Source organism: Pagrus pagrus (genome assembly GCF_965226575.1).
Source record: "Pagrus pagrus genome assembly, chromosome: 16".
NCBI classification, from domain to species: Eukaryota; Metazoa; Chordata; class Actinopteri; order Spariformes; family Sparidae; genus Pagrus; species Pagrus pagrus.
The window spans coordinates 4,120,891-4,333,466 of record NC_140200.1 but is presented as its reverse complement, the minus strand read 5'-3'; the positions used below and the strand labels follow the sequence as shown (position 1 = coordinate 4,333,466).

Genomic DNA, 212,576 nt, shown 5'->3' with positions numbered 1-212,576 from the left:
GCCCCTCTTTCATTGGCCTGTCTCCACTTTCCCTCTCAGCTATCGCCGTCTGGTGGGATCTGCGCACAAAGAGCGCGCAGCCAATCACAGCCACCCTCTGATAAATCTCGGCCAATGCCCGCCGCTCTCTTATTTACATAGAGACGAGGCGAGCCAATCCGGAGTCAGCACAGGAGAGGATTTTGACCCCTCTACCCAATGGCTGTGGGAGGTATAGAGTTTTGGGGAGTGCATATAATCAACATATTATCGAAGGTGCTTAGATATTGATCCTGTATTTCGAGGTAGTTCAAATTCGCCTCTCTTGGACCTTCGGGTTTGACCTTAATTTTTTTCCCAGCCTGGTGGAGAATAAATCACGCGTAAAATGCCGAAGAGAAAGGTGAGTGTCGTTTTGTGCCATCAGGCTCACTTCACTGTAGTTTTTCTGCTCTTGCATTTGAGGAAAATAGCGGTGCGCGATTTCTGTCGAGGCAGGTGAGGTGATGCCAAAGTTTGGGGAAGCGTCTTTCCGTCCGCAGTCTCTCAGGTGTATTTTAACGCGTCCTCGCCTGTATGCGAGACGTTCCTTCAGTACTGTTTTTTCATTTTTACACCATACATGTGCCTGTGTTCATCTCAATGGCCGTTCTTGTGGTCGTTTTATATGCCACTTCCCTCTCCACTGTGCGCACTGGTGAATGTCAGACGGACCCGCCGGATGGATGGATGCGTAAATCCCGTAGGAGATGTGCGCGATGATAATTTCTTCGGGGCGCTTTTTTTTCCGCGCATGTATGAGACTTATTGATTCCTGATTAATGTTGCGATCTTAACCGTGAAAAAAAAAAAAAAAAAATCACCACCACCACCACCTTGTGTCAGTTCGGTCCTCCAGTGGTGATGAACAGACGCCAAGCCGATTGAACGAACCCCACATCCAGATGGGAGAGAAAAGGAATAAAGAAAGAGGGGATCAGAGACAATCACCGCTGTGTTAAAAGAGGCCGTGACACTATCTAAACAGCGGTGCACGACGAGCTCCAGCGCATTGTATCAGCGCATACATGGAAATGGGGCTTTTCTACCATCCAAAAAACTGCCATTGTCTGCGCAGATTCGCCTTTGAGGACAGAGAATGGGGAGGCCTCTAGGGGCGGAGGTCGCCCACATGCAAATGATGCGAATGCCAACCTGCAGGCTAAACCAACATTTTCTTTTTTCTTTTTTTCTTTTTTTTTTTTTTTGCATGGTGGGGGCGGACTCTCCTGTGCACCGTCCTCACCTACCTGCAGCCCCGATGTGTTCATGATATGAGCTGATAAATGCAGGCTGACAGCCCCTCTCGGTGCGTTACAGCCGGTGTGTAAATGAATCCTAAATGAATTGTTTATATTCCATTATTCTGTGGGGAGCTCTCACTTATTGGCATGTAAACAAGATGCCTCCATTAAAAAATGTTGAACCACCAGGGAGATGATGTGGAATTGAAATAGGTGGTCTAATTAGGCAATTACGCAGCTTCAAGCAGGAAGAAAAAAAGACTTAGATTAAAAAATTTGGATTTGATTATGCGAAATATTACAGCCATCCATTGTTTTAAAATGATTTTAAGCATTTATATTTAAATCCAGAAAACTCACTTTAAATCTGAGAACGGATTTTATGAACTTATTTTCACCATCAACCATCAAAAATCCAAAATAATGTTTTGTAAAATTAAATAACTATCATAAAAGAAAGAAGAAAACCAGCGAATATTCATCAAACAGAAGCGGAACCAGTGAATTTTCAGCATTTTTATCAATGAAGGGACTTAAACGATCATAAAAATAGTTACATATTAATTTTCTATTAATAATTGAACCACTGACTCATCATTTTAGCTCTAGTTACACATTTATTACGCTTTTATTAGTAAGTGGGACTTTCCTCTGTAGAAAAGGAGCCTCCTACACGTGGTGAACTCAGGTTGGGGGGCAGAGGGGGAGCTGGCCCACCCTGGTGCCCCATGTTCGGAAAAAAACGGCACCAAAGTGCCCTGCTGGATGCCCCAATGGCAGATAAAACATGATGAAGAGCCTCTCGGATGCCCTTCCATTGGACAAAACGTGGCCTTAAGTTTCACTATAAATGTATCACAACTTTCAGCGCGCTGGTGTCCCATCACATACAGCTGGCGCCAACTCTGCCAACTTTTTTTAATGTCAATTTCTAACCTTCTGACCTTTTTTCCAAAGCTATACTGCTTAATTATTTGCACTATTTGCCTCTATTACTCCCCGTATTGCTCCACAGAGAGGACAATTGTTCTTTTTTTAAAAAGGTCCATTTATTAGTCATTTTACAACACCAGAAATTGAGTTTAAGTCTCTTTATGCTACGTACAAAAAATAACTGATTTTAAATATAGAAAACTATTTTACATAGTGGCGTCAGGACGGATGAAGGAGTCTAACAGCCCGAGGAAAACAAGCTGCTCCGTAGTCTGATAGGAGCGACTCTGATGATGGACAATCAAAACAGCCAGAAATCTAAATTCTGTTAATGTCTGAACTTAAAATGGGTCACGTCTTTGAGTGTGTGTTCTGCACTTGAACACTTGTTTACAGTCTCTTCACTCCTTGTTGCATTTCCTACAGTCTCCAGAGGGTCCCGAGGGCAAGGAGGCCTCCAAAGTCACAAAACAAGAGGTAAATGTTTCGACTGTGTTCGTGTGCTGTGTGCAGGCGTGTGTTTGCGTGCTGTGATTTTTTTTTTTGTACTGAGAGATTGTGTGTGTGTGTGTGTGTGTGTGTGTGTGTGTGTGTGTGTGTCTGTGTGTCTGTGAGTGAGAATAGACACATGACAGGTTAATGAGTAGGGGCACTTGTAGCAGTCACCAAGCAGATCAGGTCAAGATCAGCCCACAAAGGTACAACTGATATCTGTCTGCCTCTCTCTCTCTCTCTGTCACCGCCTCTCTCTCTCTCTCTCTCTCTCTCATTGATCATCCCTTGCTCCGGTAGCCCACCAGAAGGTCGGAGAGACTGTCAGCGGTGAGTTTCGTTCTCCCCTCCCTGTCTTCACCTCTGTCACTGTCCTCTTCTTCCTCTCCCTGCCGTCCCGCCTCAGTCTCGTGGGGATAGTAAAGTGTCGTATTACCAAGGCTCAGAGTTAAAAGTTTATGGATTTGATCAAGACGACATCAAACGCCGTAAACTTGCTCTCTGAGGGTCCGAGTCCGACTTGGTATGCATGTCTTTTTCTCTGTTGTCTTTGTCCTTCGATGGTCTGGTCTGTTGCAACACCTCGTTGATGTGCAGGGCTGCATGATTAAAATGTATTTAATATTCCAACAAACAGGTGGAATAAATTAAATCAGGAACAGTAAAGCAATTAATTTGATTTCCTAGATATTCAATAAACCAAAACTTTTCATGGAAAATGGCCAAATTGTTCCACAAATCCCAGTAATCTAATAGATCATGATATTATCCAGCACATACATCATTAGGTTGTCTTTTTTTTTTACGAGTTCATGCAGCTCTGCCACACAGGCCCTGTGATTTTATCTGTCGTACTTTGCATGTTGGACCCACTTATACTGGGTCTTTGCATGTGTTCGTACATTTGCATGTGCACTGTATGAGAATAGCTTGACATTTTCGGAAATATCCTTATTCTCTTACTTCCTGAAACGTAGATGAGAAGATCGATACCACTCTTATGTCTGTACGCTAGCCATGACGCTAGCAGCTAATTAGTCCAAGTCCAAGCTCCAAATGAAGAGTGCAAGGCTTTGAAGCCAATTTGACGCAGTGGCCAAACTGTGTAACTACAACGTCACGTGATGCACGCTGGACCAGAAACACTTTTTCCCGTAAGCTTACATTTGGGAGGAACGGTTGTAAAACTATATATAAAAAAACTAATTTCTGAGCATCACAATGACTCGTTTCACTATCAGAATTTGATCAATTTGGTCTCGTACCACTTGGAAAATGTGGAAGACCCCATTAATGACTAAATTATTTTATCCTCATTCAAGTTAGCAAAGAGCTAAACTTGAAGTTGGTGCACACGCTGTGTCCAGCTCTCATTATACATCCATGGGAGGGTCCAAGAATTAGTTACGTAGGCGTGGGGAAAAAACAAATTCTCTCTTGAACGATTATGTCTTGATGCAGAAAAGTCAGTAATCGGAAATTTAAAACCCGATCCTCGACATAATGGTTGTCTGAAACCTCTGAAATCTAAGCTAACTGTCCGTTAGCTGTGACTGCGGTAAGAAGAAGAAAGAGAAAAAGAATATTTCCCAAAATGTTAAACTACTGAGACACTTTAAATTGAAAGCACTTAGCATTTCTTTTAGCATCACTCTGGTTTAATATCACCTTATCTTTGTGGTTCCTTCATTCCTTTAGCGGTTAACCTTAATAAGACTTTTTTCTTGCAGTAAACCAACACTGCTTGGACTGCATGACCGTAAAGAAGTCATTTTATTAAGTCGAAAAATGTCTCGGTAATTCTTGCATGTCATTTTAAACGATACGCCAAAGTACCTTCAGTGCAACAACAATTTATGTCTTTCATCTATCTTCTTGTGTGCAGTGTCACTGATTACCAAAGCATAGCAGAGATATTCTGAGAAGGAATCACATGATTTAAGTTTGTCACGGCGGCGGTTAGGGTTAGCTCGTGGCTTTAGGGTTTGTGTAGTCCACGCCGAGCAGCCTGGAAAAAAGCTCTGCAGCGAACTTGATTGCACCGAGTGGCCAGAATTCAACTCCCATCTGATATAGCCATTGTACGGTGGTCTGAGGTCAGTCCGCTCTGAGAAGAGGCAGATATTTAAAACTACTTAGCACAGGATCAGATTGCTTAGGAAATACAGTACAAGTACTTGGTTATTAATAATATTTACAGTGGAAGCCAGTACAGACTATTCCAGGCCTCCACGTGTCCTGTGTGAGTCCTAGTGAAGCGCTTGTGGCTAAAAAAAAATATTTTAAACAGTTCGGAGATGGCTCTGTCATGTAGAGATGAGGGGGGAACTAAAAATTAATTATTATTCCTCCCGAAAAAAAAACTATGCACTGTGTGGTCGGTCAGTCCTAACTGATTTCTGCATAATTTCCAGAAGCCTGCTCCTCCCAGGGCTGAGGTCAAGCCCAAGAAGGCCATCGTCAAGGTAAAGTAGAAACACACACACACAAACACACACAACTACACCTACAATAACTTATTTATATCCCCATGATATGTCTCAGGCTCTCGGTTGCCCCTGACTACGAGTTCATGCGCACGGACAAGGCCGCTGGATGTGGAAAACACAGCAACCCATGAAAACACACCTCACAGCTACAGCTGCAGCGTCCAAAAACATACATATTAGTGTTTATTTAAGATGCAAGGTGTCGGTTAAGTTGTTTGCAACAAAAAGATTCTCTAGTTTAAACTCTATTGTTATTACTTTGGGGAACTGATGATGATGTGCAGCATTTTTAACATTTTTATCCTCCCATTCTTTAATGAGAGGCATATGGTGAACATTATTATTTTGCAGAAGGGAACAGAGGAAGGAAAAATGCATCCTTGTGAGAATATTAAAGGTGCAATATGTAAAAAAATTGGCCAGCTGTTGTAGTCATACTCAACACAAATATGTGTCAGCATATCACCAGAGCCACCGCTAACTGCTGCTAACTGTAGCTAGTTAGCTTGGTTAGCTGTGCATCTATTGGTCCGGGACCTCAGAGCAATAGCGGAGTGTTGGTGTTTACAATGTAAGCACAGGAGCTTTGGACCGGGACGGGCCAGGGCTATCTGGTTAGCATGCTAACTTCAGAAGATATCTCTGCAACACAGTACATACAGCAGACATCATAATATTATAATTTTAGCTAATTTTTCGGATGCTTTCGGCTGAAATTCGTACACAATGCACCTTTAAATTAAACCTGGTTCACCTGATACACTCTCTCTCTATGTTCTTGTCATTTCTTCCACGCAGAAGGTGGCAGACGATAAGGGGCTGAAGGCGAAGAAGGGCGGCCCCAAGGGGAAGAAGGATGACGGCCCCGCCCAGAACGGAGAGACCAAGACCAATGAGGTATGACGAGGGAAAATTGAAAAAAACATGTTGATGCACATTGAGCCAGAGACGGACAAGAAAATAACCATCTTCATTCCCTTGTTATGTCAATCTGTGTATAAACATACAACACCCATATTCCTCCATAATCGCACTGCTTGCTATAACAAATACACACATCTTTCCCTCACAACAATGCATGCTGACACACACACACACACACACACACACACACAGATCTACGTGTCTCGTCCGTCTGTCAGTGTGTCCTCCATCAGAAACACGGCTCCCTCCTTGATGTCAGTGAGAGGGCAGAGTGAGACAGTCAGAGTTAAGGGTATGCTCCAGTGTTTCTAATCGAGTGCGTGTGTTGTGGCCGCTAACTCATTGCTTTTACAGAAATTGCATGTTGATTGAGTTAACATTTACCCAGAGTGCTTTGGTGTGCTGTGGCGTGTTTTTGAGAGAGAGAGAGAGAGCGAGCGACAGCGACGAAAGAGAAGAAATGAGGATGTCTGGCGTTTTGGTTTTTTTTGACGCGGTGTGCAGTGAAGTGGGCCAAGGACAACTTTTTTACACATCAGCAGGAGGGTTCGCTGCTCACACAGCTGTGATGTGAAATGTGATTGGCTCAATGTGTTCTGACAGCCGGCTCCACCAGTGGTCAGGGCCCGGGAAAATAGACAGGAGACGTTTGCGCCGGTGCGATCACGCCATCCGGATTAGAGCGTTGAGCTTGTTGAGGAGTTGTGAGTTTAAGTGAGCATCTTTTCTGAGCTTATTTTCATGATTAATCGATTAGTTGATTAATTGATTCGTCTGTAAAATGTCAAAAAACCCAAATCCTCTTCATTTATCATATTAGATTTCAAAGAAAGAAGCAAATTATTACATTTAAGAAGCCGCATTCAGCAAAAGTTTCACAATTTTGCTTGAAAAACTACAGAAATGATTAATCGCTTATTAGAAATACTTAAATTAAGTATTAAGATTCATTATCTTTCCATCGACTAATCCTGCAGCTCTAGTATTAAATCTGGGCCATGGAGGTACAAAAATCTGTATTTTAAGTTCTGTTAAATAAGCAAATAATGTGAATGCTTAAACTTTAGGCAGATTAACAGTCACTGGTAATCACTTGAGCTCGCAGCTTGAAGCTGTGCCAATCTTGAAATTGTGGTGAGTGGTCACATTTTAGCTCTCGAAACTCATTACCGCCCGCCTCACCCTGGCTTCGTACGCAGATTTCAAAGAAAAAAAATACCAAAATCATAAAACCATATTTTCTCACCCTGGTGCAATCCCCCAGACAGTGTTGGTTTTATTTGCTGAGATTTGAAGAAATCCATTTCTGACATTCCACTACAATGGAGGTGAATGACATTTAGTTTGTTCTGCTCACAGCATTAAAAAAAAGAAAAAGAAGAACGACATTTGAAAAACTCAATAGTTGCCTGTCTTCAGAAAACACAGTACCAGAAAAGAGTTATTACTGGAAATACTTCACACCAGAGAAACAAATTGACACGTTTTCTTGCTTTTCTGAGTTAGAAATCCTTAAAAAAACTCCATTAAAATATTGTATTGTAACTGTAAATATGTTTGTTGAAAGGAAATAGATTAAAGTGTTGGGAAATGTATTTCGTTAGATGAAAAGGTCGATACTACTCTCATTGAGCTAGCACCGGGAGGGGCCTGGTGCTAGCTTCATCCCGAGCGTGCAGACATGAGAGTGGTATCAATCTGCTCATCTAACTCTTGGCAAGAAATCGAAATCAGAAAATGTGGCACGTTCATCCAGCTCGTCTGTAATCTTTCACCTGGACGAGGCCGATTTCGTTACCTACAGAATGAATTATGTGTTGACCTTTGACCACCTGCTGCGTGATTGATCAGCATCACCTGTATCCTCGTGTAACTCTTCCCCCTCTCCCCGTCCCTGCAGGTAACTGAAGCGGCGGAGGAGGCGACCGAGGAGAAGGCGTAAAGACCGGGGCGCGTCCACCGACTCGTCCCCCTCTGACTCCATGGCAGCAAAGCATCTTTTTTTACTGACGATTTTTGTACCATGCTGAATTTTTTTTAGACTTGTGATAGTAGAGACGGACAACCAGCAGCCCCCGATACGTTCACAATCCTTACAGCTCCTCTACCTGCAGTATGTTTTTGCTTCGATTCTCCTCCCTCCTCCATTCGGTGTCACCGCACGCCTCTCGGAAAAAAAAAAACGCAGCGAGAAGACAGAATGAAGTGTTTTTATCAGACGGCTGCAGATGTTCTTCATCTCGCCTGAAGGGGGCCGTAAACACGACTGTTATGATCTCTGAAAACCAGCTCTGCCTGTATTTGTAGTCTTCTACATATACGACGATCATTATTATTATTATTGGCACTCTTGACTACTTTCCCCCCTGACGGTTACGGTGAGGATTTGAGGATGTGTAACAGCAGTTTGGATGCTATGAGATTACAAGAAGTTTTATAGTCGCCATGGAGAACATCTGCAGCGTTTTTAAAAAAATAAATAAAAAAGACATTAGTTTTTAGAGTCACTACTACTGTGTTTCACATAGCTCCTTTTGTAAATGTGTGTGCTGGAGCGAATGTGTTTGTGGGTCTCTGTGTTTGACTTAGTTCACTTTGTCCCCCCTGCCCCCACCCCATCCTTTATTTTTTTATTTTAATTTTTTTTTTTTTCCCACCCTCTGAACGCCTTGTCCTGCAGCAGAGTGACATAGCAATAATGAGTGGTGCTTCTGTTTCTAGATGGCTCTATTGGCTTTGGGCTCTCTGGCCTTCTTTGAGTTTCATCCTGTTGGGAGAATATTTTGAAATAAAAGAAAAAGTAGATGTCACACACGGGAGTTTGTCTGTTTATTTTTCCTGTCTCTTCTCTTATTGGTGTATAAAATAACTATAAAATAATTATGTATACCATTCATTGTGTCTGTATTTTCTCTAGTTTGACAGCTGTGTCATCCTTTGTTAGAGAAGACATACTGTAATTGTATGCCTGCTTTTTTGTATAGGTTGGAAAACTCAGGTAATCTGTGCAAAGCTCAATGAGACACGTGTCTGCATGTGTCCTGCTCTTTATGTGTTCGAGAGCTCCTGTTCATGTTTAGAGTTACTTTTTAAACCAACACAAAGCCAGCACTGTGCTTTGTGTGTGTGTGTGTGTGTGTGTGTGTGTGTGTGTGTGTGTGTGAGGTCGCCAGTGGCACGTGGCTGTGTTAAATACAACTGCTGTGTCAGGAAGTGAAAGGTCAGCATTTGCCAGAGTGGTGGGAACCATGAACCCGTACGGTCTCTTCATTGAGGGACGAGCCGTCATTCACACTCGTGGACCAATGATGTGGAGTTCACCCAGGTTTTAGGCACGTGAAGGTGTCGAGTAATGATGTTTGAATACCGCAGATACTGGAGAAGGTTGATCAATAAAAGTGTTAGCAGGAGCCGACGTGGTCAACAAGATGATGCCTCTTCACAGAAAGTACAAGCAGGAAACATGTGGACAGTGGAGATAAAATAAACGGAAATCTTTTTGTTTTTCTGTTAAGATTCTACCTTTTAACCTTGAGGGGACTAAACATTTTCCCTTTGGAGGGCCAGAACTGAAACTTAACCCATAAGACCCATTTAAGGACATTTAAATAAGGACATCTAAAGATTTTAGGACATTTAAAGTGTTTGTTACAAGCGTGTCACCATGGGTCCCTATGGGTTAATGTTAGGCCACAGACCAACAGCAAATAAATTCATAATAGTATATAAAATATTCAATGTTACTGCATTGTATTTTTAAAATGCAAAATAGTTTATGATCCCAGGTTCCCTCAATTGACTGAATTCCTCCGAAAAGTGTCTCTGCCTGCCCAAAAAATTATAAATGATTGATAATTAGGGAATTAACCTTTTATATCATTACGTTTTTGTGAGAAACATCTGTCGGGCCACATCTAACCTTATGGTGTGCCAACTTTAGCCTGCGGGCCTCACTTTGGGCAGCCCTGTTTTAACCCATACACCAAACCACTTGATCCAGACTAAATCTGCACAGGTACAACATAGAAAGTATGATATGATAATAAAAAGTCTTTGTGCAAACATGCAGACCTCAGGAGCACAAGCTAAGACTTAAGCTGCAACAGGTGCATTAAAGGGGCTCCATGTAGCAATTTACATGTATGAATCACTTTTTTATTGGCTGTGTGTGAGCGGATTGTAACATGACGTGAAAAATGACACCGTCCTCCGCTAACAGAGAGCATCAGTTGATAAAAAACCGGCTTCTGGCACAACACAGAATTTCCCCTTTAAAAAAGCAGCTTCCTGGATTTATGCACTGATCTCATTAGTCCAGTACAATAAGACATATGGCTGTAATGTCAGGAAGCGATTTAGCAAAGGGTGTGGATTAATGTGGTTGTCTACTTGGCTTCAAATTCATAATAATATTAGAAAATACGATTGCTGTAGCAGCTATAAAACCTTTGTATTCATCATTTACCGGTCACCAGTGGACTTTTTGTTTCATCACTAATAATCAATAAACTTCTATTTATGTTGTAGAAAATTAAAAGTGTAACTGATCAATCATTCCTCATCATAACCTTTGACTCCTCTGTGGCCCTGTGCACAAAAAGTGCTACAGAGTGAGGTTGCCTCCTTGTGGTCATGTCAGCCAGCACAATAACAACAAATACACTCGAGGGGGTCAGGATGAAAAGTAAACGTAGACGTGACCAACGAGGCCTAAAGATTCAGACATGGCTTTGTTCCATACCACCCACCGTGTTGTTCGTCATAACGCCATTCATTAATGTTTCTTACACACTGCGGGATGGTAGTGTAGTCGTTAAAGAAACCATTGTTAATGTGTTGCTTAATTTGCTATGCAGGGGTTGAACTTTCTCTCTGAATTCGAGTATGCAAAAAAAATAATAATCACCAATCAAGCACCCTCTTATAATCAAAAGGTTCTGGATTTGATTACGATTTTAATGAAGGTGCTTGTAAGTCAACTGTATTGTGATTACCTCCCATTCAAATTCATGGGAATTAGTGCAAAAAAAGAAACAGCCAGACGTGACAGAAGCAACATTCAACACAGCTGAGCTCACTATATCACTGGATACGTACATACGTGGATGCAGAAAGTACAGAATATTTCCTCGTGAGAGTACGGAGCAAGCTTAACAATCTCCCAGAGCACTTCGGGTCGGTGTTGAAACCACTGGTTGCTTTCTCTGTATTATTCCTCCCCGTCTGGTATAATGTCAGTTTAGTTTGTGGATGATATTGTCAACATCAATCCTGATGTGCTAAGCAAAGCGTACAACCACAAAGATTGTGTTCACATGCAGTGATGGAACAGGATTTGGAGGATAAAATGTGTGTGTTCCCTCTACAAAACAAATACCAGCTCAGGCCTGATGTGTATATAATGATGTATATGTTGCATTTTACTTTGTCGGTGGCGGGTAAAGATACATGTGTGGATGCAGAATACGCCAGTGCCTTTCTTGTGGAGTAGAGAAAAAAGCAGAGCGCCTGTGACACCAAAAGCAAAATAAACAAATCGTCGTTGGTGGAGCCTGTGGATGCCCACATTCCCTGTATAACTCCTGCTCGTCTGGTGATGTCTGCTTTTATTTTTATTGTTTCTTTGTGTGTGTGTCCTTGTGGTTGACATATTACAACACAATAACGCGTATAACTGCGTATATACATCGATGATTCACACCTTGTTGCCTCTTACAAATAAACAGCATTATATTATTCTATCCAAGCGAGCAGAAGCTGCAAGTTTGTGTCCATTGATGTCTCAAGTGCAGGTAAACACGTGATGTGTTGTATGAAAAACTACAATAAAGCAGTATTAAAAGCCAAGAAGTACTTTTCAGTTTCATCAGGGGAAAAAAAAATTGCCAACATTTTCAATAAATAACAGAGGATGAGAATTTGTGAGTCATCTGCTCAAGTTTTCATATCATTGTCATCGTCCAAAACCACAAACTCGTCTGTTCCCTCAAGTCTCTGCCAGGAATTTAAGTGAGACATGTGCTATATAAATATGAGCGTGCTTTCTAAACCAGTGTCTATAATTTTTGAAACAACGCTTCAGGATAAAAACATTTTTTTTGCTACAATACACATTACATACAATGATGATTAAAAAAAAAAAAAAAGAGGAACAGCTTCTTATTTCCACTTCATGAACACCTGTGCAGTGTTTAGGCCGGGAAGAAATAATAAGAGAGGAAAATGTGTGGAAAAACAATTCAAGTTGTGTATTATTTGTGGTTTTTGAAATGCATTTTTGTTTTCCTCTCGGGGTGTTTAAATTATTTCTGTAAATATCGTTTGTTAGGTTGTGTGTTCACCGGCCTCACTTAGTGGGTGGTTTGTTGTTGCAACGAATGAAGCGTTCTCAAGTCATTTTCAACCGCTTGCAGAGAGACTGAGGTGCACATTAATAATTATTATAAGCTTATTAATTGCACGTGCTTTTGTTAATGTCTCCCCTTTGAATAAAAGAAAGGGGGAACAGTTCATGTGGTCAGGAACAGACCGGGAGTTTGATCCGTGTGGGCTGTAAACACATGTATTAAATAAAGACGTAAAATACATTTAACAGCAGCATTATTTTATCTAATTGGAGATCACACCATGGTGCTTCCTTTTCCCACAACTTTCTAGTGAACCACAGTGGAAGTGTGCTGCCACATATTTCCCTGATAACCTTCCTTCGTGATCTCTCTCTATCGTGCATAAAATGTCTCTTAGCCATTAAATTCCTGTAACTCACGAGGGTTTCATTCATTAAGCTGCATTCCCCCCTTTTTTTTCCTTTTTCCAACCCTTCCCCCATTTTACTGCCCTGGCAGTATTTGGAAGAGAAATGGACGACTTCCCCACCAAACGGCTCCCAGAGAGAGAGAGACAGAGTGGGTGTGTGTGTGTGTGTGTGTGTAGAAGCCAGACATCTTGTTACACAATAACGACATAGCAATAACACAACGGGAACACACACACACGAGAGAGAAATTGAACGCTAGCTAGCTAAATTCAACAACACACACAAAAAAAAACAACGAGCTGAGACGGTTAGCTCGACCGTTAATCCTCCTCAAACACACACACGGGAAGCCATGTTTCTACATCCGCAGCTAACAAAGTACACACATTTAACGGGAATTTACGTTGCAGCGATCCGCGACAAACACTTTTAAGCGACTAGCATGTGAGCCTGTAATTATTCAAACGTGATAAATGTCGTTTATCTGCGAAGTAACAGCCTTTCTGCAGCAGTGTGTCCTCTCCTATAGCAGGCTGCCATTTCTACCTCCCCTCTACAGACGCGTGCGTGAAACACACCGCCTGTATTCTTCCGCACAGGAGGCTTGCGCTTTTTTTTTTTTTTTTTTTTCGTTTTGAGGGGGAGGGGGATTGAGACAAACGCGCCTCCACCGACGACCAACCGCCTCTAAAAAAATCACCCCGACGGCTGCCCGACCCGGCGACATGTTTACGGTTGGATCTTTGCGGGAGGACGACGGTGTTTCGAGGGGGAGGTGAAACGCTGCACGCGCGCACTAGTTCCCCCCACACACACACCCCCCCCCTCCTCGCTTGTGGCGGAGGGATACTCGACTGCAGCCGGGACTTCGTGCGAGCGGAGCTGAATGGAGGCAGCCTCTTCCTGGTGGATAAACAGTGACAGCTACAGGGCAGCCACCTAGACCCACCACACAGGCTCTGGCGCTGCCCTGGCAAACAACACCAAAATGGCTTCAGACAGTACACACATCGCGCAGTTGACTTCTGGTGAGTAGAGGAGATCGGCAAAATGTGTCATGGTTGTTGTAATACCCCCTCAGTTTCCTCGGTGCCCTCTTCTAACGCAGCTCCCGTCCTCTTCTCTCTCTCTCCCCTCCAACCATACCAGAACTGTACTTCCTAATAGCCCGATTTCTAGAAGCTGGACCGTGTCAGAAAGCAGCCGAGGTTGGTGTTTATGCATTTTAGGATAATTTATAACATGTCCGAAATTGTCACGGGGTGTAATTTTGTATTTTTTATCCTATTTTCAGACCCTGATAAGGGAGGTGGAGGAGAAGGAGGTAAGCAGTCAGCAGTACGAGAGAGATGCTTCTCTCCGCACTGTACTTTGTGTTGTTGCTTTCACTCTGATTTATCATTTACTGTTTTAAAACATCACCCGATGCGTTTCTGAACCGGATGATCACAGTCGACACTATTTTTCCCATCTTAGCTGCTGCCCAGAAGGCTGGACTGGACAGGGCTGGAGCACCCCGGGACGTACGAAAATTTGGTAAGGGAGCCCTATAACTGAGGAAAAAGTTTTTAGAGAGCAAAATAAAAATTGAATTTCCCGCAATTTTTAAATCAGGTGGCAAAGAAAAAACTGCAAAGGACTTCGCAGGGCGAGCTGGCGTGCGAGTCGGGGCCGTTCGGGGGCACCGAGGGGTCGGCTCCCGGCGTCCTGTGCACCGTGGTGCGCGAGTTTGGTGCCATGCATGTGCTAAAGGTTTTTAATAGTTGTTGGGAAGAAAATGTGTGTGAAATGTTGATACGTCATGAGTGTTGTGGTGTAGGAGCGCCAGGATCCGGAGGAGGGACTCCCTGCGCCACAAGCCAGAGAGAGAGAGAGAGAGAGAGAGAGAGATGGAGGCGCTCTTGTCCTGCAAGAACCATAATATGTGTGCACGGGGTTGAAAACACACACAGGGGGGGCAAGAGTTAGAAAACAGGATTTTTTTTTTGGTTGGTGGAGAATATAAACAGTATGTTCAGTAAAGCTGGGAGTTAGAGCTTCCCATCTGAAGGGGGACTGTTGTGGAGTGCTTCTTCTGGGTTTTTTAAGGGGGTGGGTGGGGAAGAGAGAGCATTGTGGTGCAAGCTTTCGGATGGAGGAAGAAGCAGATGAGGTTATGTGAAGATGCGAGGTAACGTTTCGGGCTGATATCTGATAATCGCGTTATTAATTGACGTGCTAATTGTCATGTAAACAAACAAGCGGGGCTTTGCTTTTTTTTTTGCGTTTTTACGCATGGAGGCGTGGAGAGAATTAATCATCGCGGGGCATATTTATTATCTTTTTTTTTTTTTTTAAAAGTGTGCATCCACACTTTGATTTCTGCTGTTTTATACGGTTAATTTATGATATTAAAAATAATGACCTGTGGCCATGTTTTATGAGCTACGTTTTCGCTGGATTTTCCCCTCACTCTCTCGTGCGCACAGACGAGACGCGTGGAGATCCAAACACGAGATCGCATGAAGCGTAGATCCACCAGGATTGTAAATCTTTTACGTTTAAGACATTATTGACAGTTTCTTTCTTCCTGCCTGTGTGTGTGTGGGTTTTTTTTTTTTCGCTCGCTCTCTCTTCCTGCTTGGCTCATTCGGCTCTCCGTCCCTCCTCCTCCTCTTCGTCCTCCTCCTCCTCCCCATTCCCAGCCTTGCCTCCTGTCTATTGTGCATAATTTTCCTCGATTGAAAAAAAAAAATAAAAAAAGATCTTGCAGAGGTTTTTTTTTTTTTTTAATTATTATTAAAGCGAATGGAGAAAAAAAAAGAAAAGAGGGTGTTTAGAGACCTTGCTCGGAAGTGTTTTCTGGGCAGGTTGGTGTCTGCGGCTGGTACAGAAAAAGGGGGTTGGGCAACAGTGAGGAATCAACACAGACTTCAATGATACTGCAATAATTAAGGATATTAATTGTGGTTAATTAATTAAGGCGGATTAATTAGATGTATAATTATTGTAATTTTGCATATATAATTGACCAGAAACACAATATACATAAGAGCATGGACCTATTTTTGTATGGAAATAGCAGCATATTTCCATTTTTTACCATATTTACACCATTTTCACTATTTTTGATTTTTGCTTTAAATGATTTAAAACGTGTCTGATTTCAATTATAATAACATATTAAAGAGAATAACGTCCCGAATAAGTGATTTTTATTGATTTTTGAGCAGAAATAGGTGATAATCGAAAGGAGGTGTGTGTAGGGCCATGTGCTCTCTGCTGGTGCTGTTGTGACTGAGAGATGAGCAAGAAGTAAAATGGAGCAAATTGTTGAGAGATGTCGCTCAGTTGATGTGTGTGTGTGTGTGTGTGTGTGTGTGTGTGTGTGTGTGTGTTCATCGTGGCTTTGTGTGTACCTGAGAGGGGATTGTGCCCTGATATGTGCTTAGAAACACTGATCACGTCCCCCGAACCAGCAAGGATGTGAAAGCAATTAAGGGGTCATTAATTGTGTGTGTGTGTGTGTGTGTGTGTGTGTGTGTGTGTGGGTTGATGGAGAGAGAGTCTGTGTGTGTGTGTGTGTGTGTGTGTGTGTGTGAGTGCATTAATTGTTTAATTTCAGGCTTATTTGACCCCGTTCAGATATTTAAATCAGATGTGACTGAAACAAAACTGATTACCGCATGTCTGATTTAAATTAATATATTTAGAATAATCCTGAAATAAACACAGTGCTGCTGCTGCTGCACGCTGCATGTTTATGTGTCCCGTCCAGTGGTTTCAAGCAGGCAGGCAGGCAGGCATGTGGTTGTGTGTGTGTGGTTGTGTTTCTTCAGTGGTATAGGCCAGTGCAGGAGGAGTGTCCCCCATGTGTCGGTGGAGTCAGAGACGCACACACACTGTGTTTACAAGAGTGTGGCTTTCATTCTGCTTCATGCTGCATGTTGCGTGCCACACCCCCCTTCTCTGCTTTCACTTTACTGCACGTGAACTGAATCCATGTCCATTTAGAAGACAGACGTTTAACTGTAATTCAGCGTTTATTTAGGTGTTGTATTTATTTTATACTTGTGTCATTTTGTGATGTAAATATTGAGTAATTAATTATTTTGTCAGAGTGCTTTAAATGACGACTTACTGCAGTTTGAGAATGAATGTCATTCAGTCATCTTTACATTTAATATTTTTTCCTTGTTGGTCCTACTCAGTTGTCTTCTCGGACCCCTTACAGGGTTGTTATTGATAAGGCTGCATGCACGGTATGGTCGAAAAGTGATATTGCGATTATTTTGACAGATATTGTTATTGCGATATAATTCATGATTATGATGGATGGTTAAATTTTACACCACAGTTGTCATTGTTATTCAGAAACTAGTAAAATCATGATGATGTGGCATTTCTCCCGGTCTCTGCCAAAGGAGAACAAGCTTTGTAGCCCAGAGCGTTTCATTAAAACACTGTTTTGTGACACATAGAAGCTTTATAAAATAATTTCAGTTCCTTCGATTTGGATAATTGTTCTTACTCATATTGCGATTTTGGTTATTGTGTGATCAGTTGTGCAGCCCTAGTTATTGATAGAATTTTTCAAAGGGCTCCTTTCCATTTTCAAAATGGAAATATTCTGCAAACCAGCAGGTGTTTGAAGTAGTGACCTTGTTTTTTTGCTTCTGCTGAATTCTGCAGAAAATAATTTTATTTCAGAGTTTGTTACTTAATGGGCTCAATCCAGAGAGCAATCCTTTGTGTCTGCAGGCAACAATCACTTTGTAAATACTTAATTATTCCCCTTTTTAATAGAAGAGGACTGTGAGTGATTGTTTTTTATATTACTAGACAGTTTTTGTTGTAATTATGTTTTTCTTTTACTTGCCACCATTATCGGCGTCACTGCAGGCTGAGTTGGGCTGCAACTAATGATAATGTTGTTTTATCTGTTGATTACTTTCTGGATTTATTGATTCGTTGTTTATTTGTAAAAAAAGATAAGTGAAAAAGATGCCTCCTAAAGCTTAAGATGATGTCCTCAAATGTCTTCTTTCTGTCTACAGCCGAAAGATATTCAGTTTAATGTCAGAGAGGAGTATAGAAAGCAGAAAATGCTGTGCCAGCGTGAGCTTGATGTCTTGACGTGTCAACATTTGGCCACAAAGGCGCTTGAACACATTTTTTTTAAGCTGCTAACCTCTGGCTGGTGTTTTGTCAATTTCCCTGTCTGACTACAAGCGGAGCTAAGAATGTGTGTGTGTGTGTCTGCAGGTGAAACTGTACCGACATGTCAGTGCAGACCACCTGTTGCAGGTCTGCTCCAGAGTTTGTCCGCTGCTGGAGAGGGAGGTCCCCGCCAGCGTGCCTGGACTCACGAGCCTGCTGGGGGCCGGCAGGCAGAATCTCCTCCGCACCACAAAGAGTGAGTGGATACATAGTGCATGATGTAGCACATGAGCTACTTCAGTGTACACATATGCTAACACACCCACTCAGAGACCACTGTGTTACATCTCTCTGCATGTGTGTGCAGGCTCACGTAAATACATCTTTTCGTGAGCTTATGCAAATATAAATGCATGCATACAGAACAGCGTGGCGAGTCTTGATACAAACTGTATAATGTGAGTCTTTATGCAGATCTGTTGTGTTTATTTTACTCCAGGTTGCAAGCATGTTGTGTGGAAGGGCTCAGCGCTGGCTGCGCTGCACTGTGGGCGACCACCGGAGCCGCCTATTATCTACGGCAGCCCGCCTAATATCGGTAAAGAAATATGCACAACAGAAAAATAACATTCAACTGTTCCTCTTTGTTTGTGCCTTTGATATTCAACGTATGAGTCAGATGCTACATATTACACTGTATCTCTGTCTGCCAAGGTCCTCAGTGCCAGTAGCATCTGACAGCAGTGTTATTATTGATTTCCTTCAGTATCACAGTCTATTTTATGCACAGTGGATGAACACACTTGCGGCCCATTTACATGTTCTTTAAAGGCCCTTTTGTTAAATCAGTGTGTTTCCCTTGATTTGCTGCTGATCTACTTTATTCTTTTCTTCGCCGTCCAGTCGAGACGAGCTTCGGGCGCCGGCTGAATGGCTCGTACCGTCTCCGGCAGCTGGTGCCCACGGCCGTGTACCAGCACATGAAGATGCACAAGAGGATCCTGGGACACCTGTCGTCCGTGTACTGCGTTACCTTCGACAGGACGGGACGACGCATCTTCACGGTGCGTGTGTTGACCTCAGCTGTGTGTTTAAGGAGTCCTTTCAAAGTGATTAAGTGACATTATTGTGCGCTCGTGTTTTCTCTGTATCTGTTTAGTGTCACCGCTGTGTGTGTACGTGTTTGATTGTTACAAGCCGTCGTACCACGATGACCCGGCGTCTCTATTCCCTGTTGTAACAGTTCTGGTAGGAGGTAATTACTGTTTACCTAGCTGTGGTGGGGCGTCTTTATTGAATGACTCACAGCTATAGCCCGGATTCATCCTGCAGGGAAGCAAATTATATCATATTTTCAAGACAGGAAAACAAACTATTCTCAATGAGCAAGTCGACCTTTGCCCTCTGAACGCCCCCCTGTGCTGTTTTAGTTTCCCTTTGTGACACGGTTTGGTCGGAGATGCAGCTCGGGTGAAGAGTTAAATATTGAGCGAACAAAGAGATAATGTTGATTTAATGTTGTCGTCCTTCTGTTTGGATCCTCGAGTCAAACACTGCCTGCTGCTATACACCATTTTCAGCTTTCACTTCTTAAATCTCTAAAAATGGCTGGCTGCTGAGAGGGAGGGAGGGAGGTAGGGAGGGAGAGAGGGAGGGGGGGATAGATTGACTCTCTGTCTCTCTTTGCCTGTTATCTCTCTCTTTCCACCGTTCTTACACTCCCTGCTCTCTCTCTCTCTCTCTCTCTCTTTCTTTTTCTCTCCCCCGACCGTCTCTCATCCTGCGCTGCCCCTCCTCTGTTCCCTTTCTCCCTCCCTCCCTCCCTCCCTTCCTCTCGCCTCTCCTCTCTTCTTGCTATTTCTCATCATAACTGGAGAAAATGTTTCCTCTGAGGCGCTGGCTAAGTGCCAGAATTAAAATTCGTTCTTGGTCTCCCTCACTACCCTTTTTTCTCTGCGCTCGTTTTCTCTCCGCCTCTCTTGCTGTCTCCTTTCATCACAAGATCATTTTTATTTATATATTTTTCTTATTTTTGGAGCTCTCCGGTCTTTTTTTTTTTTTTTTTTTTTTGCTGCAGTGGAAGGCAGATTGATTGATTAATCATTGACTGTTTCATCTGGTGCAAACATTCACAGTGATCATCCGTGATCAATGAGCGAGGGCATGTTTATTTGGTTGAACAATTGATTGGCAAACGGCCACATTGATTTGTGTAATTTAGCTTTGGTAATGGCTGCAAGTTCATTATCATAGCTGCTGGGAAAGACGGATGAGACACGCCAGTACGCATTGTTTGTTGCCTGTGACGGCAGCTAACGTAACTTCACATCGGAAGCGACAAGGAAAGTTTGTGTCGAGCCTCTGGCTTTTACAAACCCTGCACCGCTCAGGCTCGTCTCTAAATGGTGCATGGAAAATAAAGTCAAACACTTACCGGTTCAGGATTCTGAAATGTAAGGATTTGCTGTTTTTCTTTGTTATGATGATATTAAATAAGGAATCTTTCGGTTTTGGATTGTCAGTTGGACAAAAGACGCTATTTGAAGACGTCACTTTGGGCTCCAGAAAAATTGTGATGAGCTTTTATCACAACTTTTTGACATTTTAAAGGATAAACAATCGTTTTCGTCAGTTTTTTTGTCCATTTTAATGCAGTAACAGTTTGTCCTTGAGCTGTTTTTTCTATCTAAATCAAGGGATGCTTGCTGTTTTGATCAGTCTACACGGAATAACAGCTCCAGTCAGATTCAGTTCCACTGGTGATGGAGCGAGTGATTATGATTTATTCAAAGGAGGGGGTTGGTGTTTTCATCTCACATTTCCTCTCAAATCTATGCTGATGCCGATAACGCGGCCCGTCTCGTCAGATACGTTGGGGATATAAAAAGGCTGAGTGATCTGAAGCTAACTAACTAACTGGAATCTAATCTGCTGTTTGATCGACAAACTTGATAATCAGGTGTGAAAACTGGTGGATTTTGTTAAATGCACTTACATTTCTAACATCACATTCCCATTTCCTGATGCGGCTCTGCGCTCACTTCTACCTGCTCTGTTAGTCCCTTCTTTATCACGCAGGCAGTTTGTATTTTAAAAAAAAATGAAGATATGAGATTGTGTCACACTGTGCTTGACAGCGGTTACCTGTTGGTTTTAAAAATTATTTTCAGATCGTAATCAAGGCGCAGATGGGTCTGGCACCATGTTGAATCACAAAAACCTTTAACGCCTTACAAGCTGGATCACAGCCAGAAATTCTTACTCGAGTCCCTGAAGGCTGTTTCCACGTCTTGATTAAAGGTCTTGATTGAACAGACTAAAGACTGTGTAGGAAGCTGCCTGCAGGCTCCCAAACTTCTTATAGACTCGGCTTTATGGATTATGTAACATTATGACCTTTTTATCGTAACTAAATTTAATACTACTTATAATATATTACTTTAATATAAGAGGGCCTCCTCCCTAAAATTGCCTTTTTGCGAGAAAAACCCACAACAGCTTTTATCAAAAGAAGACATGTGACGTCTTATTCAATCCTCAGCCGGTTCACAGTAGTGTTTCTCTACAGTTTTGAGCTCCCTCTTCTCCTTTGGTGTAGTTGTACTTGAGGCGAAGCGAGGAGTCCTCACAGCGCAGGCCGGTCTATCTCACAGTGGTGTGAAGAATCTCAGCTCTGAACTGTCTGGGAAGTGAGCGAGTGTGTCCTGTTGCTTGTGGTTAAACGACATGCTGAGTGATATTCAATATGCCCGCCTGCACATTGTAACCCCGTCACTGTGAAGCTCTCACTCAATGTAATAGTTTACATTAACAATCAGCTTAGTACACTCATATACTGTAGTAAAGCCAATAGAAGGCATTAAAAGATTAAAAATAGTCACCACTTAGTATGCTTATTGTTTCTGTATTTGCGAAGTTATTTGAATTTAATTTAATTTTCTACCACTGACAGCCGAGTTGCTTAAACTAACTTAAAGTTTGGCTCCTTGCATATACAGCATATGACTGATTAATTAATTGATTTCCTTTATTTTTGTGACAGTCACACAAAGAGCCCAACCCTCAGTCGAGTGCAGCTGTCAAACATTTCAATTCGCTGCACAATTACAAGTTGCCTTCTCTCCCAAACTCGGCAAAACAAAAATCTGCTACAACAAAGCTTCCCCCTCCTGAAGCACAACTTCACTTTTTCATAATCATCCAGCCAGAAGAAATCAGCATAAGTGAAGGATATTTTAGTAAAAAGTACACTCCTTATGTCCTCGCATAATCAAACACTTACTCATATATACTGACACCACAGTGACAATCAGCCTGTCAGTTCTTTTTCTAATTTTGTCCATAATTTGTATTCAGATAGTCTAAAATAATTTAAAGGATTTTTCATGACAGCTGCAGAGCTCACGTGTTGCCTTGGCTGGTAATAAGTATGTGCGTGTAAATGCACTGAAAGCGCTTGTGCAGACGACAGTCTGGTGCCTTGAAATGTTCATTGTCACTTTTGGACACGCTGCAGATTAGTCACCTCTATTTTCTGAATCTGAAGAACTTCATCCTCCTTCTGTTTGTCCTCCTAGTTTACCAATCTGCTGACTGTCTAAGGCTGCAGTCGGCCCAGATATATTTTAAAATCGTTTTTGAACTTGACATGTTTAATTTGTCTTTCTTGAAGTGTGCCTTAGAGGCAGACATATATAAAAATACTTCACTCACCCCGTATTGGCTGTGCCGTCTTTCGTTTCCAGGGCTCAGACGACTGCCTCGTTAAGATCTGGGGAACAGATGACGGACGGCTACTGGCGACTCTGCGCGGCCATGCCGCCGAGATCTCGGACATGGCGGTCAGCTACGAGAACACCATGATCGCCGCCGGCTCCTGTGACAAGACTATCAGAGTGTGGTGCTTACAGACCTGCGCCCCTTTGGCCGTCCTGGAGGGACACGCAGCCTCCATCACCTCGCTGCAGGTAGGCGGGTGCTCAGGGTGTGTGGCTTCACATGCATGTTTGTCTGCGTGTGTTTGGTTTGCACAAAAAGAGGAATGGAAAGCCAATACAATATTTATAACAACACTTTTCACCAGTCTGTCTGTCTGTAGAGTGTCTGTAACTTTATATTTTAGAAACATTATCCACACTAGACAGTTAAGACACTAAATATGATGCGTGTAATTACATTCTTTTTATAATGTAAAAGCCACTAAAACAATAATTAGCTCATGACAAACTGTTGTACAATCCACTGTGGGTGTACATGTTAAGAAGATGAGGTCAACAAGACGCCTCTGACATGACCGGCTGGTATCCAGCATCCAGTAAATCGCCAGTATTGGTTCCATGAGAAGACTCATTTTAATCAGAAATGTATTATTTATGTTATTCTGCGTTTTTTCTTATTATCCCAATGAAAATCCATTTTCCCCTCTCCTGTCTGTGGCATTCAGCCTTAAGCTGTTTGTTGCTGCTGAAAATGTGAATCTCAAAAGGTGATTTCCTGAAACAGCTGGGCACTGCAGTGTTTAGTAAACATCACCATAACAAGAGTGAATAGTGCACTTTGCTGGTGGAAAACAGACTACAGTGCCCGAGTTCATTGTGATAAAGGAAGAGGGCTAATTCAGGGGTTTTGAATAGTTTTAGGGGCAACACAGGAATCATATGTACACAGGTGCAGCTTCTCAGTGGGATCAGGACATGTTTGTTTTTGATCTTCTCATGGGATTTATAGACAGTAAGAGGAATACACAACATCGCCAGCCATATCCTGTAAACGCTTGATCGTACACAGCGTTTGTTTTGTTTGCATATTTATCTGTGCATCTCTGTATTTGAGGTTTTTTGCATCCTCTCACCTCTTCCTTCATTGTTACGGATGCTTTTGAAGCTCATGTGGGTTAATTTTCCTTTCTTTTCTTACTGGAGTGTTCGCAAAACATATTCTTATCGCCCAGTATAACTCTGCTGTAACCTCTAATTGGTTGTGTTTGCAGTTTTCTCCTCTCTGTTGCGGCTCCAAGCGCTACCTGTCCTCCACCGGAGCTGACGGCACCATCTGCTTCTGGCAGTGGGATGCACGCACGCTCAAGTTCGGGTGAGAAACACAAGACGCAGCACACACTGTACACGCAGTCTCACCTGCACAAGTGCTGGTCACACCTTTTACATCTACATGCTGTTCTTCTTTGTGCAAACGTGTTTTGTTTTCATAGTTGTTTTTGTTTGTTACATGGTGAACATAATAGTTTACTTATTATGCTGTATGTTATCTTGATGTCTTTGCCTTATGCAGAACATTGTTGTAGACTACTGATCTTAACTACGCACAGATTTGGGATGACGTGTCACTTTTTTTGTGTTTCTTCATAAATGTCACTTTCTGTGTGTGTCTGTGTCCAGTCAGAGGCCCAGTAAGTTCACGGAGCGTTCCAGACCTGGCGTCCAGATGATCTGCTCCTCCTTCAGCGCAGGTGAGGCGCCGCTCGCTTTTGATTTTTTACGCATGCTTCCTCACCGCCGGAGGGGAAACGGCAGCAGAGCTGAAAAAATGTGCTCATTTAGCCCAGATTAAGTGAAGAGCTTCGCACAGCAGACAACCGCACTCGAGTGGGCCACTGATTTTCAGTAAATGTGGAATAAGTGTGCTTCACAGTTATTGAGAGCATATTTCTAATTTGAGATGCCGTTGACCTTAAACATATGATAAACAACTGTAAAGTTTCTATTGCACAAAGTTTGCACCCACAATCAAAGGACAATTGTTTGTTCGTTTTAAAGTGTATTGTTTCCATTATTCATGTAAAAAATGAGTGCTGGAATGTATGAATTTAGTTACTCAGACGCTTTTATGTGTATGTGTGTGTGTGTGTGTGTGTGTGTGTGTGTGTGTCCAGGTGGTATGTTCCTGGCAACAGGAAGCACGGATCACATCATCCGGGTGTATTACTTCGGGTCAGGCCAACCAGAGAAGATCTCCGAACTCGAGTCCCATACGGTGAGTCACTAAAGTGCTTTATCACAAAAACTGTGCTGTAACTGTGAAAAACTACATTTTTGTATCTGCATCATTCAGCAGGTTGTTTCTGAAATTCATCAAATATCGAGCACGAGGGTTCACTCACCTTGGAAACAGTAGTTTGACCCCCCCAAAAAAACCCTTAACTCAATGTCCACTTACGTGCTTTAGTTTCCCAATGCTACCAAAGCTCCAACTGTATCTCATGGACTTCCCCAGCAGCTAACGTCTGCTCAGCTGTCCTGGAGATGTCGTAGTCTTGAAAATATGGGTCATCATTCTCCTTGGCAACTAAGCAAAGCTCTGTAAAAGTTTATTTTTGTCGTTATTTGCAACGCTAGCGGAGAAAATGTTTGTTACTCGTGGCATTGTTTTGATTTTTCTCCTGTGTTTTTCTCACCTAGGACAAAGTTGACAGCATCCAATTTTCACATTGCAGTGACAGGTAGGGTTGCACAGTCGGTGTGTGTGCGTGTGTGTGTGTGTGTGTGTTTGTCGAGCTACAAAATAGCTGTAGTTAATTTTTGTGTGTGCACCGCCGTTTGTTTTTATGGAACCTCAGGGTGTTGTAATGTGTCTTGATGATGTCAGCAGAAACACTTACTTTACTTGCTATTTGATACATGCTCTGAAACACATCCTCACACAAACACACATACACACACACACACACACACACACACACACACACACACACACACACACACACACACACAGGCATACACTTGCACACATCATGCACTCTCCTGGTGTTAAATTGTGTGTGCCTATGTGGAGTTTGCAGAAAAACAAGCTCAGCTGTAATTCCCCTGGGTTGCAGTGATCTCAGCAGTGAGGGAGGTAGACTGTCTATGCAAAAAGAAAGGGGTGGAGGAGATGGAGATGGAGAAGGAGACGGGTGGGAGGGTTCATATAATTAGTGTATCCTGATGTTTGAAGATGAAAGCATTCATTGTACTGCAGAAAGCTGAAACAGAACCGAGTGTTATATTTACAGTTTACCTATGCATTAATTTGCGCTCACAAATTGGCGTGTGTGTGTTTGTTTTTTTGTGTTGTAGGTTCGTAAGCGGCAGCAGAGATGGTACAGCGCGAATCTGGCAGCTGCAGCCTCAGGGCTGGAGGAGCATTCTGCTGGACATGCAGACCAAATTACCCGGGTATGTGTGTGCACGGCTGTCAAAAGTCTGGCGCGCTGCTGCGCTCAGAGCTCAGAGCCGTGGGAAGGGATGATCCTGCGGGTTATAATGTCACTCTAAATTTTACAAAAATCAATCTTCTTGCGTGCAAAAGTGCCAGACCTGTAGTGTGCGAAGATTCACACTTGAAAACAATGCACTGTTTTGAAATTTTTATTAGAAAGAGCTAAAACGAGACTTTCTGCCCTTTGTGCCAGCAGCAAAATGCTTCTCTCACAATAATTTAGACCTGCATTTATCTGTTTTTTCGAGTATGGTGACCTACTGCATAATCTACAGCACATAGATAATTAAGTTAGAGACAGAAAAAAAACATCTTCCCACCTGTGGCATGAAGCGTGACACGGTGATTGATTACCCGACTGCTCCCAGACAGAATATAGATTTACTGCAGCCATCACAGACAGTGAATGAATGAAGAGGACACTGACAGGCTATTTAAGTGTCTATTGCCTGAGTGAACAAAACAAACATGAGAATAAATACAGATTTTTATTATTTTAAAGAATGAAAACCAACAACAATACAACTAAACTGATACATACTGTATGTATTACCATAGGGTTATCTCCAAGACAGTTATCTCCAACAACAATTTATCCAATTAGCTGATAAACTACCTGAGGATGTGGATGAATTTGTTGACGTCTCACTTGAAGTCTCATCCTCCGTGGAGGGCTCAACCTCTTCTTCTTCTCGCCTGCAGCCGTGCTAACGTTAGCCGTGGCTGCTGCAGGGGTCCCGGCTTTCCCGACTGCTTTAAGCTCTCCATTGTCCTGACTCAATGTGACTTGAACAAGCTGCAGGGTAGACACCGTCTTGCTCTCTCACTTCTATACTAAGTTACTCTCTCACCTAGATGTGCTCTCAGGAACTGAACTTTGGCACCAGTTGATTTAGCCTGAGTTGGTACTCCTCAAAAGAAGTTCAGTACCCATGTCTTTTACCTCGTGATCTTGTCCTGAAACAAAGTACAAACAGCGTCAGGAAATTGCACAAGAAGGTGTTGAAATGTTTTGGAAGTGCTGGTTTTCACAGTTTACACATGTAAACATTAACAGCAGATGTTGTGAATAATTACCCTAAAGTGTAAATAGATAAGGTCGAGCTGTCAGACTGGCTAGCTCCTCATTAATTGTGTATAAAGGCACAGAGGATAACAGATTAAATTCATTAGCAGGACAAGCCAGACGATGAATTGTTCACATCTTTGATCAATAACCCAGAAAAGAGGATGCATTCATTTTTTATGACATTTGAAATGTTTCACAAGATGTCTTTTTATTTTCCCTTTGATGTCATTTGTGCCTATTAACTGATCTTTACTGGTACACGCTTGACGTCAATGTTTCAACATCTTTGCCATCAGAAAGTACAACCCGCCACCGCTGGAGGACAAGGTGACCAAGCTGAAGGTTACCATGGTAGCATGGGACCGCCACGACGGCACGGTGATCACAGCGGCCAACAATCTCACGCTGAAGGTGTGGAACTCGACGACTGGCAACCTCGTCCACGTCCTCATGGTATGTAGCGACAAAACACTGAGGATTTTTTTCTGTCATTTTTAATTTCTTGGGGTGCCGTAATCTGACCGCTGATGTTGTTTAACATCAGGGTCATGAGGACGAGGTGTTCGTCCTGGAGCCACACCCCTTCGATCCAAGAATCCTTTTCTCAGCGGGTCATGACGGGAATTGCATCGTGTGGGACCTGGCCAGGGGAGTGAAGATCCGCTCGTATTTCAACATGGTGAGACTGCTGACCACCCTGCGCCTCTCTCTTTCTCCTGTCCCTTCGTCTCATTACCTCTCACCCGCCATGTTCTCTTTGGCTGTGTTCACACTGAAGCTGAAAGTGACCAGATCCAGATATTTGTCCCCGTCACACAGATGTCATGTTTTCACGCACAGTGAATCAGCAAAAAAGATACAGACTAGTTTTGTTATTTATTTTCTTCCTCCTTTATTCTTTGCTTCTTTCCCACCACACACATGCTTTCTCCTTTCTTTTCTTGGTGTCACTCTTTGGCTCACATTCTTTCCCTCTCAGCCGTCACTGTTCTTCCCCTCTGATCACTTTCACTTTCTCTCTTTGCTGTTCTCACCTCCCCCATGCTTGAATTTTTCCTCTTGTCATTAAAGGCACCACGGCACCACGGTGTGTGGCCGTGGGCACGAGTCAAGGGTAGAGTGAAATCATGACACCACGCTGAAGTGCATATGCCACTGTACATATTCACCTGGTGTGTTAATCATTGTTGCCACTGGTTTTATTTCCTGCGTGTGTCTCTATGGTAACCAAGGACGGCATTAATCACAGTGTCAAAACAAGTGAGTCACTCAGCAGGCCAAAATCTCTGTGTTGATCATAGACTGTGAATAATGTTCAACAACCATAGATTGTATGAAAAAAGTGGACATGATGTCGACCATCGGTTTGATGACTGCTGCTCTGAGGTCTTGAGTTTGGTACTTTGGCCGTCGCCATCTTGTTTTTTGGAGCCTGAGGTGACTATTTGGACGAGGGGGTGGAGCTATTATTGTCTGCTTTACTAAAAATGAAACCATAATGTACAAAATGAACATCCTTTTGTATTGAAGAAGACTCGAAACCAACTCATGTGGAAACAGTTTACTGAGGTTATAAATAGAGCGAGAAGTGGGTTCAGTTTTTTGCATAGACTTCCATACATCAGCCTTCTTTTTGAAACCATGCGAGTCGTTTCCTTCTGGACATTAGAAAGAATGCACTTCTGCATTGGCTTCACTTCTCAGACCCAGTGACTTTGTTTGCACAGTCTATATTAACAACATGTGATGGTGAAATGGCCCAAATTTCAGTTTGAAACTTTTACTCATCACCTTTGCTAATTGTGGACACACTGGCACAAGTGACAGTTACAGGCTAATGGTACGTTTTAAAAATATAGTGTTCAAAAAGCACAAGTATAAATTATTCATAAGGAACTGATTCATTCATGTCAGGTACACAGATAAGTATCTAAAGGTTGCCAGTGTTAGTACAGCACTCTCTCCACAGGAGAGGAAATGAACCTCTGACTAGGCTGTCTTCAAAACTCATTGAATATACTGTGTGTCATGTTACACTAAGACTGTAGCAGAAGCAGAATTCATTTAACTTTTAATTTACAAAAAGAAAGAAAATGTTTTAACTCTTTTGGACGCTACATAGCCTCGATTTAATGGGAGCAAGCCAGTGCAAGCAGAGGTGCACTGTTGCTTTTATATTATTACATTATTAACATCATATATCCCAAAACACCATTTTGCAATAAGGCAAGGTTGGTTTAACTAAACATGCTCTGCTCATTCTTACTTTGCCAGATCCACTGCAAACAGTTTCATCAGTGCTGTTGCTCCTGTAGCTCTTATGTGTGTGTTTGCAAGTAAGGGAGGTTCTTTAAAAATCCTGTAAGTGTGATAGAGGATGTGGTGCTGTACCATTTCTGTACCTGGATATTTGCTCGGTCTATTAATAACACTATTTAACTACTTCTAGAGTTGCCTGTTCCTGCAGCTCGCTAAAAAAACACACGCAGTTGAAGATGAATGGGAGTTTTTTATTGCATCAGGTTAATCTGCGTTGGGTTGTTTGCCATGTTTTACTGAATAAGGGACACAGAGAGAGGCACAAACTCTGAACAATGAGAGAATGGAGTTATTGTGAGAGTGAAGGAATACCCACAGAATAAAATAAAGGCAACAGTGGGCTGACTGCCAGAACAGTTAAGGTTTTCTGTTGATAAAGATTTAGTCTCTTCAGCTGGCGTTGTGTTTTATCACTGCTCTTATCTTCTGTTTGTTTCTCTGTTGCTGCTGGAAAATGGGAAGTACAGTGTTACAGTCATTTTTTATTCATGTAAAATCTGTAACTATTAATATTAACCACCAGATATAAATGGTAAATTTGTGGTTATTACACTTTAGTTCATAGTACTTTCACTGTCAACAAACAGTTCTTTGTAAACTATTTATTAAACAATTGTTAAATCTTTATTAATCATTACTTTTCAAGTGACTTAAGGAAAACTGCATCTGATACTGTGTGCTAGATATTTCCAGTTGACTGTGACGATGCCAAACAGTTGCTACCGTTGCTCAGAATTCCCCCTGGTAGTGTAATATTATGATTTACAGTGTGCACCTATCTCCCCACCCCCTCCCCTCTCTGTATGTGTGGATAGATTGAGGGCCAAGGGCACGGAGCATTGTTTGACTGCAAATGTAGTCCAGATGGGCAGCACTTTGCCGCCACCGACTCCCATGGACACCTGCTCATCTTTGGCTTCGGCTCCAGCAGCAAGTATGACAAGGTAAAAGCAACAGGCCTCCCTCTGCCTGACACTTAGCAGCTCCTCCTGAAGTTATCAGTAATAAAAAACGCCAGTGTAATTTCCCCACATCTGATCATTCTTCTACAACCTCATTGAAAACATACGGAAGTATTAGCTTTATGCACGTGAGTTAATGTAGCTCATTACTTTTCCAGATAGCGGACCAGATGTTCTTCCACACTGACTACCGGCCACTGATCCGGGATGCCAACAATTACGTGCTGGACGAGCAGACTCAGCAGGCGCCGCACCTCATGCCCCCACCCTTCCTGGTGGATGTGGACGGGAACCCTCACCCCCCTAGATACCAGCGGCTGGTGCCTGGCAGGGAGGGCTGCAGGGATGAGCAGCTGATCCCGCAGATGGGGGTCACCTCCTCAGGTACAGAGGCTAAAAGCCGACCCTCAGTTGAATCTGTTCTCTTCGTGATATGAAGGCATGAACTCAGTTGTAACTCTGCTCCGCTCATGTTTGCTTGTACGCTTCAGATCAGGTCTTTACCTGCAGGCGAGGCTGTCTGAACTCATCTAGCAGCTGATCAAAGACACTTTAGTCGAGCCGATCATACAGCTCTCGTAGCCTGACAAGCTATCCGTCCTCAAATGTGCCTAATTAGAGGCTTTTACCGCAACTACACCAGCATTGGCAATTAAACCTAGAATTAATAAGGTTGTTTAAAATCTTGGCAGGGATACAAACAGTAACAATTGAAATGCATTAGTGGTACACAGTGGAGATAGGTGAAGGAGGCAAGGTGGGAAAGAAGCATGCTCGTGAGATGATGTGACTCTACATGCTCCACGACAGAGAAATAGAAGTGAATGCAACAGAGCAACATGGGCATCCAGTTATTATAAAACAGTAGTGGTAAAACTGTAATTTCTGTTGGATTTAAGTTAACGCTCTCTCTCCTGCTCTTACCCAATTCCTGTCTCATCAGGCCTTAACCAAGTGGTGAGCGAGCAGGCGGTGGACGGTTCCAGTCCTCTGGATACTATGATTCAGAGGCTGCAGCAGGAACAGGACCAAAGACTTGGTACCAACGACACCAGGGCCAGCAGAGGTAAGACCGCCTTACAGCAGGAAGGCCGTACTATGGTAGTGTGGGCAGCCGTTCAGTGTGTTCGCTTTAGTTTTCAACTGCGGTGGAGTAGTGAGGACATCACTCTGGGAAAGTGAAATGAAGTGAAAATACTGAATCTTTCTAAAGGTTGTGGCATTTGTACGTTGCAGACTTATTTTAATCGAGATATGATGCATTTCTATGATACACTGTGTGGAAAATACAGCACAGATGCAATGATATTTCATATTTAGTTGTTATTTTTCAAAGGGAAACAGCACCATGCATTATTTCCAGTTTTACAAAACAAGCATTTTGAGCAGCGTAGTGAGATTCACACAGGAAACCTTGAAAGTACATCAGTGTATCATCATATCTCCCTTTCGCTCTTCTGATCCATTAAGTGATGAAAACATTCAGCAGATCTAAATCACGCAGGTGCTCCATACTAACACGTTAACGCACACTATGATACGTAATTGCCCGCATGCAGCTGGCTTTATCTAACAGCAGCAGTGTCTTTATTGCGTGCTTTGTAAACTCTATTTTACAAATGAAATATCATTAACTAACTCAGTAACTGGCATCCCTGTTTGTTCAAATCATCTCCTTTTCTTTAGTCTCTAAATGCAATTCAATTAGGGCTTTATTGGAGTTGAAAAAATGTGTTTACAGTAACTTTAACTTAAAATGAAAAAGAAATTGTAGACAAATAAAAAATTACAAATAAGGGAGAACAAGACAAGACCGAGACTTTTTTTAATGAATGCAAATTATTTTAAATGAATGGAAATTGCTCTTTGTATCCACTACTCTTCACTTTCAGTGCTGAAACAGTGACTTAATAAACTGATTAGTCAATCAACACAGGAATAATCAGCAACTATTTTGTTATACGATTTATGGTTCAAGCTTCTTTCGGTCGGACAAAATGAGCAACTTGAAGACGTCAGTCAGTTTAGGATGATAATCAATAAACATAAGCTGCTGTCTTTTCACATTATTTTAACAACAAAGACTATTTCACTAAATTTAGAGAAACATGGTGGCATTTGCGAACACTTTTAAGGTACACGGAAGTGTTCGTATATGTCCACAGATTCTTACAGAAGTACAGACACAAAAAAGGCTCTGAAATGTGACCAAGGTATAAAAGAAGGACATTTCTGTGCAAAGTTCACTGAACCTCACATCATATTTACAGAATTCTTAGACTATTTAACGTAAAGGAAGAATCAGTAGGATTTTTCTGTGCTGTTCAAAAACGCACCAGAAACATAGTTGATTGTTGAGTCTCACTCCCGGGATGTCAGCTGACATTTTGCTTTTGGTCAAGCGTCCCGAGCACAGCAAAAAATGAGAAAATAAGAAAAACCAGACAGAGGGTGTCTGCAGATACGAGACACTAACAGGCGTTTTGTCCCCATTCGTATCCCCTCCTCTGTATCTTTCAGTCTTGTGACATTGTTTCGTCTCGCTACGTCCGGCGTGCGTGATGTGCACTGATAGTTTGAAATCAGTCTTGTGATGTTGGGAAGGTGGCGTGCAATGATACATTAAAACTAAAGGAACGAGTTGTTGAAGCGTGTAATATGTGCTATATTAAAAAGTTTTGCTGTCCAGCTTGCTTTATCAAATATATTAACCTGCTTCACCCAAAACACGTTCACTTAAAATGCTGTTGATCACTTATTTCTCTCTCTTCGACATCTCTTCCCCTCAGGATCGGTCGGTTCGCCCACAGAGGTCCACTCTCCACCCAACGTGGGTCTGCGTCGCAGCGGGCAGATCGAGGGCGTCCGGCAGATGCACAGCAACGCCCCGCGCAGCCAGATGGCCACAGAGGGAGACCTGGTGGCCTGGAGCCGCAGGGTGCTGGTCCCGGAGCTGGAGGACGCCTCCGTCAGGTAACACACACATACTGTACACACGTCACAGAGAGGAGCCTGCGTTCTGAGGTGATGCTATTAATGCATGTCATGACTCTGTGTGTGTGTGTTTGTTTTGTAGGAGACAGGTGAACTGGCGAGAGGCTAAAGGGGAGGAGGAGATCAATATTTATCAGTCAGAAAGGAGGAGACGCACCATCCACTCGCTCCCCAAGGAGAGCAGGGTAAGTGAATTAACACACACACACACACACACACACACACACACACTATTATATACAAACATTATTGTTCGACAGGAATATAATTATTTTTCTCCCATAACCCACTTATTCATGAGAGAGATTTCCTGTTCCTTGTTGAACTATACTTCCGTATCCGTACGCATCATACTATCATCTGACTTTGTTGTCCCACATCCTCTCCTCCACTGCAGGTCCATCTGACGTCAGAGTGCGTAGTCGACGAGGCAAGGAGGAGCCAGGGTAACCACGGCTATCAGACTCGTGCTGCCATGGAGGAGACGAGCCGCCAGAGTGCCGAGGCCGGCGATGACGACGAAAGCGCCTCAGAGGTGGACTGCATTGTTTTGCTATGTGGTTAACACTTCTTGAAACTCGAAAAACACACACTTTGGCTTCAAACATTTGTCTTTGTTGTAGTCTTTTTTGTTTTTAAGATGTCCTGAAGTTGTTTTCAGCACATCTTTGGAGTTGATTTTACTTCTGCTGATTTCACCTCTTCAGACATTGCTAGCATGTTAACCGTTTGCCGCCCATTGTTTTGCGTCTGGACTTTACAGAGCATCGAACAATTATTTACTTCTAGTACTGAGAAATATAAGATGAATATAATAGATGTAATGATATATTAGACTCCTCTTTAAACTAGACTTTTCTCTTTTTCGTGTTATTTCTCCAAAGTAATCTGAAAAGTGTTACATTTCCCGACCTTCATAGCTATTAAGCAGCCCAACAGTGAAATAGATCTTTAAAAACTCGGCGTCCACTTTTATTACAAGTCGAGTCTAACAATGGGAATATTTTGTTTCTGGAGCATTGAACGGTTAAAGAGGGTGTAGCTCTACAGCAAAAATAATCTGAAAAACTGACCTGCTCAGCTCCCACATGCAGTCCATTTCTAAAGCCGTTCCTTTCCACTGATTCTGTGTGCTAACATGAAATAATGTGTGCTACCAGGGAGAGGTGGAGGTACGGCAAATCAACGGCCATTCCTCAGAGGAGGAGAAGGAGGAGGAGGGAAAGGAGCCGTGGCCGGACGACCACAGTAGTTCAAGGTAAGATACATACGGCATATCACACACATTTATCATATCCACTATCTCATATGGATACACGCACGTTCTGTATGCAAATCAGAAACGTAGATGCATCTGCGCATTTAATCTTCTGTCTCCGCAGCGACTACTCCAGCGATTATTCCGACTGGACAGCAGATGCGGGGATCAACCTTGAACCGCCCAAGAAAAGTGTGAAAGTAAAAAAGAAAAGCAGAGGCTCTGAGGAGGACGAGGAGAAGAAGAGGGACGGGAAGAAGGAAAGAAAGAAAGAGAAAGCCGACAAAGACGGCGCGTTACCAAAGAAGAAGCAGCCAAAGGAGAAGAGGAAGGTTTGTCATTAGTAACTTTCTTTCACTGTAATTCAGAGTTATTACTTTTACTCAGCCATTTGCACAAATGAGTGTATTTTTGAGACATTTGATTTAGAAAAATTAGACAAATGACAGTTTTTGATATGAAGTATGTATACATTAGATGAGAATTAATAGTAAACATAAGAACGGTGTATAAGTATGACATGTTTTACTTTGTCGTGTGTCCTTTAGAGGACAGAGCTGCAGGAGCAAGGGCTGACTCTGGAGGAGTGGCTTCCCTCCGCCTGGATCACAGACACGGTCCCCCGCAGATGTCCTTACATACCCCAGATGGGAGACGAGGTACACGCCGCCTGTTTCTGTTACAGTGTCCTCACCACATGTGCCCCACATGTCTCCTCAGTCCAAAACACTGGCTCATGTTTTACATAGCAACAAGACTAAAACTCTGCACTAAATTTAGCCGCCCCTTGAGGCTGTGATGCCCATTACACACAAGAAAATAAGGGGCACACTGACTGATTGCAATCCCTAAAAGCAGCTGCAAAAGTATGTTGCAACAAGTTTTAGAGTTACAACACAGAAATATATACAAGATACAGTTCTTTGGTGTATTTGATTTGATGTTTGTGTGTGTGTGTGTGTGTGTGTGTGTGTGTGTGTGTGTGTGTGTGTGTGTGTGCAGGTATACTACTTCAGACAGGGCCATGAAGCCTATGTGGAGATGGCCAAACAAAAAAAGATTTACAGCATCAATCCTAAGAAGCAGCCCTGGCACAAGATGGAGCTCCGGGTAAGAAACAGAGTGACAAAGACGGATCGAAGACTCACTGAACAGAGACCCCGTGTACCTCCAGATTTATAATGTCTCTTTATTTGTGTACACAACCACCGAGGAGAAGTCCCTTATAAAAATCACAGCAGATCCATGAAAATAAATCAATAAATACAGACCTCATATAGAGGGAATACATTTGTACTGTAAAGTCATCACAATATCATAAAAGTAAAAGTTACAGATTAAATTAAAGACTCTAAACCTCTCTGATAGACGTGAACATCAGTTTCTAGATCCTGTTGATCCTTCAAATGGTGGATAGTAACTAAGTACATTTACTCAACTGCTTTACATGGGTAGTTTTGAGGTACTTTACTCGAGTATTTCCATTTTCTGCTACTATATATTTCTACATTTCAGAGGCAAACATTGTACTTTTTACTCCACTGCATTTATTTGACAACTTCAGTTACTAGTTACTTTTCCAATTTTGTTTAATTAATGAAAATATAATCAACAAAAATATGATGTAATATAATAGATTAAGATCAAACTTTATCGATCTGTGGGGGGAGTTTCCAAGCTAGCCAGAATATAAGCACCTTTACCAGCGTCAACATTAAAGTGATGAACACATTAATGCATCAATAATTATGATACAATAATAATACACGTTTTATTGTGGATTACAAATACTTGTAACTTTTGGTACTTTAAGTATTGTTTGATGCATATACCTGTGTACTTTGGACACTGTGGTGTTACCACTTTAATTTAAGTTGAAGAGCCTCAGTGCTTCTTCCATTTCTGCTGATTTGGGATCTTCACTGCCTTTTTAGCTGTCTCTTACTTTCTTTTAAGGATGCTGAGTTTCCACAGTAATGGCTAAAAAGACAAAAAAAGAATAGATAGCAATTCCTAGGAACCTGAATAATTTCAAGCCACAATGATGCAATCATTCCCCGTTGCACACAACACAGTATTTCTTCTGTATCGCAGACGCTTGTCTGGTTTCACTTTCATGTTCACTTGTTCACTTGAGTCCCCTTTCCTTCCTAATAACCTAAAAGAAAACTGTCTGCAGAAGAAAGTCCCGTCCCCGTACATGAAACTGTCTCTAAGAGTGGAAAACAGACTTTTACCACTTAAAAGTAACAGCTTATGGGACTGTATTCTTGTGTATTTTTCATTTCTTCTCTATGTGTGGAGGCAGAAAATAGCAATTTCTGTGCAGACAGCAGTCCGTAATGCATTGCAGGCACAGTGTTCATCTTTCTGAATGTATTGCCTGCAACGTGTGAAGCGCAGCGTTTTCTTCTATTCCTTCTTTTTTTGGTCATTTGAACAAACAGGCCTAGCAACACTGAAGCATCACTTTTCTCAGCATGAAAAACTTACTGTGGCATCGCTGGCACTCTCTCAGCCTACAAAATAAACAACGCTGAGGAGGATACACTGTTTATCGATAGAAAATGAAAAGCTGTGCATTGATCAAAGGGGCTCCAGGGTATGTGGATGATGTTCCCTGAGAAGAAATTATTAATTTCAATCATTCGTGTTGTTCAGGAGCAGGAATTGATGAAGATCGTTGGCATCAAGTACGAGGTCGGCCTGCCCACACTGTGCTGTCTGAAGCTTTCCTTTCTGGACCCTGACACCGGAAAACTGACCGGCGGATCCTTCTCTATGAAGTAAGCACCTCAGTGTGACACATCCTGTTCTTAAGAGCGCTGTCCATTTTTCACCTTTTTCTTCCAACAATATGCAGAAACTCAGTGCTCACAGAGTGTGAAGCCGTTCTCCTCAGTAATCCGTGTGCCTCCCTCCTCTGCTGAGTTTAAATATAACATTCCTTTCCCTAAATGAATTCTCATCTTGACACAAGACAAGACAGTACTCATAAAACATTAAATCCAGTTGACTGATGATACAAAAAGTAAGGACTGTTATGGGAACGGCAAAGTGCTTCTCCGAATTCTCTGTGTTTGATCTATTTTGCACTTTGAATGTGGTTGTTTTATTAACTCCTTTCGCTTTGTTATAGTCTGTGACTTGCATGTACGTGTTTGTCTCGTCGCAGGTACCACGACATGCCTGATGTCATCGACTTCCTGGTGCTGCGGCAGCAGTTTGACAATGCCAGAAAGAGACAGTGGGCGATAGGTCAGCCGGTTTTGACTTTGTGTTCTCTTTGTAGTGCAGAATACCAAATATGTCTTTCCTTTTCATTATCAATTAATCTGGTAATATTTCCACTAATAATCTATTCATTGTTCAGCCCAAGGTGACATTTCAGTCAACTATTTATGTCACGTACATTTTCTGTCTCATTTTATGAAGGCAACTGTTGCTTTCTTGGAAAGATCTAACTGTGATATGTGTGTGTGCAGGTGACAGGTTTCGGTCAGTGATTGACGACGCCTGGTGGTTTGGGACCATTGAGAGCCAGGAGCCCTACCAGTCTCAGTACCCCGACAGTCTGTTTCAGTGCTACAATGTCTGGTATGATCACAGCTTGGATTTTACTCTGTTTTAAGGCCGCACGGATCGATCAAAGCACTACACACCCTCATTCCCACATGATACATCTGTTGTATTATTAGGGAGACATTCTTTGCATCGAACCAAGAGTTCCTGATTCCTCCATGACTGGCATCAACAAATTACAAACTGCATAGGTTCAGATCAAGACAGAAATGAAAACAGACATAGGAAGCCTCTCTGAAGTAGAGACATATTGTTTATTTGCAGATTCCAAAACTGTAAATGTCACGATGAATACCAGAAAGTTTTCTCAAGTCACTCAACCAGATTCCAGCATGACATGATCCTTACAGTGTAATACACTATATATGGCGCCACCTCAACAAACAGACACAGGGAAGTTACAGAGGGAGAAGGTTCAAGGTAATCTTTATTGTCCGCCAGTGGCAATTTGTTGCACAGCGAGCAGTAACACAATCATCACACTAATCAACAAAGAAACAGTTTACATGAGAAAAACTAGGAATTACATGTTATTCATCATCCCAGTGGCAGCAGGGACTAAAATCTCTTAGTGAGAAAATCGCACCTCAACTCTGAGAAATTTAACTTTGAAATCATAGATTGTTTGAGCGTTGGCTCCCACAAACCCTCTGACTGGGTTCCCACTACTCCCACTACGTCTCCTGTATAGTTGGTCTCTTTGTATCTTGTGAGTGTGTGAGTCCTGGGACTAAATGAGTTTGACATCCGACTCCCCCACGCTGAAAGAATAAGAAATTAAGCCCATTTCATTAAAATGGTTTACATGTACCAGGGATTTGTCTGCAGACAAATAGCTCCTCGTGATTATGCCGCTGACACGTCCTCTCACAACACTCATTAACTGCACAAACACCTCATGGTTTGAATCACTCAAGAAACTTGATGAAACGTTCCTGGATGACAGTTTGAATTAGATATTTACAACGATGCCGACTGACGCCGCCCTTTGTTTTGCTATTGAAGGACTCTGACACTCCAATTTGAATCATTAATAAGCATATTGTCTGTTTGAGTTAGTTTTTCGTGTCAGCACCGAGCGCTCATGGTCACTTTATTTTGAAAAAACCTTGTGAGAGAATGGTATCCACTTTAGGTTGTGGGTGTTTGCAGTTGTGAAAGGTGTGATGATTCACGTCAACACTGTTTTCTCATCCAGCTGGGACAATGGAGACACGGAGAAGATGAGTCCTTGGGATATGGAGCCTATCCCCGATGATGGTAAGGTCACTACAGTACACCCACACTACAGCGCACACACATTTAAACTCCCTGTCTTTACAAATCCAAACATATGTTCTTGTACAATTTCTCCCTGTGCAGCCACGTTCCCGGAGGAGTTGGGCATGAGCGTCCCGCTGGTAGAAGCAGAACAGAAGGAGCTGCTGTACGTCCCACTGGAAGGCGAATGGGGCTGCCGCACACGCGCAGAAGAGTGCGACCGCATCATCAAAGCCATCGACCAGCTCTGCACACTCGGTATGACATCATCAAGCCACTGTGAAATAAACAATCCACTCATGTCGTGCAAGCAGGGATGTGTTGTCAACCACGAGGGCTCGTTTCTCGTAAAGCGGCACGACTCTCGACACAACATGAGTCACGGCTCTGAGCTCATCAGCATGAGTCCTGCCGAGCCACAGATCACACGCTAAAAGAAATTAGCTGCGAACACATTGAGCCGCATATTGAGGTGCTTGCTTGAATTCCCGTTAAGTGATGTAATGGCATATTAGGTGCAGGCTTTGTGCTGCTGCAATCCTCTCAGTGGAAAGCTGATCCGAGGGCTCCCTCTACTGACAGTGTGAGGATCAGACACAGACAAACACACTTTAATCCTTCTAGATCTCTCCCTGTTACTCCTACGCTTCACGCTGCAGCTGGCTTACAGGACAGGATTTGTATTAACTCTTGCAGGTGTTTCTAAATTTAGGTGAGAATATTCAGAGTAAGTAGGACGATCTTTAGGAAAGGGGAAAGATAATACTCAACATATGCAGGATGTTTTATTTTGAAGGAGACACATATATAGAAAAGATATCCACGTTTTCCTGTTACAGTGGATTTGTTTCTCGTAATAATCTCTTCTTCCTGTGTGTTTGTCATTCCTCATCTCCCCACCCTTAGATGTCGCGGCGCCATTTTCCTTTCCGGTGGACCTACAAGCCTACCCCACGTACTGCACAGTAGTGGCCTACGTCACCGACCTCAGCACCATACGCCAAAGGCTGGTGAACCGCTTCTACAGGTACCTGTCATCAGGTTGTGCTCGAGTAAAAAGAGGTGGCAGAAGAAACAGACTTGTGTATGTGTGAGAGAGAATTAGATACACATCGATCACATTTGTATTTTCCTTTTCAGACGACTGTCCTCTCTGATGTGGGAGGTTCGTTATATCGAACACAACACCCAAACATTCAACGAGCCCGGATCGTTCATTGTCACTACGGCCAAGTTCGTCTCTGACCTCATTCTGCAATTCGTTAAGTGAGTATGTTGTCATTAAATCAAGAGCCTGTAGAGGAAAAGCAACTGCTCAGAGGCTGTAAACGAAATGTTGATAAACTAAACTTAATAAAACTCAGCGTTTCCTTTTTCAATCATTCCACAACATCTGCACTGTCAGACATAAAACAACTTCTGCTCTCTCCTTCTGTTGTCTTCTTCAGGGACCAAAGTCTGACGGACATCATGCCTCTCTACAGGACTATGAAGAAGGCCACCTTCTCTGACTCTGAAGATGAGGTGCGTTCACACAGCTGCGTGTTCACACCTTAAAATTGTCACGAACATTTTTGCCAAGATATTATTCATGTAATATTTTTTTTCTTCTCAATTCCGAAACTTTGTAAATCATGGCGCCAAAAGCCGACATTATAAGAAGTCGTTTCTATTTTAAAATGCTCATGTTATTAAAGGGAAACTTTTTACAATGTGGGAAGTATATGCAAATAAACAATGGTTAACTTCCTCTCCATTTTGCCGCTGCTGGATGATATGAAACTCGGGTTGTTTACAGATTATACTTCTGCATTTTAGTATACCCGAGGCAAGGAAGTTGAATCAGAACAGAAGGCCCTCTCTCTCAGATCAAGACAGGGGCGGCTCAGAAACTGAGATTCATTTGTAAAACGAGGCAGTGCTGATCAAATATGAAACCAGATTCTGTCACTACATATATTTTAGTGTACTGTTTTTTTTGTAACAGAAAGTTTGTCACCCCACAATCATAGCTTGAAACTGGATGAGCCAAAACCTAGTCTGACTAACTCTCAGTACGTCACCCACCAGCAAAAGCGTTCAGACTATGTTCATGCGCGGCTCAGTCCATTCTAGTTTTTGTAGGTTTGCCTACCTTTTGAGCAAAAAGGAAATACCACAGCCAGTTTTCTCTGTTTTGTCTGATCGTGTTGCACCTTGATTCAATAAGTATTTGCGTATGTGCCTTTTTCTACTGCATTGGCAGCCCGGTTTCATAAAATAAAAATCAACCATCTACCAGTGAAATGCTTCAAGTTACACCTGAAAGGCAGCAGGGAGTTGAAATATTTAAAAATATTCGATTGCAGAGCAGACTGTAGATACAAAATATGTTACCTTTATTTAATTTCCCGTTTCCTATCTATTTAGGATGATGATGAGGAGGAGGAGGACGAAGATACTAACACTCCTGGAACGTCCACACGAAACTTTAAAAAGGTAAAATATCTAACAGCAACACAGTTTTCCCCAAACATGCTGCTGTCCAGGAGAGAGTGTCTTACTTTTGTCAACTTATATTTTTTTGTAGGGTCGTCAGCCCATGCGGCGCCAACTGCGAACTCGTCCCCCTTCGTACGACCCTCAGGCGTGGAGGGTACGCTGCAAGGAGCTGCTGGATCTCATCTTTCAGTGTGAAGACTCAGAGCCCTTCAGAGAACCTGTGGACCTGCAGGAATACCCGGTACCTTTCTTTATTATCCAGTATTGTGTGCGTCTGAACTCTACCTTCCTCAGAAATATTAGGCTCGAATTAATTAGCATTTTCAGTTACCGTTTTTTGGTCCTGGAATTTTACTATGCAGTTCAATCTGAGGCACAAGTGGCTACGATTCAGTTACACAAAGAGTGGTGTTTTGAAGCGAAGGTATTCTTCAGGCCTCTTCATTCAGCATCTGTAATGAAGACCAAAGCTAATGGAAAAGTTGTGAGGGAGAAACAATGTGAAGTCTCACGGTTTCAATGGGCTACGACTCTCTTTGTTAACTGGAATTCTTTTGCTTCTGTGGCTTCAGTTTTTTTTTCCTCCAGTCCATTCAAAGTAAAACCCCCCGAATTCTCCAGATCTCTAACGTCTTTACCCTCTCTTCCTCTCCTCTGCTACTTATTGTGTTCTCATCTTTTGAAATGTGTAATTGAAATGTGCCAACTTCCCCTCCGCCTCTCCCAGGACTACCTGCAAATAGTCGAGTCGCCAATGGACTTTGGCACCGTTCGCAGCACGCTAACAGAAGGAAAGTACCAGTCGCCCATTGAGCTCTGTAAAGACGTCCGGCTCATTTTCAGCAACTCCAAAGCTTACACTCCCAGTAAAAAGTCTCGGGTGAGGCACGAACACACACACACACACACACACACACACGCTTTTACTTCTATATTTGTGAGGACCTTAAAACCAGGGTTCATTAAGCTTAATATACATCGTAGCGCTCTCATATTGTAATGCTTTGATGTCTAGTTACATTTTTTGTCTGACAGTTGAATCAGTGCGTCGTCCTGTCTTGTGTCTCCAGATCTACAGCATGAGTCTGAGGCTCTCTGCACTCTTCGAGGAGCATGTCAGCTCCATCCTGGGCGACTACAAGGCCATCCACGGCTTGACTGACAGACTGACCAGACAGGGCACTGACAGACAAACACGACACACTACGGACAGACAGACACGGCACGCCATGAAGAGGAGGCGGAGGAGGAGCGAATCTCCAACCAGCAGCACCGCATCCAGGTAGGAAAAAAAAGGACATTTCATTTCTGGTTTTTGGTGCCTCTCACTGTGCATTAGGTGTGATTTTCTTTTGTCTTCTCTCCTCCCGTGCTGCCTCTAGCCCAGAGAGGAAGAGACGTGTATCATCAAGGGTGACCGGGAAAAGAGAGCCATCACCACCAGCTCCTTCGCGACCCTCCTCTCAGAGACAGAGCGCTCCCCCCAAACAGCCGCCTCAGCTGGTGAACGGGAAGGCAGACACGGCAGCTGCAGGGCGCACACGAAGTGGGGCACGCCATTCTACGCACACTCAACCCTCCTCTTCTTCCTCACATAACACCACAAGCAACACACAGAGCACAGCAGGTGAGATATAAATTCATATTTAGAGTAATTATAAAGTAGCAGCTGGTTAGCTTTGTCACCTCGCAATCTCACAGTGACAACAAGACTGCAGGAAGTTACTGCGCCCACCCAGGAAATAGTCAGATGCATAGTCATGTCAGGTTTCACAGGTTTTGTTAATTTAGACAGAGCCATGCTAGCTGTTTCCAGTCTTAATGCTAAGCTAACTAGCTGCTTACTAGCTGCTAAAGTTCATCATCAAGAAATGACCACATCTAACATGTTTTATTGACTTCCTTTTGTTCACGTTTCCTTTCTACAGAGTCTACTCGCTCACTGAGGGCTCACAACTCTGTGTCAGCTTCAGCGCCACCAGCTCCTGAAAAGGTGACACCCTCTCCAGCCACGGAAAGCAGCGGTGGAGGAAGCACCCGGAGGAAACTCAGGACTCCTGTTCGACACACACCTGGTAAGAGATACTGTCACCAAGAAGTGAGGCTTAGGTTTATGATTTAAGTAAAAAAAATACACATTTAAAGTCACCTGCCTGCTACTGATACATATTTTCTTCTTGTGACTCAATGTCCGCCCCTCTCAGGCTCTCCCGCCAGCCCTTCATCTCCAAGCACAGTCCACCTGAATGGCCACGGTAGTCATGTGACCCTCGGCGTGGGGAGGAGGGGACGGAAATCCAGGGTGGATGCGCCAGTGAGTCCTCCAGAAGCCACGACTCCAGGGAGCCCTTCCAGACCCCGGGGCCGCCCTCCCGGCAAGAAGAGAGGCAGGAAGAGCAAGCAGGAGCTGGAGGAGATGAAAAGGAGCGGCAACCGCAGGAGCTCCACTCCCGACGACGACCTCGACCAATCCACGGGGGATGAAGGCGGGACGTCATCCGCACAGGAAACATCCGTGTTGTCGGACTCTGGCGCTGCGTCGACGCCCAGACGGCGCGGCCGGCCCCGGGCGGTAAAAACTGATGAAGACGCTCCTCGTGCTGAGTCACCTGAGCCACCTGAGCCCTCGCCACTGAGGAGGAGCAGCAGGAGAGCCAACGAGGAGGTGACGCCTCCGCCTCAAGCTCAAGCTCCTCAGCGATCCAGTCGGAGGGAGTCTCCGAAGGAGGAGGGAGAGGACGGGGAAGGAGGGTCGATGCGCACACGCAACCAGGGGCGACGGTCCGCCTGGTACATGGAGGAGGACTCTGAGGAGGAGCAGAGGCAGCTGCTGTTCGAGGACTCATCAATCACCTTCGGCACCTCCTCAAAGGGACGCGTCCGCAAGCTGACAGAAAAGGCCAAAGCCAATCTGATAGGCTGGTAACAGAGACAACAGAGCAGACACACAGGATGTGAGGAGGAGGCTGGCTCCTCTGACAGAAAAGAAACCTGGAGGAGGTTTCTGAGCTCATGTGATGGAGGAGCAGGGGGGAACTTGTGCTTGGTGTTGTATGCATTTGGTGTGCGCGTATGTGTGTGTGCGTCCGGCGAGCCGCTAGTCCAGCTGCTGCTATATAAAGCTGCAGCCGTGGGGGAGACACAACAGCGCAGTTATCTGTCCACTCCTCCTCCTTCTCGGCCAAGCGAGCACATCGTTATGCCGGCTGATGGCTTTCTGATGAAGCATGTTCATTTGTTCCTCCGACGTTATTGGTCCATGTTGGATCCCACAGGAGCTCACAGACTCCTACGCTGGTGGTCTCGTGACTCCTCCTGTCCAGTGAACCACTCTTCACCTCCGTCTGACCTTAAACACTGTTGGTGTCAGACTGGGCAAAACAGTTTTAGTACTTGAACAAACCCCGAGGAGAGCTGGATGTATCTTATCTCACTCTTGCTATTTTTGAGGACCTTTTCAAGAGTCTCTGCTGGGTCGGTCAAAGACGCCCACTGAGCTGAAAATTGTTAGGTCCGTGACGGATTACAGACCGCTGGCCTGACAAGGTCCTTCGCCCCCCTCTTCTTCATTGCCCCCGCTCTTTTTTTATACAAACCCCCTCTCTGCTTTTTCTAAGATTTGTACGTGATGATCGGCTCTCTGTTTTCCGAAGTCTTACACATTGGCTGACCTGAGCGTGTCCGTCTGCGCTAAAATACCAAATGGTGTACCTTTGTTGGTACTGTAGATCTGTAGGTTTTGTTTACTGTGTGTGGGTGTGTGTGGGTGTTTTTTTTTTTTGTTTTTTTTTTTGCATGTTAATTAGAAAGAAAAAGCATCTCTTTCCTTTTTCTAGACGCTGTTTTTACTGTGAGGAGGACAAAAAGGATGCATGGGTGAAAGGGGTTTCATTTACATGTCTAGATAGATCATGTTTCAACACGTCCTCAACATTAGCAATACCTTGTGCCTTTATGTCTTTGGTGTGTGGGTGTGTGCGCGCATGTGTGCGTATAAGTGTGCTTGGCCTCTGCCCTGCAAAGTTCACGTGCCTGTATGTGTACGGACTTAAGTTGTGACGATTGCGAGTGTGTGCAAGTGAAGGAGCGTGTGTTTTTACAACACAGTCGAGTGTGTCATTCACTTTCAGCGTACAAACAGTGGCATACAGTTTGATCGTTGTGAAACCTCTCAAAGAAATGTATTTATAGGCGTTGAAAAAAGACTTTACTGTTGTTGTAAAACCATTATTCATGTCAATATATTATCCTATAACCAACCTATTGTCAGTTTATACCTAAGGTACAGCCAGGGGAGCTCTGGGTGACTAGCTTTGAGATGCACTTACCACAGACCGGTTATCAATGCAGTCGTAGGGCGTTAACCCTTTGTATTTTAAAAATTGTTAACATATAAAAAACTTTTTAAATGTTGATATGTTTCTATGGTGACCACACACACGCACACATGCACACACAATTCTGTCTCGCGCATTCTGGTGCTGGCCCGGAGCGAACGGGATCGAGCCAGATCAAACTGGATCGGACTGAGAGAGAGACAAGTCTTATATTCATCTTTCTGATTGTGTGCCTTTGCTACTCTGGCATATTGAATCCTCGGTTTTCTGCTTTTTGGGGCCTTTCTTTTAGTGTGTTTTTTTTTTTTTTTTTTGGACTTCCTGCTTGTCGTTTTGGTTCAGAGAACTGGACAAGGATTTGGACTGGACCTGACAGGCTCGGACGGACGGCTCGTGAAAGAGAGAAAAGTCGGGACTGGAGACAAAACATATTATGTCACTATCTGTCTGTACACACAACTACTGGAGCAAGTTTTACAGCGATGAAGGCTTCCACTTTAGTCATGTTTTCTGTTTTCACCCCCAGCACAAAGCAACTGGATGCCAAAATCAGCCACTTGTGTCATCGGTGTAACTGGGGAGAACTGGACAGTAGCATCTATATGCACCTGATTCATTTCATAGATCTTTCTGTCACATATTCCTGAACATATATCTCATCTGTTTTATCGTCATTTTGTTGTTCTGTTATGGATTTGTCAATGCCAAATTCTGTCTTTGGGCACTGAAGTTTTTAGACCATGGCTTTTTGAATGTGTTTTACTTTACTGTCTCCACAGTGAGTGATGTTGAGCTCACTTACACATAACGTGTCAGTTGTTTTCCTGTCTTGTGTCTCGGCCATACAGGACGATATTTTCGATGGCTAGATCTGTGCAGTTAGAGTGGGGATACAATTAACAACTTCTGTTTTTTTTCTTCTTATATTTACTCCACAAAAGATGTGTTTATATTGTGTATATGAAGAGTTTTATTCCAGATTGAGACAGCCTGAAACACTGACACCTTCCTCCACAGATGACTGTTGGCATGAAAATAACTATTACTGTTTTCTATTAAAGATAGGAAGCCAATGATCTTTGGCCGCAGAAATATGCATTTTGTGTGCAAAGAAACTCTTCATAGGCACATACAGGTTTTGGATTTTTTTTTTCCTATCTCGATCACAAATAATCATATTTACTTATGCACAGATTATCATGAGTGAGGAAGCAAAATTTTTAGAGCCAGGGTTCTCGAAAACGTAAGGTATACACATTATGTTTACATGAGACGACCAAGACGGACATTACTCGAGAAGCCCAAGATGTTTGCCGGACATTGGTGTGGGTGTATCTAGAGCTGCAACCATGAGGCGATAAATTGATTAGTGGATTGAAAGAAAATGAATCACAGACTATTTCTATGCTTTTCGTTTTCATTCATGAAAGTAAATGACGGCAACAGCGGTGGACCAGATTAAAGCAACACCGGAAAATGAAAGTCCAGTCATTATGTTCTCACCTCATGCCGATGGAAAGTGAAACTGGCTGAAGTTTCGTAGGCCACAAAACATTTCCGGAGCGTTACAGCAAAGACAGTGTTGCAGCGTTCTCCTGAACAACTGATGTAGATGGAGACATGCTGCAAAACGTAACCCCGTAAATTGGTCCGGCTTAATCCAAGTCTCCGAACACCCTAGGATCCTAAAATTGATTTGAAAAGACGTTATTTACACCCTTGACGCTCGGTCAAGCTTGTGCACCCACTTCAGGCTTTAAGCTTAGTAGCTAAAGTGAATCTTTGGCTTAAAAAAGGTTCAAAATAACATAATCTCATATCAATTTGGGTTCTCAGGGCTTCCACTGATTTGGATCATGCCAGATATTCAAGATTCAAGAAACGTTACTGTCTATAACATAGTGACAGAAAATTACCTTCAGTTAGGGTCAACATGAACAAACATTCACACCCATGAGACCCTCATAAAATCACAGTTGTACGCTTCAGACGGTCAGGAGAACGCTGCAACACTGTTTTGCTGCGAAGCTCCAGAAATGTTTTGTGGACTTCAAAACTTAATCCGACTTTCCTTTGGTATTGGGGGTGAGGAGATGATGACAGAATTTTTCATTTTTGGGTGAAGTTAGCCTTTAATCGATACTGAAAATAATCATTAGATGCAGCTGTAGATGTATCCATTTTGAATCTGGATGACCCTGTCAACAGCAGCCATTATATCCCCATTAAGAGGGGAACGGGTCGATTTCCCATTGAAACGCAGTTAAAGTTGGAACGCAGCCGTCACATTGAAGTAAACATCGACCGTGTTGGTTGTGCTGTTGCCCCTTCTTCACCAGATCACCCACCCTGCCTGTATCTCTCAAAAATGTCAAAGTAAAAGAGCTGATTCAGCACTGCTGGTCCGGTTACCTTAACCTTCTTAGTAATAATAATAATAAAAAAACTTGTAATCATTTCAGAGGGGCCTTAAAAGCAAGTCACTGATTTATACGTAAGAATTGGTTTTATTCATTCATATCAGCCATGGACCTCATTCGGTTTTCGGATACATTTGTATTAAAAAATTCTGAATTTCTCGACCCAGCAGCTCAGATCGGCCCTCTTACTTTACCCCCGCTGCATTTTGGAGCTCATGTACACATACATTTACCACGGGCCTGCGCTGAAGTGTGGCAGAGTTTTGCTGTTCGTGGCCCCTGAGCGGGCACATCATCACAGTGTTTGGTCAGGGGGTTAAAGGTCACTGTGTGTGGGTGTGTGTATGTGTGAGTGTGAGTGAAGTGGCTGCATGTGAGCCACCAGGATGCATTTTTGGGATGTTTTTAATTTTTAAGGGGGGCGTGGGACGGTAAAGAACGGGAAGGGATAGGGGGGAAAGAGGGTCTTGTCTCACACGAACCGATTGAAGAGGATGTCTTTGTTAGTTTGGATACTTTTTATATATAAAGGAATTAATGCAAAAAAGAAGCATAAGGCTAGAATGTATGTGTAGGGGAGTACTGCTGTCCTGTTAGTTCATACCAATATTTTAAGTAAATAAACAGTTGTGTTTCCATATCCACTCTTCCTCGCTGTTGTTTATTGTGTCATGAAAGAAATTATCCGTCTCTTGTTGTTTTTTTAAACCTAAAGTCTTATTATTTGTGACATGAAGGAGAAACACTACAGCTGAAAACACCTTTTTTTATGGACTGGTCATTTTTGAGATTTCAGGTTATTTTGCTTCCATTACATGTCAAATTAAAGCATATTTATTTGGGCTTATTTGCATCTCTACACTTGCAAAAATTGTCCTGACATTAGAAATGAACTGGTGAAGTTTCAAAGTGATATCTAATAGTTAAACCTTTTACCTGATTACACCATTTCCCCTAAAAAAGTGTGTGGGAGTTTACAATACATATGTTTAAAGGCAGTTTTCTCCACCTCAGTCGCACTTTCATACATCAAACTTTCAACTTTAACTCCTTTTTATATTTTTTAGAGGGGTTTTGCTCCTGATTTACAGTATATACAACTTTATTCCCAAAAAGCAATGGCAAAAATCTATTTCTAATGGCTGTTGACGGTAACTCCCAATTAAGGGAGTGATAAAAAGAGATGTCCAAAAAATTCCTGTCCCTCTAAAATATGTTCTGGAAGTTTATGCAAATTAGTTCAATTTAAATTGGATTGTTTCTTCGTATACACAGTTATTATAACACAACCTAACAATAATGCCCTTCATGTCGTGTTTAACAACTCTTCCACCCAGCGTTGGGACAGCGTAACTGCCTATAACAGCCCTTGTTCCGGCCCGGGGCGCACAAGGCTCGGCTCTTCCTGACGTGGCGAGCCGCTAAAGGCCCGCCGGCCCCACCGTGGGCTCCGGTGATTGGGCAGATTACCTGTTTGGAACAAACATGTAAATACGCAGGTGGCGGTGGTGGCATGTGTGAGTGTTTGGTTTATGTAAATAAACCAGAAGTGAAACCGTGTGTGCTGCACTGCTCTGGTTTCAGGGCGCACAGCAGGACGCGCTCATGTTTCACAGATAGTTGGAGGAAAGACTTTGGATTTAACACGAGGTGAGTCACAATTAATAACAATAATTTGACAAATACGTCGTTTCACTTGCGTTTCCTCTTAAGTTTATGTAGCGCCGTATGTTGGAGCATATTCGGCCTACTTCCTTCAAGATGCAGTTAAACCATATGCGTGCCAGTAAATCAACACCGTCCAGCGGGGACAGTCTCAGCAGAACAGGCTGTGTAACTTTAAAGCTCACTTTCTTTCACAGACATGGCTGACACATCGACCTTCGACTGAGTTAAAACTTTTTGGGTGTTACACCTGCTGCATCCACCTGACGCGTGTTTCCGTCCCCGGGCGACGGCTGCGCAGTCATGCCTCAGCTGTCAGCGGCCGCGGTGCTGCAGCTGGTGCTGCTGCTGTCCGCCGTGCCCGCGCAGTACTTAATCTGCCGCTGGAGCGGCACCACGGCGGCGCAGCGCTTCCACGCCACCACACGGTAGGTCGGATGGATCCGCGCGTAATGTGCGCCAATGCAGCGTGTATGGACTTTATCAAAGCCATGCATATCCATCGTAAATATTAGAGTGAAACTATGCACATCTAAAGGATGTATCTCCTGTTTTTGTCTATAACTGATAACCACTGGGTTTCAGTTTGCTTAAAATTTGGAAAGACTGGAGAACATACTTCGATGCCACTGGTTGGATGGACTGGGCCAGCCAGCAGATGTCCAATGTCCAGTGAGTAATGTTTGTAATTAGAAAATGTCTGTGATTGACTGAGATACTATATATTCACTTTTCATGGTCCTCTCCCATCCTATCTGGCACTTCTTTCAATCACCTGTACGTCCAAACTGACTGTATTTTTGCTTTCCACAGGTCTTTTCTTGGTTTGGAGCAAGATGACGATATGCAACAGTCGCTTGCATTAGAGTCCATGCTTCATGACAACGACCAGGGATTCTTTGGAGGTTTGTCAGTGTTTTCAGAATGACAGAAATTAATTTTGCATTTTAGATTTTTCTGTATTTCAACTTTGTGCCCCAATATCTCTCATTACTCTCTTTCTATTATTTTTGTTTTGAGTAGGGATGCACGATGAATATAAATGATCTGAATTGAACCGAGCTGCAGAGAACATCAAGTCTCTACCACAGTGGACTTCACATATTATTCCTACTCTTATCATGATGGCCCACTGGCAGATGCAGACAGAAAATGCTTTTCAAAGTGTACACATTCACCGGACAAAATAAGAAACAGTTTGTGACGTGTTCATCCATAAAGCATCAATGTATCAGCCTGTCATATCAGCAGAATTGTTCACTTTGGGCCAAATTTGATATTTCATTTTAGAGCCTTTATCGGCCGATACTGATGACGTGACAATATTATTGTGCACCCCTAGTTTTAATACTTTTTGTCCTTGTCACATGTCTGAACTGCAGCCCCACTGCAAGTACTAAATCCTGTGTTAATCACATGGATTGTGGCCAAATACCACTAATTATATTTCCCTTTTTTAGGTGCTTACTTTAACAAATACTCTGAATTGTATTTGCACTCTAGGCGGTGTGCGTGCGTGTCAGCAGTAGAAAATGCTCAGCAGAAGGCATCTGAAGTTTATTAATGTATTTTGCTTTTTTCCCAGTAATTTCTTGCTGTTAATTCACAATAAAAGGCAATTAACATGTTTGGTCTAAACCGAACATTGAAGCCGATGCAGTGACACTCTTGCCGTTTTCCTGTCTTCAGTTTGTACTGTTGCTTAGAACAAACCCCTAAAGGAAGCAAGCAAATATAGGTCTATATGTCTAATCTTAATGCAGCACACAGGATTTTCTCGTTTTTCCCCCTCCCTGCAGCCTCAAAGACGCCACGCAGCCCTCGTCCTCCGTTTGTGTTTCTGCGGGTGGGAGAGGTGGTGCTGGAGAGGAACGGCAACTTGGTTGGGGTGGTGGTGAGCTGGGACCCTGAGTTGCGAGCCCCCAAGGAGTGGGTCGACAGAGTGTATGCCGGCAACGAGGTGAGCAGCCACGACTCTACACAACAAAAATCCTCCCCCGTTCATTCACTCAAAGACATACTTATTTAAGTAAGTGTTGGAAAGTTAAAAGCCACTTCAGTGATTTCTGACACTGTGTGTATGTGCATGCAGGGCATCACATCAGAGAACACGCCTCATTATAAAGTGCTGTTCAGCGGGCCTGGACCCTCCTCTATGTTAGTCGGATATTTACCTCAGACACGACTGGAGCGCATCACCGGGATGAGGGTATGTACTGACAATCGCGGCACATAATCACACACATTTGAATCAATACGTCTTAGACTCACTGTTGGATGTTTCTAGCCGGACATTCCCACCTTGGAGAATTACTTCACACATTTTAACGGGGAGCGCTTCGTCATGCAGCCCTGGCTCAGAGAGCTGTTCCCCGAGGACGACCCTGAGGACGTCTGACTGCTCGGCTGCGACGTGTTATATCGACCTGCTGGCTTTAAAAACAAAAGATTTGAGCAGATCAAAGGATAATCTTCAAATCCCTCCTTGCTGGAACTTGATGCGAGGGTGTCTTCCAAGAGTTACAGCTTACAGTTGAACAACTTTTATTTCATTGCGATGTTAAAAAATAAACAGTATTTTTAATTTGATGAACCAGAAAAATACAGATTAAAAAAACATTTGATTTTGCTGCAATGACATTTGCTGCGGTTAAGTTAAATGATAGCAATAAATGCTTGAAATGACAAAGTGTTTTTTTTTCTTAATCTATGTTGTTATTTTTCCATGTATGTAGTTTTTGTGTCGGCTGAGGTAGAAAAAACCTTGAAAAACTGCACTTTAATTCAGCCAAGAAATAAAACACTTTAAAAATGTGACAATCCGCTCCTTCATGAGTCAGTTCAAATGTCTTCAGAGTTTTTTCCTGCTTTTGTCTCTGAGGCTGAAGGACACAGATACCCGTGAGGAGGCAGTGATCGTGGGTATGCGGGGCAGGTATGGAAGGTGTGCGGCGCCCTGACCTCCGCCTCCGTCCTCGTCGTCCTCGTTCCTCCACTCCTTCGTCTCCTCCTCTCTGACCAGTAGTGGGGGTCCCAGCGTTTGCCCAAGAAGCTGACTGACTTCAGATGCCTTCTGCTGAGCATTTTCTACCGCTGACACGCACGCACGCCGCCTAGAGTGCAAACAAACACACACTAGTTACGATATCCGCATTCGTCATCATTAAGGACGTCTGTTTGCATTACAGCGCTGTGTGATGTGTGTGTTTTTCACACCTCAGTCTACTCAGGCACTCAGCACTGTGGTAAAACTGTGGCATCCCCACACAAACACTCTTGTCCAGCTTCTCCAGCAGGACACGACATACTTGCTCCATCTTCTCAAAATCTGAGAACGTGACCACAACCTGTGGAGGAATGGTGTTTCACCAGCATATTAAACTCAGTACACAGGCATGCTGTCGGGTCGGTTTAATCATGGAGCATTTGAGTCATTAGAGTTTGTAACAATACTCCACCTCTGCGTCCATGCGATACTGGTCTGCCTCTCGGAGGAGAAACTTCCTCACCGAGGCGTCTTTGTCACTGATGCCATGCTGTCTGAGCAGAATGAATGAAAGAGAAAATATGACATTCCCAGCAATCACCTCAAGCACCCTGAAATGTAAATCAATATATTTGTATTTCACACAAAATAAGCAGTGAGCGTACATAGAAAAAATGTACACTTATCTTCCTTCCACAATTGGTTTATTGATTACCACGATTACTCCGGTACGTGTGCAATCCTACTATTGGTAAAAAAATTACAGGCAGTGGCACTTTTGAGTTATATGACATAAGTGTTTCTATTTAATGCTACTTTCTACTTACATTCCACATTATGGAGGGAAATCTTGTACTTTCTTACTCCACTGTGTTAAAGCTACCCATTAAAATGCTTTTACCTTAATGCATCAGTAACTATCCATTTAACACTCTGCTGACAACTGAATACTTTTAAATTTGATAATGCAAGTATGTTTTGCTGCTGATACAGGGTGCCTGCAGGTATCAGACACCTAATTTTAATGCTTTCAAAGATGCTTTTATGCTATTTTTTAACCAAATTCAAGCCTTTGGGGAAACCATCTCTTTCATATTCAAGCTTTGCAGGTAAGTATAAAGTAGTACATACATGGTATAAACACTGGGTCACATGACATGGAAGCTACTGAAAAGAAATGCTGAATTTTCATTATAAATATTCGTATCAAATAGAAGAAGCAGTTAAATTGAATAAAAACAGGTGTGTCTTATTTGTCCCATTTAGTAATACAATTCGGCATTGGTTCGGAGTCGCTGGGTCACACGAAGCTATTGAAAAAAGGTGAGGTTCTGGGAGGCAGCTAACCGTCCTCCTGCTGCCAACACCGGGTGAAACTGAGGAAGAGACGTCTCGGTTTCCACCTCTGACTACTACACTGGCCTACTGCTTTTTAATGGATACGACTTTGTTTAATGTTACTACAACTTACACAACTTGACAGCAGCCTTTTTGCTTTTTACTTGTCAGTCTGTTGATAGCTCCGTACTTTACTGCCTCAGTGAACGTCCACATCTTCTGCTAACGTCTACAAACGTAACGGCATAACCGTTAAGTTAGCTAACTAGCTAGCTTAAAGTTTAACGCTTCGCTGGAAACTGCTGTTGGACTCGTATGAAGTTACACTGTTGAATGTGTGCGCATGTTTTCACCTGACAGCTTGTAAAATGTACTCGAGTCGCCGTGAAACGCTGCCGGTCACCTCGCTGACTGACTCTTTGCTGCTGCCCACACTGACCCGCACCGACACTCGGTCCGCCGGACAACACACCTCCGCCGTCCCCGTCACCTGGACCTCCCTCCCCCGGACACCACCGGGACTGTGGCGGGTAGCTGCTCGCACCTCCAGTCCCTGCTCTGCTTCGTTACCGGCCGATCCCCGACCAGCTGCCGGCAGTATAGCAGCAAAGACCCGACTCTGGTTCTCCATATTGATAGGCACTAAACTAACTTCCCGCTGCTATGGCAATAAGCGAAGTGCTCGTCGGGATTTGTAGTCTACTCCCGTCAAAGAACTACACTCAGTGTGTTGCCAGATCCAGCCTTTCTGAAAGAAGGTAGATTTGTGGGATGAATCAAATGTTAAAGAGGTCATATTGTGCTTTTTGGGTTTTTGCCTGTCAAGTTATCAGGTTTGTTCAACTCCAGCCCAACTCTCTGTCTCTCTCTGAGCTAGTGAAGCATCATGGGAACTGTAGTTTGTCTGCGGTTTCCACTGTTTTTTCACCTCAACGCCTTTATTGGGTTATGTAACATTTTTGTGCATGTTAAAGGTCTGCAAGGTGAAAAAGCCCAAAGTCCACGCCTGGTTTGGAGTCAAGCCTTAATTTCCCTAGCTTATGTGCATCAAAATGTAACAGCAGCTACATAAACAGTTTTTATGGTATGAAGGAGGTTTATGTGAGATATTTGAAATCCCACTGTGTCTAACTGGCTGTCATAAGAAGTAGTTGGTAGTTGTTTATAACTTATAATAAACAAAATACTTTTCATTAAACTAAGGATGTTATAAGAAATGCTTTCAAAAAAAGTAAGTGTATATATTTCAAATTGCTTTTTTTAATCTTTGAGGTACCTCAGGTAACATTTTTCCACATTTGGATGACAGTGGCGGATTTAAGAAATTTGGGGCCCAAGGCGAAGGCAGGCATGGGGCCAACTGAAATGAGAAGACAACAGGTCAATTATACAGATAGATACATTTTAACAGAATACACATGTATTATTTGTTTTACCTTTTGTCCCTCTCTTCCTGTCCCTTTTTCACGTTGTCTCTCTCCCTCATTCTGAAAACAAACACACACAAAACACAGTATAAGGCTCTTACCCAGTGGTGAAGTGTAAGTACATTTACTCAAGTGCTGATGTAGACATTTTAGGATTTCATGCAACTTCAATTTTGTCTGCTCCACTGTATCTCAGAGGCAAATACTGCACTTTCTACTCCACTACTGTACATCATTAACGTTGCTGGTTACATATTTCAAACCCTTGCTGCCCAGTGAAAACCATGTACCCTCAAAATGATGATTTAATGCTAATATTTGTGATAAACTGAAAGAGTCTTCCTTTGTGGGGCGACTTTAAAAAATCGTCTTGGGCCAGCTGGAAAATACATCATGACAAGACTTCGGTGAAGTTAGTTTTAAGTTGGATATTCGACATTTGCAAGCCACTCCAACATTTTAAGTGCACCTGTATTGCAAACTTTACAGTAAACACTCAGAGAAGAAGGCTACAGTGTGTACCGACTTCCTGTTTTCAAAATAAAAATGTGGGATATTTAAAGCAGAGATACTGTGTTTAAAGCTATTGAGAAGCTATTGAGCTGAGATGCTTATATTTACATATAGCCTAAAAGTTAATAAAAAATTATGAACAGATGTAAAATGAAAAAAACAAGAGGTGTATCTCATGCAGCTAGTGTAGTAACATGATCCCAACATGATTTTGAGTCAATTGATCACATGACCTGGAATCTATTGACCTAAAATGCTAATATCTGCATATAAAAATGAATAAAAATTATGAACAGAAGTAAAATGTAAAAATAAGAGGTTTATCTCATGCAGCCAGTGGAATAACATGATGCAACACTAGAATGGCTCCAATGATTTTATTATAACATAAACATGTCCCTTGTTTCTACACACACATAATACGATTAGCTGGCAGAGGATTTTAATCAAAAACATAACTAATGTGCGCAAATAAGTAATAACTGTATTAACCATAAGTGTATGAGGATTTTTATGGGGCCCTCAGGAACTTTTTTGCCTAATGGTAAGTCTGCCCCTGTTGGATGACATACATTGTAAATTAAATGATATTTAATGGTGGTCTTCCTGTTTATCTTCAGAAATATTTAACATGTTTTCTATCTGATCTCTGTAGGACGTCAAATATATATAAATATCACGTTCTGTGTGACGTCAGTATAACGTGCGATCACGTGATCTAGATCCGCTTTAACACACCTGTGTTCTCTTAATTGCCTGATGAATTCTCACGGCGCATGCGTGAAAGTCAGCTGGTCACCCTCAAACACTCAGCTTACTGTAAACAGCTGTATCAATTAGCTTTAAGTCCGTTTCAAGCCGACTGAATTATGACAAAAGCTTAGCATAGCTAGATAGCATAGCATCATGCTAATAGCCTATTTCACAAGGGATATCAAACTAGCTAAAGTTAGCTTACTTTTCTGTCTTGAATTAGCCTGTCCAAAACATCTCATCTCTCCGACCCTAAACATGAAATTCCAGGTAAATTTAGAGGTTTTAATGAGTTATTTATTCAATATTTTACTGACTTAAGTGGCTTGTTTAAAGGTTATCGGTGCTCAACTGTTTTTTATGTTTTCCCAGCTGCTAGCTAAAGAAGACTGGCAGGCGTCCCCCAGGTAGGTAGCTTTACCTGCTTATAAACACAAGCGAGCTAATAGCACCAGAAAAGGGATAGACCCCATTCATGGCAGACATGTTGAAATGTACTAAACTAGCAGCAAAACCACAGGTGTAGCTAATAAAAAACAGCTGCAATACCAGTTGTAAGGTAATATATTAGTTGTGTATGTTCACTCGGCAGTACTATGGCTCAATGGGACACTCAACAGTTAGCAATTGATTATTAATTTACTTATTTTTCTCATAAAATTCAAATGTCTTCTTGTGTGTATGTTGTGTTTTGGGTCCCTGACAAAATCCTGAAAGATGGTGAATGTTAAAAAAAAAAAAGTTACTTCCCCAATAAAATATTGACCAAAGTATAGAAAAGGCAAATATCAGATAGTAAAGGTATTGAAGAGATGCTGGCTAAGTGTCAGTCAGAGCAGGTTGTCCTGTCATTAGTTAAGACACTGAGTCTTGCATGGTACTTTTCTGCCATCGGTGTGTGTGTGTTTGTATGTGAGTGAGTAAATGGATGAATGAAATGCAAATTGTATGAATGCAGCCATTTACATTTTATCTCTGTGTGATCAGCTTGTATAATATTGTTTCTTATGTAGCAGCACCGTTTATACTGATTTTATTGTCACTCTCTGAACAGTTAAAGCAGAATCTAAACAGTGTGTTGCATTAAGACTTTGGTCAGTCAGTATCTGTTTTTGTCCAGCAGGTGGCAACAAAGTATAACATAATGGCATAGTATAAAATGTGGCAGTGCATAGTCTGCAGTACATTAATGTAGATACTTTTGAAGTAAATGTTTTATTTGTATTCACACTTGCTACCATTTTGAGTAAAAACTCTCTCAAACAAGTACTTAGTAGTAGTTGGAAGAAGAGGCTGATAATAATAACAATAATGATAATAATAAATGTATTTCCTTACAATGTATTATATTGAGATTATCAATTAATTACAAATACACAAACAAGTAAATTAATATAGTTTTCTATCAGATCATTTAAGGGCCCAATCAATGAGGTAACAGTAGAATATAGTAAAGGAAATATTAAGAATAATAATAAGGACACAAGAAAATACTGTATCAAAATAATCTAAATGTAGACTTACCTGTCAGTGCATCTGAAATTGGTATAGAGAATACTACTTTGCATAAAAAGGGCATTGTGCCGAGCCACTTTCATTAATCTGTTGCTTCAGAAGCCACATAAAGTGCAGTCCTCTCCATGTTCTGTGGACCTATTGTGTGCCCTTTTCTTTCATTTTTCAAGACCATTTGTGAGCAGCAGAGATTTGATCCAATTCTGGAACGCTGGTTTCTTTAAACACCAGAGTTTGTTTGGTTTCCCCGGAGTATTAAACTGTGAAACGGGCTTTATAATCACAACCTAAAAATACAAGGCCATATTTGTTGTTATTGTCTCTGGTTTCGCCGGTCCCCCGGTATGCTCTGTGAAACTCTAGATCTTGATGCTCCAGCCAAGAAAGATGCAGCACCCACAGCACAACAGGCTATTTTCTTATGAGAGGGAGAGAGTGAGGAAGAGAGGATAACTCTTTTACTGCTTAATCTTCTGTTAAGTCCAGAGCGTTTTCCTTGAGAGGCCTGCAGACTGTCTGCACCCATCTCCATCGCTCATATCTCTGTTTCTCCCTCCTCCCCTGGCCTGAAGGATGGCGCTCTAACAATGGGCTTTAAATGCTTAGAGCAACATAGTTGGGCGCTGTGATGATGTGGTAAATGAAAGTGGCGGTAAATTATTTGTTCGGTTGGTGATCATCATAAGGTTACCAACCACTTACATAAACAAGAATCCATTTTACTCTTAAAAGCATTAATTCTTCTCTTCCACAATGTTTATATAACTACCATCTGTTTAACAGTGCTTACTGTGATGCCTGCCATGAAATTATGTTGTAAAGATTTATATAAAAACCAAAGAAAAAGGGGTTGGTTGCACAAATAAAAAGCTGAATAAAGTGATTCGAGGAGGTTTTTGCCCTCCACTGTGTCCCTGGATGTTGGGTGAAAAGGGTCTGGGGGTCCTGAGATGGAGACTGTGGCCACTTAGGGAAAAAGATTTGACTGTAATGGTCTCTGAATCTGTTGATGTGTCTCTCGCTCTCTCTCGCTCTCTCAGATGAAGTAATAAAGTTAGCTGTGTTGGAGGCCCTCCATGTCTCTCCATAGACCACAATCAAGGCCCATGCAGTTTTATTGCAGTTTTATTTTCATATTGTCCAAGAAATCTCCAGACTCCCTCCTGTGCCCGTTGCCATAAATCGTATATTTTGACTGTATTTCTTCCACTCTGCTTTTTTTTTTTTTTAATTTATGGGTGAAGGCGATAAAACATGCAGCGTGCACTCTGTGTGTCCACAGCTGTCATCTGTCGAGGACTTTATTGTGAAAAGGGGGAAAAAAAAGTCAAGTTTCATTTTTTATTTCCCTTCACAAATCTCCCTCCCTGTTAAAAACAGATGGTGATAGAATGAGAAAACACAATAAATGGGAGATTTTCATTGTTTACGTCTCCAGACTCTTCCGATGAACAGTTTTATTGGTTATAAAAACCAACAGTATGCGGCTCTGTTTAACAATAGGTTCAGGTGGTGATCATCGTTTCATCAGCGGGAGGTGATCCGAGCTTGCGGGCCAATCTCTATGTTTCACTCACTTTCATAGTTTTCAGAAAAGTTGAGTTTTAACAACTGTGTAATTACGGCATCAGCGTAAACAGGGTCGTAACATTTGTCCACTATGACCTAAGGACACGTTGCTCGATACGTAGATGATGGCGCCCTTGCTTATTTTGGTTATTCTCGTACATGCACGTGGGAGCCGTGAACCTCTCTAGGTGCAGATGTACACATGTAGAAAAATCCACAAAAAAATCATTTAAAATCTCCCAAGCAATTTTGACTGGAAACCAAAAAGAAGTCCTTTAATTTCATATGTTTTTATGCCGTAGTTAACTGTCAGTTATACTCTCTATATTATATTTCTCAACATGAAGCTCTGAATGGTGTTTCATAGCGTTTTATTATTTTGTTGGCTTTGAAGTAGTCAAACATACTCATGCCTAATAACACTGGAATCAGCTTATAAAATATAAACTATGTCATTGTTTATAATTGTTGAATTTTTAACTCCAGGAAATAAAAATATTGAGCCATTGAGGACGTGACCTCAGTGTCCTCGTGGTAGCTGTGACCCTCACAGTTGTGGAGTGGCTTAGAGGCCTGCGGTTGTACTGGGCTGCTTCCATGTGTAAATATACTGGGGAAGTGCCAGCATGCTTAATTTTCGAGGAAAAAAAAAGTACAGTATTATTTAGCAATCTCTAAAATTCTTGAACAGAGCGTCTCTGTCGGATCTGAGAAATTGTTTATCTTGTAAAGAGACTCATATAACAGTGGGAGGGGGTCCTGTGATAATTATCTCCCTCAGTTCATTACACGGTGACCCCCAGGGTTAAATAACTGCAAATAAAAGAGAAGATTAGATATTGTTGGATAGGATATTATTATAAAATAGCTCATAAAAATTTTGCAATAGGAGTTAGTGGAATCGCAAACATGATTATGAATGTCTTTCTTATTAGCTATGGAGGGACGCCCATAGGTCCTGAGAGACGAGCGAGTTCACCGCAGAGTTCTCGACATGTCAGTATATTATCGGAGGTATTTTCTCATGCTGTCGCTCAGCTCCGCAGCGTCCATCTCTGTAAACAGCTCGTAGGCAAATAAACAGTCCTGTCGACGGGCCTTCTCCTTTCCCATCACTGAATGGACCTTTGTGTCAGCTGATATTCTGACATGTCATAGCAGGGAAAGCACAGGTGTGATAAATGACATTAACTGGTGCTGTATTTTGCATGCTGGCACACAGGCATGGTGACTGACTAGGACTGATAGATGAACGATTCGTGGGTTAAAAGAAATGGATCTCAAACTATTGTGGTAGTCAATTGTTGTATAGTTTAAGCAAAAATCTTGAGTGTTTTCTTCCTTCAAGCTTGTTAAATGTCAGGCTGCTGCTCTACTTTGTCCTCTATGACAGTAAATGAAGAGTCTTTGGGTTTTGGACTGTTGGTTGGACAAAAGAAGCAAATCTGAAGACGTCACTTTGAGTTCTGGGAAACTGTGATGAGCTTTTTTCCACAGTTTGTTTGGCATTTTATATTTTATTTATAAGCGCTCAATCGGTTAATCGTGAAAATGACGTTATTTCTGTGTAAGTCGCTGAGAACGGCTTGTTTGTAACTATTTGCAGCATTATGAAAGCAGGATTATTGAAATAAGTCAAGAACGGTTTTGGATGCCGCACCTTTCCTGTTCATTTCCACTTGTGGTCTCTTTTTTTATGGTTCACTGATGAGAGGTTTCCATGTTAGGCCTATGTATCCTCAGCCTCACACACACACACACACACACACACACTCAGCTTTGGGGCACCGCTGAACCTGTTGTAAAGACCTCATAAAGACTCAACATCTGTTTATTGCAATGCGTGCCAGAAGATTCTGCAACACAGACACCCACCCTGATAAATACCCACCCGCTTAAACACACATGCTCAGAGAGGTCTGCATGTTTTAATTACTGTGTCCAGGCACACACACACACACGCTCACACACACGTGCAGACACACACACAGGTGCCTGGGCTAAGCACTCTTATAATGATGATAATGTGCGTATATGTGCCTAAGAGGGAAGCAATAAGATATACTTGATGTGGCAGTAATGCTTTTGCCCACTTCAGCGAGCTGTAGTATGTGTCTATCAACCGGGTCAACAGGTGTGTGTTTATATACGTTATGCTTCGTTACTATTAATGGCCTCGTTGTTGACTCGGGTCAGTCCATACATTTTGAGACGGCAGATCATTACATCATTCATGATTAAATGACCATAACTATCCAGTTTTTGATGTAGCTCTTTATCTCACCTTTTCTTTTCATGGATTTACATTTTGTGCGGTTTGTTTCTGACCATTTCCACCTCTTTCTGTCCACTTTTTCCTCTTTTTTCCTGCAGATCTGTGTTTTTTAAGGCCTGGTTGAGTTTCAGGGCTCTATTAAAAGTTCAAAGGCAGCGTTTACTACTGTAACTGGAGCTAGTCTGCACTGAGGCTTTTCACTAATGAGTGCACAGCATACACACACTCACAAAAAAACACATACACACACTCGGAGCCCATACGAATGCCCACACAGCAACACATGTTCTCCTCATGGAGGCTTCGGCGATATTCCCCGACAAAGTTCATTGTTGCTACAGGACTCAGAGAGCCAAAGATTTATCACAGACGTTACAACCCTTTCAGCACCCTGTCCCTGTTTGTTCCCTCTTTCCTCCTCTTCCTCTGCGCTCTTCCAAACAATATATCAGGCTGCTTTTCTGACAGATGAATAGGAAAGTATGATTTTATCAGATCTGTGAGTTTTCCAAGAGCCAGAGCTCTATTTCCTGAGCCTTGAGCCTGATTTCATGGTCTTTTTTTTATGTTCATAGAGATTATTGAGCTTTTTGTGACTAAAAAAAAAATCTATGTCCATTCATGTGACTTGGAGAAATACATTTTTAATTTGAAATGTAAATTATTAAACAGATAAGCTTTGATTCCTCATCTTTTAATGTTAAGGTTTCAAATTCTGCTACTAAATGTGCTCATTAGAAAATTTAGATTTAATTTCGTAGAGTCCAATCACACATTATCACCACGATCACTCTTGAATACCTTTCCAGCCCTCACTTCATTGCTTTGCTTTACATGCACAGCTTCGTATGGCGCTGTATCACTTCCTGTAATCAAGATCTACTTTATGCTTGAGATCCAACATGATATGTGTTTTTTTTTTCTCCAGCATGTCGTACTTGTCAAGTGTATGTGTACATTATATTTAAAGTGCATAAAGACCTTTAAGGACATGAAAATAACCAGAAAAATCGTTAATGGTCTCTCTACACTTCTTTCCACAAACCTTTTATAACAAATTAGAATTTAATAATGTTTGTTGAGTCTTCGGAGCGCTGCGGTTTTGACCTTCCTCTCCGCTGTGTCCTCGGATGTCTGACATTCCAGAGTAAACACAAAAACAAACAACCCAGACAGCGAGGCCTGGGATTAGACGGCTGGTAGAGACATATTTCCACTATGCCAAACCGTGTGTGTGTGTGTGTCTTTCAGTTGCTATTCATTTTTTTTATTCTCATTCAATTGTGGTTTTGCTGTCATTAGGTTTCAGTAAAATTAAGATGTTTTTATTTCAAATAATGTTATTTGATCATTTATTTAATATGATTTCTAGTTTGTTTTTTTTCCAAATATGACAGTCAAAAATACTTTCCAAGAAGTTGTTGGATGCTGCACATTTCAAATGAAGCTCATTACAAAATATGTCAACATCAGTTTTGTTTTCACTACATCCTCAGTTGAGTCAAAGTTACATTTGGTTGGCAAGTACACTCGTACCACAGGATTTAGCAATTTAGCTTCAAATTATCCCAAAAAATAATTTTCTCAGAAATGTTTTTTTAATGAGCTTTGCAAACAGTGATAAACATAACAATCCTGGCTGTTCCTATGAGAATAAGAGGGGCTAACAAGACGATAGCAAAGGGGTCCGCTTAGTAATGTTTTTTTAGTGCAGGGCTAAACAACAAGATAAAAACAAAAACAAAAAATCATAAATATTTAAAATGTAGACATGACAGTTTTAGTGAAGTGAGTGACATTCTTAAAGTAAATGTTAAGTTTTCAGTACTAACTTTGATGGGCGTAAATGTGTGTTTGGTACAGGAGCTGCAGTCGCTGGACTCGGGACAGAGGGGCGGGGTGGCAGGGCTCAGAAACTCAAAACGCCAAACGTTTATTATTACCCCATTTGCAGTAGACTTGCCTTCAGGGGAGAATCTCCAGCAATGACCCTTGGCCTCCACCGCTCAACTCCCTCCACGCTGCACCCCCTCTATCCTCCTCCTCCTCCTCCTCCTCCTCCCCGCCGCCTCACATTTGCGGTCCGAAAATGTTGAAAGGAGAATAAAAGAATACAACGGAACAATATCTGAGGTCATCTGAGCCGAGGCTGCCATTCCGGGAACGGCGGAGGTTTCTGAGGCAATATTCTTTTATTCTCTTATTATGGCAGCGAACGAGAGACGAGTGAAAAACATACTTCACAGCCTTTTTTCATCCAAGAACAGATCCAAGGTGATAAAAGTGGACGCTCCTCCAAAGTTTTACAGCTTACCATTCTCTCTCTCTCTCTTTCTCTCTCCCTTTGGTCATCCCACCTTCCCTCCTTCCCCCCCCCATCATTCCTCTTACCTCTTGGGAGCGGAGGTACTCGGCTGCCCGTTGGCACTGTGGATAATAAACACCCCCACCCAACCGCCCCCTCTCGTGCACCTTAGGGCAGGAAACCCCACATGTGCGCACCTGCACTGACTGCCATGACAACGAGGACCATCTGTCCATCAAACCAGTGTCTGAAAGAACCTGTTCTGAGGCAAATGCAAGGAGGATAAACACACGTACACACTCGCAGCCGCATAGTGGACCCGGGTCAGGGGTTAAAGAACCTTATTTCCTGTCCAGACAGACGAGGGCTAAACACCCCTCCTCACTTCCACTCTGTCTCTCGGTTTCGCTCTCTGTCTGAGCTTGATCTTTGTTGGACTGCACAAACGTCTTTTTTTTATGTGTGTGTGTCCTGAATGTGATTGATGCTGTGTTTGTGATGGCAGCCTCGTCTCAGCTGCCTTAGCTCATCCTAGTGATTATTAACCATGCAGCCTTTTTCCTCACAGGAGCTCTTAACTTGCAGACCAAAGGCTGATTTCATAATAAGCTATGGAGTAAGCTAATCTCTGAAAGTTACCATGTTTTTTTTTTTTTTTCCTTCAGTCTACTCCCAGCGGCTTCATTAAAAGGGCATGATCTTATGTTACAGATTTGAAAAGGCTTTGGCGAAATATTCTCGTTAGTCACTATTGAAACCAGCTCCTCAAAAATAATTTCAGGCTCTGTATTAAATCAGCAGTCTACACAGAAAAAAAGCTCTTAAAGAAGTCTTTTTGAGGGCTTTTCAGAGCACACATGGCCAAATATATCTAGATATGGTTTCATGCATTTGAACTACTCGAGGCATACGTAATTTATCCTCCGCCGCTTAACCAGCCTCCAAACTGGACACATCCCTCAGCAAAAACGAGACAAACCGAGCACGCCTCGTGTGTTTATCAAGTATCCAGAATACATTTGACTACTATTTTGCCCACGTCTGCTTCGGAGTGAGCCTCTGTGGTGCAGGGCTGCTCTGGTAATAGCCTGTGTGCTCTGCTGTGCTGAGATTAATGTGAAGACTTATTGATGTAATGATGGAGCCATGAAAGAGCACTCTGGGCCGTGGTTTGGGCCCAACACATGAGCCTAATGGACTGTGTGTGTGTATGTTTGTGTGCATGTGTTGTGTCTGCATGCAGTGTGTGTGTGTGTGTGTGTGTGAGTGTGAGAGAATGTGGTTTTGGACCGAAACAGATGAAATTAATTGAGAGGTTTTGCCTTCGTAAGAAAGGACCTCCAGAATTGAGTCCGTATATTTCTGTAAGATTATCTCGCTCGTAGAAAATACCTGACTTTAGGTGTGTGTTGATATGTTAGTGTGTCTGTACATGTGCGTATGACAAACTGCATGACCTCAGACTTCCCTTAACTTGTAGTTCATGCACGCTTCTGTATGTCTCTTTGTAATTTCTGTCCATGTGTGCTTTGCATCGTGGTTCTCAGATGCCCAGTGGTTAAAGGGCAGCGCGGCTCATACCGACACTGTGGGACAGCATGGTTGGAGGCAGCTTTGGAGGAGGCTGAGTAAATACTGCCAAAATTAAAGTGGTACCTTTACAACTAGTGCCCTGCGGTGTGTATGTGTGTGTGGGTGTATCTGTGTCTCCACAGATTCTCCGGTGAGGCCCAGCAGGTGCTGACAGGACCCCCTTCATCTCCCCACTCCCCCTACAAAACCATGTTTTTTTGTGTGGATGTCGAGGACTGTGTGTGTGTGTGTGTGTGTATGCCAGCAGGCTTGATCTGCTCAGTGTGGGTCTGATGTTAAAGTGATTGACAGCCGAGCAGTCACAAGGGCGATTGAGAGCAGTTGTGGGAAGAGAGGGACCTTACAGCCTCACAGCTTTCAGCCCTGAGGGGGAAGAGGGAGACAAATACAGAGAGAGAGAGAGACGGAAGACAGAATCTAAACAGATTAATAGGATACACAGAGATGAGGTTGGAACGGATAGATGAGTTTCAAAACGTTCTGCATGTTTGGCTCTCAAAGGGCACCGTTGTATGGTCGAGCAAAAAATGGACAAGATGAAAGTTAACCTGCTCCTGATGTAAAGTGGTCTTGCTTCTTTATAATCGTCATCCTGCCTATTTCCTGATCTCATGGGTTGGAAACCCTGGGGACGATAGAGGTTTATGGGAAATAGCTCATACTCACGGAGTGATGTCATATGTAGGAGACAGACCAAGCTCTCCCTGGCTGATATGCCGAAGGGAGGGCAAATACGAGTTTGCAGCATCTGAAACACCAAAGACTCCTTAATTAAGGCGAGCTGTGACGTCTTTCTGGCCCTTCATATTCCCCCGAGTTCTCTTCGTTAGTTCGTGCTCAGACAGCTCAGAGAAGTCTCTGCCATATTTCATAATCATGTCATAAAAGAATAAAATAATTTGGCTTAATTTGGTTTATTGTTTTGATCCAGTGAGTTCGGTTGCATGTCATTAATTTATGGGCTAAAACTTGGCCCGTGGAGTTTATCAACACCCCCCTTCTTCCAACCACTCTGGACTCTGCAACTTGTCCATTTTACTTTATAAAAACAGAAAAGCACCTCAAATAATTGTTAAAAATTAAGTCATGTTATTTCTTTGAATTTGTTCTGTATGACTGCCACACAACCTCTTTATGTGCTACAGACAGCCAGAGTTGAAGCTCCGTGGAGGCTGAAGTAAACCAGGCATGAACTAACAGGCTGTTACGCATCACCACAGTCCTTTTGGAGGAGAGGAGGTGTAGCCATGCAGGTAAGTGAATGTAATAATCTTCTCAGATGCGTATTTGCTTTATTTATGTGAATATGTGCGCAGGAGAGACAAGCCACAGCGTCCCTGCCAGTGCAGCACAGGAGAGCGCTGGGCCAGCGGCCATCTGGGTTTAGAGGTGTCTTTAAATGGCCGAGGTGTAAATCTACTGCCCATGTGCCGGAGGGGACGTCAGTTTCTCTCTGGCCCGCAGACCCGCTCACAGATCAATAAAGTTAACTCAAAACATTCACACTCTGCCATCTGAAATCAACCATTTAATGAGTTGCTGTTCCTGTAAAAAGTGGAAAAGGCCCCTTCAGATTTATTAGAATAGAAAGAGAGTAGAATTCCAGAAAGGAGGAAGAAGAAGAAGGAGGAGGAGGAGGAACTATAGATTTTCTGTTTGGATTCATTTCAGACCCACTGACTGCATCTCTGCAACACACAAACACATGAAAATAAGCTTCTTGATCCACTTTTTTATGACTTGACTATAGAAGCACCGTTAAGTCATGTAATTTCACTTGAAATACTGCAGGTCTGCCTTCTGAATTTTGCCAGCAGCAAAATGGCTCTTCAGCATGTTTCAGCAAACGACTATAAACTTTTTACAAACACCGAATGCTGAGTAAAATAGCGCTGCAGTTTTCATGAGTTACATCTATTCCTGCAGGTCTCTCCTGAATAACTCACACTCCTGACGATGTGCGAACGGACGTTCTGGCAAACTGTTAATACATTTACAAAGACGTTGAGCCGCGGCCCTTCTCGCTCGTATCGCTTTTAATAAGAGGGAAGTGTGGAAAACAGATATTCCTGATGTGATTTCTATTATATTTGATTGAGTGAATCATTTCATGTCGGTGTAATTGAGCTAAACTTTATGGCTGAGCGACACACGCAGGTTGTGTGAAATGTGTTGATCGAGCATCAGCAGCGTTTTTTAATGATGCATAGACCATCCTGACTTTTTTTTTTTTTGCACCTTCCTCTTTAACGCGCGATGCGTCCTGAGTTTGGTTCTTGGCTGCCCTTTAACTCCTGGACGTCTACGCTCTCTCCAGGGTTTTCCTAAACTCCTCCTCTATCCGTTTCTAGGACACGGCCCATAAACGCACCTCGCCACGTTCATCCAAACACCGCTCTCTACCTGAAAATCATCTGATGATTGGTTTATGCTGATGGAGTGCATATTAAGTGTTCCATTCACTCTCCGCTTCCCCAATCTCTCACCCTCCAGTACCGGTCAGGCGTCCCCTGAGGGCCACACAGGAATAGGAAGGAAGACAGATGAAATTGTCCTTTTTACGGCAATGTCTTACTTTTGGGGTTTACATTACTACATTATGAGGTAAATCCCTCTAGCAGCTGCCAGACAGAGAGAAGTTTCATGAGATTGTGTTACCTGCACACTCTTCTTTATGGCGGCCGCAAAGAAAATCCTACATGTTAACAAGCGCGCATGGAAAGAATTAGACTGTGGACTCCACGCAGGGTGCCGTGTCTCATCAGGTGCGACGTTATGGGGTTAAATCTGCGCATGCTTGCGGACACACGAGTATGACAGGCGCTGACAGTTGACGACGGAGGTCAGGAGCACGCGCTGCATGGGGCAGTAAGTGACATGCAGTCCAGCTCACCTGGCTGTGGAGACATGTCTAGTTGTGGTGTGCAGGATTATTTGCCTGTGACCCCTGTCTGTGCAGGAAAGGTGGCTAAACATGTGTGAGACGCTAGCGTGTTTGTGCTGGTAATGCGCTGTTTGCGCGAGTGTGTGAGCCTGTGTGTTTATGCTGCTAATGGGGGTTTAATTTGATAAGCGGTCTGCAGATTTGTCAGCGCTCAGCCGGGATGGAGGGAACTGGGCTCTGTATATTTTGGGTAAACATGAAGAAATTCACTCCAGGTTTCTTCTTTCTCTGACTTGCCTGTATGTATATCCTACTGGTTTGACATGTTGACAAAGATGTAATTGGGCATTTAGTTAGTTAGATGAGAAGATTGATCCCATTCATGTCTATGTGCAACATATGAAGCTAAAGTTGATTACCTTAGTTTAGCATAAAGACTGTAAGCTTGCCTGACTGTCCACAAATGCACCCACCACCAATTAACATGTTGTGTCTTGTCTTGTGGACAATTAGTAATTTTTTAGGGGAAGTTTCATGCTTTAAAAAAGTCAACTGCTGGTCTCCTTGCAACTTGGTTGTGATGACAAGGCTCCAGGAGATCACTGCACCCTGCTGTTCACCAAGAAATTGTTTCCCAAAACACTGAATTACTTCTTTTTTAATACAAGCGATCCTGGCTCCAGAAGACCAGTTCATAATCTTGGCTAAATGTGGGTGCAAGGAAATGGGGAAAGGAAAAAACAAAAGTCAGTAGCTGTATTTCCATCAATGTATTTTTATGCACATTTTGAAATTTCACTTCAGAAAAGGTTGATGAAGAAAGCAATATTTAAAGAAAATTAAAATAAATTTGCAAAAAAGCTTGTCTGCTTGTTTGAGGTTGTTCTTGCCTTTTCGATTAAGAGTTACTGACATGACTGATGAGCTGTTTCTGCTCAGAGAGGAGAGTGAAGACCTTTCCATTTTTGGCCTCATTGATGGCCAAGGCGACTTGATTTGTTTCTTCTTCTTCTTTGAGGTTTGTTGGCAGTTGGCTAACAACTGGTTTTGTTTATTGCTCAGAACCTCCACTTCTACGCTGTTTATTACAGCCATGCGTAACGTAGCCGTGTAACTGCCAACTTCTGACACAACTACGCTCTTCGTAAGCCTTGTTTGTTCCCTCCAAACCAGTTGAGGGGAAAGGCGCCGAATCCACATGTTCCTTTTATTCTTTTTAGGGACATTTCTGTATCAAAGTTCATTTCAAATTCACTTGACAGTTGGATGGAAACACGATGTTTGTCACATGTTTTCCTAAACCTTAAAGAGTTTAATTAAAAGCTAGAGAGGCAACTGTTGAAAGCCTCGGGTTTGAACCCCGTTCATGTGGACTCTGGGCTTTGGGCCTGTGGAGAGGGTTTTCTATGGGACACATATGGAGTTGGGGGTGGTGATGGAGGGGGCTGTAATGTAGTCACAACAGAGGGTTCAGAGCCAAAGGAAACAGGGGTCTCTCTCTCCTTCCTAAACAGGATGAGAGGACGAGACCACACGCATGGCACACTGTACGCTGTATTTGTATCTACATATAGATCAAACTGGCTTCCCTTTTTTTCGATTTTGATTCTTCTTACTTATTATATGATTTTAAGTTGAAACTAAAGGTCCTTTCCCTGCCTTTGTTTCTCAGACACACTGTTCCTCTCTGTACAAAGCGCCACGATCCCTAAGGAGCTTTCTCTATGAATGGCTCTACTGTTTTTCTCTTATCTTTATATTCCCCCAGCTCCTCTTCCTCCTCCTCCTCCTCCTCCTCCTCCTGACCAGGAAGTGAACAGTGATAGACCGTATTATCATAGATAGACGTCTTAACTCTCTCTCCTGCTTATGTGTGCGCAAACACACAGAGAGCCAACATTTAGACACAGATGTACTTTTTCACTTCTCTACACAAGCTAAAACAAACACACGCTTTCTCGTTATTTCTCGCCCTTCTCTCTTTCCTAGCTGGCCTGGTTCAGGCCATTTGTTTCACTGCGTCCTCCGGCTCGGTCTCGCCCTCGAAGGCCTTGTGTCCGCCTTTTGGCAGAGAGCGCAGTCATGTTGAGGAACAAGTCAAAGTAAGGTCAAACTAATAATGGACGATCATGAATAAATTCAAGGTAGGATTGTCTGTCAGTATTGTTGCTGACGTGGTGTTCAGTTGAAAATCATAGTTATGGAGTGATGGGAGTTTATTGGGTGATAATCTGATGAGAACAAAGATTTAACACACACACCAGAGCACAGGTATCTTTTTCGTTTATTAGCATAACGCTACCACAGTCACGTCTAACACAACAGTTCAGTTGTGAGTTTCTGGTTATCTTTGGCCCGGCGGCGGTGCGGTGACTCTGGCCACTGTGTGTGTGTATATGTGTTTGTGGTGTTATTCCAGGTGTTTTGTCAGGAATGGTGTGTGTACATCAGCTGGAGACCGGAGAGGTACCATCCTTCATCACCATGCGTGGTGTGTGCACGTGTGTGTGTGTGTGTGTGTGAGTGAGAGGGAGATAAAGAGAGTGGGTCGGCTGAGGAAGTGAGGGCGGATTTTCTGAGATCCGTAGACACCCAGAGATGCTTTGATATATTATATGGAGAAGCAGAGGGGGACAGGAGCCAGACTTGGCCCTGTGTGTGTGTGTGTGTGTGTGTGTGCGCACGGTGAAAGTGTGTAAACACTCTCCTCTGCCCCCGTTGTTCTGTCCAGCTAAGGCTCTGTGCCAGGAGGTACCCTCACACACCGCCACAACCACACTGAGCAGCAGGAAATCCTCTGATATTGGTGTGTGTGTGCCCATCAACATCACATATGACCATAATGAGCATCACTGCGGGAGTGGGAGGCATCCGTACCAAAGATAAGTTAAGGTAGAGAGGTGAAGGGAAACTGAAAGAACCAAGCGCTAGAACATTTACCTGACTCAAGTGTCTAGACAACAGGTATGATAAAAAGAAAGAGTGAGATGAGTCGAAGGGTACAACATGACACGAGACAGGGAGGAGAAGAGTAGATGTTTTTTTTACACAGTGGAAGTTAAAGTGGGAAAGATGTCATGAAAACTGTAAGTGGAGCTTTAGTAGATTTATTTAATGGCAAACAAATGATTAATAAAACTAATAAAACAGCGTCCAGACATGCAGGGATTTCAGGACTTGAGGGCTCGATGAGCCTGTGTGTTACTTTGTAGAAATTAAGTATTTGTAGCATCTCTGTAAGATCAGTTATGATGCTGTTAAAAATCTGAAAACCTAAAATTAATATCGATATTGTCACATTTGAAGCTGTATTTATTGAAAGTACAGTTCCTCTGTAGACTTGAAAGGGAACTTTAAACAGCTCATTACTTGCTCCTTTGTGGCGTGCATTAACTATATTTGGCAAAGATTGTTTTATAACCACATCATAGCACACAAAAACTAACTTGGATCAAATTAATGCTCCATGACAGCATCTGCGCCTTCAAATTCAGTATGTAGCACAATTTTTTTTTTCAATTTCAAAATGTAAGTGAAGATTTGTGTAATGTGTGACCTTGATTGTGCCACATCATAAGAGAAAAATCTCCAGCAAACACCAGCAATAAATGTTGTTAAAATGTTAAAAATCTTGTCCAGAGATCAGTCGTGTGGTGCGCCCCCGGCTTTAGAGGCACACCCATATGTTGAGTGTGTGTAATGTATGTGGCCATGGGTGTGTCATGGTCCACTGCACTCACAAAATCACCACAGTCAGCAAGCCTGCCTGTCAAACTTAGGAGACGGAGTGGGTCTACGGGATGTGAGAAAGCCTTTGGTAAGATGGAGACAAAGAAAGTTGTGTGCCATGAAGTCACTTGTTGAATGTTTTCCCTTATTCACTGCCCTAATCAGCCTAAAGATTGAAACATGAAGACGAATGAGGACTTTGACTTCACGATTTACTATTAAGTCCACAGTGACGTCTTTAAATTGCCTTCTTTTGTTCTTTTATTTATTTATTTTTAATTAAGTTGCAGCTCTAGCTGATTGCATCTGCTTTCACTTGTAGTATTCCCCATATGTGTCACATGAGTTTATCAACCTTGTGTAATTATAGTCCAAGAAGGCAGGTTTGTTTCTTGATTATACTTGACTGCAACTACATTTTTCCCGACAATGATTACATAAATATCAACAGATGACGTATACGTGGTCAAGTTATCTCCTTATACAAGTGAAATGGTCAAAATATTTGTGAAAAAGAAATCAGAAGATTAGTATAAAAGGAAATTAGTGTTGCAGTCTACCGTGGCTTTTATGTACTGCTGCAGTGTGCTGTAGGTATGTTGTCTTAGTCCAGTCCGGTGCTCCAGTGTGGCTCCCCTTTGACCTCTAACCTGGCGTAAAGGGAAGTGACACCATTTGCTGCTCCTTCTTTAGCTTCTGGTGACCTTCTGGGACCTCAGCCACAACCACACATGGAGGCTCAACGATACGATCCTCAAAGGCCCTGCAGTTGTAATCTTGTACTTCATAGAAACACCGGTATCCAGAAAGAGACAATGCATGTACAGTAGAGCAACATTAAATCTTGAAGACCCCTGCTTGTTCTCCGCCCTCGCTTCTTGCAGAGCCACCTTAATAAAGGTGCTATACGGGCTAATGCAATAATTCAAACTGTGATGTGTTATACATATAGCCTCAGAGATCACACACTGATAGCTCACCTCGACATTGTGCACTCTTGAGCCTTTGAACCATGCGAAGACACACACACACTCGCTGTCAGCAGGTAGTTTTGCAGAGGATATAGAGAGTGCTGAATCTCGCTGTGACTCCAGGAAACCTCTGCACTCACTTCCACCTTCAGTAGGATGAAAGGAGCTCAGGGAGCTAGGGTTGCACTCCCCACAGTGTGTTAGTGTGTGTGTTTGAGTGAGTGTGTGGGAGTGTAACAGGGCCTTGGTGCCCCTATCTCCTGTCTTTTGCGGTCCCAGCATAAGCACATTACAAATTCACACATCCCCCAACTGACACCCCCATACTCCTAACCTCTATCGCTCCACATCTGATACAATCACAACATGGCTACAAAGAGGCTGCCAGGCAGGGGGTACCGGTGTCTGAGTGAGTGTGTGTGTGTGTGTGTGTCTACCCGCTCTATTCATGGGGCAGGATGCGGGTTTTTGGCACTTGCAGTAAAATGGTGAGAAATTCCCTCGACCTCAAAGACTCTCGTACACATCAGTAGCCCCCGCTCTCCTTCATCTTTCTATTTTAGGCTAATTTAAACACAGAAACCCTGAACCCTCAAACAGGGCATTTGATTGTAGCAATCTTCTTCTTCTTCTTTTTTTTTCCTCCTCCTTTCCTCCATTCAAAAAAAGTGCCACAAGGCAGCTAGCCAGCAGTGTGAAAGTAACACAGAAATCTCACATCCTGCCATGCCGTCAACCATACTTAAAGCCAGATGAGCTTTTTAACGACCTGAACTGAAACTATTACAATTATCTTCACCTTCAATTAAACCAAATAGAAACTTTACATATATAATTTTGTATCAGATATTCTGTCGGTGCAGTTTGTAAGTTGTGATGTTGTTGTTGTGCTCTGTACATGCGACATCTATTGCATGTCTGTCCGTCCGTCCTGGGAGAGGGATCTCATTATGGCAAGTTTTTAGTTTTAGGCCCCAGAATGACTTGGGTTAGGAAAACATGGTGGTTTGGGTCAAAGCGTTTACTTTGCTATCGTCAGAGGAGCTTTATTTGTTATGTTGACGCTGATGAACAGATGGTTAGGAACATGGAACGACCTTTAAAAAAGGACTTTGAAACTATCGTGGTCATGCAAAACATGGCTAACTGTTGGAAACAAGGAAACGAGAGCTCACTGCTGTGTTAAAGTCTGTTTTGTTGAGCTATCCATCCCACCCAACCTCCTTCCTACGCAGACCTTGTCCCTCTGGGAGGACAGTCTCTCCTGACAAAGTTAAAGACCATCACACATCAAAGGAGATGCCCAGTTTAGAGCAGTGTTTTTTGGTGTGACAAAACCCTGTCCAACTTTTGTAAAAACAAGTTTCATACCACAAAATAAAGGTGATAAAATTAACAGTAGTAGGCTTTATATTTTTGGATGTCCCGTACCTTTTTAATAAATAAACAACCTTTAGCTTTGGTTTGCAGTCGTGCTATTGCACATAAAACGCTCACATGCCCACAGAGGCCTGATTGACACACAGTTCACATATTAACACAGAAACAGACGGGTTTGTTACACACCCACCGGTTCACACCCACCCACAGACCCACATGTCCACAAACCCACCCACACACCTATATGCAGTGTCTGTGATTGTGTGAGATTGACACACAGTTAAGTTTTACAGGTGCGCTGAAGCGGATAATTAGCCTGTTAGCTGTGACTAATGAAATCTCCACTGCTGTGCCCTCCACTGCTGCCGGGGCAGAGGCCACTTTCCTGTTTGGATAGGCAACGCTTTAAAGCAGAGCGGAGGGGAGCCAGCTATATGTGGGTGTGTCTTGTGTGTGTGTGTGTGTGTAATGAAAGCAGGAAAAGTGAATGAATGAGTAGACAGTGAAAAAAGGCAAAGGTGGGAATTCACTTCACAGCTTCTATATGGAAATGCTGTTTTTACTGAAAGCACACGCTGTCGCACAGTCGCACACTCGCAGATAAATAGAGAAGACGTGGTTATAAAGTCAGTGTGTGGGCTGCGGGTCAAGTTACCTTCCTACTCTTTATACCGGGACTTCAGACTAGGTGTGTTTTATTTGCTTACCTGTGCCTGTTTGAGAGTAGAAATGTTCACCTCATACCAAATATGGTCACACAAAAAGGGAACATTAATCAGCATTACTTAATAATATAATAATAACAACTAACTAATAGTTAACCAATGTGTTAAGTAACCATTTAATAATGGTGTCATGTTAATTCTTACATTATTTGATAGTTTATAAATATTCTGTTAACAGTTACAGCAATAATGAAGATACATGAATTAACATTAGTTAATGTAGTAATTACCATTAAAAAAGAAAGTATATATCACATAATTATTTTTTTGTGTAATGATAATTGTAAATATGTTTACATGCTTAACCTGTTTCTTTAAGTGCTTTTATTTACTTACTACTGTACCTCTAAAGAAAAAACATGAATGCTTTTCTCCAACAACAAAAAAAAAAACGTACAAACATTGTTGTTTATTTTGTTTACATGTTTACATGTTTCATTACACGATACTGTTCAAACTGTAAATGAGAATTTAAAATGTTTTTATTTATTAGTTGCACAATTTTCCAAAAGATTTCCCTGTTCATGTTGCAAGTTTCCTCATATGTTGCAACTGATTTGGTGACTTAATTGTTACATACCGATTAAATTCATGGCAGAGAGTAGAAAATAAAATATATAATCATCATTTAAAATGTTGTTAATCAAGTTTGCTCCTCATGTGACTGGTTAGTGTGGTGGAGACGATCATCCTGAACACTCACTGCCGACACGGGCCGCTCTGTCGAGCTGCAGGGGAGCAGACAGTTTCTGTCTGTCGCTCACTCGTGTCACTTAAATAGAGTAAGTGGTCAACAAGTGTGTGTCGACCCGTGTGTGTCGTGAGACCAGCCCCCCCAGGAGAGCTGATGAGGGGCTGCATACGGCTGACCTCTGACCCGCACGCCACTTCAGGAGTTGGAATGTGCACACACACACACACACACACACACACACACATTCATTCATTCATTTTTTGAGCTTTAATGTGCTTTCAGTCGCACATTATAGCCCATAAAATTGAGAAAACACAGTTCTGCGATTAGCTGATGTCTTTTTCTCACTTCATCCGGTTTGTTGGAGTCGGACACGAGGCTGCTCCGTGTTCAGTGGGGGGGCCGTGCTGCTGTCTAGGTGGTACTATGTGTTAAAGGCCGCCGTCCAAGTGAGTGTAATGAGCTGGCAAGATGTTGCCTCCGAGGTGGCTTAATTCATGAGTGTGTGTGTCCTTGTGTCGCCGACTGATGTGACTTCTGCTTTAGTCATCACTGCTGTCACCTCCGTTGCACCCCGAGCAGGCATGTGCAAAACTTGTACTGAGGCTTTCACACTCTGAAAAGCCTGCGTGTGTGCCGGAGAGTGTGTGTTGCCACAACACGATTACACGCAATTGTGCTGTTGCGTAGTCTTTTTTTAGTGAGCTTTGTGTGCCGAAGAATAAAACTTTTACCATCTTTGTTCTTGGATGGAGCCCTGAGGGGACAAACTTCAAACTCGCTGTTTTCACCGCTGAGGCCTGCTGACACACACACACACACACACACATACAGATCTGCTGTTGTCATGAATATCTGCAGCTGGGAGTCGGCTCAGTGATTTTAACTTTTAAAAATACGAGTAAACACACTTCTTCTCTGTTTTATAAATATTGTAAGAGAATAGTGTGTGACCTATGGATGAAAGAATTGAGAGCAAGAACAAAGAAGGAAACCAAAGAGAGGCAGCGACGACGACGACGATGATGATGATGATGATGATGGGGCTTTACGATGTAAAGTTCTGATGGGAATTTCAGCTGCTGGACTAAAGGAACAAAGCAGATGTATGTATGCGTGCGTGTGTGCGTGCATGTCTCTCAGTTCCCTTTCTGCCGCTCTCCCTCTGAGGAACAGTAATGGTGATCCATGCTCTGTTAAAATCTACAGCCCATTGGGACCCACATGAAGACATCACACACACACACACACACACACACACACACACACACACGCACACGACTCTTGGTGCAGTGGACCAATGAAGACATCACACACATGTACGAGCGCTGTCACTTTACCTTTCCTTTCTGAGGCACCCGGCTCCTCTACATCTGGACCACTCCTTCCTTCCATCTTCCCTTACCTCCTTCCTTCCCTATAGCAGAGGTTTTCTCTGGGGGGAAAAGCGGTGCAGTACTCAGACTGTCCTCAAGGTGGTGGGGGCGAATCAGCTGCAGAAGATTGGCCTTACTTTTGTATACTATTTGGTCTATTATAACACTGCTTTGAAAGCAAAAATAACCATTTGAAACACAGTTTGATCATGGGAAAATGCATTGTCACCCAGCTTAAAGGGAAGCTCTGGTATGTTTAAACCCAGGCCCTATATTTTTTATGTTTTGATGTGTAAATTATTCAAACTTACCAAAAGTTTTGGACTTGGTCTGGTAGATCGCCTCAACTGTCAGCTGTGACACGGCTGCAATGGCTGCAACGTGATCCGTTGGGGCAACTCAGACCATCATCAAGAGTTGTTGTCGTTTGTGATATGTAGGGAGAGGAAATGAAAAGAAGTATGCTGCTGCTCAGTGCACTAACATTACGTCTCCATGTACCATTTATTATTTCCTTATTAAACCAGCTGAGTTAGGCGATCCCAAGACACTGACCGCTGTTTCTCTCAGTCGTGCCGTTTTTTTATACACAGTTTTCTTAGCTTAGCTTCGGACAACGTTGTTTCATGCACGTGAGATGATGACGCTTTTGAACCTGGCGCAGGGATGTATGTCGGTGGTAACGGGAGATAGTTTCCTCTGCGGGGCGAGACAGTTGGAGATTCATGTCAGAGCAACGGTGGGAAACGTAGCGGTGGCTACAGTGGTGAGCTAATATGCAACTGCTGCTTTATGACAACACTGAGGGGACACATCGTCCATCACCATGATGTTACACTGTAAACATCGTCATACGCCAATTCGGCAGACATCGCCCAACCCTAGTTCACCAAAAGTGCTTGTTTTTGGCTGAGCTTGTTATAAAGTCTGACAACATTACAGAAACGATTCCTACAGAGACAGACCTTTTGTTAATAACATCCATTTTATAGGCAGAATAACAAGTCTCGCTCAAAGGAGAAATCTTTCTCTGTAATCTTGCAAGGTGAGCGGTCACAGCTATTGCCTCATCTAGATCAAAATCCATTAGACAGCCATGACCACTGATGCTTTCTTGCAACAGCTGACTGCTCATGAGCCCAGGTTTAAAAATACTGAAATTCCCCTTTAACCGTTCAACTGTCATCAATATAAATCAGCTGTGCATGTAGGTGTCCTTCTCTTTGCTGTCTGCTACCTAATTATAGCACAAATGCCCAAAGATGCTTCAAAAAGTTGCTTATATTGTGCGTACAAGAACATCGCATTAGATCATAACGCAGTATGTAATTATCTTATTTCCAGCTTTATCTTTGTAATGTAAGCTGTTAAAAACTGCAGGCAGTCGCTTGGGTGTGAATGCCTGCAGTCAAGTCAAGCTTGTCCCAGAAATGTCCCGCTATGTTTATAAAGATTTGTCCCATTTTAGCCTAATTTTGTGCTTAAATAAACTGGGGTGGTGATTCGCAGACTTGATGACTGCTAAATGTGGTTTTATGTCGTAGTTCTAAAAAGCGCAGTAAAAAAGCCAAGCTATTTAAGGCCAATCTCTATTCTGTCTGTTAATTAAATTCAACAGAGAGGCAACTTCCTTTGAAGAGAGGCCGTTAAAATGTTTGGGATATTTCCTCCGCATTTGCCTTCAAAAATAACCAAAACCCGAGACCACAGTCGACATAAAGTTTCACCCTCGAGAAACATGAAAACTTTTTGAAGAGGAAGACGTGGAAGGAAACAATCAAGATAAATATGAAACCCAACAGCGCGCGCATGCACGCACACACACACACACACACACACACACACACAGACAGAGTCATTGCTTGGCAGGATACTGAGGCCAGTGCCATGAGTTGCATTTCATGTTTTATGTTCATGTATACAGGGTAACCAAAAGGAGAGAAAATAAACCGAATGCTATTTCGATTGTCAGCACATTTCAGCATGTCCCTACGCAGTGAGGAAACCATTAACAGACTCAACATATTATGGATTTTAAGAGGGCAGGAGAATGACTTAATGGTTATTGTTTGATGTGGTTCAGCCAATGTGATGATTTCCACTTTGTAGTTGTGTCAACTTCAAATCTGTTTATTTTGGGGACTTTGTTTCCCAGGAATTAAACAAAATCTCTGTGTGCATTCCTCTGCATGCATCACCACCTTGAACAAAGACAGACAAATCACTCTGTCATCCGCTGGAGTTAAAGGAATGGAGAAACAGAAAATTAGAAGGAGATGTATCACTCTCTGTCTTTAACTCAGATGACAAGATTGATGCCACAGCAGCCGACCACACTCCTTTTCTGGAATAGCACGGGGACACCAGCTCTATTTGAGAACTGAGCTGTCTGTACAGTGCTGCGCTCCATATGTAATAATGTATCCTACACATTCAGTCATCTGGTGGCTTTTGGGGCCCAGCAAGACTGTTTTTTTGCTTTGCCCAGTTGGTAAGCCGGCTTTAAATAATTGGGGTTACGTGCAGAAGCCGTTTCTTGACCAACATCCAGTGTTGGAAGAAGTATTAAGATCTTCTACAGAGGTAAAAGTACTAATACAACACTGTAAAAATACTCCACCTCAAACCTGAAGTAAAAGTAAGAGTATCTAAGTGTTATCAGCAAAATTGACTTCAAGTATCAAAAGTAAAAGTACTTGTTATGCAGAAAAATGGTCCCTGCCTATCACGTTCAATTTCTCTCAAAATCTGCACACCTAAAAGCGTGACTTGAGTGCACAGAGCAGTATCCACAAGTGTAAAACCATTCTCAGGAGGGAACATTTCTGCTCTGCATGTGCAATTACGATCCCCTGAGCACAGGGCTGTGACTAAGACGTAAGCTCGACCCTCCCCACACGCTTGCTTCCGCTCAACACACTTGCAACTGCTCAACACGCTTCCTCGCTCGATCAAGTTGACTTTCAGACTTGAAGGTTAACCTCGTGTCCTGATTCTGCGCTCCTTGTGAAACCTGAGAAATGTTTTCAGATATACAGAGGAAGTGATGAATGTTGAGATAGTGCTGCTGATAGGTTGCAGATCTCATGTCAGTGATTGCTGTTATGCTCATTTGACTGCAAGAAAAAGTTCCTGTCGGGCAGCGTTAGAAATGTTAGAGCCTCGTGTCGAGCCCTGTGTCGTCGTGGATCCGAGCCGCCGATGTGTCGGCCTCTCTCCCTGCCCATCCCACAGGCCTCGGTGTGTTTTAATGCTTAAGGACAGGCACTTATAGGTCTGTAAGGGCTATCACAGGGCTTGTGTGTATGAGAGGAAACGAGAGAAAGCGTGTGTCATATTTGCATGTGCCACTTCTGATCAGCTTCATAATGGAAAAACCAGGACGAACTCAGGAGGTTCGGAAAAAACGAATATTCACCTTCAGTTTTATGTGCATTCAATGTGCCATGATTCTGGTTTAAGTGCTGGTAAGATACCTGTGTGTTTCACTTAGACAGACACACACACTCACACACACACACTCTTGGCAGATGCACTTGTTACCATTTAATAGCCATGCAAGAGCACTTAACCTGTACATAGTTTAAAGGTTCATGAGATACCTTAGCAGTCTCTAATGGAAAGAATGTAAAAGAGATCTCCATATACATTACATACTGATACATCTCAGCAGATATAACGGCACGTCTGCAGATTCCTTCCTCTCTTCCATAATCCTGAATTTTTATGCAGTACTGACAGTTTATTCTTAATCATTGATGTTTGTCACATTATAATTTAAGCATTTAGCACAAGATTTTATCAGCGGTGACTCACAGGGAGCTTGTTCTCGGTTGAAAACAGTTTGCCTGTTATGGTCAGTTCATCATTATCAGTTTGATAGAAACAGGCTCAGGACCAGTTTGCACAAGTCCAAGTCATGACGTGGCTTTCGAAGGTATTTGTTGATAATGCTCGGTTATCAAGCTGCTAAACAGCCCTACTTCTCGAAAATATGCTTCTGCTGTGTTTCAACTGACTGACCGGCGTCCTGACCTCGGCAACACTGTTTAAAAAACAAAAAAAAAAAGCATATTTCAGCACCAGAAGCAGCCGTTCACTCATTTGCGGATCTAAAGCTGTAATTCATCCTCCCCCCCCCCCCTGTAACCTCAAACCTGGCTTCAGCAGTACATCAGTGAATGCGGTCTTCCAAGACGATACTGAAAGTTTTGATGATTATTGTGATGATGATGATGATGGTGATAGCTAGTGGTGAGTTGTGATTGGCTGGATGTAGATGTGTTGGTGAAGGTTAGGTTATGACATCATCACGTTCAGAGCGGAGCATTATGTGAAATCTGATGATAAAACCAGTCATACATTTGCCCACGTTTGCAGACACTCTCTCGCACATACAGGCAAACGGAGAAAGTAAAAAAAAACTCCTCATACCTCCCACAGTCTCTGAGGGTCCTGGCCTTTTGAGACTTAACTGATTGGCTCCGTGAGAAAAGTAGCAAAAATGGCCAAATATTATGTCATTTTCTCTGCACTGTCCTGTGTCTGAGTTCGGCTTACATGAGAACATCTAAAATCTCCCATTAGTTACAGTTTTTACGTCTACTTTTGCCCTAACGTGACGTGTCAGGTAAAAGATACGCCAAGAAGAGTAGCCTGTATAACCGTATAGAGCGGTTTATAATGAGTCGTAACACTCATACATTTTCACTGCGTTCGTGCAGCCAGTTTTTTTTTTTTTCCCCCGAAACAGTAACAGAACCCTTCAACTTTATAATTTATGTCAACAGAAGTAGAATATTAAAGAGTTTGACCCTTTTCATCAAAAGTCCTGCGCTCTAAAACAGTTGGATGCAACATCAACCTATGAGTATTTTCCTGGCCATAACCCCACAATCTGTTTGCAATGGGGCAGTGAAAATTGAGCCACTAAAACAGTTGGAAATAAACCTATTGAATGCTGTCAATGACAGTGGTTACTTAAGCTATGGCTCGGCACCCAAAATAGGTCACAGCCTCCTTTTCTTTTTTTTTTTTTGCTGGTTGGTCTCCACGCAACAGTTGCAGCCAAAGTCTCATTTGGGTCCAAAGCGGTGAGAAACCTTGAAATACAGTCTTTATATCATCTGAATGTCATTAAGTACAGTGAGTGAGTCCTGCAAATGTGTGAGTGGTAGGAAATATAAGGAGAAGTGAAGAGAATGTCACATCGTGAGCGTCGTGCCGGCCAGATCGACGCCGTGCTTTCGTTGTTGGTAACCTCAGCCAGCGGTGACACACCACAGGTCCTCTCTGTGCTCGTGTGTAGTAAGCCAGTTTTTAAATAGTCCTTTCTGCTTAGACAGTAATAATTAATATATCTATTAATAGGTCTTTAATGACCTTTAATGTAATAGTGTACGTCTAGCCTCTAAACAGGTAGTGAGGGCAGATTTTTAACACTCCAAAGCACCAAACAGCCGTTCATAGCCATCATGGTTTGGTAAATGTTGTGATCAGTACCAGAGATTCAGGGATTTCTCCATCTGGTGCTCTGATTTCTAGCTTTCAACACTCCCGGCCCATACTTTCAAAGTGAGCGGGGATGATGCTACATGCATGTTACTAAAGATGTAACCTACTGTGTTAGTCGTGTACTGTGACATGAGGGGTGTGAGCTGTCCGAGACTTTGTGGAGACAAAAGTTAGTTAATCAAGTACTCAAGTTCAAACTTTCCTTGCTCAATCTCATGCTGTCTTTCATCCAGGTTTCCAATAAGAGCAGTAATCTTAATGTGTCATAATGTGCTGTATCTTTTCCCTGTGGATGTAATTAACTCGCACGCATGCAATCACACACTTTCAGGGCCACGCCATGTAAAAGGCATGTCTCCTCCCGGTGTTGCTGAGACTAACCAGATTATTTTATCTGGAGATACCAGCTCCTTTGGACATGGTGGCGATGGAGCGAGCTCCCTGCTTCTCCGTCTCCATCTGTCTGTCTCCCTCTGACTCTATCTCACTGTTACTCTGCACGCCCCTCTCTTATTAAAATTATTACGAGACATCTTAAAGTCAGTAAAGCTTGTGTGCACATGTTGTGTGTAGTCGTACACGAGTGTGTCTTTTAATGAACAAAGGTAAGAAAACGTGATCTTATGGTATCATCATCTGAGGACTCACATGCTGCCTGTCAAAGTTTTTATGGACAATCTTTGTGGATGACGTGGAGGTCATGGGGTGAAGGGTGAAGGGTTTGGGCTGTGACAGACAGTTGACTATTTTGTTAGAAGCAAGACTGTGACAAGATTCAGCTTTTTAAGATTACAACGGTACAAAAGGGGGTGTTAAATTCAAAGGCCTGGTTTTTTTTTTTCCATAAAGGCCTCACAAACCAAAGCAGGCTAATGCTGAACTTGGTATACTGTATATGCTACAAACCATAATGAAAATCTGGTACAGTGGCTTCATTTCCTAAAGATAAAAAAACTGTTGGAAAAAAAGATTAACATGCAGTTTTTCCTTTGCTATTGCTGCTCATGCTAGCTATTCCATTGTCCTGTTTCTGGACAATCCGCCGACATCAATTTGGTGTATTAATCCTTTAATTATTGATAGTTTAGTGTAAAATCTTTCATTTACAATCAGACTAAGAGTCAGAAGCCATGATAGCAGCTCTGTGCGGCTGCGACATTGCTTTAAACTGAACGCTAACAACATCAGGATGCTAACATAGACACAGTGATAACGCTAACATGCTGTTTTGCAGGTATAATGTTTATTATGTTCACCATCTTAACACAAAGTACAAAGTTCTGCACAAAATGACATTTTGACCTCGAAGAAAGTTACTTTATCATAAAAAACGTATCACATTTCATCCTCTGGGAACCTAAAACGTCCATATACAGAACTTAATGGCAATCCATCTAATAGCTGTTAATATATTTAATCTGGAGCAAAGTACAGACTGACTGAACATTGAGCATCCAGGACTGCTGCCCAGTGCTGCTTACAATTCAATCTTCTCTTGAACAACATAAAACAATTCTCTGGTGTCTTCTTTCTCATGTGGAGACTTCCCTTTCTTACCGCCAGCTATCATCTACTTGTGTTTTATCATTTTCTCATTTAACCCTCTGCCCTTTTTTCCCCTCCAGCAGTTTTCTGTGTATGTGAACTTTTCTTCTTTCTGGAGGGACTTGCTCTTTTTCCGTCTTTGTAGGAGATAAGGGTGAGGACAGGGGAAAACGTATATATACACAAACACACGCACAGGGGAGATGGGAGGAGTTAGCATTCACATTAATGAGGAGACTCATTATCAAATTTATGAGGGCCGGAGTCACCAGAGCTCATCATTCTGCTGCGATGAGACAAGTAGTGAAAGAAAGTCCGACGGGGAGAGATCGAGGGAGGCAGGAGAGGGATGAAGGGAGGATGAGAAGGGGATGAGGGACGCTGTGATAAAGAAGTTATTAATGGTTTCATCTCTTTCTCCTGCTCTGTTTCTTTTTCTCTTCACGCACGCACACACACACACACACACACACACACACACACACACACACACACACACACACACACACAAAGTCAACTGCCCTTTCCTCATTGTGTTTTCTTAAGACACTGATCCTCCCCACTTCAAAGAGTAGAAATGAACTTTTGCCATGTAAATATGCGCTGCTTGTATTCACACACACACACACACACACACACACACACACACACACACACACACACACACACTCGCTCACTCTTCCTCTGTGGTTTTCTCTCCGTAGTCTTTCATCCTGCCTCTGTCTCTGTGACAGCCTCAGAGGAGCAGAGGAACTGAATCTAAAATAATCATCGTCGTAGTTCATCATATTCACACACACAAACACAAAGACACGTGAGCACCCACTGACTCACATAAAAACACTCTTGTTGTACCCGCAGCAGAGCGCCGAGAAAACAACTTAAGAAGTCACTCCAGTCTCTTTTGGCTTCTGAGGAAGGGCGTTCGTCGGCGGCGGCAGCATCCAGCCCACAACCGCCGCTGCCCCGGGAGGAAGGAAGAAGCTCCTGCATATGGATGATAGTGAAAGTGCTCCGCAAGATCTGCTTAGTGGGCTCATACATATAACATCACAGTTAAAGACTTGAATGAAAGTCAAAACTTGAGGTCCAGGAAGGGTTTTTTTTGCCCTGTTGTTCTGATGCCAGTGAAACCACAACGACTGCTGCAGAGCTTTTCAGTATTTCAATGAACTCATTTTGCCAAGAAAATACATGTTGCCAAAGCAATTGCAAGACTTTGGGTAACATTATAAGGCAGTCAGAATCCTTAAACTTTAATTCTTAAGTGTCGAGAACCTATTATCTGCTCATAGTTAGGGTGGAACAACACATTAATGGGTGATATTTAGGAGCTACTGCGATGTCGGAGGAAACGACAGTGGCTGTGACTTGTTATCGGTGCGAGTAAACACCAGCTTATGTTTGACTCTATCTGTTGTATCGGTGTCAAACAACACTTACGCATGCAGTAAGTGAGAAATGATGCTGTTGGCTGATATGAGACCAGATCCTGAACCCAAAGGCTGTGGCAGAGACACTTGACAGAGGCCCTGTTTGTCTTTTCTCACCCTCTCCAGCACTTGCAGCCGCGATAAGAGCAAGCAGGCCTACCGCTCAGCGACAGGGAGATATGACAAGCACACATTTAACTTTAACACTCACATTGTGTGAGGTTGATTAGAGGAGCTTCCTCAGCTCTGACAGTGGCAAGTGTCGCTAACGCCAGCACATTGGTGTCGGACCGTAGAGGCTATTTGTGTGTCTGGAGGCGAGGTTAGATGCGGGCTTGTGACAAGAAGTGTCCAAAGTAGGAATTAAACTTTCACACTAAGCAATGTTGAGTGTGCTTGTGTCAGAGCAGCAACACAATAGGCTGATATGTTTCCCAGTTCCTTTCTTATAACGCCACTGGTAATGCTTAAGAAATGTCCAGTTTCCTTAGTAACGACACCAAGTGAGGCAAGGACACCCAAATCCCTGCACATCCCAACACTGTTAGTCTGTAAGTCCGTATGAAGTCATGCACACGTATCCAATCGCCATCTGCACAGACGCTCTTGAGTCACTAATGCAGCATCAAGAGCATAATTGATCCCTCACTGGCTCTCCACCACCAGTTGTGTTTGATGACGGGGCCGGCCAAGTAGCGCTGATGTCAGCCAGAACGCTAATTCAGCGGATGAATGTGGTTTTTCTCCAGGCTACATGAGACTTTAAATAAGGAAGCAGTCATAATTGTAATACTGCTTCAAATGTTAAAAGTTTCCTGACACCGGAAAATGAGATCTGATCTTATCTTGCAATTAAAAAATATTTGCACTTCAGCTAAGATTTGCTCGTTATTTCAGTGTATTTGCATCCATGCCGGTGTTAAGGGAGGGTTAATGGGAGGAAAGGATTGAAACATCCAAGTCACACTCCACACCAGATACCACTACAGACAGTGTAAGGTCACTCCGGTCCATGTTTCAAACCCAGTGGGAAATTGGCATGTTTCCGCTCTACCTTTTGTGTGCATGTGTGTTTGAGTTCTCATGTACTGGTCCAGTCATGTGGGTGTTATCTGATGAACAGCTGATGGTGCTTATAGGAGAGTTTCCCCCTTAAGAGCCTTTTCCTGCACACTGTAAATCTCACTAATAAGGGCTGGGGCGCCCAGCAAGTCCCCTCCATTTCACCGGCGGGTGATAAATAACCGCGGCCTCACCGACCGGACAGCCACCGGACAGAGCCAACTGACTACAAAGAGAAAGAGCAACCCTAGAAGTTAGGGTAGTAACTGTGTGATAGTAAGGATTCAGGATACACTTTGTGATATCGCACAGAGTCGAGCCACGAAGAAGATAAATGTGTGTATTTGTCCGTGTAATTGCGTGTAATTAAAAAGGTCAGAGATAGGATAAATGTTGAAATAAGGAGGGTGGCTGCTTGTCTGCCTCTGTCCAAGTTAGTGTGTGCGTGTGTTTTAATGAAAATCTGGTTGTTTTCCGTGTGTTTCTGAGGCAACGACTGATTGTGCATGGAGACAGCCGTCTGATGGAATGTCCTCACCCCCGCAAGTTCATCAATTACACACACATACACACACACACTTATCTTCTGTGTGTGTGAAGGTTGAAGTGATACACACAACTCTTGTCGGATGGGAAGGGAGCAGAGAGGGGGTGTAGGGAGGTGGAGTGGGGGGAGAGATAGATGGAAAGAGGGAGGTAGGGAAGGAGGGGGTGAGGGAGAGGAAAGGAGGCAGAGTGAGGGAACTGTTGAGTTGCTGTTATGAATGGCTTTCAGGGTGAGAGGAAGGGGCAGGAGGTCAGTGTCATAATCCCAACTTTAAACCGTTCAGCTGATGAAATGTGCAATCTTGCGACCGTTTACCAGACCAAACTCTCCTGTTGTGTCTGCTCGCTGGCTAACACTGAACACAACATGCGCGTATTTGGCTGCGTTGGGGCTGGAGAGCTAAATAATGGCCGGGGTTGACGATGAGGTCGACTTGGAGAGGACGTTTTTTTTTGGGGTGGAGGGAGAGCCCCACGGTCCATCTCCTGTTTCCTGGTCCGGTCAGTAACCGTGCAGAGTCGCTGTGCCCCATAAAGAATGCATTAGCCCCTCTCATGTCCCCCCGCATGGCATGAGGGAAAGGTTTTTATTTAATTATGTATGATTCCTGTGTTTTTGTTATCTTGCACCATAAAGCTGACTGTCAATGGTTGAAACGTCGTGGGACGCCGTGCATGTTTGAGACGGATGATGTGAAGCAAACAAAGCATTGCAGACAGGCGAGCCTTGCACATGTCTTGTGTGGATGAGTATAACATGTTGAAATACTAAGACAATGCATTTTTTTCTTCAGGAACAAAAACACCCATCAATCATGAGATATAGTGTATAGTACAAACCTCAGGATGAGCTCGATAGCAGATAGCAGAGGAGTGTTCCAGTGATAAATCTGACCTCTGCTGGTGAGGTCTTGTGATTGTAAGACCATCTCTGTGTCTGAAGGTAATGCACGTTTTTCTACAGTGGCTTTAACAGATAAATCCTTTGGCCTTCTTGCTTTTTGTCACTGGCAGGCACGCTTCCTTTGTGCTGTAATTTGACTTTCAGGATAAATCAAACCCAGTGGCAGACTGAATTGCGTTATGAAAGCGAGGTTTACAGCGAACCAATATATACACATTTAAGTATGACTTCAACAGAACCGTGTATAAGCATTAATTTATAAAACCTTACTTTGTTGTGGAAATGATCTGATTTCTAAACAATGTCTAGACTGGATGTGAGTGGTTCTCCTGCTGGTTATGTGGGGCTATTGCAGCCGGTGTTGAACTTTGCATGAGCTTTACGAACAATGCGCAGCAGCGACAGGATCCCAATCTGTGTGGTTGGGTCTGTTTATCAACCCACTCTTCAGTGCATTGAATAATACGTGTTTTCCTGGCTTTAATCTCCTCTGCCATCGCCATGATCTCTTGCAAAACATTTGATATTCTCTGTGGTCCATAACTATTCATGACTGAACTTTCATTTGTGCTGGGATTGGAGGAAATCACAAGTCAGGTGCTGTCAATTTAAGCTAATTGTCAAAACTATCTTAAAACTACATTCAAGTAAAACATTTTTATAAATGAGGCCTCAGGTGAGATATCTGTTACAAACCTGCAGCTGCATGAAAAGAACGTCCTTAAATCTTTTTTTTTTTAATGACTAATGGCCCATGTTTTGCCCGACATGCCTCACATACATTCACACTTCCTCCTCTGTCTGTCTCATAATCCTGCCTCTAAAGTAGACACAGGCCTGTGCACGTGCACACACGCACACACACATGCACACAATGATGTATGTGTGAATAATAAGGTGTTAATTCTGGAGGTGTTGCTAACATGCTGTCACCCCTCCAACACACTCACGGCCCGACACACAACTCTTGTTAGACCCTTCCACTCATTTCCTCTTTTTTTTTTTTTTTTTCTTTCCCTGGTTGTCTTTTAAAGTATGTAAGTGATTTGGCCGTTCCTGCACCACCTCTGTTGGCTTTATACAAGACAGTTGCAGCCTGGTTTGACTCCTACACACACACACACACACACACACAGTCCCCTAATAACACGTCTCTGTAATATCTGATTGTCTGGAGAGTGTGTGAGAGTGCGCTTGTGTGTTTGTGTGTTTAGATCAGTGATCCAGATTGTGCAGCGTCACCTCTACGCCTCAGTGGCTTCTGCTGCTGCAACACACACACACACACACACACACACACACACACACACACACACACACACACACTGAGTCTGACTTGTGACTACCTGGAGAGTTGTTTTTTGGGCCCTAATATGCTCGATGGTGGCGCGTTGGTTACGGGGTGTTAGTTTTCACTTGTGTCAATGTGCGTTTCCTGCTCTTTCAGATACAGATGTCTAGGATTTGGGGCTTTCTCCTTTCAACACCTTCTCTCTCTAGCTGATGACCACAGATAACACCGTCTCGTTTCGTCTTTTTTCCTCTTTCATCCCCCTCCCTCGCCCTCTGACTTTGCGATAATGCTATGTGGATGTTTACCTCGAGATAACTTTATTTTGACTGCTTATGTGCCCCTGTGCCAGTGGTGCTGGTGTGTGTAGGGGAGGCTGCTGACAGACATGGACAACGGGGCAACAAGGAGAGCTGACCCAGGGGTAAGAGGGGACTTTAGTGTGTGTGTGTGTGTGTGTGTGTGTGTCTATGGTTGTTTATGGCGGTAATGGGCTGCTCGGACTAGACCTCTTTTGATCCCTCCATGCCACCTCAGTTAGCACCTCTGTATGCGAGGAAGTGTTGTGCACAAAGACATCTGCTCTCTGAACTTGATAATGAGACACCTTTAGACCTTTGGTCAAAATGGATTTATACACAAATAGAAATGTCCACATTTTTCCACCCATGCTTACATTTTTGGGCATCTTATTTGTGTTTATGATGTTAATCTTTTTAAAACGCTCTTTTCAAGGAAACGTTTACAGGATTCGCATATAGCACGGCTGCGTTGCCAACTCGGCATCTGCTCCGTGTGTCGTTTGGGTGGATATGTATGTGCTCCGCTGCAATGCATGTTTATGTGCTAACTTGGCAGAAGAAGAAGCCTTTGCATTTTATTAGCTTCTGTCTTTGCATCTGTCAGATGTTTGCGATGTTATATTTAGCGTTTACATCGCTACGTCTGAAATTAGTCCCGCCACGGTGGAGCTAATTCTGGGAAATATATGCTAAAATAAGGTCTCACATAAAATACATTCCCTGGTTTCCGCTCGCCTGGCTCTCTCTGATCACTCTGCTGTAACCTGCTAATCACATGGCAGCATGCTGGTCACAGCCCACTATGGTTAGTGTTTACAAGGCTTAACACGGCCCCATTTAGACATGCTCAGCTCATATAGGGAGACAGACAGCAGATGCAAACACACACACACCGACGTACACACTTTCTGTTGTGTATGTATCCATCCCTGCGCCCGCATGCACGCAACATACACTAGCCGCTCGTCTCTGTTGTTCTAATTGGATTTGAGGTAAGACAGTGCATGTCCTCAGACTGCACACTGAGGTTAACGCAGACATCTGTGGCTGGGCGCTTACTGTTTGGAATAAATTGGAGCGTAATTTTAGATTTCTGTCCATGTAACTTTTAAGGCTGTCATTCTCCACAAGCTTGGATAATGTGTGTGGCTGCAGTACAAAGAGCGTAATTGGATCTTTAAAAGATGCTGTATCATAAGTTTGTTCTGTTTGTTCCCCAGTAGCCCTCAGGTCACATAAGGAGATGACAAGAGGAGGTTGGAACAAGTAGGCGAGGAGCAAGCTGAGGTTTCATCGCATTTAACTGAATCAGAATCCATTATTGAATCTAACGATCAAGTCCGAACCCTTTCAGGATTTGAAAGTAGCTAATTTCATCAATAACTTAAACAAAACTCCAATATTCATTTGAAATCTGTAGCCTACCTTCTTCTGCACACCTCAGAACTATTAAGTTATTAACCTTAAGATACTTTTATGCACAGACGTCGGGGTGCTAGTAGGCAATGTACACTGGTTTCTGGCTTCGTCGTGGCTGCAGGAGAGTAAACTGTTCACAGTGAAAATGGTATTTTGTGTTTGTAGTCGGTGAGAAAATGAGGAAGGGAGAAATGCACCTTGTTAAACCTCTGATCCGTTATCTCCTGTTCTCATGTACATATTTCTCTGTAACTGTGTTCATTGATCATTTAAAATTTGTGATCACAGAGAACGTTAGAAGCAACAAAAGGATGTTATATTCAGAGCAGCTGAAAAGCCTCCTCATCAGATCTGATAGAGCTTGTAGTTTTGCTTGGAAAATACAAAAAAATGTCAAAATACCCATGAGCTTTATCACAAACAGATGCTCTTCTTCTGGAACATTTCCGGTGGTCATTGCAACCCTGACAGAGCTGTTAAATTAACCCACTACTAAAATTGACTGTACGTGATCAGCAGATTGCACATTGCTGGTCGCGCTGAACTGGAAAAACCCCACACGTCCACCAGATAGTGGCTTCGATGACCAGCCAAAAGCCAAGAGTTCCTGGTCATGTCGCTTAATGTTACATTTTACTGTTGTTGTAAACGGCAAAAGCAACGGTCAGCACTCATGAGAGGTAAGCATCCCTCTACTCACTGCATAGCTCTTCCCTAATTATAAAGACATGATAGATTCATGAGCCTCAGAGCGAGTCTAGTTATTTAGGAATGGGACCCCCCCCCCCCCCCCCATAAGGAAGAGGGGGACCTGGAGGTTTTTCTAATTCATTACGTGTGCCTGTTGCAACACCAGCTTCTCCTCACTCTCCTCTCCTCGGACCACTCGGTGGGCCCCTGCGGTGTTACAGAGCGTGACGCCTACAGCAGTCAGGGGAGTCGTAGCCATGCTGCAAGATTAAATACAACTCTCAGAGGGGAGAGAGCACATGGCCACACACACACACGCAGTATGCTGACAGCATGCTAACATCACTCGCCATCATCGGATAACTGCGAAAACTGTAGGATATGCCGAAGAAAATCGCACATATAGTCATGGGGATGTAACAGTCGGTCATCCTAACATGAAAACACACATATGTAAACAGTTTGTATATGTGTACGCGTGTGTGCCTCTACTGTTTGAGTTAGTACTGGATTTATCTGTTAGCGCTCAGAGGCTAGTGTGTGTGGGATCCGAACACACTGGAATTATGGGAGATGAAGTCAAAGGTCAAGGCCAGGGACACACTACAGTGTGTATTGTGTGCAAGTATCTGTGTGTATCGGAGGACTGATGAAACATCAGGGAGGGCGCCGTGCACGGATCATCAGGCGTGTGATGGAAGGTGTTCACGAGGAATTTAGATTAGCACTGAGAGAAAACAAATGAGAGGGGAGAAAGAGTGAGGAAGGGGGGGAGTGAAAGGTGACCTGGGAACAGAAACCACCGTCGGGGAGCCCCTCAGCACATCGCTCCAGCCTCAGTTTCTGGAAGGGAGCAGCAGATTGTGTTTGATGATGTGATGTTGTCTCTGGCTATGAATAGAGTGGTGTAGGGATGATTTATTTTTGTAGGCTAACCTGGACGTTCAAATCGCCTTGGTTCCCTCGACAAAAAACCTACGGGATATTTGGAATCGGGTTTTGGATAATTGCTGAAATGAAACTCTGCGGAAAACACAAGTTTATGATACGTACACGTTTTGTTAAGCAAGATAATCTTCACAGATCAACACCACTTTCCACTTTACCAAGTCCGGCTGTAAAGATGGTAGATGAGACTTCGTGTTCAGCGTGATGAAGTTTAATGTCCATGATCACCGTCTCATTTAGCAACTTGTTAGCAACCGCCATTTTTAAGACACATAAGGACTTTGTATTTAAATTGTGGGACATTTAATGATGTATTTTATGTCATAGAACAAAATGTGTAGGTATCTTAAGCCTGTGGTAACCACAGACCTTATTTCAGGCATTTAACTATAACCAGTTAAAAATAACCATTGAATTTGAGACGAGGGATGTGCAGACATATTAACTGATTTCCTGACTACAGTCTACACCACACAAGTCAGGTAGCTAGCGTTAACTAGCCTGTCAGTCCATGTCATGACGGTGATGTGCATGTTCTGCTTTGTTGTAATGATGACGGCCATGCAAGGCCTACTGTTTTTGCATATGTAAGCCTTGCACTTATTGATGTGTACATTCATCGTCTTTTTCTGTTTGCGTACGAAAACATTGAATGAAATCTTGAATCAGGATTTTAGCTCTCAGTTCCACTTTCTTTATTGCATAAGTGTTGCCCAGTTGTCAACTAAAACCATAACAATAACACACGTCTGTAGAGCAGCCAGAGAAATGAAAGCCTTTCTGTTAGTACTTCTGTTATTTTGAACCCGTCATGCTGATATCAAGCTCCACCACCCTGCAGTTAAACACACAAATGCTGCAAGTGAAAAAGGGCGAATTTTAGGGTTCATAACAAGTCCAGCAACAATCCACACACAGACAGAGATATTTTCATTAGATGCTGAATATGCATCGATGACAAGTCAGATGTGAAACGAAGTGAAAAGATGGATGATAGTTGGTGGGAATGTGAGAGAGAGTGAGGGAGACTGTAACTCTCTGGGTCGAGCGGGGTTAATAACGCATCACCAGAACCACCAGGTCATGACCTCTGCTCACACTGCGTTTTATTTCAATTACAGAAACAAGGCCTTGTATCTCTACGTGTGTGTGCGTGGACTGAGATGGAGTGTGAATGGTGTTTATTTGGTCATGGGTCTGAACCGGATGGAAAGGTGTGGGGTAATGGCAGCGCTGGGAGATGATATCATGAAACGTACACACACGCATGTGCGACCATCAGTAGCGTGGTCTTGGTGGGATAGGAGCTCATGCTACATTGGCGTCAGAATGGCGTGTCCTTCTCAACAGCGTCTCCTGCAGCGGGTTGGTCGTGGGAACGGAGAGCGCTCGCATGAGGCTGCTGACATGAAGGCGTCCGTCTGAAACAGGGTGATAGGAGACTTAATAGAGACGCTCTTACTCTTCATTCCTCCTCTCTTCGTCATCAATCTAATTTTCGCTGAATAACAATAGGTTTCATGTCGTATGACCTGACCTGAGAGTCACCTCTGCTGCCCAGATTACAGATACGGCCCATATAATATCAGAGAGGTAAGTTGCTGTCAGTGGTGCAGTTTAGTATGCCCTGATGCTAACACAACTGGCATCACACAGACAACAACAACACATGTAATCAAACACACAAACACAGGTTGCGTACGTGTCTAAACAGAGCAGAACCAGAAACCAACAGTGACCATCACACAGCAACTGGTTACAGATGAAACAGATGAAGCTTTTTCCATCCAGCCTGTCTCATCTACACTCCTGCCTCCGTAAAGATCCCGACTCGGATAGTCTCGCCTAGCTGCAGGTGTAAGTGTAAGCTCTGGTGTGAGTGGAGGGAATCCAAGGAGAGGCAAAGAGAGTGAGACAGACAAAAGCAGAGAAACAGAGAGAGAGAGAGATGTGTGAGCAGATTAGACTCGTCCTTGGCGCCTGTCTGTGGTTCCAGTGAACTGATGTGTCACCCGGATCCTGAGGGTGCTGACAGCAGAGCAGGAGGAAAAAGGTTGTTGATGCTACTTGGAGTTATTTTGCTTTTTTAATGATGTGGGAATCTTTGTTCTTGTTATGTCCTTACAGGAATAGACAGTTGGAGGAGAAAAAGTGCAGCCATGCTTCTTTAAGTCGGTAGTTTTTTAGTGTGGAACTTTGTTTAAAACTTACAGTGTAAGTAGATTTAGATAGCGACGGGGGTGCAACCATCCTCCAAATGATTTTCAGTTTTAAGGTCACAACTGGATTTGAACATGTAATGTATTACTTTTTTTTCCCAGCACTGATGGCTTTGATAATGTTAGACTGTCACATGTGGATTTGTAAAAGTCAGCACATTATCGGTCATTTACATTTTCAAAATTCTTCTTTAAAAACTTGTTTGCAGTTTAAGGTTTTGTTCAAATAATATTCACCAAAAATAAAGATTCCAGAGTACAACGAGAAGAAGAAGAACAACAACAACAATAACAACAACCAGAACAACAACAAGAACATATACAAGAAGAAGAACAACGACGAGAACAACAACAAGGGCAACAAGAACAAGAAGAACGACAACAAGATCAAGAACAAGGGAAACAAGAAGAAGAACAACAACAAAGGTTAAGTTTCTGATTTGTAGCATCCTCAAATGTGTTTGATTAAAATAGTTGGATGAGTCTGTTGTAAAATACGTCTCTGCATTCGGGTACGAGAACTATCCCAGGTTTGACCTTTTCTTTTCCCGATGTCTGTTTCTCCTTTTGCTTCAAACCCTTTGCTCTCATCACCCGGGGCAAATGTGCGCAAGGGTGTAAGGGTGTACATATGTGTGGATCTGTGTGTGAGAGTGTATGCGTTCCTTCGTGACACACACATGGTTTTCCCATAGCTCTTTTACAACCTTTTGCTGTGTAACTCTGGCCAGTGTCTAACCATCTGTCCTGCTCTCTGGATGCCTGTAATAACCAGTTACCCCCCCTCGCTGTCCTCTCTGCCCCTCCCCCCCACCTCGGACCCTCTCCCCTGTCCTCTCACGGGTGACAACGCAGGAAAAAAATGATGTTGAAATCCAGAAACTTGAGCTCGTCGTGATGTTTGATCGACGAGTGATGTGCTGAACGCGTGAAGCGCCGCAGCAGTGAACCACAGATGGCACTAAAATAAAAAAATAACTGAACATCCACACACAAACTAGAGCAAAAATCATATGTAATGTGATAGTGTGAGATTTTCAATATCAGACAGTGTCCGTGTACAATTTCTCACACACACCCGCTTTCACAGGCACACAGGGTCACACACGCTTGAACGTTTGGAGGCGGTTTATTTCATTTCCTTCACACCTTCACACCTGCGTGGCAGACACCGGCCTTAGGCGATGGTTTACACAAACACACACACACACACACACACACATACATATGCTTTCTATACGGTAATGGAGACAAAGACATGTATTCACAAGCGCTGACTTATCAAAATGACTCAGCCAGGAAAAAGTTGCAGCTGTAGGGAGGTACCCTGTGAAGAGATAAAGAACATACACAAACACTGAAGCTGATGTTGGAGGGACATGGTTGGTTTCCTGTGCGTTGCTGTGAAGGCTTCCTTTGATATGTCGCAAGTTTATGCGTGTGTGTGTGTGTGTGTAGACATTTGTTGATGGTAACTGATATTTGCCAGTTAACCTTATTTAACTACCGTGCAACTAAAAACTAGCTGACACAGACTAAAGACACAAATGCTTGTGCAACTCGAACACACATACTCATCTCCACACAGATGCAGGAGTGGCAAAGGAGGTGTGAACAGGATGGGCGTCGGCATATGTCACGTAAATCTATAGATAAACGTAGTAACTCAAGCCAACTAAACGAAAAGTCAGAGTATTTGTGCTGTTAACTACGGCCAATTAAAAATCAAAGCTGGGAGCTGATGTTGCTTAGTGACCTTCTAAACAGAGCGTCCGGTTCTGTGCAACTGTCTCGTAGTCGGGTGTCGGGTTGCGTCGCCTGAACCAAGCCCAAGGATACTTTACATTCTGTACTGTATCCGTGTGCGTGCAAGTGTGATCACGAACGCAGCTGTGTGTGTCTTTACATATGCGTGTTTGTCTGAAGTGTTTCCTCAATAAGACGAACAACAATTTAAAAAACGGAGATATCTGAAACTTAAATCAGCCGTCTGAATCTAAATTTGATGGCAAAACTGATAAAGTCCAGCGCCAAACGCAGCAAGAATGTTAAAAATCACGTGAGACCATTTTCACAACATTTTCACAGGTGGACCCAAACTATGTGATTCATTAACCTGGATTCTGTGGTACGTTTGGGTTTAATTTGCAGGTATGCTCAGAGACCTCTTAATCTATGTTGTAAACGATGGTATACGATTGGGTATATTTTAAAATCACAAGAAAACTAACAGGTAATAAGTGTAAAGACTTTTAAAGAGGCATCATATGTGCTCTCTTCTTGGTCTTAGTGAATGTCTCCTAGCCGAATATTGAAGGTGTACCAAGTCTTTGAAGTCAATTTCTCTCAATTTCATAATAATTCAATAAACTCAATAATTCATACTATAATAGCAGCTGTCTTAATGCTACCTAAGCTATGCTGTTACGACAGATTTACACCTACACAGATATTTAAAAACACTAAGTCACTATTCGGCCTCCAGGAAACAGGAGCCTATATAAACTGACTTGGCTTTACTAATTTGATATATGCCTCCTTTAGGCTATGGAGCTTTTTTATACAGAACAATATAAATAAATAAATCAGCCTCTCTTTGAAATGATCACAACTGGTGCAAAATAACAATTTACATATTAATGGATTTGTCCATTATTGGTTTTCTCTTTGGCCCAGAGTTATAAAGTGAAAGTCGATCCGTCACCACTCTTTTTTATCCTTAATGTGAGTCTGCGTGTGTGTTATGTTAACGTGCTTCACGCAGGTTTCGATGTGGATGTTTTTGTCGGGGTTTTTAAACTCCTGTTGAAATCCAATCCGCTTCCTCTCCGAAAACCCCACAGTCTAAATTCACTTGTTTAGGCTTCGTAGGGATTACGCAGGGGTTAGCTCGGGCCGAGAGGAACATTAGTAGATGGGTCAAGGTGGACGGGGTGTCTGGAAAACTTTTGGGAAACGAGGTTTAGAAGCTGATTTTAGATTTTAGAGTTAGGTGGTGGAGGCTCGAAGATGGATTTTGCAGGTGTTGGACAAAAACTTGAAGAAAAACATGATGTGGAGCTGAGCTGGACGCATGAAAACTGAAGGAGGCTGACACTGAACCACCGAATGAAAGAAATAGATAAAGAAAGTACGGATATAGCAGGGGCAGGGCGGTGTAGTGAGGGGCTGTCCCAGCCTGGGCAGTGTGCTGTGGGGTTAATTAGGCGTATCAGAGACTAATCCCTCTCCAGGGTCATCTGCCGGGGTCAGGCCTAAAAAGAGAAAGGTCACAGCAACATCCGGCTCAACGCATTAATGATGGCTTCATACTGTAGACCTGCATGTGTGTGTGTTGGAAGGAGGGGATTATTCCTGTCGTGTTTGTGTGTGTGTGTGTGTGTGTTTTGATGACTTTTGTTTATATTTACAATAATTCTTGTAATCTGTAAGAATTGTGTTAAATCCTTTGTGTTTGCTGTTTTCAGAGGCTGTTCAGTCGTGTTGTGTGTCTGTTTGCTCAGGCCAAATGGCACCAGATGAGAACTATTGATGATTGTGCTCTGATCATTATTATTGATCAGTGATTACAGTGGGAAAGGCTTTACTGTATTCAGCCGAGCAGGGGCACAAACTCGCCGAGGGAGCTACTGTAGCCTACAGGGGACAAGCTGCTCTGTGTGTGTACAGCAAGTGTGTGTGACCACTGAGCAAGGACGGGGATTAACACAAAACACATGTACGCACGTTGACGCACACAAGCAAACTCGATTTACAACGATGCACTGACGGACAGCACAGACAGACACACATCATCAGTGACCAAAACACAGGAAAGTTTGCAGCTATCAAGAGCTGAGGGCTGGTTTTTGATGTGCATCCACTCCGGTGTAGTGTCACAGTAGGAGAGAAAGTAAAGTACATTCAGTCTCAGGTCATAAATACTACAGTTGCCACATTGCTCACCCACCTGTACATATATCATGAATTTAAAACAAATACAGATGTCCTTCTTGAGACCTGAAAAGGATTTTGTGAAAGCGAAATTTGTCTGCCTGTCGGTCTCTTTTCTCTGAACATCTTGTGTATGTTTGTCCGCGAGCACGTGATAGTTCTGCTCTCTGATGCTGCTCTGCGAGACCTTCACTTCTATATAGTGTTACATCTGCTTTTCATCGCCTTCAGATATGCCTCAACTCCAACATAGAAAGGGGCCTATTTTCAGCTTTTATGACCCTTCTCAATATTTGCGTCTGTCCTGCGTCAAGGGGACTGACTGGAAATTAAATCTAAATATAGAGATGATGTAGTAAGAGAACTGAAAAATTGTAGCTTGTTGTGATGAAAACATGATTGGTGCTACTAGTAGTGTTAGTAGTGTCCTAGTTCAGTTAACAATGTAGCAAATGTGACTTCCGGTGTCCCAGTAAACCATGCCAATGAGCAAACATGCACGGTTCAGTCAATAAGAGCCCATGTACTGTTATATCACAATGAAAAATGTGTGTATAATGTCATAATTCACATTATTGCACCATAAGTACAAATGTCCCCTATGATAAAGAAGTGTATTCTTTAATCTGCTTTCTTGGCCAATGATCTGGTAATCATTATTTTCTTCAGTGATTGAATTGGTATTGTGTTTATTTTGTCTGATATTTGCCGACTTGCCTAAATCTTTTAGGGATTATAATGCAGATTAAGATGCCTGGCTTAATCTCTAATTATTAAAGTGCTAGTGAAGTTTGTTATTCCAGTGCAGTGCTGCCATTTTAGACTATAATTGTTATGGTTCAACTATAAAATATCCTGTGCCTGCTACATACTGTATCTTTGTAACATGTGTTTGATGACCACATTTGAGGGGTCATTGCAAAAAGTGTGTACATCCACCGATACATTGATCGGTCAGGCTCATGTTTGCAGAGGAAAGCATGAGTCTGACACATCAGCCAGTGTACAAGTTAAATAAAAATGCTGACACCAGTTTGAACACTGTCAATTGGTAAATTATGTGCAGAGTTGAAGTGAAGAAAGACGTGATGTATTATTAAATTAACCACCTTCTCTTTATTAAATTAAGTTATAATTGAAACATTAACGCAAATTAATTTCAGTTTTGTCATTTTGTGAGTCCCAGCCCTTATACTACACATTCATAATGTTTTTTTTTTTATATCCAGCTGGTTAATATTGACACATCAACAACCCTTATATTTACTGCCACAGTAAACTGACTGCTCTCTGGTTTGAGGTTCAAAAAGTGATGTCAGCTTTTTGAAGATGGATTATGAATGTTTGGAAAGACACCCTCTGCAGTATTTATCTCATAAATAAGAGGCACAATAAAGGGCTGACTCTGTGATTTAAGGTATGATGAGACACAGCATGAACTGCACCCAGTGGAAGGTTGTGATTAAGGAAACTGGATATGCCCAATATTTCTTCAGGCGAAGGCCGAGCTGCGATTAAACAATGTCTGTTTTGTATTTAAGCACTGAAATATTTCATATCATCCCTATAATAAACCACTTCAAAATCTAAATCCAGTCAGGGACCAGAGTTGATTCCAACATAAAACAGAAGCTCTGCGAATGTTTTCTTTATTTCTAGTACAACATTTATTTTGAAAAGTCAGTCCTAATGTCTGACTATCATGGTGATGATTATCAGATCATTAGCTAGAAACTCCACTGCCGACAGCATCTGTGTTGTGATTGGCTGAAAGCGAGGCCTGCATGTGGTTGGCTGGGAGCCAGTGTGATTGACAGCCCTACCTGGGTGGTAGGAGGCAGTGACAGGCCTGTCGCTGTGGAAACAAACACAGCGAGTCGGCCGGCCAATCGGAGACGAGTGAGAGCCCCGGGGATTCATCTAACACATGCTGAAGATTTCCTCAGGACCAAAACACACATAAACACACACACACACACACGTATTCTTCATGTGTTGTACTTCTTGGTTGAATATATGGGTGTATATGTGTTCAAGTTTATTTGTGTGCATGTGCGTATGCATGTGCGCGTTGAGTTCATGTGTGTGTTCTCCCCGTGCGGTGTGGTCTTCTGTCGACACAGTCTCTGGGTCGTTGACGTAGTTGTCATGGGAGAGTGCTCTCTGGACCTGTGCGCACACACACACTCGCACCGACACACACACATGTACACGTAGATACACACACACCAGGGGGACAGGGGTCAGCTTGTATTAAAAGACCAAATAAACGAAGCTTTCCACACCACAAACCCACCGCAGACAAGACAAGCAGACAGAAATCAAAAAAACCCGACGGGAGGAAATGTGTGTACGTGTGGAGGTGGAGGGTTTCACAGGAAGCTGGAGGAGGAAATATCTTTCATTTGCCGGATCAGTGTGTGTGTAAGGGAGACTGTTCCTTACCTGAAGGACATGAGGTCATCACCTGCGCTGGTGAAGGCAGCAGCATCGTTCTGTAGTTTACCTGACCTTCGACCTCGCTGTAGGCACAGTAGTTTACCACAGTAATGTGTTTAGTGAAAGCCTAAGAAAGATGCTGTTGTACAGAGTGTGTAAGGCTGTCATCGGGCTGCCTGCGATGCCTTATGGCTGTTGAACTGTGTCGCTATTTCACAGCTTGTCTGCATGAGTAAAAGGCCTGACCTCGGAGCTGATGTGTTTTTTTAGAGTTGGACAATGCTGATTAAGTTGTCTATCCCTCTGTGAGAATCAGAAAACACGATCCTACACATTGTACAGTATGTAGATACGTTATTCTGATATTTAAATGGTTTTATCTGTGAGTTTGTTGTCTTGACGGGGTAAAATGGCACTTTAAAAATAAGTAAAACACAAAAAAACAAATATAAAGTACGTCTTCCTTGTAATAAGTAAAAGAAAATACGTTTTTGCAGTGTTGCGCTGTAGCTCAAAACACTCCTCTGTCCTTCACTCTGTCCCAGTCAGCCATCTTGTTCTCTCCCTGACTCTCTTTCTATCACTCTCTCCCCTTTCTCCCCGTCTGTTTATCTTTCTTTCTTCTTTAATTTTGCTTTCTTTATCACATCTCCCTTCAGCTCCTCTGTCTTTACTCCTCTCTCTGTTTATTTCACTCTTTCTCCGTCTTCCTCTCTGTTTATGTCTCCTTCTGCCTTCGTCCGTTCATTTTTTTTTTCTCCGTCTCTTTCTCTCTCCTTCTCCTGCCGTCGTAAATCGCTCTCTTGTTGGCTGTTGAAGTGTGAGGAATGGCAGATCTGATGGTTTCTCACAGCTGTCGCAGGCCTTCCCAGGTTCATCTCACCGCGCTGCCCTCTGTGGTCCTGGCTCTCAGACCTGCAGGCAAAATATACAAAAACATGAATAGGGGTTTTAAATATTTGAACTGCTTTGATGTGTGCTTGATTTATCTCGCCCGACAGACCAACAAGCGAACACATCTCATGCAATAATAAGATAAATCAGCTCCTCTTTTTAAAGGCTATCAGAGCACACATTCATCTGGGTCTGCTGGATTTAAAAAGCATTTTTTAACTGAAAACTAAATGTGTAATGGCAATCATCATCCGTCTTGATCACAGTGTTATTGCTTACATTGAACTGTACAGCTAGATTTGTCAGTATAATGATACAGCCACACACACTGTTAATCTATTTATTTGACTGTATTGTTTTGTTAACGATACCGCTGTCTGCATACGTAAAGGACTTAATGTCCACAGGAGATTATGGGTTAATGTCTTAACACATATAAATGTGCATCTTGTGTCACCTTCCTCAGAGGGCAGTGTAATCATTTCTACATTTAAAAGATACTGGAAGTCTGTCTGAACATTTAATGAGTATTAGTTTGCTGTGCTTTGCTGCTCCTCTCCGTGCTGACTGTGGAAAGAGTTAGACAAGTAAAGTTGGTTTCTTCCAAAGCTGCTGTCATTTAAGTGCCCTATCGCTTACATTTAAGTTATAATGTAAAGGGATCTTTTCACAGCCAGTATGAACAGGATGAATGATTATGGCTATAACTGTATGGGCATGTGGTCATGTTTTAAGACAGACTTGGAAGTAGTGCCGGCATTATAAAGATATTATATCATTACTGAGAGATTAGACTATATATCATAATGGTGATATGACATAAAAGGTGCTTTTTAAGGGGTTTAATTTTCTGACTGTTGCCTACTTACTTGCCTTTACCCACTTAGTCATTATATCCACATTACTGGTGATTATTTGAAATGTAATTAATATAATGTGTAATATTTTGTGACAGAACCAATGGTCTATAATATTTTCACATCACAGAGGGTATTTGTATTTGCCTAAAAATACTATATTATTTTCAGGCCATATCGCTCAGCCCCACTTGGAAGCAGGCCAACTTATCTTTTAAAGTATTATTTATCCTACAACGGATGCAAAAATGTTTTTTCACAATATTGTCAGTGAGCCCAATTTTTTAAGTTGCAGACTTTATTTTCAGATCTGCTCATGTCAGGTGGTGATTTGCAGAATGTGTCATCATTAAGTAACATTTCTGCGTTGACATATCTAAAAATGACGCAAGCTTTGTGTTTGGTCAGTTGTGTACTTATATTATCACAAATGTCTTCAACAAGTTGTCAAATGTAATTTTACTGAAGGTACCAGTGCATTTCATTTGGCTGCCGGCCACTATAACTTTCTAAACTACGTCTTTTGTTTATATTGTTTCGAATGAGAGACCCCATCATTGGCAGAAGATTTTATGTGTGAGCTCTGCTTCACATGCACTATTTCCCGAATCGTATTATGATGTTAGCAAATAAACATGGCCGGCGTCAATCTGTAAATTTGGCTTCCAGATACTTGAATCCCTGTTGCACCTCATGTCTGGGAGAGTGACAGCTCTGTTGTTGCATGAAGACGCAGTGTCCTGTGTCAGCACAGTCTCGCAGCACATCGCCAAATATCCTCTCGCAATTCCCCACCTCTCAGCAGACCTCCTACCCCCACTGACACACACACACACACACACACACACACACACACACACACCAGCCCATTCCAGGCCAGGTCTCAGTATGGTCACACCACGTGCACAGAGCACAGTGTGATCTAATGCCCGGCATGTGACCCATCCAGCACCGCAGATGATACAGGAGGTGCTTGTCAAACAGCGTCTGTGCTAAACAAAACTTTTAGGAGCTTGATTATAAAAGAAAGCCAGAGATTCGAGTGTGTGTGTGTGTGTGTGTGTCGCGCTCACCTTCCTGTTCAGCAGTTTCCATGTGACCTTCGATGTCACTCAACCGGCGAGACGCAGACGGAGCAGCGAGAGGATCAGATCATTATTATCACCCGCAAGGATAAACAACTTGCGACCTCTCTCTTTCTCACCCCATCCTTCTTCCCTCCCTCCCTCCTCACTTTCACTCCCTCTGTGCCTCCTCACCCTGCCTCCTCCATCTCCCCTCCTCTCATCTTTCCCTGCGACTCCCTCCTCTCTCTCTCTCTCTCTCTCTTCGCCCCCATTGAGTGAATAGTGATCATGTCTGGCATTTCATCGGCTCTTTGCACTTCTCTCCTCTATTAAGATTGATGGGCTGCTTGGCTATAAATGAGCATGCTAAGACGTGGACAGGGCCACGGTCAGGCAAGGGCTACATCCACAAAAATACACACATATATACATATGGACACTCACATGCACCGTCCCTATTAGTAGCAGAATGTCAGAGCTGGGGCCCCGGAAAGGGCACTATTTTTGTTACATGGAAGCATATAAACACAGACAGAAGATATATACATACAAACACACCCACGCTGGCATGACCCTGTCACTCACCTCCATCAGTAGCCTGCAGGCTGCTGACCAGTAGTTCTTATGTCTTTATACCTTTATATTTCAGCGCAAACTGGTGCTTTTTTAAATGTCATGCTGTAAATTTAAAGTAGAAAGATCTCTCTGAATGTTGTAATGTTGCTAAATTGCAGCAAAAACACAATGTTTGAACTGCAACAATTACATAAGAGTGAATTAATGGTGCAATCAGGATAATCCATAAAAGAAACTTGAATTGATGACCATCATGTAGCACGTCCACACACGTGCAGATGGTCCTTTTAAGTTAGTGATGGAGGATCGTAGGGTTCATAGGCTCATAGTTCAGGATACAGAGCCGAAGTCCCAGTCTTAACTTCCCATCTTGCTTGGATGTGGGATGTAATCATTAATGGTGAACTCCTTGACTAAGCTGGTATGTTAGCTAGCTTAGTTAGCTTGCCTCTTGTCCATGATTGTCCATTCAGTTAAAAGAATGTAGTTCCTACATGAAACTGCTCACAACAAGGTTTGTGGATTTTTCTTGAGTAACTGGCTCATGATTATTGTAAAGAGACATTGCCAGTCATGTAGTTCCAATTGTACTTAATTGATTTTGGGGTGAACTGTCCCTTTGAGGTTAAGTCAAGATTGTAGTTAAGGCAAATACATTATTGTGTATACTTGTGTAAGTTGGAAGATGAGCATTAATTGTAAGGACACAAACTCTTGTCTGGGCCCTCTCACCACCTCAGCACCCTCACTCTCTGCTCTGCTGCACACACTATGTACACTCACTGCTTCCTGTACTGTCACTGAATGTTAGTATCGGGCATAATCGTCCAGTATAGATGTAATCCAAGGGATTCTGGGCTGAGGTCCACAAAAAACAGACTTACCGAATATAGAAAAATATTAAAATAGGTTCATCTACAGTGAATGTACTGTCGCTGTCTCGAGAAATTGATTGAAATATTATACTGCTTTATTACCCAGTCTTAGTCTTACCCTTAGCGCCTCTCTTGAGCAGCTCTGGGATTATTCCTTTAATGACATAATTATTAATTATGTTTAAATTTCACACTTTGAACCCTCATTGCATTATGTAGCGATCACAAATTATTTGTGCGTTCTAATTTGGGTGTTTTTGCTCTGTTCTGTGGTGTCGGTGTTAGCAGGTGCTCAGGTCAAGTGTTAATTCAAGATCCCAAAAAGTCCTCAGCCCTTAAAACTGTCTGCCTAAGGCAGCTGTGAATAACTGTGAAGCATTTGGTTAAGTGTTGGCTGGAAAGCTCATAAGGGACGAAGACACATATCACATGGCTAAAGAACTGATAGACGTTTACAAGACATCGCAGAGCCTGTCCTTTCATTTTGGCTCGACACTCAGTCTATCAGACCTTCTCAGTGGCTCACATAAGCACGCAGTGTTTCTATGAAGTGTACATGTGTATTCAAGTGTTTGTCTTTACATCAGTGCAGAACAGGAGGGGGACGTCGTCGGAGGTGCTCATGTCCTTTTTGTTGACATAGAAAGATTACAGGAAAATATTGTGTCATAATTATTTCTCAACACCTCCCTCATAGATCAGAGTTCATGGGGTGTCTAATAAGGGGGGGTACTGAGAAACGCGCCCTGTGGAGCTGACCATAAATCAGCTTAGCGGTCGGAGATTTGATGACAAAGATTTAGCGGCTGTAAAGGACACCCTGAGCCTCAGATTCTTGCAACTGTCATCAAATACCCGCTAGGCCATTAACAGGTCACGCAGGAGTAACTGAGCTGAGCCTGCAACATCATCAGCACACCCACCCTCCTCTTGTCACCAGCTGAAGGCCCCCCAGGAACACAGGTGCACTTCCTGGAACGGCAGCAGGGGCAGAAGAGCCTCTTTGCTCCACTATTCTGTCCTGTCCCCTCTCCTCCATAAATCTTTGGCTCTTTAAATCGAGAAACGCTGCAACACACAAGCTCGAGGTGACCCCTGAAATGAATCTCGAGGTCTCAACAGAAACTGAAATCCAACTGACCCGAGTGTTGACACACAATTTAAGATAACTACCTGTTTGGGAAACCTTTTGAGCGTCCTTTTGTCTTCAAGAAACGTTCCCTTTATTTGAAGATAAATTCGCCGAAACCGCCATTTGTAATTCAAATATGCTTCTCATCAGATACAAACAGCCTCCGAGTCTCCGTGCCAAACCTTATTCTGTGCTCCAGGGAACTTTCTTGTCACTGCCCAACATGACCTCACCTGTGGACTCCCCAGCACATATGCCTGGTCACGTACGACAGGCCGCAAACTCCCCTCTGAGCACGGTCAACCACGTGGTCACGTCGTCTGCCCGTATGTTAATGCGCACTTCAATCACACGGGACGCTAAAACCACATAACTGGCCTCTATGCAAATGCTAACTTCTGTGTTGAGTGCTCAGGGTAGCCAATTCCCTGAGGGGAAGAAAGGCAGCGGGTGTAGAGGAAAGATATGGTAAATAGGTTTATTCCACTTAAGCCAAGACTCACTGTTTGAGGAGGCCAGGGACCATCACACTGTACATGGGAAACATTTTAAGGCAATGCTAATGAACCGTTTTCCCAACTTAGCCGCATCTTTCTTATGCTTTTCAGTGCTTAATGCTTATATTCAACATAACCCACACCGGTATAATCCAGTTTGTCAAAAGACAAAAACACTATTTTCTCTCCCAGTTGACTTAAAAAGTCTCCTGAGTAACATACGGTCATTTTTTAAAGAGGGCTGCACTTAAGTTGGGCGTTGAGTTCAAGAGCTTAACTCTGGCTGTTTGTGGAAACAACTGCGACTGGAAAGGTCAGAAGTGCTCGTAGTTCCCTTGTAGTATTCAGCACAAAGCAACAAGCGGAAAATGCAAGACTTCATATTTACGCAATGCAAGAAGGAAATTCACGTGTGTGTGTCCAGAATATTCTCGTTCGCTCGCTCGCTCTCATTCATGCTTCACGTTTATGGAGTATGTCTATATTAGTATGGCCTGAGCTGGCGTTAATACATACCCACACATGCAAACACACTCTGAAATGAAGAGTGATGTCTCTCGGCTTTGATTTGATGCCTCTGAGCTTTGGGGGATATTCAGTGTCATGATGAGATGCTTTGGCAGCACCGCAAAAGTGTGTGTATTTATGTACGGCCGATGTTAACAGTAAATCAAAGTGGTCTGATGCAGATAATAATAGATATAACAAGTAAAGATGATACATTGAACATCGTCATTTGTATAGCTGTGAAATTTGTTGCGATGACACGTTAAAGCTACAAGAACTTCAGTTTTGTGTTGATTCTGGCGACGCTTGTGGACAAAAGCAGTGTGAGCACGTCTGAAGGTCTTGATCTGGCTAACTGTGCGTTTGTTTTTGAAAGCCAGGAAAGAGAAAAAAAAGAGGCAACATTTTTTTTAATGCTATTTTTCTTTTTTTAATTCAGCTGTTTGCAGGATGGTTGGAGATATGTTGTAGTTAAAGTGGTTTTCAGTCCACAAAACATTTCTGGAGCTTCACAGCAAAACAGCGTTGTGGCATTGTTCTTAACAACTGAAGCAGATGAAATTTTAAGATATAAAAAATAACTGCCAAAACATAAAATGGCTCCATACGGCTAATCTGGAAGCTGTGAGATCACAAACGGATTTGTAAAGATTTGAAAATGTTGATTTTTGCCCTGATCAGTGTTATCTAGTCGTCGTGCCACGTATCGGTATGTTTTGTGGAGCTACAAATGAAAGCTAACAGATAGGCCTGTGTTGCGCTCACTCACGCACGTCCCCATCTACTTCAGTTGTTTAAGAATATACTGCAACTCTGTTTTTCTGTGAAGCTCTTGACCCGACTTACCATCGACACGGGGGTAAATAGATAATGACTGAATATAAAGATGATCATCTAAAAGATGAAAGGTAAACGTTTTGCAGATATTTTAAACATAAATATTTTGTCTAATTTTGTGGCATTATTAACAGCAAATTAACATAATTCTTGGCGAAACTATTTGGTGTAGTTTTGTGTGTTTGTCCAACACTTTAGTGGAGAGCAAGACCATAATATTTAGTTTGGATATTCATGATCACCAGAGGATGATTCCTTGTGTTTTCAGCTCTCCTCTCTTTAATTCTTGGATTTCTGTGAGCGTCACCCTCTGGCTGAGTACAACTCTCTTCACAAGATATTTTTGTGGTCTGGTTTGCATGAAATGTGTCGAGAATGTTCCTCGTCCCCGGAGGATGAACCACAATGACCTCCTGACATTTTATCTATTGCCAACTTTATGCCTGTACGTAAACTAATAATCTACTAGACAGACTGCCTTGAAAGTCTGAATCAAGTTTGGATGTCTTACTGTCGGGATTTCCCCCAAAAAAGTCCCGAGCTACTGATGAATGGACTAGATTAGATAGATTTGCTTCAACTTCATACAGACCTTGAACACACACACACGGACACACAATGTTCCTGCTCCCTGCCTCTCCTTGCCTCCTCCCCTCCTTGTCCTCCTCCTCCAGGCAGATAGCGTGACAGATCTGTCACGTCGGCACCTGGTCGTACACAAGTGTTAATGTCCCCACCTCGGCCGAGAATCACCGGACCACTGACACCATGCAGAAGTGTGTGTGTGTAAGTGTGTGTGTGTGTGTCACCATCTGAAGCTTTACACTAATATTTTCTTTATCTTTCCTCCCAAAATCAGAAATCTCCTTAGTTTTCAAATAAATCGACGGGGCGAAGGAGACTGAAGATAGCGCTGTATATAAATGTGCTTACATTTGGCTGTGTGTGTGGTACGGATGCACCAGGCAGGGGTCCCGTCCCCTGTCACTCAGAAACAACAAGCCAATCATTCCTGGGATCTAAAATAAGCTCTCCTCCCCCCCCTTTCCGTCCTCTCTCGCCTCCTCTCTCCACCCCCCCCCCTCACATGTGCTCCTCTCGTCAGCACCTCTCACCTTCAGAGTGACAGGAGACAACTGAGGGCGGCAGGAAACGGGTGACAGCAGGAGAGAGTCAGCAACTTTTTGGGGATGAATACTTGGGAATGGGGGGGGGGAAAAAATCAGATACAGGTGAACTTCTCAGCCCATAATAATACCTGGAGGGGAAAGATCATCATTGAATCACAGTCAGTGATATAAAGCAGCTAATTTAGTTGTTTTGAGCTCATTTGTGATAAAGATAATGGGATTTGTAGGCTCACACGTACAGTAAACGTCATAAAAATAAAATCCTGTAAAGTTATGGGTAGCTGCTAAAGTTTACGTTGTCTTTTATTTTAGATTATTCTTTTTGTATCCTTACCGACAAAGGCTCCCTCAGCACTGGCTGTTACATGAGATGAAGTGTGCAGCACTTGTCTTGTTTTCCTTTCAAGATTTATTTTGGGAGCGAGGTACAGAGGAAATATGTCTCTGTGTTTTGTCTTGGTTACGCGGAGCCTTTAGTCGGAGTGCTTGTTCAGGTGTTAAAATGGGTTAAAATGACAAAGCTTCGGTGACGGCAAACGGCTTTCTGCAAAAATCTTGGCTCACGCTTTCGGCAGAGTAGTATGACTTTGGCGGAGGGGAGGGAGGGGGGAGGTCAATTCTCAAGGATCTACATGAACTTTGAGACTGTGAGGTCACACACTCGCTGACAACTCAGCCACCTGTTACCACACACGCAAATGTGCACACACACATATCCGCACCCTCACACCCACATTCAGTGCAACACCCTGCCTTGTGTTGTAGGTATTAGTTTGCATGGTCATTACACAGTACAATAAAATGTGTGTGTGTGTGTGTGTGTTATTCTTTCTCCCTGTCTCCTGTGGTATTTTTCATTTCTCTGGCATCCAAAGCCGGTTTTTGACTGCTTCATCACAGATGGACACACACACACACGATAGCACTCGCATACCCATGAGTAAGAACACATAAGCCTTCAGTCGTCTGTTTGTTTTCACAAGGAAACATTATATTGTAAGCATTGTGATTGCTTCAGTTAAGAAAGATGTGTAAATAAAACGCTGACACACACACATATGTTCACAATTGCCTTAATAAACAATATGAAATCAGTTAAATTAGTAAGATATTGATTACATATTAACATTGTGACATGAATATATATATTTTATTTGGCTCAAAAAAAAAAAAGGGTCACAGAACATGTTAATGTCCTCGGCCAAAAGGGCGTGCTGCTGATATAGCGCGTGTTGCAAAGCTTTTTTCGGTCAAGTTCAGGGTTGGCTGTCGCGTACCTGACCCAGTCTAAAGAGCAGAAGCAGGTGCATTGGGGTTTTTTTTTAAGTGCGAAGGGTCACACGGCGCTTTATATACACATCTCGCATCCCTTCCCCGCTATATACAGAGTCATCGTGTGCAGTTACGTCTGTGTCACACAAGGAAAGATGTACTTCAGCCCCGACGTCCAAACAACTCGTCAAGTAAACGTCTGTCAAACCAGACGTAGCGTCAGTCCGTCGTCCATCATCCTCCCGCAGCTTTAACCTCGTCAGTCCATAACTGTCACTGGGACATGTCCCATGGCCCTCATCATGGCCGTGATGTCATCATGTGAATATGTGACAGGCTCCTGGTGTTGTAAGAGTTTCTTTTTTAAGTCTTAGTGGTGAAAAGGCCCCGTCTGTAGTGCGTATTACTACATGGACTTTAGCTACATGTTTGTTATTCCAAAGACTTGACCGAGAACACCACCAGGTATCTAATGACAAAGTATTTAACTGATAGAATTTAGTCAATATATCCCATAAAAACACATTTAAAAGTAGTGTTGAGTAACTCCATCCAAAGTAGGCGATGTAGAATGCTTTGTGAGTATAATAGTTTCTGCTTCAGGGCCTCCTGCCAGGGATTGAAGTGCTTGCTTTGAGTGCCTGGGCCAGCCCAGTTACTGCCCAATCCATATTCAGTTCCAGTTCAGTCACTGGGTAACATCGTTTGGACTTCGTATCCAAAAGCCGCAGGACGTTTTTCCCTTATATGACCACTGCAGCTGCGCATGCATGTCCATGAGAACATACTTGAAAGATAAGAACTTGGTAAAATATTCCCTTCAGTTAAAGAAGCTTTGACAGCTCTTTATTCTCACAGAGACAATGGCTGGATCAGTCACTCCTCTCTGTTTGTCCACAGTTCAGCCTGTTGCTTGTTCAGCACATGGAAGATTAACTTGCAGAGCCTTCTGAACCAAAAGCAACTTACACCCATTCCAGGGTGTCATTTTGTCTTCGTGACAACCCTAGATGTCTGGAGTGAATTTCAGCCCATGTGGGCAGTGACCTGCGAGGCCCCTCCTCCCGTCTGGCTACCTGCCAGTCCTAAAGTCCGAGAGTCAAACAAGAAGCCCTGCTGTCCTCCACTGAGCACGCCCAGACTGTCCGTTAGAGTCCCACTGGGAGAGGAGCCAAGGAAGGGACTCGGGTGATTGGCAGTGGCAGCGGCGGCCATTTTATCAGGGCTGGCAGCGAGGCGTGGTGAGGGAGGGAATGTGTAACCATACAGGCTGTAGGGTGGTGTATGGAGGCGAAGCCCGGCGTAACCCTGCGGGGTGGGGTTGGATAGATAGCCAAGCTGAGAACCAGGGAGAGGCAGGGAACAGAGTCCTTCGCTTTCATACATGGACGGACCTCTGGGAGGGGGGAACGGCTCCGGGGGGTTGCCATAACGGTGGAGCGGGTGCGTGGGTCGGCTGCAGGTGTAATCAGGCGGGCTGAGAGTGCAAACCTGGAAAGGTGAGGAGCACGGAGACGTGGAGAGAAGGTGAGGCGATGCTCCGACCCCTCCATGAGGTCCTGGGATCCCTACAGAAACAGAACCAGAAAAACAGAAGAGTGAAACCTAAATCCACTTAAAGGGCCACATTAGAGTCCATTAAAAGACAGGAGGGTCAAACTGAAGCTGTAGAGAATGAGATATTCTGACTTTTAGTTCCTAGAATGGGTCAATCTCCAGAAAAATGCTGGATCCTACATTTCCCATAATGCAACATCTTTCATTAATCTTTCATTTCCTTTCCTAAATACTCACAGTTTAAACTTCAACCTTCAGTTTGAATTGACTGAAAGACAGTTATATTAACTCTGAGCTTTTAGGTCCAGAGAGGAATTCCTGGTTGGGTTTTGGATCAGTGCTTGGTATCGACAGATACTTGGGATATCATGATTGGTATCTGGAGGTAAAAATGTTGGCTCTGTACTACCTGAAAATGACTCTAGGATTATCTTCCTCTTGTGGCTGCACAAATAATAACATTCTCGCTCTGAAGTATGATTTTGGCAAGACCTCTTCAGACGGTTGGGGTGGATGTATAAAGACTGAGAATTTGACAGGGGCACCACCTTTTGCATAACACTTCCTTCCAACAGTCATTGTTGGTAAAAGATTTGAAAAGATTGTGGTCATGGTTACCAGATACTCAACCTAACACCTTTACCACAGTGGTGGCAGACGAAACGACTGACTTATTCTCAGTATCCTGTTAGTTCTCTACCTTGCTTGGCCATGCCCGGGATGTCCTCAAATGTGAGTGTTCGCAGAGATGGACGCCAGAACGCGTAGGACTCCACCAAAGCCTCCAGACCCATCCTGTAAAACCCACGTGAATGCAGACGTTAGCACACATACATCAGCATTACTTATCAATCATCACAAAATCGCTCCACGTCTCGCACTTTCTGCAGTCGCCGATGCAGCTGCAGCCGCTCTCCCAGCGTGCCTCTCCGGGTTCGTACATTACGCCAACCACCTGGCGGCCATCTTAGTCACCCGTGGGGCCTCTCTTGCCGTCTCCATGGAGACTGCAGGTAATGAGGGGCATAAACGCCACGTTGCGATTGGCTGCTGCCAGCCGGGTGCTCGGAGGTAATTGCTTTCACACGGCTTTTACGGGCGAATCAGGACGAAGGAGCAGGAAGCCGCAGCAAGGATTTATGAGGTGGGACTCCCCTTCCCCCCCAATCTGCGTCTCCCTCCTCCTCTAGGTGGGGCAGAGGGTTGCTGTGGCGGGGTAATGCGAGTGCTCTGTTACCCCTTGTTAGCGTGAGGATAAAAGTCCTCCCCCCCGCGGGGTTGTAGCCACGGTGATAATTTAGACAAGCTGCCCGGAGCGGGTCTGTGTGCTCCAAAGCAGCCTATCAGAGCAGAAGTTTATTTAGCAAACTGCTTAACTCTTCCTGTAATATTTAAGGGGAGTTTTTTTTTTCAGCCTTCCTGAGTTTAACTTTTATAGGGTCAGCTGTCAGGGTTATCCAGTTTGCCGTTCTCTACCTTCCTCCCTCTCAAATTTTCTGTCTCACACGTTCCTTCTCCTCCTCTTTCTCCTGCTCTCCCCCCTTTCTCTCCCCTCCTCTCTAATGATTTCTGCGAGGCCTCAGGGGAGTGGCTGTTTGGAGACTGTTGGAGTTTTACTGCTGTGTTGTTTTAATGCAGTGTTTATATATGTTTAGAAATGTGTTTATACAGATTTTCTTCAGGAGTCTCTCGACTTTTATTATTTTGCTGTTGATGTTTATGTTCTCGAGGCCGGCTGGAATCTGACGCTCCATTTAGGTTTGTATCCGAGGGTTAGATTTTTCCCCTCTCGAAAAAAAAAAAGCTCGCGCCCGTAACTGTGCAATTGCGGGGGAATTAATGTGCCTTTAAAGTTAGCACGTTTAAATGAAAATGCATTGCTGATTAATACAGTGAAATCGCGATAATAAGTGCCACGTCGGTTTCGGTTAAGTCAATTCCTTTTTCCTGCCATTCGGGGCAGATTTAATGGGAGCCTGTTGCACATTTTCCATTAGAAAAAAATAAATAAATACATAGCTTTGCTCCCCATAAAATCGGGACAGAAATAGCCGTGACAAAAACCACAACCAAGCCAGAATATAAAGCAGTCATGCATCCCACATTACCCCTAATGCACTAGATAATGTGAAAATCTCTGTGGTCGAAATGAACTCACCGGTTTCTGCCAGAGTCTCTGAAGCCTTTGGCAAATGGGTTTCTGTCAATTTTCAGCCTTGTAATCTGCAAAGTGAAATAAGACTCTAATTATTTCCCAAAATTTTGTGATTACAAAGTCCATGATACTATAAAGTGTATAATGGGAGATTTCTTCATTCAAAAATAATTTTCTTTTCTCTGCAATCTTTCAATCATATCTATAAATAAATACATCCATGTGCATCGTTAGCTGCTAATTATGTTGCTTGTATGCATTGAATATGTGTGTATGTAGTTTTCTTGCAAAATGTATGTGAATCTGTGCTTGTGTGTGTGTGCGTGCGTGCATGTTCGTTAATGTCTGTGGGGCTGCCATGGGGCTGCCCAGGCTGTGGGTGGCGTTTAAGGCCCGGCTCTGTGACCCGCATCCAAAGGGACTTTTATAGGCAGCCGCCACCATGTTTCTAACTTCAGCCAGCCAACCAACCAACCGGCGCTGACATCCTACTTCAAAGCTCACATTCACTGGCCCAGTGCAAAGCTCCAGAGAAACCAGTAGATAAAAGAAAGAAAGTGGCTTTGAAATTTTGGTGGGAATAAACCAGAAAATGTGAGTACTTAAAACAAAAAAAATCAACTTATGTGAATAGCAGTTATTTCTTAACAATCACTCTAATAAGCCTCTGTTTTGCAAAACACACATTCATGCACAGACCATGGTGCAAAATATTAAAATTAATATTATACAGATATTCAAATAGTTTCTTATTTCATCTTATAGTCCTTAAATCTTTATCAGTGACCACTCTCTAACTACAAACTGCACAAAACTACACAACAACCCAAAGTGTGTGTTAACAACAGGGCCGCCATGCTGGAAAACATGTGGGTTTGTTGGCCAGGGTGGCTATTTCATTATGTTTGGATCATCCAGTGGTGTTTGGTTTTTTTTAAAGAGGAAATGTGGTTGTGTTGGAGGTCAGCTGTGCTTACCTGTTGATTCTGATACGCTGTGACGGTGGTGAACACGGTCTCGGGGAAGGAGAAGGTGCGGGTGCCTTCCCCAGCTGGGACTGCTTTCACCGGGGATAACTCCTCTCCACACTCCTTGCGGATCACATGGACCCGCGGCTGGTATTTGTGCATGGAGTGCAGAATGATCTGAGCAAAGGAGGGAAAAATGTTGCTTTAAGGCTTTGAATTACATAACAGCAATTTCATTGTTATTCACAGCTATAAAACATGATTGTTGGGTAATGAATGCATGTGCACCTGCACACACAAACACCCATAATGTGTTTTTTTAATACGCAGTTGGATGAAGTCTGGGAGATTATGTTACTTTTGGCTTTTATTACCTTAAAAAAACAAAATCTAACAATTTTAAAAGATGGTGTGGAAATATCAAAACAAAAAAAATTAAACCAAAGTATTTAATTATGTGATAAAATATCATTAAAGTGGCCACAGCGAGGTTAAAGTATAAGAATCACAGACAATAACATCATAGAAATATTTTTCACAGTCTGTTGTTATGGGTACTTACATGTCCCTGGTCGTCCAGTTCGTTGTTAGTCAGTTTCAGTTTGTCGAAGCTGACCACCTGACGCATCCACGTCTCACCTGAGGCCGGGGAGTCCGGGTGGATGTACACTCTGGGCGGCACAGGAGAGTCCGCGTTCCCCGCTACCATCCACTTGGAGCTGTGGTACACGTACCTTCACACACACACACACACACAGGACGGTGGATGAAGACGATGCCTCATGTATGCATTTTTTAAATGTATTTTATTTTGTCGAGCTATGCACATCATTACGCGCGGGAAATATTTTTCTTTTCTTTCCTTTTTTTTTTAGGGGATTTAAAGAAAATTTAAATAATTACATCCTGTTTCTGTCTGCAGATTATCTTCACATATTTATCCTAAAGGAAAGCATAATATAGATTTTTTTTTTTTTAAATATATTTTTTGTATGCTCCAGTTCATATGAATGAGCTAAAGTCAAGTCAAATGTCTTCTTTGGTTTTAAAGCAGGCCTTCAGATTTTGATGTATTTAATATTAATATTAATATTTTAGTCTCTCTGCAGTTGAACACGTCAAAGACCAAACTGACGCATGTCGTGAGCGAGCAGTGGGTGTGATGGCCCTTCAGCTACAGACTCGGCTAATTAGTTCCTCGTCTGGTTGAAGGTGTGTTCATCACCTGCTGTGAGGCGTTTGTTATCAAACCTGCACCACTCGCCTGCAGCTCTGGGCCGTGCGTGTGTCTGTGTGTGAGTGTGTGCACACGAACACAACATGTCAGACAGAGTAACACGTCACTCGTCACTCCTGCGCGCCGCTAAAAATGTGTTCGCATATAAACGGGTCGTGATAGTTTGAAATGACAGACCTGCAGCGTATGGCGTGCAAAGACTTGGCTGTTTGCGTCGCCGCCGGCGCAGTTACACGCTGTTTTTGTGCCGCATTATAACGACATTTGTCGGTTTGACCTTCCAGGGGTTGGAGAGGTTACGCGTCCAAAAGGCCTTTGTCCAAAAGGGACGGCAAAACCGCCGTGACACAACACCGGTGCCAAGCGCCATTTGTGGAGACAGGGCTGGGGTTGACAAATCAATGTTGTCCCAGGAAACAGTGCATGGAGTCTAAATACAGACTCACTGTAAATAACAATTTCTATAGGACGTGCGTGAGGTTACAGCCACGTATACATCACGAATATGTAATTTTTCTTCTATCAGAAGTCATTTTGAAATCCATCACAAGGTTTTAATGGCCTCGTTTATCAATGTGTATATGTGTATGTGTGTGTGTGTGTGTGTGCATGCGTCTTACCTGTATCGCTTGTTGTCCACTGGGATTATATCCATGGCGATGTAATACTGCTGATGTGGGTCCAAGCCCGTAATCTTGACGCGCATAGCGGGGAACATCCGCCTGACAGGAAAACCAAATAAATCATCTGCATAGGAGATTTCAGCTCAAACTGCAGACATGATGGGTTTACAACACGCAGCCGTTATTACTGGATAACAATAACAATAATAATAATAATAACAACATTAATAATAGTTTAATAAAAATAGCATTATTAGAAAAAGTCTGTGTCTTGTTTAGGCATTATTTTATGATCGATACCAGCTGATTACTCATAAAAAGCCTACATGTTTCTGTTTCATAGATTATCTGCTCCAACTCTTATTTAATATTTAATATTTAATGCATGGTATTAAAAACAAATCATATTATAATTCCTTCTTCGTTATTATTTATTTTAACTGCTGGACATGAGGCTACATCCATCCCCCCCCAACATGAGCTCCATCTTTACCGTCCAGCCTTTGTAATAATCATCTCCGTGCCGATCTCGTGGAACCGTTTCCACAGGTCTGATCCCTGCAGGTCCACGCGGGTCTCCTCTCCGGTGCCGGTCACCGGCGCCGCGCACACAGCTGCGGGCTGCGGGCTCTCCAGCAGCGCGTCCTCGCTCTCTGCTGCGCCGGAAAAAGAGGCGAGATTAACAAGGTTTGCTTTTTTTTTTAAGAGTGACACAAACCACTCCAGGCCGAGTTTATTTCACTGAAAGGTGTTCAGACTACAATACATGTTAAAAACAGACAAACAGCAGGATGAGCTCCCTGTTACAGGATAAGATCAGATCAGGAGGGATATTAGTGTATTAAAACACGGTTTGCACTTGAATTATCCTGTATGGACATGATTTATTATTAAGAATAATACTGCAAGCGTCCCATTGAAGTGACTATTAATGAAATAAACCTCCAGCAGCCGAGGAAAAGCTCACAACTGTTTGTTATTTGATTATTTCAAGGAGAAAATCTCTTTCTTTAATACTGCTGCACTTAAGTATTATAATAATATATGTCTCCTCAAACCCAGGTCGCTTTACGCTCATTAGGCTGCTGTATAGGTTCAATAAAAGGCACGTTCACCAGAGCACTCCAACCAGGACGTGCGTAATGATTTTCACGATGGAGCACTTGAGTTTAAATCCGTGTTTTAACATCGAGGACACCCCTAACAGCAGTGTTTATGTGTCTCACCGCTGTTGTTATTTGCGCTGTTTCAACACAGGGCCTAGCCAGGTGCTGGGAAATTTATGGACACTAGACTTGGGCCTAACAAGGCAAACTAACACAAAGACAAATCCTCAGCCAAGTGCGTTTTTGTTGTTTTTTTTAAAGCGAGATTTAAATCGTAATTTGTCAGGAGGGCCAGCCCGGGTTTTTGTGCCTTTTTTCTGCGTCCTCTCCGCGGCAGCTTCCCTTCCCCTTTGCCTTTACACGCTGCTAATTGGCGTGTTTATGATTGCAACACAACCCATAAAGCGTCTCACATTAGTCACACTCACACCACTCATATTTACTAGACCAGGGCCATGATATGATATCACATTTCCCCACTGTGTGGCTCTCTGACCGAAGCTCGTGATTGTTCTGCTTTTTTTTTTTTTTATTTATTTGCGTCTTATTGCTGAATTTCTCTCGGCAATAAAGCAGAAGATAAGAACTACTTCTCACTGAAAAATAGGAAATGCCAGCTTTAAGTTTATTTCCTCTTATTAATGGTGATGTGATATTAAACAGCTTGTGGTTGACAGATTGTATAATTTGCTGTATACCAGTAAAAAACACTGACAGTCTACAATAAGTCGTGTTCACCTGGAAGACTAAAGCAGCATGCTTATTTTACGCAGTCATTTAAATTACGCCATTATTATTATTATGATATTTATTATTTTTTATTATTATTGTTGTTATATTTACTCACGGGATCCGTCACTTGCACACTCCGCCTCGCTGCCCCGGTCGCTGGCGCACGCTCTGTCGGCCCGCGGCCCCGGGCTCCCGGTTAGATCAGACACATCAGTTCCGTCCTCGTAGCCGGGGGACGCGGCATCCTCTCCGGACGTCCTGCGTCTCTTTTCCGCGCCGATCAGCGCCTCCACCGAGAATGCGTGCGCCTTGACGCTCATTGCGCACGGGGATCGCCGCTTCTCTGCCATTTCTCTCGCTTCTCTCGTTGGCGGAGGAAGGAGAGGAAACGGGGACGGCGTCACGAAGCTTTTTGAGCAGGCGAGGCGAGAAAAAGTTCAAAAACACAGACGCAAAAGCAAATCCACGATGACGGTCCGGTTGGTTTTTGGGTGCGACGGGGGCTGTCCGTCCTCGAGGAGCAGCGGAGGGGAGCCGGGGACGAGCTGTAATAACGTCTCCGTTATCCGTGAGAGCCGTGCGGACTTTTTGGAGAGTGTCAACAACCGGAGCTTAGAGCAGAGCCGGAGAAGGGGACCTGTCAATCACGACGCAGCGCAACCAATCAGGAGTAATCACAGCCCCCCGGAACTTCTCCATGGTACCGCCCGCTATGGGGGCCGCTCGTGCCGCCTTATGTGGTCAAAGTAAAGCTGGTGATTGAATCATGTCTTCAGGAGAAGGAGCCTCGAGGAGCGTCTCTCTGGGGCATTGCGCGCATTTTCACACACCGGCCCGACATGCTTTGCATATCTGCCCATTAGTACCTCGTGCACGGTGACCAGTTGTGCGCAGCCCCAACCTGGAAACGAGCGTTTTCTGACAGCGTGTAGGCTGCAAAAAGCATGAGCTGCACAAATAAAAGTGTTTATGCTGCACTGTGCACTGTCACTGGCACATATCGAAGAAAAATATATATATGTTCAGGATTTATTTTTTATTTTTGAGCCCAACAAAAGACATCTTTTTTTAAAAAAAACCTGAATTTAGGATCTCCGGTGTCACTGAGCAACTGGCCTGGATCGCAGAAACGGTCCAAGCTTATTGTATTTTAACAAGCCAACACAATAAAAAAAAGAAAAGAGCTCGATGTAAGCGTGAAATATCGGTAACAGCATCCTTGAGTTCAACGTGCAGTCAGATCCTCAGCAACAGCACAAATGTTTTACTGAAAAAGAAAAAGTACCATCGCCTGAGAGGATGTATAGTTTACTTCATCACAGGCACTCACAGGCAAATGCAAAGTCAAATAACCCACACGAATCTGGGCTTGATGTACATAGAAGAACAAAAACAATAAAAATGTATATTTAAAGATGTCGAGCTCATCATAACTGGACCTTTATTATAATAACAAACCTGCAGAGCTGAGAAATAAAATATTTAAATGTGTACTTGAGTGAATAAATAAAGTAAAAGTACTATTATCCATCTGCGTGATTAAGATTAGACAGTTACAGGATCACAGATTTAATTGAGACGTTTGGAAGTAATCGCCCGCACTTTCAAGGCCCCGCGTAAATGAGCGTGTGGTCACGCGGGGAATGCGTGAGGCTATAACATATGGAGGTGGAGGACCTGGCTATAAATAAACAAGGACTGTGTGTGTGTGTGTGTGTGTGTGTGTGTGTGTGTGTGTGTGTGTGTGTGTGTGTGCAGGTTTTTTTCAGACTGAAACCCACAAATTCCCTTTAACACTCAAGTGACCGCAAAGCAGTTCAACATGCAGCATCCAGCGTTTAATTTATTAATGGAGCAATTAATGCCGCGTTTAATCTGCTGTGTTACAACCTGACGTAGGCTGATGATTATACGTTTGATGAGCCTGTGTGAAACACAATAACTGGCATCAGGGTTAGATTATTATTTTTTATTTTTTGGTAAGTTTCCTCTTTGGTTCAGTGATGTTTCATCCGCCACAATCACTCGCGCAGCTCTCAAGGCCTCTGGTGGTTTCGTCGGTTAAATAAACAACACGTCTTCGTCGTTTATTGCCATAAATCCAGCGTAAATGATCGGACGTCAGAGGAGAAGGTCTGTGCCCTTATCCGCGTCAGTTATCAGATCAAACAGCCTCGTGTTTCACCTTCCCCCGGGCGCTTTAAAAAATGTGCTATTTCTTAATACCTCCGTGAGAATTAAATAGGTTAGGCTCAAGTCTGACGTGGAGTTTAGTTTTTGATTCAACATCAGCCCCGCAGCCGCCACGGAGGAACATATACAGCTGAGATGTTCAGCGCGTAAAACACAGATTTGGTCACAGCACGTTAATTCTTTGTGTTTGTTTCTACAACCAGGCTGCACATAAACACACAACTTCACCCTCTTTTAATGGTATTTTAGCAGAAAAGCTTCAACATGTGAAATGTGACAAAAGATAATGTTTGATATTGTCACATTAAATGTTAAGAGTTAACAAAATAAAATAAAGATAAATTAAAACAACATTCTCCGTGTTCACATCTTTATTATAGTAAATAAAACTAGAACAATAAGTGATATAATAATATTAATAATAACACAATAATAATCATAATGATATTTAAAATTTGATATTTAACAGTTGTATAATATTTCATAACAGTGTGTGAGAATAAATGGTTCGTTCAGCAGAGCATCAGGACTCTAATGAGGCCCGACACTTTAATCAGCCTGCAGTTAATTGGCGTGTCTCTATAATAAAATCATCTGTTGGTTTTAATCATTCCTCACCAAATAAAACTGTTTTCGTTGCAGTGGTGTGTCGTGCAGCTTTATAAACACATGATTTTGTGATTTCTGTTTTTTTTATTTATTTATTGTCGTTCGTTAACAGGTGCGCGGGGCCTCTTGCGTCCCAGAGATCACTGTGCCACCCGCCTCTTTAATACCTCCATAATATTATAATAAATTAAAAATATTGCTTTTTTTCCAGAGAGAGATTCAGTCAAACCGTGCAGGAATATTTGGACACGCAGGACACAGCGGAGAGAAAAACGCGTATTGTTCAGCACAGTTGTGACTCCACATGAAGCCATTTAGAAACAGACCTGTGGCCAAGATGACCGGAACGCGTTGTTTGAAGGCGCTGGGACTGAAGCTGCTGCGCTCTGTATCTGGGCCTCCACAAACACGGGCTATAGGCTCATTTAATTTCTCTGAGGCCGGCCGGTGATTCTCAGTCAAACTGCAGATGCATCGGCTCTAAAAATACTGGAGGCTCTCTGTGTCCGGGCCTCTGTTGTGTTATGGATTTATTTTTTTTTTTTAACCGTCTGGCAGCTCTGCACATCTTTTGTTATGGACGTATAGCTGCGTAAAAATAACCCTCTTTGAATGTTTTTTATTCTAATTTGTATGTGAAGCCTGTTTATTTCTTAATTGGATAAATTAAGCTAAGCGTTAGCCTCCGCGTGTGAGATATTTAAGATTGGACTGCTTTTGTTAAACACGCGTAAAACACAGGTTGCGCACGCAGCCTTCTCCTCCATTCATAAAAATATGAACGTGCTGGTGCGTCACGAAGCGTCTCGGATTTGGTTTGGTGCATTTTGAACAATAAATTATGCACAATTAAACAGATTTAGTTGTATTAATTTAAAATATATTTATTAATTTATTCCATCAGAAAAATAAATGTAATAAAATGTATTGAATATTTATTTATAATACACATTCTGCAGTCAGGTGCAGGTGTGTGTGTGTTTACCTGGTGATATTTAACAGCCAATCAGAGCCCAGGGCCCCTTCTTCACACTTTCACTGTCGAAGCAGGAAAAGCACAGGTGTGGCCACTGATGTTAACCAGTGGCTCCATATTCCTTTAAGTGTCCCAGCTCAGGCTCAACTAACTGGAATAAAGCCATCGTTAGTGTGAGACACTGCACCTGCGCCTTTTCCTGCTCGGACAAGTCGAAGCGTTTGACACATTTTTGACTTTTCGTGTGTCGTTTTTAAAAAAATGCATGTTGTCACTGTGACTGTAGGCCGAGCCCACTGCGCGCTGAATAGGCTGTTTATTAAAAAAAACCTTTGACATAATTACCTGTGAGCTTTGAAGGGGCGCAGAGGGGTAGGAGGGTAGAAGTGTCGGAGCAGGGGAGTCTGGGTAATACATTGTTAACAGTTATTTAGCGCGTGCTAATGGGCACGTGGATCACTGCCAGGGCTTTTATGGCGGAAGTGGCATGAGCGGTGGGGAAGGTGTGAGGGTTTCAGTGTGTGTGTGTGAGAGAGAGAGAGACCTACACACAGTACAGGGTAATGTAGGGCTTCTTAAAGGCTGGAGGAGTGATACCTTTCCACAGTGTTGTTATGTGTCAGTTTGATCTTTCCTGAGGTCAGTGTGGTTTAGTGCTTCAGCTGACCCGGAGAGAGAGCCGTAAGCCGTATAGTAGACGCAGACAGTGATATACACAGAGAGATATGCAGCATTCAGCTTCCAGCTTCCAGCTTCCAGGCGTCGTCGTCCCCCCCCACCACCTCCACCCTCGCAGCCCGTCATGGGGGGGCCAACTCTCAGACAATAACTGCCGGATCCCCTGTATGGCTCCACGGGGAAAGTCATAACTTGAACTTCCATGCCTATCTGCAGTCGTGCCAACGCTGCTGAAGCAAACGGCCAGGGGGCCCCTGCGAGCATATCCTGCTTATGCTGGCCCAGAGTCACTCGTCATCCAAGTGAAGCGACCCCTGCTCTCTTTCATAAAGTTAACCTTCCGTTGAAAACGTGGTATTTACTGACGCGCTTGATAGAAACTGATGGATGTATGACATTTATTGAATTTTTTTACGAGCCGGTTCTGGTCGCGACGCCGTTTATTCAGGCCTCTGTGTTGCCTCGGATGTTATTCAAGTTGAACTCCTGCTCTGGCTGCGATAGCTTGTCGCACGCACGCACGCACACACACACATGGACTGACAGACAGACATGCAGATAGACCGACACACAGACAGACAGACAGACAGACAGGGGCACTGAGACACAGATGACTCGAGCTCTGTCCAACTCAACAGCTGGACAGGCGTCAGGTTCACAGATTCTCTTCGTCATAGATCAAAAAATGCTTTGCCGAGCTAAGCCAGGTCTGTCACTACACAGCCTATCACATCATTATTTTGATGAGATCAAACTAAAACACATTTAGGACGATTCTTCACTGTCCATAAATAAGTTTGATCACTGCCAAAACTATCAGTGTTCAGGACTAGTCGATTGGAAAGGAAGCGGTGAGTCATAAATGGAGCAGTGGTGGGAAGTAGAGGAGGCTGTGACACAGACTGATATTAGTCTGCCAGGTTTTAAGTCATTTATATCAACTTTTGCTGGGCATTTAAAATCAGAGGTGAGTGTTAATGTGACCTCTTTTGTAGGGTATGAAACATTCGGTCCTCTCACCAATTTTAGGTAATAACTCTTGTATTTCTCTTTAACTGTTATCAATACTGAGAGATACTGATCGAGGTTACGTGATAGTAAAGGAAGGTTCAGCAGTAGCTTGTGCCGTGGGGACTTGGCATGGGTGGCCAGTTCACAAGGACTGGTCAGTACGGAGTGTGGACTGGTAGCTGAAGAAGTGCCAGTTGTTGATGTGCCCTTGAGCAAGGCAACTGCTTGGAGTGCCTGACTACAGGGCAGCCCCCCTTCACTCTGACATCACTCCAAATGCATGAGTATCAGACCCAGGTGTGTGTTTTGGGCCTGTGTAAAAATAAGAAAAAAAATGAATTGAAGGAATACGTCTTCTTCTTCTTCTTCTTCTTCTTCTTCTTCTTTTTCTCCTCCTTTTTCTTCTTCTTCTCCTTCTTTATCTTTTTCTTTTTCTTCTTCATTTTATTTTTATTTTTTCGTTCATCTTTTTTTTCTTCTTCTTCTCCTTCCTTTTCTTCTCCTTTTTCCTCTTTTTCTTTTTTGTTTTCTTCTTAGTTTTTTTCTTTTTCTTTGTCTTTGTCTTTGTTTTTTTGGTCTTCTTCTTCGTCTCCTTCGTCTCCATCTTCTTTTCCTATTGTATATCACAGTGTGGTATTAATACAGTATAATCAAGCGATTGTCTGAATGGCGTACAGTGCGTGGAGACAACGTCTTTGTGCATTTGAGAAAAAAAGAGTGAGGTACAGAGAAGGCCAGAGACATAAGTCAACAAGAGGAAGACTGCATTTACTGCATCTACTGCATTTTTTCAGGACAGACTAATCACGTGATCCAACTGCCAAGCGTACTTGTTTTCTCATCACACATGCAGTTTGTTGAAAGTTTCTACGTTGTACATTTTCAGCTGCAGTGTGGAGATTTGCCGAGAGAGTTATGGAGACAGAATGAGCAACCAGACGTGAGTGCAGGAAGAGGAAGCCGGAGGATGTTTGGCTGTTATCAATTTAGATTAGTTTGAAGAAGATTTAGAAGATTAGTTTGGTATTCTGGTTTTTAAAAAACATATTGCCTCAATAAAAGGATAAAGATGCTTCTGTGGGCAATTTGCCGAAAACTAAGCAGATTTTTATGGATACCAGGGAAGGGAAGCTAATCTCTGTCAAAGTGGGACGGGATGCCAAAATGATTTCCCGGCCTGGAAAACAAATGGAAAACAACTACGGCATCCAAGGCCATAATCCGTAGCACCTTCCACTAACACATCAGACTGACTTTTGAGCATATCGGTTTCCCCCGCCAATATATATTATAATTACGGCCCTGATGCTCTTGTAGAGATGGCATAGTTTAAAAAATGTGTAGTTACAATAGGGAGGTGAACGATACCAGCAGTTCTTCGTGATAATCTGTGGGATGGTTGTGTAGCTTTATGTAATAGACTTTGAACTTAAATCGGGTCAGCAGAGGTCAACAGCTCTGCAGGACCGGCTCCAGTCGTATTTACTCGAGTCAGCAGGAGACACAGTTAGACACATTTCTCTGGCTGGTCTGACGTCTATTAATTACAAAGCTAGGTCATAATTTGGGGAAGTAAACCGTTTCGCTGGCATTGAACACACCTACCAGGTGTCGACCAGGTCTGCTCTTTACACTGTGGCCGAGGTAATGTGCTTTCATCGGCTCCTAGCCTTCACCTGGATGATTTATATCATAGAGGGCAGATTAGTGGCAGGATGGCCTACTGGTTGAAGCTGCTCGAGCTCAGCAGGTCTGACCCCGGCCTTACCCTTGAAGCGAGGTGCTAAACCTTTACCTGCCCGATCATTTTTAAGATGCGTTGGATGAGAGCGGGCTCAATTGTAAATGCGATGTGTTTTACGCCGTTACATGGCAACAAAACAACTCGTCTCATTACCTCACTGCTTTTGTTTCTGCCTTCAAAGACAGACAGAGGAGGAGGGGAGAGAGCAGGCGAGCAGGTGCTGTTTTTATGGCTTTTCTCCATCGAGCGAAGAAGAGGTGAAAACATTTTCTCCTCTCATAACCCGTGAAACCACATGAACATTCGATCCGAACCCAGTGCATGTGTGTGTGTTTGTGTGCATGAGGTCATTAGCAAGAAAGTACTGTTTATGCAGAGGGTTTTTTTTTTTTGTTTTTTTTCATCACCCCCTATTGTTCACTGCCAGGGAATGCTTGAATTCAGAGGTGTGTGTATACGTGTGTGTGACTGTGCACATGTGGGTAGTGTATCAGTGTGTAATCACCTCTATAGTTTCCTGTCATTAGGCTGCATAATGAGCTGCTAAAAAGGCACACAGATTAGAACTATGGTTAATTAAGCTCAAAGTACTTGAGACCTTTTCCTCGGATGTTGCTCTCTCAGTCGCCCGTGCACGGCACGCAAACACGCCCCATGCGAACGCACACTCTAATGAGTGTAAAGCTCATCACGGAAACGCCGCAATTTGAAAATAACAACAATCATAAAAAACCATACAAACATCTGCAGCTCGTAACTGACGTCTCAGGCCAACCCCAACACACGTGCCTCTTAAAACTGGAGAACAACGGTTATTTTCATCTCTTAGAAGTCGGAGTTTTATTTCTTTTCTCTTTCTCTGGCTCAACTGGAACCGTTTAGGCGTTTTTTAATCAAAGAACAAAGTCGTTAAAATCGAGGATTGGCGGTGAAGGCGTCCGGTGAAGCCTGCCTCTCCTCCCCGCCTGCCTTCAACGTCCAGCCCAGCGCTAACTAGCATTTAGCGCAGATTTACGGATTGCTGTTTTATTTTATTACTGTATTTAAGGAATGTCTGCGTTAAAGCATGCACAAAACGTGCATATGTATGTGCCAAATTTTATTACCTTGTTACAAAAACAGCATTTCAGTTTTTTCTGTTTTCTCGTCAGTGCCAGTTACTATTTTTCAACCGTTCAGAGGATCTAATTGGTCGTAATGATACAGTTTTAATTATGGAGAGAAAGAACAAACTCTGAATGAGACTGAGGACATGAAAGCTTTTGGGAGGCATTATACACACTGTTCACAATAACACACACACACACACACACACACACAAACTCGACATCTATGCATGCACAATATGAAACAACACAGGCCCTTCCTCAGTGGTCAGTTCTAAGTCAGCAAATGTTTATTTCCAAGAGTTTGTGTGTCTGTCGAATAGTTACACACTTGTATGTACGTTTATGTACAAATGTAAGGACACCCTGACACAATTGAAGAAAAGTGGCTGTAAATGTGACGATCAAACATCCGAGAATTGCACTTTAAAAATGCAGTAAAGTGCCGACCGAGGAGTAAAACACTTGCATGTGAGCAACGAGACTAATTTATCAAGCAGCTCACTCCGACAACCCTGAGTCGTCAATGGTTGGGCTGCAGTTTGGCTGTGTAGAACAAAAATAAAAACAAATGACAACGATTTTATGAAGTGTTCCTGTGCCCAAGTAGTAATATCATGTATACAATCTTGGCTTCACGAAGTGGTGAACCTCGCCCCGTCCTTGCTTGTGAACACCTGAGCCTTGCATGGATGCCCCTTTCATACCCAGTCATGACAGTATCACCTGTTACCAGTGAACCTGTTTACCTGACAGAATGTTCCAGGTGCATTCTGCAACTTCTTTGAGACGTGTCGCTGCCGTCAAATTCAGCATGAGCATATATTTACAAAAATACATGTTTTCAATTGAATGTACGTCAAAAGCAAATTATCACATTCTGTTTTGTTTTACACAGCGTCCCAACTTTTTGGCAATCTGCGTTGTACTTACAACGAACTGAGGTGAAGTTATATTTCAGCAACTCTAAAATTATCACATGGTTTATGATGTGGAAGCTCAGAGCAGAAATAGCCCATCAGACACAGTTATTTACTCACTGCAAGAAACACAGATGATTTTTTATCATTTTAAGTTCATTTTATTTGCAAAAAAAATGCTTATTATTTCTGCCAGCAATTACAATCTGAATTTACAACGTGTCATATATAAATATGCATCAATGCAATGAAATAATTGAAATTGCAAACGATGTAGTCGATGCATGGAAAGTGATCATCTACATCAGCTTTATCTTCAGCTTTTGTGCACAAAAAAGAAGCGGTGTAACATCCTCTCAAATGCAAATAGTAACCAAAAACTACCCCACTCAGAATTATTCATCATGCTTTAGATAATGTATTATCCATCATGTGTAACAACTTGTTTTACAGTCACTCCAAAGCATCGCTCAGAAGGTGTGTGCTTCTTCTGTTTCTGGTATGACGACATCTATTCAACTTCATCTGGTATTCTCTTCCAAACAATAATGTGACAAATAACTTTTATTTTTGAGCTTGTGAGTAGAAATGAAGTGTAGGATGTAGTAGGCTACTTAAAGGATGTGTGACTGAGTCTGGCCCTCCTGTTTCATGTCCTTGTCAACCTTTTCCCTGTAAATGATTGATACAGTCCATCAGAAGGGTTTTGCACATGCACTCAATGCATTAACATCTGTGCACATGCGTACGTCTGCATGTAAACACAAACATTCGTGCATACGTGTATACTACATATGTGCACATCTCTTTATCTGTATCCATATAGCTGCAGTGACACAGCCTCGGGGGCGAAATGTGTTTTTGATATAGAGTCTCTTCCTCTCCCGGCATGCCTCTAATACTCTCCCTCTTCCCAGGATAACAGGGTCACAGCATGGAGACCTCAACGACTCCACACCTGGAATAACACCACCCAGAATATCCGCTCTGCTCCGCCTGTGAGCCGGTGTGTGTGTGTGTGTGTGTGTGTGTGTGAGGGAGATAGGAAAAAGAAGAGAGAGCGCGAGAGGGCTTTATGAATGACAGGGAGACGGAGGTCGTGTGGTGCAGCCGAGTCATCTGTCTCGCTAATTTCTTTTTCTCCTTCTCTCTCTGTCTCTCTCTTTGACACATACTCAGACACAAACTGAGCTCTCTGCTGTTTCTCCGCGATGGCCTGTTTTGCAGCGGAGGAAATATGAAACACCCTAAGGCATTTGTCAGCGGTCAGTTGCATGTACTTGCTCTTTGCTTGTGTGTGTGTGTGTGTGTGCGTGGTTCACTTTAAACTCGCAAACCCGTGTGCGTCACTCTTCCCCCTGACACACTGCTGAGGTCTGATTAATAAAAGATGAGTTTAGGGGGGAAGTATGACTGTTTTGATTCCCCCCCCCTCGCTCTACGGCAAAAAGAAAAGAAAAGACGGGATGAAAGACGGGGGGAGAGAATGAAAGAGGGAGAGGGAGGGAGAGGGAGAGGGCAGGGTCCACTCTGATCACCCCAGGACCACACTGTGAATGGGCCGTTCACCCCGAGAGAGAGGGAGGGATGGATGGAGAGTGAGGGAGGGATGAAGTGAGGACAGAGGGAGAAAAAGCGAGAGAGAGAAAGAGAATTCATATATCCACCACCGTTTGATGCCTGTGGTGTGCCTCTGTAACTATAGCCCTCTTTCTTTAGCTTGCTCTCGCTCTTTCCCTCCCTCTCCCAGACCCCCCCTCTCTCCCCCATCACTCCCTCTTTTTTTTTTTTTTTTTTTTTTTTTATATCCCTCTCTTTGCCCTCTTCCTGCTGATCTGTGCCAACCACCATGAAACCACCGCCACATTAGAGCCTTTAACGGGCACTGCCTGGCATCCTGCTCCGTCCAAACATATTATAGCCTAGTCGCACACACACATGTAAAAAGCGTGTGTGTGTGTGTGTGTGTGTGTGTGTGTCTCTGCCGTTTTATACAGTTTTTGCGAATTCACAACTATAGGGTTTCACCGTATATTAACAGGCCGAGGGATATTTTTCATCCCTTGCAAAAAGTGCCACGTGTCATTGTGGCTCCAAATAAACTCCAAAGATGTTGACTGCTTCGAACAGATTGTGGATGGAGAAAGGCGGCGAATAAATGGTTCACATACACCGACAGAAAAATGATATTAAAGCTGAAGAATTTACTAGGACTCTGGTTTGGACTGATGTTTATAGAGTGGAATATTATTATTACATTCCTACTCTATTTTGTAGCCGTGCAGCGTTACAGACAGAGCAGGGAATAAGACTTTCTGCCGGCTCTTGTGCCTCTTTTCTCAGACTGCCCATCTCTTTCTTTTATCAGCTCGGTGCCGCCATCAGTTTTTCTGTTTCTGAGTTGTTGACTTTATTTTACCCAAAAAGCCGCTGTGACGCTGGCAGTGCTTCAATCAAACCTTTCTAATTAATCCAAAAAACTGCACATTTTGACACAGTTCACTTGTCGGCGTGTATGTGTGTGAAACTGTACTCATCATCAGCTGGCCAAGTGTTTCACTCTTTCATCTTTTTCACATGAACTAACCATCTGAACATCGTCGCACACACACCACAAATACCCATGTGAAGATTTTATGATTTGTTTATGAGGCAGTGAGGATGTTGCTCACACCACGCAGAGGAGGATGCAGCTGGCCCGGTACCGGCCACACCTGCTGACATCACGCCCCCCCTGCCAAGGTGATGCCTGCTTGTTTAGATAACATTTCTGAAAGATGATTTTTTTTTACCATGTGGCTGCAGAGCGGCTTCAGTCTGAAAACCTGCCTGTATGCCTGGAGCAGTGAAAGGTGAGTATCTATACCTGATGCCAACGTTTGACCCTCCTATGGAGCGGTGCAAACAAAATAATAACTGTGCAGTTTGATCAATTAAAAAAAATAATCAGGAGCACTTAGGTGTGAGGGAAATATACAGTATTTACTACAGTTATGTATCAATTAGATTTTCCAAGGTAGTTTGAAAGTAGCAATAATCAATATTCCTCTATAAAAAATTGATTTAAATGACTATGTTTAATATAAAAGAGGTGGCGATAATTAAATGACGTACCCACACGTCACCTACATCTGCAGTGTTTTAGGATCTTTCAGAATATGCAACTTCAAAAGAAGGCAGGAAGAAAAACACAAAACAATGAATACAAGGTGTTTCTTGCTTCTAATAAGCTTTTTTTAAAGTCCTTATATCTGACAGAAATTCTTCTTTGTAGGTGATTGTGTCTTATATTTATTGTAATGAGATATTTTGACTGAAACAAATATACTTGAGACTTTTTGCAGTAAACTCACCTTTTATGCTACATGCTCAGCACCAGCAGGCAGACAGAGTCAGCCACAAGCCAAGTTAGAGAGCCAGATGTGTCTCCAGAGGTGATGGTCACCAACAATCAGTATTGGATGTCAGGTGACCAGAAATCCAACTTTAACTGCATATTAATGTTGAGACGTATCTGCTGGGTGTGTGAACAAGCAAGTGTTTGCTATCATGTTTCTCACAACAACTTTATATGGTCAGTGTTGTGTTTACAACTTGTTCTGCTGCCCCCAAGTGTCCAAAAGATTAAAAAGATTAATCATCAATCAGCTCTAAGATCTGCTTCACCTCATAGGCTCATTTTCTTCCATTTACATCAAAACAGCACAAAAAGAAACCTCTCTAAGAAGTTAGTCATATTTCCAAAGTAGTGCGATTGAAAGAAGTTGGTTTACTGATATTGTTTTTTGTGCAGCTTGCACTTTGCCGTCCTCCCAGTTCAACCCTCCTATCCTGTATTTATTCTCATGATAAAATGACGAGAGCCCATTTTACATCCACAGCTGACTCACAGCATGATGCAGTGATAGCTTATTGCAAAAAACAGACATGGAAAGCTGTTTTTTTGCCTGTCAACATGTTTACTACAAATAACTTGTATATCAAACAGGTCAGCTTGCCAAATGCCTATGAAAAATCACTCAAGCAGAAACTAATAAGAGACACCACACAACAGGAGAAATGCCACTTGCTATAATGTTTTGTTGAGGAAATCAACTAATTAGTTTGGTCAGTAACCAATATTTGTTTACGTTGACCTCTAATTCTGTATTTTCTGGCTTGACTGGCAGGTGTCGGCCCATGTTTGTTTGTACGTCACTTGCTGTGTGTTGTAAGCGTTGGTCATTTTTTGTGGACTAAGAAAAAATTACAAAAGCTATGGGGATAGAGATAGACAATAAACAATAAACAATAAACAGAAGTGGGTGGAGTGGCCAAAAACTGTACTCAAGTAAAAGTACTGTTACTTTTCAAAAGCGAAGTGGACGTAAACTTGTTGAGTTAGTCAGTGAGTTAGTGTTGAGTTCATGACGTACGTTTGATAGAATAAGGAGGAATCATATCAGGAGAGGCTCATCAGTTAAAATAAAACATTAACAAATCTCAATATCATTTCTGAAATAAGTGTAAACTAACGTGGCACAGTGGGGTTTGTTCTCACTCCTGTCCTCGTGAATTTTTTGAGTCATCAGCCACCACTTGTACATACACACACAAATAAATCATGACACAAAGCCGCAGCGTAACGGCTCAAAATGAGACGTTCTTCTGCCTAAATCCATCATGACTGCGTGGTGCTACGAAAGCCCAGTTTCAGAAGTTCCTAACGCCGCCGAGCCAAGAAAAAGTCTTTGGGTTAGACATACGCAGATTAACAGCAGGCATTAGTGTCAGGGAGCATCAGTGTCCGCGTCCTTTGACTCTGAGCCTATGTAAACAACAATTATAGGTCTATTAGAAACACCCCTGTGTTACTGGGGGTCGTAGGAACAGTTAATGGTGTATGTGACAGTTTGTTTCCCTTTCATAATGGGCTCTGAGCAGAGCAGGTAATTATAACAGGCAGTCTCTTGGGCTGCACAGGGGATGACTGTTGCCTGGGCAGAAGTACAATGTGAGTGTTGGAGCCTCAAAGTATGGAGGGTATTACTGACAAATACACCAAGCAAAACAGCCAACACCCCTCGTGATAATCTCCTCTCTTCTGACTGTCTTTTCATGCCCTTTCTTATCCAACTACGTCTGCAGGCTTCACTTTATTCCCTTCTCTTCCTTCCCAGTTGTGATGCCTGTATTTCATACTGTGCGGACAGAAGTGAAAGACGGGAAACAGATACTGTAATTATTTCATAGGTCAAAATTGTAGAGGACTGTTGAGGAGTCATAAATAGTGAGGAGGAGTAGTCATACAACCCCCTTTTTTTTTTTTTTTTTTTTGAAGCGACCAGCTCACAGATAGACAGACTGATAGGTGGGGCTAATATATGCCTCGCTGTGTTGATGTAATACATTATGAACGTTTCTTTTTGAAGCTGGAGCTGCAGTCAGACCTCTGAGTTACAGCTTGGATTTTTTTAAAACTGTAGTTAACAACCTTAAATGGGTCATGCTTCTTTTCTGTTGAGTTTTAATGTGTTTTGGCACAGCAGCATGAAACTTTTTTTTGTTTTTTATATGGGTCCTGATTTGAAAATATTTTGGAAACCTTGACTTTATGAAGCACTTCAGCTCCAAACTGTAGCAACAGAAACCAGTCGGGGATGTTTTTCTCCTTGTGGGTCAGTCTGCAACCCAACTTGTTTGATCTATGAGCTGGTGATGAGTGAGAAAAAACAATCTTTTTGTTTTGTTTTGTTTTGTTTTGTTTTGTTGGTGTATCTATAACTCATGTTGAATGATAGCGAGAGAAACAAAAAGGGAAGTGTTGCTCTGAAATGATTAAAGGCATCAAAGTCCCATCACAGTCCAGCAGCTAATTTAAACTTAACCGTAACCACAATGCTAAAATAAATATCTTTTTAAGGAATAGTTTGACATTTTTTGGAGTTAGATAAGAAGATTGATTTCTCTCACATCTGTAAATACAGCATGAAGCCACAGCCAGCAGCTGGTTAGCTTAGCTTCACACAAAGGCTTGAAACATGTGACTTACTCAGCTGTTCCAGCCCGCAGGAACATGGCTAACGCGATTTTCAGCGTAACTTCCCGAAATGCTCGTAGGTTGCCCAACAAGTGTGATGTGATGCCAAGACTCCTCCAACAATCATGCACAAAACTGTTGGTAGCGTACAGCTCTCTGATTTTTAATGATGTTATTTTTGTTGCTTTTCGTTGTTTTTAAAAAAGATATCTACAACTTACTGTGTTTATTGTTAAGACCAACATACCAAGGGAACTTGATTGTGTGTGAAAACCTTTGGCAATAAACCTGATTGTCTCACCTAATTGTGACATTTCCCAAAATGGCGTTAATGGCGCTGGACACGAAAATGTGTTTTTCAAAGTGATCCAAGTTTTTTGCGACAAATGTTTGCAGGGTTGCCTGTTTCTACCCCTCATTAAAACATAATGATGGGGAAAATAATGGATATTCAGAATAATGAAAGTATGTTTACTAAACAGCTGATAGTATCTGAAGGAGACAAAGACAAACTGTGCACAGTGCCACTGATTAAGTTTTTTTCATTTAATGAGTCCCTTTCTGCGCCATCTTGATCACGATGCCACACTATCAAGTTTGGCATCTTGTAAGCGATGTTTCACAGTCATGGAAAGAAACAAGAAACAAAGGAGTTCAAAAAAGTAGTCGAACATTTCTTGACAGACGGGGAGAAACTGGATTGTTGGACTGCGCTCGCTGGCTCCTTTGGAAAACATGTCTGATGTCTCCTAAAACAAATTACATTTGTATATCACTAAACTGTTTTCATAATTACATTGTGGTTACAAACATAGTCACTTCCTGGATTATGTTCAGAGACATTTCTTTGAGTGAGTGAAACACTATATTTGTGGTTGATGGCAGACGTTCAGAGTGCAGGACCGTGACACCAGTGGCCAGGGTTCACGTCCAGACTCCTGCCTGTGGTCAAGTTCAGGCAACAAAAACACCTGGTTAAGGTTAGGAAAAGATGCTAAGTACATACGTTAAGAAGTGTACTTATTGAGGTACCTGTACTTTACTTGAGTATTACCATTTTCTGCTACTCTTTTGGAGGCACATTTTTTTTATCTTTATTCCGAGTCATTTATTTGGTAACTTTGCAGATTGCATGTTGCTTCAGACCAAAAATAACACATTTTAAATTAATTTATCTAGAAATGATATATATATGTATATACATACATGTAAATGTGTACAATTTACTTATACTTTTGATACTTAATTACATTTAATAGCAGATACTCTTATGTCTTAAATCTCTGCTGACTCTTTATGTATTAAAACAGATGATATTTAACCTTAGAAGTGCTGCCAGTGCCTGAACATAACCATAAAACTGTTGAATAATGCTGTCGTCACCAATGGATAATGTATTGCTACACTTCCAATATATCCACATACCTAAATGACTAAATTAGATTGTCAGCGTCTCCCAAAAACTGCATATATATCACTGATCCCCAGAACAACATGACTGCTGCAGTGTAACAGCGACACACCTGTCGGGTCTTCATCGTACGGTCTCAGTTTGGTTAGGTTTAGGCGCTAAAACTACTTAACAAGCTCCATTTTTCTGATGAGGACTGGCTTATTTTTGGCAGAAAAAAACTAATGAAATACATTTTCACAACTTTTACCAGTTACATTATCTAACAAACATTTCCTCGTTTCGTTAATAGAAAACATCGCTCTGTCTGCGTTATGTCTGCCTCAAAACTTCTTTGCTGTTGCAGATTAGCTGTATACGAGCCTCATTTTCGAAGAGAGAGCACTGGTCTCATGTTATCTGTTGATTTGATCGGGCTGCCGGGTGGCTGATGGAAGCAGATGAATCTTCCTTAATACTACGAGGCGGTGAGAGGACCAGATCCAGTGAGCAATCAAAACACGGTGAAAGGAGCAGCAATGGGAAAGAAGAGAAACAACTCTGTGGACACAGCAAATTTACTCCTAATAGACTATGACATGGACCCATTTTTAGTCCCGCGGTTTTGGTTTTGAGTGTGCGAGTGTGTAGACAGTCCAGGAAAAGAGATCATTGTCTTGTGATGATAGATGGAGCCTGTGTGAGTGTGTGCATGCGAGAATGCCGCCGTTAACGTCGGTCACATGTTTATCCATGAGTTCATAATTTGATATGAAGGTTTCAGCGGCTCCTCTCTCTCCCTCTGTCCTTTTCGTCCGTGATGTGAGGGGATTTGTCTGAGCAGAGTTTCCGTTGTTAAAAAGGTCTTCTCAGAATCAGCCCTTGCCTCGCAGCGCTGCTCCTCTCGCCTCTTTCTCTTTGCTCCCTTTTGTCTTTTCTTTTTTGTCGACAGCCCACTTAAAAAGCAGAGTAATAAAGCGTAAGAATTTTAATCATGCTTTTAAACACTGTTCTCTTATTTGCCCTCCATGGAAGGTTTTTTTTTACGCCTCCCCCCCTCACATCCCTCTTTCCTCCTGCCCTCGGCCCTGCACCTCCCTTTGCTTGTTGAACGCACTCATGCATGATGGTCTGAACTTGATAGACGTTCAGAGGGCATCGGCGAGAGAGCAGTTAGCATGTGCAGTGTATGCATGTGTGTGAATGATGGATAGAGCACGTGTGGTCTCCCTGATTGGATTTCATACGTGTTTTTCATCTCCTTTTTCTTTAACATATTGTGTTTCTACACATATATATCAATCTAGCTCTCAGATCTCACTCGCTTTCATCTCTCGCTCTCGTTTTATTCTCATCTACAGCGAGGAATGTGTTAGTTTTATGTGAAGTCAGCGCATATGCCAACAGGCCTGTGATGTGGATGCCAGAGTATGACGAATCTCTTCAGGCGAACTGTCAGACGCTAGCTCGAGATGGATCCGAACGAATAATTGGTGGGAAGTAAATATCTGCACGGAGAAAGAGAGATGGAGAAAGAAAAGCGAGGGAGAGTTTGGGTGTCGGAGCCTGTCATTGCCTTATAAAAAGTTTGTTCGGTTATCCCGGGAAAAAAAAGCGGGATGGAAGGAGGGGAGACAGGGAAGGGAGGGGCCGAGTGTGGGGTGTGTAATTTCGACAGAGGGATTTTTAATGAGTGGAGATCTCTGCAGGTAACTTCCTCTCCTCCCTCCTCCCCACTCTCCCACATCTTTCCCCAGTGCGGGAGGGGGGTGGCGGGGGAGGCCCATCTGGTTGGACTAAACAGCAGATTAGCACATTAGCACTGGAGGACGAGCAGGCAGGCACCACGGGAAGGGCCCGGGCTAACAGATGACATTGGCACACATGGTGTACGACTCATTAAAGGCAGACATAAAAGTTGCACTAAATTAAAGGCAAACTCCATCCGCCTTCATTAACAGATGGTAAAAGTTTGAGTCATGATTGCAGCTTTTAGACTTTGCACACAATCATAAAAGCAGGTTGACCTTGTTTTTGATGAAGTAGGAAGAGCTTAGAGGCTGCTCTGATCATTTTACAGTCCTCTATATGGTTTAAATGTGCAGCAGAACATAACTGGAGGAGAGGTTTGTTAACGCTACCTGGTTATGCAGATATTTCTGGTTTGATGTGGCAAAAGTTTTGAGATATCCACACGTGAGACTTCTGCAGCCGTGCCCGAAGCAATAAAGATGTATTGCATTAGGTTCAATGTATGCATGATAGATTATATTTGAAAAACTCAGGATAATTCAGACTCCGGTGTCCACAGTTTTCTCTAAGAAAAAACACACTCTCAGAGTGGCAGAGCACCAAGAACAGTCAGCATTTCATGAACAGCTGTGTGGCAGTCCGAGCTAAACGTAGCAATGTGGACTGATACGTGAGTTAACTGATATAATTCAAGACACATGCTTGGATACATATCAAGAGATAATTCATCTTATCTGAAGTTGTCTGAGAGGTGTTGGTAGTTGTTGTGTTGAAATGTTAAAGGGGCTCTGTGGAAACCTCTGTGTTGTGTTGGAGAAGCTAATGTTAGCTGCTGTTGCTCTCAGCCGGCGGAGGACAGAGCGGCACTGAGACGAGGCATAAAGTCACATCCTTTGGACCGCTGCGGAAAATCCGACCCACGTCCTTCACAGAGAAACCCACAGTCCAGGTTCAGACTTGGTCTTTTAAGTTTACGACTTCCTGTATTTTACAGTGGTGTAGAAAGCATATTGAAAACCATGCCACCTGTTCACATGGATAAAGACGACGATCAGAAGACTGTGGTAGTCTTGAGAAGCTCTCCTGGTTGTGTTCGTTCTCTCTATTGTGCACTTTATTTTAAAGAGTATGCAGCCGTGTCTTCACGCACAGTTTTTCCCCTTTCCCTTAACTGTTTTGCCATGATTAGCCCGCACGGCGAGCTGCTAAAGAGCACACAGATTAGAGTTGTTTAAACTTAAAGTAGAACTTTCTCTTTTTCCACCTCCCTCCCTGTTTAAAGGCTGGAAAATGATTGAAGCATGTCACAGGTATCAAGGTTAGGATTTTTCTTGGCCTCGTTTTTAATGATTCCAGGGAACCGAGCTGTGAGAAACTACAAAGTTGCCAGGCATGACTGGGAGGGGTGCCGTGTGCACATTCATGTGTGTGTGTCGTAATAAAGTGTATCCCGTTGCGAGGTGTAGAGTTAGGAGCTGCTAAAACAGCCACATCTGAGATTGCAGCTGTGTGAACATATCATCATCTGTGCTCCTGGTGACTGGCAGGATCGGGAGAAACTAGTCCCGCCCTCCGAATACCTGCTACCACCGACTCCACGTTCAGTTCGTGTCACACACAGTCAAAGCTGCTCTAATCAAAATGTTTATTTCAACAGTGGGTCAGATGAGGAGGTGTAATATGAAAGAGGTTGATCGTAGTGAAATTATCACCCATTTCTGTAGCTCCTCTCAGCTCTATGGAGCATTTTAACCTTTTTCAGCCCTTTGTTTTGTTTTTACGGCCTGTTCCTTTAATCTTTCGGTTCACGCTTGCATTCATGGGTGTCGATTCCAGAAAAACCTTCAAGAACCCCTCAGTACACTACCTGCCCAGCACCAAACGACAAACTAAGCTAGTGAAAAAAATGCAGCATTTAGCAGTTAAAGAGGAGTTGATTGAGATGAAACTGAGCTAAAAGAAGAGTGAATATTAAACTATGACCTACGAATACATTCACACTGTGTCTGCTGGATTTTGAACAAGTGATTTTTTGTCATATTATCTTCATGAAGTGGCCACAACTGACCAAATTAAATGCTGAAGTACAACTTTTCACCTTCCTTGCCTCCTCCATCAGCGGGGTTGTTTGTCTTTTGCTGTGTAAAGGTTTCCACAGTTGTTCCAGTTGTTCCACCGTTACCTGGGGATAGCAACCAGGGAAAACAACACCTCTGCCTGTTTTCGTTGTGCAATGGCAGACAGACTTCCATTGAGCCATAAGACCTTTGTTTTACTGGGAAAAATCAAGCCTGATGGTGAAGTTTATAGGGAACCAGTCTATACACAGATGGTTTTATTTCGCTGCAGCCATTACACTGTGCAATCAGTATTTACTTGTAATGATAAGTTCAGGGAAAAAAAGTTACAAGTTTAAGACTGAAATTGATATGGCTTGTCAGAAGTTGCTAAATCTGTTATTTATTAGAAAGCTGTTTACAGAGAGAACTCAGACTCGAGCTTCAGATCCATGTTTTTCATCACAAGCGTATTATTTAGTACTATTTTGAACACAGTTTTTCAACACATCCTAATACCTAAACGACTATATACATGTAGGTCGATTGTTAGTTGTTTCAGCAACTTACCGATGACTTCTGGTGTCACACTGGACACGATCAGCAGTCTCCTGAGTGAAAGTCCCGTCCTTGTTTAACTCGACCGTCCATCCCCGACCTTCTCCCCATACGGACTTCCTCACTTCACTTCCTCCACTTCCTCTTTTTTATCTTTTATCTCCACAGTCGCTTCAGGTCGCCGCCAAACAAGAAACGTAAATATGGGTTGTAATAAGCTGCTTTCATTTTTTACCTATGGTCATTTTTCTGATGAGAACAGGCTCAGTTTTTTTATAAACTATGAATGAATAAACTTCAGTCCGCTACCAAATGAAACCACTAGTATAGATATTGACAGATTTGACTCAGATGATACTTGCTCATCAAAAAGTACATTATCTGTCCCCGATACTTGTTTCAATCCCATTATGTGATGTCAATATTCATGAAAACCCACTTGACACCTCTACCTTTACCTTCACCTGTGGATCCTTCAGAAAACTGGCCCATAACCTCATTTGTGGCCCGACCAAGACTTAATGAGCAGAATTTGTAACCGAGTACCATCAATGTGCTGGAGTCGACCTGGTTTAGCAAACAGGGGAGTATCATGCTAGCATCTCACATGCTACAACACAGCTGTGTGAAGGTGAAGTAATGAAGAAACACCCACACACACACACACACACACACACACACACACGCTACTCTTACGTCCACAAATATAGACCTGTCTTTGTTAAGTCAGAGTACACAAGCATAGTTGTGCACCAGTTTAACGACCTCATTTTGCCCGGCCAACGAGGTGTGCTATTAACAACATAACACATGCTTATTGAATACACGCTCGCAAAAAAACGCGCACACACAGGCGCTCGAGTGCATGCTGTCTCAACACGCATAATGTTACCTAGTTAACGCAGACACAGTCAAACTCACCTACGCCAAAACACACATGAACACAAACTCATTTCGCCAGGGCCATTTTTAACACACGCTAATGAAAGGGAACAGACTTTATTAGCTGTCTTTAACGGCCAACACCCCACATACCTAATCACGTAAGTGCACACACACACACACACACAGAAACGCACGCACATTTCCCTAAGCAAGTCAAAACAAGGCGATCGTACACATGTAAACTGAGATTCGAAGCTGCGAGCAGCGTGAATAATCGCCCATAATTCCATTTCCTGTTTGGTTGAGGTGAAGGAACTCAGTGCCATCCAAGCATCCATCTGGTTTCCGTTTGATTCCCAGGACCCCTCGCTGTTCGGCAGCACCAGCAGCACCACCGTTACTACCATTAAACCCCGCTAATGTCTCAACGTGATGTATAAGCAGCTCTTTTAGAGCATGGAAATCCATTTAAAAGTAAAACAAAAGGGAAAGAAAGCGTCCTTAATCTGGGCCTGGCAGACAATAGTGTTGTGGGTGCAGTTTTTTAGTGTGATGTTTGCTCAGCGGGTATTCATTTCTTTTTTCTGATGCAACTGCACAGTTTCCCCTTCAGGAATTGTTTTAGTTCCATCCAATCATGTTTCAGCTTATCTCATCCTCAGGCAGAGTCAGAGGTGCTCGTAGCCAGCTGTCAGCTGGGACAGCAGAGGGCCTGGAGGGAGGGAGGGATGGAGAGGGAGCCAGGGAAGCGAAAAAAAAAAAAAAAAGAGTACTGATCAAATTCAAGCCCTCACCGAACAGAGGTCATATGAACTTGTGACTCACATGACCGAAATAAATATGTGCAGATGATGCAGAAAAAAAACACACGAGTGCACAAATGTAAAAGCTTGAAAACTCATCATAACGTGGCATTAAAAAAAAGAGCACTTATTTTGTTATCTCAATCTTTCTTTTGATTCTCACGTTGATAAAGTAGAAACCAGCACATACTGGCAGCCTCCGTTTAAACTTTAAACCTTGTTTTGTTACCTCCGTGACCTTTTCTTTTATATCTCTACTGAAACCAGTTCTTTATAAACATGTATTTCTGCATTAAGTGTCCGTTTTATGCCCTTTTGGTTGTTTTGGGTTATCTTCAGATCAGATCCAACCTCTGTCTTTTACTGTCCACACAAATAAAGGTTTTTACTGTATTATTATGTGGTATTTAAGAAGAAGAAGTATTTGGAGGTTTTCTTCAGATGGCTGCACATCTTAAAAATTTGTGGCCGTGCCTCCATTTTGTTGTTTCGTTCCTGCAGTACATCCACTCCTGGTATCAGTGTTTTAATGGAGCCGTACCGCGGAGACAGAGAAAGGAGGGAAGGGCAACGGGTTTTGCTTTACAATCCTTTGAATGACAGTTTTATCTAGTAATTTTCTGCACATTATTCACACCCTTTAAACAAAGACTCCTCACTCATGACACATCAGGATTTTGGAAAACAAATTATGAGCCGAGCTTTTATGGACACGATACATAAAACAAAGCGTGTGTGCGTGTGTGTGTGTGTGTGTGGAGCCTACAGGGCTGGTGTGCATGGGAATGGAGTTAACATTGCTAAGTGGTCACGGCATCGCGGCGGGTAGAGCTGGCAGCGCCTTTACTGTCCAAATTAAAACAGCAGAAATCACCACAACAATTGAGAACAGATTTTCACCAGGTGCCTTAATGACATTGTCAACCCTAAACACACACAAACACACACACACATACTGGAGCGCAACGCATACTCACAAACGCTAATGATCTACTAGCTTAAAGCTTCAGGGCTATCTCATCAATGAACAGGTTGTAATTCATAACATATTCACTCTGAGGTTTTCTGAGTGTGTGTGTGTGTATACGTATGTATATATATGTATGTGTGTGTGTGTGTGTGTGTGTCTAGTAGGCATCAGAAAACACACACCCGCTGTTCCAGTCTGTTTCCTCCCCATAAAAAGCAACACTTAGCACTTCATTCTCAAGCAGTTCTGACAACATTATACAGGTTAGTTTAAGAGAAGAGAGGAAAAAAAACAAAGCTGGAGAGAGAGAGAGAGAGAACGAGGGCGGAAAAAAAAAAAAAACGGAAGCCTGGTCACTCAGCTGGGAATATTCAGAGAATTGTTTTTAACGAGTTAAATAAATTCTCCCACAAATGAGGTGAGGGAAAGCGAGAGGGGCAGAGCGAGGTGGAGAGAGGTAGAGAGCGAGAGGGAAAGAGGGAGGTGAAGTTGAAGGGAGTGTTTGGCGTGGTGTTGGGAATATTTTACAAGCTGCATTAATGGCTGTTCTTAAAACACTGCTATTAAGAAACGGCCATAATGTTGTATATCATGGGCGATTATGTTCACACACACGGGCTTACACAGCTAAACACTCTCTCATTACACACTCACACAGACACGCACAAGCCAAAGCGATTAAATGTGTGCTGGTCCAACACCTTTTGTGTAAATAGCAGCTTCCTCCTGCCCAAACAAACTGCACCTCTTCTTCTGCAGCACGCACAATGCAGCCATTCACACCGTCCCGCTGCAGCCGATTGTGGAACCACGTCTGGGTTTGGAAATATTGCGTTCGCATGCAGCAGCTAACGACACGAAAACCAGCCCAAGTCGTGTTGGTCCTGTTGTGGCTGAGCGTCAGCACATATGGCTGTGTTCTGGCACCAACAAGAACAAATATGAGCTCGTTGTGGCCCATTTATGGCGGCTAGAATCGGCTTTTAGACTCGGTTTTGGACTGAGAATTTCGCCTCAGTTAGCAGCACTCAAACGAGCTTTGGGTCAGTATCAGCACCTGGAACTGGACCAGCATGACTTTATCCTTTATCCAGATTTAGGGCCATTTTGGCCAAGACATTTAAGCAGCTTTAGCAGAGTACATTTTATCTGGTAATTCATTAAAAATTTCAGATGATTTAAAACAAGATGCAAGCGCGCATTCCTGTCGGATCACTTTGTAATCCTGCCGATTATCTCACGATCATTGTGAGGAAACAACGATGACTTTCCAAAGTTGTAAAATCCCATCTGTGAGTTCTGCAGTGTTTTGGCTTCTGATAAGCTTTTAAATGCATTAATCTGTTACTCCACATGGATTGGGTTTGATCTCATTGTCTGTGTTAAAGGTACAATATGTAGAGTCTGCACGGCTAAGTAAGCTAATTAGCTAATGGCAGTTATGGGTTACTCTGGTAATATGCTGCTCCCTATTTGAATTTGACAAGCGGCAAATTCTTACATATTGCACGTTTAAGTATGGAGCTGGATGCAGTGTGTTAATTATGAGGTACTTGACAAAGCCAGGCTAGCTGATCTTTATGCTAAGCTAGGCTAATCGCTTCCTGGCTCCAGCTCTGTATCTAACACACAGTCATGGGAGTGTTGAGGATCTCTGGGAAACTAAGTGAATCACGTATTTCTCCAAATATTAAACTGCTCCTTTAAATAAACATTAATTCATCAGCTGCTTAAAAAAGCAGTCATTAAGATTATGTTTGCTCACGTGTACATTGCCAGAAGATGAAGCTGATCTTGTAACAACATATGTTGTTTGATTAAGCCCTGCTTTCTGTGGAAGGTTGTTAACTTTCTAAAAGAAAAAAAACACAAATACCAGCTGTCAGTTGTCTGGCTGTATGTGCAGTTATAAAAGGATGGAATGAAAATAAAACTATAACGGCAACAAATAATTAGGTGCGTTTGCGCTTTTCATCTTCTTCCTCGAGAGTAATTGCTTCATTGTGCTTTTAAGACTCGAAAATCTGTTTTCAACACACTTTAATCCCACTTAAATTGGGCCTATATAGTGAATTTACTGTAGATACGCTGTAGTAGACTGGTCCCCCCACAGAAACTGGCCTCCGCCGAATCTGCAACACCCCTGCAGTATTTCCTCCTCCGAAAGCTTTATTTAACTAGCAGAAGGATCAGTGGAAAAGGATCTGATTGTATTTCTAAGTTATAGTCCATGAATCATGCGTATATGAGAACAGAAGGGTTGGAAATATTAAGACATCAGACAGTATGGAGCTGAATATTTTCTTTGTTATTCTAGGCGCCAGGGCTTGCTCCTGGAGGAAGTGGCGGGCATTGTGGTCAGTAGCTGAGTACAGTATGGAATAGACCCAGTGTGTGTGTGTGTGTGTGTGTGTGTGTGTGTGTGTGTGTGTGTGTGTCCTGAGTGGTGATCGGAGGTGTGGCCGTCAGTCTGTCAGACTTCTCTCTCTGTCGTCCCGCTCCTCCTCTCCTTGCCTTCACTTTTCTGCAGGGCTGCAGTCTGAAAAAAAAAAAGTCCAATTAAAGTAATAAACCACACATCCCATCCAGCCCCAAAACACACACACACACACACACACACACACTCACATCGGTTTTCCTCCAGCAAACACAAACACGTAACGCACACAGGTAAAGCACACACGCACAAAAAAACACACACACACACACACACACACACAGCCGCAAGTTCCTACCGCCTCCCCTGGTTAAATATCCTGGTTATTAAAGAGAAATGTGCAGCAGATTTCTGAGGCTCTGTGTGCGACACATCTGGCCTGGGCCTTCAGGAAACGACTGGTTCACTTCACTCTTGTCATCACCTTCCAACACGTTTCTTTCACATTTCAATTTGGGAACGGCACAGCAGGCTTGCTCCAGCACACACACACACACACATGCACATCCGCACGTACAGACACACACATGCGCGTGCACCAAAACACACTGCCACACATCTGCACACATGCGCTCAGGCACAGACACACACGGTCCGCATTAGCGACAGTGGGAGTGCACTTTTTTTTGGTGTTACACCGCTCTGTTTTCAGCCTGTCAGCTCAAAGGGGTGGGCTCTTTTTCATCCCTTTCTTTCAGTATTTTTCTTCCACCTCTCTCCCCCTCTCTCTCTCTCTCTCTCTTTCTCTGTGTGTGTCTCTCTCTCTCGCTTTCTCTCGCTCGCTCGCTCTCGTCAGTGTTTTGTTGACAGTAGAAAACCTCTAAACCACCCGTGACACAAACTCCCATTTCAGGCTTGGTCAGGATTGTGTGGGATTAGCAGAGTGTGATGGACTGAAGCTCTGGGAAAGACATTTTTTTATGGATATGTATTTGTGTGTGTGTGTGTGTGTGTGTGTGTGTGTGTGTGTGTGTGTGTTTGAGCTACAACACTCTGCACACAGTGGACTTTTCAGGCAGCACAAATTGACTTTAGAGCCGGTGAAAAGTAACACAATGAGTCAATTTGTTGTCCAGAACTCAACACCAACCGACTGAGTTAGATAAGATGGAGAGGGAGTTTATGTTGTCTGATAAGAGATAAAGTAATTAATTAATCATTTCACTGATATGTGGTGTGATTTGGGCAGAAATGTTCAGGGACGAGGTTATTAAAGTTTTATTCACATCATTTTAAGACACGTTTACCAACTTCCTCCCTCATTCTCTGACTTTCTACTGGAAGTTATAGCGACAGGTGAGGAAAAACAGAAAAATGCACCATTATCTTTAATAAAATGACATATTTCTGGTAAAATGGTAAAATGTAGGTACACATCTCAAAATACACAACAAAAGTTAGTCATATTTAGACAATTTAACACAGAAATGTTACATATTATATCTTAAAAAATAAACTGTATGTACAGAAATTATAACTGAAGCATTAGTTGAAACAAATGTCACAAAAACAAACAAACAAACAAACAAATAAATTCATAAAGCTTTCAGCATCTGGTCATTTCATAAGCAGGTGGGATTACGTGGGGCTAATTTTGATTAATATCTTATCCGTTACGGCCCCAATTACATTTTTCAGTGCACAAACATATAAGCTTGGTCTACAGTACTGCTGTGGTGTTTCAACCACAACTATTTTACACTTTCAAAATATTCAAAAAGTGATGCTGCAGACAAGTTCATCTGATACATCAACACTTAAATATCTCCACACTGAGTCTAGACGTGAGTTAAGAATTCAAGAAAGCCTTAAATCAAAGCATGCTACTAGTGTTATTTAATTTTTTTGCCCTTTCTTTATTTCAGTTTTCTTTGGCACATGGTGTTTTCATAAAACACACTTCCCCTAACTGTTCAGAGAGGTAATTCAGCACCGTTTCTGCTCGAATTCGGTGCCGAAGCAACCCGATCTCATTGAAATGTTTCTGCGGGCAGCGGTGGTTTGGTCCGTGCGCTGCTCTCACAGTATATGATGTGGAGGACGCGGAGCTTAAAGTCTTAGAGCGCAGCGCGTTGTTTGTCTGTTTAGAAACCATGGAGAACGTTTCCAATCAGCATCACTGGAGCAGAGACCGCAGAACATGAGAGGGCTCGACCACAGGCAACGTGCAGGCACTGACTGATGACACGCTGAGCAGGCTACGCTGCGCTGACTGACGGCGACACGGTGAAGTGACGGCGGGTTGTCACTGACAGATGATGACACATCAGGGGGGCTGCGGTCACAGATGCAGTCTTCAGTGATTGACAGCCATCTACCTCCCCCCCTCCTCTTAACCACAAAACTACATGAGTCGTTATGTAGGAGCAGACAGTGACATCATCGCTACAAGGTCCAATATTGTCTTTTTAAAGGGACAATTCACCCCATTACTCAAGATAATCCACAGACCTTGCATCGCTGTGCAGAAGGAACCGTGCATCTACTCATGAGCGAGCTGCTTGTGAACATTAATGCCGTTCTCCTTGGCTCAGCTGTATCTTTAGCTAACTCATTTAGCTCAGTCTACTAGCCTCTCGTCCATGAGTGCATGCACATTTCCTTCTGCGCAGCAATACGGAAAGAAAATAGTCCTTGTCCCCTCAATGTCAGCTAATTAAAAGCATGTAAACTCCAACCTTTGTCCGTGTTCTTTGTCGTTGTCACCCATTTTTTCCCAATTTTGCAAATCCTCCTGCTGGTCCATCCAAGTATCCTCCTCTCATGCAGTTACACAACATCACTCTGTGCTGTTTACTCCACTGCAGGAGTTATGTTGTGATGAAGTGACTCACTTTCCCTCAAGCTGCATGGCTGGCTTCAGTTAATTATTTCCTACATTATCCCAAATCCCTTCTGACAACAACAACCCTTACACAATGAGTGTTAACGTGTTACACACTTGTTTCACTCTGCTGTGGGGAAAGTATGCAAGGTGGTGTGAGAGTGAGGCCGTGCAAAGCAACAGAGCAAGACCTGCTGCTCTGGTCTACAGGCTAAAAGTGTGTGTGTTGATATTTCTGCCTCATGTTGAGTTGAACAGTCTAGAAAGAAGTCGTCGTGATGTGGGACTGATACCACACCTTCTCTGACCTTTTCGCCTCTGAGTTAATGTGTATTTTTGCTTTGTCACACACAAAGAGAGACAGGAAATGGTCCCTTTTTGATTAGTCTTTCTCTTGGCTGTTCGTGCAGTGTCCTTGCATCGGTCTGTTGTGTCCACTGGAGGGCAGACAGGGACAGCAGCTCCAGAGCCCTCACAGAGGTGGACAGAGAGCAGCCCTGATACTAGTGTCTGTCTGGACTTCACATCATTATATCGAGACATGTCACAGTAACTGCTGCCGTCGGACAATATATTGTCCCAGAAACAATTGCGATCAGTGATATTATTCATATTTTCATGCTGTTTTATGCCACAGGACAATGATGACAGGATAATAATGTAAGTACACCGTTTGAAAGAGCAATTAACTTTTACTTCCTAAAGATATTCATTGGAACTGGAATTAAAAACATAAATAAAGGAAAACCACAAAACCAAATGGATATATAAAGTGGAATCTCAGAAATTGGATGCAAACACAACGGACAATATCAAGGCCCGCAAAAATGATCAAGTTCATTCTTCTTCTTCTTCTTCTTCTCCTCCTTCTCCCCCACCTCCTCCTCCTCCTTGTCACCAGCTGTATCTTCTTCTTCTTCTTCTTCTTCTTCTTCTTCTTCTTCTTCTTCCACTTCTTCTACTTCTTCTTCTTCTTCAGCTTCTTCTTCTTCTTCTTCTCCTCATTCTCCCCCACCTCCTCCTTCTCCTTCTCCTTGTCACCAGCTGTATCTTCTTCTTCTTCTTCTTCTTCTTCTTCTTCTTCTTCTTCCTCTTCTTCTCCTTCTCCTCCACCACCACCTCCTCCTTCTCCTTCTCCTTGTCACCAGCTGTATCTTCTTCTTCTTCTTCTTCCTCTTGTTCTCCTTCTCCCCCACCTCCTCCTCCTCCTTCTCCTTGTCACCAGCTGTATCTTCTTCTTCTTCCACTTCTTCCACTTCTTCTTCTTCTTCTTCTTCCACTTCTTCTTCTTCTTCTTCTTCTTCATACTGATGCAGGTTTTAAGTACTATAAAGGTAAAAAAATTCCATTATCATCATCTGTCAGCACTCAGCAGTACGTGACGTCTTTGTGAGGCTACTCAATGATCTGTATTTTTTTTGTAATTCAGTGAAACCTTGGTTTTGCTAAAGTTTGTTATTTGCTTTTTTGACAATCTGTATTTGCAACAACAAATCTCCGACGTCTACTTTAAAACATTCAAAGACAAGGAAGGTTTGAACTGATTCGAGAGTTTTATCTCTCACAAAACAGTTCGACTGTGGCGTCAAAAACATCTCATCCTAACGTGTAGCTTCTCGCCTTTTTTTGTATCGCCGCAGTAGGGTCGATGGAGAAATGAAAGAAACAGAGTGGAAGACAGAGCGAGTGAGAAAGATGGTGAGCGGGGTGGGGGTCGACTGCGTCTGCTCTAGTGTGGTTTGGGGGAGTTATTTGGTGTTAAAATATGCCTTAATGGTTGCTGGGGATCCATTTATTACAGGCAGGAAGCAGAAGGGGGTTTCTCTTCTCATTTAATGTGACCGCCGAGAAGGTCGCCAAGTCCTACAGGCAAGCCAGCATTCCTCTGCGCCAACGCAACACACACACACACACACACACTCGACTTTGTATACGCGCATAATTATACTGTAAGGCATGTAAATGGAGCTGATGTATGCACATGTGTAGATGCAAAGACTCGTAATCTCAAAAACACACACGTCGCAGTGCTTTTTAGAAACGGCTTACAAACGTGTGTGTGTGTATGCATGAAAACACACACACACACACACACAGACACACACACACACACACACAAATAGACTGTGGTCTCTGGCAGTGAGAATGACCTTTTCTGAACCATGGAAACACACATTAACGCACACACAGACACACACATACACAGAGAAGCCTCTAAAAAACATTTAAGCATGGCAGTGCCGAGGTTATATAAAAAGCCTCTTGAGGTCTTATTAATTCACATTTGTTTTTCAGTCGTGAAGCTCGGTTTCTCTCCTTCTCACTCATCCCGTCTCTCCCCGTAGTTGTTAGTCTTTCGCTCGCTTCCCGTCCCTCATCCATCACTTTTCGTCAGGGCACGGACGCAGCGCGCCGTTTCTTCTTCTCTCTGTCACACTTTCTTCCTTTTCTTTTCTTTTCTTTCCTTCCTCTGCGTCCATCCAAACACAAAGCCAGATACAGCTTGACACCCTTCCCCGGCTTTAGGGAGGGTGTGTTAACACCTCCTCCCACGACACACGCCAGGGCCCTAAGACCCGTTTATGAAGTGCAGGGCTCCTGGCGTGTGAGTCCACGAAGAAGACGAGATGGATGTGAGATTTAGCGTGTTTTGGAAAATTAGTGATTATCTTGATGGGAGTTTGATTTAATGTTTTCACAACATTAAAGGTGGACCGGCGTTGTGTTTTGCGGCACATTTCAGAAATTTCTGGAAAATACTGTTGACACCAAAGTACAGCATGGGAGTTTTTTTTGTATTTATGTCTTTTTTTAATTACGGTTTCGACAGTTTGGACCTTTTGTTGGTCAATGTTGCTGATTGCATCTCATAAAGAGTTCTTAAGTGTTGGTATACGGCCACCGAAAGACAGAGAAGCGGTCGACAAAGTGTTTTGACTGTGATTTCACCGACTTCAACGGCGCCTGACTGCGCACAGAAAAAGGAGGAAAAGTGTCATGGCCGCAGCAACTGTGTGTGTGCGCTCTGGATGCCAAATCAAATTATACAGTATCAACATGTTTAAAACAAAATAACGTAACTCTAGAAGCTTCACTTGGCTACAACGGCCGCTCAGTTAAAGGTTGTGCGAGGTTTTGTGTGTGTGTTTGAGAGTGTGTGAGTGTATTGGGTTACATGGCGGATATAAGGCTCTATCCCTCCTTTCATCAGCTGAGTGAGGAAGAATCGAGCGGCAACACACTGCAATCTGACCCTGACGTGCACGCACAAACGCACACACATGCGCGCTTTGATACACACAGTAGCAGAAAGGCGGTCATACTTCAGTGCTAGCCATCACTCATCAGCACAAAACCTCACTGCTGCTTTCCATTGATCACCACTGTCATAACACACTCTGTGGCCCTGATCCCTTTTTCCAGTATTACATTATATCATTAATATCACTTCGAAATGTTACAACTCCACTTTTGTTTTTGACAGAAATTATGAGTGTTACTGTGTACACTCACCATCCAAGTCAAATCATGGTCATCATAGCAATTTTGAGCAGATTTCATGGTAATAAGTCGGCAGATATCTGCCTCGCTGACTGGTGGTTAAGAAAGACACTGAATCCCCACCGGCAGCTGATCTGTTGTGGACCCTGACCTTTGACCTTTCCGGGGCCAAACAACAGATAATTACCTTGCAGAGGTCAGTAATTAAGGTAGGACAATGTTTGCTACTTCATAAACCAATGAAAGCCATTCACATTGTTCTGTACATGGTAAATATTATGAGATTTAGGTAGTAAGTAAATAGCCTAGTTCTACATTTTGCTTTTAAATATCCTTTTATTTATTCCTGTCACTGACAGTTAGTTGAGAAGATTGATATCCACTTCATGTATGTATAGTAAATATGAAGTTATAACGAGCGACAGTTAGCATAAAGGTGCAATATGTAAGAATTAGTGTTGAAAACATTTAAAAGTCAGCTGAAATCATCAATAAGAATAAGAAATAACAGTTTAGACAATAAGGCGTCTGTTGAAATTAGCGCTCTAACCAGCTAGCCTCAGCCTGTCTTGGTCCAAAGCCACTGTGCTAGGAGCGTAAACCTCAACACGCCCCTGGAGCAGCAGTTAGCGGTTATCCCAGTGATAAGCTGCCCCCTATTTTTTTTTCAGTATGAATTCGACAAGATGCCAATACTTACTGTATATATTGCTCCTTTAAGATAAACATGCAGACTGGAAACAAGGGGAAACAGCTGGTAGAGCTCCGTCTTCAAGTGACAATATCTACCTACCAGCATCTCTGGAGTTCAGTAATTAACATCTTAAAGCTCCTTTGCTTAATCAATAACTTAGTCTGACTTTCTGGATGTAGACTGTGAGTATGAGCCTGTTATTGGGTGCCTAAAATTGCCTTAAAAGTTACCCTAACCTGGTCGCTAATGCTACATCCTTAACAAGCAGCAGCTCTAAACTTTTCTTTTGCAGGAATTTAGCATTTTTACTGCCAAGGCTTATCTCCCTGCGTGCGAAACAAGTTCCCCGAAACGCTATTTTGCAGGCGCACCATCGCTACATCCTGGGTTTTAATGTTGCCAAAGACGATAATAATTAGTTTAAAGAAATATGAACAAGCAAGAGTGTTTTTTATTTTTTGTCCTTAGCCAGACCTGTCTTCAGTTCTGACACAGTGCCGTGGAGATCAGGTCTGGTTAGGCGACACTAGACAGAGCTAGGCTAGCAGTTTACCCCTGTTTCCAGTATTTGGGGTAAACTAGCATATTTAGCATACAGATTTCAGAGTGGTATCAATCTTCTCATCTAACTTTCAGCAAGAAAGCAAAATAAAAATTTTTAAAAAAGAATCGTGGGCCCAAATTTTCAGGCTTTCTAAGTCTTCAGCTGATGTTCACTTATCCATCTCGCCTCTCATTCGTTCCCAGTCCACATGAGTGCATCACAACAACCCTGATATGTCTTCCCAGTGAACTAAAACAAACTAAAATAGACAGGATATGAAAATAAGATTTTAAAGAGAACCCCAAGGAAGTAAGTTTGAATGGTTACTGTGTGGCTGTGAGTGTCTGTGTGCCTCCGGTGTGTGCAGTGGGGGGGTAATTACGGTGTAGAATGTCCTCCTCATCACTGGAGCTGACCTGAGAGCACAACAGTTAATCATCCACTAACCGGCAGAGAGAGACGGAGCGAGGGAAGGAGAGAGAAGCTAATGTGTTGCATGCTGCACGGTTGGATTGAGACACTTTGCGGCACTTGATTTTGGTGAAAGGTAAAATAACAAAGAAGAAAAGAGGAATCTTTCACCAGTCTGGAATAAAGGATATACCGTCCCCAGAGTGGGAGGACAACGGTCGAGGACACGCACCTGCTCCTGAAGACGGATTTTTTTCTTCCTCCGATCAACCAGTGTGTGTGTTTATGTGTATCTGTGTGTGTAAGTATGTGTGCTGTACGTAGGCTGTCCTGTTTTGGGCTTTTGTGTGTGTGAGAGGTGGCCACATGGGGCCCGGGCCCTGTCCAGGATGCCAGCTGCAGCAGTGAAGCCCGCCCCGGAGGACATGGTGGCGGAGGGAAGGGGCGAAGGAGAGCGCGGCGTGTCCCAGTGGGAAGCCACGGGGCTGGGCCGAGAGCGGCCGGCTCTGCCCTCCCTGAAGGTCCCCAGGGAGCTGCTGCGAAGCTTCCCCCACTCCAAAAGGGTGGGGTCCTATCTGGTGGGGAAGATGATCAACAAGGGGTCGTTTGCCAAAGTGATGGAGGGGCTTCACATCGGCACGGGGGAAAAGGTCGGTGCTTTCTCTCTGATTTGAGTGTGAGAGTGAGGAGACATGAGGACAGACGCCTCAGACTGTGAGGGTGGCACATCGGCCGTGAGAAAGATCACACACATACAAGATTATGATTACACGTTTTACAACTTGTGAACTTGTAACCGATCATTAGACTGGGTTTAAGAAGGCAGTGGCCTGTTATTATTCTTGCGATGTGTAGGAAAAAAAACACAGGCAGACTCATCTGTCATTCAATTATTTTGTCACCATGACTCTTAAAGGTATTTAAACGACATGTAAACATGATTCTTTTCAAGGTACAAGATTCATTTATTGTCATTTTACATGACAAGTTCAACAAAATGTTGTTGTCGTCCTTTTATGATACTAGTAAAGACATAAATGAAACTAATTTTACATGGAGCGCAGTTCTGATTTGTGTTCTGATAGTTTCTATATTTATATTACACAAATAATTTAGCACATGTGATGTTGATGCTGATGTTTGTATGTTTTAATTGTTTCATACTTTGTTTAGGCAGGGTGTGTGTGTGTGTGTGTGTGTGAGACTTTCTTTCATCGGTCACTGAGTCTCTGACCTGGTCGCCATAGCAACGACCAAACTCATCTCCGGGGGTGTTTGCTCCTCTTAACCCCTGTTACCCTCTGCAGGTACCAGGCCTGTGGAGGTCAAGTCTGCAAATATTTAAACACACGCTGTTGGAGACTTCAGGATTAATTTCGAACCAAATAACAAAACACCACACTGGATCTTACCAACCACGTACTGCCATTCACAACCCGGTTTCCACCTGATTGGGTTTCTGAGACAAACTGTAGTCCCCTGAACAAGCTGGATCGTTTCAATATCACCTTTTAGGAATTTAAATTTTATGCCGTCCTTGTTATCTTGTGGGGAAATTGGTTTTAAGATCACTTCACCTAAAGTACCCCAGAAATTTTAGTCCCAGGAACTAAAAGTTTCCCATCAGCCTGTTGTTGTCTGTGTTTCCCCCATGCAAATATTGGACCAACAGAAATGTTCATGTACTTCTGGAAAGTGCCACCCCAAGCAGGGAGTTAACATAATGTCCCCGAAGGGTCAAAGTCCCTGGGGAAAGTACCTGTGGTGGAAATGTGGCTATAATGGTTCTCATTTGACTTTCCTCTGATGAATTAAGGCAAAAAACATACTTTTGCGTGTGTGCACTTGTGTGTATAGGTGGCCATCAAAGTGATTGACAAGAAGAAAGCTCGGCAGGACTCATACGTGTTGAAGAACATGAAGAGAGAACCTCGGATTCATCAGATGATCCGACATCCTCACATCGTCGTCCTGCTGGAGGTAGAAAACTAAAAATATAAACACAGGTGTTCATATTCACGCCTTTAGACGTGCTTTTACACTGACTACACTGCACCTGCTCAAATGTAGGTCCATTACCAACACTGCATGTTAATTAAAAGATTATCATATATCTGCATCTATTTAATAAACCTGTCTATGACACATGCACATGAATAACTGTGTGTGTGTGTGTGTGTGTGTGTGTCAGACTCTGGAGACAGAGAACAGCTACTACATGGCCATGGAGCTGTGTGCCGGAGGAGACCTGATGGACAGGATCTGTGAGAGGAAGAGGCTGGAGGAGAGGGAGGTGCGACGCTACACTCGTCAGATCCTGTCTGCAGTGGATCACCTGCACAAACACGGCATCGTGCACAGGTGAGACTACACACACACACACACACACAACGTGCAGCACTTCTGCATGTATTAGTGACATCTGCCATCACCCGTCCAAGAAATAATCTGGCACATAACCCCCGATAAATCCACAAATTGTCATTTTTAAACAACAAATATGATATAACCTGTCAACTTCTCAGCTTTAGAGGTGCTGTTAGTCTGACCTATGTTTCCTTTGGACTGAGTCAGGCTAGCTGTTTCCTTGTTTCCAGGCTTTATTCTTAGCTAAGATAACTCTCTGCTGACCCTAGATATGCATATATAAATACTGAACTTTAATCATTCTTAGGTCACACAAACTTTTAAGTGGGCCAAAACTGATTGAAGGAAAGTTTTAAGACATCTATATAACCATTGTCCCAACATTAAATGGCTGCGGATCAGGTCCTTAACCTGTTGAAACAATGGTAGCCAAAAAAAAAAAATCACTTTTCTAATAAATTTAGCAGTTTTCACTCAGATATCTGTATATTTTCGTATGCAGATTACTAAAATCATCCTGACTGAGCTAGTGTAACGCTCATCCAATCAAAAGCATGTGATGTAGGATGTTTTCTCTCACCTTGAGCTACTGTCACTGTCCAGTACGGTGAGAAAGCCAAATGTACCTGCACACAGTAGCTGTTTGTTGCATGGTGGATGTTAAGGTCAGATTTTGTAGTTTCACATACACGAGGTAGTTTTCAGGGCATTAACAGCCTACAGAAGAGGAAACGCTGGAAGAAAAGGCAATACTGTATATGGCCGAGTGCAGCGTGGGAGTTGAGAGTGTTATTTTAGTGGCATTTTAGTATGTGTAGGTGTTAGAGACCCAATACCCACACACACACACACACACATGCACACACAATATGCACAGCGCTGGGCTTTGGTTTAAGACCTTGGCTCGTCTGAAGGTGGGAATGTGATTACCAGGCAATGACCTCATCATCCTGCGCCGGCGCCATGATTCACACATCATCACAACATCATGGACTTCCTCTCTAATGAAGTCCCTCAACGACATCGCTCCCAACCCTTCAATAGCACCTCTCTCTGTCACACACACACACAAACACACACCCACGTGCTCACACACACTCGCTGGCGCTCACACTCTGCGCCACAGTCCCACACAGAGATGATTAAACTGGAAATAAATGGAAAATTTGCACTTAAATGCACCTCATGCCACCCACATCCAGTAGGTTTACCACATACATTTTCTCCTTTATGACAATGTCTGCTCTCGCTCTTTCTTGCTCTTTTTTCCTCTCTTGCTTCCCCCCATCTGTCTTTTGAACTTTTCTGGGGTTGTGTGAGCAGTGTTTTCTGGATTTTTGAGACCCGGAGTGTCTGTTGGTTAGATGAAGGCAGATGAAAGGAACATGGCTGATTCCCAGGCTGTAGTTTATAGGGGATCTCTCTCTCTCTCCCGACCGCAGATTTTCATTTAGCTCGGTAGTTTCAGAGCAGGCCGTGTGGTTGGTGGTGAGGCTGGGGTACTTTCAGGGGGAATCGAGCAACTTTTCCAGGTGAACACAGAGATATTACTTTGCTGCAGAAGGGTGAGTGAGTCAAGAAGAGCTTCGCTTCAATGAACGTTTGGCTTGATTTGGAAATCATGATAGGTCCAAAAGAAACAAATCCCCAAATTACCATTAAATGTTCATCCAGAGAACTTGCAAATAAAACTATTTTTTACCAGTGTTTTTTAAAGCTTGAGCTCTACCCAAACCCAGATTTAGCTTTTGGTTTTCCTTTGCTTCTGTGGGTCCAGTCTGGTCCCATCTCATCTGGTTGTCCATAAATATACAGAAAAAGCTTTGTAAGGCCAACACACATTGAGGACTTCTTAAATTGACCAACCACCATATTGTCTGTCAAGCGAATGGCTCCAAAACATTCGCCTGTGAGGAAAAAATCACTTTAAAAATTCTTGTAGGATTAAGGACAGAGCTCGTGAAAATACCACAATCTGCTTTTCTTTCCTAGCGGCCCTCTCTCTGCTTCTCTCTTGCAGAGATTTAAAGATTGAAAACTTCCTGCTGGACGAGCACAACAACATCAAGATTGTGGGTATGTTGACGTCCTCCAATGACATCTGACCCTCGGATCAGTATGGCAGAACCTGTCTTAGCCATCTAGTCCATCTGTACATGTGCTGCGCTGTTAAAATGATGATGTTTCACACAGACTTTGGCCTGAGCAACACTCTGAAGGCTGAATCTCTGTCTCTGGAGCTCCTCAACACCCAGTGTGGAAGTCCTGCCTACGCTGCCCCCGAGCTGCTCGCTCACAGGAAGTATGGACCCAAAGTTGACGTCTGGTCCGTGTAAGTGATGAAGTCTCAGTGTGTGTGTGTGTGTGTGTGTGTGTGTGTGTGTGTGTGTGGAAGAGGCCTGCTGTCCCTGTCGCCTCCATCACAGCCGAGAGTGTTTTTTTTTTTTTGAGTTTCCCCTGTGGTTTGAAACAAATTACAGATTGCAATTTCTTTGTATGCATCTTGTAAATGTGTTTATGTTTCTTCACATTCTGCTTGTGTTGTGCAGAGGTGTGAGTATGTTTGCAATGCTCACAGGGACTCTGCCCTTCACTGTCGAGCCCTTCAACATCAAACAGCTGCACCAGAAGATGGTGAACGGAGAGATCAGCAGCATCCCGAGTGATGTCAGCAAAGGTAAATCCTCGAGTGCATGTGCTTCGTTAAAGAAGGTAAATGTGTTGAGAAATGTGAGAAATCACATGAAAGAAAAGAAGGGTTGCAAACAAAACTCCTGCACCTGTCTAACTTGCAAAAATGCTTTTATTTGCAACGTTTCAGTGCTCCAGCTTCATCAGGCGAAATGGTTTAGTAGTCAAACCTGGTAAATACATGTATTTTGGCAAGTTAGACAGTGTGCAGGAGTTTGATTGCAACTTTTGATCCACTCCTCCCTCTCCGACGCCGCTGTCTCATTTTACAGACGTGATGCAGAATTTGGTTGAACATTTTCAAACCCGAGGGATAAAATGAAAGTAGTCCAAATGAGCAACGATTGGATTTCCATTTGGAAAAGATTGGACGTGTCGTTGTCAGCTTGCATTAATGTTAATTGTGAGAAATTAGTGTCCAGCTTTTTTGTAAATGACTCCTTGTCAACACAAACTGGGATCCAGTCTTCTGAGTCATGAAAAAGAAAAACTGAAGGAAAAAAATGTTTCACTTATTTCTTACTTCTAGTACACAAGTACACAGTTGCCTTAGTGTCTCTGTTTTTCTCTATTTCGGTCTCTCTCTCTCTCAAACACATAGTCACCCCATTACGCTCTGTCATGGCGCCATGTCACCACAAACAAACATAGCTCCTGTTACTGAGGGCGAAGCCAGTACAGCTCTGATGCTCTGAATCTGTGACAAGATCAGATTAGTGGCTGTATCGCTGCCCAGGCGGGCATCTGAGACATCGACATTAACTTCCAGGCTGTATCCCGCCTCTAAATGGGGCTGTTTTTCAAACTCTGCTTCCACTTTCTTTTTTTTTTTATTGCCACAGTAACTCTTGTCACACTGAACCGCCCGTAATTTAGTTCGCTCATTCATTTGTTCTTTCTTGTCGTGAGTTTGTCGTCTTCAAATGTATGATTTTTAATGTTATCTTCGACTTTTATCGCTGCAAACAAACTGAGCGTCTTCAGAGACCATTATTCCACACATTACAGATTCAGTCAACAGATGGTGCATTTGTTTTTTATCAGTAAGAAACAAACTGAGTCGACCTTGACTGAGACGAGCTGCTTCGGCTCTGTCATCGAAAGCGAGGCAACTGATAGCGGCCGATAGAATGGAAAAGTCTTGTTCAGCCGCCTTGTTCGAACCCGTCCACTCCTCCAGACCATGGAGCTTATCAGGAACGCCCATCTGGAGTCAAACTATCAACCCCTCTTGGCTGTCAGGCTGACAGGCTGAATCGGTTGTCCTGCAGGGAAATCCTGCCTCTCTCCATGCTGTCGGCTCCGATACAGTTTCAGTGGAGTCACACTGAGTGACATCAGCCTGGCAGTCTGGAGTAGTTGTGTAACAATGGCTTCTTTTTAGTTTGGTTCATTTCAGCCAGGCAAGGATTGGCTTGGTTGGTGGTCTGATCTTAAAACCAGTCTGCTTGACTAAGGGCCCTTAAACCACACGAGACTAACCCAAAACTGCCCCAGATGATCAGGCCAAGGCCTTGTATGGCCATCAGTGTGTGGGTGAATATGAGGTATTGCGACGCATCATTTAGCGCAATTCTTCCAAGCACATTTGAGTTGAATTCATAAAACACGAGAGTTGTTGCTTGAGCTTAGAATATAGACCGTGCGGTCTTCACTGATGCTCATGCAGGTATTGTTTGACCTGTGATTACAGCTTTTAAACCTGCAATAACTGATTTTCTGGCCTCTTGGGGGCATCAGCACCCTGGCAAATCTTCTCCTTTTAGCTTTGTTTTTTGGTCTCAACCAACTCTTGAGGGAAATACTTGGCTCTTTATCCTCTAAATGCTCCACAGTGTTCACCAACACATCCATCTACCGTTTGGTTCTGGGCAAACAGTGAGCATACAGCGGGGTTTTAGAGTTTTGAGAGCGGTGAGAAACGAAACAGTAAAGTTGGGAGCCAGAAAACCAAAATAATGAGCTGAAAGACGTTAAAACGTTGAGACCAAACCAAAGGCAGAAAATTAAAAAAACACTGCTTCATACATGCTCCTGATTTAGGCGCAGCAGCTTTTGTGCTGTCTCTCCTGGAGCCCGACCCGGCGAAGAGACCCAGCGTCCGAGCTGCGATGGAGGAGAGATGGATCAACGAGGGATATGCCAAGAAACCACTGCACGCACTCTCTCATAAAAACAGGTAAACTGATATACTGTGTGACATCGCCAACAAACACACCAGAAAGCAACTGGAGATGTAATAAATTGACATAGTTTAAATAATATATGTTGCTGAATTTACCAATTTTTATACAGTAAAAACAAAAAGAAGAATCTTCACATTTTCTTTTTTAATTTATTGCATTGCACTACTTGTACTTTGTCTCTTTGTGCCATGAGAGCACACTGGGCCACAGAGGCCCAGTGTGTCTCCTCGGGGAAAGTTCTGCAGCAAACATTATAATGTGGGCAACAGAACCAAGAAGCAAATCACTGTGAGTTTTCTAACAAAATGAAAATTTTTGTGGTCAGTAGGGTAACAGCTTTGTATAATATAGCATGACTAAAAGGCTTTTATCACTTTACGCAGTGTGGAAATGCAATCATGTATGGCTCCTCCTGGCAACAATGCATTTTCTGAGAATCCACATGAATGAAGCATGAACCGTTCCGGCTCTGTTCTTCTCCCAGTTAAAAAAATCGTCAAACCAAAGTCGTACAGTTTCCTGGTCATTCCTCACCAACAAATCCTTAATGACTACGAACAATTTGTTCCAGTTTTTTCCATCCCTCTCTCTCTCACACATTGTTTCCCAGGCTGTGTCCGGAGGATCTCAACTCGTCCGTGCTGGCGTACATGACGGAGACGCTGGGCTACTCGCTCTCTGAGATCATGCACACACTCACCACCAACCGACCCTCGACCATCATGGCCTCATATCACCTGCTGCTCAACAAGCTCAGCAGGAGCCAGAAAGGAGCCAAGGCCAGCAAGGTTCACACCTCATTTTCAAGCACCCACACACACACACAGTCCAGCATTAACTGAAGTACTCATAAACACAACGTTTTCTGATGCCAGTAACAAACTTCTGGATCAGTGTGACAGTATAAATACCATCGTTCTCATGTTCTGCTGTAAAGTTTTAACGGCTAACCATTGTTGATCTGGCAGAAGCTAGAGAGCAACGACTGGAGTCTTCCAAGCAAGAATACATGGAGAGAGCGGAGCAACGCTGAATCAAAGGCTCAGCAACAGGTAATTATGTCAGTGACATCACGAACACAAATAAAACAATCATTTAGAGATGTTAGAATAATAGTTTTATAGTTATTCTATATTTTTATTGTCAACAAATCCCAAAAAAGACTGAGACCAACGATGATTTAGTTTGTCTCTCACACTTCCTCTGCCCAGTCTTTATCAAAAATATCTAGTTTTATTTTTAAAAAAGGCTCTGTGGGTTCCTGAACCAGCTGCGCACTGTAGTTTTTAGCAAGAGTTACTCAAACAGAAGTAAATGGAGCGTTTCTTGGGCACTATTTTCAGCCGTGGATTAATACACATTTGGTCCACAAGTCAGTTTTTTTTACAGATGTGTGTAGGATTGAAAATAAACTACAGTGCCCTTGTTCCTGGTGATGAACTAAGATGCCATCCGGTGCAACAGTGTGCTACTTTATGTTTTTAGTAGACAGATGGTAGTTAGGACAGTTCATAGTTTTTTTCTTGCACTCAGCCAGATGCTGTAGGCTTGTTTGCTTGTGCAAATAATCCAGTCAGGTGTGTATAAGCAGAGGAGGTGCTGTGGCTGTATCAAGCCTCGTTTCCACCAAGCAGACAACTTTAGTTCGACACACTTTACAACCGTTATTTTCGTCAAACGTTGTGGATGGTGCCAAAATACTGCACCGTGGCATCCTGATATTTTGTTACCCCTCTGTCGAGGTACATACACTGATCTTATACTAAAAGGTTAAAGAGTTACTACTTGACAACAGTCTTTATTACCTGAGAGGCTGACAACAGAAAAACATTGTCGGGGCTCCTGACAACTAACCACTATTTGTTGTCAGAATGAACCGACCAATGAGAAAAGCTCGAAGCAGTCCAGCCGGCCTCTGAGAGCCCAGCAGACAACTGAGTGTCAGAGCAACAGGAAGAGGCCCGAGGACCTGCACAGAAAGGACCACAGAGAGGACGCCGAGAACCGTCCCCCGTCTCCGTCTCTGCCGCAGCTTCCTCACTCTGCCTCCCCCTCGATACCCCCTCGCCTTCCCTCCCCCTCCCCCGTCCGTCTCTCTGCAGAGGATGCGGCCACTGATGAGGAAATCGCCATCACCTTGGACACCAGAGAGACGCTGTTTCCTGAAGGTAAGGGTTTATAGAAAACAAATGCTGCACCACATACAGCGTGACACACTATCATGTATCTGTGTGTGTGTGTGTGTGTTCCAGTGTCTGTGTTCGGAGACAGGGAACTCGTCCATCTTTCACCTCCTAAAACCTCCGCATCTCAACTCTGCGACTCTGCACCTTGCCAAGTCCCCGCCGAGCCAATCAGAGACGGCAGCACGTCGAGACCGATCCGACACACACACCTGCTCAGGACGACTCAGTCAGACGGCGCCGCAGACCCGGGGTCAGACTGCTTCCACGACAGCCGCCACCAGGATGACCACTCTCATCACCTGAGCATCAACGAGCGTCTGGAGAAGCTGCAGACATTTTACTCCTCGGAGAAGAACGGCATCTCTCCCAGGATGCTCCTGGAGGCCGACACACACACCGCACACTCCTCAGACAGAGACCACCTGGGCGCCACGGAGAGGACGCAGACGTCACCCGCCGCCCCGCTGCCCCGACTGCGCAACGTGGGGCTAAAAGACGGACGCGGCAGGAAGATGACATGGGTAGGGTTGACCCGGCCCGGACCTCCAGGACTCCTGGTGAACGGGTCCAAACCTCCCGCCTTCCCCTCGCAGAGACAGCATACTTTAGTCATTAAGAGCCTCAGGCAGGAGAGGGGCAAGAGACGAGATCTGTCGGCGGCAGGAGGCGGAGGAGGAGGAGGAGGGGAGAGAGGGACGGCAGGAGCAGGGATGAATGGAGCAAAGAGAAACTCAGTTCAGTTACGTTCATCTCTCCAGCGCCGGGTGGCGGACCTGAATCTGCCGCTGCTCCCTACAGCAGTGCAGGGGAAGTCGGATAGGAAGAACCAGCTGCACACCATGGACTACTGATACAGAGACAGCGGGACATGTTGGAGAGGAGGTGATAGTGGCCAGAAACAAACACAGGCCTGTATTGAAAATGGGGGTAACATTGAGGTTAAATGAAAGGGAGGAAGGATAATGGGTTGACGGAATGAAACACTGTCTTAAGATGGGGTAAAGAGCAGCTACAAAAAGATGCTAAAGCGATTATTCTTACTTCTCTGTTCCATTCACGCCACCAACAGGACTCATTACCAAACAAACAACATACGGGATGCTGAAGTGCCAAAAATCTGCACAATCTGATTAAACTCATAACACAAAAAATGGTCGGTTAATCTCCACCTGTTACAATGTGAAGTGCAGAGCGCACACATATTTATGGTTCTATTTGTATTCACTGTTCTTTATTACATTTTTGTACTAACGTTGAAAGTCAAAGTAAAAACAAGTCTCAATTCTACCCTTTTGTTGTTGTTGTTGTGTCTTCATGGCGAGTTCTGTCCATCATTTAAGATTATTAAGAGTTAAGAGTTGCCTATTTATTCGTTAGAAATATATTTCTGGTTTGTTTTCACTCAAATTATAAGTGTATATTTTATATGTTCAAGAGCCAAAATGGTGACCGTCAACTCATGGCAATAACCTACCGACACTTTTTAAAAACATTTTAACTTTTTTTTACAGCGCACATTTTAAGCTCCATCTTTTAGTTTAGTTCATTTGACTTTTTCACAAAACCAATTCTACCGATTCGCTTGCTAAATATATTTTTTCCTACCACCGCTCAGTTTTTACCCCCAAAAAATTCAAGCTCAAACAATCTCTCCCCGAAATCTCTGACAAGTATCTTCTCCCTCGTCCGCCGTCCGTCTGCACGCTGCGCTCTTCTTTCGTCGTGTCGGTCTGCGGATCATTAATATTCAGATGTGCTGCAAAAACAGGTGGAGGAATCTGGTTGCTGCTTCGGGACGCTCTTCGCGGCTGCTGAATTATTGAGGGGCTGTTACCTGATACTCTGTGTGTGTGTGTGTTGGGGTATGGCGCTTGTTCTGCGTGTGCCCAATGAGGACAGATTGAACCCACTGAGGTGGATACATCCCCCACTCCAGTTACCTCTCTGGCTACTTAACAGTGATATGAACCAGTAAGCTCTGATGCTGTATCAGGACAAACACACATTCACACTGCACAATGGCTTTACACTAAACAACTAAACAACGTGCCAAGTTGAGTCAGCCTAAAGAAACGTAAGGGGCACATGCTCCAGAAACCAATTAAGGGAATTTTCTGTGTGATGCAGTGACATAAGGTCTTTTAATTACATACGCAATGGGGAAAAAAATAAATATAAAGCTTGTTTTAGATGCTGGAGATGTTTCCATCCGTCCATCGAGCACTGAGCTCAGTCGGCCTGATCCTGAATGGGTCATGTGCGTAACAACTGGACAAACAAGGTATGGAAAATCGATTAATAATGCATGTTGCACATACGTATGCATCCATGGCTACTGGATGGGAACATTGCGTTTACGTGCACGCTGCAGTGAACATTGTTTCGTCAGAAGAGCATGTGGCTGTGACGGTGACATCGAACTGTGACTCTGAACACGTTTCCATGTGATCGCTGACACTTCTGTGCTCTTTCACTCGGTGTCCTGAGCGGTGAGAGCAGCGACAAAATCAAAACGCGACGCAAAGTGAAAGTCTAACCCGCAGAATCGTCTTATCAAGTCCAGCGTCAGCTTCCTGTAGGGTTCACCTCGTCTCTGGCTTCGTAAAGGGAAGTAATGTGCAATGTCTGATGGGGAATATGAGAAGTAATGAGTTCATGATGCATCTTGAAATATGAAAATCAGCTAAATCAGAGAAAAATGAAGCATTTTTCCAACATACCTTGGCATCTTTCCTCATTAGTAATACTGAGTCACATCTTAATTGAGTGAGGATGAAACATCTGCAAACTTCTCATGTCAAACCTGTATTGTACAGCAGAATGAGGGTTTCCACTGAGCCACTGTCACGGCCGGGCAGGTCAGAAGCTATAGAGACGGCCAGCTGGTCACCAGTGATGCATCAGCTGTTTAATCAGGTTTGTTGACATTATTGAAGACACAAAACGTGCCTGGACACGTCCACTTGGTGTTTGTCTTATTGAACTAGTTACTTATTAGAGAGGCCTCTGAACAGACAGATTTATAACCTGTTGTCGTCCAACATCTGATCCTAAATCATGTCCGTCTCTCTTGTTTGACCTTGACAGGAGCCTCTGAGGTTGTGGATCCACATGGTCTTCAGTCCAGTTGAGTATAATGAACGTGCACGTTCTGTTTACCACCTGAGGTTGAAGACACTTTGTAACAAGGTGTGTTCAACCAGAAAGTGAAGCGAACGTTCACTTTGTGTCGCCTGACAGTCGACTGTACAGACGCTCACCATGAGCTAGCTGGCAACAGATGCACAACTGTGTCTTTGTGTGTTGTGTACAGTTCTTGTATTTATTTCCCTCCAGTCTCTTTCCTTTTTCCTGTAGTCTGTATATTTCTGGAACAGCGCCTGTATATGCCAAATATGTCAAAACTGAAGTGTCAATGGTGGGAAGCTCAAACGTCGTACTGCTGTGTTCTGGGGTGCAAATCATGTAAATGTAGGCAATCTGACAGATTGTTAGCATTTCATAGCTTCCTGGTTGATTAGCAACTTTAAAGACGACGGATAGTTTAATCCCGGGGGAGATCTGACATTATTTCAAGGCAAAACAACATGTTTGATTAACTTTCATTAGACAACAGCTCTCGATAGCATTCAACCACATTCTAGCCAAAGTTACTGTCTGACACAATACAGTTTTGATGCGATAGGATTAGGAAAGGCATAACCAGAGTCCAGTCTGAGGGCTAAAACTTTCACTGAATGTGTGTGTGTTTACGTTGCGGATGCATGACCACCTACGCCATCATTTGATATATCGCAGCTTAATCCCTGCTAATGACCGATGAGCGACGAGTCCTTTGTGTTCGCGTTTTAATACAACAAATGGAGGATTAAGAGCCGAGACAAGAGAGCCAATATCCAGCTGACCCCGACACGAACCTCCAGAGACAATGGATACGAAGAATACCTAACTCTGTTACTGCGTGGTAAACCGGAGCTGTTTTCTGAAAAAATGCATCCAAAAATGGCATAAAATGTCAGTTGTTTGAGGTAATATCATAATTTTAATTAGTTAATAATGATACTGATGTGAAGGAGCGTGCTGGTGGTCACCTGGAGGCCACAGAGGTTACCAGGTGCAGTGGTTATGGAATGAAATGGATGGTGTTACTCCATTAGCACTTCAATAGTCTTGGGTGTCTCTGAGAATAATTGCCGTGCCCATCACAGTGTGTGTGTGTGTGTTTGTGTGTGTGTGTGTTTGTGTGTGTGTGTGTGTGTCAGTCTGGGTAAGCCTGTGTTCCTGCGTGTCTGGTTTCTAATGATGGTCATCCATAATTGAGTTTCACCTCGCAGGGGGAGAGCGGTCCAGGGTGGCGCTGTGGTTAACTAGTCCCCGCCATGACAGCGCGTGTGTTGGCGTGTGTGTGTGCGCACGAGTCACAGGGGTCAGCGGCGCACAAAACGTCCAGCGCCGCAGAGCAGCAACCCGAGCCGGACTCTGTTTAATTGATGCCACCTCTGATTAACTGTCAGTTTCAGGATCAACACCAGCTAATCCACTAAAAGACGCCCTGACCAGAGGGACAGCGTGGCTTTAACCTCAGCACGCTGAACTCCACCTTCACTGCAGGTTGACGGTCAATTGTCGGAAAACAGGGACGGTTATCTGGAGAGAATCTTGTTCTTCTGTCGAGCTCCTCAAAGTGTTCGACTGTGACGGTGGATCGAGGGTCATCTCAAACTTAAAGCAAAAAAGGACAGACTTTTTCTAACCCTAACCCAAGTTTTTTTTTGTTTTTTTTGTTATGTCTTGTTATCACTTTATCATAAAGTTCCATCAATAAAGGGTTTGTTTGTTTCCTATTTTCCTTTTTTACTTCTGTTATTTATTTAATTTTCTTATTGTTGTCACCTGTCGCTTGCATTCTGTAATCCTTGAACTTTAACTTGGACCTTCCTTTCCCCTGACTCTGGTTCTCCCAGAGTGCCATTATTGTAATAGTCTTCCTTAAAAACCTAATAAAAAGCCTTAAAGAATTAAAATAAAGGGTTCATAAGTCCTTTTCTAATATGTTATAAATAATGAATCATTTAAATTAAAACGTCACTTATAGTTTCTTATAAGCGGTATTAAGTCATTTATTAATGGTAATAGCATAAAATCTGCAGTTACACATGTAACACAATACAAAAATAAGATGAGAATAAGAATAAAAATGAGATTCTCACTTTTTTAATAAACCATCAGCTAAACTAATGACGCTTTTCCACCAAAATAAAAGCTAAAAATCACGTATTGGTATTGACAGGCGACCAAATGAACCACACTGTTACCTTGAGGAAAAATACAGATTTATTTGGATTCAATCATTGCTGGAAACATTTGGGATGATGTAAGAACACAAGTCAACAAAATATACAACAAAGTTCTGGTTGATTTTAGACATTTTATTGCAGAAATATTGAATATTATATCTTTAACATTTAAGCCTGTCATGTCTTGTGTGATCTTTCAGCATATCTTTGTAGTAAATTACAACAATCCAACGAGTCTGCAGGTAATTTAGTATTAATAAATGATTGATAACTGGCTTGCTGTCAGTGTGCCATGCGGCTAAAAATACAATGGTCAGAGGATCAGTAACTGACTCAATAACCATCATTAAAGTCATTAGTTACAACGTATAAACCTTATATAAAAGCTGATTGGTAGCTTTGTAAAGGAATGCCGAGTGGTTTCTAAACTCTTCTGTCTTTCTCTGTTTTCAAACTGCTGTTAGACTCACTAGTAGCTGTTGAGAGCCTGAGCCGATGACAGCTATCCAACAGAGAGTGAAATCACAGATTTCTGGTCGAGTATTCCTTTAAAGATTAAAACAAAACAAATTTCTCCAATGTCTGCACGGCTAGAGACTTGTTTGACAGGTCTATATGTGGCTGCACGTACAGAAGAATCTGGAAATAAGAGAAAAATGTGTAGACACAAATATGTTTTGTCAGAGCTGCTAAAACAATCTCATCCACATTTATTTCAGCGCACTGCACGGTGATCTCAAGTCAAAGAAAAACACTTTGGTGCATTCGGCTGCTCCCACACAATGAGGCGGATCACATATTTAATGGACGAGCGAACCTCTGGCCCGCTCGCAGCACATTGTTTGGATGAATCATTGCTCGATGAGAGTCGTATTTCTGGATGAAAAAGATCCAGTCATGATAAGCGGCAGTCGTGAGCGGCTGCCAGCTGTTTTGACAGGCAGAACTCAGCACCTACGCTTTCACAATAAAAGGAGGCCGATTCAAGACAGACGCGCCGGGCCTCCACGTTCAAACATGACTGATTCAATGATATACAAGCACTTATTAAAGGAAAACCTTGCCGTGTAGTTTCCACCTTTTGATGTTCTCTGGCAGATTACTTGTAGATCTCTGATTGCTCTCTGTTTGAACGTCAAACACACGATCCCAGAAGGGTGTTGAGAGTTGCCGTGAAAGTGCACGAGATGATTAAAACTAACAAAAAGCTTCTGCTGCCAGACGAGCTCGCAGGCGAGAAGACAATCAATTACTAATGAAGTCTGTAGCAGAAAGCAGAGAGCCACATGAGTCAGAGGTGTAAAGTTCAGCACGTTGTGAAGAAGACTGTAAAAGAAAATGCCAACTTGTTGTTCTACCTGCGAAAAAACTCATTTTTGGGGGGAAATGAGTGCAGGAGCTTTCATGACTCCACACTGTTGATCCCCCAACGGCTGCAACCGTCAACACGCAGCAGAAAACCAAGTGACATGTATTGTTGTGCAGCTCCATCTGCTGCAGGATCTGTGAACCGCAGGCCGTGGTGCTCAGCTGTCCAGAGTTTTACCCATAAAATTAAATTGTTCCTCAAAATATGTGTATAAGAAGACAAAACCATCTTAACTTTGTGGTGTTTTGTATTTTTATCAGATGATGTGAAGGCAAATGACGCAAGTTTCTTTAGAGGAAGTGGCCTTCAGGATGCAGCAAGTTGAAGCTCAAGCACACAGCAAGCACTCATATAATGTAGAATAAAATGCATTTCTTACTAGTTGGATGACTATTAGCTATCGGCCCGACATTAAGAGGTTGACACTTAATAATAAGAAGAGGATTTTCTTTTTTATCAACCTCCTCAAAGTTTGCAAAAATGACTTATGATTTATGTTCATGAAGGTTAGAAGGTCCTAACTGAAGTCACAATATTACAATTGATTTAATACTTTGGTTTAAAGCTTCTATGTGCAGATTTGCTTTAATGATTGTTACCACCGGGGGGCGCCAAAGTCAGAAATGTTCACAAATATTGTGGCTTTAAGTCCAGTTTGGATTCTTTGTAGGACATTTTGATTTCTTAACAGCTGAACTGAATCATATGGATTATTAAGTATATTTTTTCTTTTTGGCAACATTTTTGTTTTTAGTTAAAAAAAAAAAGTTATTAATTTTATTTCAGGGTAGTCTAGCTGCAGAATGGTAGCACACACACACTCGACCTGTCAAACACTGCAAATATGTGATTTTTGATATGAATTTATTAATTTATGTGATTAATTAAGAAAACACAAATATTATCAGAAAGCAGGGTTTTGATCTTTATTTTAAACTCTTTCACATCCAGACAGTCGTTTCTTTGCTGGGCTGAGGATGAACTTACTTTGGTTTCTGGCTGTCTGAACGCCACCTGATCACCTGGAGGTTTTTTTTTTTAAATAAAAAACACAAATTCAGCTGACTCTGAATGTGTATTCACAAAAAAAAAAAAAAACATGTTCCCAAATACCTATTTTGACTTGATGCTGTGTTTAGAGCAGGCGTCGCTACATGTGCTGTGTGTGAAAAGAAAAGCTGATGATGTTATTGTGGTTGTTAATGTGAGTCTCTTATAAGAAATGTGTCCAAAAACTGTATAAAGTGAAATCTCATTGGTACCTTATTAAAGAGCGGTCTCTGGAGACACGAGGTCCAGAGGCTGCTGGTCTCTGGTGGGAGTTCAAGGAACAACAGCTCGTAAAGGTTCAAGTTTCTGGCTACGACACAGTAAAGTGGTTAAAGAAAATTTGCTTTTTATTTGTTTCTGGACAGTCCTTCCTTTCACTGGTTAAATACAACATCACAAGTAGCCACAATGAAGTCCTGGAGTGTTGGCCAGGGCAGCATTATACAACAACTTAGTCACAACTTCAACAGCTTGGTTCATTGATCCAGGGGGGATTCAGACTGTTTTCCTAGAAAGTGGTGAGTAACGCTGAGGAGCACACTACAAAAAATGCTCAAGAGATTTAAAAAAGTATCCGAAATAAACCGATTTCCAGCTGGATGAGAATCTCACATGTTTTTTCGTGGTTTTGTTCTGATGTTTTTCCGCCTGATGTTTTCGTCGAACGGCACGATGTCTTCTCACCCAGCGGACGTTTAGCATTGTTTGTAGTGTCTGCAGCCCGGGGCTTCTTCATCCCCACATCCAATCAGCAAGAGATGAGAATCGTTAAAAAATAAAAAGCCTGTCTGATGAAGGAACTGCTACACGGATAGTCTTGTAGCGTTTGAAGCTGACGAGAAGACCGCCGCTGAATGGCGTCTTCCCCCGGTCTAAAAAGTCAACGATGTTTTAAGAGAAAAAAAAACAAAAACAATCCCGTTTGTTGTAGTTTAAAAAACAAAATAAAAATGAAGAAATAATATATGTATTTACACAGATATCCACACATACAGAGTATACACCCACACGTTTACAGACTTGTACACAAGGATATGCACATACCCAGACAGTGCATGTACCCACCAGAAAAACCGCTTTGGTGGCGAAAAATCTCAGTCACAGTTGTTCTCACGTTACTACAATCTACGGTCTCCAAAGTCACAGATGTGGGGCTTCATTATGTCCGATTCAAATGTCAGCTATTACAATGTGCTTTATGACTGCATACACGCTCTCCCCCGGTGCAGTGCAGCGGCACCGCACAACCAAAACAAGCTACTTTACTTATAATGGCAGTAGATTTTACATCTTCCGTTCGTTTCTCCCAGTCGTGATAGCTACTACGGGGACGCTACGAGGCTGCGGTCTAAATGTTCAGTGTTGCTCGATAACAGTTTGTGTACAAAACTTGTCAATAAGTGGTAAAAAGGATCCAAAAGATCAGAGTATGTTTCCTATGTAGCTTTAAATCGTCACACTTTTACTGCAGCCGTCGACTGTACGTGAGATTATTAACATTCAGACTTCAGGTTCAGTCACAACTCGAGCTTGCTGTTCACAAGGCAAGGCAGTTAAATCTTATGTTCATGTTAACTATGTTTCCTTCAGAACCAGATGTTTTAATCTGACTGGATCCAACCCAAAAGTGAGGCAAGATATGAAAAGTTTAGCCCCCAAAGTCCGGTACAGTTAAAATAATGACTTTAATCTCGCCTCCACGTTGATCGTTTCAGTTTCAATCGGCCTAAATTGTGAAACTCTTGAGCGCAGCTTGGATTTTTATGCCATATGTCAACAGATGCTGGATTCCTTGCAGGTAAACAAGACAAGTCACTTTTCACCAGCGAGGCCAGAAGGTCTTACAAACAGTCAAGTAACACGACAAAGAAGGGTGGGCGATCCGACCGTTTGAGATCGTGATCGATCTTGAAGGCGTCTGCAGTCTACTTTTCAGGCAACTCCTAAAAATCCCAGTGTTTCATGTCCTCGAACTTAAACCTCACACAACCTCGCTGCTTAATGTAAACGCAATCTTGTGTTACAGTGGCGGAAACGGAGAAAGTCGCAGGCGGTTCAATGTCCGGCTACAGTCTACAAGACATTCAAAATGTCAATTGTGGATCGTGATTGTTCTGGCCAGATCGCCCACCACTGAAAGAATCAATTAACTCCAAACTACAACCACACTGACAAACTGTCTTTGTTGTAACATGAACACAACGACGGATTTTTTTTTGTAATGAGGTGACACGAGTCGTTAGCCCTGTCAAATCTTAACGGCCTGGCAGCGAAAACCAGGTTGACGTGAAACAAAGTCGAGTCCACAGCCATTGTTCGAATCACACAGAGGAACAGTGTTTAACAGACTGAAAAAAAAAAAAAACAACAACAACATACAAGTTATCTGACAGATACAGTATAAAAGGTGTGATGACGTCTGTGCGAGTGTGACGCCAGGCGGATGTTGCGGCGTTTGTGGCGTCCTGTGCGACGGCTTGTTCCCTCAGAGTGAGTCCGCTCCGGTGACGGTTTTTGAACGCACTCTTCATTCAAGCGCTGCGCGACTAAAACCACAAAGCACTGCCATGGCAACAGACAAACCAAATAATAAGAAATGTGTGTAAAAAAAAAAAAAAAGCGAACGAATCAGCGTGAAGACACGACACCTCAGAGGATACGGAGAGCCAGGAGGCCAGTGCTCAGACAGAGGTCGAAGTGGAAGGGTTAGTAGAGTTCAAAAGGTCAGAGGTCGCCCTGGTCAGTTCATGCCCTGGTTAGTCCAAATCCAACTCGGTTCACTTGTGAAAAACCGTCACCGCAAAACCAGAGTGTGGAATTAATTAGAGGGATTTTTGTACAATGTTTTACAGGAATAATCTTCATTTTTCTTTTTTTTTTTTTAAAGTTTGATTTCAGTTCGAAAATAAAATGCCCCAAACCCTCCACACATACATTTTATATATATAGCTATTAACATTTGTATCACTGGGATTTCCAACTGAAAATCATCCGATGATGAGAAAGTGACAGAACCTTTAAACTCCGGACACATCCGGGCCAGAATCTAGAGTTTGGGTCACGTTTTGAAACAACACTACTTGAGGCATTCCTGTTAATATAATAAAACTTAAATGGCGTTTCCCCCCCAAGGCATATCATACATTCATAATACTATATGAGGCCGTGTGTGTGTGTGTGCGTGTGTGTGGCTGTGTTTGCATTTGAAATACCGGCCACAGATAGAAATGATCTGCACCAAAGCAGAATAATGTACGTGTGTGTTCGTGTGTGTGTGTGTTTGCGTGGCTCCTGTTCTCATGACTGAAGCACATTTCCGTAGGAAACAATTGCACCTCATTGGCTCAACCAAGTCAGCCAATCACCAAATGACGGAAGCCAGAGCCCCTGGGCCCGCCCCCATCGCAGACACCAGAGTTTGGTTGGTTAGGATTGTGTGAGCGTGTTGTGTGTGTGTGTGTGTGTGTGTGTCTGTGCGTGTTTGTTTGGGGACAGTGGAGAAAAGGGCCATGGTCCATTCCACTTGCAGTGTGTCCTCATGGATGGAGGGGAGGGGATGCGGTTTCCGTGGTGATGAGAGTGAAGTGTCGATAAGCCGAGGAGGTGGAGCAGCCTAAACCTCTGCTTCTTTCAAGCCGATTCGTTCCTCCTCCTGTCAGTCACTGTTGGGCTTTTTAAGGGAGAAGGCGAGGATGTTGAAGTGGCCGCTGAGCTGTTGTACCTGGCAACGACAGAAAACGTTCATTTTACACCTCGTTAAAATTCAAGATGGTTAAGTTCTCTTCTTGAAGTCCATGTATATTCACTCAATTTGGCCTTTTGTATCCATTTAAAACACTTTTTTTTTTTTCATTTGTCGATGCAGATAATCACTCATTAAGGCTAAGGCACAAGAGAGGACGGGTCAGTCGCAGGCGTGCTAGCACCATGGCTAAGGGGGGAAAACAACAGACATTTGTCTGTGTAACGCTGTGTTTCATTTGTAATCCCTCAGTTTGGTCTTGTTCACCAGTTTAAAACCCACAGTAATGATACGCCTCTAATCCTGATTGTTTTTTAATCTTTTGATGTGGACAAACAAGCACTAGTAGGACCTGTATGCTCATAGCCGAGCAACAAGGCAGCTTGTCCTTTTATTATTTAATGGGTGTTGTTTGACCAGTTTGAGGTGTGTTACCGCCACCTTCTGGACTGGCAGGGGTTAAATTTCAGAACATGGCGTCACACAAACGGACCATGAAATGACACTAACACACCGTCACACAACCCTGCGCCTGACTGCATTTGATTCTGCCTGAATGGAGCCTTAAAATCAAAACTAAAAGACATAAAGAAAACTGCTTAAAATAAGCCACATACAGTTTTTTTGTGTATGTGTGTGTGTACTCTTACCACTGATACGCCGTAGTGTATGTGTGCTAGTATGACAAAAGCTGTCCACAGATACAGCAGCAGGGTCTCGCTGGCGAACATCCCGGTCACCGCTAACAACACCACCGCTACCATTGGCAGCAACAGCCAGCTGAGCGGCTGGCAGCGCGTGTTGCTCATCTGACACACAATGAGCTTACACTGAAAGAGAAAAAGCAGATACTCACACACAAATAAACACATCTGAAGACCGGAACGGAGATATTTTTGAAAAAGATTGTGTGTGGCGCTCACCGTGACATTAGCGAAGGCCGTCCCCACCATGAGGTAGTAGATCCTGGGCTGCAGCTCGATGATGTTGGATGGAGAGTAGACCACCCAAATCGTGGACAAGACAAAGAGGAGGACGGGAGACAGGAAGGGCAGGAAGGCCTCGTACAGGCTGCTGTGCTTCAGAGTGTTACTGCGGTGACCTCTGCAAAAACACAGAGGGTGAAGAGTTCAGGGCGCCGTGTGAGATTACAAAACTACAATAAAGCACTGATGAAAAGTCGACTTACTTCAGGACATTGTAGAGGCTCATGGGTAAGGTGACGGTGAAGGAGCAGGCTGGGAATCAAAAGACATGAGTTATTAAAGCTGCCTCGGGAAGTGAACGAGTGTGTACAGTGTGACCAATCACAGCTCACCGATGATCATAAAGCTGAAAAGGTCTCTGTAGAGGAAGTGCCACAGGATTGGCTGGTACCATGTTTCCACGCCGACCACGGCAGTGACTAAGTAAACGAGGGAGATGGTCTGGAAGGAGATGAGAAAAGCGATACCCCGTATAAAAAGAGTTGGGATGGTGGTGTGTTTTTATTCTGCCCGCACAAAAAACAAAAACACCTGAGCAAAAGTGTGAGGAACCGATTTTACAGAGTTCGTCTGCTCTTGCAGATAGCGAGTAATCTTATCAGCCGACTCTGCCCAGAAAAAAAATGTTACGCGCTACACTTCAATACAGGAACACTTCTCCACATTTATTTCCTATATTTACCTTACATCTCATGCTAACCTTTTAGCCCGGGCCATGCAGCGTTAGCCTCATTCTTTTACCACGACATCATGTTTATTATTTCCATGTCATTATTTTAAAACCAGTCAGTTGGAAACATGAAAAAGTGAGCCACAGACTGCGTTTTTAACCAACCTATGAAGCTAACGTTAGCCATCGATAGCTGATAAAGATCTTGTGACACTGTTTTTATTATAAACTAGATATGAACCAAACATTCAATAAGCTAGCTGTGCATTTAATCACTTCTACTTGTGTGTGTGCTTGTGCGTGTCCTCACCACTTGGCTGATGTCGTACCCCCAGGGCAAAAACAAGATGCCAGTGTTATATTTCTCCCAGTGAGACAGAATGAAGGAGAACAGCACCACCCACAGGATGTAATATAGCGTGGTCACGCCTACGCCACTTTCCAAACGGCCAAATATGGAGTAGACGGTGGCCACAAAAAAGATGCAAGCCCAACTGTCCAGGCCGTGGTCAAACAGCTCCCCTAGTGGCGTGGAGGAGTTGGTGCGACGAGCCTGTTTACCATCAACACCATCTGGGAAAAAGAAAAGACACGGATCATTACATACAGTATATGTTTATGTGAACGCTTATAATGGAGCACAATAACAAACAAAGTGCTAAAGACTTTTTTTTTTTTGAACATGACTTTTATTTACAGCCAAAGCTGCTGCCCACACACACACATTACTGGACAAAGTCTTTGAAAAACAGCCACATTCTTGCTTCCCACCAACTGGACTCACTGTCCCAGAGACAGAAGTTCTGGACTTCACTCATTTCATCCACACATGGAAGTATTCTGCAAACACATCATCATCGTATGAAACACCATATGGAAACTGACTTTATTTTAATGGTTCACGAAAATGGTCAGCGAGCCTTTTTAACTGACTCCAGTGCAGTTCACGGAGTCCATGTCCACACACGAACAAACACACAAACACAGAAGGAATCTGACAATAAAATAAATCTGTATTTATTTGATTGTATTAAGATTTACTGACTGCCCGGGGGGAAAATCTGAGGGCATCTGTATTACTGAGTAACTTTGGCGCTCTCAGTGATTTAAACAAGAATAAAAGATCAGATTTAGCTGCCCTCTCTGGCACTTCTATCAGAATTCCTATGAGCTTAGACGGTTCAGCTAATGTTTGTGAAGCAGTGCTATAAACTTCAACTGCCTACAGATCGGAGGCATTACTCAGGTGCTCCTGGGCTGAAACAAAGTTATAACACATGTCCAAACATGCATCATGATTCATGGTACTTCTTACTTTGTATATACTGCTCTGATGGAGTGACTAATCCTGCTTGACGGATCGGGGCGGATCCTAACTCCTAGAGCAGCACCATCTTCACCTAGCATCGGTTACAACTGAATTAACTGAGTGTTTGGCCACCTGGGGGCAGCGCAAAAAAGCTGAGAACACAATGATGACACATTAACACCTCATGCAGCCGTTATGATGAATGTGTCATCAGTAAACAGTTGATTGTTGATACAAACGGCAGACATGGAGTCACATATCACTTTGTTTGTGGTCCTGTTTCTGGCCACCTGATGAACCGAGGTGCTGTACAGAGACAGAGCAGGTGCCGTCTCCTTGTTATTTACATCTGCTAGCAAACAGCAGAAAAAAGCCTTATAACTGCTGTGTGAAGGACACTACCAGCAGGATAAAGAGCACAGAACTAGGTTTTTAACCCTAACCCTAACCCGCTATTATATTGATTTGTTTTAGAGTTATTTGTTGAATTCACCATGTTATCTGTGACTTTGCTAGCTTGGTTTTTTCTGGAGCTTATCACGACAACGTTAGCTGTAATATGAGTCCTGTTCATGTACATATACTTTTATTTCGTAGATGTATTTTGAACATATCGTTTCCAGTCTCCTGCATCCTGCCCTCGTGCTCCCACAGCCTACTTCACATGAATCTGTTGTGATCCCAGTAAAAGGCTATTTTGGAGCCAGGAGTCATAATTGTTTCTGACTCATCACACAATACAACAAAGAGCGAGTACACAGCTGCTACACTGCATTTTATACATGTTCACAGGCAGCGTGTCTGCATTTCAGTCTACTGTTTTCCTCTATGATGGGTCTGGTGTTCAGAGTACGACAAGATGCCTTCTGCCTCCATATACTGTTTAATATCTGTGTTTTGCTCTCTACCAACTTTCACTTTACACACATTCAACATTCCCACTTTCAATAATGAAAGATATACCGGTTAATGTGCTTTTAACAAAATGCATCCATGTTGACAGTCAGCTAAATGTGTTCAAGGATGCTATGAATGCTGTGATCATCCTCCACGTTAACAGCTTGAAATATCTTTCTCGAGGGCACTTAAACAGAAGCTGTTGAAAGACAGCGTAAACTTCCTCGTCCACATTTTATGTCCTGCTCCTCCCACCTTGTTTCCTCTGAGACACACACTTACAGTAGGCCAGGCAACCAGACTGTTATCATACCATTTCATTAAATAATCCATTGGGTTTGTTTTTGTTTTTTGTTGGCGAGTATCATGATTACTACATCAGAACTAAGGCCGCAGAAGCTGCAATTCTTTAATAAAAGGTAAAATGTGTGACTGAACAGCTTCATGATGGAGCACTGCAGAGCTGCAGAGATGCTCTGGCCTTCAAATCTTTTTCTCCAGATGTAAAAAAGCATGTTTTTTGCCAACTAAGCTCATATCATCATGATTTTAACTTTTTTTCAGCGAAAATAAAGATCAGGATGCAAAAAAAGATCAGTCCTACTAGTCATGAATCATATTATGATCACATCTTCCTTTCAGTTTCCTTGCTGCAAAAATCTCCAAACAAACTAGTATATTGTGATGATGATTTGATTGCTAATGGAGGCGTCCTGTTGATATCTATATCTGTATTTACCAGAGGCAAGAACTAATGGATTACACACACACTGCAATCACATTTCAACACGCAACACAGCACCTTGTTTATCTAACGGACAATATGATGGAACAGAAGTAAATATATCCACACCTCAGGCGCAGTATGTTTTAGAAGGCATACACCGCAAAAACTCAAAGTCTTACCGTGGATGTACGTCTTATTTTTAGTGAAAACTTTGATTTGTTACAAGCAAGAAACACCTTGTATTCACTGTATTTTACTTATTTTCTAGGGTCACATTCCATTAGGAAGAACTTTCCCCTGAGCCTCTCAAAAAGCCAGAGAAACAACAACACACAGGGGTCGCAGGGGGTTCGGACTCACCGAGCGTATAGGCCAAGAAGTTGAAGATCCCTGCAGCAACCCAGACCCAACTAGGCACGTGTTCATGTCCTGCAGCTGAGACACACACAATGTAAATATGCAGCATACCACACAGACAGCCATGGATCAGCAGGATGAGTTTTTTTTTTTACTTTTCTCAGAGTTTGGTTAAAAGATATATCATCTTAAAATGCAGAGAACATGCATTAATCCATTTACTGACTAGTTGTTTGAAAGAAAATGAATCGCTGAGGTCATTTTTCAAGCATAATGTCGAACATTTTCAGGTTCCAGCTTCTAAAATGTCTTTTTCACCGCTGAAAGTAAACAAAGAATCTTTAGGTTTTGGACTGTTTTTCTGACAAAAGAAGCAATTTGAGGACATCACTTTAAATGTTGGGAAATTTTGAGCATTTTCCAAATTTTTTGACATTTTCTAGAACAAACAATCAAATCAATTATTTGCGAAAATAATAAGCAGATTAGTCGATCGTGAAAATGATCGTTGGTTGCAGCCCTACAAGTTACTCTATAAACTAAGATGTGCTAAGGAGCATATTTTTAGGTGAACCATTAACATGTGTGCATAATTTGGTTTAGCTGTTCTTGTGAGGACATTTTCACCAGTCTTACAGTGATGTCTGTGTAGAAAGCTGTTATAACCTGATACAGCAGAGTATCCTTACAGAGTAGTGTCTGTCTTTGTTCAGGATACAAACATTTGGTTGTAAATGTTAACAGTTGTGTGTTTATGTGTGTGATGTCATGGGTTAGCGATTACCCCGAGCCTCCGCGGACACACATGTTTCAGTGAGCGATGGACTTTGCCTTTAGTAAACCAACTCACCACCAAACAACCCATCTTCTAAAGGGTGGGGTGGATTCAACCACTTCATAGTCTGTCGTAGGAGGAAATAAACTGAATCCCTCCATGCACTAAACAAACACAACTCTGGGGAAAGTAGAGCAGAGGACGTACCAGAGGCGGTGAAGTCAAAGTCGTAGAAGGCCAACATGAGGAAATTCAACACAAGGAACATAAAGCCTGTAAATGTAATGAGGTTTGGAGCCAACCATGTGGGTAGAAACTGTTGAGAGAAACAGATACAGAGAGACAAGAAGGTAGTGAGTCACAGTTAATGAACATGTCACTTGTCTTCTCATCATAATATTGATTAAAATAACTTGACAGTAATTACGGCTGTCGCACTTTATGGACGGTTACATAACTGTTTCAGAGACGAGGGACATGAATTTTGTCAAATGAAGATCAGGCTGCAGTCGAGCAGAGATTGACGTGAAAAACAAAGGTTTGATGTAGATAAGTAGATAAACGTGTCAGCGCCCTGAACATTACTGTTTACAAAGGAAACTCATGTATCTGAGGACTGAACAGTCCGATTAACCAGCTACATGACTGCATTCAACAGCATCTCCAAAGACCAGAACACACCATTACGACCAGAGACTGATGTGTTCTGACACAGGCATTCAGTCCTGACACTGTATCACAGCAGGCGCCTGGAAACCTCATTAATGATGTACACACACACACACACACACGCACACGCACACACACACACACACACACACACACACACACACACACACACACACACAGATAGAGACACACACATTCAGTTGGTTTTCCTCACCTTCACCACAAAGTTCCAGAAAGGGTGCATGACGTAGACGGACAGGGGGTTGGAGTCCACCGCGCTGTACTGTAAAGAGACACAGTTGTATTAGTCAGGATGTGGTGATCAAATTATTTATTTTTTTATTCTGATTTATGTCATCCTTCTGCAAGTGTGCCGGGACTATGACCTCACCCATAACTTGTTTACGGGGTAATTTGGGAGCTTGTCATCACGCAGATCAAAACAAACCTGATTCCAGCCTCTGTTACATTATCCAGGCATGACGAGCACGTGCGTGTGCTACAGTGTAATGTACACTCTGGTGTTTACGAAGCGTGTAAGGCTGCGTGAAGCTTTCAGAGTCAGTAAATATGGCCTCTCTGATGATAAAGCTTCTATGGGGGCTGTTTGTGTGCTTAATTTCAATTTTTAGACTCGTTGTTCATTTGGAAGAGGTCTGTGTTATCAGACGACTACAAGTGGTGTCATTGTTGATTTTTAACGGCCTGATTCTCACTGACTCTCTGAAGCTTTACTATGAACTCTGCGTGTTCAAACTAGGGGAATTAATGATTAATCAGAAGAATTTAGCCAAATAAAAATGTAACAAAGGGAAACTCCACCAATTTTACACTTTGAAGTGAGCTTATAGTTCTTAGGGAGCACGACAGCATATATGCAAGAAGTAGTTTAAAGCCTTTTGTGGCTCCAGAGGAAGCTGCATGTAATCTGATAAATTAACTCTTTGCTTATTAAATATGTCAAAAAAAGTACAAAATATTAGTGCGAGAAAATATATTTGATTAAAAAACGTGTGATTTCTTATTTAAAAGAATACAAAGACATTCTACGCTGATTGTTACGGCAGACAACAATCAGTTAAAGAATACCACACAATAGCGTCTACACAGGACTTTCTTTTACGTACACAAGCTTTCAGTCTCTGCACAAATGTCTCTGTGCAAATGAAAGCACATGCATGCATCTTTACAGAGGAACCAGTTGATTTCACAGCGTGGTTTAAGTGTGACAGGATGTGAGAGGTTGAAAGATGGATGGCAGCGTGAGAAATATTCCTTCCACCTGCCTGCTTGTGTCCGTGCACCTTTCAAGAATACAAACTCGGCGTCAAAGAGAGCCACGGTCCTTTGGCTCATTCATTATTGTCATCCTGCGCTCTCCTCCGGGCTCCGCAGCCAACAGGTGGAGCGAGCCACTTAAAAAGCAATTATTGGAAAAAGGTCTCTGGTGAGAAACAGCTCAGGGGAGCAGTTTCACGCGGTAATCAAAGGAGGAGGTATTAGAGAGAGAGAGCCTGAATAACCTCCGCTTGTGTCATGTAGTGTAATTTAAGGGCAGAGAGCATGAGCCAGAAAATCCAAAACAATGAAATCATTATTGCAAAACATACAGGTCTAATTGGACGAGGTAGGGCTGCAACTGATGATTAACGACTAGTCTGTAATATGTCAAAAGAATTTGTATAATGCTCATCACAATTTCACAATTGCTATGCCAGGTCTTAACACAAGGCACACAGCTTTATATGATGCTTGTCTGTAACCTTCATGAATGCCGTGTGTACTCTTCTGATCATAAAGTTATATATTATGAACAGCGCCCACGTTAAATTACATCCCCCTTTATCAAAAGCGGGTTATCGTGTGTCATTAGATCCTTGAACAGATGCCACTCCTGTTTTCTACAGCCCTGCACAGGCACTGACAACACAACAGAGCCCTTGTTGTGTGCACTGCCACACTACTGTTCATCTTTATGGGACTTGGCTGCACACTATGAGGTTTGTTTGGCATGCAGGGAGGGTGTTATTGTTTTAAACAGCTGAACAAAGCATTTCTGTGCTCAGTGTAATTCATATAAAAGTGATTTCTAGGCTATTGTCTAGGTTTCCCCATCAGTCACTGGTTCAAGTTGAGTGCTCTCCCCTTACTTGTCCATTACAGCAGCTAGCTTACTTGGTTGACTTTCTCTTCTGCTGCTGCAATATTAGCACAAATTAAATAACTGTGCTCCCATACAAAGAGGAGACGGACGAGACAATGTCTGAAACGTGTTTAAAAAACACTGTAAAGTCTTATTTCAGAGGTAAGCACTGGCGTGGAGGGAGAGTTGCTAGCTAACTGTTAGCATTTGCGCCAGTGTCAAGCACCACATAGACAACAACGAGACTTCCGGTCGTCCTTTTCAAAATAAATAAAAGAATATTCGCCAACACTGTGTCCGAAGCATTCACACTGATATTTAAGAGGTTTCTTAGCTTGAAATAACTAAATATTAAATGTTTAAGGCAACTGTTAGGCAACCTCCTGCTTGGAAATACGTGTTCACTTCAAGCACCACCTGCTGAAAAGTGTAACTGAGCGAGATCTTGAGTAAACATCAGCCTTTTTGGTTGCTGATCCCAAATGAAACAACTTTATGGTCGGAGCAGCATCACAGTGCCACTTACACCGGAGTAAACTAACTACATAAAAACACCACGCTTTTACTTCCTACGGGAAACATCACCGCCATCTGCTGTGGTTTCAGCTGGCTAACGCCGGCTAGCTTCACACACTTTTTTTCTCATCCTGCCAGGGAAGCACCCTGCGGATCGTGACAGCTAGATGTTGAACACACACACACACGCACTGTCGGCTCGATGGCTAGCTGCTAGCAGGAGCTGCAACTATACAAATCCATACCTTGTATTTGTCGAAGCCCGCAAGCTGCTCCTGAGTGACGTATTCGTAAAGAGCCATGGTGGTAACGTCTGGCTCCACAGTGAGAGAAATGGGTATCGCCTCTTGGAAATGCAAATCCCCAACGTTAGCTGCCGATTCGAAGTACCATCTAGCTTGGCCGCTGTCGTTCACGCCGGGTGAGGCGATGTCGAAACAGTTGGGCCACTCCTACGGGGCGCACACATCCACAGCCGGGTGGAGCTCACCAGCGCCCCCCTCCGGCCTGGATGACAGCGAGAAAAAAAAAATAGGAAAAAACACCATGTAGTTCAGTCGAGCGGACCAAATTGGCGTGATTTTAATAAGTTAAGGTGCCACTTGAGAAAATAAATGTGGATAATGGTTTGTGAGGTGACGCATTTAGGTTTTATTTGTGTTAATTGATCACGGAGGGCTGCTCTATTCAACGTATTTCTATGCAGAGGTTAACGTGACGTGGCTCTCCCCTCCAACCGGAAGTGAGAGACAGGTCTGCTTGTTCGCTGCAGAGCGGCTGAATTATCGCTTGAACCGAGTAAAAACCCACTTTAACGGATAATGTGAGTACTAACAAAACTACAACTACAATGCATTAGGCTCAAGTTTGTAATTTTCACACAGCGTGCTATGTAGCTTTGCCCTCATTTGTTAATTTAGCCAGTGTTGGTTCTACTAGTTAGCTTGCTAGCTAGCTAGCTAGCGTTAACGTAGCACAGATTTCTGGTCCATTTTCAATATGTCATGATTTGGCAGACTGATAAATAATAATTCAATATCTGATTAATGTTACGATTACTCCGATGATGTTCGGATATATGTACATCAATACAATACAATTGCTTAATGAGTAAACGATTTTAAACGTGCACGTCAATGCTTACTATTACTGTGAATGACAGTCGTGTACAACTGCACCTAAATTAATGTAAGTTACTGCCAGTCTTATTCAAAAATGTGTGATATACTGTATGAAATGGGCAGAGATGACAAAGTAAAAATTACTTTAGAGTTCATTGATGTAAGTATGCAGTGACACTGCACTGGTATCCTTAGCCTTTAGCTGCTTTCTACTACAGCACCTCAGGCTAAGGAGAACATACTCCTCTGTGACCTGATCAGCTTTCTTGGACTGATATCTCTGTTTATCCTCTGCAGAATGGTGACAGACGTGCAGCTGGCGATATTTGCCAACATGCTTGGCGTGTCGTTGTTCCTGTTGGTTGTGCTGTATCACTATGTTGCTGTCAATAACCCCAAGAAGCAGGAGTAGAGTCTGACACTATGATTGGAGAGGTGATTTATATTTATTGCAATTTATTTTTGTGGTTGCCACTGTCAGTCATGTTTCACTCTAACTGAATTATTGCATTTGTTAAGTAGTTCCCTTAATGTTAAAGGTATGGTGTACTAATGAGTAAAAATGGCAGGTGTATTTTATTTGCACAGCTGATGAGTTGACACTTGGATCATGGATCATCAGAAAAATGTGGACTACACCTACATTTATGTTATTGACTTCTCATAGTGTCATTTCATAGTCAAAGCACATTCAGCTACAAAGAGGTCTTTTCTTTCTGATGTTTAACACCTGTGAACATGCTTAAAGTCTTTTTATTTCCCCCCTCACAGGTGAGATGGGACTCCCACCACCATGGAAACAACATTCCCCACATCCAGGCCTCTTTCCAAAAGATGAATTTCTTTGTAACATTGCACAGTAGTGTTTTTTCTAATAAAAATGCGTAAAATCAATTTGCATTCACCTTTCAACAAGTTATTCTGCATGCACACTAGTTACACATGGAGGAAAAAAAAGGTTGTTTTTTTTTCAAGCTCATTTATTCATAGTTCAAGTTTGTTTCAAGTTCCAACACAGTATTATACCAGTCACAGTATAATTAATTTGGTAAAAGTCAGGTACATTTTCAAAAGACAACTCCTGTAACAGTTTTCATTACACAAAATATCTATCTATATATCATATTAATATATATGGTAATAAAGGATATGTTCCCATATTGGTGCGCTGTGGAGCAAAAAGCTTTAAAGGAATGTGATCGGGGACAGTATGTGTAATACAGATGGTGTGTATAAAAGTATTTAGCCACGTATAATTCTAGACTCTTAACACTCAAATCAAAGTAAAATAACTTCTTAGATGCAGCTTTGGCAACAATTTAAGCCAAAAATCTGTTTAAGGTCTGTTTTTGTCAATGTTTGTTCATTTCTTTTATTAAATCTAATTTACTCAAAGAGCCATTCAGAGCCTTGGAAATGATATGCTTATATATTTTTTATATAATCTTGCCTTTATTGTCCTTTTTAACTAGCAGCTGGACCCTGGTACGAGTATTTATCCTCTAATGACTTGCCACATATGGCTCTGAGGAGATGTCCATTCTCCACGAGAATGCTTAAAACAACTGGCTTCACTTTTGATAATGTGAATGTACACTGCTCAAGAAAACTAACACTTAATCGTCACAGTATAACACGTCAGTCAGTCAGTTAAACTTCAGTGATATCAATCTGTCCATTTAGGAAGCACAGTTTCACCTGCTTCAGTGCAAATGAAAGCGACAACAGGTGCAATGGAGAGGCAAAACCCAGATAACCCCATAAAGGGAATGGTTTTGCATGTGGTGGCCACAGACAGTTGCTCTCCTTATCCTTCCTGACTGATTCTTCACTAGTTTTGTGTTCTGCTAGTGTCCTTGTCACTACTGGCAGCCCAATCAGGTTGCACAGGTAGTCCAGCTCCTCCAGGATGGCACATCCATAAGTGCAGTCGCAAGAGGGTTTGCTGTGTCTCCTAGCACAGTCTCGAGAGCATTGAGGAGATACCAGGAGACCGGCCGTCACAGGAGAGCTGGACAGGGCCGTAGAAGGGCATCAACCCAGCAGCAGGACTGGTATTTCCGCTTTTGTGTGAGGAGGAACAGGAGGAGCACTGCCAGAGCCCTACAAAATGACCTCTAGCGGTCCAGCCTTAATTTTTTTGAGCAGTGTATTATAATAAAGGGTTTGAAGACTTAACTCAATGCTGTTTTACATTTCATTCTCTCTGCTGATCAGTGTCAAAGTCCAAAGGGGACGGATACTGTTTACACTCACTATATGCAAAGTATCTGGAATAATCACATTAAATACACACTTCACTCCAACATTTGTGTCTAAACTCACAATGGAAATAATGAGGTGTCTAAAGGTGCTGCCGTGCTCGTCTGTGTGAAAATCAACCCTTTTTCTGTGAGAGGCTGTGAAAATACTTATCAGTGCGTAACAGTGTTGGTCAGAGTGCATTAAACACGTTTTCGGGGGAAGCAGGAGGAAAGGACTCAAATGACAAAAACAGATATGTGAGTTCAATGATAGTAGCTGAAATGTTAACAGATATTTCAAGTCTATTAATTAGTCGGACAGTTTGTATGTCTCCCTTACCTCAGCCACTGCTGTGGTTTCATTGAGTAAGGCACTTAACCCTCACCCACATCAAGCTGCCCAATAGTTGTACAGTATTGGTTGAACCCACCATGAATCTTCTGTACAGTTCCAATAAATAATGTTCAAAATGTTGTATTGCACGTTAAGATAACCCAAATAATCGTCCTGTGATGATAATGCCCCCACGTTTCCCATTGTTAATGCTTTTGATCACAATATGGTGATTCACACTCACAGTAAGGAAATACAAACATACAGTATTGACAAAAAACCTCTGCGTCTGTGCAGTTCCTAAGCTTCTCCACACAGGGTCACTGTCTCACACATGTTCACGGTCTCAGGTAGAGGCAGGACCGGAGCTTCCTCTACCTTAAAAAGAGAAAACCATACAGCCTTGTTACAGTTTACTGATTTGATTCGTTTAGTTTCAATATTCATTCACGGATAAGTTCACCTAAAAATAAAAATTTGGGTTAAGTTTCATGGTCCAAAAACATATCTAGAAAAAAACAAACAACAAGAAGAAAACCACTGAACAATAAACACATGAAATGGCTACAGCTCCTCCAGCTTACTCCAAGTCTCTGGAAGCCAAAAGATCCCACATTGATTTAAAAAGACATTATTTCCCCCCCTTTAAGGCCAAAATGTTCATTATAGCTGCAATGCTAATAGCATTAGCGCGCATCCAGTCTGTGGAGAGTGCAGGAGGTTGACCTCGTGTCAAAGCAAATGTTGTTTTTTTTGTTTTAAAAAGTGTTTTGTTGACTTTGAAACTTCATCTGACTCTCAACAGCATGTCCATGAGTAAATAATGACTGAATTTTCATTTTTGGGTGGACTTATCCTTTAATGCTATACGACACATTGTGTGTGTTTATCACCTGTTTCACACTTTCATCCGTCTCTAGTGCGGTTTCTATAATAGTACTTCCTGTGTAGTGGAGACTCCTGTCTGTGCTCTTCTTCATTAGTGCTTTAGAGGCCAACTGTAGGGCGCCCTCTTTCCCCGATACACCTGTGAAGCAAAATAAAGTGATGTTAACTTGCTAGATACTGTATGTTATTGTTATAAGATGAAACCCAAAAATTGTCTAAAAATACTGAAGTGGGGTGCAGCAGTTTGGAAATTGCATAACATTTCACAGACAGGTGATTTTGAAGATTAAGTCACCAGATATTTCTCTGCCTCACTAAAACTAACTGCATTATTGTTGTTATAGCTGTCACAGCTGAATAATAACATCAGTATCAGGCTCAAAGCAACAACGCTAACAGGGTTGGAAGGTGTGATGTCGTTTATCATGTTAGCTTCAAGTGTCAGGATGTTAATATTTGATAATTAGCACTTAACACAAAGTACAGCTGAGGGGAATGTGAATAATTTAGTCAGTATTTGGTGAAATAAATAAATAAACTATAGCTGCTGCGCAGCGATGGGTCAGGTCGGCAAATTTAGGCAATTCTGAGCAAGAAACAGGAGAATGGGAAGACAAGACAGTTGTCAACAATGTTCATTTTGGATCACTTGAGGCTTGAACCCACAACTTCTGGAACCAAAGACGGTCATTTATCGCTCTGAGCTAATTGGCAAGTGGCAAAACAACAGTGGCTTCACAAATTGAGTAAGCCATTCACTGTTGTGCAGGCAGATTTGAAACCACTGTAAAAAATTCAGTTAGGAGGAATATTGACATGTCACATTGTCACATGCTAATATTTACATATAAAAATTATGTATTAAAAAACATAAAAAATAATGAAAAATTAATAAAAAATATTTAGAGATGTAAAACGTAAAAACAAGAGGCGTATCTCATGCAGCCAGTGTAGTTACATGATCCCACACTGATTTTGAGTCAATTGATCACATGACCTGGAAGCTATTGAGCTAACATGCTAATATTTACATATAAAAATTAATAAAAAATAACAAAAATTACTAAAAATATTTAGAGATGTAAAACGTAAAAACAAGAGGTGTATCTCATGTAGCCAGTGAACAATTTCCCTTTAAAGGTCATGTAGAACACAGTCACTGTTCAGGTAACTACCTCTCAGCCAAACAGAGTTAACATGTGTAGGTCTACATGCCTGACAGTGACAGATGTCGATGGAGGCCGGGTCTAATCAGCTTCCAGACCTTCATGGTAGCTGACTCGTCTTTATCTCCGGGCGAGACGGGGCTAATGCTGGTGGGGGATGTTTTACTGTCATGTGCGGGAGGGGTTTCAGTCGACCCCGTCGTCCGGATGGGGATGCGGCTCGTATGAGGTTGCAGCTCACACCTGGGCAGGCAACAGACAGGTTAATATTTGTCATCACTTACTTTTCTATATGGGTTTCACTCCATTTGTGAACTGAAACGCTTGTTTGACTTCTACGGCTTAAAAGCTGCTCTGAAGACACTTAGACACGATTGGACTCACTTGCTAAATTTGATGGAAGAAAGGATGTGTTCAGGCCCCGAGTCTTTAGCAGCCTGTGACAGATGGAGACATCGAAATGATACTTCATAATGTTCTTTATAGGATATACTGTAGAAAAACTCTCTGTGAATGAGCCAGCAGGAGTCAGCTAACCTCTGTGCGTGCCTCTGCGGGGTGATGAGTGATCGTAAGAGCTCGGCATCCTCTCCCCACACGCCCAGAACGCATGGGGAAAGGCGTTTTGGACCAACTCGCTGAAGTGGATCCACCAGCCTGAAAGTCTGGGCAGCTGACGCCTGTTAACCAGATGAAGGGACATAAATACAACAAAACAGAGAGTGGAAACCTACAAATAAGGAAGATGAACCTGAACTGTAGTCACAAAAGAGCTGCACTGTAAAAAGAGATTACACACACAGAGGCGATAGAGATTAGAGGACCCACACACAGTAGTTGCTTCACAAAGGGCTAGTTTTTATTCCAGAGGTTAAACAGAGAGGCAGTAAAAGACAGCAGCACATTCAAGAAAGGTGATATTCGTAAAGATGTTGCACAGACAAACACTTAGTCTGGTATAGAAGGTCAGCACCACATTAAAGGAAACTGGCACAGTTCTCATCAGGAATATAAAGCAGAGAGACCTAGTGAGAAAGTGACTATGCATACAGTGTGTTTCGGCCGAAAGCTTTTCATTTTTTTTTTTTTGTCTTTCTGGATGAAGATCATAAGCTTTAAGGGCAGAGACCACTGGGAAACAGGACATCAAAGTTCACAGTGAGAAAGCAGAAGAAAAACTACAGTACACACTCCCAGTTTTTCAGGGCACTGATCTAAAGTGGAAAGCTCATAATACATCCTTCCCACTGTGCTGAATGCAGTGGGCAGAGGCTACATGAAAATCATAGATATTAAAGGAGCATTACGTAAGACTTTTATGTCCCCCGGAGCACAAAATGAACATCAAATTTGTTGAAAGAGTTTTCAACACTGGCACTAGTTATTTTTTTTATGTATTTGCTCTAATTTGCTAGCTTTTTCCTTTGTGAAAAGGTCGACCAAAGTCCCGAATATGCCCCTTTAACTTAATGTCAAACCATCATCTGGTTTTACATATATATGTATATATATAGGTTGTTTAACCATACAGTGTTTTAGGCCCGTATACTCACAAAGCCACTCAATTATAAATGAATGATCCCTATTTTTCCCCTCTTTGTTGCACCTACTGCTTACAACAGCCACCAGAGGAAGGCACACAAAGTCTCACAGCACTGGAACAGAATAAAAAGCTACAGCAAATCAAGGCCAGACCTTCTGAAACCTATTTCAATCTAATCCATTAATTATCCGGTTTATCTGCTGCTCATAAAACCTCTTCACACACTCTCTACCTCTGCATCTAAAAAGTGGTTGGTTCTGAAACACGGGCCTTCATCAAGTACTTGGATGACGGCACACAAAACCGAATCACAGACGAAATATTATAATTTCCACAATTAATCTATGAGGCTCACGTTTACACCAAGACAACCATAAGAATTTCTCACCTCTGCTAACCACAAAATATATTAAGTTTGACCATCGACAGCCTAGTACATACCTGCCAAGTTTCATTTACACTAGGAAACACACAAATGTGCTTGAATAAATAATGATCAATGCTTATCTTCACCAGTTTGATGAAATGTAATTAAATTAAAAAAAACTTTACACTTTATTTACACCATAATCAATATTGGTATCTTGTTAGAAAATTATAAACACGTGCCAACTTTGACTTAGTCAAAACGCTCAAACACAGAACCAAACAAAGTGTTTTTATACGATATTGCTTGTTGGCAAACAGCTCCTTAAACCGTCCACGACCCTTTTTATCCCACAGGAAACTTAAAGGATTTAGTCAGCGATGGTCCACGTGAGGTTTCTGGCAGTAGGCTACACTGTGAACATCATAATGTCACGACCAGGACTGGACTGACACTGGAATGATACAGGTTACAGAACTATTAAAGGAATTAACCATTTCCTTACATACAAAAACTGAACCACAGTCCTTTTTTAAATGGGAATTTCAGTGACTAGAAATTAAAATGTAGTCTGCACAATGCTCTGTCCTTCTCTGAACAGACTCTAAATATGACTACATGAGCAACTTGCACCGTTTTACATAAACATCACAGAGCCAAAAAAAAAAAAAACTCATTGAAAAAAGGGAAAAAAGAATAGAAAGTGCTTTAAAAGATTTTACAGATGTGCAACACGGCAAAAGTAAAAGTATGTAATTCATACTGTAGCTGATCCCATTAAAACTTAACATAACTGTGAAAAGAAGAAGAAGCCCTGGCTATTTCCCACACATCAGCACAGTAACATGGAGATTCGTCTCAGCTTATTACTCGTATACAGACTGAAAAAGAGACATATTTATTGTAATGTGATCCATTAGTATAATCGTTTATATATTAATGCATTATGCATATACTGTATATTCTGACGTCCTAGGCAACAATGTAGATTATGTAGCCAAACAACTGTCTCTGGTTTGCTAAACATTTCACACACTAAACTGTCAACTGCTTCGTTCAGTAAAGAACACGCACAAGAATTAATAGAAGCAATGGTTGATTCAATGCCGGCAATGAAACCCAAAAAACATTTTTCAACATATTTCAGTCAGAATTGAGATTTGAGGAACAGTTGGGACTCTGATGTGTTATATTATTCATCCTAAGGTGCTAATACTGGAGATACATGTCATTACAGAGATATGTGCAGAAGGAAAAACAAGAATATTTGAGGCAAATTTAGGAGAGCTAGCACCAGTGATGTTTCTCACACACAACCTCACACACACACACTAGCACTTGTTTCGACCACAGACTGTGTATAAAGACGGATGACACAACAGCTCCCCAAAAGTGAAGCCAAAACATCTTGATCGCCCCCTGGTGGCTGGCTGCAGTACCGGTCATAAGGTCAAACTAAAAACTCAAAGTACACATCAAACAATGGTTCCTATAATTGTAGGTACTTCTAAGTACACTGATGTATCTTGGATATGTCACAGGTGCAAGGTGGCAGCACCCATATCTGAGATATTTTGGTTTCATGTTCATACAGCGGGAGGAAGTTGATACACGTTGTCCATCTTTATATACAGTCAGTGGTTTTGACCTACATGGAGTGCCAGGCAGGTGCATGTTTCTGTAAAGACATACATCTGAAAACATGTCTTGTCTGGTACTCCAGGCAACTTTAAGAGCTTGCACGCACTCTGTTCAACACACCCACAAACACACACACACAGCTAAGCCCAACCTCTCACAGGTTAGTTTAGACTCAGTCCTGGGTGGGCCCAGCTGGAGCACTGGTGGCTGGCGGCAGGCCCTGAAGGAGCAGGGGACTCAGTTTGGAGAGCAGCCCGGGGCGGGGCAGAGCCTGCAGGGAGGGGAGCAAGGTGGAGAGGCTGGGGGACTGGAGGGAGTACAGACCTGTCATACTAACGGAGGCCGGGAGGGGACAGGTCCCCGCCGCACACACGGAGGAAGACGAGGACGAGGAGGAGGAAGGGGGTGAGAGTGGGGGGCGGGAGGGTGTGTGGCTGTTGCTGGGAGACCGTAGGATGGAGCGGTGGTGGGGGGGGCGTCTCTTCTCCTGAGGCTTAGGGTCTACGGAGAGGGAGACACACACACCGGCTCAGAGACATGCAAGGGACTGTGTGCACACAAAAACATAAAGGTGGCTACTTGTTGAAACTTCACAGGAGCCATGTTCTGAGACAAACAACGTCCAGGTGCTCCGAGTAAGAAAACCGAGGAAATTGTATGGAGAGAGAGATGTCTCAAAAGTATTTGTAAATGCATGAACCGTGATCCACAAATATGTCACGATTTTACAAATGACTCGTGACTTGTAAGTTGCCATTTAAATAAATGTGCCATGATTTGTAAAAATACGTAATACTCTGTGTGTGAGGTATTAAATCTGCATTTGTAGATTGAGCGATTAACACATTCATTCATTCTGCCGATGACTTAATTTTGAGACATTCGTTTCACCTGTCTGCGATCCACATACACACAGGTCCTGATCCACACGTGTGCCCCCCATGTTGGTGTCTACGTGACTAATCGGTACAAATAGGTTTGAAATCGGTCCAGTAGATCGCCTCAGCCGGTATGTGGGCCTGCAAGATAATGCTTGAGGGCAATCAGCATGCGCAATCACTTCTCTTATAAAGTCACTCATTTAATAAATAAACTGTCTCACTGTCAAGCAAGGAAGGCATTTTCAAATGATTTGTACTTACTAAAGCAGTCACAGCGAGGAATTCTCCTTGTCCAGCTATGATGTCAATGTCAGTCAGGCTCACTGATTTTTCCTGGATGCACTCGAGCCATCGAGGCAGAGCCAGAGTACAACACTGCCGCCTAGTGGCGATGGGGTGGGGGGTTGGGGAGCACACGTGTGGATCAGGAGCTGTGTGTGTGTGGATCGTAGAAAGGCGAAACAAATTTCTCAAAATTACATCATCTTCATGATGAATGACTGCGTGTATCGCTCCATCCACAAATGCAGATTCAACACTTCACGCACAGAATTGCAAATCTACAAATGACATTTCATGAAAAATACACACACATAAAGTAAAGTATTTTTAGAAATTACAAACAATATATTTACAAAAAGACAAGATTTTTACAAATCATGGCACATTCCTTTAAATGGCAACTGGTCACGAGTAAGAAATTTTGTGTTAGTGGATATAAAAACTAATGTGTAAATCGTAGAATAATTATGGATCATGGTTTGTGCATTTACAAATACTTTAAAGACATATCTCCCTCCATAAGAATGTGTATGATGGGGAATCTAAGTTGAAAAAGATGTTATTTTCTACCATAATAATTTGGTACAATTTGGTCTTAGTGCTCGGGAACAGGGCTCATGTGGTTTCATGTTCAGTCAGGGTTAAACTCATCTTCAGTGGTGACATAACAAATGCACACACATTAGCAACAGGTGGGGTCATGCAGGGGCCATGCAGACAGTTCCAGGACATGGATCCTTTTGTCTCTCAAATGAGGCTGACCCCAAACCTGGGTCCAGTTTTACATCACCATCGCAATAAACCTGAAGCCGACTGTCACACAAGCCCCATTCGCCCCCAAATACTGCATCTATATGTGAAAAAGTGTCTGTCATCCTGTCTGTCCTACCGACTCTTTCTGCCCAAAAACAGTGTCTGCTCCTGCAGTTTCACTCCCCATGTCTTTGTCACCTTCCACTATTGTGTTGTCGTTGTTACTGTCTTTGGCAACTTGTATTTCAGAAAATCACTGCGACGGTCAGCCCGCCCGAGACTTCAGGGAACTTCCCCACCCCGAAAACAGCATCCCTCCTCACGAGTGAGAACCAGACAGCGTCTGCAGCTATTCACTGATGGCGATTATGTGATGTCATTTAGAGTAAAAAACATAACTTTGTCCCTTTCCATGATGCATGGTGGGTCAGGATCTCAATCACAACACATTATAACAGCATCCATATGATTATAAACAGTCGGCAGATACATGTTTAGATTTACAGGTGGAAAAAAAGACAAACAGATCTCAACTTTATGATGTGCACCATCACACCTCTTTTGGTTCCTGTATGAAATGACACACTGGAGCGGCTTTATGCCGCCGCTGCTTGGTTCAGTGTGAACAAACAAAGGCAGCATAAAGGTGAGCCTTTGTTGCGGCGATAATGCAGAATCTTTGTGTGAAAAGGGCTACACAGACACATCAGCCAGCCTTTAGCCATTCTTAACAACCCCAATAGCAGAAAGAGAGGATGGTACCAAGTAAGAGAGAAGAGAAGAAAAACAGAGAATAGCTGAGGTACACCCATGGAGAGCTGATAGAAAATGCCAGCCAGCAACACAAGCAGATGGTTGAGAGATCATCTTACCTCTGACTGGTCCAAGTGTCTTGTTGCCTCCACGTCCGCCGCCGTGCATGCTGTTGTTCTGCGCGTGAGTTCGGGATGGGGGGCAGCCGAAAGTAAAGCTCGGGGAGCTGTGCATCTTTGGGGAGGGCGTCTGGCTGCTGCTGCTGTGGCTGTTGCAGCGAACACGACTGAGGGTGTTCTCCGACGCTGAGCCGGACAGACAGCTGCCCAGAAAATCGAGACAAATGCAAAAAAAGTATGATCCAAGTATATTTGACTAAGAGACGGAGCAAACTGAAGTTTCTTTGAGTCGCAAATAAATTAGATGTGAGTAAACTCACCTATTGAAGCTCTTTGGCGGTGATGCCTTGCTGCCATTGTGGTGTATTCTTAATGGAGGATGAGCGTGGATGTGTGAGTTCAGGCCTTTGGTGTTGCGGACATGCTTGAGGATCCAAGCTCGAAGGTTGGTCAGGCAGCTGTGCTCAGACAGCACCAGCCGTGGCCAGGGGTTACACTCTGCCATATCCAGGGCTGAGACAGCCACGGCACGCCCAACCTGATGCACAACATCAATTGGTTCACTTCAGAATTGCCTTTAAATTTCAAGGTACATTTGGTTTTGCAGTTTTTTTATATATATCCAAAACATTAAAACTGAAAAGAAACGTAGCCCACAAAGAGAAAAAACTCTTGTTTTCCGACCTGTTCAAATATTTCTGGAGTGTATTTTGGAGGGAATGATGGAGGTGGAGGTGGGGTTGCCCGTCCATTGTCATGACAAGCAGGTGGGATGGTGTTCATGGTTTTTCCTGTGTTGTAGTTGCACTCCAAGGTGTAGCTGTGGGGGGCCAATATGAGAAACATGTTAAAATATACATTTACAGCTTGGGAAAAAATAAACATTAGAGTGGACATATGAGTTGATATCGGTAATTTACATTCAATGTAATGGCTGAGGAAGAAATTCAGTACAACACAAAATTATTAAAGCACAACTAGGTGTTGCTACAGCTGTTGTTTTTCAAATGTAAACTGCATTTTGACAGTTAAACATGAGTAGAAGTGCCATGAAAGAAACCTCATCAACAGTGGGATGATCACTTTTTGCTTAATTTTCGCACTCCAAAATTGTTAAAAAACGTCTACAAAATAGGTTTACAAGCTGTTGAAGTTCTGTAAATCCTTCGAAATCTGACCTGTGAAGCAGCCCGATGGCCTTGTGAATGGCCACCCGCCCGCTGCCTTCTTTAGACTGGCCGTCTCTCTTGTCTCGTGCATACATGTTCTTCTCCGAGAAGTTGCAGCCCAGGAAATCAAAGTGGGCAGAGTTCACAGCGATAAGCCTCGGATACAGCATGTTCTCTACCTGCAGAGGAAGCAGTGTTGCAGGAGCTTAGATGTGTATTTCAAAAAAGTGACAGTACCCTATCTGCACTCGCTGCCATATGAGGATAAACAAATATGTCAAGGACACGATTCAAAACATCTGTATTAGTTTGACTGAAATGAGAAAAACTTGCTGCTAAAATAACAAAGGAAACTAGAGTTGTTCCAATTCCAACACCAGTATTGGCAATATCTGACTTTGGATAACCCCAACAATAAAACGGCGATATGTTCAGTATGCAAGGCCGTAATTTCAAGGGGTGGTACAAGGATCGGTACTCGTAATGGCCAACACCCAAAGCCCAGGTATCGGATTCGGTATCGGGACGGAAAAAATGGTATCTCTAATGGAAACTGAATGTTATCTGCCAATTTTCCAAAAATACTACAAAGGGAGGCTGAGTAAAGTTTATAACTCTTACCTGCTGGCTCTCATCAGGAAGGTTATTTCCATACATGAAGCAGCCCCGTTTGGAGGCGTGGCCATGTAAGTCCACATAATATGCCACACCCCCCTCCTGCGGTGGAATCGATTCCTGTTCCTGTTGCTGTTCCTCCACCTGAGGTACAGTTACTTCTACAGTGACAGGAGCTACGCTCTCTGAGGAGCTGGATGATCTGTTCTGCTCCCCCTTCCCCATCTCTGGGCTGACCCAGACATTTTCCTCCGTCACCATGGGAACATCTGGCACTTCTGGATTTGCGTCCTTCTCTGCATTTCGTTGGTTCAGGCTTACTTCAAGAGCAGTGAAAGGGGGAGACTGATGCTGGTTGGTGGGTTTGGTGTTGAGGGGAGTGGTCTGTGTGTGTGAGGAGCTGTTACAGTGATTGGTGGACTGGGGATTGTGCAGGCGGTTGTGTGTGTGGTGGTAGAGCAACAGTGCTTTGGCTCCATAAATGGAAGGGTGCAGCTCAGGGCTGGGGTTTAGGTATTGTCTGTTCAGGTTCACACCCCTGGAATCAGTCCTGTGAAAAGACAAAAAGAGACGGTCTACTATTACCTTAAAAACAGTAACATCATTACCGTACATTTCTGCACCGCAATAGGACTTTGAACTCACTGTCACGTGCTGCATTTAGCAACATTTAATGGCTATTTTCTCACAGTTACTATGTGATTTTTTTTTTTTTTTTTTTTCAGATAAACAGAAGATAAAGATGCACATGTTCCTGACAATCAAAAGAAGAAGCATACACCGACACTCTGACAGAGTAGTGTCACTGTTACTGATACCCCTAATACATCATTGTCTGAGATGCAGGTTAACCTGTGACGCTGGTTTAACCTGTACCTGCTGAAAGGGTCAGCATGTGAAATCCGACCTGGCTCCTCTAACCTTTACCTGGCCAGCAGTGTGTTTAAATGTATTTAAGTAACTAGGTTACAGCTGGCTTTGTGAGAAACCTGACTTCTCCAGCCTTGAAGAAGCTGATTCCTTGGGAGTGTATACAAGTCACCAGGTTTCCAATCAGCTTTTTACATATATACATGACGTTGACTTCAGACAGGGAATTTATTTCTGTGACAACAGAGCAGCAGGATGATAGGATATTTTTTCACGTGGCGATACATTTTTATACTCCAAGACCAACAATACGTGGCCTCAAGAAGTCTAATCAAGTCCGTTTCCACCACTGAGAATATTTGCAATTCAGAAACACTCACACTTTAAGGATAAACTGTGTTCTCTCACTACAGCCTGTCCTCTCACACACAGTTAAAGTAAATAAGTAATGCATCCAACATAGGTGCAGAGGAAAAATCTAATAACGGCAACCAAGTTGTTTACAGTGCAGGTAAACAAAATCTCCAATTTCCTGCATAACCTGACTGTTTAAAGAAAAAACTACACTACTTATCAACTCATACAAGCAACTCTAACCCTAACTGCTGAAACTCTAACTGAATATTAACTTAACTGCAGTCCTACTGCAGGCTCTGCCATATAATGAGATACAGCAAAATAGCAGAACGGTGTAGCAAAGATGGCTGCCATGGCTGTGTTTGCCGAGCTGAAGTTCAGAGACGAATTCAGAGAAAAAAAACAGCTTTAATGTAGAAAATAATCTGAGTTCTCTGATCAATGGAATTTATGATCTGAACACAAACATATTGCAACTTCAAAGCAAGCTGGTGGACCGGGAAAAAGCCTGCAGAGACTGTGCAGAAGGGTGAGGAAGGAGAGGAGCCAGAGGATCCTAAAAACTAAACTAAAAAAGTTCAACCACCAACTAAAATATCCAAAACCTAAAACACGTTGGGACAGTGCTTGACAGGATGACGGCACTGTTTTGCCCTTTAGCTGTAATCAATTTAAATCAAGCAGCTACAGGTGTGCCTGACTCACTGTTGACACTTAGGTAAAGACGAAAAAATAAAATGCTCCTCTCAAAAGAAAAAAGAAACAAGCAAATGAGCTGGTGACAAAAATGATCAGTGCAGTATGAGAGTGCATGAAATCAGACATCCTATTTATAAAACCTTTCAAAAACACATTACTTGAGAAAAAGCAAACTCTTTCATATATAAATAACACATCAAATATTTACAAGAAACAAGAAGTGCATAAAGTGATGCAAACCATGTGATCAAGACCAGAGATTAAACTATGCCAATCACTGAGCCAACAAGTGTTCACACTGTTGCTGTGGGAAGGGTGCATGTGGCTACATGTGCAGTCGTTACCTGTAGTGCCCACGAATAACCCCGTCTGGGTTGAGCATGGGAATGAGCTTGAAGACAAACATGTTTCGAAGCGCATGAGCACGAGGGTCGTCTCTTCTCAGGATAAAGTTGAGGAAACCATTAAACACAAAGGATGAGGGAGTCTCCCCGGGGTGCACTCGGCTGCTGAGAAAAAACACCTGCAAACACAAGCAGACACACGATGGCCGAGGGTCAGCGTCACTGTTTTGACATTATTCAGTGATTTCACATCAGCCTCAGCCTTAAGTGTTGTCAATAAAGCCATTAAAGGTGTCAAGTTACCAAAGGAAATACTGATTGTGTGTTTGTGTGTAAATGAGTGTTACCCTTTTGCCAGGGAAGCGGTGTGCTCTTGGAGTGTTGGTGTCGGGAAACAGCTTCGGCAGACGTGGTTCTCTCTCCTCTTGCATCCCGCTGCAGTTGGTCACAGTGAGCAGGTCCACCCTGTTGCCATCTACAGAGTTGCACAGCAACTCCCTATGATAATACACACTATCCAGTGCACTGATGGTGAGAGCAGTCGAGGATGGAGAAAGAAAGAAAAAGGCAGAAATTGTACAAATTAGAGGGGCAGAGAAAAAGAAAGCAGCTAATTAAGGTAAGTACCAAACGACATGTATTGTTGTGTTTTACCTGCTTGGACTGAGCTGAGCAGCATTGGGGAAGCTCTTGTCTATCTGCTGCAGCATCTCCTGGCACTCATTGTAAGAGAACGGGAAGCAGAAGGAGAAGTAGGTGGTCGCCCCTCTCACCTCCAGCAGCCGGTGAGTGAATGAGAGGATGAACTGGTTATCTACAATCTGGAAAGAAGAAGAGACATATTATTAGAAAGATAATAATAGCTGTCAGGAAGCCAGACTGACAGCACTCCGCCTCGCTGGCTCCTCTACCCGACAGCCTCAGAGGACATGTACAGTATATACCTCAGATGTGGGTCTGTCACGGATCCTTTCCCACCGGTTCTTGCCAGGTAAAGTGCGTACGAGAGGAGCCATGCCCTGGCTGTAGAGCTTCCTCTGGTTGTTCATGTTCATCACATTGATCTTCAGTAACTTCCCGGGTGCTGCACCTCGTATGCTGAAGTAAAACCATGATCTGAAACAGAAAAACATGATTTGGCATGTGATAAGAGATGTAACACAGTGTGCGAGCAGTGTGCAGCAAGTGAACATGTGAGTAACATGAAATACTTCCTACAAAAGCACACGTTTTCTCACCTGTTGCCATTCTCGTGTTCTGTGCCGCCACAGTCTGGCTGTGTCCACACATTGAACTCATAGTCAGGGCTCAGGTTTGACCCTGAGAGGCCAGTCCCACTGGGAGCTACATCGGTCGGAGGGCTGGAGCTGCCCTTCTCCACCTTCTCCACGCGTGCCAGGTTCCCTGAGTCGAACTTGGAGCTGAACACAATATTACCGAAGCGAGCCTCCATGGTTCTGAACTCTGGCCTTTTCTCCCCCTCAGGTTCTTCGTGATATGCCAGTCAGAGGTCCGACATAGACAGGCTGTTATGAAATCAGACAGTTACAACACTGAGATGAAAAAATAAAGGAAGAAAAAGGCGTACTTCTGGCATAACATTAAATGAACCAAACTAAACTAAGATACGTGGATCCAACAAACTCGACTCTAAGATACTTCATCACATTTTTAAAACTGGTTCTGTGGCTGAAATTGCAACTCATTCAGTCCTGTGCAAGCTGCTGTGCTTGTAAACAGACAAAAACTATATGCCTCTCTCAGCAATGACCTACTGTGTGCCTGCCTGCTATATATAAAAATGGATGACCCTGACCGAACAACAAATTCCCTGCTTGCTCCGCTGCTCTCCAAAGCGGGTGTCATCATTTATTTAGCCAGTTAGTTTTTGTGACACCCAAACAGCACGCACGTTACTGGACGGCACAAAGAATGTTTGGTCATAATAAATATAAAATCAAATTGAATGACTACTTAAATGTTAATCATACATATTTTTTCTCGTCAAACCTTAAATTTAGAAGTGATCTCTTTGTTTTGATACCAGAAACAAATCTATTTGAACCACTTAGGTGTTAAATACGTATTTGTCAAAATTGATTTGCAGACATCTTTCATGGGTGGCTCCACACATAAACAACCTCTTACTAGTCTAAGATATGATAATAGGTATCTTTTAAGCATCTTAGATGCAAATCAACACATAACAGCGACAACCTGAGGCCAGTAGAGAAAATACAACCAAACTATATACAATAATTTCTAGTTTCAACCCATTAACAAACTACATTCCTGTGTGCACTGTGCCAGTGGCGCAGATACATTGTTCTGCTGCTGCTGGCTTAGCAGTAAAGACGACATGAATGCACCTGATGTCCTGCCACATGAAATAATGGCTGCTGTTTGATGTCACTGTCAAAGCAATAACAACGACAGCTGACCGAGATATTAGCTCGTAGTAAGGGGGAGTGAACTAACGGTGGCTAGCGTTACGGTCGCTTCACGAGATGCTTTCCTTTTCACACCATTTATACCGGAAAAATGCTCGCTGGCGTTTATAATTACCCCCAGTCTAAGCGCCCATTGTCTTACCGTTAATATTAAACACAGCTAATATCGCTAGCATCCGTTTTCTTGAAGCTACCGAGGCTAACTTAGCTGCCAGGCTAGCAGCCGTCGCTCGAAAACGGAAGTCGTTCAAGCTAATTCTCGGATTTTCGTCGTCGCATTGTGAACACATGAAGCGTCGTCAGTGCTCTGACACGATAAAATGCATTTTCCAGCCTTACTCGGTTATTTTCCATCGATGTCCATTTTTGTTTTCATCGTCCTTCTCAGCCCCTCAATTCATCCCTCTGAGTGCTGCGTTCACGTCTCTCTGTAGAAATGAAGACCGCCTGGAATTTTCGTTGTCTCGGCAACAAGTAACGTTCGCAGGAGGGGTGTCTTCACGGACTCCTTTTCTGGGCAGAGTTGTCGTATTAAGACACGTATTTCATTTGTTTTTTTTAACCAGTAGAAGGTAATACGATCAATAGTTCACACGGACACTATTTTACACTAATCTAGTGCCAAACAGTGTGACGCTATGACGTTATTTGGACTTTGTATGGTGGCCCTGCAGTGCAAAATACCCCAATGTTGCAGAAAACCAATGAACAAAAGCAATTAAATGACCAACTGCAATATAGAATAAAATAAATTAATTAAAACAAGCCTGAACCAACAGAAAAAATGCATAAACAATTTACAATGTATTAATGTAATGTGACCTGGTCGCGCCTCATTTAGTAACTGGGGCAAAGGTTGACAAAGTGGACTGTGAACCTGAAAAGTTACTCTTTAAAAGCATTCCTGCACACTGGCTCCTGAAGAATGTGTACTTCAGGTAATAGATCAGACTCCAAGACATTAATCACATCAAAATCTATGAAAAACTATGTGTGATAGCCGACAGCATAATACAGTAGCCATTATCGTAGAAAAAGTCTGAGGCACTCAAGAGGGTAATGGGTTAAAAATCCTTTAATTAATCATGGCTGTTACTTGGGCTGTTGGGCTCTTACATTCATAGGTTAGCAGACAGTCACATGATCAGTATAGCCAGTTAAGAAGTAACATGATTGGTCAAGATAACCACATAACAAGACCATACAGGTAGGTGGACTGTCACATGATCAGTATGAGCAGGTTGGTGGTCATATAAATAGGCATGTTTAGCAGAAAGCACCATTTTCTGTTTTTTGACGTTGTACATCAGCATAGTACAGAGATCTTGAGGTTGAGATATCACAGAAATAATTACAGGCGTTGATATAACCTCTACTTCAGCTGTCATAGAAATGCCTACTCAATTTCATGTAATGTCACAAGCCTACATTTTAATAGTTTGAGGGGAAACTAATCTAAAAATCACAACCCACAGATGTGTTAACCCAAATTTATAACATGTTTGAATATCTGTGATTCTTCAAGGCCCACATTTTCAAAAACACAGACAAATTAGTGCATGGCTTACCTTCTTCATTTCAAAACCAACAAAGTATTTTGGTCCTTGCCAAATTCTCTTCATTCCCTTGTTGTTTCGGAGAAGCATCACAGATCCAGCCGGAAGGAATGAGAACAGTTCTGTTAGCTGGCACCTTTTTGGGTTGGTGAAATATTGCACCCTGTTTTTTTTTTTTATTATTTATATGTGTATTTTGGCAGTTTGTATTTTGAAATGCCTTGTTCAATCTTTTTTGTGAAATGCCGACGGGGCTGTTGGCTTCGTCACGAAGCATTTTTTTCTAGCGTAGCTGCAGTTTTTGAGTTTGTTGAGGTAAAAAGCCGTTTCAGAGGTTTGTAATGGAGCCGCATCGTTGACATGATTGTTCTGTCTGTTGGCTGAACTGCTGGATTTACCATAAAGAAAATGATAACTGTATGGAGGCCACTCTTGGCTTCGATAGTATCCACAGGGACTTAATTATCTCATAACGGCTTATTTATCCTGAGAAAACAAAAGGTTTTTTCTTTTGAGATAAGAAGAAAAAAACCTTTCCAGGTCCAGTTTCAACAATTTCAGAGCAGTCGCTCAAAAAAATGTAAGTCAAATTGTTTGAGTATTGGACTTCAGTCATTGTTTGTTTGTTTGTTTGCTTTTGGCCTGTATATTGTTTCTGGCAATCTCTGCCCATATAACTGACACAGTTATAAAACATTTCTACTGACAGTGTGTGGTGGAGGTGGTGTTCAGAGCATATTTAAACACTGTAATGTCTCATATGAACCTGTGCTGCTGTGACAGGTGCTGGTATTGGCCCTCTTTGTGTTGGACCTGGATTCCTGGACAGAGATGTCTCCTTCACCTCCTTCTTTGAGAAGCTGTGCGCTCAGGAGGAGGTCAAAGAAATACATGTTAGCCATATAAGAGCTTCATGAAATATCATACTTATCAAGGACATTTCTCTCCAGTACAAGTGACCATATTGTTGTCTGCAGACCATTAAAGACGCCTTCGTCCCTGTCATCAAGCTGACCTCTGACGGGATTTAGGTCATCTGACGAGAGAAAAAAGCAACAACTCTTCTGTCACAGCTTTGTTTGAGTGTTGTCATCGTGTTTTTGTGCTCCTGTTGTTTTCTAGATTGACTAGGTCTTCACCCTGTCGGCACAGAAGAGCATTTCCTGACCGTCTGAATCTTCTCAACGACAGTTTGTTGGAGGATCTGGACAAAACGCTGCGTTAGGAGTCTCACTGGTGAGCACGACTGCAGTATTACTACCTGACAGCTCAACAGGAATGATTTTGTGTATTTGTAGTTGAGCCTTTTTGCTGTAACTTCCTATCTTAATCTTTCTTATGCTGTTTTTTGGGGGGCTACAGAGTCACAGAGGAGAGTGAGTGAGTCAAACGCACACAGATAGCTAAGATCAAGTTGTTAACAGAGACTGTATGATTAAGCAAGTTAATAACTCAAGAGACTTTTATACGATAGTTACACATTTACACAAACAATTCCTGACTGCCTTGTGTGTCTGCCTTCATTAAAAAACAGGACTACATGTCAGTGACTTTATCTAAATTGACCTCATCGTTCCCTATTTGCTAGCTAGTGCACTTTATTCACTTCTTGAAATTTTATGAGTTTCCCAACTTTTAGTGAAAACTTCATTGCACCAGTGTCCAGAGCATGTGTGCTACTTTTCTGCTAAATTTCACTGAACACATTCATTTAAATAAACACTGTCTCAGTTTAATACTCACTCTGGGGTTCAGTATTGAGTGTTTAATATGTATGAAGAAGCGAAAAGTGATTTTGGACACGGACATTGTTTTTTTCTTTGCCGTGGCTCACGTGTTTCAATGTCTCATGTTGCCATGGATATTTTGTTTGTCTCGCTACCAGGCAACCAAAGCCCACTCACTATTTTGCAGAAATAAACAATGCACAGGTTTACTTAGCTGTATAGCTAGCGCCCGTTCTCGCAAAAGGTGTCTATGCAGAGTCATTTCACAGAGCGCTCAGGCATATCGCCACTGAGTGTATTCAAGTTAAAATGAAACTGATCACTCATCCGAGGAGCTCAGGACATCTCCCGGGTGTCTTGTGGGTCTCCTGTATGAGAGGTGTATATCTCTGAAAGACAGACTCGTGGATTTGTGTTATTATCTAATATGCTTTAACACATGTTTGGAGTCATTTTCCCCCAATTTTACATCATTTTTATAGCAACAGTAAAGCAGTAGTGATGTGAAATGAAACTAAAGTAAACAACATTATACTCATATTCAGTATATCCTGTTTGCTGTATATGTATATTATATTACAGAGATATATTTTAACATCCATGAACTCAATTGGCAGCAGGCTAAAGCAAGATAGAGCAGGACAATCTTAACATATGGTAACAGTGTGAACTGGACGTCTTAATGGTTTTCCTCATCCTCTTATTTTCCTTCAGGAGGTAACATTTACTCCAACAAGCTGGGCTTCTTCGGTGGAGTATCACGGGCCACAATGGTCGCCAGAACCTGCGTGCTGTACCCGAATGCGACACCGTCCAACCCGGTGATCAGTTTAGTTAAGGTCTACTCCATGTGGTGAGTTGTTCCATTTCTGAAAAACAAAACAAAACATCAAGTTCGGTTTATTAAAAAGTCACTTGACACTGAGATCCACTGTAGTCATAGTCACCTCAGCTGATCATGAGTGTTCATTTACATGTCATGTGGATTGATACCAGTACTGGAAATTTAGCGAGGATCCAAGTTTAAGTAAAACTAGAACGAATGTAGACGTTTTAGCAGAAGATCTTACAACTTTGGGCGAGAACACGTCTTATTAATGCCTGTGGTTCTCTTTGAGGGAGAAGACAGTTTAAATATTTGATTTTCATCAGCTTTAGAGCCTTCCTCTTTCTGAAAATTGTGTTTTGTTCACTCCAGTCAGGGTCGGCCTGGTGGAGTCTTAAATCAGATTCCTGGTGGGGAATGTGGAGAGACAGGAGCACATTTTCCCCCGGTCCACGTGAACCCACAGTCCGTCACCAACCCCGAGAGGGCCAGTGACAAGTTAGGACACATTATGGTTTTATTTTAATTATGGCAGTGAATACTGTTCATTTCTAATTGTCTATTAACTCTTGCCTGCATTTTACGTTTGTCAACTCATTGGTCTGTAAGCACAACATGGCTGATTGGACTCCTTGTCAATAAGCGGGGGTCTAAAGCCATGAACACAGGCCTGACCTTTGACCTTACTGGCTTCAAAGTAAGTTCAGTACAAATGGAGCACAGTGTTTCGGCCCGCAGTGAGCAACAAAATGTCTGCCGCCGTACCTCCTGCTCACACACTGACTCTGAGATGCCTGCTGAGATACTCAAAGCTGACAAGGTATATGAAACCATTCCATGTTGTGTTGATGAAATTATTCGTAGTTTAAATAGTTTCTGATGTCTGTTTGATGTTAGCTTAGCTTATTACATCTCATTTGTTTCCTCCGTACAAAAACCAGGGTGTAAAAAAAGTACAAGTTGTAGTTTTATGGGGGTTTATGAGCTGGACTGTTTCTTGGCCGGGCACCGTCACTTCCTGGAGTCTCCAGTAAACACCTGGCAACCTCACGGTGATGACAAGACTCCAGGAAGTGACTGAGCCCGACCAACAAATAGTCTGGCACATAACCCTACTGTAAAACCCAAGCAAGACATTTATGTTACAGATTACCTTTAGACAGAGCTGTGCTTTCTGTTAAGTTTGTTTCCAGTCTTTGTGCTAAGCTAAGCTAGCTGGTGGTATCAATCTTCTAACTCCTTGCAAGACAGCTTAGTGTATTTCCTGCTCCTTAAACAGGCCTAGTACTTGTGGTAAGATGCAAATCTATTTCACGGACCAGCTCTCGCTCAAATTGTTTCAATAAAATAAAATGTTCCTTGTTCTGTGCAGGAACCGGTGTCCATAATTCCACAGGACACCAGGAGACCTCTTTCACTTTTCACTTCAAGTTCAAAGTGAATGAAGAACCGGTTCCAGGGACAGAAGAAACCAGCTGAGTCCTCTACTAGCTCACAGAGCACAAAGAGACCCGGCACTTCTGAGTCTGAGCCGCGGACCAAGAAGGTCAAACTTGACCCGGTATGATAAACTCTCTCTGAAGGTGTTCTGTTAAACTGATGTAAAGATGTTCCTGTCCTGTGACTAACCTGGCTGTCTGCTCCCTCCCTCTCAGAGTCCACCTGTAGAGCTCTCTGACTCGCCCTCCGCCACAGTCGTGAAACATGCCATCAAGTTTCATCTTGTCAGGTAAACTTCTGAGTTCTCTCCAGCTGCACACACTCCTTCTCTTTCCTACCTCGTCATGTGCCTCACATGACAGACATCCTGCTCGTACAGTAATCATGTAGAGGTTCATGGGAGGCCTGCTGGAAAGTAGACTGATGTCATATCTTTTCACCACAAGAGGGCAATGAAGCCTTTCTGCTGGCCTCTCCCTCGACCGTATCAAGGGAACAGATACACAGACACACTGTTCAAAGACTAGTCACTTGGTGACAGCAAAACCTGATGCAGATCAGAGTTAAGGAGCATCTCTACCTCCTGTAATCTTTTTATAAATGCTGCAGTCTTCACAGAAAAGGAAAATAAGGATTTCGATACTTGCATTTTTCACCTTAATGTGTTGATTTGCACACCAGATAATAGTAGTGAGGTGCTGATGAATAATTTTGTGATGCATTCATGAGGATCATCTATCATTTTGTGCTTTAATTTTATTTTTTTCCCCCTGTGCTGTTGTTTGATCATTTCTCTGGAAGTGCTGTACCCAGAAGATAATGTTTTGTCACTTGACCTCTGTGAGCTCTCTGCAGAGTGATGCTTTTAAGTCACCCGCTGCCTTTGATTAATTGTAATTAATGACACGGAGAAACAAACATCACTCATTATTGCGCCGTAATTGTTTTTAAGGCCTTTTTTTTTTGAATGAAGAGGATAATAGCGAGTATACTTAAGACTTGAGTAGCGCAAAAAAAAAAAAAAATCACACTCAATCTAACACCACTAAACACACACAGTGCAGAGCAGACGGCAAGATGGAAGTCGTGCATTAAAAGTGTCTCCGAGCCGTGCTTTACATCATAAAGTCCTTTTGCAGCATATGTAAATAACATCCTCTGAAGGAAATACAACAGAAAGCTCCTTTGCTTTATAAGGTAGTTTCACATTTTGACTAGATTTTCCTCCCTCTTCATTGGCTTTGTGATTTTTATCCTCACCAAATGTAACATTGCTCACATTCAGTAATCCCACGATGCAAATTCGTGGACAGGACTCGGCAATTTATTACATTACATGCACATAAGACTTCTTTAATGCACCTCAGCCATCAGAGTTTTCTCATCTACTGATAATGCCAAATGGTTTCTGAGTGCTGGAGGGAGAACAGGAATCAGATGGATGGGTTGACCAGTCCCTGACCTTAAAAGTGTGCATCCGTTTTACAGTAACTTGTACGGCTGTCTTGAACAAATTTTTTCAAAAAGAGCTTTCAAAGTGTGAAAAATAAGACAAGACCTTTACCTTTGATGGATTTCGGAGCATTAATGACATGACTTATGATCGCTCACGTAAGGTGTTGCACTGAAGGACTCTACGGTTTTGCTCGATTTGGTTTTCGCAACATACCGCCAGCTTGCTTCTGTGGTCTTTATTGTATTTTGATGAAACACAATATGTATCATTAGTTGAGAGGGATTTGTGCCAGGCGAGACACCCAGATACTCAGCCATAGGGAGCAGACTCATAACATGGCCTAGTTAAAGGTTTTTCTGTTGTTTGCATCCCAATCCGGTCAAAATTTCCCAAGATGTAGCTTGTAAGAGCGTGTATGTTGTTGCTTAGGAACAGTTTTTCCTGTGCCCCCAGTAGGTGGTCTCTTTATGAATATCATTACATAGCCCCCATTCAGGGGAGGCAAGACATCTTTATCCCTTGCAGACCATGTTTATCGCTATTTTCACACCTAGATTTGGGAGGGATGTTTATGCGCACTGTGGTTTTAGACCTTTATATTTACCGATAGATGCAGTTGTGATGTGAAGTTGCTGTGGCAGCTGTACAGGGAGGCGATCTGTCATTTGAAAACTTTTAAATAGTTATACCTGATGGGGTAAATGCGGTCAAAAGCAAGCCAATTTTCAGCGTACTTACATTTGTCTCTAATTAATCATGGACAACATTAGGACTTCATCCAGAGGTGCATCCACAGGAGGTCCAGTCTAGGGTATGGGGCTCCCCTATAGTTGTGGCCCCTCTTTCTCCCGCCGCGTGCACTCTGTGTGGGGCAGAGGCTCAGGGCATGGCCCCCTGTTTTCCTGCTGGGCCTCCATCTGCTGTGGAGGTGGTTAGGTCCCTGGATTGATTGCAAGACAATGAGTTTATGACATGTGTCGCCGTGAGTGACAGAGGGTCTCGTCCCAACTGGGCCTCCTTGACGACCACAGATCTCACATTTGTAGTCGGCACTATGCCAAGGCTAATGGGAGGAGTGATCCTCCTGCTGTGGAGTGGGACTTGTACTTTACAGCTGGCTGGTAATACAGGACAAGGAGCAAATCTCTCCGGCTTTTGTCTGAAGACTCTTCGGCGGCACGTTAGCAAGCCTTACATTACGCGGCTTAATCTGAGCAAACAATAGAAAGTAAAAAAGGCATCCATAGAAACTAGCCCTCGATGCTAACTTCTGATTTGTGCACGAGGGCTGGTACTTGCTCTGCTGCCAGTTACTCCTCCTCTTTTGGAGAGACTTTATGAAGCCTTTCTAAACTGGTCTCTGAAGTTCCCCAGTTGACCCAGCAGTACTCCTTTCACACGCCTGTCAACACGCTGTTTCTCTCCACTTTGGTGGGTCCAAGTTAAAAAGAAATCGCTTCCTTCATCTCCCACTCCTCTCCTCCTCGCCCCCAAAACAGGATGATAAAAGCTGGAGTTTCACATCTGAGAAAACTGCAACAATGCTACTGTACCTTCAAAGGGGAAGACGCCACATTGTGAGATGACAGGGTGTTGATATGAAAGTGTTGTCTCCTTCCCGGGTGAGATCAGAGGAGGCCCGGTAGATGTGTACTGTTATGTTGCTCTGAGTGATCTGACCAGCGCGGTGGAGGAGAGGTGTCATGGCGGACAGACTCACTGGGATGTGTGTGTCAGTTTTTCCTTGAAAGAATCTGGTACACAATGCTTGGAAAAGGTCTTTATAGCTGTCAGGATTATGTTTTTGGTCTGTTGTACGTAACTTCTAAATCCTGCAAATGATGAGTTTTCTTAAGCAAATATGGAATAATTATCAAGGTTATAATAAAATACAGGGAACAACACAGTCAGTGCCAGCAATTCAATGTTTTACCTGTAACATGCGTGAACCTTTTTGTGTCTCTAACAACAGGCGTAATTGATGGAGCCCCTCTGAAGCGCCTGAGGATCAGATTGTCACCTCCTCTCTCCTCACCAAGAGGAGAAAACATCTTCATTTTTTTTGTTTTCTTTGCTTTGCTTGCTTATTGTGCTTTTTTT

At 42.8% G+C, this 212,576-nt stretch overlaps 9 protein-coding genes and 1 long non-coding RNA gene across 16 annotated transcripts; 6 read left to right on the top strand and 4 right to left on the bottom strand.

The window, feature by feature from the left end:
* The first annotated feature begins 213 nt into the window (after nt 1-213).
* hmgn3 (high mobility group nucleosomal binding domain 3) lies at nt 214-8,910 on the top strand. Of its 2 annotated transcripts, none has more exons than XM_084378391.1 (6): nt 214-382; nt 2,622-2,672; nt 2,988-3,017; nt 5,102-5,152; nt 5,978-6,073; nt 8,001-8,910. In XM_084378391.1, the coding sequence occupies exons 1-6, from the start codon at nt 368-370 to the stop codon at nt 8,040-8,042; spliced, it is 285 nt and encodes a 94-aa protein (XP_084234517.1). In that variant the 5' UTR covers nt 214-367; the 3' UTR covers nt 8,043-8,910. The 2 variants fall into 2 exon arrangements, with proteins under 2 accessions (XP_084234517.1, XP_084234516.1); XM_084378390.1 differs by having other exon boundaries at nt 215-382; nt 5,975-6,073.
* Nucleotides 8,911-13,713: 4,803 nt separating this feature from the next.
* On the top strand, nt 13,714-49,541 carry phip (PHIP subunit of CUL4-Ring ligase complex). The gene is made up of 40 exons (XM_084377748.1): nt 13,714-13,885; nt 14,007-14,065; nt 14,152-14,181; nt 14,334-14,393; nt 18,102-18,252; nt 18,496-18,594; nt 18,900-19,060; nt 22,742-22,963; nt 23,986-24,086; nt 24,392-24,462; nt 24,886-24,986; nt 25,412-25,452; nt 26,069-26,167; nt 27,576-27,732; nt 27,824-27,958; nt 30,414-30,542; nt 30,719-30,944; nt 31,504-31,626; nt 33,350-33,533; nt 33,637-33,739; nt 33,952-34,089; nt 34,715-34,812; nt 34,937-35,144; nt 35,361-35,471; nt 35,815-35,922; nt 37,474-37,598; nt 37,988-38,070; nt 38,298-38,409; nt 39,593-39,654; nt 39,757-39,912; nt 40,561-40,681; nt 40,795-40,920; nt 41,103-41,178; nt 42,064-42,132; nt 42,224-42,376; nt 42,863-43,015; nt 43,206-43,417; nt 43,518-43,762; nt 44,064-44,210; nt 44,340-49,541. Exons 1-40 carry the CDS (start codon nt 13,846-13,848, stop codon nt 45,059-45,061), a joined length of 5,517 nt encoding a protein of 1,838 aa, XP_084233874.1. The 5' UTR covers nt 13,714-13,845; the 3' UTR covers nt 45,062-49,541.
* Nucleotides 49,542-50,286: 745 nt separating this feature from the next.
* Nucleotides 50,287-53,146, top strand: LOC311271325 (uncharacterized protein). The gene is made up of 7 exons (XM_084376941.1): nt 50,287-50,542; nt 50,755-50,985; nt 51,143-51,229; nt 51,371-51,462; nt 52,357-52,517; nt 52,650-52,766; nt 52,845-53,146. Exons 2-7 carry the CDS (start codon nt 50,861-50,863, stop codon nt 52,953-52,955), a joined length of 693 nt encoding a protein of 230 aa, XP_084233067.1. The 5' UTR covers nt 50,287-50,542; nt 50,755-50,860; the 3' UTR covers nt 52,956-53,146.
* A 175-nt stretch (nt 53,147-53,321) lies between these two features.
* On the bottom strand, nt 53,322-55,570 carry irak1bp1 (interleukin-1 receptor-associated kinase 1 binding protein 1). Its single transcript, XM_084376940.1, has 4 exons — nt 55,235-55,570; nt 54,016-54,097; nt 53,774-53,904; nt 53,322-53,670 (listed from the first exon to the last, which is right to left on the bottom strand). Exons 1-4 carry the CDS (start codon nt 55,510-55,512, stop codon nt 53,409-53,411), a joined length of 753 nt encoding a protein of 250 aa, XP_084233066.1. The 5' UTR covers nt 55,513-55,570; the 3' UTR covers nt 53,322-53,408.
* Nucleotides 55,571-57,668: 2,098 nt separating this feature from the next.
* On the top strand, nt 57,669-165,656 carry LOC311271488 (uncharacterized protein). Its single transcript, XM_084377181.1, has 13 exons — nt 57,669-57,844; nt 57,947-57,981; nt 67,977-68,084; nt 156,797-156,919; nt 157,131-157,300; nt 159,327-159,382; nt 159,500-159,638; nt 159,856-159,983; nt 162,041-162,176; nt 162,794-162,971; nt 163,152-163,235; nt 164,054-164,351; nt 164,436-165,656. Exons 3-13 carry the CDS (start codon nt 68,079-68,081, stop codon nt 165,218-165,220), a joined length of 2,103 nt encoding a protein of 700 aa, XP_084233307.1. The 5' UTR covers nt 57,669-57,844; nt 57,947-57,981; nt 67,977-68,078; the 3' UTR covers nt 165,221-165,656.
* tbx18 (T-box transcription factor 18) lies at nt 112,265-121,429 on the bottom strand. Of its 2 annotated transcripts, none has more exons than XM_084377822.1 (8): nt 120,973-121,429; nt 119,513-119,675; nt 119,017-119,118; nt 117,722-117,893; nt 117,169-117,336; nt 116,195-116,259; nt 114,737-114,831; nt 112,265-114,047 (listed from the first exon to the last, which is right to left on the bottom strand). In XM_084377822.1, the coding sequence occupies exons 1-8, from the start codon at nt 121,205-121,207 to the stop codon at nt 113,506-113,508; spliced, it is 1,542 nt and encodes a 513-aa protein (XP_084233948.1). In that variant the 5' UTR covers nt 121,208-121,429; the 3' UTR covers nt 112,265-113,505. The 2 variants fall into 2 exon arrangements, with proteins under 2 accessions (XP_084233948.1, XP_084233949.1); XM_084377823.1 differs by having other exon boundaries at nt 119,513-119,672.
* Nucleotides 165,657-172,410: 6,754 nt separating the features above from the next.
* selenoi (selenoprotein I) lies at nt 172,411-185,314 on the bottom strand. The gene is made up of 10 exons (XM_084378515.1): nt 185,122-185,314; nt 182,432-182,500; nt 181,756-181,864; nt 180,777-180,851; nt 177,794-178,056; nt 177,146-177,254; nt 177,017-177,065; nt 176,751-176,931; nt 176,478-176,657; nt 172,411-175,806 (listed from the first exon to the last, which is right to left on the bottom strand). Exons 1-10 carry the CDS (start codon nt 185,176-185,178, stop codon nt 175,699-175,701), a joined length of 1,200 nt encoding a protein of 399 aa, XP_084234641.1. The 5' UTR covers nt 185,179-185,314; the 3' UTR covers nt 172,411-175,698.
* Nucleotides 185,315-186,295: 981 nt separating this feature from the next.
* ost4 (oligosaccharyltransferase complex subunit 4 (non-catalytic)) lies at nt 186,296-186,891 on the top strand (the record flags this gene model as incomplete). The annotated part of the gene is made up of 2 exons (XM_084378486.1): nt 186,296-186,432; nt 186,769-186,891. The coding sequence occupies one exon, from the start codon at nt 186,296-186,298 to the stop codon at nt 186,407-186,409; it is 114 nt and encodes a 37-aa protein (XP_084234612.1). The 3' UTR covers nt 186,410-186,432; nt 186,769-186,891.
* A 77-nt stretch (nt 186,892-186,968) lies between these two features.
* agbl5 (AGBL carboxypeptidase 5) lies at nt 186,969-204,006 on the bottom strand. 5 transcript variants are annotated; one of them, XM_084378481.1, is made up of 17 exons: nt 203,811-204,006; nt 202,260-202,547; nt 201,966-202,137; nt 201,676-201,842; nt 201,369-201,546; nt 201,022-201,200; nt 198,758-199,301; nt 198,146-198,315; nt 197,652-197,787; nt 197,288-197,505; nt 196,968-197,170; nt 194,504-194,680; nt 191,166-191,308; nt 191,013-191,065; nt 190,678-190,871; nt 189,468-189,601; nt 186,969-188,952 (listed from the first exon to the last, which is right to left on the bottom strand). In XM_084378481.1, the coding sequence occupies exons 2-17, from the start codon at nt 202,472-202,474 to the stop codon at nt 188,875-188,877; spliced, it is 2,961 nt and encodes a 986-aa protein (XP_084234607.1). In that variant the 5' UTR covers nt 202,475-202,547; nt 203,811-204,006; the 3' UTR covers nt 186,969-188,874. The 5 variants fall into 5 exon arrangements, with proteins under 5 accessions (XP_084234607.1, XP_084234608.1, XP_084234610.1 ...); XM_084378482.1 differs by lacking the exon at nt 194,504-194,680; XM_084378484.1 differs by lacking the exons at nt 186,969-188,952; nt 189,468-189,601; nt 190,678-190,871; nt 191,013-191,065 and adding an exon at nt 195,322-195,491 and having other exon boundaries at nt 191,189-191,308; nt 203,811-204,004.
* A 4,294-nt stretch (nt 204,007-208,300) lies between these two features.
* Nucleotides 208,301-209,273, top strand: LOC311271596. Its single transcript, XR_014624446.1, has 3 exons — nt 208,301-208,400; nt 208,953-209,141; nt 209,236-209,273. It is a non-coding gene; the product is annotated as an uncharacterized lncRNA (long non-coding RNA).
* The last annotated feature ends 3,303 nt before the right edge of the window (nt 209,274-212,576 follow it).

Coding starts and splice junctions, on each gene's coding strand:
- hmgn3 (XM_084378390.1), top strand. Junction 2,673..2,987: donor CCAAAGTCACAAAACAAGAG/GTAAATGTTTCG, acceptor TTGCTCCGGTAG/CCCACCAGAAGGTCGGAGAG. Junction 3,018..5,101: donor GGTCGGAGAGACTGTCAGCG/GTGAGTTTCGTT, acceptor CATAATTTCCAG/AAGCCTGCTCCTCCCAGGGC.
- phip (XM_084377748.1), top strand. CDS start 13,846: ATGGCTTCAGACAGTACACACATCGCGCAGTTGACTTCTG. Junction 42,377..42,862: donor TGGACCTGCAGGAATACCCG/GTACCTTTCTTT, acceptor CGCCTCTCCCAG/GACTACCTGCAAATAGTCGA. Junction 44,211..44,339: donor TCCTGTTCGACACACACCTG/GTAAGAGATACT, acceptor CGCCCCTCTCAG/GCTCTCCCGCCAGCCCTTCA.
- LOC311271325 (XM_084376941.1), top strand. CDS start 50,861: ATGCCTCAGCTGTCAGCGGCCGCGGTGCTGCAGCTGGTGCTGCTGCTG. Junction 52,518..52,649: donor GAGTGTATGCCGGCAACGAG/GTGAGCAGCCAC, acceptor ATGTGCATGCAG/GGCATCACATCAGAGAACAC. Junction 52,767..52,844: donor AGCGCATCACCGGGATGAGG/GTATGTACTGAC, acceptor GGATGTTTCTAG/CCGGACATTCCCACCTTGGA.
- irak1bp1 (XM_084376940.1), bottom strand. CDS start 55,512: ATGGAGAACCAGAGTCGGGTCTTTGCTGCTATACTGCCGGCAGCTGGT. Junction 54,098..55,234: donor TACATTTTACAAGCTGTCAG/GTGAAAACATGC, acceptor CATTCTGCTCAG/ACAGCATGGCATCAGTGACA. Junction 53,905..54,015: donor AGTATCGCATGGACGCAGAG/GTGGAGTATTGT, acceptor ATTCCTCCACAG/GTTGTGGTCACGTTCTCAGA.
- LOC311271488 (XM_084377181.1), top strand. Junction 159,383..159,499: donor CAACAACATCAAGATTGTGG/GTATGTTGACGT, acceptor TGTTTCACACAG/ACTTTGGCCTGAGCAACACT. Junction 159,639..159,855: donor AAAGTTGACGTCTGGTCCGT/GTAAGTGATGAA, acceptor TGTGTTGTGCAG/AGGTGTGAGTATGTTTGCAA.
- tbx18 (XM_084377822.1), bottom strand. CDS start 121,207: ATGGCAGAGAAGCGGCGATCCCCGTGCGCAATGAGCGTCAAGGCGCAC. Junction 119,676..120,972: donor GTGTGCAAGTGACGGATCCC/GTGAGTAAATAT, acceptor TTTCCGGCGCAG/CAGAGAGCGAGGACGCGCTG. Junction 116,260..117,168: donor CAGCGTATCAGAATCAACAG/GTAAGCACAGCT, acceptor TTCACTTTGCAG/ATTACAAGGCTGAAAATTGA.
- agbl5 (XM_084378481.1), bottom strand. CDS start 202,474: ATGGAGGCTCGCTTCGGTAATATTGTGTTCAGCTCCAAGTTCGACTCA. Junction 201,547..201,675: donor GCTCAGCTCAGTCCAAGCAG/GTAAAACACAAC, acceptor TCTCACCATCAG/TGCACTGGATAGTGTGTATT. Junction 194,681..196,967: donor GACACTTGGACCAGTCAGAG/GTAAGATGATCT, acceptor CCCTCTCCGTAG/ACCCTAAGCCTCAGGAGAAG.